We start from the raw sequence: 253,398 nt of genomic DNA on the forward strand, positions 1-253,398 counted from the left end.
TTATGACCTTCCATAGCAACCGATGGTGAGCACACTTGAGTCTGAAGGACTCTCTTTTCCAGTGCAGAGTCCACGCCATGGGGTTGCTGGAAGTTTTATTTTTCTGGGGTTGTCTGTCCTTCCTTTCCTCTTCCTGCACCCTAGGGTACCAGCTTCATCCTGAGCTGTCTCTTTGCAATGGAGCCCATTCTGCTGTTCCACTTGCCCTGTAGTTCTCACATTGTTTCATCAAATCTCTTTTTAATATTGATTACCCTTCACAGAAAATGTCAATAATTGGGGGAAATAAACCTTTCCCATGAGGTGTGAGACTGGAAATGGGCAGAAAAGCCCAGTTTGCTACATCCCTGAAAGCTGCCAGGTTGCACAAACTGGGAAACTTAGATGTGCGTGAAAAAGAACCATCGTGTCCTGGATGCTGGGTTCTGACCAAGAGGAATTTCCCACATTTCAGTGTTTTGCTCCAAACCTCTCTTGCCATGTGTCCCACTAGCAAAACGTCAGTGTATATAGCACCAGGCACAGCTCCAGGTGGCGGCACAGGCAGCTCAGCTTCAGCAGGGGTGTCAGCAAGACCAAGCAGCCAAGGTGAGGTGCTAGAACTCTCCAACACTTTTCCTCTTTGAGGGCTCTTTTCTCCACCAGCTTTCTGGTGCTGCACCACAGCTCTCTGCATCTTTTCTGAATCTACTGTTCTGCCGATTAGATTTCACCAGATGGGAATACTTTTGGGGTAGAGATTTTGTCCTGTGCTTCATCTGTGTGAGGTAGGGATGGGTAAAACACACATCCTACCGTATTTATAGATTAACTCATCTCATGTGACAGAAAGGTATAGCAGACACAAATTTGCAAATGTCCTTTGGGGAAGGTCTGTACAGTTGGATTTTAGGACTCACAGGGGGTGACTGAAATGGAAATTGGTTTGTACAAAAGCCCATTGCAGTCTCTCATACAAGAAATCACTGAGATTCCAGTGAGACACATACAAATGGAGAACTAGGTCCTCTGGAATCCTATCTGTCTGTCTAACTACATATATCAGCTATCTACACACACACACACACACACACACACACACACACACACATATCACACACATATTCTCTCTCTCTCTCTCTCTCTCTCTCTCTATATATATATATATATATATATATATATATATATATATATATATATAAAATTGTGTTGGATTTATCTTTGGAATACAAGAAAAGGTCAACATTATCCCCTGGGGGGGGAAATTAAACATATTATTCCTGGTATGTCTCCTTCACTGTGCAGCAGGATGAAGCTTTCCAGGATCCTCATTTTCTGCTCCCTCGTCCTGGGGGTCAGCAGCCAGAGAATGTTAAGTTTCATCAAGGAAGCTGGTCAAGGTAAGAGCCAGAGGCTGTAGGGGCTGCATCTGGCTTCCCCCAAGACTTATGTGAGCAGAGGCCACATCCCCACTGGGCAAAGGCCACAGTGGGAGGAAAAGAATCAATATTTTTATGATAGGACTTCCCAAGACTTTTGTTTAAATTGAAATATATTTATATATATATATCATTATATAGATTTAAGGTGTATAACATGTTCTTGACGCATTTATATATTGCATTGTGCTTGCTTTTGTAGAGATAAATAGCACTTCAATCACATTACATAATTATTCTTCCATTTTAGTAGTTGGAATAATTAAGATCTAGTCTCTTAGCAAGATTTTGATTATAATGCAATATCGTTGCATTATGATAATGCAATATCGTTGTCTATATTCATTTTACTGTGTGTTAGATCTCTAGGGCTTATTCTAGTTGTACAAAAGTTTGTATCTTTAAAAAAATATGTCCTTTGCCCCCAACCCCAGGCTTTTCTGGATAGTTTTGCATCCTTCTATGCAGACCCCAGGTCTGAGTCCACATAAAGTTTAAGCCCCAACTTTCATCACAAGTGTGGAGGTGATCTAGACTCAGGGGTCATGTTCCCTAAATACAAATGGGGCTCTAGGGCCCCCTAGTGGGAACTCGGGAACAGCACATTCCTATATCTCAGATAGCCATGAAGCTGGTGAATCAAACTTATAGAGTGTGTTCCCACACCCCACCCACTTCGTAATTACAACCGAGGCTAGCTGAGCTTTTAACACCTGTGAGGCACTGTTATAGGAGATTCCTATGTGTGAATGGACACGTTTGCATCCTCAGGAATTAATCCTTATCCTGCAGTGTAGGTACCATCCATCACCACTCGATAGAGAAACTGAAGCACCAAGAGAATAAGGTACCTAACATCGTCCCAAGGCAGATCAGGACTTAGCCCGGGTTGTCGAGCTCCGCAGACCTTGCTATTAACACAGTAGACTTCCCCCCCCCCCCAACCCCCAACAAGGATGCACGTGGAAGAGTAAAGGATTTGTGAACACATATTCTGTTCTTTATCTGAGCAAACGGCAAATAGTGGGGATGGGTGTGTTTGAAAGGCAACTCTGTAGAGCTGCTCTCCCCACCATTAATTGCCTGATGGTGGTTCTGCTGGGGCTGAGACCTGGCCAGAAACCGATAGCAAGAGCTATCCACCCATGGAAAAGTGGCAAGAAGGTGTTTATTTCACAGAATTATTCTGCTGTTATTTCCCTGTGATTGTCTCTGTTTACACTGTTAGACCAGCCGACATGAGAATCACTGGGCTCTGGGGAGCTTTGTGAGATGCAGACACCTGGGTGCGCACACCCCTCGGTAAATTACAATTTCGGGGCAGAGCCTGAAATCCAGCCTTTTCTGAGTGCCCCAGCTGACGCAGTGCACTCTAAAGGCTGAGCACAAACCCCTCTAGGTTTGCTGCCCGCCAGTGACAAAATGTGTTGGGCACTTGTAAAATACTTATCATGCAAGTCTGGACTCCGAGAATGTGTTTAAAGGAGTAACTCGAACTCCTTCGCTCTGCTCTCGGGAGACGGGACTATGAGCCCCCTAAGGGCAGGGATCCTGAGTCATTGAGGTCTACATCCCCAGATGTGGAATACAGAGGGCACACATATCTCTAATAAATGCTCAAGAGTTTGAATGTTGGAAACTTTGTGTTATTCTTTAGTAGAAGGACTGCGCATTTGGTGCCAAGGGGTGATGGACGAACACCCACATGAAGGCAGAGCCTGTGCCTGTGTGTTTGTCTGGGGGACACAATCTCAGTGTCATACAGGGCAGAGGCCCTGCATCAAGCCTTTCCCTAATCAGAGTAGCTCAGTCCAGAACCCTCTATTTTGTCAACTTTGGCACCCAGCAAACGTTTACTGCCATCTAGTGTGCACACACTGTTTGTTATCCCTTAGAAGTCAATCACCAGTTACTAGTTAGTGAATCTTTACATTAACCCTCCTTCCTCAGGTTCCTGGCTGCTTTCTCTCTCCTGACTGAAAAAGGGGTCTCCAAACGCCAGGCCTTCCACCTGGCTGAGGGCTCCCCAGCAACACAGACTAGGTGTTGATACCTTCCACCATTTCTCTCCTGGGTCATGCTGAGGTCTCTGCAGTTATTCTGTTGCTCTTCCCAGGCATCCCTGTGTCCTGTCCCTTGCTCTGCCTCCATACCTGGTCCCTCAGTGGCCCCTCTTCTGTTGTCTCTGGGAGCCTAATCCCAGGAGTCCGGCAAGGGGTATCTTGGCCTCTGCAGTGGCCAGCTCCTATCCTGAAGACATCTGCAGAAGTTCCTTTTATTCTCCCTTAGGAATGGCTCCCATATTAATTTATCGCATCGTAACTCCCACTGTCTTTGAATTCAGATTCACATAGCAATTCTGCTCCTGGAAGAGCCTTCCCGGTAGCCCATGCACCACCTCCTGGGGCAGTTTCTGATTCCAGCAGCACCTCACTCACACCTGCTAAATTATCCTCACCCTATCCCCTCAGAGGTAGCTGTTCATGGCTAGGCCAGTGAATTTCTTAAGTGTGGGCCAGCCTTGTTTCACTTGCTGTAGGGACAGACTAGGGAGCAACACAGGGCAAGAGCAAGGCCAACATGAGGATGTATTATAGAGTCAGCCACGAGTAATGCTTTTTTTGCTAAGTGGTTAGAGCACTGGCCCTCAGACGAAAGGGTCTTGGGTTCCATTCCCAGTCAAAGGCACAAACCTCGAATGCAGGTTCAATCCTTGCCCTGGTCAAGGTGAGAGCAGGAGGCAAACCAATTGATGTGTCTCTCTCAGGTCGGTGTTTCTCTCTTCCCCCATTCCCTTCGCTTTCACCTTTCCAATCTCTTTAAAAATATATGTATCCTCACTCTTCTGGTGAGGATTGGAAAAAAAAAAAAAAAAAGCCACATCAGCTCCAAGACTGCGGACAAATATTCATCTTCTACATCCTGCCCTGTGGCTGGTAGTTTTGACCATATGTCCCAGGACTCGGTCCTTTTTTCTAACTAGCACAGGGCTCAACAAGCCCTTTCTTTCACAAACGCTCTTGGCTACGAATGTTTTTATTTAACATCCCTTAGCCAACAGAATCTGATACTATCTCCATGTTGATAGTATAAGAATTGATTTGAACTGACGGACACCCAAGCTGGTGTAGAACTTAGTATGGGGAAATACCACACAGACACACACCCCACCACCATTACCGCCCCACACCCTTACTGCCACCACACACTGCTGACCAGAATCGCAAGGTTTCTCAAAATTCTAAGAAGCTTTGTGAACTTTTTCTCTGACAATCTCTTTAACCGATCAGGTTACATCATACCTAAATGTCATGTAAAAGTATGACAGTAATTTTGTCTGTAGATCTCTGGCTGTGTTATAAAAGAAAAGAAAAAAGTGAATTGTTTGAGTACCCAACACTTTGCTTACTCCACACTGAATCTAACCCATACCTTCCTGCAAATTGTTCACAATAAACTTCATGTCTATATTCTATTCAAATGGAAACTTTAATCAGATTTTACATTTATTATTAATATAACATGCTATATCTATAGAAGCCCGACAAATCACAATCTAGTACTTGGCTTAAATAATACAAGCACTTGCTTCAGTATTCATTAGTTCTCAGCCTTTCTTTATTGTGACTTTAAAAAAATAATTTTTAAAAGTGCATGATTTCTTTGAACTACTCTGTTTAGGAAAAATTCAAGTTAAAACATTATCAATAATGAATTAGTCCATTGTATAAAATGTCAAATTCAGATTATAAAATGTCAAGTGCTAAAAAAAAAAAAAAAGTATTTTAAATTAGTTCAAATTAAATATGGGGCCATTTCACTTAAATATCTAATTTCAGTGTTCAGTGTTTCACTTCTTTTTTTGTATTAATTCCATTACACCAGGCCATATTTCAGTAATTTCTCAACTTCCCTAGACAAGAATAAAAAAAAATTCAACTCCTGTCAATTATATGATCTGTCTTCGTGTGATCAGAATGAGAAACTTTTGCTCCCCCAATCCACAAGCAAGAAATAAATAACACTGTTGTTCAGAATACTAGTAAGGACTGCATAGCTGTGAGCATTCACATTCTGATTACAGAATTCTTCACATAAGCAAACAAGGACCTATTCCTTTCAAGATTCAACTTTAGCCGAAACCGGTTTGGCTCAAAGGATAGAGCGTCTGCTTGGGGACTGAAGGGACCCGGGTTCGATTCCGGTCAAGGGCATGTACCTTGGTTGCGGGCATATCCCCAGTAGGGGGTGTGCAAGAGGCAGCCGATCGATGACTCTCTCTCATCGATGTTTCTAACTCTCTATCTCTCTCCCTTCCTCTCTGTACAAAATCAATAAAATATATTTAAAAAAAAAAAAAAAAGACTCAACTTTCGTTGAGAATCACTGAGGTCACAGACACTGGCCAAAGGACTCCCACTACGGCAGCAGGGTTTTCAAGTGGTGCCTTTCCTTCAATAACAAACGCATTTGGAAGATTCAGGAGCGTGATTCCATTTTCCTTAGAATGTTATGACATCCTGTTGAATCTTCTTCCACTAGGCCTGCTGAGACCAGAGAAACCGATCACATTTTTCAAGCATGCTTTGTATCAAGGCTCTGAAATCACAAAGAAAAGAAACAAGTAAATTTAGTTCTCATTGTTCATTCTTTACAAAGAAACTTTAAAAACCACAAATAAAGATTCAAAGCTTTCTGACTCTATGCATCGAGAGAGATAATCAACATATAGAAAAAGCATCCTGTCCCACAGAACAGGAGAATACATTTGCAAATCATGTCTCTATAGAGATTAATATAGAAAATGTATACAAACTCATACAATAAAAAAACAAATAGAGCAACTGAAAATGGGTAAAAAACACTTAAATAGGTACTTCTCCAAGATGACATACAAATGGCAACAAGCATATTAAAAAGATGCCGAACATCACTAATTATTAGAGAAATGCAAATAAGAATTACAATAAGATACAACCATAAGAAAACTATTATTAAACACACACACACACACACACACACACACACACACACACACCTACATACATACATATACATACACACACAGAAAATAACTAGTATTGAAAAGAATGTAGAGAAATTGGAACCTTTATGCATTGTGGACAAGAATGTAAAATGGTGAGCCTCTATGGAAAAAAGTTATAACAGTTCCTCAAAAAATTAGAAATTAAATTACCATATGATCCAGCAATTCCACTTCTAGGCATAGTCCAAAAAATTGAAAGGAAAATCTCAGAGACATTTTATGCAAACATGTTTATAGCAGCATTACTCACTCAGACAAGAGATAGAAGCAACCCAAGGGTCCATTAACAAATGAATTAAATGAATGTATAAACAAAAAGTGGTATACACATACTATAGAATACTATTTAGCCTTAAAAAAGGAAGGGAATTCTGACACTTGCTACAATATGGATGAACCTTGCGAACATTACACAAAGTGAAATAAGCCAGTTACAAAAAGAATAAAAAAGAATTCAACAAAAAGACAAATACTAGATAATTCAATTTAAATGAGGTATTTAAAATAGTCACAATCAGAGAGACAGAAAGTAGAATGGCAGTTGCCAGGGGCTGGTTGGAGGGGAAAATGAGAAGTTATTGTTTAATGGGTAGAGAGTTTTACAAGATGAAAAAGCTCTGGATTTGAGCTGCACAATGATATGGATACACATAACACTACTGAACCAAACACTAAAAAATGGTTAAGATGGTTAATTTTATGTTATCTGTACTTGATCACATCTAAAAAGACAAACAAAAACAAAAACCCTAAGACAAGTAGGCATTTGATACCAATAATATTCTTACAGAATTGAGTACACAACAGATTTTTATATTCATTCACATTAATCCAAACTGTCTTGGTCATGATTGTGAACAAACTATTACATTAGCCTCTTCCTTTAATCATCTTAATCAACAGATGAGTCTCAGTCCCCTTATCTGTTGTTAGGGTTTGGGACTAGATGTTCTCTCTAGTCCCAAACCCCTCTAAAAATCTGGGGTTTCCACATTCCCCAAGCTCCTATGGAGAGGGCATTGCAGACCGGTATTACCTCTGTCTTTTCTCGGCAATCCTTAGGATATCGCAGGTTCTGGTAAACCTCTCTGACAGCTCAAGTGTCAAACCACATTCCTGTAGCAGTGACCAGGCCCGATCTGGACCCATGGCCTTAGCTAACAACAGTGCTACATTCTCCAGGTTAACAGGGGAAGGCCCATCACTGAAGCTCCCATTTGGTGAATTCTGGGGGGCTGGCGTTGTGTTTTTGTTCTGAACAAGATGTAGGAGAAGTTTCCACTCCTCCATGGTTTCTGGGATCCAACCTATACAAACACACAAAAACATACAAATAGTGGCTCTGACTGCTCTTTGTATTCTGACTGCACATAGGAGACAGTCAAAACAGTTTATGAAAACATTTAGTTGCAAAACATACAAATATTAGAGAACAAATCTCATCACCTTAACACAAAGGTGTTTTCTGAACATCTGCTGAATAAATAGTTAATAAAAGGGAAAAGCCACAAATTAACTTCAATGTTCTTTCATTGACTCATTAATTACCCAGGGCATATTCTATGCTGGGCACTGAATGTGCAATGAAGAACTCTTCTGGGACTTACGGCAAAGGAGACAGATCTTAGATAAACACATAAATGCACTATCCTTATATACTTACTAGAGGCCCAGTACACGAAATTTGTGCTCGGGGGTGGGGGGTGTCTCTCAGCCTGGCCTGCACCTTCTCTCAATCTGGGACCACTAGCTCCTAACCACTTGCCTGCCTACTTGATCACCCCTAACCACTCGCCTCCTGCCTAATTGCCCCTAACCACTTTGTCTGCCTTCCTGATCGCCCCTAACTGCCTCTGCCCACCGCGCCTTCCCCCCCCCCCCCTCCCCGCCCGCAGCAGCTTCATCCAGAAAGATGTCTGGAATGACATCCGGAAGGTCGTTTGGCTGTCTGGTCTAATTAGTATATTATGTTTTTATTATTATAGGTAAGTGCTATAAGAGAAAAGATCAAGGAACCATTAGAGAGAATTGTAGGTTTTTCTGGAGCAGTGTTTCCCAACCTTCTCTCATGATGAGAATCACCTGGTGGAGTTGTTAAAACACAGATTCCTGAATCCCAACTAAGAAGTGCTAAACTAGGATTTTTGGGAACATATAGGTAAAATTGCATACCTAACTTAGTGCTCTGTATATAACATCTGTGTTAGAGCACTAGTTAAGTATACAATTTTACCTATATGTTCCCAAAAATCCTAGTTTAGCACTTCTTAGTTGGGATTCAGGAATCTGTGTTTTAACAACTCCACCAGGTGATTCTCATCATGAGAGAAGGTTGGGAAACACTGTAATCTGGAGAATCTGAGAGGGGCTTTATAGGGAAGTGACATTTAAGCAGAGAGCTGAAAGGTGAGACAAGTTTAGGCATATAGCATGTGCTTGTTACCCAAATATGCACAGACTTGAGGTGGAAAGTGGCAGGAATGGAGAGTAAAGAAGCCTGTATTTCTGACAAAGGAAACATTGAGGATGTCCTGACACAGAGAAGAACTTGAATTCAATGAACTTCAAAAAAGGCCTATAGCACACAAAGGCAATAGTGAGTAGTGAGAACGAGATGATAGAGCCTGGCCTTAAGAGTCTAGCTTAGCCCTACCCAATTTGACTCAGTGGATAGAGCATCAGCCTATGGACTGAAGGGTCCCAGGTTCGATTCCTGGTCAAGGGCACATGCCCAGGTTGCAAGCTCGATCATCAGTAGGGGCATGCAGGAGGCAGCCAATCAATGATTCTTCTCTCTCATCATTGATGTTTCTATCTCTCTCTCCCTCTCCCTTCCTCTCTGAAATCAATATATATATATATATATATATATATATATATATATATATATATATATGTATATTTTTTTAAGAGTCTAGCTTAAGAGTGTGGATTTTTGCCCTGCTGGTGTGGCTCAGTGGTTGGACACTGACCCATAAACCAGGAGGTAACTGGTTAGATTCCTGGTCAGGGCACATGCCCAGGTTGCTAGCTCAATCCCTGGTGTGGAATGTACAGAGACAGCCAATCAGTGTTTCTCTCTCATCGAAGTTTCTGTCTCTCTACCCTTCTCCCTTCCTCTATCTCTAACAAAAATAAATAAAAGCATTTTTTTAAATAAATATTTTTTTAAAAAAAGAATGTGAATTTTATTTTTAGTTCAATGTAAGGGGTTTCAAGGAGGGTGCCCATAATCCAATTTTGGTTTAAAGGAATCATTCTGGGTGCCTAAGTAAAATGGATTAAGAATGGAAACCAGATAACCAATAATGAGGTTACTGCAGTAGTCTAAACAAGTAGCTACCAGTAGGACCAGAGTGATGTTAGTGAACCAAAAGAAAATAGAGACAGAATTTGGCAGTAGAATCAACACAACTTGGAGTGATTAACATGACTTAGGAGGAGAGAAAAGTATCAAGAAAAGACCCCATTTAATACAGCAGGGGCAAAATAGGTACTATTATTATATTAACAAAATATTAAGAGTAATTCTATCTGAATGGGAAAGACATTTTCTTTATGCTCCCTAAATTTGGAGTTTTTTAATATAATAAACATCATGTAACTTTAAAAATATAAGCCATTTATATTTTAACTCTCCTGGTTATTGTTCAGAAATGTATGATGTCTATAGTTCTAGTCCTTCAGAACCACCTGGCCCCTGTTGTCACTTCTGAAACAAAGATGATCTCAATGCTTTTTGCAATAGCTGTGACATCTGAAGCTAACCCTTGCCAGTCAACTGGCTTCTTTGTTCTGGTCTCACATTCCCTTTCCTACACCAACAGGGCTGCAAGAGACTGCAGATCACACTGAAGGACCCTGATGTCTTGCTGTTGGCATGTCTGCACTTAGATGAATAAGGCAAAACCATAAAACAGACCAAGTCTGAGTGCAGCATGGACCCTTAGACTTCAGATATTGTGTGTCAACGTCCTGGCCTTCTGACTGCCATTTTATCTGTTTTGGATAAAAATTAAATTATTTTAAAGAGTATCTAAATACTTGTGAAAGCTTAGGGAAATCTGACTGCCTCTCCACTTCAAGTTCATCTTAATGAACTCTTAATAATCTTTTGTTTGGCTATGTAAAAAAATCAACACAGCCGAAACCGGTTTGGCTCAGTGGATGGAGCGTCAGCCTGTGGACTGAAAGGTCCTGGGTTCGATTCCGGTCAAGGGCATGTACCTTGATTGTGGGCACATCCCACAATCGATGTTTCTATCTCATCAATGTTTCTGACTCTCTATCCCTTTCTCTTCCTCTCTGTAAAAAAATCAATAAAATATATATATTTTTAAAATCAACACAATGCAGAGAAATGAGAGATCAGAAAACAGGGGTCTGAACACCAGCTCCACCAGTTGTATGATTCTGGGAAACCTAATTGTCCTTTCTCTGTGCTTTAATCATAACTTCTGTAGAATAAAAATAATAGTAACTACCAAGGGTTTGTTATTTCATTTAAACAGTAATTGGAAAAGCACCTAATACAGTGCTTAACACACAGCGGGCATTCTTTAAATAGAAAAGTTGTCTGTAGTTTATTCCAAATTATGATTTTACAATTACCAAGTAATACAGAAATTTTAAAAAACTACAAATTTGATGGCTAGCTAGAATTATATACATGATCACCGAAATGTCCACCATATTTCTTTATTGAAGGTCTGAAGTGACTTCTACAATTCTACAACCAAGAGTAACCAAATAGAATTTACATACCACTGTCCCCATCCATCAGGCTCACATCATTCAAATATACTATGTTGGTGAAGGCCTCTCTTCTTCTCTCCAGCTCCAAACAGAGAGTAAGATATCCAGGCCAGAAACTTTAAAGAAACCAAAGTTAAAGAAAGGAATAAAAGGTAGTGAATTTATCTGGACTTGCATAGTCCATTACAAAAGATACTAGGAACATGTGGCTATTTAAATTTAAATTAAGTAGCCCTAATCAATTTGTTTCAGTGGATGGAGTGTTGGCCTGTGGACTGAAAGGTCCCAGGTTCGATTCCGGTCAAAGGCATGTACCTTGGTTGTGGGCACATCCCCAGTTGGGGGTGTGCAGGAGGCAGCTGATTGATGTTTCTCTCTCATCCATGTTTCTAACTCTCTATCTCTCTCCTTTCCTCTCTGTAAAAAAAAAAATCAATAAAAAGTAAATGTTTAAATTTAAATTAAGTAAAAGTAAATAAAATTTAAAAGTCAGTTCTTCAGCTGACCAATCCATATTTCAAATACTCAATGGTCACATGTGGCTAATGGCTATCATATTGGGCAGTGCAGAATATTTCCATTATCACAAAGTCTGTCAGTCCTGATCTGAAGTGTATAAGAAAAAAGAATAAAAGCTAGTGGTAAATACTGACATTTGAGGCCAAGCACCAATTCTTTTATTTATATATATATAAACATATATATATATATATATATATATATATATATATGCACACACACACACTTATGTACTTTATAAATGTAAAGATTCAAAACAAATTAGCATATTTTTTCTAAATGTGAAAGTTCTCCTTGACTCTTCTCCCCCTTCATTTGCTATATCCAGTATTATATTGATAAATCCCACTGCATTTTCCTTCTAAATGTCCCTTGGATGTGGTCCTTTTGCTACCTTACTAATCACCAATTCAGTTAAGAATGAATTACTGCAAGAGCTTCTAAGCTGGCTTTCCTGTCTCCAATTTTTCTCTTGTATGACACCAAAAATTATTACCAGAAAGCTCCATTTTTGTGTCATATGCAAAAGTCTAAAAGGTCTCAACTGATAACTAAATTCTCTGACCAGCTTTCAAGGTCCTTCATGATCTCATCACCCACCACCTCGCAAGTCTCATCCTTCATTATCAATAAATAAACAAGTATCAAGTACCTGCCATTATAAGGGAAAAGGAAGAAACAGGTCCCTATCATCAAAAGATTATAATCCAGGTGGAGCCATATGATAATATGGCTAGGCAATAAGTAACTGACTAGTTTGTGGTATGGATAAAAAGTAATGTCAGTTTTTCCTGCCCTTATTCTTGTTTCTTATACCTCACTAGCCCTCCTCCTGGCTCCTTTTAAATACAAATCCTATCCAGCCTTCAGGGCTTACCTCCAAAGTTTCACCTCCTCCCTAAGTCCTTCACCAGCAAATCTGAGAACATTCTAATTCCTCCCAATTTGGACTACCTTATAGCAATTATAATTCAAATCACAGTCTAGAGTTTAATTAAATACCATGCCTGGGGTTAGCAACTAAGCAGAAGGGAAGAGAAAGGAATTAGCAAGGGCCAGTCTCTTCCACACAAAGAAAAAAATATGCACAAAAATTAAAAGAAAAAGTTTGTGTACTTAACTATTCCTTAAGATACTTTCCGGTAGCAAAGAGTATTAGCAAGCGATAAAGTATATCAATCCAGGCTCTTAACTACTACAAAAATATTTAACTGAAATGATTCTAATCTTAACTTCATCTTCTAAGAAAATTTTCTTACCCATGAGACCTGCAGATGTCAGTCATTTTCTCTTTGGTTGTAAAATCTGCAGGTAGTTTAATTAGATGAAGGATCAGCTGACTGTAACCCCAGGAAAACAAGTGTGAATGAGGCCTGTGAAATGAAAAACTCCCTAAATTAGTTAGCAAATAAATTCTACAAAATGCTTATTAGTCATTTAATAAGTAAGAGCAGAATTTAATTATATTTGTTCCATTATTATATTTTTCAAACATTTTTACTTGGATTTTGAAAAATTAAAAACATTTTTCCTATCACAAATACCTATTTCTTATTTAAAATTAGACATTTTTAGGTAATCAAAAACAAAAGCAAGAAGCCTATACTTCCAACCACTCACAGATAGCCACTGTACATCCTTCCAGACCTTTTGTTTAGGTATATAGAATAGGTATTTGGGGGCTTTTAAAGCTTCTCTGCAGGAAAATACAAGAATCATTTCTGATACATTATAAGTATAAGTGTGTATTTTTTATGAATTCTATTTTTTTTAATCCTAAATCATGTATGTCTAGAAATTTCTAGGGAGAAAAAACACACAAACACATATGCACAATTTTTCCCCTTCTGTTACAGGGTAACAAAACTACAAAAATTCCAGGACAGGAGGAATAGGGAAACTGAGACAAGAAAATTAAAATAAGGCCAAGCAGTTTGGACAGCTTGCAGCTAGCTTGTAAATAACAAGCCCTTATCTTCCCCAGCTAAGGACATTTGAGAGCAAAGGTTAATGGCACTCCAAAGACAGCATAGAGGAATGAGGAAGGGGAAAGAAGAATGCAGTCTTATTTCATCCCATTTCCTAAACAGAAAAGCCAGCAGTCTCGGGGCTTGGCAAGATAAAACTGCCCGGAGCTTCTCAAATTCTAGGCAAGCCAAAACAAAGTAAAAAGGGGACCTTGAAAATTAGCCAAGATATTTGGCAAAGGAGTTTTAAAATCTATAGACAAAAAGGTATATAAGGCAAACCCTCCCCCTCTAATCCCCACCCCATTAACTCCTGGGATTAGCCAAGAGGGCCCATCCATGTATTATGCAGAATGATAAATTTGCTTGCCTTGTCCCTTTAATAAATTTGCATGTCTTACTTTCTTAATAAATTCACTTTAACACAACACAATTATCTGGGAGTCACTCGTTAGAATTCATTCTTATGAGCATGACAAAAATCAAGGTGGGGACAGCCCTCTTCCTTCAACTCAGGGGGCTTTCCGATAACACCTCTCTGGTGTCTGTGAGAGGTGCATGTAACACTTCTAACACAGGTTTGGTTATCAAGAGTTCTTAATGTGGGTCCATGAAAGAACTTAAAAGGGTCAGTTTTGTTTTCTGTGCAAAACTTTGCATGGATATGCATTTTTCTAAGGTTCTTAATAGGATCTATAACTAAAAAATGTTCAGAATCACTAGGAAGTACACTCAATCTCTACTACCATAACCTGGCTCAGTCTCTTCCAGAGCTGTTCCTGAAGTAAGCCCAGAATGCTATACGTGAATAAACCAGCTCCATTCCAAAGGAACATCAGGGCTTAAAAAGAAAACTTCTGTACCTGGGATTTCCTTCATCATCCATAGTGCTTGTGCTTGGGGGAGCATCATGGGACACTGCCAACAGCAGCCAATCCAATCTTAAAGATTCTGGTTGTAGAAGAGACTCAAGGAAGGATTGCCTAAGAGAAAGAAAGTAAGGGAAAAAGTCACCTTTTCATGCTGAGAAAGGAAATATAAATTGTAGGGATGTGAAAACATCACTGAGGGATCAATATAGTGAATAAAATAACTTGAAAATAACTTTTGCTACAAAATGTCTATAAAAGCTGGTGAAAGCCCAGTAGCCTTTTAAATGAACAGTTGAGCCCCAAGATAATAAGGAAAACACCAAACAGCCAAAAATAAAAAGAGAAATAAAAATCAGTATGGCAGGGGAGGGTAGGGATATCAGGGGGAGATAATAGATCAACCGAAGGACTTGTATAAATGCATATAAGTACAACCAATGGACATAAAACTATGGGGAGGGAGGGGATGTGTGGGAGGGAGGGAGGGGGGCAATAAAAAAAAAAAACAAGAAAATATGTAAAAAAATAAATTAAAAAATTAAAAAAAAATAAAAAAAATAAAAAAAAATAAAAGAAATTTCAAAAAAAAAAAAATATATCTATTATAGTGTGTTCCCTGTGGTTCAGCCATCTTTAACTAACATTGTTAATTATTCCATGATTATATTCATCCATTGAGACTTAATTCTTGTCTATGTTATTCATTATTGTATCTTTATTGTCGACAACTTTGTTGGCATGTATTAGGCACACAGTAAATATTTATTGAGTGAATGAATGAATCCAAAAATACGGCAAGGATCATTGTTCAATAAATAATTGCTCGTTATTTAAAAAAAAAAAAAAAAAAAAATCAGTATGGCAAATCTGAATCAATCAAAGGAAGAAGAGGGGTGGTGGTGCAGGGTGGAAAGAATAGCCAGTCACAATAACAGGTGCTGTGTGCAGATAGAAAATGAAATCTGCCTAATTTCAACTGCCCAGATCCTCCTCTTCTATTGTAGAGGCCTCAATTCTGCGGCAGCTGACAGTAAAAAATGCTACAATTGCTTATACAAGAGAGATAGTCTGCAAATGATTCTCGCCTTCTTACCGGTGATCTTCAGGCCTCGATTTCACCAGACTGTCTAAATAGGCCAAAAACTGAGCAGGATGATGATGACAAAGCTGCATGACATCCGAAGGCAAAATTGGTGGGTAAAACTTGATCAAGGATCGAAGGGCAGATTCCCCAAACTTCTCATACAATCTGCATTTAAAAACAAAACATGTTAGTCTCCAACTCCAGTGATATGATACAGCTTGGTTACTTATCTAAGTACTAATTAAAAATAAAGATAAATATATTAACAAGATAAATATATTAACATGCAACTGAGTAAAACTTCACAGGATTAAAAAAAAAGCATGTGATTTAGTTTATATAAACAACATATACAACAACTTACTGGGTAGCATAAGCAATCAACAAAGGACTGTCAAAAGGGACTGAATCATCCAGTAATTTTAATTTTGTTGGTAGATCTCCTTCTTCCATCTCCATATAAGTAGGATTGGAACTTGCCATTTCTGAAAGATAAAACACACCCTTTCCCTTCATCTCATATCTGTAAATATTTAATTCATGGACACATTGGTTCAACAACCATTACTCATGCACCTTACCCTGTGCAAGGCCCTATGCTCATTAAGCATTACAGGAGAGACAAACAAGAACAAGATACAACCTCTGCGTTTAAGAACCTTAAAACCAAATTGGGAGGCTAAGCATATTACAAGTTTTAAAGACAAAGTATCAGATCACCAATATATGTGTCTATTACCCTTGAAAAAGAGATATATAGTATATATGTATACTATCAATGCCAAATTCCTCTTTATTCTAGAACCAGTGCCCCTCTGCCCTCTTTTGGAACAAAATAAGTTATTCCAATTTTATTAAATTAATTTAAAAATTTTGAACTAGTTTTTAAAATATATTTCTATTGATTTTTAGAGAAAAGAAGGGAGAGGGATAGAGAGAAACATCATTGGCTGCCTCCTGTATGCCCCATAATGGGAAACTCAGGTATGTTCCCCACCTGGGAATCGAATCAATGACTACTTGGTTCCTGGGTTGAAGCTCAACTGCTGAACCACACCATCAGGACTAACCTATTTTTTTCTTAAACATGTATAGCAAATCTTCTTTCTTTGAACAAAGACTTGACTTTTGGGAATAGCCAATGCATTTAATGCCAAGTGTGGTAAATAAAGTGAATGATGATCTAATTTTAACTATAAGGGAGGAGGCCATCATTTAAAGCTTACAAAGTAAGGATAAGTTTTATGTTTGGGTGGAAGCTAAGTTTCATGATTGGCTGGAAGCTAAGCCAAATGTAACTCTAAATTCAAGCAAGCAGTGTATAATCTCAAACTAACTATCAGGCTTGCTCTAGGCAGCTCTGGTATTAAGTTAACAACCAATCAGGCTGAAAAGACTCTTTTCTGTATTTTCCTGTGACTAGGGTTGGGTATGATCACATAATAGAAACATAAATAGCAAATTTCCAGTAAGTGATAATGTCAAACATATGAACCTATTTGAAGAGAAATAATTTTTCTTATTTCACATAAAAATCTACCTCAACTCAGAAAAAGAAATTGAAATCATTTCTTATACTTTTAACAGCTAAATATCAACTGAAGCAGAACCAGAATTATAGATCCATTTGTCAGAAAAAATATCTTTAAGTCAATAATATAAAAATGTATTTTGACTTGTGACTATTCACTCTTTTAATAAATTTAAAGTCTAAAGTATAAGACACACGGCATCTTTGATTCAAGCAGAATGATGAATTTAAAAAATTCACCTCTTCAAAAACATGGGCCTATGCAGTAGAAAGAGCATGCATTGTCTCTGGAGTATGAGAGCTGGTTTCTATGTGAGGATGACAAATAGTGTGACCTTCAATCAAGGTAAAAGGAAGACTGCTGGCAATCTCCAAGACAGACATACAAGCTTTTCACCCACATCCATTCTCTTCCTTCCGCACACCTGGATAGGTTACATTTCCCAGTCTCCTTTGCAGTCAAATGGGGTCATGTGATAGAATTCTTACCAATGGAAAGCGACCACCAGGCCAAGCCTATAAGTAAGATCATGTTTGGCCCTTCCATGTGCTTTCTCTAACACATAACAAACCAATCTCAATCACAAACTCAAAAAAAATGGAAGGAACTCAGAACTCTGGATTACCATACCTATTGACCTGAAACATCTGCCTTGAACTAGCAAATAAGCATGAAATAAACTTCTACAATATCTCAGTTAATATTTCATGAGCTATTACAGTATTGAAACCTACTTAACAATTATAATCTCCCTGTGCCTGTTTCCTCACCTATTAAATGAAATAACACCATCTCCTCTGAAGACTGTTGTAAGGATAAAATGAAACAATGCCTGGAAAGTATTTAACATAAATAGTGGTACACAATAGTACTCAATAAATGGTAAACATTATTTCAATATTAGTAAGTTACTCAAGTTGTTTTTTTCATTTTTATATATCTATACTTATAAAAATCTCACTTTAACCCCCAACTTCTTTAACATTGCTGTCATTTTCTAAATATGGTTGTAAGAAAACTAGTTTCTTATGATACAGATGCAAATTAAAGCAATATATAAAGAACTATTAAAAATTAAATTGAGTGTAAATGCCAAGGTGCTCTATATCAATCTCTACCTTTGGTAAGGCAATCTGACTATTACCTTTCAATCCTTTGATAAAAGTATCCCAAACACAATGATGGTCAGCATAAGTAAGCTTGATACTCTCCTTTGCTCTCTTCAAGTCCAGGAGAAAAAAGTACTTCTTTAGAAATTGACAAGCCAGAATTTCAGAAGAGCACTGTTGCAAAGGGTGGTCCTCATGCCCATTTGTGTTTTTGATCTCAGAATTCAGTACATTCAATTCCAAACACAATGTTGTCAATTCAGCCAGGTCTTTCCGGAGACCGTTTGCTATGCTGCATGGAGAGCAGACTCGAAAGAGGTCATCCAAGGGCTCCCTCAGACTTTTTACAGATTCACATGCTGTGTGATCAACAGTTTCTTCATTGTCTAAAGAGTCCCTTTCTTCTTTTTCATTATCTTCAACCAATATTCCATTTTTTGACTCATCAAACAATAGCACATCCTCGTTCGATGTCGTGGATGAGTTGCAGGTGCCTGAAATGCCTGAAAAGTCCTTCATGGCAAATGTTTTTTCTAACTGTGAAAGCCACTCCTGTAAAACCATTCTCAGAGATTCAGGTTCAAATAAAACCAGTGGGTCCTGTAGTTTGGTCCTATACAAGAAAAACACATATGAAATTTGTTGTGTTGTTTTTTTTTAATTTCTTTATTGATTAAGGTATCACATATTTGTCCTCATCTCCCCATTCCTACCCTCCACCCCTCCCCACTCATGTTCCCATCCCTCTATTGTGCTTAACCACTGGTCAGGCTCATATTGTGCTTAACCACTGGTTAGGCTCATATGTCATATCCCCACCCTCTCCTATACTCCCTCTGAGGTCCAACAGTCTGATCCATGGCTCTTTGTCTCTGGATCTGTTCTTGTTCATCAGTCTATGTTGTACATGATTTCCCCTAGATGAGTGAGATCTGAAGTTCGTTTTATGCATGTGTGTTTTTTTTTTTTAACAAATTATTTCATACTAAATAAACCTAATGAATACAGCATACTAATCTGGAATAAGTGTTATTTTTCTACTCTTTAACAACTGCCTCGGCAAAATGATAATACAGAGAATATTAACTGTATACTAATTCTCGAATTTCAATTCCAAATGAGACTATCTCTACCCCATATTGTCTCGGGACCATTAGTGATGGTCCCAAAAAGTCATTCCCATTCACTATAAAACGTCCTCATTCATAAATACTCACATTGCTTCTGCCGTTGCTATTTTGAGCTCTTGGAATTTATCTTCTTCTGGAGGTTGACTAGTTACTTCTTCTATTCCCCTAGAAGAGTGTGAAAAGAGTTAGATGGGATTATAGCTTCCTTAGACAAATATTTCTAAGTGCTTACTAAGTGGCAGGTATTGTTCTTAATGTTAAATGAAATAAATAGATGAGTATACAAAATGGTCAATAGCCTCAAGATAAGTAGGCTCAAGTCAAAAAGATAGGCATCCAAATAACTAACTAATCTAATATAATCTAAAAGAGAATAAAATAAATGCTAAAGAGCAGCACATACATTGTGCTATGAAAGCACACACACAAAAAAGGAGTAATTCTTCTGACTAGGCAAACAATGGCAACTTTCCTGAGGAGTGGTATTTGTGTCAGAAAATATGGGGAGAAATAAAGCAAGTAGAAGAAAACAACAAAAAGAAAGAGAGTGAAGTTTACATACCTAATTCTCTCACAGGACTGAAATTCAGAGTACTTAGAAGGATGTGGTTAAAAATGAGGCTGGAAAAATGAGCTAAGATCAGAATGAAGGCTGCCTTAAATGCCTAGGCACATATGTACATTTTTTCTATAAATATATATAGATTCACTAAGTTATTATGAGAATAACATACCTTCTATTTAATCTCACTGTCCAGACACACTAGGACTATGGGTCTCTCTCTCAATTCCTGAATCAGTGCTGAGTTTGCTTGCCTCTAATGCTCAGATTCCCTGAACCATGAGATGATAGACAAGACACTTCACACTGTGCCAGAACAAGGACTATGCCACCAGTACATCATAAGAAAGTATAAGGCAAGACATCAATACCAAAGTTCTCACCTTATAGGCCAGAGAACATTACTTACCTACCCAAAGTTACAAATTGGTGAGAAGCAGAGCCAGGACAAGGCTTAGATCCTTGGTCATCTTACTCTTAATTTAATATTCCTTCTCTAACATTCCAGAACTTTGAAGAGATTTAGAGAGGAGAAGGTTGTGCAGGAGACAGATGCAAGTGTGCTAAATTAAAACTGTCTTAACAGATTTGCTATGGATAGATGTAATTTTCCAACACTTAACTTGTGGTATTCACAATTTTTAAAAAATATATTTTTATTGATTTCAGAGAGAAAGGGAGAGGGGAGAGAGATAGATAGAAACATCGATGATAAGAGAGAATCACTAATTGGCTGCCTCCTGCATGCCCACTATTGAGAATCGAGCCCACAAACCAGGGACCCTTCAGTCTGCAGGTCGATGCTCTATCCACTGAGCCAAACCAGCTGTGGTGTTCACAATTTTTTTGAGCTACAATAGCAATCAACAATGAGCAGGGTCATACATATATCTTCTTAAACAGGACATAACCTACGGTTTTCTTCAAATTGATAAATAACCCCTCCAGAATTTACACAGATTTATATGCAAAAGCTTACTCAGTATCTTCCTCCTTTGAGCAAGTGACAGAACTCACATCCTCTTCACATAACTGTTCATCACTCCTGGGCTTTGGTCTCACTTTCAGATCAGGGCTTGTATGAAGGGTACCAATCTTCTCAGTTGTTTTACGTACAAAGCTAGAAACACTGAAAGTCAAATACCAAAAAAACTAACATGAAAAGAAATCTAATTATACAACGAAAATAAAAAATTCAGTACCTAGTTCTCTATATTTCTATTAGTCCCAGAAAGGCAACTTGGACTTAATAAAAGAAAGACTGCTTACAGCAACTTCCCTAATCAACTATATATTTCACATAAGGTCCACATAAAATTTACAATATAATAATTTACTTCATTTACTAAACTGCTTTAAGTGCTAAAGAAAAGGTCTTTAAAAAAAAGAAAAAAAGAAAATGTCTTCAACTCCAGTCTGTGATATTTCTATCAATTTAAGAAAGAAGGCCATATGACCACCTGCTCCACCCTAGCCAGAGAATTAATAACATTTCTTCATGAAAGTCAGCTGCCAACTAGTCACGACATATTCTTCTTGATAAGCAAAATTTGTACGAATAAGACAAATAAGCAGTTAAGTGGTTGTACAAAGTCTTCTCTCTCAAACTCAAATGCCAATCTTGGTCCCAGGGATTAGTTAGACTTCTGAAGTCTCCAATTCTGAGCCCAAACTGAGAAAGGATAAAAAATTGGCTAATGATAGCCCTGGCCAGGTAGCTCAGTTGGTAAGAGCATCACCCCCAATAAACCTAGGTTAAGGTTTCAAACCCCAATCATGGCACATATAAGATTCAATGAATGAATGCATAAATAAGTACAACAACAAATCAATGTGGGGATTTTCTCTCTCTCTCTATGAATAAGTGAATTTAAAAAACAAATAAATAAAAAGGAAAAGGCAATGACTAATGATATATGTAAACTGTTTCTATGAGGGATGAGAAAAATAACAGATTTTTAAACTTTTGCTGTCTGTGAGCTAAAAAACCACATATATAACAACTCAAATATCCAGCTACTCAAAGAGGGAAGCTAAATTCCCCAAGATGGAAATGAGAAGTTAACAGTTCCATATAACAGATGATATGAGAAATAACCTAGAAACCTTATTTTTTTTTTCTCATTTAAAATGTCTTTCCAGCCGAGACCGGTTTGGCTCAATGGATAGAGTGTCGGCTTGGGGACCAAAGGGTCCCAGGTTTGATTCCGGTCAAGGGCATGTACCTTGGTTGCGGGCATATCCCCAGTAGGGGGTGTGCAAGAGGCAGCTGATCGATGACTCTTTCTCATTGATGTTTCTAACTCTCTATCTCTCTCCCTTCCTCTCTGTACAAAATCAATAAAATATATTTAAAAAAAAAAAAAAATGTCTTTCCAGTCCTGGCTGGTGTGACTCAGTTGATTGAGCATTATTCCACATACTGAAAGGTCACCAGTTCAATTCCCAGTCAGGGCATATGCCCAGGTTGCAGGGTTGACCCAGGGAAGCAATTGATCCATATTTTTCAATCTCTCTCCCTCTCACCTTCATCTCTCTAAAATCATTAAAATTGATGAAAAGCATTTTTTTAAATCCTATATAATAAAAGCCTACTATGCAAATTGATCAAACGGTGGAACTACCAGTGCAACGGCCAGTTGCTTTGACATGCACTGACCACCAGTGGGCAGACGCTCAATGCAGGAGCTGGCCCCAGCCCAGCCAAGGCGGGTATCAGCAAGGACTCCTGATCGGCCAGCCAGCTGCCCCACAGGTCACCCCTGATCACCGGCCAGGCTTAGGGACCCTACCTGTGCACAAATTTGGTGCACCAGGCCTCTAGTAAATAAAATAAAATGTCTCTCATTCTCAGCACAGAAGTACCTAAATGGACAAAGGAAGTAAAGCCAGAATGGGATTAAACAACAAGACTAATTAGTTTACCTTTCCTTGACAGCCTGAAGAGACACAAGAGGAGATGGAGAGCGAAATGATAATGGAATGCCGAAGGGGAGAAATGTTTCATTCTTATCTGTCTCAAACGTCACTGGAACATGAGAAACATTGTCTGATGAATTAAATCAAGGGGGGAAAAACAAAATCTAATCATATGGGAGTTTTTTTTAACCTTTAAAGAAATTCTGAAATAAATAAACCAAAGGAAATGAAAGATTCAATACCAAAATCACAACTGACCCAGATACAAATGAGCAGAACACAGGTTTACAAGATGCATGGGATGGTCCACATATAAAACACTCAAGCAGGTACCTTCATCTTCCTACTAACCCTGAATCCCCACAAGTCAAAAAGGAAGTTTAAAGTTTCTATAAATCTCTTCTCAACAGTTCGGTCACAGGAATGCTCAAACATCAAAAAGTGTAGGCAATGGCCCCAAAACTGTAGTAATTTTTCAGTCCTAATGGAAAATAATTTGGTTAGTCAGATTAAAATTGCCCTGCTCTTCTGGTTAATGACCTCCTTTCTTAATCTTTCCAGCATTTTAATGCATGATTAAAATTAGGTAAATTAGGTACTTTATCAATATTAGCCTAAGCATGGGGGAGAGGGAACAACTACACACAAATCCATTCTTCTACTGGTAAGCAGATCTACAGGTCTGGATGGAAAGTCTATCAACATAATAAAACTTTATAAAGTTAACACTTTATTGGAAACTCTATGCATGAGATAATCCAGGCAAATAAAAGTGACAGAAAGTTAGTGCTTCACATCTGCAACCAATAAAAGACAAACTCGGGCCCTGGCCAGAGTAGCTCAGTTGGGTGAGTGTTGTCCAGTGCACAAAAGGTTGTTGGTTCAATTTCCGGTCAGGGTACTTGCGCAGATTGTGGGCTCATTCCTTGCTAGGGGGCATGTAGGAGGCAGCCGATCGATGTTCCCCTCTCACATCAATGTTTCTCTCTCTCCCTCTCCCTTTCTCTCTCTCTAAAAAGTCAGTAAACATATTAAAAAATATACACATACTAGTATATAAAAAGACACACTAATTACCTTCATTTCCATGTGAGCTGCAACACTGATCTGGCTGGTCCTCTTCTTGATGTGAGATGAATTCTTTAAGTCTCTCATCTTCTGAGAGGGTTTGACTGTGAAGGGAACAAGTGTCTTCATCTGATTGACTGCCTCTTCTACTACTAATAATACGATAGATACCAGAGTCCAAGATGCTGAAACTTTCCTAAAAATGAAAAAGAATTCCAAAAAATCAAAGTAAAACTTTCCTTTATAACACAATGTAGCTTTTTAAGAGAAAAGTCAATGGTAAAAGCAGCAAGTCTATAATAACAATTATGGCTTATTAGTACAAACTGGCGAACAAGGTCTAGGCTCCGGGCAGCTGGTCACAGCTAAGTGAGATCATGCTACCATATTTCTCTAGCTTGTCTCCATAAAGCCTGGCAGTGAGAATGGGGACTGAAGGAGATAATCCTGAGCTGCATTAAAACTCAAATTAGCATGAAGAATCTAAAATAATTGCATATTAGGAACAGAACAACTTAACTGCGCTGGAGGCTCTATGAGGTGCATTTGCAAAAAGAATATAATTAAAAATGACAAAGCAAAATGTGGCTCCAAGACAAACTTAAACGAATGCTTCATAGGGCTGTCCAGCAGCTAAAATAAAGCTCCCTTTGACTGCCCTCCACCCCTGCCAAAAAAAAAAAAAAAAAAAAAAAAAAAAAAAAAAAAAAATCTACTATATGGAAAGAAAGATAAGCTTTGGGATTCCAGAGGTGAGTAGAACCTAAAGTAGAAAATCTTACTGTACAGAAAAACCCGTTAAAAGTGAGAATACCTACATGTGATGAAATGGAGCTTCTTCTGCTGCTGCAAGCTGAATCCAAAGGTTCAAATTTTAAGATTAATTCTTCTAGTTGAGAAATCAAATCACTATAGGTTGTGAGGTCCAGCTGAGATTTCAAGTGCTCCAATTTATCTACAGTCAATGATTTTCTTCCCTATTAAAAGGATAAGTATAAACCCAATAGAATAGCCTACTATATGTAACTAAATCTATATTCAAATGGCCCATATATTTAAAGAGGTCTAACATAGAACATAAAACCTCAGAAGTGCTTTAAAAAAAGGTTTAACAAGTGAGTAAAGATTTAATGAGAATTACCTTAGGAATTAAGACTTTAATTAGAATTTTCTGTATGCACAATCATCCCCTTTAAAACAAAGTGTGAGCGTTAACTGGTTTGGCTCAGTGGATAGAGCGTTGCCCTGTGCATTCAAGGGTCCCAGGTTCGATTCTGGTCAGGGGCATGTACATTGGTTGCGGCACATACCCAGTCGGGAGTGTGCAGGAGGCAATTGATCGATGTTTCCCTCTCATCGCTGTTTCTAACTCTCTACCCCACTCCCTTTCTCTCTGTAAAAAAATTAAAATATATATATTTTTAAAAATAAAAGAAAATCTGAAATTCAAATAAATTTGTGAGTAAACTTGATTTTTTTTTTTTTTTTTAATGAAAAGTATGCCCTTTTTCTTACCCTCCACCCACCCCTAGATTTATTTGTCATGTTTCCTTTGGGAATTCATTGCTGCTTTACTGTAGTTCATATAGAAAGGGCTAGTTAAGCCAAGAAACTTTGTAGCACAATCTTGCAAGCTAGGATGGTTGTAACAACCCAGATGAATATGTAAGCTCTCTGACTCACTCTGCCAGCAATGAGAGAATTCTGGAAAAGACAGCAAGTGTGAGCAGCCAAGTTCCAAAGGCCTCTCCTGAGCAGGCGTTCCACACAGCGTTCCACAGATAAGAGGGAAAGATGAGAGATTTTCCCATTTAGATGCAAACAGAACAGCTCATTCTTGAAGACAGCCACATCCTGAATATCTACAAAAGCCAAAGGGTGGGGTGAGCACACAGATGTTACCGGTAAACAAATATTCCTTTTCCATTTTTGCAAGGGTTGAAATTATTCTAATAAATTCACTTTTTCATTAGGTTTGGCTTGCTTGAATTTCATCTTTTTATATTTTCATTTCAATAAAGAAATAATGTTTTAGACACTATTCTAAAAAGAACAAAAATAAAAGAAACAGAAAAAGAAACGCATCTCTCTGATCCAAAGTCCTATTTTAAAATGCTATTTTCTGTGAAAGGAATTGGGACTTTAAAAGAGGACACTCGCCGAAACCGGTTGGCTCACTGGATAGAGCCTCGGCCTGCGGACTGAAAGGTCTGGGGTTTGATTCCGGTCAAGGGCATGTACCTTGGTTGTGGGCACATCCCCAGTAGGGGGTGTGCAAGAGGCAACTGGTAGATGATTCTCTCTCATCAATGTCTCTAACTATCTGTCCCTCTCTCTTCCTCTCTGTAAAAAATCAATAAAATATTTTTTTTTTTTTAAAAAGAGGACACTCTACAGTAGACACCAGACTATGACATTATGAGAGTTATCATCTAATGTCAAGTAATGGGTTTTAACATACTATGTAAATAAACAAACAGTTTATGGAAAAATAAAAACAGAACATCATGAAAGTACTTAATGCAGACTATCACGAAAGAACTTTAAAAACTAGTTTTAATATCACTAACATGGTATCTAATAAGATGGTCCCGTAGAAACAGTAAAATGGTGGTTTCCAGGGACTGGGGTTGTGGGAGAATTGGGATGTGTTGGTCAAAGGATACACACATGCAAAAGGAAGATGATTAAATTCTAGAGATCCAATGCACAGCCTTGTGATTATAGTAAAAAAATACTGAATTATGTATTTCAATGTTGCTAAGCGATAAACCTTAAATGATCTTACCACAAAAGGTGGTAATCATATTGCAATACATAAATGAACCAAACCAACACACTGTACAACCTTAAACATATACAATGTATGTGTTGATTTTTAAAAGTCTAAAAAGGAGAAACAAATTAGATTTCATGGGATACCCCTTAGGGTACTTAATCCATAAGAAGTCAATGCTGATCAGAATCAGTAAGTAATGGTTTCTTTCTTTTTATGTTTTTACAAAGCAGAAAATGACCCAAAAGTCAAATATACTTCCTGAGAAGCAAGCTAAAAAAACTAAATTTCCTCCATTTCTGGTTTTAACCAAAAGAATACAGAGATTGATTTTCTCTGTTTCAGTCATTTACAATGGCTATTGTTCCCATAAGGACTTTTTGAATCCCAAACTACTGAGACACAAAACAGGAATTAAAGCAAGACTTCCAAAAGGCGTAAAGATTCAGGATAAGTAGAGGGGGGAAATTTAACCCATTCAATCCTAAACAGTAGTTACTAATATTTAAGAATAAATAAAAACTATATTTAAAAGTTATCCCTAACTGGTTTGGCTCAGTGGATAGAGCATAGGCCTGTGGACTCAAGGGTTCCAGGTTCGATTCTGGTCAAGGGCATGTACCTTGGTTGCAGACACATCCCCAGTAGGGGACGTGCAGAAGGCAGCTGATCAATGTTTCTCTCTCATTGATGTTTCTGACTCTCTGTCCCTCTCACTTCCTCTGTAAAAAATCAATAAAATATATTGTTTTTTAAAAGTTTAAAAGGCATAAAGAAATAAATAAGCACAAATTCAGAAATGTATGCTTGTGAACTACCTTACAAAGGGAAATATCTATGATATTAATGTTTAAAAGGAATGTCACCTTGTTCTGTTTTTTTATATCTTACACTACAAGAGAATCCTCCTATAATAATTCAATCTTTCACAAGCATGGGATTGTAAGTTACATAAGGAAAATATAATTACCTTTGACTTCACTCCAAAGAAGAACCTGAACATTCTGAGGAACGAAAATATAAATTCCTCTTTCTGTCCAAGTTAACACACAATGCTCACTGCAAAAGAAAATGGAAGGAATCAAGAGAATTCTAGTTTGCTCAGATACAGTTTATAATTCCTTGCACTCAGACACTTATATTAGCTATCAAAGTAAAATTAGCCTGTACAAAGAAAATATAAAAGTGTATCGGCCAATCAAGTCCTGAAATCTCTTTTCTATCTCTAACAATGCACTGCTAAAAAAGTTATATAATGCCAACTGGGAAAAATTCAATATATATGCTAAATATCTTCTAGAAAAAGAAAACAGCCGAAGCTGGTTTGGCTCAGTGGTAGAGCATCGGTCTGTGGACTGAAGGGTCCCAGGTTCGATTCCGGTCAAGGGCATGTACATTGGTTGCGGGCACATCCCCGGTAGGGGGTGTACAAGAGGCAGCTGGTCGATGTTTCTCTCTCATCGACATTTCTAGCTCTCTATCTCACTCCCTTCCTCCTCTCTGTGAAATATCAATAAAATATATTTTTTAAAAAAAGAAAAAAGAAAAAGAAAACAAAAGGTTAGTATCTTTCCTTATGTTTGTTAAAGCTGCTAAACTTCCCATGTGTTATGACAGGGGTACATTTAAAACAAAGACTAAACATAGCACCTCCCCACCAGTCACTACTCCAGTGAGTCACTTTAAGGGATGGTAATATTTTGATATCCTTAGTTGTGTGTAAGTAAGAAAGGTTGGAAACTCCCAGTCAACTACGTGCCAGGAGCTTTACTGAAGACTCTACTTACATTATCTAACCCTGTAGCAACTCATCAAGATAAGGGCATTGTCTGTATTTTTTTTTTTTTTTTGAAGTGCAGAAACATGAAAATATAGGCCATTCAGCATAAATGCATAAGAGTCAGAATTTATACCAAGAACCCTCTGGGCTCCAAAACCTAGACTTTTCTCTCTATGCCTCCCAAAATCTATTTCTTCCCTTATTTATCCTCTCAACTGTTACCTGGAATCCAAAATATTCCTCTTTACTGCATTCTCAAAAAGTCATAGATTTCCTACCTGCCAAACCCAATAACCCTTCCTCATTTCCCTTCTTGATCCCTAAGCAAGGGCCAATATTGCTGGCTGTCCTTCTTTCCAGAATCTCACCTCCCTGGACTCTGGAACATTGCACTTTCTTTTGCAGTTCCTGCCCTGGTACTCTTCATCTCTGATCATCTCCTTCTATAATCCTTTGCTCATATAGCTCACTCTCTCAAAGCTACTACTATTTTCTACATACCACTGGTAATCTGCTTCTTGGCTTCCCCAGGGCATTCCCCAACTTATAATGCTCTCATTCTAGCCACCTCTCAAGGATCAGAAGTTGTACTCACCTCTGAAGTCCTTCTCTGATGGCACACAGCAATTGCTTTTCTTCTTGCCCCCAACCTATCTCTTGCCAACCCTGCTCATCTGGCATTAATCATGTACTGCACTGTCACAGTCTTTTTAAAAATATATATATTTTATTGACTTTTCACAGAGAGAAAGTGAGAGGGAGAGAGAGTCAGAGAAACATCGATGGGAGAGAAACATCCATCAGTGCCTCCTGCACGTCCCCCACTGGGGATGTGCCCACAACCAAGGTACGTGCCTGCAACCAAGGTACAGGCCCTTGACCGGAATCAAACCTGGGATCCTTCAGTCCACAGGCCAACACTCTATCCACTAAGCCAAACCGGTCAGAGCGCAACTCTTATTTTTTTTATTGTTAAACTTTTTGTAGACATAAACCACATCTTTCCAACAAAATATGATCTTGAGATCAGGGACATTTTTTTAAATGCACCCAAGGGTACTAAAAATTGTACCATGTAACAATGAAACTAAGAGTGATATTTAACACAAATATTAAACATTTTGCCAATATAAGACCCAGACCTTTGTCACAAAGATGAATAATATGGTAAGAATCCTAGTCCAAAGTAAGTAAAATTAGAAGGCTGCCTTCAGGAGCCAAAGGAGAAAATAATGAGAGGCCAGAAGATCCCTGAGTAAAGAGATACAGGATCATGATTTTGATACTAAACTTGATATTCAACTTGGAAAGATCCCTTAGGAGTAGCAAACTAGATTAGATTGGGGGTGGTGATTAGGGAATAGATAAGAGCTGATACTTTATAATTTATATATCCCTCTTTCCCTTATCCCTTCACTGATAACAGACTGGGACACAAGCCTAGCAGCATTGTTTAAGAAGGGAAAGTGATACCAATGTACTAAAAAAGAAAGTATAAAATATGCTTTCTTGTAGGATTTGTAGGTATAACAGTAATGGTTACCACAAGACACAAGTATACAGGTAGAAAATAATAGAAAACAAAGGCTCTCCTACTCATGGTTTCTCAAAAAAAATCTTAGTTGAATTCTTTAATTAAGCTATTCTTTGAGAGCCTTATATGTGTTTTGCACTGCACCCATAGTAAAAGAGTTGACAACCTGGTGCTGGGATGAATACAGTGAAATAGTGGTGATGATGAAGGAATGAATAAGATGTGACAACAGTGCACAGGAATACGTGCCTAGTCTAAGCAGCATTAGGAGTCAGCAAAAGCTTCAAAATGGCATTAATTATTGCTTACACTGAGACATAGGCAGAGGCAGATCATGAAGGGCTTTGTTTGGTATGGCAGAAGCTGTAATGGGAACTTTATTTTTTTTTTTAATATATATTTTATTGATTTTTTACAGAGAGGAGGAGAGAGGGATAGAGAGCTAGAAACGTCGATGAGAGAGAAACATTGACCAGCTGCCTCTTGCACACCCCCTACCGGGGATGTGCCCGCAACCAATGTACATGCCCTTGACCAGAATCGAACCTGGGACCTTTCAGTCCGCAGATCGATGCTCTACCACTGAGCCAAACCGGTTTCGGCTGTAATGGGAACTTTAAATAGCTTTTACTCAAAGGAATAATAGCTCTACCAGGAGAACAGCAAACTGTAGCCTCGTTATTAGAAAACATATTTTTGGGTAAGGGACTTCCCCATACCCCATACATTACAGTCCACAATATTTATTAACTGTCTATATATGCCAGGCACTATACCAAGCACTGAGAATAAATAGTGAATAAAACAGACATGGCACCCTCATGAAGTTTACTAAGAGTAAGACGGGCATATATACTGCATGCATATGTAATTTTAAATTGTGATAAGAGCCATAAAGAAAGAGTTTTTAGTATGTTTTATCTAATTGTGAACAAAAAAATAACTGTCTCCAGTAACTTTCAGGATACTTTATAATTTACTTTTAAATACTTCAGTGTAGGTAGTGAGACACATACATACATAAGTTAGGATCAATTAGTTAACATTTCAAGTGTTTAAAAAAATCACATTCTAAGAACACTTAGCCTTTGAAAAACCCCAATCAGGAGTCTACACTTCAGGGAACCTATAGTCAGCTCTAAATAATATTCTCTTAATCTGCATTAGAGACCTTATACATTGGCCAAATATTTTCCATTGTTGAAATAAGTAGAGTTCCAGACACATAGATTTGGCTGGAAATCACACTGGCATCCCCACGCTTGCAGAACAAGGTGTAGGAATTGGCAAGCCCAGCAGCTGACAGCCTTTAGTAGCACTCTGGGTTGCCACTTAATGACGGACTTTGCACTGAATCCAGTAGAAGGCTAACTGAACCCTGATATTAAAAGATGGCCAGATGAATCTACCTCAGGTGGATCTTTCATGCAAGGCACTTGTCAGAATACCTAAAGGACTGAGAGCCAAAGTTTCACCAAGCTTACAAGAACAAGTTCTACAACTATTTTTGTCCTTGCCTACTAAGAATTAAAATTTTATTTAAAAAAATATTTAAAAGGTAACTGCCCTTGAGCAAGAAACAAAAGGAAAAAGTTGTGTATGTGTGTGTGTGTGTGTGTATGTGTTTTAAGGATCAAATGGAGAAACTTACCTAAGATGCAAGAGTTTGGGGAAAGACAAAGACTGGGAGGACCCAACTGTATGATCATACTGAGGTTCTGATCTAGGAAGTAAACACACACATTAGTGATTTCATCACAACAGGAAAGCATGTTTTCCCTCCATAGAAAAAAAAATTTTTTTTTTAAAGTATATTTTATTGATTCTTTATAGAGAGGAAGGGAGAGATATAGAGAGCTAGAAACGTCGATGAGAGAGAAACATCGACCAGCTGCCTCCTACACACCCACCACTGGGGATGTACCCGCAACTCGGGTACATGCCCTTGACCGGAATCGAACCTGGGACCCTTCAGTCCGCAGTCCGACGCTCTACCACTGAGCCAAACCGGTTTCGGCTCCATAGGAAAATTTTTGCCTCCAAACACACCCAAATGCCTAATTACATGTGCCCTCATTCAATTTGCTTTAAATTATATGAAAGATAATTGGTGAAAAAGACTTTTGGTTTCTCTGAATTTTTTAAGGCATAATCTTTAACACATATAGAATATCATGTGTTAACATCTCCATGAAAGTTCCTCAAATACTCCCCACCAGCCATACAAATCATTACCTTACCTGAGAGTAATCACAGGGAGAGGTGGTGATGAGAGGAGTTTCTTAAACTGATGTGTACTTATAACTTCCCCATCAAAGTTCACTTCCCACATTCTGGAGCCAGGTCGAGCACAATATATTAGAGGTTGCTGGCCCGCAGCACACCTTCCAGGGAAGAAACAAGCTCCATATTCTCCATCTCTTTCTTTGTTTCCAATTTTCCAAAATTTTTCTCTAATACCCAAAAAGGAAAAGAAAGCATGTTTGCCTACAGAAGTCAAAAATAATGGCACTACAAATCAGCATGGAATAATGTGAGAGAATCAACTATCAGCTGCCTCTTGCACACCCCCTGCACACACCTCAACCCGGGCATGCTCTTGACAGGAATCCAACCTAGGACTCTTCAGTGTGCAGGCCGATGCGCAATCCACTGAGCCAAACCAGCTAAGACTCAGCCAAATTTCTAAACTGGAACATTTGATAAACTTGAAAACCTACAGGTGAAAAATAATTAAGAACTTTGTGAAACTAACAAGTATTTTATAAAATCTCAAAGGGTGGAGTTAATGGCCAAAGGTCCAATGTCAAAGGCTGTATTAGAGGTAACTGAGGTAACAGGAAGGGCACAGAACCAGCTAGGCCTCAGCTTTCTGATCTACAAAAATTAAAGGGTGACACAAGATGAGCTCCAATTCTATAAGTCTAACCTCACCACTGAACTATAGTCTGAAATAAGTCCGAAGCAAGTGCATCATCCTTCCTACTGATTGCATGTAAACTGACCACTTATATCTCAAAGTCTTGCCTCTCTGCTATCCAGCCAGGTTTTCTGATACCAGACACCTGCCACCTGCTATAACTGGCCTCCTTCCCATGTGCCTTTCTTATCCCAAGAAATAAAAGCAAAGTACATCTCTCTTCATCCTTTCCTCTATCATCCCTGACAATCAGCACACATTTCTTCAAACCTTTTGGAATAAATATCCTCCTGCTTTCTCAAATAGCAGTCTCCTAAAATACATGAACCCCCAGAAATACAGACTTTCAAGCCTAGATAGTTCTTAAGAAATCAATTTCCAAACCCTGATTTTCTCTGTGTACACTTTCTTAAAATGACCTGACAACCCACCTACTCCGTGTGGCATTTAAAGCTGTCATTCTCAGTGTGGTGCCAAGTAAACATTTTTCCCACAACTCCTCTTCTTAACCCAGATTGGCAAGTTCTAGAAATGCTGATGTCTTTGTCATTTTTCCTCTAAGGGCTGTTCCTTCCTGCTAGAATATCCTCCCAGCACCTCTTCTTCCAGATTTCATTTACTGAAAATCCTCATCAAAATTACTGGAGCTGGCTAGTAGATTCACTATACTATTCTCTCTTCTTTTGTGTATGTCCAAAATTCTCCCAAAAGTATTTTTAAATGGGAAGGTCCTGAGGAATTTTTGCAGGGAAGGGGTAAGGGGGCTAAGGGGAAAGAAAGAGAGCCAGTGAAATTTCCCTGCAGTGAGAATGGCTGAGGAACTTCGGCACAGTGATATATAATATTCATTTCAAGCTGTTTCCTATTCTGTTCTGGTATCTCACAGACACCTCTTATATATTCTTTTGCCATTCACTGGACCTTTGCTCTACCTTTGAGATTTTGGTTGAATATTTGTCAGCTTCACAATTTCTTAATTATTCTTCATCTAATTTTACACTTTAGTAAAATTACATTAAATATACAACAAATTCAATTAAGGAAGCTTCTGATTCCCCATATTAAAACAAGCCTTATTTTGCCTTTCTTCATGGCACTTAGATCATGCGTCAGAGAGAGTTAACAGTTCTCTTAGTCACCCACTTGACTGAATCAGTATCCTCTATCTCTTCTCTACTCTCTAACATCAGCTTGCACACAGCTGGTTCCTAATGAATATCTGTATAATTAAACTGAGGGGATTGGGTTAGACTATTTTTAGGTCCCTTCCAGTTCTTAAATTCTGTATATCCTATGACACGTGGTTAGTCAATATACCTTTCAGTGTCACACAAGAAGGATCGAGTGAGTGAAGATACAAGCAGTCTTCCATCCAAATAATCTAACTGGACAACACAGGAGTCAACTGTTGTTATTGTCTGAACAGGAAACATCACAAAGGTAGCAGCTGCCTAAAAGGAACATAACAAAGAAATACAGTTTATTTATCATTACATATACCCATAATCTCCTTCTCTACCTTTTAAATGTAAATACCTTGGATAGCAAAATAAAAACTCGTAAGGAACCAAAATTTGATTGGTCCCTTTTTATTTATTTCACATAACAATATCAAAGTTATGTGAAATAAATTGGTACACAACTGCAGAAGAGAAATCTTAAGGCTCTCTTAATGATGATCCAAACTGAGAGTTGGAATAAAAAGATGAAGCAAGTTTTCAAATATGTAGGAAATTTTTAATTTGTAGACAGAATTCTCCCTTTGGAAGAAAGACAAATTAGGGCTGTACTATGTATCAGGTTCCAATTATATTTTGGATCAAAACTATAAAGAATCAAGTGATAACCTTGATGGGTCATTATGAACAAACCAGAAGAATATTATGACATGGTAATTAAAATAATTTAGCCAAAGGTAGTTAGATCTCTTTTCTGCCAGGATCCTATATGGAAATAAGGGATGAAAAGACAAGTTCCCCACTTCCAATATAATAAATAACCTTTGGAGGAGAGAGATAGTGCAAAGCTGGCTTAATGACAGACTGGAGCATTCTGGTAGGATAACGTGAGACTCAACCCTTCCATCCCAACAGGAACTGTGACACGCACGAAGTCTGGGATCCTCCACAGCTGAGCACAATCCAGGAGGTGCCTTTAAGATTCCATTCACGCCATCCTCAGAAAAAATATACCTAGACCCATGAATTTCTTCTACCCTTACAAAGGAGCCTGGGCAATTGATGCCATTTTATTCACACAACTAATAAATTGGCATCTTTCTTAATAGCCTAGTATTAAATAATGCATTATTTAAGTTATCCATACGGATAAATTATGAAGTACCAAACAGTCAAAGCGTAAATTACTGAAGTTAGCTCACAGAAGCCATTTGCAACAGTATCAAGCTAAACCAGACTCCCATATGTACCACATACTAACAAGTCTATCAAAATTAATATTCTTGGTTTTAGATCAGTCCCCCAAAAATTTCAGTAGATAAAATTATGTTCTTTGTTTGAAATTCTGTGACCTAACACCTTTTATCTCACCCACATATGCAAATAATTGGACTGAGACTTACCCTTGCTTGTTTAGAAGTGGTGAGTTTGATGGCTGAAACTTTCCCCATATGATCACCTACAAAAACTCTAAGAATCGCTGTATCCCAACAGAGAGCTGTAACTTTTCGGCCCTTGTGTTCTGAAGACACAGAAATTCGTTCTGGTTTCCCACGACGCTCTTGATTTAATTCCCAAACAACTACAAAACCTTGACTGCAAAGATTGAGACAAAGAAGCAAATTTTTGGCAATGGTGAAAAAGGTACAATTTAACTGCATCACAGTGTCAACTATGCTAAATATATATGTAAACTTGTTCTTCAGAAAAGAGGAAATAGAAAGTCAAGGTATTTATTTCCTTGCATTAGTCCACCAATCCAGCATATAAGAACTCAGATGTTGTAAATTATCTGTTACCTTCCTCTTTTAAGACCACTGAAATGTTGTTGCTTCATTTTAGCATTTTCCACAAACACTAGGGCAACTGACTGTCCATCCTGGTTTGCTGGGGAATGAGAGGTTTCCCAGGACACAGGACTTTCAGTGATCAAAGTGAGACAGTCCTAGGCAAATCAGGATGGTTGGGCACCCTACACACAGCTACATTTGTTAGTTTAAAATGCATCTGGATAAGGTCAGATAGTTTTTAAACAGTTTCTCACCTGGTAGCTACAGCAACATAATCATCATCATGTGGACAACAGGCAACCTGAGAAATTGCTCCTTCCTGGAGCACAAAAAGGAAAATTAGGCAGTTTCACAAAAATGGTATTTTTTTCACTTTTAAATCTCAAGTTTTATATTTTTTTTTTATTCCAAATGATTATTCATAATGGAGAAATTGGCATTTATGAAAGATACTCCGAATGGTATACGACAGAGCTATCCTTAATCTTACCCTATGTGAAAGGAAGAGCCTGTGCTTCCAGCCTTCCTTTTGAATGAGGTTGAGACCTCCTCCTGAACTGCCCAAGGCCAACCATTTCCGAGAGACAGCTATGCTCGTGCACTAAAAACATGTAAACAGACAAGAGTGAGTTCACCACAGTCATTTAATCAAACAAACTATGCACTAGAAATAAATACTGAGGATCTGTGTAACAGGTTCCTCTCCCAGCCACCCCCTGCCCAGTTGGATACCACATAATGGCACTCATGCTCTCATTCCAATATACTGAAAAATACACAAGAAGGAACATTTTGGCTTTTTTTATTTATTTAATATATTTTATTGATTTTTATAGGGAGAAAGGGAGAAGGATAGAAAGTTAGAAATATCGACGAGATGCCAAAGCCGGTTTGGCTCAGTGGAAGAGTGTCGGTCTGCGGACTGAAAGGTCTCAGGTTCGATTCCGGTCAAGGGCATGTACCTTGCTTGCGGGCACATCCCCGGTGGGGGGTGTGCAGGAGGCAGCAGGTCGATGTTTCTCTATCATCAACGTTTCTAGCTCTCTATCTCTCTCCCTTTCTCTCTGTTAAAAATCAATAAAATATATTATAAAAAAAAAAAGAAAAGAAAAGAAAAAGAAATATCGACGAAAGAGAAACATCAATCAGCTGCCTCCTGCACAATCCCCAATGGGTATGTGCCTGCAACCAAGGTACATGCCCTTAACTGGAATCAAACCTGGGACTCTTGAGTTCGCAGGCCAACACTCTAGCCACTGAGCCAAACTGGTCAGGGCCATTTTGGCTTTAAATTGTTAATTTTTGAATCTCAAAATGGCCAAACAGGCTTAATTATATGAATGAGTAATTCATCTTTTGTGTAATTTAGCTTGGCTATTCCAATGCTGACCACAATGATGGAGGATTAATTACGTCTCCAGGGGATACATCACCACTTTAATCATTTGTTCACTTCAATAATTTCCCATTCGTATAATCAACATAAACATCCAAAATTTTTAGAGCAAGTGAGGCTTCGGAGGACACAGATAAAGGTCACTACGTACTATTTTTCCCTACACCCTCGCTCTCCTCATCCACCAGAGAAAGCAGCGGCCATGCTGTAACCGTGTAAAATTGTTGCTTGGTCGACACACAGACTTTCCCATCCCTCTTCAACCTTGCTGCTTTCCGCCACAGAAGCTAGAGAACCTAAATGTTCACTTGCCCAGTTTCTCATGCAGTTATGGGGAGTCATGTGGCTCAAATCCAGCTAATAAAACTAAGACGAAAGCCCTACCTTCCCAGATAAAAGGCAGAGTCCAAAAACAAAGAAAGCCTTTATATTTGGCCCCCTTTTTCTTGCTTGAGATACTAATGGAAACATCAAGATTGGAGCCAGGATACCTATCTTGCAACTGTGACTAAAAACCAACATATGGATGATGGTAGAACAGAAAAATGGAGAGCCTGGGTCCTCAGGGAAATCACTGGGCCACAACACTAAACCCAGAAATACTAACCTCCAACAAGGTTAATAGCATCACTAATGCTTACGCCACTATTGGTAAGGTATTCTATAACTTGCAGCTAAAAACATGTCTGCTATCGGCCCTTATAATTTTGCCCATTACTTCCTTTTCTCCCTTTGCTCAGAGGCTACTTAGGGTGAGAGCAAAAGTGTAAAAATAAAACTATTTTAAAATTGGTTATGAGACTTGTTCTGCAATGTGTTATTCCTGAGTTTATCAAAAGAACTCAGGATTTGAAGGAAGCACATAGAGATAATGACTTACGCTATAGAGCTAATAACTTTTGCTCTGTTCCCTAAATGGATGTACATCAAATTCCTTGTTTTGGAATGAGTTTAGTTTAACAGCAGAGGTTCATGTTGCTCAAAACTCATAAATACTATTTTATTTTCAATCAAATACATTACTTTCTAAGAGAAGACGGAAAGATTACTGGGGGGGGAAGGGGGGGTGTGAATCAGCAATTAATACCATGGTCTCCAAGGACAAGAAAGAATTAAAATGATAGCTCAAAAAAATAAAACAAGAAAGAGCTATGAACATGCCATATAGACAGTAATGCTTAATACTAACTAGTATTACCTGAGGCACATGTAACAGCACACAAACATATGAATATAAATGTGAGATATTCATATCAAGAAATTCACCTTTAGACGACTTGAGTCCAGCCTTAGGGCTGAAAGTAATGGATCCAGAGAATCAAACTCTGCCAGAACATGGGTGTAGGACTCCGGGATGACTGGCACAAAAGTCATTTAGCTGGAAAGGTGAAACTATGTTGAGTGATAGGCACAGGATTCCTGAATTAAACCTGCAAAAACATAATTTAAGCAGCTCAGCACTCACTTGACATGCATTTAATGAGTATGTAAAGAACACAGGAAAGCCGAGACCGGTTTGGCTCAATGGATAGAGGGTCGGCTAGGGACTGAAGGGTCCCGGGTTCAATTCTGGTCAAGGGCATGTACCTTGGTTGCGGGCATATCCCCGGTGGGGGGTGTGCAAGAGGCAGCTGATCGATGATTCTCTCTCATCGATGTTTCTAACTCTCTATCTCTCTCCCTTCCTCTCTGTACAAAATCAATAAAAGATATTTAAAAAAAAAAAAAAAAAAAAAGGACACAGGAAAGAAAGGGACAAGAATCCCTACTCTGGAGGTGTTCAGGAAAACATGCATGGGTAACATGCAAACATCAGCTTGTACTGCATCATTTCCTGATTCTAAACCTCCCAGAATAAGGCCAGATTCTCAAGGCCCTCCATAATCCTACCGGACTCATCGAACAGTGTGAGAAGGTAGAATGGACACTGCAGGATTTTTTTTAAAATGTTTTTTATTAATTTTAGAGAAGGAAGGCAGAGGGAGAGAAGGGATAGACACATCAATCAACTCCTCCTGCATGCCCCCTACTGAGGATCAAGCCTGCAACCCCGGCATGTGCCCTGACCTCAAATCAAACCCCGACCTCCTGGTTCATCGGTCGCATAATAATCTGAACGCATAATAATCTGGCCACTCAGTTATATCCTATATAACAAAAGGCTAATATGCAAATTGTCCCCTCGACCAGGAGTTCGACCAGCAGGCAGCCTGGCCAACTGCCCACGTCCCCTCCCCCTGGCCAGGCTGGCCAGACCCCACCCATGCATGAATTCATGCAAATAGGTATATGTATATGTATATGTATATGTACACACACACACACACACACACACACACACTGAGTGGCCAGATTATGTGTTCAGAGATCATAATAATCTGGCCACTCAGTGTATGTGTCAGGCACTGTTCTAGGTCCCAGGGACAACAAAAGAAGACAAAACAGTCTTAACACTCATGGAGTATACCTTCTAGTGACAAAGCACATACAAGCTTAAGATATTTTTATTGCATACACATAATATAGTCTTATTTTCTAGCAATAAGTATCTAGCATATGCTAGTAACATTATTCTTATACATCTTGACCTCTGCAGGGAGAACAATATTCAAAAAAAGAAAAATCTTTAGGAGTCCTATAGGGGCATACTTAAGATATTTTGGGTTTGGTTCCAGATCACCATAATAAGGTGAGTACAGCAATAAAATGAGCCAATCTTTTTACTGGTGGAAGGGCTTGTCTTCAAAAAAAAACAAAAAACGCAACATCTGTGGAGCACAATAAAGCAAAGTGCAATAAAATGAGGTATGTCTATACTTAAAATATTTGAGAATTCCTGACAGAATAAAAATCTTTTTTCCCCCACTCATTCATTTTATTGAGTACTTAGTAAAATATGAGACATAGCAATGGAAACAGGACAAATAAAATATCAGAAACCAATCACTTTAAATTCAAATAGGAGGGGGAAGAAGAACAAATCTCACATACGCACATCTTTCACAAGGGCAACATATGCAAAGTGCTATGTTGGAACTTAAAAAACAGAGATAATCAAGAATTCAAAGGAACCATGGAAAACTTCCTAAGGGAAGTAGCCTTGGTAGCTGAGTAGGCTCTTATCAGAAGAAAATGGGTGAGGGTAGCAGATTGGGCAGCAATAAGCAAAGATATATAGAATATGTTTGGAGAATATAAGTTTAATCTTTGGTTGAAACACAGGATCCAAGCAATGGAATAATGAAAGATAAAGCTGGAATAGCAATTCAAGCACAAGTTACAAAACACTTTGAATCTCAAACCAAGGAACCTGAACAAATTTTAATTTGGAAGGCAACAAAGGTATTGAAAAATTTGTGTTGGATGATCACATAATTTCTGTGAAGTCCTGTGGGTAGATATGTGAGAAGGATGGAGAGTGACGAAGTAAAGATAAGGCTTTTTCAATTAATAAAGAAATCTGCTGGAAAGAAAACAAACTTTTGGCTTTCTGACCAGGCAAAACTCAAAACAGTTTAGGTACTAGCTAAAAGAAAAAAGTCTCTAAAATGAAAGGATCTGGAGATAAAAAAAGATAAAACCACAATATAAGATCCCGAAGAAGGACTGACCATCAAGACCATCGTCGAAATCGGTTTGGCTCAATGGACAGAGCACCGGAGACTGAAGGGTCCCGGGTTCAATTCCGGTCAAAGGCATGTACCTTGGTTGCAGGCATATCCCCCCGGGGGGGGGGGGGGGGGGGGTGCAAGAGGCAGCTGATCGATGACTCTCATCGATGTTTCTAACTATCTCTCTCACTTCCTCTCTGTACAAAATCAATAAAATATATTAAATTAAAAAAAAAAAAGACCACGGTATCGATCTCTTCTACTTGTAATCTTCAAACTGCGGTTGATTGGCCATTTGGCCTTGATCTCATTGAAAAGAAAATGCCCTGGAAGTTATGATTTAATGGAGTAAAAAACTATTTTGTTCTTAAGATTTAGTGGAGATAAGGTTGGAAAAGAAACAGCATAAACAATATCAGTTCTCAAGAGCAGTTTTTCTGTAATTCTCCATAAGTTTTTTTTTTTTTTTAAGCTTCATAGAAACCTTCAACAGCTACCCTTCTTACAGAAACAATGATCTTATCTCTATTTGGTCCAGCTTCATCTTCCATCTTACCCTCTCTCCTCTTCTCCAACTTCACAGTTATCTTTTGTTCCTCTTTCACTTTGTAAACTTCCTGTGCCTCCATAACTTTAATATAGGCTGTTTCTTGAATCTCCCTCCATCTAACAAAATCCTATTTTCCTGGAAACTTAAGTTTAAATATTTCTTCTGTTAAGTCTGTCGCACCTCCAGCCTAGGAAAAAAAAAAAAAAAAAAAAAAAAACTAAGCAAACAGAAGGGGGTCATCAATGCTAATCAAACAAATGCTTGAGGGGTTTGCTTGCCCAAGGTCACAGAGGTCTTAAAAGGCCGAGCTGAGACTAGCATCCACTTCTCCTGAGTCCAAAATCTAATCACCTTTCCATTTTGCTACAATCGAGTAGTAGGATCAGGAAAAAGTTTTCTCATCACCCTAATACTGTGTCCACTTTACTAATGAACCAGCGTTTGCTGCTAATACCAAAAATCCAAATCACAGCATTCTCTTTTTCGCATGGAAGAGGAGGCAAGAAAGAAGAAAGCAAGCAGACGTTCAAGTCACTATGTGAAGGGAAAGTAGGAGATTGGGTCTCCCCACAAAAGAAGTAATATTCAGAGAACTCTTCACCGCAGACAGCAATGGCAACTCACTCATTCACGCACTCAGTAATGCGTCGTACCCACGGGGGAGACAGTCCCTACAAGAAAACCTCCCCGCCTAGCGGAACTACGGACTTGAACAGCTAAACTCTAACGCTGTCTTCATAGCTTAAGGGGAGGAGCCTCAGTAACCAATTTCCAAGTCCAAGTCCCAGCCCTGCACCACTATCTCCAGGACAGCAGCCCCCGATTTGCAGCGGTACACACCGTCCCTCCAGGGTGGGCGCCCGGACACTCACCAAACACTTACAGGCACACGGCAGGCAGCGGGTCTCTCCTGTCGCCCCGCCCCTCACTCCACCCCGCCCAGGCTTACGTCATCCCGGAGCGCCGCGGACTCCGGGACAGCGCAGTTAACGGTACTTCCTTGTCACGTGATGGGCCACGCCCCTGCTTCCGCGTGGTCCCTCCCCCCTCAGGCCGCCATCGCAATTACGCTCTCTGCGGCCTGCAGGTAGTGGGCCGCTGCTGGCCGAAGAGAAAGCGCCGGCCGGGACCGGAGGAACTCTAGGGCCAAAGGGGTGAGCCAGGCAGGATCCCGGCGCCCTTCACCGCTGGAAGCCGGCGAGAGGAAAATGAAACAGGCGGGTTTCGGCGGGGGAGGGAGGGGGCCAGCGGAAGGTGTCATGGCGGCCGTGCTCTGGGGTCACGTGCTCCGCAGGCCCGCCCCGGTACATCCGGTCACGTGCTCTCAGAGTTCTCGCAGCCAGCGATGGAGGCGAGACCCCCCAGTAACAGAGGCGGTGGCGGAGGCTGCGGCGGCTACTGGGTTTCGGACTCTTCCGGGCAGCGTCGCTAAGAAACGCAGCGGAACTCGGCCGGACCCATCCCACTTCCTTGCTCCCTGCCCGGGGCCGTAGCTCCCACCTGGTAAGTTTAGACCAAAGAATGGGAATGGGTGGTGGGTAGGTGAGTTGCTGACAGGCCTGGGGGCCCCGGGACCGCGCGGATTCTGCCCCTTTTTCCTGTGTCCCTGTCGCAGTCCCCACAACCCCCACGTCCGCATTCCGTGCTGCCCGTTATTATCCTGAAGCGGGGAAAGAAGCGACCTTTACTATACTTGCCTACCGGAAGCCTGCTCCTCTGCTAAGAGCAGAGAGCAGAAGATTGACCCAAAGCCGGGATCGGACGGCTCCTGAGAGTGAAGGATGTGGAGGCCTCCCTCGCAAGGGAGCCCTTCCCGTTAGGAAATGAGCTGTTAAGTCTTTCGGTTTCTGTAAGAGGAAAAGCTTTCCCCCTCGGTGCCTGCAGTCCTCACCTGTCAGTCCTAATGGCTTTCAAAACTTGAACTCGTGTGTGCCAGTCCACACACCCCTCCCAGTTTTGGACTGTGCCCGATTTGATCATCTTAAAAAGAGACCACCAACCCATGGGAATATATAATTATTGACTAAAGAACTTTTATCCAATTGACTCTCAAACATCCGTTTTAGAGCCTGTAAAATGGGGAAGGGGAGAGAGATTCTTGAAAACGAACCCTTTCCCCATTGGAAGATCCAATTTTAAAACGTACAAAAGCACAGTGCTTTTACTCCAAAAAGAAATGGAACAATTCCTCCCCATAAAATCTTACCAGGAATCCTAATATATAAAGCAAAGTCAAAACTAGAACAAATGAAATAGAAATGTCACAGCTGGAGGGAAGATACCCTGAAGTATCAGGCCTATGGCTGCCTTACAGAAAGTCTGGGCTCTAGAGAGAACTTGTACCTTTTAGCAGACCTAAATCCCTCATTTAGAAAGAAGGAGGAGGTAATTTGGGGCCAGTAAAGTGTTCTGCTCCCCTCAGTAAGCCAACATTTAGCATTGCAACAGATCGATGGGTAATACTGAGTCTCCTAGGTAGTATTAAGTACATATGGTAGTGCACAAATGTAAAATAAAGAATCTATGTAAATGTAAAGACTGCTTTTTAAAAATACTAGGGAGATTGTTAAAAGCAGTGAACCAGCTCAGTCAGTTATGACTGCTTCCTGTGTGCACTGCCCTGGAGACATGTCTTCACCTACCGGTCTGTCTGTCCACCTTTAGCACTGTTTTCCTGAGCTGCTGGTTTTTCCCCCTGCCATTGGAACGTTGCCTAGTGTGCCTTGTACTTTCTTAGCATTCTGACCACTTTTTATCTCAGAGATACTGCTGCAAGAGATATCACCTTCCTTCTTCCTCTTTCCTACCACCAAGCATCCAATAAACCCTCATTTCCCCCTCTTTGATTGCCAACTGATTGTTCTCTCCATTTTGGTATTGTACTCTTGCGTGCAGTATTTATGAGTTAATATGAGCATGTCTTTCCCTCGGTCTTGCATTTCTCTGTAGCATTTTCCTCCTCCTTCCTCTCCTTGTACTGTTGTAAGATAAAAAATATGCTCAGTCTTAAAATTTCTACAGTAGTTATCCCCTCTTTATATTTGCTTTGTGTGTATAACTGTCCTTAAAACAATACATTTAGGTTACACTTTACATACTTCTAAGGTCTTATTCCTGTAATACTGAGTTGTTTAAAAAAAAAACTTGGATTGCCTAAGGGCAAACAGCATTTCAAATCTCCATTTTTTTTTGCTGGTAAGTATAGCAGCTCTTTTAGAGGGTGATAGAGTTTATATTTCACTTGTTACTCCCCCCCCCCCCCCCCCATTTACCCTGTATTGGAAAAGGGGGTGTAGGTAATGGCAATGTAGAGATGCAGTAATTTAAAGATTTCTGCTGAATATTTTCAATTTCTTCTTATCCCTATTTCTTATAAGCCAGTTATTAAAATCTATGAGGAATGGTCCTCTGGTTTGTGAAAGGACAGTAATAGTGCTTCCTGGAATTTAGCCGCAGATGTATATGCAAAGGTTTCTTGTGTCTTACCGATTGTGTCCTTTTAATAACAAAGATCTTAAGTAGGTATCTTAAATATTTATTAAACTCTTCCTATGGGCCAAAATAGGCTGCTAGGTGCTTGTATTGCACTGAACACAATACAGTAGTCTGCCCTTCTTTATGAAGCATGCATTGTGTCAAGGGGAGATCAACATTAAAAGAATTACTTTAAAAATTAATTATAGTTGTGATAAGTACTATAAAGAAAAGAATAGGAGGCCTTGCCTAATCACTTAAGAGTAGGAAAAAAATGAGTAAAAGTTAGTTAATGGGAAGGAAGGAGAATGCAAAGGCTCAGTGCAAGGCATATACATTTAGCTTCAGGCAAGTAAATATTTCATTGAAAATGAATTAATGCCTTTACCGAAGGATCTTGCTATTTAAAGAAGTCTCATGGCAGATTATTTCATAAAATAAATCTTTTAAGTGAAGTCAGATCTTCATCAAGAGAATTTGTTTAAATGTAACTACAATATTTCTCATAAATGAAATACCCTGTGGCACTTATAGAACTCTGCTGGGAAGTTTTTGCTACTCAAGGAACTGCCTTCAAGAAAAATGTAGAAGTCAGTAGTTACTGGTTCTATTAAACTTCCTAAAATTGGTCCTAGTACAATTAAAGTTGCTACAGAAACCAGGGAAATTTGACAAGCAAACTTTATTTTCAAAGTTCCCTCAAGTATATTTTCATATAAATGGTTTTACATGCTTTATACCAAGTGGAGCAAAAGTTTGTTTACAGTTGTATGAAAAAATTCATTATTATATTATTAATTATTATATTAATTTACATACGAACAACTGCAAAACTACTTGTCCCGCACTGTACATAGAAGCTATGTTTTTCCCAATTGATTTAAAGTAGCTAATAAAGTTAATTCTATTCATTTCATTTTTCCTCCATTTCAGTTTCATCTTTTCTTCCTTACCTTCCATCTCAAATTTTTTTACCATATAGCTGACACTTTATGTGTGCATGTAAGCCAGCTAACTGGAGACTTGCTCTAGCAACTGTTTTTGCTCACTGCTTTTTCTTTATAAGTGAACATACTTAAAATTATATTAGTTATCTGCTTATCCTTCTTTCCCATCTTTCTCAGATTTTAATTCATACTTTCTAAAATTCGATTAGTGTGGTATGCAGTCTAATTTTACATAGTTTATTAAAATGTTGATACGTGTTTATTAAAATGAATATTAGAGTATTTAATGGTTCCATAGATGATATAAATTTTCCTTTATGGATTAAATTTTTAAAGCTAAATAAAATAATTGATATACATATGTTACAGAAATTGAAATTTATTTTAATTCTTACACATACTAAGACACCTAACACTTTTTTATGTTTCCTTAATAAACATAGGTTTGATAGGGATACACTCACAAAGACATTTTTTTTCTGCAAAGACATTTTAAAAAACTACTTCTCTTTTCTCATTACAAGATATGTATTTATTGTAGAAATCCAGAAGACAAAAGGACCTTTCAGTCCACAGGCCGATGACGCTCTATCCACTGAGCCAAACTGGTGTTGGCCCTCCAATTCTTAATGTTCACAAAATAGCATAGTGGAACTCCAAGGTGATTCTGACCCAGATTGAAACCCAGTTCTGCTACTCCTTGATGTATAGGGAAAGTACCTTGATTTCTCAGACCCAGTTTCCTTTATCCACAGAATGGAACTAATAATAGAACCTATCTCAGGATTGTTAACTAGAAACTGAACTGAGTTAAAACCTATAAAGAATTTAGTCCACTACCTGGGCATATTATTAAGAATTCAATAAAGCTTCTCTTGTTTGCTCAGGGCAAATTATGACACCTAGACATGTTTGCTTCTCTAAAATTATAGTACTTTTAAACTTCCCCTCCAGACCTGGAAGAAGTAAATGTTTTAAAATTATGGTTTAAATTGTTCCTTTGGGAGTGAAAACTATTCATAACTTTAGAAATGGCATATATGTGGCATTTTTCAACACTATCCAGCATGGAATCTTTCCTCAAAGTCCTTTTTGGCCTCATATCCAGACATTCACACTCAAGCCTCTAGCATTTGGGTTGGGCATTTAAGATTCCCAGGATTTAGGAGAAAGGTAGGAGGGTACCAGGCTGTTTCCTAGGTAACAAATTAGTCATATATACAAATGACTCTCCAGGATATAGAGAGCATTTGAAGACACTTGATTGTTAAAAGATGGGGAAAGTAGCATCTGAAGTATTAAGTATTAAATTTTCAGTTTGGGGTTGTGGAACATTGCTATCATGGTGCCTGAGGAGAAGGACTCTGAGCTCTTTTGATGCTTACAGAGCAGCAGCTCAAGCTTCTCTAACAAGGAGGAAAACAACCAGCTTGTGGAGACCAGTCCCAGGGCCCTGGATCCTGCAAAGGCAGTGGGTGTTGTTGGGAACAAGACAGAGAAGTAGCTGCCAGGACCCGTAAGCTATTCTGGAGCATGACTGGCCCAGCCTTTCTCTACAGTCTGATCAACAGACTAGGAGAGGCAGTGTCAAGACACCTGAGAAGCCTCCAGAGGAATTCAAAATGTGGAAGTCAGACTGCACCACCTTGGAGAGGAAATCCCACCCAGAGCTGGATATGGCAAGAAATGATCTAACATATGACAGTGGTTCTTAACCTTTCTAACACCGCAGCCCTTTAATACAGTTCCTCATGTTGTGGTGACCCCCAACCATAAAATTATTTTTGTTGCTCCTTCATAACTGTAATTTTTCTACTGTTATGAATTGTAATGTAAATATCTGTGTTTTCCGATGGTCTTGGGTGACCCTGCTAGCGGTTCAAGAACCGGTGCTGTAGAACCTAAGACCATCAGAAAACACATATTTACATTACAATTCATAACAGTAGAAAAATTATAGTTATGAAGGAGCAAAGAAAAGATACTATAAATTATTGTAAAACATCATCTTCATGAAAGTGCATGTTAATTAATAAATATTTCTTGAACTTTCCACTGTACAATTTATTTTTTCTTCACAATTCATGGTGATTTGTGATTGTGAAATTGGCATCGCTTGAAAGCATTCTTGCTATCACAGAATTGGTGACATGCTCTAAGAGTTTTGTCACAGCCCTAGCTGGTTTGGCTCAGTGGATAGAGTGTAGGCCTGCAAACTGAAGGGTCCCAGGTTCAATTACGGTTAAGGGCATGTACCTCAGTTGCAGGCTCTTCCCCAGCCCAGGCCCTGGTCGGGGCTCATGTAGTAGGCAACCAGTTGATGTGTTTTTCTCACATCGATATTTCTCTGTCATTTCCTCTCTCTTTCCACTCTCTAAAATTCATTGGAAAAAATTTCCTCAGTGAGGATTAAAGAGAGAGTTTTGTCACATGTTGGCTGCCAATGTTCTTTGAGTCTTTTAAAGTAAATATATTGTGATGTCCTATTAACTTGTAGGGTGCTTCTCAGCAGTGTCTGTACAGGGTAAATAGATCATGAAAATAAAATTATTGAACATTGCTATTACTGCATAACATTAACATTTGAATATATATGTGATAAGTACCCTTTTTGCCATGTGATTTTTTTTAAATTCATTTTTAGAGAGAAAGAAGAAGAGAGAAAGATAGAGTGATTTGTGGTTCCACTTATTTATGCATTCATTGACTGCTTCTTATATGTTCCTTGACTAGGGCTCAAACCCAAAACCTTGGCATACGTGGACAATGCTCTAACAAACTGAGCATGTCACCAATTCTGTGATAGCAAGAATGCTTTCAAGCGATGCCAATCACAGGGCTACCATGTGATGTTTTAATAGTAGATAATACCATTTAGGGAGTGATTCCAGTATTCCAGGTGCATATATTATTTCTGTTCCTCAAACAGCCTAGTAAAGCAGATATTAGTAGCTTCATTTCATAAGGAGAGATTAACTTACCCAAGGTTTCATAGCTAGTGAGTAGTGAACTTGGAATTTAACTCAGGACAATTGAACTACAAAACCACCTATCCAACAATCAAAATTTGGAAACTACAATTGGCAACTCTTCCAGGTACTCTATCGTGGTACTCAGTGGAGATTCCTCTCCTCACCTGATTACTTGTCTTACTGTACTAATTATGTATTCCTTTATTATGAAAACCCACTGTTTGCTCAAAATAAGGATCTTCTACAAAGAGATACCAATAATAAAGAGATAGCAAACAAAAATACACAAAATCCAGTTAAGTTTGAATTTTAGATAGACAACAAATAATGATTTAATAAATGCAATATTTGGGAAATAGTTATGCTAAAAATTGGTTTATCTGAAAATAAAATTTACCTGAGCATCTTATATTGTATCTGACAACCTTATTTCTCTTCACAGCTGCTATTTTAATATTTTTTATATAGTACTAATCAAGAAAACAGGATTATAGTCAGGAAGATAATCTTTGATTTGACTATTACGGTCCAAAATGCAATGCCATTATCTGTAACATTTTGAATAATAAAAAGGAGGAAAAAATTTTTGACTCAGTTTTGCTTTTTTCAAGCATACTAGGAGAAACCTAGAAAAAGAATTAGGAAATATGCATGTGGTTTTAGCTCTGGAAGTGGTTCTGAAATAGTCACAGAAAGCGTGTGACCCTTAGTTGTTTCCATTGAAACAATTTGAACTAAATATTTATTAGACCCTATGTAATTCTGAAGTTCTACAATCCTAAATATAAATTACATGAAAGACCACATATTTGTAGTCAAATAATACATTTTAAGAGTTTAAGAATATAACTGGAAAAAATAATAATTTGAAAATACTCTGATTAGCATTTGTGGGAATGGTTTAAAAACTTCCAAATATTACAAAATTACATAAATTCACACCTATGGTATGAAAAAATGGAATTTGATTGTAAGGAATAATGCCATATAATTGTATTTTCAACTTTGAGTGAGAGAAGAGATTTCCCCCCTCGTTATTAGTTTAGGATTTAGATTTGGAAGGGACTTCAGAGTCAATAAATCAGATCCTAACTGAGATGTGAACTCTTTTTGTCTCCATTAGCACCTTGTAGCCATCATGGCAACTTCATCTGAAGAAGTCTTGCTGATTGTAAAGAAGGTGCGTCAAAAGAAGCAGGATGGAGCTCTATACCTCATGGCAGAAAGAATTGCTTGGGCACCTGAAGGCAAAGATAGATTTACAATCAGCCATATGTATGGAGATATTAAATGTAAGTCATATTTGTTGGTAATTTTAGAAGATTGCTTATAAAAATTTTTGTGTGTTTTTTATTTTAATGTCCAAAAAATATCAACCACATAAAAATAATTACAAGCTGGGATTGCTGAATATACATTAGTCTATAAACTGCCTTTTGCACTTAATAGAGCGTGCATATATGTAAAACTTTACATATGTAAATCTAGCGCATGTAAAGATACCTATGTATTCCTTTTTTTTTTTTAAATTGATTTCAGTGAGTAAGGGAATCAAGCCTATAATCCAGGCCTGTGCTCTGACCGGGAATCAAACTGTAACCACTTGTTTCATAGGTCAATGCTCAAACTCTGAGCTACGCTGATTGGACTATCTATACCCTCTCTTAAGCATTGCATAATAATCCACCAAATGGGTGTATAATTATATATTTAACCAGTCCTTTGTTGAAGGACATTTAGGAGGTTTCCAGAATTTGTTGTTGCAAATAGTGTTGTATAGATTTGTGTACTAAACACCTTTGTGAGGTTGTATATATGTGGGATACATCTCTGAACTGGCTTTACTGATTCAAATGGTTCATGCACTTAAAATGTTGATACATGATACCAGATTGCCCTTTAATAAAATTGTATCATTTAAGCAAGTTATCTAATTTTTAGCTATGTAACTATTGTCTGTTGAGAAATAGTCAATTTTATACTGACTATAGATAAACTACAGAGCCCATTATTTCTATATTCTTTTTCTCTTTCCAAATTAGCAAGAATAACTTTGAAATATTTACCCAAAAAGTTCAGTACTCTATGGCTCAATAATAATTAGGTTTAAAAAACCAACCAAATCCTGAGGTTGAGGACCTTTACTCTGAAAGAGAGTTCTGCAATTTACCTACTAAAGATCTTTAATAAGAGTGGCTCCAAGGAAGTCTGGGCAACAAAGTCCTTGACAAATTGTGGTTATCTTAACTGTGACTATTTATATGGGTTTATTTATTATTTTCATGGGTATAAAATTCTTCACCTGGATAAAAATGTGCATACGTTTCAAAAAACATGACACCTCAAAAAATAGACAACTCTCAACTTAGAAGTGCTCAATTTACAAATGTCCTTTGTGTATGAATAGTTGTTGCTGGAAATGGCCAAGATCTTCATCTTTCTCCAATGAAATAATTTAGAATCTTAATTTTCAAAAGACAATACTATTTAAAATCTATCATAATTTAGTACTGCCTAAACTACCAGTTTTATCCACTATCCTGGTAACATTACTTCCTTATAAAACTTTGTTTCTGTGGGAAAATGCCTCATCAAGTTCCCGATAATAGTCTTACAAACTATCATTTCTACTACAGTAGACTCATAAATTAGGAACTTCCTGTATTAGCATGCTAGCTCTTATAGATTTGTAAAGTACACTCATTGTGATACCCCCAGTGTGCAATAAAGAATATGCCTACCTTCTGCCCTAACCGGTTTTCGTTCTGCATACTGAAGGGTCCTGGTTTCGATTCCAGTCAAGGGCATGTATCTTGGTTGTGGACACATCCCCAGTGCAGGGTGTGCAGGAGGCAGCTGATCAGTGTTTCTCTATCATCGATGTTTTTAGCTCTCTGTCTTTCTCCCTTCCTCTCTGTAAAAAATCAATGAAATATATATTTAAAAAAAAAAAAAAAAAAGAATATGCCTACTTCTGTGTCTCCACAATTCTAGACTATTGGGGAGGAGAACACATACCAAAACCTAGATCTGTACCAGATCATTTTTTCATTTTAAGTTGAATCTTGATAGAATGCCCATTTCTGAAACTATTGAAAGTTATCAATAATAGATTACTAAGGGGAAATTTAGCAGTTAATATTGTTTAAAAAAAAAAACAAAAAACTTCAGAAGTAGGCCTCTCAGAAGCAAGAGCTAAGCTAGAGCAAGGATAAAGCAGTGACTAAGAAAAGAAGCCTAGAAGTGATTGTTTTGGAGAAATTGGATACTGGGACAGACTGGCTGACAGTGTAAATTGTTTCATATTGCTGCTTCTGGCAATAAGATATTTCATCTAAACTGTTGGTCTGGAAGCAGCATCTTCACTGAAAAAAAATTGATTTGGTCTGAGAATTCTAGGCAGCATGTTCTTACTACCATGAGTTACCCACTTAATGGGACAAAGCCCCTTCAATCTGTTTCCTTTATAAAGACAGGCATCACTCTTTATTATGAAAATCTTCAAAGTAATAGAAAATTTTAAAGAATGGTACAACATACTGTATAACATATCCTGCCTAAATAGGACAGTTATTGCCCTAGCCAGATTGGCTCAGTGGATAGAGCCTACAGGCTGAAGGGTAGGGAGTTGCAGGCTTGATCCTGTATCCGCGTGTGAGAGGCAACCAATCAATGTGTCTCACATCTCTCTTTCTCTGTCTCTCCCCCTTCCTTCCACTCTCAACGACACTGTATAGGGTTGTAGAATATGACACATTACGATTATGCCTAATTGTCTTAACTTGTAAGTGGTGGTGGTTACTTCCTATTCTGTCACCTCAGAAAGCCTGTTGTGTCAGGTTGTCCTGCTTTGATCACTTGGTTAAAGTGGTGACACCAAATCTCTCAAATGTAAAATTTCATATCTTCCTTTGCAACTTGTAAGTAAACCATAGGTCGTGTTTTGAATCATGACAAATTACCTTGTCTAACCGAGAGTGAATGTTAATTGACCCTTATGCTGCCCACTGCCAATAAGGAGTGAATATGCTAATTAACTGTCCCACCCTCAAAGATGGTGATGCCCAGTCTCCTCAGTCCCAACGGGCATAGCCACTCCGCACACCTGCCTCCAGAGTCGCCCAGTCCCCTCAGGCCCCCAGCCTCCCAAGGCCAGCCAAGGCACAGGCAAGCCTCAGATGGCAGCTGCCCAGGGCTGCCCGAGGCTCAGATATCCAGGGCCAGCTGAGGCTTGTGCTGCCAACAGAAGCAGCAGCAGCGGTGTGATGGGGCATCGCCTTCCCCTGATTGCCGGGTTGCCTCCTGCCGCTGAGGGCTCCCAGACTGTGAGAGGGGCAGGCCAGGTTGAGAGACCTCCCCCTTCCAGTGCCTGAATTTTCATGTACAGAGCCTCTAGAATAAAAATTAGGATAATATTGATTATCATTATTGATTATCAGGGTGGTTTTAGGATTTCTATGATTGTTTATGAAGTTTTAAAGATATCTGCCCCAGTTGAATGGAAATAAAATCTCTTTAGTATCTGGAGGTGGAAGTGCCACACAAAAAGAATACTAAAGGAGGAAGCAGAGTGTTAGCAGTGAATTTATTGAACTGTGCTCTGGATTATTTGAGACGAAAGAGTGCATTTCTGCTAAGTAAGTAACCTGCTGTATGGCAATTTCCACAATGTGCATGTCATCTAATTAACCTGATATTTTCTTTTAGGCCAGAAAATCAGTCCAGAAGGAAAAGCTAAAATTCAGCTTCAGCTGGTTCTGCACGCAGGGGACACAACTAACTTCCATTTTTCCAATGAAAGCACAGCAGTCAAAGAGCGAGATGCAGTGAAAGACCTTCTTCAGCAGCTGCTGCCCAAATTCAAGAGGAAAGCTAATAAAGAACTTGAAGAGAAAAACAGGTGAAGGAGGGAAAGAATAGCCTTTGGAAGAACTAGGTTCTCTCCGGTCTCATAGAATAATAGCTTGCTATTTATCATCCCTTGTACTACTTTGATTTTTTACAGAGAGGAAGGGAGAGAGATAGAGAGTTAGAAACATCGATCAGCTGCCTCCTGCACACCCCCTACTGGGGATGTGCCCACAGCCAGGGTACATGCCCTTGACCCGGAATTGAACCTGGGACCCTGCAGTCCACAGATTGACGCTCTATCCACTGACCCAAACCGTTTAGGTCAAGCTGTGGTATCTTTACCTCTGTGTGTGTGGTGTTTTGTTTGTTTGTTTGTTGTTGTTATTGTTTTCAACTTTAGCTTCTTACTAGCTGTTTAGCTATGGGCAATGTATAAACTCAGATGTTAATTAACTGCCTAAAGCCTAACCTCTGATTAGGAACAGAACTGAGATTCAAAGGTGTTAAGATTCCTTAATTTTTTTTTCTCAGATCTCTTCACAGACAAGATACTAAATCATTAGAAGTGTGTTTGTAAATAAGAAATCTGAAGGAAATCATACTGTTAAAAAGTTGATTTTGTGATATTATTACTATGTCAATACAGTTTGGGTGATATTATTATGCTTAAAATCCTTTTATTCTGGGGGGGGGGGGGATTAAGAAAGCATGTAAAATGATGAGAATTTCTGATAAGATGAATTCATCACCAGTATCTTTCAGCCATTTGTGCTATGACTCCAAGTGCTTATCACATAAAAAATTAGTTGCTGGAAAATCTTAAGCATGCCTCCTCTTCTTCATTCACTTTATTTGTAAAAAAAAGAATACAGTGCAATACAAATACGGATACAATGACCTTTGTATTGCTGGGATATAGAACTGAATAAGACCATATCCATGCCCTCAAAGAGTTTTAGTCTTTGCTTTAAACTTCATTTATCTACACTTTATTTGTCCCTCCAAACTGTGGGGTAGTTTTGGTTTTCTGTTTGATTTTGTTTTGTTTTTGCTTGTAATTACTAACAAATGAACTGAATGGCCTGCTTCTGCTCAATCATCACAAATGAAAGTTGTGTGTTTCAGTATTTTGTGCTAAAGTCTTTAAAATGTTACCTAAATGGTGTTTTGTTCTAGAAAGTTCAGAATATTCAATATGTTCTATCCCCAGAATGCTGCAAGAAGATCCTGTTTTGTTTCAGCTTTATAAAGACCTTGTTGTGAGTCAAGTGATCAGTGCTGAGGAATTCTGGGCCAATCGTTTAAATGTGAATTCAACAGAAAGTTCTTCCACATCCAATCATAAGCAGGATGTTGGCATTTCTGCAGCATTTCTGGTATGTGACCCTTCTAGATTAATGAAAAGGGGGGCGGAGGTTAAGGAAAACCCTGAATGTGTGTTAACAATGCCTTTTCTTTGATAAATTTTAATATTTCCTTGAAGTAAATTCATGGGCATTTCCGTATTCATGGTATTCTTCTAAAATATTTTTAAATACAGTATTTTTAAAATTTATATTTTTGCTATTTTTTTTGGACTTGATCCTAACATTCTGGGAATCAAATGGACTTTTAAAAGAGAATCTTTTAGCAATTGGACTAATATTTATTTCCCCTAGTACTTTCAAATTTAGGGCTTTCTGATAATTTTTTTATAGTTGCCATATTTTACTTACAGTAAAAGTTAAATGTGTATTGACTATCATAGTATAGAAAAAGTAAAGGTTGTAAAATGCATCCTAGAGAAAAATTGGGAGTACCTTACCTGTAGAATTAGAAAATGTCTCTACTCTGGTGGAACCAAAGCCATATTTACACATTTAACAAAAAGTTGAGTATATGTTTGGCATCTTTCTGTGTTCTAAGTATTAATAAGGCCTTTCTTAAATAAACCAGTCAGATAGTATTTGTTTATTTAGTAAGTAAAATATGTTATAGTTTTGGTAACTGAAGAAGTTTATGATAAAACTCCCATACCTGTTTTTGGCCATATATAAACATGCCTGTTTGACCATGTAGGATTTTCAAGGAAGCAAATTTTATAGGTCACTAAGATTATATGAAACCAGGCTAGGCTTCTTTGTCTCTGTTTTTTTGTTTTTCCACCTTTGTCCAGTGTCTGCTGTGTATTTAACATCTTTCCCCAGTATTTTAATGAATGTATATTCATTATTTTAGGCTGATGTCCGGCCCCAAACAGATGGATGTAATGGTCTGAGATATAATTTAACTTCTGATATTATTGAGTCCATATTTAGGACTTATCCCGCAGGTAAGACAAATCACTTCTTTCAGATTGCTAAAATATTTATTTGGATGAATTCAGTAATATTTCAATGAAAAAACAAAAAGTTTACTTTTTATTCCAAGTACAACAAAATATGTGAATTACTGTACCTACCGTGTTTCCCCGAAAATAAAACATCCTCCGAAAATAAGACCTACTTACAGGTTTCCTTCTGAGTGAAATATAAGGCACCCCCCCCCCCGAAAATAAGCCCCCCCCCCCATCCCCCCCAGGCTCTGTCTCAGAATGCTATTGCTAAACATGAGAGATTTGGTCCACTGATTCTGAAAGAAATGGAGTCACAAGAAATTCACCAGGAAATTCAGGAATTGGATTGTTATGATGATGTTTCAGAAGATGATGACATGATTGTCATTGAATAAATGAGTAAATTCTTTTTTTTTAAATATATTTTATTGATTTTGTACAGCGAGGAAGGGAGAGAGATAGAGAGTCAGAAACATTGATGAGAAAGAGTCATCGATCAGCTGCCTCTTGCACACCCCCTACTGGGGATGTGCCCTCAACCAAGGTACATGCCCTTGACCAGAATCGAACCCAGGACCCTTCAGTCCCCAAGCCGACGCTTTATCCATTGAGCCAAACCAGTCTCGGCAAATGAGTAAATTCTTGATACTGTAGGATTCACAATTTGTCTGGTTTGTGTTGACAACTACCGTACTACCGTACCGTTTACAGGTAATAAATTTCCTTTATTTTCATTTAACAATAAATGTGTACCGTATTCTTCTTCATTGAAAAATAAGACATCCCCTGAAAATAAGACCTAGTGCATCTTTGGGAGCAAAAATTAATATAAGACACTGTTATATTTCATACTTATAAATAGATAATTATATACAGAATATATAGTTGAACAGTTTTATAATCTAGTTTTTGCTATTAGTTTATACAATATTTCAACTAATTTGAGGTTTTAAGAAATGGATATGTATCATGTAACTGTTATGGTTTTTCTTCCACAGTAAAAATGAAATATGTAGAAAATGTTCCCCACAGCATGACAGAAAAAGAATTCTGGACACGTTTTTTTCAGTCCCATTATTTTCACAGGGACCGGCTGAATACAGGGTCAAAGGACCTGTTTGCAGAATGTGCCAAAATAGATGAAAAAGGTAACTGTTTACCCCTGACCCACTCTATCATTTATTTTGCTGTTCTCTACTTATTATTGATGTTAATAATGAAATTTTTAATTTCTGAAAAAGGTAAGACTTGATCAACTTTTTATTTCATTTATTTTCTAGGGTTAAAAACAATGGTTTCCTTAGGAGTGAAAAACCCACTACTTGATTTGACAGCTTTGGAAGATAAACCGTTAGATGAGGTAAGTTATAGTAAAATGATTTATGAAAGAACACAGACTCTTCCTTGTCTTCAGCCTTTTTATAATTCTAAAATTGCCTTACGTGAGGATGTTTTACTTGTGAGACTATAAACCAAACAAAATACTTTTATCTTGAGTGACTTATCAGAAGTGCTTTTCAGTAGTCCTGTTCACTATTAAAATTACTTGGAAAACAAATACCTGTATGAGTTGCTAAAACTTTTTAAAAGAATTTTCTAGCGCTCCCATCAACAATTCTCTAGGTAGTAATGAAAGCTTAACATATTGATGAGTCTGGCTTTATGCCCTAGCTAACAGTCTCTAGTAATGTGGATAAATATTAATAGACAAGGAAAGGGTAAGCTTTTGCTGATGGCCCATTATTTACCCACCAAAAACTCACTCATGATCCTAACCCACAATATCCCAATATGTTTCAACAGGCACACTTTCAAATATGAGCTACCTACCTTAGCATCATAACTCTAGATTTGCTTCCTTATCCAGTCATAGAAAATGAGGTTATATCTTCTAGTCAAAGCTACCTATCCATATCTTCTGGAGTAAGAGGAAACTGCCTTTTCACACTCTTATATTTTAATTTTCTTGCCTTTTTTTTTTTTGCTCCTTTTCAGCTGGCCATATACACATGCTCCCACCTACCTATCTTTTTTTTTTTAACTTTTCCTCTAATGTCAAGTTACTGTATTCACTCACCAAGTGAGAAAAACAATGTTAAAATTTTGTCCTATAACCTAAATTACATATTAATAGAATGTGATTTTTGATATGCATGTGAGTCTTTTCCATAATGAAATTAAGCTTTCTCTTGGTGATTCTTAGCACTCAGTCACTTCCTTGATGATTCTCAATATATTACAAATAGGACCCTCTTAATCATCCTGACGAAATGAAGTTAGGGAAGCTTAGAGATTACAGCTTACTTTATATGATGAGAAAAGACATTTTAGAGATTTTATATTTATATATTAGGTCTAGTAATAATTAATGTCGTTTTCTAATACTTTTTTTTTTAAATTGAATTTATTTAAACAATACAACAAAATTTAATCAACAATATAGTTGCCGTTGTTTTCTACTACTTGTGCCCAACGCTCAGGAAGCATTTTAATCCCTCTGTTGTAAAAATTCTTGTGATTTTGATGCAAAAAATACGGTCAATGCATTTTTGAGGCATTCTTCATTATTAAATTTTTTTCCAAGAAGAAAGTTTTGCAAAGAACGAAACAAATGGTAATCGGAAGGGGCAATATCAGGAGAATATGCAGGTTGAGGGAGAACTTCCCATTCGAACTGGCGCAGTTTTTCAGCAGTGATTCTTGCAGTATGCGGTCTTGCGTTATCGTGGTGAAGAATTACGCCCTTCCGATTAATCAGCGCGGGTTCTTTTTCTCTTAAAGCTTGGGCTAACCTTTCCAATTGGGCACTATACACTGCACTTGTAATGGTTTGGTTAGATGGTAAAAGTTCATAATGAAGAATTCCTTTAAAATTCCACCAAACACACAACATCACTTTTTTCGCATGCAAGTCAGGTTTTGGCGTGGGCTGCGGAGCCTCATTTTTGTCCAACCATTGAGGCCGCCTTTTCAAATGAACATACAGCACCCATTCTTCATCTCCAGTAACAATTTGCTCTAAAAACGGCAAACGGTTTTGACGAGAGAGGAGCGAACTGCAAATTGTGACTCTTTGATTACGGTTGTTGTCGGTCAACTCATGAGGAACCCATTTTCCAAACTTTTGGACTTTGCCAAGTGCACGCAATTGATTGGAAATTGTTTTTTGTGAACAATTTAAAGTTGTCGCAAGCTCTTGTTGGGTAATTTGAGGATTTTGCACCAAAAGAGCTTGAAGAGCTTCTTGATCAAAATTGGACACATGGCCTCGACCACTCTTGTCATCTAACGAAAAATTTCCCTCGCGAAATTTCTCAAACCAACGCTGGCATTTTCTGGCGCTAACTGCATCTTGACCAAGAGCACTACAGATGTTTTTTGCAGCCTCACTTGCTTTTCTTCCTAATTGGAACTCGTAAAGCATGCAGTGCCGAATATGCTCTTCATCCGCCATCTTCTTAGCCCTAGTTTTGCAACAAAAACCAAACCAAACACAAACTTTTTCAAGCAAAACTTGTTAATTGCACTTCACACGTTCTGTAGATACCACGTGTTTGAAGGTTATGTCAATACAAGTCAACGCCAAGCAAGATTTTAAACGAATGTTTAAAAACGACATTATTACTAGACCCGATATATATATATATATATATATATATATATATATATATATATATATATATATATATAAAGATGGTATATTTTTACATACGTTTGTGTAACTTTCTTCTTCACTTTGCCTGTTACCAGTATCAGGCTAAGCTAAATATACCATAATCATTAAGTTCATACACTTAAAACCAAATTAGCACTTGGCTCTGATGACTCAATGGATTGAACGTTGTCCCATGGACCAGGTTGTGGGCTCAATACCCAATGTGGTGTGTGCAAGAACCAGCCATTCAGTGATTTTTCTCTCATCGTTGTTTCTCTCTCTCTCTCTCTCTCTCTCTCTCTCTCTCTCTCTCTCTCTCTCTCTCCCCCCCCCCCTCTCCCTTTCCTTCTCCCTCTCCCTCTCCCTCTCCCTCTCCCTTCCCTTCCATTCTGAAATAAATAAAAATATTTTTTTAAAAAGAAAGAAAGAAATGTTGGTTGATTCCTTTTTTCTTTGGTACCTCTTCTTCCCCTAAAATCCTCTAGTTATTACTGTCCCAGGATATTGTCTTTTGGGCTCCTCCTGAATACATTCTCTACATGCCATTGCTTAAAATACTAAATATGTAATGATGAGCCCTAATCGGTTTAGCTCAGTGGATAGAGCCCAGCAGCATTCAGCCTGTGGACTGAAAGGTCTCAGGTTTGGTTCTGGTCAAAGGCATGTACCTTGGTTGCGGACACATCACCAGTAGGAGTTGTGCAGGAGGCAGCTGATTGATGATTCTCTCTCATCGATGTTTCTAACTCTATCCCTCTCCCTTCCTCTCTGTAAAAAATCAATAAAATATAAAAATAAATAAATAAGAATCCCAAATAGCGCACTGGTCTGTCAATCCCAGAACTCCAAAATCATATATCCTACTGACTACTTGATATCTTCACTTAGTTCACAGACATCTCAATGTAACGTCCAAATGGAACTTTTAGTTCCCATCATCTTAAACCATTTCTTCCTGGGTCTTAAGAACATACCATGGACTTGATAGCTCAAGAACATACTATGAACTTACTAGCTCAAGCTAAAACCTAAGGGTCTCCTTGATCCCCCTCCCTCCCATCCTTTATCTTCAGCATTCATTTTGTGTTAACGAATCCTCTACAGTCATCTCTAGTCTGTCTACATCTCTTGACCTTCAGATACTTACACCCTCTTGCTGTAGACTGCCACCATCTCTGGCTTTCATTGCTTGCATTGGCCTTTTAATTGATCTTTCTAATTCCACTTTTGTTGTCATAAATCATTCTCTCCTAGGAGTAAGAGTTATAAATAAATTCAGAATGTTCTACTATGTAAAACTCTTCAATTTCTTTTTATTGAACATAGAATAAAATCAAAATTCCTACAAGGCCCTTCTTGATTTGGCCTTTACCTCCTACTTTTCAATTTGGACTAGTTCCTCATTCTGCTCTAGACATAATGACCTTCAGATCTGTTCCAAGCTTTTTCTACCCCAGAGTCTTTACACCTGCTGTTCCTTCTTCCTGCTCTTCTACCTAACTAGCTTCCACCCATTTTTCAGATATCTGTTCTAATGTCACTTTTCCTGAGAGACCTTTTCTAACCTCCCTATATAAAATAGTTCCTCTTCCCAATCCAGTTACTACATTATTGCACCCTCTTTTTGTTTTGTTTTGTTTTGTTTTGTTTATAACATTTGTCTCCAAATACCCATTTTACAGAGCTAGCCGAGACTAATATTGGAAAAGTGATGAAGTCAGAATTTTATTTCATCGCTATCTGACTTCAAAAGTCCATGCTTTTTTTCACTGTATTTTGTTACTTAATATTTTGCTAAGTCCAAAATTGCTCTTTAAAAATGCAAGTTCAAGTTAAGACTTTTTGTTGATGGTAAACGAGTAGTGGTACTTCTTAATTTTTGTGTGTATATTGTCACTTTTAAATATTTAGTAGTGTTCCCGTCATACAGAAATTTTTTTTTTCAGTTAAATATGTAACATAAGAAAATTAAAACTTTATTTTGATTTTTAATCTACTGAATTGTTTCTTATAGGGCTATGGCATATCCTCTGTGCCATCTACTTCTAATTCTAAATCCATAAAGGAGAATAGTAATGCTGCCATCATCAAGAGATTTAACCATCACAGTGCCATGGTCCTAGCAGCAGGTCTCAGGAAACAGTTAAGTATACATGCAAGGTGCAGTGACTGAGCTTTCCAAGATAGTCAAAATGAGTTGTGTTTCTGTTCTGTGGTTTTTAACATCAATTTCTTTTTCTTGTTTTTAGAGAAGCACAAAATGAACAAAATGGTGAGCCCAGCAGCATTGATGGAAATTCCAGAGATGCAGACTGCTTTCAGCCAGCAGTCAAAAGGGTATGGGTAAAATGTTGGGAACTTTAGGGTTTAGGTTTCTTCAGATACCTTATGTATAACTGCTAGTACTTTATGTGACACTTGATTATATCAAATGACTTAGTTCTTCTAACCAACACATTAAGCATTTGGCTTAAATTGAAGAAATTTTTAAATTTAGCTTGCCAGCCAGCTTTCCATGGACTCAAGTCTGTTAACTGTTGTTATTGCTTGTGTTTTCTCATGCACATACTGACATATAGTTCTGTTTTCTGAGAAAGAGTATTCAACAAAGGCAGTGTGAGAGAAAGAAAAACTGAAGGTTTGTGTATAATGTTTTTAAAAGATAGGATTTGGCCCTCACATTAAACCTGGCATTTGAAGGCTAAATATGTCTTTTTATTATATCCTCACTGAAGAATATGTTTTGATTTTAGAGAGAGAGAGAAATATCAATGTGGGAGAGAAACATCAATTGTTTTTCTCCTGTATGCTCCCCAACCAGGGATCGAACCTGCAACCTTTTGGTGTATGAAACACTCCAAACAACTGAGCCATCCTGCTAAGGTTATTACTCTGTGTGTGCTCTTAAGTTCCTCCCTTTATTGTAAAATAAATTACAATAAAGCTTTCTTATAGGGTAATATGTATTGACATTTTAAAAGTTTATGTCCTTAATTATACTTCTGGACTTTTTTTTTTTTTTTTTTTTTTTTTTAAATATGTGCAAAGATTTAGTTACAAACACTCATTGTAACATTACTAGAGGCCCAATGCACTAAATTCATGCAAGAGTAGGCCTTCCTTACCCCCCCCCCAGCTGCTGGCACCTGCTACTCTCTGGCACCCAGAACCCAGGCTTCCCTCACAGCCCCAGCTTCACCTGGAAAAACGTCCGGTCTGATTAGCATATTATGCTTTTATTATAGATAACAGAGAAAATGGCAAACATCCTAATATCTGTGGTACATCCATATAATGAAGATCACTGCGGTCATTACGGACTTTAAATGGTTTAATGATATATTGAATTAAAAATAGTTAATATATGCCATAACAATAGTTCATTTTATAAAACATTAAGTTCAAAAAACTCTTTTTGCCTAAAATATTAGGTAGTGGGAATCAAAATGAATAAGACTGTTTTTGTATTCAAAGAGTTTAGTGTCTGTAGGTAAGCCAAATATAAAAAATAATAATAATAATTACAAAACAAAATTTAAAGTATACTAGTTGTTATTTACAATAGGAACAAAAGAGAATATAAAATGAATGAATGAACAGAATAGAATAGTTCACAGATCAGATTGTATACGATAATTTCATGTGGGAAAAAGAAGTTTATGGACTTTAAAAAGTCCTTTAAAAGAGCATGCTAGCCGAAACCGGTTTGGCTCAGTGGTAGAGCGTCGGTCTGCGGACTGAAAGGTCCCGGGTTCGATTCCGGTCAAGGGCATGTACCTTGGTTGCGGGCACATCCCCGGTAGGGGGTGTGCAAGAGGCAGCTGGTCGATGTTTCTCTCTCATCGATGTTTCTGGCTCTCTATCTCTCTCCCTTCCTCTCTGTAAAATATCAATAAAATATATTTTAAAAAAAGAAAAAGCACGCTAAATGCTAATCTTTCTGTAAAGGGGTTGTGAGTGAGTCTTATACTTTAATATATTTTGATAATATGTTTGTGCAGGTATTTGAACCTTTAAAATTAACAAAGCCAATAGGAAATAAAGTGAAACTAAAATGTAAGTTATAGGTATTAAAGAAGAAATCTAGGAAGTGATGCTTTACTTTGCAAACTCTTGCACTAAGTAGAGTTAATTTTTGATAGTCAAAGAGTTGTCACAAATCACTGTGTGGATTTTCACAATGTTGAATAATAAATGCTAATTCTAGATATTCTTTGAAGTCAAGAGTTGCCTCTGTTCTACAAAAGATTTTGTAGGATGAGAGATTCAGAAGTATTTGATTTCTTACATACTTATGGAGTTTTCAGTTAAGTATGAAAGTGTGACTTAACTATGCTCTGGCAGAAGTTTAGGATTTGGATTATTATAGGAGGTTTGATAGGGCACAGCTTAGGTAAGGCAACAGCAGGAATCAAAATGAGCTTGACATATGTGAAAAGTAATGACATTAATATGCCTTGAAGTTGGCTAAAAGGTATGAAGATGAGGAAGTATAAAATAGGCTGACTCTAGGTAAGAGGGGACTAATGGATGTATTACTCTAAATATTCTGAAGTCAGATTTATTCCTATACTACAAGAGAACTACAGAGTCTTAAAATAGGGGCAATTTAAAATACTAAATGTTCATATTGACCTTTTTGTGATAATATTTAATAACCTAAAATGTTTTAATCCTCACCCAAGGATATGTTTCTCTCCTCCTCCTCAAAAATCAATAAATTTTAAAAAGGAAATTATTCTTTAAAAAGAGTGCATAGTCCTAGCTGGTTTGGCTCAGTGGATAGAGTGTCAGCATATAGACTGAAAGGTCCCAGGTTCGATTCCAGATAGGGGCATGTGCCTTAATTGCAGGCACATCCCCAGTGAGGGGCATGCGGGAGGCAGCTGATCAGTGTTTCTCTCTCATCGATGTTTCTAACTTTCTATCCCTCTCCCTTCCTCTCTGTAAAAAAATCAATTAAAAAATAGTAAAAAGAGTTCATAAGTAAATCCAAATATTTGGAGGAATTAAATATATGATAAACATAGCATTTCAGAATCAGTGGGAAAAAGATTATTCTATAAATGGAGTTGGGAGGACCCATTAATAATTTAGTAAAAGAAACTCAAATTACCTACTTTACTCCTTACTCTAAAATAAATTCCAAGTGGATCAAAGATTTAAGCAAAAATTAATCCACAAAAAAAAAAAAAATAAGCAAAAAGGAAATAACTGAAAAACAAATACTAAATTGGAGAAAAAGTATAAATTAGTCATTTATGGGGGGGGGGGGGTAAAATATACATTTTTACCTACCAGATTGTCAAAAATTAAAACTTTTGTAGTAATTAGAATGGTTGGAGTGTAGGAAAACAAGTGTTCTCTCTAATTGGTTGATGAGAAAATGGCTTCAACCACCTGTATAGCATCATCTCTAGAAGTGAAGTTCATGGTATGAAGATTTCATACAGTTTTACTCTATCAGTTATGTTCATTACCTTTACAAGGAAAAGTTATGATTTAAAATCTGTGTTAATAATTATAGGCGAAGTTACAGGAGTCCATTGAATATGAAGACTTGGGAAAAAATAATTCCTTAAAAACGATTGCACTAAACCTCAAGAAGTCTGATAGGTAAGTTTGGTCAATATTAAATTAAGTTGAGACAGGATAGTTGTATAACACAAGGTATTACAGAATATTTTATAGTATTCAAATTTAATTAGCTTATTACCATAAAAGTACAGTATTCTTTTTTCTTAAAAATGTACTTTTGGCATCTCGGGAAAGGATCCTAAATTATCAAAACCAAGAAAGTAAATTTTGGCTCTCTGTGCTGTTTTCATCTTACAATCCTTTTATGAAGTAAATCATTTTATTGAAATCTTATTAACATCATTTTTTGCTCTGAGGGAATGTTATACTTGAGACTGCCAAAATATTTAAAAGACAAATGTTGAGCATCTTTATTCTGTGTAATTTCTTTCTTCTTTGTTAATGTTTAGGTATTATCATGGTCCAACTCCAATCCAATCACTACAGTATGCAACAAGTCAGGATATTATTAATTCTTTTCAAAGTATTAGACAAGAAATGGAAGCTTATACACCCAAATTAACTCAGGTGGGTTATTTATATTGTTTGAAAACCAGAATCCACACACACACGATTACTTACTTTATGGGCATAACTGAATTCAACTATATAACTAATATTTTAATTGTGTTTAAAAACATAATTTCTACTAAATAAATTGAAAAAATCAAGAGATAGAAAGGGTATTTGGCTTATTCAAGAAGCATCTGAAGACAAGATGATAATGAAAAATAATGACTTTTGTGATTGCTAATTTTTCCTTCCATATACACAGTTTTGTTGGTAAAATCTTTCCAGAAAAATCTTCTGGTCATCACTCTAACCTGCATGACCTCAATATATAAAACAAATATATACTACATTATCTATTCTTCATTTTTCCCACCCTTATTTATACTTTAGTTGATTATCAATTTCTGTCAAGCCTTCAATATTTTTTTATTTCATCACCTTGTTTTATACCAGTTTTATACCCTTTAATACAGTTCCTCATGTTGTGGTGACCCCAACCATAAAAATATTATCGTTGCTACTTCATAACTGTAATTTTGCTACTGTTATGAATCATAATGTAAATATCTGTGTTTTCTGATGGTCTTAGGCTCTACAGCAGCGGTTCTCACAGTGCCTGGTACTTGTGGGTGCTCATTGAGTGGATAGGTCAGTTATGTCCCTGAATGTTGATACTGACACAGTACAGAATACATTCTTTCCTCTTTTAGCTAAGTATATTCACCTTTTTGGTAATAAATGATGTATTTCTGCTGTGTTGGTTCCCCTCCCTCACCCCTACCCTCAGCTGCCAACAAGGATACATTTTGCCGAAACCAGTTTGGCTCAGTGGATAGAATGTCGGTCTTCGGACTAAGAGGTCCCAGGGTTGATTCCGGTCAGGAGCATGTACATTGTTTGCGAGCACATCCCCAGTAGGGGGTGTGCAGGAGGTGGCTGGTCGATGTCTCTCTCTCATCCCTTCCTCTCTCTAAAAAATCAATAAAATATATATATATATATATATATATATATATATATTTTTTTTTTTAAAGGATACATGTTGTTTTACTTGTTTCTTTTCCTTAAGTTCAATTTTACTTCAATGGTAAGAGTTCATAAGTTAGGTTGAATTGGTGCTTAAGAAAAGGTTTGACAAGGCAAAAGTGTGTGAGTTCTGGGGTACCTGTGGACTTGCCTAGTATTCCTGGAAGATTGGTATGTATTCACGTTCTGCACAGACAGTGTTTCTGTGTAAAAAGTAGTAGTTCGCTCTGGTTGCTATAAATTATATATTGATACAGTAGTAAGACTTACTAGACACATTGCTATAAATCTGAAATGTTAAGTAAGAAAGATGGCAAAAAAGAGGGAGACTACTTCTGTGTTTTCTTTCAGGTTCTCTCAAGTAGTGCCGCCACTAGCACCATCACAGCACTGTCACCTGGAGGAGCACTTATGCAGGGAGGGACACAGCAAGCCATAAACCGTATGTGCTACACCACCTTCTATTACTATCTAAAGAGAAATTTGAAAGGAGGAGGCTAAAATTTTATTGGTGTTTCTTTGGAAATTTTCTGGGATGTTTTTTGTTGTAATTTTTATGCATCCAGATCCTGAAACATATCTAGACAATAACTTTGATTTCAGAATTGTTTTAATTTTATAAAAAGCGACACATTCGTAGTCTCCCTATATCATCCTAAAAGCTTTCCTTTTTCCTCACCTACCTCTTAGACTAAAGGGAAACCTAAAAGTTTTCCCAGAATCCCAAAGGAATTTAAACTCTGTGATCTGTCAGACACAAAATCAGTAACATATCTCAGAATAGCACATCCTGGTTTGACATTGGCAAAGAATGCATGTCCTTCTTTCTGAAACTATGCATATGGGAAAATAGCTTTTATCCCATGGGCCTTTCTTTTGCAGAGATGGTGCCAAATGATATTCAGTCTGAACTGAAACACCTGTATGTGGCTGTTGGGGAACTTCTCCGGCACTTCTGGTCCTGCTTTCCTGTCAACACGCCGTTCCTGGAAGAAAAGGTCCGAGCCCGTTCACACACAGCCAACTGTTATCGTAGTATGACTCAGTGAGATGTTAGTGTGAAATCGGAAAGATGAATTAAGTGTTTACTATGTGAAAGGCAGTGGATATCTGCTTTGCACATGTTATTTAAACTTCACAAAATCCTTATGAAGTAGGTATTGATACAGTTTTAAAGAAACTTAGGTCCAGACCAGTTCATAACATATGATCATGTATCTTAAAACTTGTATTTACCTCTAAGCCACTGGGAATGATTAAAGAACAAAGTCCTAAAACAAATCACATCAGTATAAATAATTACTTGGTACACATTTTAGGAGTAATGAAATTTAAGCTGAGATTGATGACTAGTATAGTACTAGCTATTTAACACTAAAACCTTGTTAACCAATTAAAGAAAAGTTGGCAAGTAGAAAAGTATAGTACTAATGGTAGTTTTACTATATAGATTATTCTTTAAATTTTTTAAGAGAAAGACAAATGCCCTATTAAAAATAATAGGCAAAAGGATATTAACAGGCAACTTAGGCCCAATAAACCTAAGAGGAAATTTTCATACTCACTAGTACTCAAATAAAGATAACTTTGAGCTCTAACCGGTTTTGGCTCAGTGGATAGAGCATCGGCCTGTTAACTGAAGGGTCACAGGTTTGATTCCAGTCAGGGCATGTACCTTGGTTTTGGGCACATCCCTAGTAGAGGGTGTGCAGGAAGCAGCTGATAGATGTTTCTTTCTCATCAATGTTTCTAACACTCTATCCCTCTTCCTCCCTCTCCGTAAAAAAAATCAATAAAATATTTTTTTTTTAAAGAACAGTGGAAGAACATTTTCATCTAAAATCTGCAAAAGAACAAAAAACTTAAAATGATTTTTTTTTTTTTTAATGACTTAACCCAGCCCTAGCCAGTTTGGCTTAGTGGATAGAGCATCAGCCTGCGGACCGATGGGCCCCAGGTTCAGTTCCAGTCAAGGGCATGAACCTCAGTTGCAGGCTCCTCCTCCTGGTTGGGGCTCGTGCAGGAGGCAGCCAGTCAATGATTCTCTTTCATCGTTGATGTTTCTATACATCTATTTTAAATGATTACTTGGATGAGTGTGTAATGACTGAAAGATGTTCATATTAAACCTAGTGAAATTTTAAAATAGTATGCACTGTGTATTTTCTGCATATATACTTTTATACACATGCACAAAAAATGTCAAGAAGGAATAGCTAAGATTTAGAAACAGCCCAAGTGCCCATCAGCAGATGAGTGGATTAAAAAAACTGTGGTACATCTACACAATGGAATACTAAGCCACTATAAAAAAGAAGGAACTTTTACCATTTGCAACAGCATGGATGGAACTGGAGAGCATTATGCTAAACAAAATAAGCCAGTTGGAGAAAGATAAATATTACATGATCTCAGTTATATGTGAGATAAAATGATCATCATAATTTGATGAACAAAAATAGATCCAGAAACAAATGGCAAGGGAGGTGCAACGAAAGGACTTGTATGCATGCATATTAGTGTAACCAATGGACACAGACACTGGGGCTTGCCCAGGGTGGGAATGGCTGGGCGTAGGGGGGTGTCATTCGGGGAAAAGGGAGACATATGTAAAACTTTAGACAATTGAAAATAATAATAATAATAATGAAATAAAAAAATTTTAAATGTTGAGAAGGGTATGAGTTATAGACCAAAGTGTTAGTGATCTATGAATGGTGCTGTATAATAAGTATGTTTTTATTTTCTACCTTTTGCATTTTTAAAATTTTTCCTACAGCAACCATTATTTTGAGGATAGACTTCTTTTACTTTTAAATTTTTAATTATCTTCTCTGCCTGGTGGAACCAATTAATCTTTAAAAAAATAATAAAGTAACCTTCCTTTGTGTATTTTTATCTTGATTTCTATAAATGCTTTGAGATTGTTCTGTAATTCATTATTTCTTTCATCTTTTGTAGGTTGTGAAAATGAAAAGTAATTTGGAACGATTCCAGGTTACAAAGCTCTGCCCATTCCAAGAAAAAATTCGAAGACAGTATTTAAGCACAAATGTAAGGCAACAATCTGATTTTGGCCTGATTTTCTTTTTCTATGTAGTAAATGATACTAACTTTGTTTTCATCTAAATGAGTACAATACATTATTTTTTTCTTACTCAGAATGCTGTTTTTTAACTGTAAAATAATAAATATCTGTGTGCCCACCAATCACAGTAAGAACTAGAACATTCCGTAGGTATTCCCTGAGGGTCCCTGGCAGTTACCTACCCTCTACTCACACTCTCCCAAGGCCGAGACTAATGAGGCATTTCAAATAATCATCTCCATGCTTTTCTTTATAGACTTAAAACCTACATGTGTATTCCTAAAAAATTTATTTTTGCTCTAGCCAGTTTTGCTCAATGGTTAGAGTGTAGGACCATGGACTGAAGAGTCCTGGGTTCGATTCCAGTCAAAGGCATGTACCTTGGTTGCAGGCTCCATCCCAGGCCCTGGTCTGGGCGCGTGTGGGAGGCAGCCTATGGATGTGTCTCTCTCACATCAATGTTTATCTCTCACTGTCGTCTTCTACTCTTTCTGAAAATCAATGGAAAAATATCCTCAATAGAGGATTAATAACAACAACAAGAAGGAAATATTTTGAAAGCCAGAGTAGTAAGCACAAACCTAGCAACGCAATGAAAGGCAAAATTGCCGCTCTGTGATAGTAAATTCAACAGCCCTAATTGTTGACCTCAGGGTGGGATACTGAATGAGGTACTGAATGAAAAGTGTCACTTTATGCCCAGGATTTTTAGCTTTGTTTTTAATGCAAGACTAGAGCAACCACAAAAGATGGTTTTTGTGTATGTTATGCAAATACTTTCAGAAATGATAGAGGAAATAGTTTATACAAGCTTAGGATCAGTATTTCCATAAATAGGATAATCAAAAAGAGAAGTTTTATAATTGAAAGCTGAAAAATCTGCATCAGTTAGGTTTTTATTAAGTCTTTATACCCTAAAAATTCTAAGCTGTTTTTCTCAAAATATAACAATATTAGTTGCCAGAAAAGCAGCTTGGAGTATCTTTGTGCAGCAGGGCAAGGATGATTTTTGTATCATTTTAGTTCCAGACAGAACAAAATAACACACAAACGTGTACACACACACACACACACACACACACACACACACAATAACTGACGTAAATAGGAGTTATTTGTTTTTTAACTCTACCTCAGATTGGATTTAAGTCATTGACATGCTAAAAGGATTTAGGGCTTCCTGATTTTTTTTTTTTTTTTTTTTAATATATTTTATTGATTTTGTACAGAGAGGAAGGGAGAGAGATAGAGAGTTAGAAACATCGATGAGAGAGAGTCATCGATCAGCTGCCTCTTGCACACCCCCTACCGGGGATATGCCTGCAACCAAGGTACATGCCCTTGACCGGAATCGAACCCGGGACCCTTCAGTCCCCAAGCCGACGCTCTATCCATTGAGCCAAACCGGTCCCGGCAAGGGCTTCCTGATTTTTATTCCGATACTGCCAGAATTGACTTGGAGACTTTAAAAGACTTTTGCTTCCAACCACATAAAAAATGTCTATATATTCCAAAGACATTCTACCTCCGGAATCTTCATTAGCTTAGACCAATGTGGTCCTATTGACTTCTGGTTATGTCCATGTTGAGGGAAAAAATTTTTTCTACTCAAGATACAAAGTGCTGGCCTAAGGTATGACCTGGTACTTGTGTGAAGCATTGAAACCATTTAGATTTTCTGTAATTTTAGTTATTATGGAATCCTGAAATGTTGGAGCTGGAAAGGCCCTAAAAAACATAGGAAAATACTTCACAAGATTGGCTATGCAGCAAAATTAACTGCAGGAACTTTTGAAAATCAAAGATTCCTGGGTCTTGTCTAAGACCTGCTACATCAAAATCTTCAGGGGAATGAGGCATTTTTCAAATGTTCTGTAGGGCGGACATTACAACCCAGACAGAACAGGTGAATGTCCAGACTCTTCTGTACCCCATTGTCTCAATTTTCTGTACAAAATGTGTGTGATAACACCTTCACAGAGGGCTTGCACATTGCCTTATTGGGGAAATGCAAGTGAGCTTTGAAACTGACTCTGAAGTACATGCCAGATCTGAATCAGAGGCATTGACTTCCCAGCCCAGTTGACTAAATATCCTGCTATGTTTTTCAGTTGGTAAGTCACATAGAAGAGATGCTCCAGACAGCCTACAACAAGCTCCACACGTGGCAGTCACGACGTCTGCTGAAGAAAACGTGAGGTGTCTGAGGCTCTACAGGTTTTGTGAGATTGAAAGAACTTATGACCTGCAGTGACTCTGGAAACCTAACCTGACAGACCTGCAGATGATCAACAGAAGTGCAAGAAACGTCTGCACCACACCAACTCTCAGAGCTGGTGCTATTGTACTTGCACATTGTGAACTGAAAGGAAAGGAACTGATTAAACTAAAAGCTGGAGAGGTAAATTAAGGCAGAACCAAAATGAGCTAAGTTGCAAATATATATATATATAAATATATTTTTTAAAAAGACACTGTTTACTGCAGTTACTCAGGAACTGCTTTTGATTCATATTAAGCTGCTTTCAGAAATCTAAAAAAAAAAAAACAACACTTTTTAAAAGGGTGCGTTGATAAAATCTAAGATTTTTGTTGTTTTCTGTATAAAATTTTTTTCTAAGTTTATGGCACAGGGTACACCTTAAGTATTTCTCCTCCATCCTCCACTTGGGTCCTCGTTTGTACCGTACATCAGTGAGTTAGAGAGAGAGACCTTTAAAGAGGGAGACTGTTGCTCAACCATCAGGAAACAGTTGTGCTCAGAAGACATCATTGGTCCTGTGTTTCCTACGGAAATGAGAAACAATAAATATTGCACTGAATGTTTGTGGTTTAAGTCCCTAAATGATAAAGAGGGAACAGAATTTGCAGAAAGTTGTGTGGGGTTTTATGCAGAATTTTGTCAGAAGACAATGGTGCTGCATGTTCTTTTGAGTGCAAATGTACATTGCTAAGATTTTTTTTAAAGATGGCATGTGCTTTGAAAAAAAATTGCATTTTTAAAGTTTAAAAATCTTATGAGTGAGAAATATAAGAGATCTTACTTATTTTCACTTCTTTAGAAAAATAAAAGATGTTTCTCATATCTCCTTTTCTCCAGTATCTGACTGTTACTATCTATGGCAAATTGATAATCATTGCTGAAAAGCCTAAATACAAAAAAAAAAAAAGAATATGTTCTTGTTTCTGGAATCCATGCTGTGCCCTATTTTGTCCCTAATAGGATCAACTGTTTAAGACTTTAGATGTCTTATATTAAAAGTTACAGGAAAAAAGTAAAACTTTTATAGATATCTTTTAACTGTAACACATCTTGTGGTTTCTCATTATGTTTTATATTTACTTGGGTGCACGGCACATGGCTATTCATTCTTTTTTAAAGCCATTATACAAGCTAGTTAACTTTCATATAATGGCTACAGTAGGTCAAACCCTGTTCAGACTTTGAACTAGTAAAAGGAAAGAGGCAACATCACTTTCTGCTTCATTCCTCCCATTTCTTTCATATCAGGATCATAATGGTATAATCCCTCAGATCTTACAGTTTTACAAATTACTTTTAAAATGTGTTATCACCACAAGCACTCTAAGTAATAGCAATGGAGCAGATAGAAAAATGTTTGAAATAGAACAGTATGGGCCCTGGACAAATAGCTCAGTTGGGTAGAGCATCATCCCAATTCACCAAGGTTGCAGATTTAAGCCCTGGTTAGGGCACATACAATAATCAACCAATGAATGAATACATAAGTGGAACAACAAATCTATGTTTTTCTGTCTCTCCCAACTTCCTCCCTCTCCAAAAATCAATAAATGAAAAGAAATAGAAGAGTATGTCTGTGGGGAAGGCAGATGTAAAGAAGCAAAATGCTCTGTTAAAGATTAAGTGATAAATACAGTGAAGCCATAAAAGAGAAATGGGGGAGAGTTGAGTCGGCTCCACTGAAGAGGTGACACTGTAGGTGAGCCTTGAAGATTGAATAGGGAAAAGAATAATGAAGGGATGAAGGCTTGGAAAGACCCCAGTGTGTTAAGGGAACAGTGTATTTATTAGATTGAAGGGTCAATGGTGCCAAAAGGTTGGGAAATCAGTTTACATTAATGGCTCTGTATGTGAGAGTCAGAAATTGAGACCTTGCCCATTAGGTAAGAAAATTTGAGCAAATGTGTTTTTTTCTGATAGTCTTTGTGGTTTTTTATTAGGTCTTTTTTGGTTAAAAGTCTGGCATTTAGGGAGGCCAAAACCTAGAAGGCTTTTGCAACAATCCAGACTGGAAACTGGTCTGAATTAGAGTAGAGTTCTGGTAAATAGAAATAAGGGAACTGAGTAAAGGACATTCCTAAGGTATGTGACCAAGTCACTCATAGAGAAGGAAGAAGTTAAGAGATTACACCAGAAAGAGCTCTCAATTTTATGTCTACTTGGCTTTTGAAATATTTGATCCTTCAAGTCCTTTATTTTTTTTTTTTTTTTTTTTTTTTTTTTTTTTTTTTTTTAAATATATTTTATTGATTTTTCACAGAGAGGAGGAAAGAGGGATAGAGAGCTAGAAACATCGATGAGAGAGAATCATCGATCAGCTGCCTCTTGCACACCCCCTACCGGGGATGTGCCCGCAACCACGGTACATGCCCTTGACCGGAATCGAACCCGGGACCCTTCAGTCCGCAGGCCGACGCTCTACCACTGAGCCAAACCGGTCCCGGCCTGATCCTTCAAGTCCTTTAAAAGTGAACTTTGGCCACCATTTAGGCCTGCTATGGCCTTACCTTCCCACTGTGGAGAATTATAGCTTTTGGTGACTGAGGGCTGCTCTAAACCAGCATGTACCAAGCACCTTTCATTCTCACAACAGCCAGTGCATCCGATGGTGCTATAGACTGTACATGGTGTGAGCATTAATTTATCCAAATTCACACAATAAGTGGCAGAGCTGGAATTGACCCTAAACTGCTAAGCTTCTGTAGCCACTTAGGGATAAGATGCTTGTGAAGTTGGAAGCTGATTCCCCAGCCTGTGCTCCTGTTGCCTGGTTTTATTTTTGACTGCCCTGTCAGTCACTCCTGGCTCCAGTTCTCTTCTGTGCTACTTTATGGCAAAGCATATTTTGGAGTTAGTCTGCTGAGTAGGTCCCATTAGCCCAGAAGGCTGCAAAATACAATATAATGAAACCGTGTCCTGCCCTAGGAAAATGTGTGCTCCTGGAAAGAAGCATAAAGTCAGTAGTTCTAGTCTGCTTTAGATTTATACTGCAAAATGAGTAGGATGCCTTGTGATAACCACAACAGTCTGGAACACCCCATCCCACAAAAAAAAAAAAAAAAAAGCTTCAACATCTATCTAGAAAGATAACCTGAAAGTGATTTCCTATTGGTGTATGTGCCGTCAGGAGCCAATAGTGGCCCTGAGGTGGAAGGCTGCCCATTTTAAACTTAACAGTTGCTGTCTCCAGTGTCAAGATTTGCATGGGATTCCTCTGCATTACCTCTGCCCTTTCCCAGTTTAGCTTCTTCAAGACTCAGCTGTTGTCCCAGTTCCTAAGACCAGGATAATCTTAGTTATTTTCAGCTCAAATTGTCCAGAGCTGGAGCATTGCCTAGAGCCTGGCCCAGGAGTGATCAGCCTTACTTTGTAATCCATATCCTTGCTTGGCTGTGTATTAAAGTTACAGAAACAACTTTGGAATCCAAACTTTGTAACCACAAAACCCTGCTTTCATAGTCTTTCACAGAATCAATCACTAACACATAGGACCAACATGGAATTGCACCTGTTGAGGCAGAGCCAAAGACCCAGCTCCTCCCACCCCTCTAACAATACAGGATAAAAAACAACCCTCTCTGGCCACCTGGCAATGTCTATTTTGTTGGAGTGGCTGATAATGAGCAGGCTAAAGCTGAAGTAGGTAAATTCTGGCTTAAATTTGTTTTTATTTTTTCTTAATTTTAGAGAAAGAGAGAAACATCAGTTGTCTCCCATGTCCTGACTGAGAATTGAATCCACAACCTGCGTATGTGCCCTGACCAGGAATCGAACCCACCACCTTTTGATGTACAGGATGGTGCTCCATCTGAGCCACACAGGCCAGGGCAATTCTGGCTTAAATGTAAAAGTTTACTTATCTACCGGTAGTCATAGGAATAAATAGCTGGTAGATTTAAAGCCAACTTATTAGTAAAAGATTGTCAGATTTGATCAAAAAACAAGATTCAACTAAATGCTAGTTATAATCACAGAAATGTCTACACTTACCTCACTAGACTTGCTCTCCCATCATGTGTCAAATTCAGCTCACTAGGTGTTCCCATTCCAAGGCCTTTAGTGTCCAAATTTAGTTCTGGTTCTAGTAGCTAAATGTCTGGTGGACAGAGCAGTGAAAGGGGAATGACAAGTACAACATCATTGACCATTAATGCCCATTTTTAAAAATTAGAAAAGTAGCCCCAGGCAGGTGGCTTGGTTGGTTGATTGGAGCATTGTCCTATACACCAAAGGGTTGCAGGTTCAATCCTCGGTCAGGGCATGTATAGGAGGCAACTGATAGATGTTTCTCTCACATTGGTGTTTTCCTCTCTCTAAAAATCAACGAACATATCCTCAGGTGAAGATTTTTTTAAATTATGAAAGTATATTTTTTAAAGTTTAAGTAGTACTGAAGTATATAAAATACAAAATGTAGCGTTGGTGGTATAGTGGTGAGCATAGCTGCCTTCCAAACTATAAAAGGCGAAAGATTTATGCAGTCTGAACACAATGGAATATTATGCTGCCATAAAAAAAGAAAAAAATTCTCATCATTTGCAGCAACCTGGATGAAATTGGAGAACATCATACTGAGTGAAATAAGCCAGTCAATGAAAGAGAAACACCACGTGACCTCACTCATTTATGGATGATAACATTATAAACTGAAGAACCAAAAGATAGATATAGAGACAGTAAAGCAACAAGCAGACTGTCAAATTACAGCGGGGAGGGTAGGGAGATCTGGGGTAGATAAGAGATCAACCGAAGGACTTGTATACATGCATATAAGTACAACCAATGGACACAAAACTCTGGGGAGGGAGGGCATATATGGGGGGGTGGGGGGGACAATGGTATATGTACAAAGATAATTTAATTTTAGCCGAAACCGGTTTGGCTCAGCGGTAGAGCGTCAGTCTACGGACTGAAAGGTCCCAGGTTCGATTCTGGTCAAGGGCATGTACATTGGTTGCGGGCATATCCCCGGCAGGGGGTGTGCAAGAGGCAGCTGGTCGATGTTCCTCTCTCATCAACATTTCTAGCTCTATCTCTCTCCCTTCCTCTCTGTAAAAAATCAATAAAATATATATTTTTTTAAATTAAAAATAAATAAAATTAAAAAAATAAATAAAAATAAAAACTGAAAGCTCAGAAAATAAATAAATAAATCAATAAATAAATAAATAAATAAAATACAAAATATATCTATACCCTTACTCCCAATCTCACTTTATCAAGGTTTTCTGGACATTTTCCTAAACTACAACCTGAGAATTTTCTGGCAAAGAGACACCTGTGCACATATTCATGCCTTTGACAATAGGGCTTATCTCCATTTGAGGCCCTATCCAATTTTTTGTGAATTTTGGTCCTAGACATTGGTATACTGTTCCTGGCACTTGATGATCCATAAGAACAGGCTAGGCCTGGCCTCAATACAACAAGTTCCTGAAATTTTACATGTACAGTCAGATCTCTATCACCCAAGAACATTTAGACCAACAGATTCAAGGAGTAGAGAAAAAGTAGTGTTCCAATATGTCTTCCTAGGATGGATTGCAACCTCAACAGTAGTGGAGACGTGGTATAGCAGAGCTGGTAGAGCACAGACTAGGACCTAGACTGTTTGGGTTCAAATCCCAGCCTTGAGCAATTTACTGAATCTGTGTCTCCATTTCTTCAATAACATGGTTCGTTCTTGAAGTCATACTTGACTGATAGGGTTATTGTGAGGAGTACAGATAAAGAATACTAGGCAGCCAAAACCGATTTGGCTCAGTGGATAGAGCATCAGCCTGCAGACTGAAAGGTCCCAGGTTCGATTCTGGTCAAGGGCATGTACCTTGGTTGCAGGCACCTCCCCAGTGGGGGGTGGGCAGGAGGCAGCTGGTCGACGTTTCTCTCTCATCGATGTTTTTAACTCTCTATCCGTCTCTCTTCCTCTCTGTAAAAAAAATCAATAAAAATATTTAAAAAAAAAAAAAAAAAAAAAAAAAAGAATACAAGGCAATAATAGAATCAGGGACATAGAAAGGGAGTGGAGTGACAATCCTCAGGGGGAAGAAGGTCTGAGGAGTGCAGGAAGAGATTGGACAAAAATCTTACACCTATGGATGAAGACAGTGGCAGGGGGTAAGGGCATGGGTGGCATGGGGAATCAGGTGGAGAGGAGCTGGGGGGGGGGGGCAGGGGGGAGGAACACCTGTAATAATCTGAACAATAAAGATTTATTATTTTTTTTAAATAAAAATAAAAATCTCTTGACAATCCAAAAAAAGTGCAAGGCACTTGGTCACCTGTCTCAAAACTGTCCAGGGTACAGCTCCAGCCCAGACAAGGGGGAGTAGGTTGCGAAGCAGGTGGTATCAAGATCTCTCCTGCTCGTGGGGGCCAACCCTCTTCTTAGATTGGACTCTTGAGAGCTTCCCAGATTTTCAGTTCAACGTTCCAGATTGTCCCAAAGGGATGGAAAGGGGGGACTAACGTTTATTGAGCACCTTCCTGGTGTGGAGCTTTACATTTAAGCCTTGATTCAACCACGGAAAAGGAGGAAACTGGTAGCCCCTCCCTGACCAGACCAGCCATGTGTATAACTGACTGTAGTGTTAAATAATAAGGCATCCCTCTTTAAAGAAAGAAAGAAAAATAGGCATTTATGTACAGGTTCTGGAACAGCCCTCATCTAAGGAAGGGGCCGGGCTAGGCCTGGTGCAAGGCTGAGAATTCCACACACCAGTTACAGTCTGAAATAGATGAAACAAACTGTCAGAACAGTGACCACAACTTGCCTCTTTCCTCAGCACATTTCCTGAGATAGGAATATTGAGCAATTCCCCCATACCAAGTCATGTTGGTATTGAACCTATGAGGTGGGCACTATTATATTTCCTATTTCACAGACTCATAAGGCTTAGAATGTGACTTGCACACAAACATACACTGAGACCCTCTTTCTGGGTGGCTGTTTGGTGCAACATAGAGGAATGCAGTGCAGATGGAGCCCTGCTGTCTACTCCTCCTCCCTTTGATATGAAAAGCTTCTCTCCAAGTGGTGGGGGCGGGAAGGGGATGTCTATACCCTGAAAGGCCTGGAAGGAAAGATAGGAAGATGGGGGTCTCCTTAGAAGGGGTCCTTTTGGGTGTTTTGTTCCCCACCCTCTCTGCCCCCAAGACTAAATACATCACATCACAGAAACAGCTGGCCGGAGCTGCCCAGATGGTCACTTGGCCCCAGGAACATTCCTGCTGCTCAGATCAGTGAGGGAGCAGCCTCCATGCAGATGCCTGTGTAAACCTCATTGATTTTCTGCTTCATTAGGTCAGTGAGAGTATGCAGCTGCTGCAGAGAGCCCTCTCCAGCAAGGTCTAGCAATCTCCCGGAGGAACTCCCCCTTGTCCCTGCTATTAGGGGCAGTCGCTGTTCCTGGATTCCAAGCTGGGAGCCTGCCCAGACGCCACCTGGATTTCCTGAAGCCTGGCTACAGCACACCTGGGTGTGTGACTGCGCAAACGACTTTACCTCCCTAAGACTCAGTTCCTGTCCTTGTAAAATGGGGACAATGATGTTCGCTACTCCACAGGGTAGTTGTGAGGATTAGATTGGATAATGCAGGAGTGCTGGTGCATATTAACTATTCAGACATGGGAGTGATGATCATTGCAATTCCCACAAAGTCTAGACTCATGAAGTGTGGTGTCCCAGCGCTGACGGAGAAGCACTCTTCAGCAATCACTAATGATTTCAAAGTAGCTCAAATCCCTGGCTTGAGAGGGGTGATCACAGTGACGTCCACAGCAGTGGCCACCAAAACTCCTCTCTAATCCACTTCCATCAGTCCACAGAAGTTAGGGCATCTCTTTCCAAATCTCCCACAACCTGTGGACCAAAATCCTTCTCCCACCTACCATCTCATTACCAGATACGTTTTTTTCTTTTCTTTTTTTCTTTTTTTTTTTTAGAGAGAGAAAGAACCATCAATTTGTTGTTCCACTTATTTATACATTCAGGAATGGAACCTGCAACCTTGGCGTATCAGGATGATGCTCTAACCAACTGAGCTTCTCATCCAGGGCCCCACCAGGCATTCTTATTTATGCATCGCAAAAGCTCAAATAACAAACTTGAGCAAACTCCCCAAAGAGATTGGGAAAGAAGTCAAACAGGAGAAAATAAATACCCTAGGGGTCAGGGAAGGCTGTGACCCCTCGCCTGGTACAATATTTTTGTAATTGATTACAGGCTCACTCCTGTCCTCTTCTGCCAAAGCCCAAATGCTGTTGCTGGAAGCAGAGCTGTGCACAGAGGGCTGAGAAAGGATGGGAGGAGCCAGGAGCAGTTCTCATTTGCATTCTGATTTGCATTTATACTGGAAGCAGAATCTCTTTGTTCTTGGGATGGTGGCAGTGAGGTCAGCTCTATCCCTGTTCCTGGGGTGCCCTGCCAGCCCCCTGCCTCCCTGGGGAGGACCCACAAAGAGCAGGTCTGTCCATCCTGTCACTCCGGAGTCTCTGGCTCCACATTGATAAACACCCACACCTTGGATGAGAGCCAGCTCTCCAGCTGCCCCGGGGGTTATTTTATGGGGTCAGGGTGGCAAGGAACTGGGATTATTGCATAATCCACTGCAATCTATCTCCCGAACCACCACCACCACCCACCCCCTCCACCAGGGAGAGCAAAGTCTGAAGCCAACTAACACACTGGAGCTGTCAACTTTCACCGATTGCCCTGAGGAGGGTTTAAAACAAATCCCTGGAACCCTGTCCCCACAATCAACTCCATGTGGGAGGGAAGGGACAGCCTCCAAAGGAAGGCCTTCCCAGCCTGCCCTGTTTAAGCACCTGCCCCAAAGAACGCCTGCTGGGTCTTCCGGGCAACCCATCTGGGCCACCTCCCTAGTTCCAGCGATGACAGTGGAGTGCGATGGGCCTGCAGCCCTCCAGGAGTCTGCAAAGGAGCCCTGCCAAGGGTGCTGGCTCTGGATCATTGCCCAAGGCAGGAAATCGTGGCCCTGGTTACCATGGAGATGCTGGCAGAGCCTGTGCCCATCTGTGGTTGACAGCCTCCCTTAGGGAAGGAGGAGAACTTCGGTTGCTTGAGAACTAGCTGAGCCTGGGGGTTGCTTGAGAGCTAGCTGAGCCTGGGGGGTAGTCTGTGACATCATGAGCCAGCCCCTGCAGGGGCTGGAGAGGAGAGTGGGGCTGGGAGCTCTGAGAAAACGAATTCCACTGAAGTGGCCTCCGGCCAATCCTGCAGCTTTAATGGCTGGGGCTAGCCTCTGGCAGAGTAAGGCCTTGTTGCCAAGTGCCAACCCCAGCAAGGGCTGTTAAGAAGAGGTTCTGACACAGTGGAAAAACCCAGGAGTCAGAGCCGGAAGTGAGAGCCACGCCCACAGGAAAGAGCCCAGGCTAGTGGAGAAGGTGTCTGGGGCAGAGGAGCAAACACTAGACTAGTTGGGAGGTTCCAGTGCCTGAGTCACCAACTCTGAATCAACTGAGGTATTCAGAGCACTCTCCTTCCCAGAGCCCGAGTTCCCGGCTGTGAGGCTAATGCTCGCCCTGTGGACTGCATAGCTGAGAGCCCCGTCTCTCCTGGCGGTATTAGCAGGTGTGAGGGGCAGGTGGTCCCCCTCTGATTCAGCGGGTAAAGGAGGGCCAAGGCTGTGAGGGCTTCTCCTGGGCTTTCATCCCTTCTGTGGCTAAAACTGGAGGATGAGCTAAGTTACAATGTCCTTTGAGAGGGCCTGACGCTGCAAGTGTGCTTGTGCAAAGGGCAGAGCTTGGCCTTAATACACATGGCTGTGCAAGGCTAGCGGAGTGCCAGGGAGAGGGAGGCTGACCGAATAGGGCCCTGGAGCAGCCCCAGGGGCAGGTGAGCTGCCTCGACCTTCCTGCAGCCCTCGGCGAGGGGATCAGGAATATCCAACTCATGTGCCCTTTGATATCCAGGGAACAAAGGCCTAGCTGTTTGGAAACTGTGAAGCACCTTGGGAAAGACTGAGAGGCAGAGTAGTGTAGGAGAAGGAAACTGATCTGGGAACTCGAAATCCACCTGGCTGCTTTCCAGCTGTGTGGCCTGAAGCAATTACATTTTTCGAGGTTTGGTAGTCTAACCAGTAAAATGAGGTAAAAATTCCTGCTCTGCTTTCCTCTCCTAGTTGAGGTGGAAATGCATGAATGAAGAGAAACGGTGCTCATTTTGGCAGCACGTATGCTAAAATTGCAATGATGCGGAGATTAGCATCGCCCCTGTGCAAGGATGACACACAAATTTCTGAAGTGTTCCATATTTTTTAAAGGGGTCAAATATATAATGAAAGATTTGACTTTGGCCCTGGCCAGTGTGGCTCAGTTGGTTGGGCACTGTCCAGTGCACTGAAAGGTTTATGGTTTGATTCCTGGTCAGGGACATGCCAGGTTTTGCAGGCTCAATCCCCAGTAGGGGACCTGCAGGAGGCAGCTGATCAGTGATTCTCTCATCATTGATGTTCTCTCTCTGAAATCAAAAAACTACGTTAAAAAATAAAATTTGATTTTGGCTAGTGGGCAAATAATGCAATATACTGGTGATACATCATAAAATTGTATACTTGAAAACTATACAATTTTATTAACCAATAAAACTTTTTAAAGTTTCCGAGGTAGATTCTGATATTAACAAATGTTATTCCAATTAAAAAAAAAAAGAATGATTATTAAAAGCCACCCTAAGCTACGCACAAATGAAGGACCCAGGGAGCTTTACCTCGCTGAGAGCAGAGCCTTCTCCTTGTCTGAACCGGCCCCACCACAGCCTTAGATCCTTAACACAATCCCAGGCTCCCCTTCTGGAACCCTAGAAAAATGAGGTGGGGGTACCTTTCCACTCCTGCTTTGTGAGGAGTGACTCTGTACAGCAGTTTGAACAAAAGACCCAGGGCCCCTCTGCCCAGTTTCTGTGAGGGTGCTCTGCAGTCAGCAGCTGCACAGCTCAGACTCCCGTTCCTTTCCCAGCCCGGGAAATGGCCTTCTCCTCTGCTGTATTCCCACTTGTAATTGCTTTGATCTTCTTCAAATTTTATAGGTAATTACTTTTCTTTTTCTTTTCTTTTCTTTTTTTTTTTTTAACCTAAGACTTAGAATGTAATTCCCCATTTGATAAGGTTTAAAGGTTTAAAACTATCTACACAGGAGTCAGAGAGATGGGTTCTGTTATCAGTAATCTGCTTTCAAGGCCCTGTGAGACTGCTTTTATACACAAATTCAACACCCAGCAGTGCCTTGGGAAATTTGGATCCAGTTTGGAACTAATATAGGGGACAAGAGAATGGTAGGCATGGATTTCCAGGGGTGGGGCTGGTTCCCTCCTTGACGGCCTCTACCCCAAGAGCAGCCCTAATCATTTCCCAAAAATGGGAGGGGTGAAGGGGGAAAAGAGAGAGAGAGAGAGAGAGAGAGAGAGAGAGAGAGAGAGAGAGAGAGAACGAACACCATGTGATTGGTTGCCTCCTGCACCACCTGGGCCAGGAATTGACCTGCAAACGAGGTGTGTGCCCTGCCCTTGACCGGGAATTGCACCCAAGACCAATTTTTCTGAGGGCTGGCACTCTAACCCTTGAGCAATCCCGCAAGGATGAATATAGAGTTTCTGGGATGGATTTTGCTAGGGCGTCATGTGAGGAATGAATTCTGGGGGTAATGACAGTCCAAGACAAAAAGGGAAGTAGAGGTAGCATCTAGTACCTGAGGAGAAGCCCAGCCTAGAGAAGGCGAGGAGATGGAGGGGTTTAGGGAGAGGAAACAGGTGGGGAAGGCACCCAGGAGAACCTGAGGAGAGGGGCGGAGTCTTTGGCTTCCACTCCCACCATGTGAGAGATGGATAAAGTTGGGGGGAGAACAGCATCTCCTCTAGTACCCAGGGGAGGCGCCTGCTGTCTTGCCAGAGAGAGAAACCTCTGCTTTGGCACGTACACACCAGGCCCTGCTGGTCAGAGAAGGAAACAGATGAGGCCATCTGCATCCTGGGCCCTGCAACTCAGGAAAGCCATTAGCTTTGCAACCATGAGAAAGGTGAAAAAAGCCGGGCTGTCAGTGAGTGTTCAGAGGGGCTGCGGAGCTGGTGGGATGTGTCAGAGAAATGTGTTCTATGCCCATGTGGTTGGAGCCGTGTATGTTCTGAGCTTCTTGTCAATGTCTTATCCTGGCATTTAAAGCTAAAGATGCACCTGACACATCTTAAATTTCCTGCCTCCCTGAATTTACTCATGCTGTGTGCTCTGCTTTCTCAACACCGGATCTTCATTAACTTTTGTCTAGGCTGAGCTCAGATGCTACCTTTTCCAAGAAGCCTTCTCTGATATCTCCAGCCAAGAACCCCTCTCTCCTCTGAATGCTAGAGCCATTTCTCTCCTTCTGTTGTGACAGTGTTACATTCTATCTTGCATTTTAACTACTGAGGGGATGCTGTTGGTCTCCCCCCACTAAACGGTAAGTCTTTGAAGGCTTGTTAATTTATCTCACTCATTTTTTGTATTCCCATCACCTAACACAGTACCATTTACATAATGGGCACGTAATTAAAAATACATTTATTAAACAAATAAGTGCGTATGCTGGGGATATGGAGACAAACGAGAGCATTTCTGTCCATGAGGAGCTGACAGTGAGGAAGAGATGCACAGTTATAAGAATCAATTTAATATCAAGCCTGAGGAACAGTATTTGGCCTATGGAGATGCGGGGTTTGGGTGGGCAGAGATGGTGGCAAGAGGGAGAACATTCGGGTCGAAGGAACAGCCTAGGTGGATGTACCTGGCACATTTGGGCAATGTGGTAAGGAGCCTTGGGACTGGCATACAGGAAGCACGAAGGCAAATAGGAGATAAGGGCAAGAGAGGGCATGTGGGCACTGGGTCGTGGAGGGCCTTGCGTGCCTTTCCAAGGAATTTGGATTTTATTCTGGAATAAAATGGAATGAGGAGCCATTGAACGCTCTTGAGGAGGAGTGTGACAAACACTTAGGGAATGGAGGACTGAATTCAGCGCTGTTTTGGGTGGACAGCATTGTTGCCCATTTTAGAAAAATCTTGTATTGGGGATTGTGTTGTATTTTGTGCCTTTAAATCAAAGCAGGAGAGAGAGAACTACACAACCAGACATCCTAGATCATGGGAAGATGATCTAGGATCAAAAAACAGTCCGCAAATGAAAGAAAAGCAGGCTTCACCAGAAAAGGAAGTAAACGAGATAGAGTCAAGCAACTTACCAGAGCAAGAATTCAGAGTAATGATCATTAGAAAAATCTTGTATTGGGTGCTGAGCAGCATCCATTCTCTGAGGCCAAGGATATCCTGATCAAACCACTTTTGTGAGATTTTCTCTTTTAAAGAGGACACCCATCTCAACAAGGAGGCCCCCCCCCCCCAACCTCCCTCTGCTTTAGTTTTACTACAGAAATTCTTTCCTTTGGATTTCATTAGTCAGGGTTCTTCAGAGAAACAGTGTGTGTGTGTGTGTGTGTGTGTGTGTGTGTGTGTGTGTAATGAGATTTAATGTAAAGAATTGGCCTGTGGGATGATTATGGTGGATCTGTTGTTATCTGTTAACTGGAGACTCAGGAAAGCTGGTGGTATAATTCCCACCTGGTGATGGGAAAAGATCAATCTCTCAGTTAAGGCAGAGATGCTCACTGATACCCACTGTCTCTCACTGAAAACAACTTTCTGAAGATGGGTCTGGCTTGAACATCCCTACATAATTTCTTCACCTTTGTGGAGTGGGGAGGCAAGGAGTCGGGGAGGGACATCATATAAAGAAAAAAAAAATCACACACTTTGGAGTAAAGTCAGTCCTGGGTTAAGTACCTGCTGAAATCTTATTAGTTCTATGATCTTGGCAAAGTCATTAATCTCTCTTAGCCTCAGTTTTCTTATCTGGAAAAAATGGAGATAATTATGACTGTTACAAAGAATTAAAGTGAAGGTGAGCGTGGGGATTGCCTAGCTTGCTGTCTGACACATAGGAGGTGCTCATTAAATGGTATTTATTTTGTTCCTATTTGCAGAGTTAGAGGCTATTTATTGTTCTGCATAAGAAAAGGGAAGTGTGCCAAAGCCAGTTGGGCTCAGTGGTGGAGCTTCGGTCTGTGGACTGAAGGGTCCCAGGTTCGATTCCGGTCAAGGGCATGTGCATTGGTTGTGGGCACATCCTCGGTAGCGGGTGTGCAGGAGGCAGCTGGTTGATGTTTCTCTCTCATCAACGTTTCTAGCTCTCTATCTCTCTCCCTTCCTATCTGTAAAAAATCAATAAATTTAAAAAAAAAGGGGGGGGGAAGTGTGCTTGGAGTGAGCTATTGTTAAGTGTTTTAATTTAGGGGACAGCAACTCCTTGCCCAGATTATCTTCAGAGGTCATCCCAGAGCCCTTCTGGTGAGGGTTCTTACCTGTCTCCTCAGCCTATACCCGCTCTCTGAGTGCTGGCCTCCTCTTCCCAGCAGCTGTGGTCATCTTTGGCAGGCAGGGGCCCAGCCCTAACTGGATGAGGACATTGTTGCAAACATTGGGGGAGCCACAGACACTGTTGCAATCTGCCCTGCCCTGAGGAACCCTAGAGAACTTGTGGCTGGCCCTCAGCCCTGCCAGCTGAGCGCCTAGGTTTCTGGGCCTTAGAGTGATGGGAACACTGTTAGAACATGGTTGAGAGATGCCTGGCTTTTCTAGAGATGAGGTTAGAATCTTCCCTTCACAACCAAGAAACTCACAATGTATGGATTGTTCTTGGCGCTGGGTGCTTCGGTGATTCCCCAGGTGCAGGGAGGAAATAGACTCACTTATGCCCTAGGACTCACTGTCAGGTAGGAGAGCAGAGCCACACTCCTCTACTGCCAGAGGGTTTGAGGGATGCTCAGACCAGTGAGGTAGAAGCAGATAGGAGGATTGTACCGAAGCTGTGGGTGTATGGGGTGGGGCGGTTAGGGGGCGGACCGGGAGACTGGTAGTTTAAAGAGGAGAAGGAAGAGGAAGGCAGGCCAGGCAAAAGAACCGGACTGAGCAAAGGCTTGGGATGGTGGTAAAAACAACACGTTTAAAAACAAAACCATAAAAAACAAACAAATGACGCTGACAGCTCTTGGGTGTGGTTGGAATGCTAGGTGCTGGGTTGGGTAGGCCAGTAGGGAGAGCAGAGCGTAGAGGCTGGGACCTCGCTGTGAGCTGTGGGGCTTAGACTGTTTAGCAGCAGGGGAAAAGCAGGTCCGCTTTTGGAGATCATTCGACTTAGGTGAGAAAAAAAGACTGACGCTATGCTAGGCGTTTTCTTTCAACAAATAGTTGCCGAGTGACTATCTCATGCCAGATGACCTGGGCACAGGGAAACCAAGATTCAAATCAAGCCTTCTCTGTGGGCAAACTCCACATTTTACGGAGGAGGAAATAGAGGGTAGAACTGACTGCAGCTGGTGGCTCCGGCTGGGGTCTTTGGGGTCTCTGTGATCGTAGGGCCGAGCGCCTCTGGGTGGCCAGCGCACGTGGGTCTGCTTGTGGGGTCCATCTGGCTGCGCGCGCCGCCAGGGCCTCTTCCCCGCCCGGCCCGGCCGGGAGCCCGCCCCCAGCCCGACCCACACGTGGGTTCCCGCACGTCCGCCCGGCTCCCCGCTCCCTCGCTCCCCGCCCCCCTGACGTCAGCCCCACCCTTCCATTTAAGGCCCCTCCCGAGCGAGGCTCAAAGTACCGGAGCTGCGGCCGCCAAGTCCGGATCCCACTCGTTCACCACCGCCGCCCGCCGCCGCCCCCCCCGTGCGCTCCCGGTACGGTAGGGCCCGGCGCGCTCTGCGCCCGATGGGGCGGGCAAGCCAGCCGGCCCGGGCCTCGGTGGCCTGGCGCTACCTGCTCAGGCTTAGCGGCTGAGCAAGTCCCTGCTCCCTGGGGATGTAGGCGCTGCTTTCCAGAAGCCTGGGCGGTGGTTTTTGCTCTAAATGGGCACTATGGGCACTCAGCTTTTGCTCTCAGTGGGCACTATGGCATCCGGCCTGGCTGGGGGACCCAGGAGGTGGAAGCCTCTAACCTGGGGCGGGAAGTCCAGGTGGATGCAGGACGAGGAGGGTTTCTGAAGGGTGGGGTGAACCTCTGGGCTGGAACTCGGCCAACGGCGCAGGACTCGAGGTCCGGTTCCAGACCCCATGGAGCCAAAGAAAGCCTCAGCAGCCTGGGTGGGGTTCCTGGAAGCCGGGAAGCTGCCGAGCAGCCCCTTCCCGAGTCGGATTTTAACCCCGGGGCTCTGGAGACGTGGGCTCCCTGGGAGTGGCCGCTGCCTGCAGCTTGCAGAGCGCTCTTTGCGCCAATCTCATTTCCTATGCTTAGCGCCGTGCGTCAGCCCTCCCGCGTTTCACACGGTCCATGGAGAGGAGAACCACCCGGAACCTGGGAGAGGATGGGGGCATCTGTAAGGTCACAGTAGGTGGCAGAGTTGGGGAGTAGTCCCTCTTTCTGCAGAGCTTCCTCCTCACCCACACGTGTCCCCACATGGGAGGAAGCGCTGGAGCCCGGAGCTTAGGTGTTTGATGGTGGAGCCAGGAGGTCTCTAGAGAGAGGCAGAACTGCTCCCTTCCCCCTGCCAGGCTGCAGGAACCTCCCAAGGCTGTCCAGAAATAGCAGGGATTTGTAAGGAGAGACCCGATTCCAGCCTGGCGACCCGGGGCTGCTTGCCTGTGTAAGCCCTCTTGGATATTTGCCCTTTGGAATGCTGTCAAAACTACTAGATCCAGTAAATGCAGGGCCGGGTTAGGTTAAAAAGTCTATCTAATGTGTGTTCCCTCCCAAGCTCTGGAAATGGAGGGTTCCACCAAGTACGAACACTACTAGGACTCCAGGCCTCAAGCCTCTGAAGCTATTTCCTCACTTCCTGTGCTGACAAAATATTTCCTTATACCAGGCCTCGCTCCTTTGCAACAAGGGTCACTGCAGAAGCCACCCCGGGCACCTCCCTGCAGGGCTGGTGAGCAGCCCCTGGTATTGCGATGCAGAGTCTGGCTCTGGCCCTACGCCAGGCCGAGGAGGCTGCCAGCCGGGCTTCACGTGGCTCATGCCTGCTTCGGAGCTCTAAGTCCAAAGTCTGACTCCGAGCTGGCGCCCTCTGACCCTAAGGGCGGGATAGTTTCTAATCTTTTCCGCTGACCCACCTCTCTGCAGCCCTCGGCCTCTGGACCACTAGTCCATTCCCAGCTCTTTGAAATGCGCAAGCGCCCCAAGTGCTCGGGCCGGCGGGTGGGGGAGGGGACAGCTGCTAATCTTCCGGGTCTGGGTGTTGCTACCCGAGGGCTCCCGCCTGGGACCCAGCAGTCAGTCTGATCTGCCCTGGAAGGGGGGGAGGGGAGGGAGATGAGTGAGTGCGCATGAGCAGAGCTCCCTGCCCGCCTCGCCGCCTCCGGGTTGGGTAGGAGGCAGTTAAGCAGTTAAGGGTACTTTTTGCACGTACCTCTGGAGTAGACCGCTCTTAGTGATCTTGTCTGAGGAAAGGCCGGCCCAGCTTGGGATTAATAGAGCAAGATGGCTGAACACTCAGGAGGCCGTACTTACACTAAGACGTCAATATTAGTTATACATGCGAAGGTGAGGTTTTTCCACACCCAAGTTTTCCTAGCCAGGCCAGGCCAGGCCAGGCTAGGCCAGATCCTGGCCCTTGGCCTTTCAACTCTCCTCTGGCTATCTTTGGGTTTTCCCTCTTCCCTCTTTTTAGTCATTCCTTGTGATTTCTAGTGGCACGTACCGCAAAAGGAAGTGAAAATAAGCTATTTCCGAACATCTTTTGGTTTAATAAGTGTGCGATGACAGTTCCATGTTTCCCCATCCCCATAGGTTCCTTTTGGTTCCAAGTCCAAAATGGCAACACTCAAGGATCAGCTGATTGTGAACCTTCTTAAGGAAGAACAGAGCCCCCAGAATAAGATTACAGTCGTTGGGGTTGGTGCTGTTGGCATGGCTTGTGCCATCAGTATCTTGATGAAGGTAAGTGAGAGTCCATTACCGGAAGGCAAGGATAACTTGACCCCACCCACTCCTCCACTCCCTAATAGTTGCATGATCACATTGTATATACAAATATTGAGGTTCATGCACTCATTTCAAAGAACTTTATGTGAAATAAACTTTTGAAATATGCTATGCCAAAAGGATATCAGAACAACAAAAAAATCAAGGTTATTAGGCTAGCAACACAGTTTCTTAAATTCACTCTTCTGTATTAACATGCATGAATTGCTTACAAATGAAAGAGTCCTTTTAAACAAGCTAAAATTATTTTAAGGTAATTTTTGAAGTGAAATGATATATAGTATGGTAAAATGAAAGTCACACTGAATGTGGGATTTTTTTTTTTTTTTTTTTTTTTGTCAATAGAGGATGGATGTTTTTATTTTTTTACTATTTTATTTTATTAAAAAGATTTTTTTTCCTGCAAGCCTCCAGCGTGCTTGGGTCTGCAGTGACCCTGTGCATTCCTACAGAGCTTGCGAGAACATTTTGGAATGGTTTGAGGCCTTGCTCTGCTGCATTCAGAACAAGGTTATAGAAATTTCAGACAGTCTCAAAAAAAAAAAAAAAAAAAGCAAAATGAAAACGAACAAAACACAAAACAACAACAAAAATAAATGTCTTCCCTATCTAAAAAAAATAATAATAATTTTTAAATTTTATTTTTGACTGTGGGAAATCTTAAGTCTTGCTCCCACGTAAGTCATCATTGGCCCTCTACTTGGAGAGCAATTTTAGTATTAATTTTGGAAGCTAAAGTTTAATTAGAAGAAAAAAAGTGTGTGAATGAATAAAAAGCATTTTTTACTATAGTCAAGCCTGGTTTATATAAAACCAAAATTGAAGCAACTTATAATATTAAAGTATTTTTTAAGTTCAGATTTTGAGTTCCTAATAAGAGTGGTAGGCACACAGTAGAATATATAGATCATGTATCATAGAAATGTACACTTAAAATCTTTATGATCTTATTAACCAACAAATTCGTGCATCATTTGAGTCCCTCAGCCTGGCCTGCAGGATCAGGCCCGAAACCAGCTATCCAATATCCCCCGAGGGGTCCCGGATTGTGAGAGGGTGCAGGCCAGGCCGAGGGACCCCACCAGTGCATGATTGGGGCTGGGGAGGAATGCAGAAGGTTGGCCAGCCTAGGAGGGACCACAGGAGGGAGGGCTCCAGGGCCTGCCAGGCTCATCTGGCTTAGTCTGGATTGGCTGGACCTCAGCAACAAGCTCATTTACTGGTTGACTGTCTGCCCTCTGGTGGTCAGTGCACATCATAGTGAGCAGTTGAACGGCCTTAGCATATCATTAGCATATTAAACTTTGAATGGTTGAATGGATGACTGGACACTTAGCATATTAGGGTTTTATTATTATATATAGGATGGGACCCCAATGAATTTAATATAAATAAATAAATGACATTATGAATTCTGGCTTCTAAACAGGAAAGGATTGAAAGCAGAAATGAGCTACGCAGATGTTGCAGAGCAACCTAGTTGCTCTGAGTTTTAGGAAAGGCCACAAAGTATTCCAACTCTTATGCCTTCCACCACTGAATCAGAAATGGATGCTATCTGTTTTTCCTGCACACCTATGGTCTTTTTCATTGGTGCCCTCTAATTCAGGTGTGGGTAAGAGTACCTGCCAGACCACTCATTACACTGTAGATGATTTGGGGGTAGATCTGCAGCTCAGCTAGTACAACCTCTTTGGTTATGACAGTCATATCCTATTTGTATTGAAACTATTGTTGCTGCTCCTGGTCAAATGCACCTAAGGACTTTTATATGTTGAACTGAAAGGATATTTTTCACGAATAATTTAGAATGCACAAGCCTATGTATGTAAAGTTGTTATAGCTCTTTAATAATATGGAAACATAAACAGGGAATGATCCAGAATATCACTTTTTAATTCTAAGTATTTTAAAAAATATATATATTTTTATTGATTTAAGAGAGGAAGGGAGAGGGAGAAAAATAGAAACATCAGTGATGAGAGAGAATCATTGATCTCCTGCCTCCTGCATGCCCCTCACTGGGGATCGAACCCACAACCTGACCATGTGCCCTTGACCAGAATTGAACCCAGGACTCTTCAGTCTGCTGGCCAACACTATCCACTGAGCCAAACCTGGTAGGGCTTATTCTAAGTCTTAATACTGGTCATTATCACCTATTTAATAAGTAACAACCTAAAATCAATGTGTGAAACTTAATTTGAAAGAGTAGCTCACTCAGTTTTACATAATTGACCATTCTCCTAAACATTACCAATCCAGTGTCCTATTTTAACATAGGGGATTGCTCCTATGCCAGAAATATGGAAATTTTGCAGGCCCATCTAAAGATTTGGAAGTAGCAAGTTTGATTTTCATTGTTGTTTTTGAAAATGTTTTATTTTTGAGGTGGTACCTTTGGAAGCAATTTTAATGAAAAATTTTGTCTTTTAGGACTTGGCAGATGAACTTGCTCTTGTTGATGTCATGGAAGACAAATTAAAGGGAGAAATGATGGATCTCCAACATGGCAGCCTTTTCCTTAAAACACCAAAGATTGTCTCTGGCAAAGGTTAATTTCAACATACTTATATTGTAGTCCATGCTAGACTTAATTGTTTATCAAGTTCAAAATCCTAGCTCTTCAAACAGTTTTTTTATACAGGATAAGAGAGCTTTTGAACAATTTTGCATCAGTACCTACTGATATTGAAGTTTCAATTTATTTACTTTCCGTACTTTCTTTTGCACACTAACATAATAATAATAATGTGGTTTGACACTTGAAAATCATTGTCAACTTACCTGATAGGTATCTTCCTTCATTTTCTTCCTCCTTCACTTAACCATCCTGTGCCATAGGGATCTAGAAGCAAGATGCACCTGACAATTGTAAGGCTGCCTCTGCTTTTTTTTTTTTTTTTTTTTTTTTAAAGAGAGCCTGTTCCTGGGCTAATATGACCACAATTAAGTATTTAAGTAGAGCAGGAGTATGGAAGAGTATGAGCATTGAGCTCAGGTGGCTAAAAATTTGGCAATGTATCGCATTTGATATGAGAATCTATTAAGTTTTTTTTCTTTCCAGCTCCCCCCCGTTGTAGTTAGATAAAGTCACAATGTGACCAAAACAAGAAGGGGGAATTGATGTACTCTTCATCCATGTTAGTGATCACCATCATAAAACTCCAGAAACTAAAGGAGAGAAGTCTGAGGGGCATTAAGGTCTTCTTTTCTGCCACATGTACAAACTGCTGTCCCCCCCAAAAAAGTTGATGGAAAAATGTTTTGCCAGTTAGGTATCGGAAATCTCTTAAAGGCCTTAATCTAATTATTGTTTTCTGTTGTCTAGACTATAGTGTGACTGCAAACTCCAAGCTGGTTATTATCACAGCTGGGGCTCGTCAACAAGAGGGAGAAAGCCGCCTTAATTTGGTCCAGCGAAACGTGAACATCTTTAAATTCATCATTCCTAACGTTGTAAAATACAGCCCCAACTGCAAATTGCTTGTTGTTTCCAATCCAGGTGAGGTTATTAATTGCATAACAATAGATGAGCTAGAGTAAAACTGATAGTATACTTTATATTCTGTATACACATATTTACTTCTCATCTTTCACTTTCTTCCTGGGAATGGATTTTTCTTTTTGTAAAATTGTTAAATTTAAAGCATGAAAGGGAATAGGATACAATGCCTCTGAATGTAGTTGGAACTAAAAATTAGTGCAAGAAGACCTTGGCTAAGGTATAAGTTTATGGCTAATGTGATATTCCCAATTGATGCACAGCTTATTTTAATTAAATTACATTTCTTGAATACTTAATGTTTTTCTATATTATACATATTATAGAGGTTTACAAATATTAACAAAAACATAGACCACGATCATAGTCAAGGTCCATACAGGGCCATATGTCTTTTTCTCTCTCTTGAAAGTTTTATTGGTCCTTGGGAAAGGGAGGCAGGCAACCCCTGCCACCTGCTGAGGATGGCACAAGCCCTCCCTGTCTCCTATGGTGTTGATGGGAGGTTTACGTGCTGGGGGAAGGCCAGGAAGACCTTGAGTTTGGGCCAGGCACTTAGGCGAGCCAGGTAGGCCAAGAGCAGGGGGAAGGAGTCCAGGCAGTGGTGGCCAGGGCCTGGTGATTCAGGAGCAAGTCCAGCAGGTTGTAGTCTGCGAAGGAGATCATCATGTTACCCATGGTTCTGGAGACAGCGAGGTCTCAAAAGACTTCAGGTGCCCAGACAGTTCCTCCACATAGTTCTTCTTGCCTGCCTGTTAGTTGGTGTAGATGAAGGTGATGTATTTGCAGCAGAGGTTCTCCATGCTGTCATTCACCACGCCTACCAGGGTCGCCTCCTGAAGGTCTTTCCCATGTAGCCCAAGGGGAGCAGCTTAGGTGGTACAGGGTAGCCCTGGACTGGTACAGGGTGAGGTCTCCACCCTGGAACTTGGGGAACTGCCTGTACATACAAGAGGTCTTGAGCGAGCCCTGCAGCCAGGTATCCTTAGTCACCACCTCTTCCTTCCAGCTCTGGCCCTGGTCAGCCACCAGCACGTGATGGCCTCGCAGCACCCTCAAACAGGGAAGTAGACCCTGGTGTAGGGCAGCATGGTGGAGGTGTAGGCAAAGGCGGTGGCTACACCAACAGCAGCAAAGCTCAGGCAGGCCTCCACCATATATCTTCAGTAGCTAATCATTATAGAATCATTCACCTGGTATCTTTGCCTAAATGTTTTCTTCACAGTGGATATCTTGACCTATGTGGCTTGGAAGTTAAGCGGCTTTCCCAAAAACCGTGTTATTGGAAGTGGTTGCAATCTGGATTCAGCCCGGTTCCGATACCTGATGGGGGAGAGGCTGGGAGTCCACCCATTAAGTTGTCATGGGTGGGTCCTTGGGGAGCATGGAGACTCTAGTGGTAAGCTTGCCTTATTTCCTCTTCCTGTTTTCAAAAAGATTGTGTAAAAAAAAATGACTGTTTTATTAAATTGGAGCCTAAATCAGATATCCATTCATTAAAGTAGAACCATTTTCAGAAATCTATTTTTTTGTGTAATTTAATGTTAAGAATTGTTAAGATTCTAGCCATCTTACATGACATTTACCTGGCATGCAGGACGGGGAATGAAATTTATTGTACTTCTTTTTTTTTTTTTTTTTTTAATATATTTTTTATTGATTTTTTACAGAGAGAAAGACAGAGGGATAGACAGTTAGAACAGTGTTTTTCAACCTTTTTTGGGCAAAGGCACACTTGTTTCATGAAAAAAATCACGAGGCACACCACCATTAGAAAATGTTAAAAAATTTAACTCTGTGCCTATATTGACTATATATAAAGTAATTCTCTTGAATAGGAATCAAATAAACACAAAGAAAGTATTTTATAATTACTTTATTATGAAATATTAAGTAAACAAAATAGTGAAAAATTATAAAATTCTTGTCTTGTCTGCGCCTATGGCACACCAGGCAACATCTCGCGGCACACTAGTGTGCCGCGGAACAGCGGTTGAAAAACGCTGAGTTAGAAACATCGATGAGAGAGAATCATTGATCAGCTGCCTCTTGCACACCCCCTACTGGGGATGTGCCCGCAACCAAGGTACATGCCCTTGACCGGAATCGAACCCGGGACCTTTCAGTCCGCAGACCAACGCTCTACCACTGAGCCAAACTGGTTTCGGCAATTTATTGTACTTCTTAACCATGGACATGTTACCAAAGACCTCAATCACTTAGTATCATAGCTGTTTATAATAGACCTGCACTGTTTGGACCTGAAAAGGTTAGTCAAGTCAAATGGAGAGGTTGAAAAAATCCTATTATCACGGTAGAAATGTTATAATTTTTGCAGATTCTCAGTTCCTTATGCCACGATAATTATCCTCACGATCTTATACTATCTTTATATTCCAGTATATGTCTATTAAGCATCCCAGTAGGTTAGGAAAATAGGTTAGAATATTGTAGAAATTCTTTTATAATAAAATATAAACAAATGGAAATCTAAAAGTAAGGGTATTGCAGTCTTTTTTCTTTTTTCTTTTCTTTTTATTTTAGGTAGTGTAGTCTTGAGAATCTACTAAAAGGAGTAATACTCCCCAGATAAAAGAGAATTAGAAAAATGGGTCGGAATTACTAGTTGCTGACTGATGCATGGAAATAAGTGAATTTTGTACTGTTCCTTTTAGTGCCTGTATGGAGTGGAGTGAATGTTGCTGGAGTCTCCCTAAAGAATCTGCACCCTGAGTTAGGCACTGATACAGACAAGGAACAGTGGAAACAAGTTCACAAGCAGGTGGTTGACAGGTAATATGTCTCATAATTTGGCAGCATGGGAGATTAAACTTTATTGGTTTGGGTTTTTTTTTAGTATATAAACTTTATTGTTTGTATTTAAATTTTAAAAGTTTAGTAGTATATGCATTTGAGTATATTTTGTTAGAGAGAAAACTTGTTTTCTAAAGCCCTGTTAAAGATCATACTATAAAAAGGTAAAGATATTAAAAAATTATAGACATTTATTAATGTTACAGTCTTATCTTATTTTTTAAATATATTTTATTGATTTTTTTACAGAGAGGAAGAGAGAGTGATAGAGAGTTAGAAACATCGATGAGAGAGAATCATTGATCAGCTGCCTCTTGCACACCCCATTCTGGGGATGTGCCCGTAACCAAAGTACATGCCCTTGACCGGAATCGAACCTGGGACCCTTCAGTCCGCAGGCCGATGCTCTATCCACTGAGCCAAGCTGGTTTTGGCTACAGTCTTATCTTTTGCCATAATTCCCAAATTATAGTATGATAAATCTTTCTACTTATATTATAAATTATTAAGTTAGATTAAGTCCAGTCCGCTGGTGCTTGGAAATGAGTGAATTCTCTGCTTCTCTCACTCACCCCTTACACTTTTGAGATAATCCTAAGTAAGCATGTTTATATATTCTTGGATTTATTTTAAATCCAATGTTATATCTTAAAGAATCATCTATTTTGTTGGAAGATACTATAGTTATTCTGGTAGTTATGTAATATTTCAATGAATGAGTATACCATAGTTTGTTCATTCTTTTGGAGAGAATTGGGCGTGTCAGATTTTTGCTATTGCTGGCAATACTATTGTGAACATCCCTATACATAATATCCTTGTATATATATGGAAAGGTCTACTCTTGTTATTTTTTTTTTTAACATATTATTAATTTCAAATAGGAAGGGAGAGGAAGAGAGAGATAGAAACATCAATGATGAGAGGGAATCATTGATGGGCTGCCTCCTGCACACCTCCTACTGGATACTGAGCCCACAACCTGAGATCCTTCAGTCCACAGTCCAATGTTCTATCCACTGAGCAAAACTGGCTAGGGCAAAAGGTCTACTCTTGTATGTATATTATATAGGATAATGCAACTTATTATATAGGATAATCCTATATAATAAAAGGGTGAAATGCAAATTGACCCTAATGGCAGACCGACCAGTTGCTATGACTATGATGTGCACTGACCACCAGGGAGCAGACACTCAATGCAGGTGCTGCCCCCTGGTGGTCAGTGCGCTCCCACAGGGGGAGCTCTGCTCAGCCACAAGCCAGGCGGACAGCTGCCAGTGCAGTGGCGGTGGCGGAAGCCTCTCCTACTTCCTTGGCAGTGTTAAGGACGTCTGACTGTGGCTTAGGCCCACTCCCCGTGGCCCCTAGGGCTGAGGGATGTCTGATTGACAGCTTAGGCCCGATCTCCCGGGGAGTGGGTGTAAGCTGGCAGGTGGAAATCCCCTGAGGGCTCCTGGACTGCAAAAGGGCACAGGCCGGGCTGAGGGAGCCCTCTGAGTACATTAATCTCATGCACCAGTCCTCTCATTCACTATAAAGTTTATGTTCATTTTGTGTATTGTTTTTGTTTGTTTCTTCTACTTATTTTTTCTTGCCCTTCCCTGTGATTTTCTACCCTGCAGTGCTTATGAGGTGATCAAACTGAAGGGCTATACCTCCTGGGCCATTGGCCTATCTGTGGCAGATTTAGCAGAAAGTATGATGAAGAATCTTAGGCGGGTGCACCCAATTTCCACCATGATTAAGGTAGGTCTATGTAGTGGTATGTTGTACTTGAATGTCATTATTTACATTTTTAAAAAACGATTTCTTTTGAGAAAGCAATTAGATTAATGTGCGTCCACAGTTATTGATTTAAGAAATTAATACACCTGCAACTTTCTTTTTTGGAAGAAACATGGGCAAGCATTAAGATTAATGTCCACTAGCACAATGTTTAGCACATAGATATTTAATAATTTGTTGACTTAAAATCTATTCAGTTATGTTCAAATGAGTGGAAGACTAAAAAAAAAAATTTCTTCTTTTGGGAAAAATGGAAATCACACTCAAGTTACAGTTACCAAAAGTGTTATACATATACAGTAAAAATTGGAAAGTAGTTGTGATAATAGCCATAGATAGTTTAGATTTTCTTTTAGAATACAATTTAAAAATTTTTTTGATTTATCTCAGAGAGAGATAGTGCAAGAGAAACATTTTTTTGCTATTCCACTTATCTATGAACTCACTGCTTGCTTCTTGTATGTGCCCTGACTGGAGATTAAACCAGCAACGTTGGCATATCTAGATGATTCTCTAATCAACTGAGCAATCTGGCCAGAATCAAGAATGGAAATCTTCCTGCAATTTTAATGACTTCATTTTACACTGTTCATTACATCCTAACTGAAAATTTGGAAGGGAATTTCTACTTACTCGTTTATATCAAATAAGTTTCATAATTCTAGAGAATGAAAGTCTTGGGAGACCCAAAATGTATAGAAAAAAACACACAATATTTTTCATTTTGTCTTCAGGGTCTCTATGGAATAAAAGACGACGTCTTCCTTAGTGTTCCTTGCATCTTGGGACAGAATGGAATCTCAGATGTAGTGAAGGTGACTCTGACATCTGAGGAAGAGGCCCGTTTGAAGAAGAGTGCAGAAACACTGTGGGGGATCCAGAAAGAGCTGCAGTTTTAAAGTCTTCTAATGTCAGACCACCTCACTGTCTAGGCTACAGCAAGGTTTTAGTTGGAGATTGCATATTGTCCTTTTTACCTGATCTGTGACTAAGAACATCAGTTTCCTAAAGATAGAGATAGTAATGGTTCATAAAACCCAGCATCTACATCCTGATGCTGGATGGCCCTTCTCTTATGTAGTCCTAAACTGGTTAGTGTGAAATAGTTCCACCTCCTCGAAGGCACCACTGCCAGTGCTGCTCACACTACAGTTGCCCTTCAGACTAGATGTGTGTTCACTGTGTGTTACATAATGTGTTCCTTTTTCTCCAATCAGTCACATCCTGGGATCCAATGTAAATCCAACATTGCATGTTGTGCATAACTGTCCTAAAGGATCTTATTCTGTATACTGTATGTATCAGATTAGTGTACATTGCCATATAATGTAAAAAGAAAAGTCTACATATAAATAATACAGCCAACTATCCAAGTGTCATACCAACTAAAATGCCAAATAAACCTTGAACAGTGACTACTCTGTTAATTTATTTCCACATAAAATCATAAAAGCTGCAATCCATTGCATTATTGGGAGCTACCTCGTTATTCCTGAGCAGCTGCAATGATTTTTGTTTATTTATTGGTTGATTTTAGAGAGAAAGAAACATCTATTTATTGTTCTAATATATGCTCATTGTTGGTTCATTCTTGTATGTGCTCTGACTGGGCATTGAATGTACCCACAACCTTGGTGTAATAGGATGGTGCTCTAACCAACTGAGCTGCAATGATTTTTTTCTTTAAGGGATATTTGCTATTGACCAGACTTTAGTTTATTCTGAATTAACAGATTAAGGCTGTTGCTAGATTGATTAGGTTCTTTTGGTACCATTTCCATTTTAATCAGTTATTTTCATATACTAAGTCCAAAGGTATTACATAAGATACAACTTGATAGAATTTTTGTTTTCGGAGACCAGTAACATAATGCTACAGTATCCCCTTATCTATGGGTGATATATCCAAGACCCCCTATGGATGCTTGAAACCACAGACAATACCAAACCCTATGTATACCATTTTTTTTTAATCATATATATGGAATATGATAATGTTTAATTTATAATTAAGAGCAATGCCCTGAGCAGTTTGGCTCAGTGGACAGAGTATAGGATTGTGTGGACTGAAGGGTCCAGGTTTGATTCCAGTCAAAGGCATGTACCTTGGTAAAGGGCACATCCCCAGTAAGGGGTGTTCAGAAGGGAGCTGATCAATATTTCAAACTATCCCTCTCCCTCTGTAAAAAAAATCAGTAAAATATATTAAAAATAAATAAATTAGGAGCAGTAAGGAATTAATAAAATAGAACAATTTAAACCAAGATTAAAAAGTTATGAGTGTGGCATTAGGTCAAATAAGAGTTACTTGAACATAAACACTTCGATATAATGGTTGAGCTGATAACCAAGATGGCTACTAAATGACTAATGGGTGGGTAGTATGTACCATGTGGATAATCTCCACACTGGGATTATCGTGGCTCAGGCAGGATGAAGTTGGATGGCACAAGATTTCCTCATGCTACTCAGGATGGTGTGTAATTTAAAACATGAATAATTTCTGGAATGTTCCAATTAACATTTTCAGACTGCATTTGACTATGGAAAACCATGGAAAGCAAAACTGGATAAGTGGAGGGACTACTGTTTTTTTATTTTTGTTTTTTTATTTTTTATTTAAAAAAATATATATTTTATTGATTTTTTTTACAGAGAGGAAGAGAGAGGGATAGAGAGTTAGAAACATCAATGAGAGAGAATCATCGATCAGCTGCCTCTTGCACACCCCCTGTTGGGGATGTGCCCGCAACCAAGGTACATGCCCTTGACCGGAATCGAACCCGGGACCTTTCAGTCCGCAGGCTGACGCTCTATCCACTGAGCCAAACCGGTTTCGGCTATTTTTATGTTTTATTGACTTTAGACAGGAAGGGAGAGGGAGAAACAACGATGAGACAATCATTGATCAGCTGCTTCCTGCACGCCCCTATTGTGGGTTGAGCCCGCAACCCAGGCATGTGCCCTAACTGGTAGTCAAACCATGATCTGGTTCAAAGGTTGCCATCCAACACCAACATGTCTGAAAAATAATGCTTAAGAGACACTTGTTAAACTTTTATAGATTTTTTTCAGATTTAAGCTTCCTTGCTTTCTGGCACAGTAAGTGTTCCAGGCACACATTGTGTCTTTGCCCCAGGCAAGAAATAGCCCTGAGTCTTTTTAATGGAATATGATCTCATTTTAGTTTTAATGCCTCGTGAAGTGGATTAGGCAGGTCTTAGCCGTCATCTCACATAAACTGCCAGTTAATGGGGGGGGGGGGGGGATGGAAAGTTCACAAAATGGTCCTCCTTTCATATAGATAGAATGATATGCCTATCTATGTGTGCAGATATTTCCCCCACTAAAATCTACGTTGAGAAAATAAAACTATCACAACTTCAAAGTCATATTCTTTCTAATTTTTTGCTGAGTGCCTACTATACTTTGGTAGGTGTGGGAATATGCAAAAATCTTGCATATTTGGCTCTCTTGTAACAAAATGGTAAGTTAGCTTGGCTCACAGCCACCAAAGAAAACCACTCAGGCAGAGAGGATGTCTGGCTCCTGCCAATACCCCGAGGCCTTGGGCAGGTAAGAATGAAGAGCTTGCCAAAACTGGTTTGGCTCAATGGATAGAGCGTCAGCTTGGGGACTGAAGGGTCCTGGGTTCGATTCCGGTCAAGGGCATGTACCTTGGTTGCGGGCATATCCCCAGTAGGGGGTGTGCAAGAGGCAGCTGATCGATGATTCTCTCTCATCGATGTTTCTAGCTCTCTCTCTCTCTCCCTTCCTCTCTGTACAAAATCAATAAAATATATTTTAAAAAAAGAAGAAAAAAAAAAAGAATGAAGAGCTTTGCTGAAACCGGTTTGGCTCAGTGGTAGAGCGTCGGTGTGCGGACTGAAAGGTCCCGGGTTTGATTCCAGTCAAGGGCATGTACCTTGGTTGCGGGCACATCCCCGGCAGGGGGTGTGCAAGAGGCAGATGGTCGATGTTTCTCATCGGCATTTCTATCTCTCTATCTCTCTCCCTTCCTCTCTGTAAAAAATCAATAAAATATATTAAAAAAAAGAAGAAGAAAAAAGAATGAAGAGCTTTTCTTCAGTCAGAACAGGAGTTTGGTCACAGGGGTAGGAAGCAAATGTAGAGCTTAGATTTGGAGGTCACCTAGGCCAGCAGTGTCTCACTCTGAGCCCCATGGAAGTGAGGTTCAAAGGCAGGGAGTTGCTGTGGAAGCACACAAGTAAGTGTAGTACAGGATCAACAACAGCTGCCACTCCTGCTTACCATAGAAACCTCTTGCTTGGGGCTGGCAATAGGTTAAAGTCCCTAAGAGGAACAGGAGTAGGGAGGTGGTGGTAGTTGACACATTGGTTAAGGAAAGCTAGAGGAAGTGGCATATATGCTCAAAACTGAAAATGAGCAATCAATTTTGAGAAGGGCTGAGGGAGAACTTTCCAGATATAAGGAACAGCAAGAAGTTCTCAGCCAAGAAAAAGCTGGGGGGAGAGTGTGATGAAGAGTGTTTTGAGAAGAAGTTGCAGAGCCAGAACCTGTTTGACTCAGTGGATAGAGTGTCGACCTGCGGACTGAAGGGTCCGAGGTTTGATTTCGGTCATGGGCATGTACTTTGGTTGCTGGCACATCCCCAGTAGGGGGTGTGCAGGAGGCAGCTGGTCAATGTTTCTTTCTCATTGATATTTCTGACTTTCTGTCCCTCTCCCTTTTTCTCTGTAAAAAATTAATAAAATATATATTTTTTTAAAAAGAAGTTGCAGAGGTGTGAGGAGGCTAAATTTTTAATGTGTCATAGGTTGTAAAAATTAGTTATTATTTCCCCCTTATTTTTAAGTTGATTTTTTTTTTTTTTTTTTTTTTTTTTTTTTTTTTTTTTTTTTTTTTTTTTAGAGAGAGAGAGAGAGAGAGAGAGAGGGAGAGAAACATTGATGTGAGAGCAAAACATCAATGGGCTGCCTTCCGCATGCCTCCAACCAGGGGATGGAACCCGCAACAGGAGGACACCCAACCAATTGAGCTGCACAAACCAGGGCAATTTTCTTTTTTAAGTGTGACGGAAAGCTATTAAAGGGCTTTAAGCAGAGTTATTGCATGATCTGAACTATAATAATCATAGGCTTTGATACAGAAAATGAATTACCCTTTAGATTTTGAAAAAAGATTCAAATGCAAATGACAAAAAATGACACAGGAGGTTGTATCCCTTTGTGTGAGTAATAAATTAAAAATCACTCTTAGAAAACTAGACATGGCCATATATATTTTTTATTTCAGAGGGGAAGGGAGAGGGAAAGAAATAGAAACATCAATGATGAGCTGAAACCGGTTTGGCTCAATGGATAGAGTGTCGGCTTGGGGACTGAAGGGACCCGGGTTTGATTCCGGTCAAGGGCATGTACCTTGGTTGCGGGCATATCCCCAGTGGGGGGTGTGCAAGAGGCAGCTGATCAATGATTCTCTCTCATTGATGTTTCTAACTCTTTATCTCTCTCTCTTCCTCTCTGTACAAAATCAATAAAATATATTAAAAAAAAAAAAAAAGAAACATCAATGATGAGAATCATTGATCATCTGCCTCCTGCAGGTCCTCCACTGGGGATCAAGCCTGACAGGGATCGAACCTGGGACCCTTAACTCCGCAGGCCCAGCTAGGGCTTTTTTTAATTTAAAAACAAAACAAAACAAAACAAAACAAAACATTTTTTATTGATTTTTAGAGACAGAGGAAGGGAAAGAGAGAAACTTTGATGAGAAAGAAACATCCATTGGTTATCTCCTGCATGCCCCCCACTGGGGTTGAGCCTGCAACGTGGGTCTATGCCCTGACTGGGAATCAACCCAGTGACCTCTCGGTACATGGGTGGATGCTCAACTACTGAGCCACACCGGCTGAGCTCATGTTCATGATTACCCTCTACTCTCGCAAGAGAAATTCAAACATTATTTCAGCACTCCATCCTGAAGTTACATAGCTTAATAATAGTAATTTTTAAAAATTCCTGCAAATGAATGTTTGGATATAGGTGTGATAAGTGCACCAACATGTGTGTTCCTCAAAGTCAGGATGGTCACTCCCAAAGTCCAATAAAGACACTTTACTGCTTTAAGCTGGCAAAAACCCTAAAAACAGGAGGTGCTTCCAGGAGGGTTCTTCCTCGTGGGGGCCTGGAGAGCTCAGCCGGGTGGTAGTGGGATCTTCAAAAAGCCAAGGCCCGAAAATCCGTCCCAGGCCGCCTGAAGGAAACGAAACAACTCTCCGATAACCTTGATTGCACACTTTCCAAGATCGTCTCATAAGTCTTCACACGGAAAGCAGGAGGATGTACCTGCAGGCCCCCAACACCCAAGCAACCAGCTCCCACCAAGAGGATACCAAGCGTCTGCCAATGCGCCTGCGCCGGCCGGCGGGGGCGGGGCCTACGTGCTGACGTATGCGGAGCGTGCTTGCTTGCGTCGGGCGGGGAATAACCGTAGCGGGGCTTCGCACCTCAACTGCCGTGGGTGCTGTTCTCCGGGGTCCCTATTTCAAAAACCCTTAAAGGCTGTGTGTGATGCCTCCAGGGGGTCTGTACTGAGTTGCCCAAAGCAGAGCGTTTGTGAGTATCCGGCACTGGGGCGACAATGGTGGCCGGGGCAGGGAGAGCTCAGCCCGTAGGGTGCCTCAGCCCCTACGGCCTCCCCACGCCCGTGACCTGGATATTCTTTTTTTTTGCTTCCCCTCAACCCTTGCTCCCCCTTTGGTGCAAACTCAAGCGGTAGTTTCTTAGTTCAGTGCGATTAAGGACTTTGCTAGCCATGAGCGTTATTCAGGGAGTTCGATCCCACTGAAACTGCGTTATCGCTCTCAGGTTCTCAGAATGTCAACGGTCAAGGAGCAGCTGATTAAGAACCTGGTTGTGGAAGATAAAACCTCCAATCAGAAGATCACCGTGGTTGGGGTTGGTGCGGTAGGCATGGCTTGTGCAATCGGTATCTTATTGAAGGTAAGGGATACGCCTGTTCTGGGGCTGAAGATCAAGCCCTTTCAGGTCTTGTCAATAGACGAGTTCAGGTTTGCAGGGCTAATCAATTGACAGCACCTGTTGTAGTCTTTCTGCACCTTCAGCCTTAGGGCAGCCATCTTGTTTGTTTGAGTGGTCAATTTGCATATTACTCTTTTATTAGATAGCATAGAGGCCTGGTGCATGGGTGGGGCCAGCTGGTTTGCCCTGAAGGGTGTCCCAGATTAGGGTGGGGGTTCCCTTGGGGTGTGGGGGGAGCCTGAGCGAGGGGCCTGTGGTGGTTTGCAGGCTGGCCACACCCCCAAGGACCCAAGTGGAGACCCTGGTATCTGGGATTTATCTTCTACAATTGAAACTTTGTAGCCTGAGTGGAGGTCTCAGCCGGCCAGGGTGTGCAGAAAGCTTGGCTTCCTCCATTGTAGGGGAGACCCAAGCCTCCCTCCTGCTTGCTCAGTGGCCACAGTCATCTTGGTTGGGATTAATTTGCATACTCACTCTTGATTGTCTGGTGGGCATAGTTTGTGGGCATGGCTTGTGGGTGTAGCAGAGTGCTGGTTAATTTGCATATTTCTTTTATTAGCTAGGATATTCTGTTGAATCTGATGAAAACCCAATTCAAATTAGAGTAAGCATATAAAAAGACTATATATTGTCCATATAACTAGAAAATCTAAGAGCAGAACTAGCTTCAGGTACTACTAGATTCTAGAATTCATACATATTGAGACACAGTATTTGTATATCTTGGTTTATATTTCCTCTGTTGGCTTAATTCTCAGGCAGGGTATTTCTATGTAGTGGTAAAGATGACTATAGTTTATTCTTAAGAGTCTTATGTCATTCTTAGAGCTATGATTCCAAAGAAAGAAAAATGACACTTAATTTTCTATCTTCCATTTTCAAACCTTATAGACATTATGCCCATTTGTTATACCTGGACCATATGCCCATTTGTGAATTAATTTCTGTGACCAGAAGGAAGAATGGAACAATTGGTTTGGTCTGGTTATATGCTCATCTACTGTTAGGTTAGAGGGCTGATATTAATTGTACTGTACTGACCTACATGAAAAGGGTTCCTATAGGTGGCTACTTTTCTATTTGGCCATAACAGTGCATACTAAAAACAACTTCAGCCAATTTAGAAATAAGGCATATGGGCTAAATATAGTAAAATCCTTGGATAGAATTTAATAATTTTTCACTGGCTTTATTTTTTAAATTGATTTTTAGATAGAAAGAGGAAGGGAGAGAGGAATGGAGGAGGAGAAGGAAGGAAGGACAGTAGGGAAGAGAGAGAGAGAGAGAGGCAGAGACAGAGATTGAGACAGAGATATCTCTTTGATGTCCCACTTATTTATGCATTTACCAGACCTCCCGGTGCACAAAATTTGTGCACAGGTAGGGTCGCTAGGCCTGGCTGGCAGTCAGGGTCGATCAAGCCCTTCGGCTGCCTGCCAGGACCTTCCTTCATTTTCTGCCACTTCCTGGGTCAGTGCATGTCATAGTGAGCGATAGAACTCCCAGTCTCCTGGTCAAACTCAGGAGGGGACACTTTGCATATTAACCTTTTATATATATAAACTAGAGGCCTCATGCATGGATTTGTGCACTGGTGGGGGGGCATGGCTGCAGGGATCAGCCCGCTATGGGAATGTTGCTCATGCCTGTCAGCCACGTGGCGCTCCCACTGTGAGAGCACATTGACCACGAGGGGGCAGCTCCTGCATTGAGTGTCTGCCCCCTGGTGGTCAGTGTGCATCATAGCAACTGGTCAACTGGTCATTGTGGTCCTTTGGCCATTTGGTTGCTGGGCTCTTACATATATAGATTGGTGGTTTCTTGTATGTGCCTTGACCGTGTCATCTTACTGCAACCTTGGTATATCTGGACATGCAACTTTTCATTGGTTTTAAACTGTTATCTGAAGTGAAAGAAACCCAATTCTAACAAAATTAACATGTATATAAAGGCAAAACAATGAATTTTTATTACATTCTGTTGTTTACCTTGATTCTGGCCCATTCTGGGCATATTAAAAAACTATCATTTTTATATAATTTTTCTATTAAAAAAATAATTCTCCTTTGAGTATAAAATAGCCACACACAACTTTTTCTCATTCTTCTAAAATAGGAACATTTTCCAGAATATCTTATTTATAACTTTAATGTATTTTAGGATATGGCTGATGAACTCGCCCTTGTTGACGTCGCAGAGGACAAGTTGAAGGGAGAAATGATGGATCTTCAGCATGGCAGTCTTTTCTTTGCTACTTCAAAGATTGTTGGTGGAAAAGGTTAATTTTAGTGTTTTTTTACAATATTTATTGATTTGAGAGAGAGGGAAGAGAGTGTGGGAGGGGCATTGATTTGTTGTTCACTTATTTATTTATTCATTGGTTAATTCTTATATGTACCTTGACCAAGAATCGAACCTATAACCTTTTGGTGTACGGGATGATGCTCCAATCAATGAGCTACCCAGCCAGGGCTCTACTAAATTTTTATGGTTTTTCTTCACTTTTATTTTTTCTTAAATACTTAAAAGGACAATTTAAAAAATGTTTTTATTGATTTTAGTGAAGAAGGGAGAGGAAGAGAGAGAGAAATATCTATTGGTTGCCTCTCACACATGCCCTGACCAGGGACTGAACCTGAAACCTAGGCATGTGCCCTGACCAGGAATTGAACTGACAATCTCCTAGAACAACCTTGTTTTTCTAAGACATTCAAATTAATATTCATAGAAACAATTATTTCAAAATATTAATTTTGAAATGTAAAGAGAGTTTAAGTATAACAAACATTAGAGCATCCCAGTGAAACATTACCAATTTAGTTGATACATTATGTAATATCTATTCAAATCTCATTCAGAAATTGAGGTCCAAGACTAGCCTAGACAAGGTGCTTTTTTTTTTTTAAACACATTTTAAAAATACTTATTTTGATACAGTCTATCATAAAAATCTGCTCCAGATGCATCTGTGTAGTAAGAAATGGTGCCATCTAACTCATGAATGTCTGAATGATGTTCCATTTTTTGTCCCAGCTGGAGCCCAAACCTTCTATGTTGTTCCTATCTATTGATTGCCTCCAAATCCATATGACCATATCCTCAGAGTAAACTTAAAATAGTTGATTTAGGCATTCCAGGATCTGCACCCCTCTTAATCCCCAAGTAAATCCTGGGTTGAATAAAGATGCAATGGATGGCAAACTGGACACACTTTAAGAGCTGCTGCATCCTCTGCTTGACCTCTGTGCTCAGCTTCACCGTGGTAGCAGCCTGGGCTGTGCAGTCAGCTAGGTACTCTTGAAAAGAAGATGGTGAGAGCTTACTTTACCGGATATCAAGGCTTATTCTAAATGTAAACCTACACTAATTGAATGCAGACACACACAAAAGATTGTTATATAACACTCATGTTGTCAATAAACATATCATCGGGAAATTTATGGTAATGGTTATTTTCATAGAAAGAAAATTGAACCATTATTTGATAATACAAGAATTAATTCCAGCTTGGTTAAAAATCAAAATGTGAAAGGTAATACTTGAAAGCTTCTGTTTAGAAGATAATATGTTATCTTTATGACCTCAGGGTAGGGCAAAATCTTATAAATACAAAGACACAGCTCAAACAATAAAGGAAAGAATACAGAATTTATGTTTATAAAAAGACACTGTAAAAGAGTGAAGAAACAAGCCATAAACTGAGAGAAGATATTTGCAACATAACTGACTTAAGGAATAGTATTCAGAATAAAAGTACTTGTATAACCCACTTGGTATGGCCCAATGGTTGAGCATCAACCTATGAACCAGGAGGCCACGATTTGATTCCCAGTCAGGGCATATGCCTGGGTTGCAGATTCAATCCTCAGTGTGGGACATGCAGGAGGCAGCTGATCAATGGTTCTCTCTCATCATTTTTTTTTCTCTCTCATCATTGATATTTTATCTCTCACTCCCTTTCCTTTCATCTCTGAAATCACTAATATATATATATGATATATATATATAATATATATATATATATGTGTGTGTGTGTATGTTTAAAAGTACTTGTATAATAAATGGTAAATATACAGATCTCAGTAGAAAAATGGGAAAAGGCAAACATTTCACAAAAGAAGAAACTCTCATAGTCTATAAATATATGAAAAGACAATTTTATTAGTATCGAAAGCAAGGGAAATAAAAGCATAACAATATATCATTACACACCCATTAGATTGGCAGAAGTATGATAAAACTAAATGTCAGCATATGAAGAATAGGTGCTCTGATACTTGACATGTAGGAGTATATTATAGTAAAACCACTTTTTAAAAAAGTTTGCTATTACCTGGTGAAATTGAACATGAACATATCCCACAACCCAGAAATTGCACTCCTAGATAAATTCCCAAGAGAAACTATACATGTGGGCTAGGATACATGAACAAGATTGTATAGTGGTGTAATTTGTAATAGTTCCAAATTGGAAACAATTCAATGAATATTAATACTAAGTTGTATAATATGCAATGTGATATTACAGAACTGTGAAAGTGAATGAACTACAAGGACATGCATTAACATGGATGAATATCAGAAGCACAATAATTAGCTAAAATAATCTGATTCCAAAACATAAAACTTAATATGTTGTTTAAATAGCCCTCGGTGGTGGCCTAGCTGGTTTGGTTCAGTGGATAGCGTGTTGACCTGTGGACTGATGGGTCCTGAGTTCAATTCCAGTCTAGGGCATATTCCCAGGTTGCAGGCTAATCGCTAGTAAGGGGTGCGCAGGAGGCAATCGATCAATGATTCTCTCTCATCATTGATATTTCTATCTCTCACTCTCCCTGTATGAAACTAATGCAAATATATTTTAACAAATAGGCATTGGTGGTAAACCTTTTTAAAAAGGTAATATTGTGATTTTCACCACTTAGGAATGGTAACTTCTGAATATGAAGGATGTAGATGCAACCCTGGAAGCATACAGGGGCTTCCGAGATATTGGTGGTGTTCTGTTAATTTGTATGATTTTTACAGTGTTGTTAACTTTAATGTTTTAAAAATTGATCATGCATTTCTTAAACACTCTTCTATATGAATGATATAGTTCAGAATAGAGCATTTTGAAAATACATTTGGCAAGTTCTAGTGAGGAAGAACAATGGGACATCATTGATTATCCACATATGTTTTAAATTTTTTGATATGTACAATAGTTAACACAGTCATCAAGTGCCTGGAACATGGTACTAAGATCTTTATGGAAGAAAGGGAGGAATATGAGATCAGAACTTGTTATTATGATATTATGAATCATTTTAGGGTTTAAATACAACATACCATGGGAAGAAAACCTAAGGCACTATATATAAAGACTATTTTAGAATTATAGGCAGTAAGTGCTATAAAAATTCAGTGAAGTAAGAGAGCAGTATTTATGAATGATGTTATTAGGGGATGCCTAGCAGAGGAGTTGGTATTTAAAGAAGTACTTGATTAAAAATATAATAATAATAATTGCTAACATCTATTGAACATTTAATATGTACGAGATTCTGTTCTGAGTATTTTCTGTATATAGATTCACTGAATCATCTAAAGAAAGAACTATTAATCGCTCAGTCTTGCAGGTGAGGAACTGAGAGAGAAACAGGCAAAAACTTGTCCAGAGTCACATAGCTAAGAAGTGGGAAAGTCAAAATAAAGGCGGTTGGATCTCAAGAGTCTTTGCTCCAGACCATTATGATTTGCTGTCTCTTAGAGGATTGAATTATATTTAAAAAGGAAAATAAGTAATAAGTATGGAGATGATAGCATTAATAAATCATGACATCTGGAAAGTCTGACAAAAATAATACATGAAGTTAGTAAAATATCTTGGGGCAGATTATGAAGACTTGATATTTTACTTTGTTATGCACTTTGACTTTGTTAGACACAGTATTTCAAATAATCAATTTGAATTGTGGAGAGATGACTGAAGAAGATGGAAGGCTTTTATGTCTGTATCCTCAAAAAGTTGAGGTGGGATGACCTCACTCATTTATGGACATTAAAGAACATTATAAACTGATGAACCAAAAGACAGATATAAAGACAGTAAAGCAACAAGCAGACTATCAAATTATAGCGGGGAGGGTAGGGAGATCTGGGGTAGATAAGAGATCAACTGAAGGACTTGTATCCATGCATATAAGTACAACCAATGAACACAAAACTCTGGGGAGGGAGGGTATGTATGGGAGGGGGAGGAATGGTAAGATATGTACACAGATAAGAATTTAATTTAAAAAAAGTTGAGGTAGTGAGAAGGGAGGAAGAGAGGGGATGGTGAGAAGAGAGACAGACAGATTACTTTGGATTTCTCTGGTTAGGAAAGTTTATGGAAGGTCAATGTCAAGCAAGGTCTTTGAGCAAGAATGAGTAGATTGCCGAAACCGGTTTGGCTAAGTGGATAGAGCATCAGCCTGTGGACTGAAAGGTCCCAGGTTCGATTCCGGTCAAGGGCATGTACCTTAGTTGCGGGCACATCCCCAGTGGGGGTGTGTGCAGGAGACAGCTGATCAATGATTCTCTCTCATCTATGTTTCTAACTCTATCCCTCTCTCTTCCTCTGTAGAAAATAAATAAAATATATATTAGCCAAAACCAGTTTGGCTCAGTGGTAGAGTGTCGGTCTGCGGACTGCAAGGTCCCAGGTTCGATTCCGGTCAAGGGCATGTACATTGGTTGCGGGCACATCCCCGGTGGGGGGTGTGCAAGAGGTGGCTGGTCGATGTCCTCTCTCATTGACGTTTCTAGCTCTCTATCCCTCTCCTCTCTGTAAAAAAAAAAAAAAAATCAATAAAATATATTTAAAAAATATATATATATATTAAAAAAAGAATGAATAGATTGTGTGCAGAGAGAGAATTTTTTTATAGATTTTTTACTTGATAGAAGGGAGAAACAGTCTTTTAAATTAAAGTAACACATACCAGCCTAAGAAATGCCATCTTTCTAAGTTGTATTTCTAATTAAAATTTTTACTGGGGGAGGGAAGACAAAATGTTTATGGTTTATGATTTGCATTAGAAAGATAAGAATGATTGTAAATAAAGATGTAATCAAATCTTTAAAATTGAACAAATTTCCTTTTTAAAAGAGCATTAAATAATTTTAAAAATAGAGCAGATTTTATCTAATTAAATTTTTTGACATTCATACGATAAATAACTTCAAGGTATATAATATTTTTTTTAAAAATTTCATTATAGAATATGAGCATCATATCATATTATCATTAGGGATTTAATAGGTGAAACAATTTTATAGCTGATCATTAGATTTAGAAAGTAGTTTATTTTTTTTTGTGGATCAAATCCTGTCCTTTTTAATTAGAAATAAATACATTCCTACTCTTAGAATCCTGAAACAGATATATATATTTTCAGAGTTTTAAGCTTCTGATATATATATATATATATATATATATATATATATATATATATATATAGTGTTTCTAAGAAGCCAGAGAGTTGATTTGCATTGCCTCAGGCCTTAATAACAAATGAGAATGTCGGCTTAAAAAGATAGTATGATTTTTTTAATCTTTTTAAAAAATATATTTTATTGATTTTTTACAGAGAGGAAGAGAGAGAGATAGAGAGCCAGAAACGTCGATGAGAGAGAAACATCATCAGCTGCCTCCTGCACACCCCCCACAGGGAATGTGTGCGTGACCAAGGTACATGCCCTTGACCGTAATCGAACTTGGGACCTTTGAGTCCACAGGCCGATGCTTTACCCACTGAGCAAAACTGTCTTGGCTGATTTTTTTTTTTTTTTTTAAAGCTGTTTGAAACTTTTAAGTTATAGTGACAAGACTTCCTTCAGGTTATTCAAAATAATATTACTACATGGAAAGTCTGTTCATTTCCAAATGCTAGACATGAGGATATATAAATGCTTTAATACCAAGATCATACAATAGTCTTTTAAAGAATTAAGGCACAATGATTATGGCAGTCATGATCCAAATATTGTCTATTGTTTCCCTTTTAGATGATCGTGTATCTGCAAATTCCAAATTAATTATTGTCACAGCAGGTGTACGGCAAAAGGAAGGAGAAAGTCGTCTTTCCCTGGTTCAACGTAATGTGGACATCATGAAATCAGTTATTCCTTCCCTGGTCAAGTATAGTCCTGACTGTAAGATACTTGTTGTCTCAAATCCAGGTAAGTCTTTTTTCATTAACTGCATAAAGATGGTCTTTCCAGACCATTGCTTTTTTTTTTTTTTCCCCTAGCGCAAGGGGAAGTTTACTTTGCATGCAAAGCAAAAGTACACTTAGAGAAGATTAGAGCAGAATGCCAGAGAGCTGCCTTGGCCTTTTAGAAAGAAAGTCACAGAGGCAGAAGAAGTGAGCCAGCTGGAAAGTGAACTCAGGAATCAAGTTACAGAGGCAAAAGAAGGGGTTTGAAGGGGGTTAGCCCAGGATGAGCCCAATACTCCCTTATTTGCAAGTCTTGTAGGAACCCTAACAGAAAGAAAACAAAGATACAAGCCTGAAGAATGAAGGCATGGACAGGTTCTGGAGAAAGAGCATGTACTGGGTCCTTTATATTAAGAGTTTGTTTATTTTATTATTATTATTATTATTATTATTATTATTATTATTACTACTACTACTACTACTAGAGGCTCGGTGCACAGACTCTGCTGCCACTCATATAACATATACATTTTAATCCATTTTGAGTTTATTTTTATGGATGGTGTAAGAAGGTTGTCTAGCTTCATTTTACTGCACACATCTGTCCAATTTTTCTAACACTATTTATTGAATAGACTGTCTTTATCCCACTGTATGTTTTTGCCTCCTTTGTCAAGTCTTAATTTACTATAAAGGTGTGGATTATTTTTGGGTAACGCAAAAATTAGAGACAAAAAAGAATATTACATAATGACAGAAGGTTAATAGATACAGAAAAACATTTAACAAAAATCAACGCCCACTCATTATTTTATAAATGAATCTCTCAGTAAACTATGCGTAGAGGGAAATTATTCTGAAAAAAGATATTTATGAAAAATATAGCTATCATCATACTCAATGGAGAAAGACTGAAAGGTTTCTCCCTGCTAATGACACCTAGGTAAGACAAAGATGTCATTTCACAATTTCCATTTAACATCATGCTGGAAGTTCTGGCTAGAGTCACTGAACAAAGATTTATCAAAAACTTTGTTTGTTCGTGTTTTTTAAAATATATATGTTATTGATTTTTTACAGAGTAGAAGAGAGAGGGATAGAGAGTTAGAAACATCGATGAGATAGAATAATCGATCAGCTGCCTCTTGCACAGCCCCTCCCACTGGGGATGTGCCCGCAACCAAGGTACATGCCCTTGACTGGAATCGAACCCAGGACCCTTCAGTTCGCAGGCCGATGCTCTAACCACTGAGCCAAACCGGTTTCGGCAAAAAAAAACCCCACAACTTTATTTGTTTATTTAAATATATTTTTATTGATTTCAGAGAGGAAAGGAGAGGAAGAGATAGAAAATCAATAATGAGAGAGAGTCATTGATTGGCTGCCTTCTGCATGCCCCATACTGGGAAGAGAGCCTGCAACTTGGGCATGCACCCTTGACTGGAATCTGGGATCCTTTAGTCCACAGGCTGATGCTCTACCACTGAGCCAGACCAGCTAGGGCTCAGACAAAAACTTTAAATCAACTATTATAAGTATGTTTAAAGAGCTAAAGCAAACCAAGCCAAAAGAACTAAATACGTCTCACCACATATTGAATAGTAATAAACAGAAGTTTAAAAAAGAAACTAAATAGTTTTGAATTGAAAGTTAAATGAAAATTTAATAGAAGGGTTTAACATCAGATTGAAAAGGAAGGAGGAGTTAGTAGACGTGAAGATAAGTTAGTTCAATGTTAGGACTTTCCAAGTTTCTACTGATGCTTTTTTTTCCTTTGGTGCAAACTTCTTTATTTTGTTTCATGCCTCGTAATTTTTGTTAAAAACTGAACATTAAAAAAATTATAGTATGCCCTATCTGGTTTGGCTCAGTGGATAGAGCGTTGGCTGCAGATGGAAGGGTCCCGGATTCGATTCTGGTCAAGGGTATGTACCTTGGTTGCGGGCGCATCCCCAGTGGAGAGTGTGCAGGGGGCATTTGAATCGATGTTTCTCTTTCATCGATGTTTCTAACTCTCTATCCCTCTCTTTTCCTCTCTGTAAAAAGTCAATAAAATATATATTTTTAAAAATTATAGTATGAAAACTGTATAAATCAAATTCTTCTCTCCTAGGGATTTTTTTGTTGTTGTTGATGTTTGTTGCAGTTGTCTTTTGTTTATTTCATGATTTTTGTGAACTCATTCTGCAAGTCTGGATTCTTTGTTGTGCCTGGCCAAAGACATCTTTCATCTGTTTAGTGATCAGCTAATGATTGAATGGAACTTTAAAAAAATGTGGAACCAAAACGCATCTCCCAGTCTTTGATGTAAGCCTCTGTGTGCATGTTGGAGCATGCCTTCAACACTTGGCCAGTTTACAACTGTGCCCTTCACTTCCTGCTTGTGCAGAGCCTCAAGGTCATACAGAGCTTAAGCTTAGGATCTTCTCATGTTTTTCCTGAGCATGCATGCCCTGGCACACTGCCCTGGGTATGCATGTGACTTTTGTCTAGGTAGGAAATGTTGGTAGCTTAGATGAGGCTATGGTGATAGAGAGGAAAAAACTAGGCAGCCTTGATGTAGAATTAACCGACTATAAAATACACAGATAGGCACATACATTATCTTAAAAGAATTAAAAAATTCTAATAGTGAATAATTTAACCTGTTAAAGCCTACGTGAGAGATTATCAGTATTTTCTTGTTGAATTGCTTTGCTTCAAATTTTGTAATAAATTTATATTTGACTAAGACAATTGATCTGTCTATTCAGAAAAGCAAGTTGTAAAAGGATGTTATTATAAATCTTTTTGTAACAATACATTTTTCTTCCTAGTGGATATTTTGACATATGTGGTCTGGAAGCTAAGTGGCTTACCTGCCACTCGTATAATTGGAAGTGGTTGTAATCTAGACTCTGCCCGTTTCCGTTACCTGATTGGAGACAAGTTGGGTGTCCATCCCACTAGCTGCCACGGTTGGATTATTGGAGAACATGGTGATTCTAGTGGTAAGTATAAACCCATTTTCATTATGTAATCACACTTATCTATAATGATGCCTATTTAAAGTATTTTTTGTGATATTAATATAGCTGTGTACCTTTTGTTTTATTGGTATTTCCCTGGTATACACTATCTTTTTTAATTTTTTTATTTTCAGTCTTTTTGCATCATTGATTTAGTTACCACTCATTACATTGTGCATAGAGCATATAACTATTTTAAAAGTCAATGAAGGTTTCTCTTAGCTGGAGCACTTTCATTTATCCTTACTTTTTAAAACATTACAAAGGTACAATTCATATACCATAAAATTCACCCATTTAAAATGTATAATTCACTGGTTTTCACCGAGATATGCAGTCATTATCACAGCCTAATTATAGAACATTTTCATTACCCCAGAAAGAAACTTTTACTTCTGAACTCACTCCCACCCTAGCCCCATGCAACCAATAATTTATTTTCTGACTATATAGCTTTGCTTATTCCAGACTTTTCATTTAAATAAATTTATATAATTTGTGACTTAAACTGTTACTTAGGCTATACCAACTTTTTTCTTTCTGAATTTTAAACATTTAAGCTCTGCAGCACAATTAGAACTTTATTCTTCTTACAGTGTCCTCTAATTGTATTGTATCATATCTTTGAATCTTTTTTCCATAGTGGCAGTAAACCCATTAAGAATAGGGACCAATGCCGAAACCGGTTTGGCTCAATGGATAGAGCGTCGGTCTGCAGACTGAGGGGTCCCGGGTTTGATTCCGGTCAGGGCATGTACATTGGTTGCGGGCACATCCCCAGTGGGGGTTGTGCAGGAGGCAGCTTATCAATGATTCTCTCTCATTGATGTTTCTTGCTCTCTATCCCTCTCTCTTCCTCTTTGTAAAAAATCAATAAAATAAAATAAAAAAGAATAGGGACCATTGATTCAGTTATTCATTTGTTTAGTCAAAGCATTTAATGAATCCTTCTTATAGTTGTCTGTTGTTTTTTTACTACAGATGTCATCCTATACAATAAAAGCCTAATATGCTAAGTGTCCAACTGTTCATTTGATTGTTCAGCCAGTTGTTATGATGCACACTGACTACCAGCAGCAAGCTAACCTACCGGTTGGAGCGTCTACTCCCTGGTGGTCAGTGGGCATCATAACAACTGATTGGGACTGGGGCGAGACAGGTAGACATGCCATGGAGCCCTCCGACAGTCCCTCACCAGCCCCAGTTATGCACTGGTGGGGTCCCTCAGCCAGGCCTGCAGGGATCAGGCTGAAACCGGCTCTCTGACATCCCCCAAGGGATCTGGATTGTGAGAGGATGCGGTATGATAACAAATACTTTTGATTTGACTTAGACAAATACTTAATTTGACCTATTGGCTTGTTACTATACTAATTCAGTTCTTCCTCCTGGAAGTCATTAAAAAGTAAATTTTTCTAGTTATGTTTTTATTTCTCACTTTTAATATTTCATTATTTTTTTTAATATATTTTATTGATTTTTTTACAGAGGGGAAGAGAGAGGGATAGAGAGTTAGAAACATCGATGAGAGAGAATCATCGATCAGCTGCCTCTTGCACACCCCCTACTGGGGATGTGCCCGCAACCAAGGTACATGCCCTTGACCGGAATCGAACCTGGGACCTTTCAGTCCGCAGACCGACGCTCTACCACTGAGCCAAATCGGTCTCGGCAATATTTCATTATTTTATTTGAAAACAAAACAATGTATTTCTTCAAAAATATTTTTATTTACTTTTAAATTGATTTTTAGAGAGACAGGAAGAGAGAGGCAGATAGAGGTAGAAACATTAATTAGCTGCCTCCTGAATGCCTCCTACTGGGGATCAAGCCTGCAACTGGGGAGTATGCCTTGACTGGAAATCAAACCAGCAACCTCTTGATGCATAGGTCGATGCTCACACTGAGCCACGCTGGCTGGGCAAACATTTTTTATTTATTGACTTGAGAGAGAGGGATATATTTGTTGAGAAATTTGATTGAGAAATTTGTTGTACCACTTATTTATGCATTCTTTTGTTGATTCTTGTATTTGCCCTGACTGGGAATCAAACCTACAACCTTGGTGTATCAGGATGATGCTCTAACTAACTGTGCTAGTTGGCCACGTCAGCTTCACCTCATTCTTTATTGGATATGAGATTCTAGATTGACAATAGTTCCCCCTCAGCTCTTTGTTACTGTTGAGAAGTATGGTGTTAATTTGTTGCTCTTTTCTTGCTTTGTTTGTAATATTTTATCTTTTTAACCATTCTTTTCTTTGTGGATTTTGTACTTGTGCTCTGCCTTAAAATGCCTCATATGCCACATAGTTATAAGTAAATTCTACTACATATTTTTCTAACACATAATTTTATTTTTTACATTTCCCTTTTTGGCCATTTAAAACTTATTTTTATTATATGGTATAAGGTAGTAATCTAAGTTTATAAAAAATTACTGAAACAACAGAAGCAGTACTAAGAAGAAGAGTTCATTCTGAGATACATTTCTTTTTAGTGCCCTTATGGAGTGGGGTGAATGTTGCTGGTGTTCCTCTGAAGACTCTTAACCCTAACTTAGGAACTGATTCAGACAAGGACAAATGGAAAAATATCCATAAACAAGTTGTTGAGAGGTAAAGTACTAAGTTTCTTAATGCATTAAAAACAGTAAGAACAAATGTCACAGAAAAAAATATAGTTGATCTTTGAGTTTTGTGTGGTAAATGATTATAATCTTATGAAAATCCTTGAATTCAGACTTATATTTCTCATAGCTTTATTTGGGGGCATTTTCACAAAGCACTCATATGTGTTTTAGGGTAATTTAGCAAGTAATTATGAGCACTTTAGAACCAGCTTTTCTAAGTTTGAAACCTGACTTCACCATTTATTAAGTAGAGCGATATTGCGAAGTTATTTAAAATTTCAGAAGCTCAGTTTCCAAGTTTTTAAAATGGGGATAATAATAGAACTCGCTTTAGAGGGCTGTTATGCAGAGTAAATGAAAAATGCTTATCATATTGTAAAATGCTTACAATAGCACTTAGAACTTGTGTTCATCAAATGATGAAAAAACAACATGAAGCTGATGCAGATGATCAGAAATTAATTGGGTGTATTTATAAATGAAGTGTCTGACTCTGGAAGTCAGCTTTAACAGCACACCTGATTCTTCTTTATGCTTTAGCCAAGTCACATATTAGTAAAAGTTATACAACCTAAAAATTACTTCTGGATATTCTAAAGTGTAATGTTTATTTAGGATGCCAATTCTCCAGAAATGTATAATAATTAGGGAAGAGACTAAAAAGGAACAAAATATAGCAAAAGTGATTATGGGACAGTTTTTATTTCTTAAATGCCTTTTAGTTTAAAAAAATAAATTATTTTCTGATCATAAAATCACGTGATCACCTTAATTTGTACAGAGTTTCAATTGAGAAGATGACAAAGTTCTGGATATGATGGTGGTAATAGTTATACAACAGTGTTTATATACTTAATACCATTGAACTGAATACTCAAAGTGGTTAAAATGACAATTTTACCACAATATAAAAAAGGAAATAAAGTACATGGCTATAAATAGTGTATTGAAGTTCAAACTGTCAAGTTAGCAAAGCATAATAAGCTTTAACCTAGCATTAAGTTCATCAAGTTTGGTGAAAGCACACTGGACAAAAAAACAGTATAGAGTATTAGCATTTTTAAGGAGATTATTACAGGTGCTCAGGTGTAGCTTCCAGGCCAATCACTATGTTGGGCACACTCAGTGCAAGGGAAAAGGGCAGATTACCCCACATAGGAAAGATGCTGTCTTTGTTATCCAACACTTTTTTGTTAATGGTGAAAATGAGACTTCTATACATTCTTGCAAGAACAGGTGTCAGTCCAGTTATAAAGGCACCAACACTTTTTTTTTATTATTATAATTGACATTCAGTAGTTTTTAATACATTTATTGCCACATAGCCCTCACGATCTGTATATTTGCTCTCAGTCTTCTAGTCCTGGTGCAATGCACAAATCAAGGGTTACATAATATACAATGCTGATAACCTAGCTCTGCTATGTTTACTATCCAAAATTTTAACTAATTTTTTTTTCAAATTGTGATTGTGATAGGTTACACATAACATAGAATTTACCATCTTTAATCATTTTAAATTTACTCAGTGGTATTAAAATCATATTATTGTGTAACCATTACCACCATCCATTTCATATTTCTTTCATCTTGTAAACTAAGACAATCCTATTCCTCCCTCTCTCCCCAGGCTCTGTCAACCAACATTCTTGACTTAAAAAAAAATTAAGTCTCTTATATAAGTGGAATCATACAGTATTTGTCTTTTTGTGACTGGCTTATTTCACTTAGCTGATTCATTCTTCTGTCTGCTCAAATCTGCCTTTGAATCTCTAGTGGATTTTTCATTTCAGTTACAGTCATGCACTGCTTAGTGATGAGAATACATACTGAGAAATGCATTGTTAGGTGGTAATTGTGAAAACATCATAGAGTACTTAAGATATAACTTAAATGAAGCCCTGTCCAGTTAACTAAGAGCTTAAGTTGGTTGAAATTAACCACAACTTACCGTACAAACCTTATCCTGAAGTTTCAAGCATTCAAAAAACTTAAGAGTTCCAATAGAGTTATATGAGGCAGATTCTGGCAGTGTAATTATTGCCTAGGTAGAGAGAGAGAATCTTAGTGCTTCCTATTTTGCCATTATCCCAGAATCCTCCAGTGCTTAACTAATCTTTAAACCTAAAAAATTGTGTCTTTTTGCAAAAGCAAACTCAAGATCCTCTTCCCAGATACTCCTGCCTTTTCTGAAAGGTCCATACTTTGCTGTTAACCTTTTACTCATGATATCACTCCATGACTTGGGTGATTATCTTTGTATCACATATTCCTCAGAATTTGTTTAACTAACATGTCTTTAATATTTTATACATAGAAAATGAAAGGCTAGTATACCTATAACTATCAGGACCTATTAAGATCAAAAGGTAATTAGAATCTCTCAAGGTGTTTTGGTAATTCTTTTTAAAATATATATATATTTATTGATTTCAGAGAGGAAGGGAGAAGAAGAGAGATATAGAAACATCAATGATGAGAGAGAATCATTGATTGGCTGCCTCCTGCATGACCCCCACTGGGGATTGAGCCCGCAACCCAGGCATGTGCCCTTGGCCAGAATCGAACCTGGGACCTTTGAGTCGGCAGGCTGACACTCTATCCTCTGAGCCAGGTTGGCTAGGGCTGTTTTGGTAATTCTTTACTAATTGAACTACTTTACTTTCCCCTTTTATTTACTACTAGAGGCCTGGTGCATGGCATTCGTACACTGGTAGGGAGTCCTTCAGTCTGGCCCCTGCCCTGTCACTGTCCAGGACCCCTAGGGGGATGTCCACCCTCTTGCTTCTGGCTGAGTGGTGCTCTTCCCCCTTCACCCCACCCTTCTCTCTCCCCGTGGGAGAGCACTGACCACCAGGGGGCAGCTCCTGGGTTGAACATCTGACCCCCAGAGGACAGTGCGCATCATAGCGACTGGTCTTTCCACCGTTAGGTCAATTTGCATATTACCCTTTTGTTATATATAGGGTCACTTGTATTTTATTAAAGGTATTGGTAAACACATTCAATTGTGTGTTCAGTCTCTCTAAAGCAAATTTATTCATTTATTTCTTCTTCTGGCCAAACTGTTTCCATAGAGATTGAATCAATCGGAAGTTTTTGGTCAATTTCCTAAAATATCTTTTCACTTTGATTATTATTATTGTTATATTTATTTTCTTAAATTTCCTTAAAGGAATCTACAAACGCTTTGTTAATAAATTAGGTGACAAAACGTGTTAATATTAGTATCATTTTCAATCCTTCTCAACAAAAATGTCCCTTACCTATAGACCATATGTTTTCAGTTACCAGGACCCTTAGATGCCATTTCCCAGAAATGCAGGAATCTGATCTGGAGGCACAATCATAATACAGCCAACTAAGGAACATGTTTTAGCTAATACTGATTTCCAAGTGTCAGGCAGCAGTCCACCTATTGCTTATAGGGATGTCACAGTGTTAGTCTTTTGTCTGCCCAACCCCTAATAATCAGATCACAGGGAATGTTAGTTCCTTTTATCTCATGGCACACATTACTACCATTCTGTGGTACATCAAAAATGAAAAAATATTTTTTGCTGATTTGGCAAAAAATAGGTATAATTTTGAGTCATTCACACTGGACAGCTATGGTTGTGTTGGCTGTTGGCATTTTTTAAATTTTATTTGACAATCTAAGGAAAAAGTGGTCAGCATCCCTAACAAAATAATTAGGGTATTTTTATTTTTTTATTTTTAAAGCATTTTCTTTTTTTTCCAAAATATATTTTATTGATTTTTCACAGAGAAGAAGAGAGAGGGATAGAGAGAAACATTGATGAGAGAGAAACATCGATCAGCTAGCTGTCTCTTGCACACACCCTTCTGGGGATATGCCCGCAACCAAGATACATGCCCTTGACTGGAATCGAAACTGGAACCTTTCAGTCCGCAGGCCGATGCTCTATCCACTGAGCCAAACCGGTTTCAGCTCTCAAACCATTTTTTGTTGTTAATCCTACCTGGAGGATATTTTACCATTGATTTTTAGAGAGAATGGAAAAAAGGAGCAAGAGACAGAGAAACCTTGATATGAGAGAGAGACATAGTTGCCTCCTGCATGGACCCTGACCAGGACTGGGGATCAAGCCTGCAACTGAGGTACATGCCCTTGACTGGGAATGGAATCCATGACCCTTTAGTCTGAGGGCTGCTGCTCTAACCACTGAGCAAAGCTTACTAGGGCTCTCAAGCAATTTTGTTAATTCCCGAGATGATAAATCTGTCATCCAGATTCCACTGATAAGATTTGTCCTGAGTTATCAATTCAGAGGTTTCAATTTGTATACCATCAATTAATTACTTTCTAGGCATAATCTTCCTCCCTTTCCTTTTACTTACCCCACAGAGCCTTGGTCTGAAAGCTAATTCTAATTTGACACTAGTCTGCATGAATTCTAATAGTACCCCTGGTTCAGGATTGACAGTCAAATCCTAGCACACCACGATGAGTACAGTCCAACTGTTATGTGCTGAGGTGGTCCATTTACACATCAGTCTTATATTTTGCAACCAAGTATGTTATGTTCAGTCCTGGTGCCTTGAACTTATGTGTAGGTGGTTGTTAGATAACCTGATAGAATAACAATGCTGTACATCCTGTTTCTTATCTGGATCCTTTTCTTAAAACTAAGTAAACTCAGTGCTATGTTAAAACCTCCTTTCCTTTGAGTCAATCCAAACCTGAGACCACTGTTGATGGCAGTACAAAAATAGCCTATAAAATAAAGAAATAATATGCAAATTGACCATCACTCTAGCACACAAGATGGCCAACCCATGTGGTCAAAGATGGCCACCCCCATGTGGACACAAAATGTCCACCACAAGATGACCAGCAGGGGAGGGCAGTTGGGAAGGGACCAAGCCTGCAAGGGAGGGCAGTTGGGAGCAATCAGGCCTGCAGGGGAGGACAATTGGGGGGGACCCAGGCCTTCAGAGGAGGACATTTAGGGGGGAACAGGCTGTAGGGAAGGGCAGTTGGGAGGGCAAGGCCTGCAGCTGAGGGAAGTTGGGAGAGGACCACGCCTGCAGGGGAGGGCAGTTGGGGGTGGATCAGGCTGGCAGAGCAGTGTTTAGGGAATAATCAGGCAGGCAGGTGAGCGGTTGGGAGTCAGCAGTCCTGGATTATGAAAGAGATTGGGCCTAAATGGGCAGTCAGACATCCCTTGAGGGGTCCCAGATTGGAGAGGGTGCAGGCTTGGCTGAGGGACACACACACACACACACACACCCATGCACGAATTTCATACACCAGGCCTCTAGTAATACATATATATTGTAGACAACAAGAAAACTCAGGCGCCCTAACCAGTTTGGCTCAGTGGATAGAGTGTTGGCCTGTGGACTGAAAAGTCCCAGGTTCGATTCTGGTCAGGGTCATGTATTGTACTTTGGCTGCGGGCACATCCCCAGTGGGAGGTATGCAGGAGGCAGCTGATGTTTCTGGCTCTCTATCCCTCTCTGAAAAAATTAATAAAATACATAAAAAAAAAAAAAAAAAGAATACTCAGAAAAGCATAAAGAAAATAATAGCAGCCCAGCCAGCATGGTTCACTGGAGAACATTGAGTTCTATTCCTAGTCGGCACATTCACGGGTTATAGGCTTGGTCCCTAGTGTTGGTCACGGGTTATAGGCTTGCAGGAGGCAGCTAATCAATGATTCTCTCTCATCATTGATGTTTCTATCTCTTTCTCCTTCTCCTTTTCTCTCTGAATTTAATGAAATATATATTTAAAAAAAAATAAAAGAATAGCACCTATTCTTTTAGTTAGCCTGTCACTAAAAAATAATCACTATTAATAACTTGGTGGATTGACAAAGTTTTAAAGTTTCTATAAAAATGTTCTATAAAATTATGTTCTGGCTGGTGTGTTCAGTGGCTAGAGCATCGGCCTGTGAACTGAAGGATCATGGGTTTGATTCCTGGTCAAGGGAACATACCTGGATTTTGGGTTTATTTCCAGCCATGATCAGGGCACATGGGAGGCAACCAATTGATGTGTTTCTCTCACATCGATGTTTCTTCCACTCTCGCTCAATGGAAAAGAAAAAAAAAAAATCCTCCGGTGAGGTTTAACAACAAAATAAAAGCATTGTGTATTTTACAAGTTTGAGATGAGAAATTACATAGTGTTTAGGACTGTGTTATTTTCTTTTGAAAATGTATCTTGGCCCAGCCAGCATGGCTCAGGGGTTGAGCGTCAACCTATGAACAAGGATGTCATAGTTTGATTCCCTGTCAGGGCATAAACCCAGGTTGCAGGCTTGATCCCCAGTGTGGAGCATGCAGGAGGCAGTTGATCAATGATTCTGTCTCATCATTGGTATTTCTCTCTCTCTCTCCCTCCCTCTCCCTTCCTCTCTGAAATAAATAAAAATAAAGAAAATGTATCATGAACTGGTTTAATGATATATTCTTAGGAAAAATATGTGCACATGGCTTAAATTGTATACATTGCACCCAAGTGACAATTTTAAGTGGCTAGCAAGATGTGCATGCTAACTTTCAAGGTGAACAGGTTCTATGTTTGGATATTTAAGCAATAATATAAAATACACAATATAGGGAGATCTGGGGGAGATAAGAGATCAACCGAAGGACTTATATACATGCATATAAGTACAACCAATGGACGCAAAACTCTGGGGAGGGAGGGTATGTATGTGAAGGGGGGGGCAATGTTACAATATGTACACAGATAATTTAATTAAAAAAATAGAGTGAGTACAGCCCCCAAAAATAATAATAAAACACACAATATAATATAGAGATGATATATTGTAGAATTGTATACCTAAAACCTATGTAATTTTTTTAAACCAGTGTCAACCCAATAAATTCAATAAAAAAAGTTAAAAAGAAGCAATAATACAAAAAGTTGAAAATAATTTTCATCTTGAATGGCATATATGCTTCAATATTCTGCCTTTATGATAAAAGGAGGGTGAATTATTAAAGTGATTATGAAGTCTATGAGAGTAGTAGAGAAACTTGTATTACTTATAACTGATTTCTAGAAAAATTAATGGAGTGGCATTGATTTGTAAGTTGCTTCAGAGTGGATGTTTGAAATATATTCTTTTTCTCTAAGTTGACTTCTCATTCATTTGATTTTCTTACTTTCTACAACTGTAGTGCCTATGAGATTATTAAGCTGAAGGGGTACACCTCTTGGGCTATTGGCCTATCTGTGACAAATCTGGTAGAATCAATTTTGAAAAATCTTAGGAGAGTGCATCCAGTTTCGACTATGGTTAAGGTAGGCTTAAATTGATCTTTATTATCATTAATGTTTGTTGAGTCCTTACTGTGTGCCAGGCATATACAAGGTGTTGAGGATATAACGGTGAACAAAAAAGACAGAGACCCTGCCCTCATAGAAGTTAATAAAAAAAATGGATTTAATAAAACAATTACCAAAGAACATATCTAATAATAAATTATACTAAGTGCTATGATGAAAAACTAAAAAGTGCTAAGTGTACACAAGAAGAGAATTTAACTACTCTGGGGAGGGGCATAGTTGATGGTTAGGGAAGTCTTCCCAAAGAAGTAAAATGACCTAATCCAAGTAATGAGGAGGAGTTAATTTGGAAGGCTGGATTAATTATACAAGCAGAGGGAACGCATGTGCAAGAGGATCTGGAGGTAGATATAAGCAGAGAACACTTGAGGGTCTGAAAAAATAGGTCATCTGTTGAAATGCAGAGAGAAAGGGAGTAATGGGAAGTGCACAGTGAAAGGAAAAGCAAGCAGGGCCAGGCCACCAAAAGGAAGAGGGTAGGCTGTGTCATGGTCAGCACACAGGGCCAGGCGAGGCCCCAGGGGTCTAGGCCCTTGTTTTCAGCCCAATCAGCAGCTCCCAAATGGCATGATGGGATGGGCATGCATTCTACAGTTCTAGTCGGAGAAGCCCCTTCTAGAGAAAAGAGAGGAAGAGAGAAAGAGAGAGAGAGAGAGAGAGAGAGAGAGAGAGAGAGAGAGAGAGAGAGAGAGAGAGAGAGAGAGAGAGAGAGAGAGAGAGAGAGAGAGAGAGAGAGAGAGAGAGAGAGAGAGAGAGAGAGAGAGAAAGAAGAAGAAGAAGAAGAAGAAGAAGAAGAAGAAGAAGAAGAAGAAGAAGAAGAAGAAGAAGAAGAAGAAGAAGAAGAAGAAGAAGAAGAAGTAGTAGTAGTAGTAGTAGTAGTAGTAGTAGTAGTATCAATAGTAGCAGAGGGAAACAAATTCACAAATTCCTGGAACACTGACATGGAAGCAGAGGGCTTTCTTTCCCAGCCTTAGTGACCTTCTTTCTGATGCCACCCAATATCTGGAAGCTCATGTAAAAACTTCAAAAATTACAGAGAGGTGACAACAGAATGACCAAGTACAGGGAAAGTTAAGGGAAGGTGAGTGTAACTGGAGCTGGAGCCTGGCTGGGTATGGAATGTGGGCTGACAGTCTGGCAGGGCAGTGGACTTCCATAGCTAGGCACAGACCAGAGTGGAGTGAATGTGAGTACAGCCTGGCAAGGGGTCCGCAGAGGAAGATGTGTGGTTGGTCTGATGGAGCTCATGAGGTTGAATATATAGTGGCTACCAAAATGAGGGAGCTGGACTTCAGTCGAGGAGGTGGCCAGAGAATCCCTCTGGGGGTGACTATAGCAATACGGAACAAGGTGTATATCCTGAGCTCCTGAGGAAAGTCCCAGAAATGGTGAGAGGGAAGCTTGGTGGGCTTTGAGCTATTGTGGGAAACTGGGAGGCACCACTCTAGAATCAAGGGGCTTTGCCTTTATCTGAATTCTAGTTCCTGATAACTTTATAATAAGACCTGGGGGAAGAACAAGACCTTTCCAACACCTCCTGCAACCCTAGACTCAACCCCATGGGTGGGGTAGGAAAGAGTAATGAGTAATGGAGGTCTGAGGGGTCTACTGGGTCTTCTTATCTTTCAGGGGTAGTAGGGAGAGGCAGAGGCTAGTTTATGAGCATGCAAACATTGTGTGAGTTGTGCAAGGCTTGTTTTTTGTTGTTGTTGTTTTTTAAATATATATTTTATTGATTTTTTACAGAGAGGAAGAGAGAGGGATAGAGAGTTAGAAACATCAATGAGAGAGAATCATTGATCAGCTGCCTCTTGCACACCCCCTACTGGGAATGTGCCTGCAACCAAGGTACATACTCTTGACCGGAATTGAACCTGGTACCTTTCAGTCCGAAGGCCAACGCTCTATCCACTGAGCCAAATGGTTTCGGCTTGTTTTTGTTTTTTAAATATATTTTTTATTGATTTCAGAGAGGAAAGGAGAGGGAAAGACATAGAAACATCAATGATGAGAGATAAACATTGATCAGTTGTATGCCCTACACTGAGATAGAGCCTGCAATAGGGCATGTGCCCTGACCAGGAATCAAACCATGACCTCCTGGTTCATAGGTTGATGCTCAACCACTGAGCCATGCCAGCCAGACAATTTGTGCAGGGTTGTTTTTGTTTTTTTTTGTTTTTTTTTAAATACATTTTTTATTGACTTTTATAGAGAGGAAGGAAAGGAGATAGAGAGTTAGAAACATCAATGAGAGAGAAACATCGATCAGCTGCCTCCTGCACATCCCCTATCAGGGATGTTCCCACAACCAAGGTACATGCCCTTGACCGGAATCGAACCCAGGACCTTTCAGTACACAGGCTGACGCTCATCCACTGAGCCAAACCAGTTTCGGCTTGTGCAGGTTTTAATAGACTTTCTAGCAGCTGCTTCTGTGGCCTTGGATTCAGCTGCTGGAGTGGAGGGAACATTAGGACTGTAGACCAATGTTTCAGTAGGCCCAAGATAGGGCAGTGGCCATGATTACACATATGTCATGGGCCCTGTACATCCTGGGAGGTTCAGGATAGAAGTCAGGTTTGTGCAGTGGATAGAGGTATCCTGGAAGGCAGGAGTATATTCCATTGGCAACTGGTGGGGGCCCTGCTAGGCACGAGAGAGTACCCATACCTATAGGTTCCATTGCAGGCTCACTTCCGGAGACTTGAGATGCCATCTATGGCATCTTTTGTCCAAACTCAGTGGCACACCATGGGGTAAACATCAATTTATACAAAACAGAGCCTCTCAGCCACTTTATGCTTCTGAATTCACTGTTCTCTTAGTGTATCTCAAACACAGGCTACTTGGTTTTACAGTACTTTATCAGATGAAATAACATTATAAAGGACTGCATGGCAGGTATCCTTCCCCTTAGACAGAAGGATAACCCAGGAAGGGGTAAAGTAAACAGTGCCTTTCTTGGCCCCTTTGAGACCTCTGGCATGATATTCATGTTACTGAACACAAGTTCCACATGGTCATAGGCCATTAGGATGCTCTTGGTATTGTTGGTGATCACTTAACCACCCTCTGAGTGATTCTTATTGTGTTCCATAGTCTCTCCAGTATACTCTTATTCTTAAGAAGCTCTCTAGCACAGCTGCTTTTCCATATCAGGTTAACTGAACAATTATCTAATTTTGCCTTTTAGGGCTTATATGGAATAAAAGAAGAAGTCTTTCTCAGTGTCCCTTGTATCTTGGGGCAAAGTGGTATCTCAGATATTGTGAAAATTAACTTGACTTCTGAGGAGGAGGCGCTTTTAAAGAAGAGTGCAGACACACTTTGGAATATTCAAAAAGACCTGTCATTTTAAAGCTTTTCAATGTTCCACTGTTTTATAGAACAAAAGATAACAAACTGTATTTTACATTTTGAAAGTATTTTCATCTGATTTGAAAAATATAAGAAAACATTGGAGACCTATAGCATACTCCAGCCTTTCAAGGGTAGAAAAAGGAAGTGATAAAGAAATTTATCCTCTTTTATGAATCTCGCATTGCTCTATTCTAGTGATACCCAACTTGTACAAATGTAAGAGTGCCTTCAGGTTTAGTAAAATATATATAACAATCCATTATAATATAGAACATAACATTTTTTTCACAAAACAAGTACTTTCTTTAGTATTGAAATTTTATCTTATGCTTTCTTCCCTTAGGAAAACAGCATATTCACTTTATATTGCTTCATGTGTCTTTGTATAATTTTTACTGAGTACTTATTTTTAAGACCATGTGTATCAGAAGGAAAAAAAAATATACCTTTTTGGTGTAAAAAAAATTTTAATAACTTCAATCCTGCAAGTATAATACCAATTAATCTAAATTAAAATTGTGGATTGGGTGTCTTGTTGAAATACTACACAGGGAGCTTAGACCATCACATTAGATATGTGAAAATTAAGCATTATGGAAAATAAATACAAAGAAATTTATCTTGGTTTGTGTGATTAACTCAAACTAATGTGAAACATGGAACCTTTGATTTCCAACTTTCAGTTTGGAAATCTGGATTACATTTCTTTCCAATTTATTCATCAAACTACTATTATTCTTGCTGTGTTATGGTTATAAGTCAGTATAACATGATTTCTGCCCTCAAGTATCTCTCAGTGAGTATTTAAGGTATATCAACTAATTAATTATTAACGAATGCTTTATAAAAGTCAACTGATAGCTCCCTCTTTGTGTCCAATCTAGGAGTAAATGTTCTTCTTTTGATTTATATATACATATATATATATGTATATAAATATAATATGTATATTTCCTTTACTCCACAAAGAATTAAGGCAGCTGTAGGAAATAAAATGAAACAAAATCTAAGAAATCGGGACCCAGGTAATTTACAAATTAGACTAGAGCGGTGGGAAAAGTTAGAAGGCAGCTAAGCAGGCCCTGAGGACTTGCATGGCTCTAGTGCAGGCATACCTATTTGCAAAGAAAGTCATAGTTCACTGTGTTAGTCTTGCTATCCTAATAGCTTTCATTCTAGTCATCTACTACTAAACATGATTAGTTCCCTATTATTTTGTTTTTTAACTTTTTATTGATTTCAGAGAGTAAGGGAGAGGGAGAAAGAGAACCATCAATGGGAGAGAATTATTGATCGGCTGCCTCCTGTAAGCCCCCTACTGGGGATTGACCCTGCAACCCGGCATGTGCTCTTGACTGGAATTGAACCCAGGTCCCTTCAGTCCACAGGCTGCCATTCTATCCACTGAGCCAAACCATTAGGGCTATTTTGTTTCAACAATGCCCTAACTGCTTTGGCTCAGTGGATGGAGTGTCATGTACCTTGGTTGCAGGCACATCTACAGTAGGAGGTGTGCAGGAGGCAGCTGATAAAATGTTTCTCTCTCATTGATGTTTCTAATCCTCTATCCCTCTCCCTTCCTCTCTGTAAAAAAAAAAAAAAAAAAAAAAAAAAAAAAAAAAAAAAAAAAAATCAATAAAATATATATTTTAAAATAAATAAAAATAAAAACAACAACAACACACACTGCCCTTGAATACACAAAATATGATCATGAGTGAGAGTTTAGGTAGGACTGAGGGAAAGAGAAACTTTCTCTGGATTTTGCCTTGTTTTAAAAGCTCCTCTTTGTATTCCAAATTAAATTTTCATTTTAGGAAATTCTGGCAGAGATTGAAAAGCTGTAAATAATAGTTTCTACAGTGAATATTCTAGGAAGTACAACTAAATCATGTATTCCCAATGGGGGCAATATCACCCCTTGGTGTGTGTGTGTGTGTGTGTATAAGTGAGAATCTTAGATATTACAATGGTTTGGCTCTCTAAAGCTCAGCCCTACCAGATAAAATCTTATTACTTAAATATTTTAAAAAATATATATTTTATTGATTTTTTTTTTTACAGAGAGAGGACGGGAGAGGGATAGAGAATTAGAAACATCAATGAGAGAGAAACATCGATCAAGGTACATGCCCTTGACCAGAATCAAACATGGGACCCTTCTGTCTGCAGGCTGATGCTCTATCCCCTGAGCCAAATCAGTTAGGGCATTATTATTTTGTATTTAATTTAATGAGGTGGGGGGAACCGAATGATTAGGGGAAAATGTTTAAAAAATCTCGAGGGAGAAATAATGAAAAAAAAAGTTAAACACTGCCCTACATATATTAAATTATTTGTTAGATGTGTATTGTCTATTATGATTCACAAATGAATTAGAAAAAGTTAATTTTGTAGAATATGGCAAGAGAAGAGATGTGGAAATCTTGGTTTATTTCAAACTAAGGATTAAGTAGGGAATTTTGGATTCTACACTCAGATAATGACTTGTTTTCCCTTCCACTCGTAGAAATGGTTATCAGCACTGCACTGATCAAATTCTTAGGGTTTCATAGTTTATTTAAAAATCCCTGTTTTAGGCCCTGGCCAGGTAGCTCACTTGGTTAGAGTGTCCTCCCCATATGTTAAGGTTGCAGGCTCTATCTTTAGTCAGGGACCATAAAAGAAGCAATGAGTGGCCCGACTGGCATGGTATAGTGGTTGAGCATGGATCTATGAACCAGGTTCAATTCCCAGTTGGGGCATATGCCTGGTTGTGGGCTTGATCCCTAGTGTGGAGTGTGCAGGAGGCAGCCGGTCAGTGATTCTCTCTCATCATTGATGTTTCTCTCTCTCTCTCTCTCTCTCTCTCTCTCTCTCTCTCTCTCTCTCTCCTCTCCCTCTCTCTCTCCCTCTCCCTCTCCCTCTCCCTCTCCCTCTCCCTCTCCCTCTCCCTCTCCCTCTCCCTCTCCCTCTCCCTTTCTCTCTGAAATAAAAATAAAAAAGGAAGCAACCAGTGCATTCATAAACAAGTAGAACAACAAATGCATGTTTCTCTCTCAAATCAATTTTTAAAAATTAACAAAAAATCATTACATTGAAGGTTTAAAATTCTTATTTTTTTTCTATGTAACCTCACATCTGTGAGGAGTAAAAAGTAGTCCTGATGGGTTGTGGGCTCGGTGCCCCAGTAGGGGGCATGCAGGAGGCAGCTAATCAATGATTCTCTTCTCATTGATATTTCTTTTTCTCCTTCTCCTTTCCTTTCTGATATATATATATATATAATTTTTTTTTTTAAGTAGCCCTGTGGTATCTTCCTCCTACAGCCCTGATGAAAAGTTACCAACCAAGTGTCAAAAGACCTTATTGTATACCTCTGGACAAAGTTTGGTTAGAAATAGCTTTACTTGGGCTCTGCAGTGGATGGGTTCTGGGAAAGCAGTACTCCTTTTTTTTTTTTTTTTTTTTTTTTAAATATATTTTATTGATTTTCCACAGAGAGGAGGAGAGAGGGATAGAGAGCTAGAAACATCGATGAGAGAGAATCATCGATCAGCTGCCTCTTTCACACCCCCCACCAGGGATGTACCCGCAACCAATGTACATGCCCTTGACCGGAATCGAACCTGGGACCTTTCAGTCCGCAGACCGACCCTCCACCACTGAGCCAAACCGGTTTCGGCAGCAGCAGTACTCCTTTTGATAGCTGAGGCCTGCTAGTTCAGTGTGCCTACTGCACCTCCTGCAGTGGGAGCCCAAGGAGCCTCTTTGAAGATCCCCAACTACAGATACCTTACCCACCAAATGTGCACACATGACAGGCATTAGAGCCCCAATCTCAGACCTCGTGCTTATGCCAGGTGTGCGAGGGCACACGAGCTGGGCACAGCTTCAGTATTCAATGGTTTTCCTCCTCGGACCTCAGCCAGCTTTTCTGCATTCTCATCCTCTACCTCTCCAGTGAGCCGCCATAAGCTGGGCAGCAGGAGTCCTGTGCACCAGTAGGTGAGTGGACGCAGTGGAGCGAATTTCTTGCCCTGGGGATGGCTCTGGGTCCCTTGGGGTGGCACGCACCCCCCTGGGGGTGGGTGGGTAGCCCTTCTCCTGTGTGAGTGTGGCTGGATGTACCTTGCACTTAGCAGTACTTGGTCTTGGGCTGTACTTGGCTTGGTTCTGGAGCTGACAGCTGGGGTAGGGGGAGGACGAGGGTGGAAGGGAGTAAGAGCCGAACTGGCTGGTAGTCTCATCTTTGGTGAAGCAGCCCCCTTTCCTTCTTTCCTTCCCTCTTGTACACACCTTCCTCTTCCTCTCCTTGCTTTGCCTCCTAGATGCGAGGCTGCTTGCCAGAAACTACCCAGCTTGTCTGATAGTCATCTTTGTAATTCCCTGTTGTGTCTGAAGCACCTCTTTCCTCACTGGCACCCAGTTCTCTGGAGACCGATTTCTAATGTGGACATGACTTTGCAGTTTTTCTCTATTAGATTTCCACGACTGCCAAGCATGAACTTATTAAGAATTTCATTTCAGAGAAGGCCATTCATCACTATAAGATCCCCATTATGGGACCTGGAGCAGTTGGTGTGGCCTATGGAATCAGCATCTTATTAAAAGTAAGTTATGTGCTTAGTGCCATAGCGTTAACCAAGATTTCCTCTGTTGGAGGTCAGGCCACCGCATGTGATTGTATAAGTGTGTTTAGTTCAAGGGTTGAGTGGGGCCCTATCCGGTTTAACCCAGAGGAAGAGGTGACCTTTTATTTTAAATCTGTACCCAAGGATGTGTTTTTATTGACTTCAGAGAGAAGAAGGGAGAGAGAGACATCAATGTGTGGGATTGAACCCGCAGCCTGGGTATGTGCTCTGACTGGGAACAAGGATGATGCTCCTAACAACGGAGTCACACCAGCAAGAGCCAGGTGCCCTTTTTAATTGCTCCACCCAGAGTGGGCTTCTTTTTCTAGTGCTTATGATAGTATCATGTGTTAGAAGCATCTGTGTGAAAGCGTGTTGACATTAGACTTTCACTCATTTGCTTGATTAGGAAATTGAGCTCACAGCCCTAGCTGGTTTGGCCCAATGAATAGAGCATCAGCCTGCAGACCAAAGGGTCCTGGGTTTGATTCTGATCAAGGGCATGTACCTTGGTTGCAGGCTTCTCCCCTGCCTTGGCCCTACTCAGGAAACAACCAATTGACCTGTTTCTCTCACATCAATGTTTCTCTCTGTCTTGCCTTCTCTTCTCCATTTTCTCTAAAAATCAATGGGAAAATATCATTAAATGAGGATTAACAAAAATAAATAAATAAAGTGATTAAATGTTTAAGGAAAAAAAAAAGAAATTGAGCTCATAAAAACAAAACCAATAAAAAAAAAACCTGGAGAAATAGGTGGCAGGAAAAAAAATATTTAGTTGTTTTTATTGATGTAGCTGATAAAACTTAGCTTCCATTTTAATGGCTAGTCACAGGACTAAAACGTTTCTGAGTCCTTTCTAAGAATATTACCCACAAATGAACCCATAATGGATTAGTAAATCTTAAACTATAAACTATGCTTTGCTTTTATTAATGGGATATCTATGAAGTTTTTTTAAAACCACTTTTTTATAGCCTTTGATCTTGGCATTAATTATTGGATTTAAAGGATTGGCACTAGTTTTCATATCTTAAGGCAGTGTTTCCCAAACATCTTTCATGATGAGAATCACCTAGTGGAGTTGTTAAACTATAGATTCCTGAATTCCAACTAAGAAGTGCTAAACTAGAATTTTTGGGAACATATAGGTAAAATTGTATACTTAGTGCTCTGTCTTAAGAAACACTGTCTTAAGGCATATTAGCTGCTATCAACTGCTGCTTTATGACTCATTTTGTCTGTAAACTATAATGCTTTTAACAGCAATATTCTCAATGCTGTGAATACATACATGAAGATCAGTACATTTGTTTTTAATAACAATAACAACAACAATATGTTTTATGTATATTATCTAATATAATCCCTCAAAGTAATTATTAGATCTGTTTTATAAAGGGGAATAAAAAAAGGTACAGGCTATCTCAAGTCGCATGACTAGATATGTATATAGATTATATATATTTATATATACACACACACACATATATATATATATAATATTTATCATCTCTGCTTTGAAAGGCCTTTCTGGGAGGGATTGAGCCCCATCTCTAAAGATAATAGCCATAAGCTCCCAGAACTTGAATTTTGTGATGCTGCAAACTATAGCATTGTATATCTTAGATGTGGTGCACAATCTCTCTACAAAGCCCCAGGTTAGCCCTAGCTGTTTTGGCTCAGCGGATAGAGTATTAGCCTGTGGACTGAAGGGTCCCAGGTTCAATTACGGGCCATACATATGCCTGGGTTTGGACTCAATCTCCAGTAGGGCGTGTGCAGAAGGCAGCCAACCAATGATTCTCATCATTGATATTTCTCTCTCCTTCTCCTTTCCCCTCAGAAATCAATAAAAAATATTTTTTAAAAAGCCCCAGGTTAAGGTTGATATTAATCTCTTCCTCTCCAGAGTAACTTTACTCTGTAACTTCTTTTATTCAAGGAAATTATGATACTTTAAAAGCTCCTTGCTGACGAAGAAGGAATTCTACATAGGAATTGTTTGTTAAGAATTTGTCTGATGCCAAAGCCAGTTTGGCTCAGTGGATAGAGTGTCGGCCTGAGGACTGAAGGGTCCCAGGTTCAATACCTGTTAAGGGCATGTACCTCGGTTGCGGGCATGTCCCAGTGGAGGGTGTTTGTGAGTCAGCTGATTGATGTTTCTCTCATTGATGTTTCTAATTATCTATCCCTTTTCCTTCCTCTCTGTAAAAAAAATCAATAAAATATATATATATTTTTAAAATCCTTGTAGATTTTTTTTTCCTTTTTTTAAAGAATTTGATATTAGTAGGGCTACTCAGGTTCCCTTGTAGAACTACAAAAATTTGGTGCATCATTTTTCACTCTTTTATATTCAATCTATTATAACTTTTTAAAATATAAAATGTGTCTTTTCTACAGTTACCTCATTTTATCCAGTTTGAAAATCTGTCTTTTGAATGTATTTGTTTAGTTTATTCAGTTTTCTATTATTGATATGTTTGGTTTTATGCATGCCATTTGGCTGTTTTCTATGTCTTGTGTCTTCTTTTGTTCCTTAGTTCCTCTTTTACTTGGTTGTGCATTAAAGGGATGTTTCCTAAAGTGGCATTTAATTCTTTATTAATTTTTAAGTATTATTTTAGTGTTTTTAAAAAAATATTTTTTTTTATTGATTTTTCACAGAGAGGAAGGGAGAGGGACAGAGAGATAGAAACATCGATCAGCTGCCTCCTGAACACCCCCTACTGGGGATGTGCCCACAACCAAGGTACATGCCCTTGACCGGAATTGAACCTGGGACCATTCAGTCCGCAGGTGGACACTCTAGCCAAACCGGTTTCAGAGTCTTTTGAGTGTTTAAGTGGTTGTTCTTAAGGTTACATTATCAGCTTGTCTTTTGTATAGAAGCTAAGAGAAGAAAGGAGAAAAATATACATTTATAAAGTTAACATTGACCTTATTTTTCATCCAAGTGTTTTTTAGTATATTTCAGAGAAGAAGGGAGGGGGAGAAACATCAATGATGAGAATCAATGACCAGGTGCCTCCTGCATGCCCTCTAGTAGGGATCAAGCCCGCAACCAAGGCAGGTGTCCTTAACCGGAATCGAACCCAGACCCTTTAGTCCATAGGCAGATGTTTTACCCATTGAGCCAAACCGGCTAGGGTTTTGAAACGTACTGGCAGGTTTTATATTTTATGACTTTGAAAACTTGTGGTTATCTCTCCTGTTTTCTAATATTATTTGTTTGGGATACAGCCCTTTCACCCCCTAGTTTTGCTATTTTTGATTTCTCTCTATATCTTTCCCTAAGAATTAGCTTTCTATTTTATTGATATTGGTGTTGTTTTTTTTAAAATCTTATTATCTGCTCTTATCTTCATTGATCAATAACTTTACTTTATGACCAATAACTTTGTCATTGATTTTAATGTTTTAAAAGATACATTTAAAAATATACATTTACCTTTTTTTGGTTTTGTGGCCCTTAGTTGTTCAGTTCTAAATATTTTGTAATTCCTAGTTTTATTTTCTCTCTAAGACAGTGAGTCATTTAAGAGTATTTTTTCCCTTTGAAACATTTTAAAATTTGTCCTATAAATGAGTTGATTCTTAGCTCAGTTGAGATCAGAGAAATGTAGCTTGTCTTACTTCAGCTCTTTCAAATCTCTTAAGGTTTACTTTCTGACTTAGTCAATAGAAAGTGTAAATGTTCCTTGTTTTTGGGGAAAAACAGGTTTTACTGGGCATGATAATCTTGCTATGTCAATTCAATCACTTTTAGTTTTAGTAAGTTACTAATTTTTAATTTTACTAATCTATATAAATTTGATAAAGGTATGTTCTAAGTGTCCACTATAATTATGAATTAAATATACCTTGCACTTCCCAAATTTTTCATATATTTTGACACTAATTTATTACTACTTGTATCTAATTTTATAATTATTACATATTGGATTGTTTCATATATCATGTAGTATTCTCTTTTAATGCCTTTTTATTGAAAATTCTATTTGTTTGCTACACTCCCCTTCTTTTACCTAATAGTTACCACTTTTTAAATTCAGTAAGAATTTTTTTTTTTTTTATAAAGTTAATGCTGTTTAGTTCACATACCTAAAACATCAGACTATCCCCCAAATTATTCCCTTGTCTACTAGGACTAAGACCTGGTTTATGTTTTTCCTAACAACTATATACTACCTATGCTTATTTCTCTGTTCCCCACTTAGCTAAGCTTTGTGCTATAAATGGGTTATTCTCTGAGAAAAATTATTTAAAAGACTTGATAAGGGAGTATTCGTTTGTTTTTCAAAATGGAATGAACCAAATCTGTATTTGTGCACAATAGACTACACAAAGAAACAACAACACTTTTATTTCTTTGGGTCGATATTATTGGAATTGTGGGATAGCTGGAGACTGTTAGAGAACCACATCCTCTCCCTAAAAAAACCCCCACCGGGATAAATCTAAAAAAAATTATTTTAAATGAGTACATTATCTGACATGATTTTTTTCTTAGTGGATATCTTAATGTATGAAGCCTGGAAATGTAGTGCATTTCCCCAAAACTGTATTATTGGGAGTGGTGGTCACCAGGACACTGGTGGTTTTGTTTCCTGACTGGGCAGAGGCTTGGTATCCACTCTGAAAGCTGTCATGGGCTGGTCCTTGGAGAACATGGGGACTCCATGGTAAGCACCTTTGAACCATGCATACTCTGTGAAATACATCTTGACTATATTGATCATAAAACTATTTAATCATAAAGTAAAAATAGCTTCTTGGTGGAAAGAACTTTTATTGCACTTTAGGCCCTTTTGTTAGTTTCTGGCACATTACTTATTTTTATAATCTACCAGAAACACAAGTTTGAAAAAACTGAGAATGTTACTATGTTAAATATGTTATACATATTATATATTTGTAGTTAAGATAATTACAGCACTAAGTAACATGTAGTTTATATTTAACTTGGGCCTCTAGTTCACTCCAATTCATGAGTGAACATGGATTCCTCATATTTAATTAGGAAAATTTAAAGGAAAGAGTAATATAGTCATAGCAGTTCTTGTCCTTGATTCTTCTGGCTAAGAATCCTTGAAATGCACCTAATATAAACATGGCTATGGAAAAGGGCTTGAAATGATAAAAGTTAAAACTGTCACTTTCTTTTTGGAGAATCTTGCCAAGATAATAGAATTGTGGGCCCCATCCCTGGAGACCTTGAAAAAGCAGATTTGAGATGGGACTTGGACATCTGAATTTCTAGGTAGTTCTGTTGAACATTCCAAGTTGAAAACCACTCAGGGCAATTATAATAGTTATGCTAATATTTCTTAAAAATCCTGTTATAAAATACCATGCGATAGATTTTTGGGTATCTTTTTCTTAGTTCCTGTGTGGAATGGGGTGAACATTGCTGGGGCCCTCTGAAGGACTGAACTCAATATAGGAACCGATAAAGATCCTGAGCAGTGGGAGAATGTTCACAAAGTAATTGCCAGGTAAGATGTTTTTTTGCATTTTCAGGACCTAGGAAGTGAGTGAGCCTGAACTCTGCCAGAGGAATGAGATTAGCTCCCTTAAATATATAGTTATATTTCCCATATTATTCTTTCACTAGCACTTTTTATTTTTGTGTGATCATATTCACTATTATATATTCTTTAAAAAATATTGATTTCAGAGAGAAAGGGAGAGGGAGAGAGAGAAACATCAGTGATGAGAATCATTGATTGGCTGCCTCCTGCACACCTATTAGGGATTGAGCCTGCAGCCCGAGGATGTACCCTTGACTGGAATCAAACCTGGGACCCTTCAGTCTGCAGGTCAATGCTCTATCCAGAGCCAAACCAGTGAGGGCCAGATTATATATTCTTAAGCAGTGATGTCTTATTGCTGAGCCTAACCCAGTGCCTACCATCTAGTAAGCACTCACTGTTGACTGATAAGTCTATATAGCAGCAGTTTAAAAGAATATATTAACTGTTAGTGATAAAATTGATTTAATATTAATTTCTGGATCTCTGTGTCTTACCTTAAATAACCAACCCAAGAAATTTCTAGGAGTAAACTGCCTGCTCCCTGAATATCTTAAAAACATCACAAAATTAGGACATTCATTTTTTTATAACCTCATGAACATTGTTTTACTAGATGAGCTCTGCAGGACAGTACAAGTTCATTTGGTGAACTTGCCAGGAAGGCAGACTTCAAATGACAATAGAAGCATAGTTCATTGCCCTAGCGCAGTGGTCGGCAAACTGCGGCTCTCGAGTTACACGTGGCTCTTTGGCCTCTTAAGTGTGGCTCTCCCACAAAATGCCACATGCGGGCGTGCACATACAGTGCGATTGAAACTTTGTGGTCCATGCTCAGAAGTCGGTTTTTAGCTCTCAAAAGAAATTTCAATCGTGCTGTTGATATTTGGCTCTACTGACTAATGAGTTTGCCGACCACTGCCCTAGCTGGTTTGACATAGTAGATAGAGCGCCGGCCTGTAGATGGAAGGGTCCCAGGTTTGATTCCATTCAAGGTCACATATTGGTTTCAGGCTCGATTGCCAGCAACCAGTCGATGTCTCCCCCTCCACTCTGTCTAAAAATGAATGGTATAATATCATTGGACGACGATTAACAACAAAAGAACTGTTCATCGCACCTTCTTCCTCAGTTAATATGAATTCTTAGGTGTAGAGGTTGGCCCCTTTCTTCTTGATGAAAAGTTATGAGTTAATCAGGCCTAGAAAGAAAACAAATCTAGTAGGGATTGACTGGCAGGAGGGTATCACTCAGGACTTATAAGGTTTTATGGATTTTTCCTAAAGATGTTCAATAAAGAAGAAAACAGTTATGCAACAAGTTTTATTTAGCATAGTCAGTCCGAACATTCAGCACAAAAGTTTACAGAGGATAGAAAGTGCATTAATAAAAGCCAGTCTTTACCAAAAGAAAACAGAAAATATATTATTGATTCAAAATATTTTACACTTGAGTGATAAACTGCAATAACTTATTCTGTTCACCTACTGATCAGAGAAAGAAAGAATAAAAGAATGCTTTAATTAGAGCTCATCTCCAGCTGGTGTCAGAGAAGTCAGTAGAGGTCACTGAGACCGGCAGTCTTTCTTGCTTTTTGCATTAGTGCCCTCAGCTGGAACTGTTTTCGGGACAAAAGACGTACATGCTGGTTGGGGGGAAAAAAGTTTCAACAGTTTAGAATGGCTTTGGCCCAGGTATGAAGTATCAGGCAGTCTGTAACACAGATGCGACCTAAGAATCCTAAATTCATATCAACCTTCCTTTGAAACCAATACTTCGTTACATGTGGTTTTTTTTAACCTCCACTAGCTTCATGCTGGTAGGTTGTGTTAAGGAAAGTAATCTTCTGAGACCTTATAAAGATATATTTTACAAGAAAAGCACCACATTGCAGAATCTAGCTCAGGAATTTGAGCTACATCTTGAGACTATCAAGATGCCAGGGAAATTTGTACTGTGATCCTAATGAAGTTACAAAAACTTTGATAGTTATGACTGTCCTCACGTGACTAGGAAGGGCAGGGATGAGCACCACAAGGTCAGCTTTTGTCCCAGGCTTAGCAAATAGCATACTTCTTTTGTCTCCTCTCCAAGTGCATCTGTCCTTCAGCTATGCCACCTAAACAGGTGACAGTGTATGGAAGGGAGTCCCCTTTGTCTCCTGTTTATGCCCAGCCATCATGTGCTTTGGGTCCTCACTGAGATAGGCAGGATCATCGAGTGACCTGACTAGCCTCACATGTACACTGAATCATCAACAGCAGCCAGGTTGAATATCCAAAGGGTGGCTACTGCTCTTCCCAAAACCATGCTGCTTATGACCCAACAAAGTTCAGTAGACAGATTTGGCTCAGGATCTTTTCTTCATTTCTGTATAATAGCATTAAGCCTGAAACAACCTTCATTCAGAGGGCTTTAGTACCAGCAGGGCAGCCCAAACTTTGCAGGGCTGGAAAAACTGGACTAAAATTATATAAACTTAAGAAAATTAATGGGGTGGAGGGTTGTCAGGGATCTCAATTTATATGGTATGACCAGAAAGAACCAATGAAAATCTCAGTAGTAAGAACGATATTCCCAGGAGTGATGTGGTGTGTGTGTCACTAATCAGCCTTTGTAGGTGAGAAGACACTGCCATATATGTCAACTTGCTCTCATTTGGGAAAAATGAGGAATTCTAACCCACAGCCTCCAGAGAAACCCTCTTGGGTTTATGATAAGATGAGTGTCTCTAAAAGTCCCAAAATTCTGGAAAGCAGAGTGAGGAAGACATACCTTTAAGAAGACATCCAGGTCTATTACTCCCCGCCTCAAGGCTTCTCCCAGGTAAAAGATAGTGTCTTCAATAGCATTTTCTTCTGCATACAGATTTAGGATCTGTTTATATAGTGGGGCTGTCGGAATGATAACTTCATCAATATCGTTGTTTTCAGATTGATTTTCCATTTTTTCCAGAGCAGAGCTGAGTTCTTCGTCCTTCTTTTTCAAAAGTTCTATGTTTTTATCAACCTCAGCCTGAAAACAGAACAGTCCAAGCAATGCAATTTTATACTAATTGTGGGAAATTATCTGCTTGTCAAATATCTCACCCAACAACTCATGGATGAGATTAATGTTGCATTCAGCACACTGGTGAAAGGTAGAGGAGAAGGTATGATGAGTGAAAGCAGAATATTGGAAATACCTTGAGCTGAACCCTTTTAGTGGCAGTGATAACCTTATCACTTATCACTGACAAATGATATTGTAAAATAAACAATCAGACAAGACACTTTACAACCAGAGGTTCTTTACATGATAACTACAAAAGATATCTTTTTTTCAAAACAAGTGGGCATCTGCCACAAAGGAATAACTCTTCCTCAGTATAGATTCAACGGATAGAACCCTAAACTCTTGAACACAAGATATCACAGGTGGTAACTGCAAGCTCTGAATTATACTGGTGTCACTTTCCTGAACTTTTGAAAATAGTTGCCTGCTGGGAAGCTCACTTTACACTAGAAGTTGTGTAAGACTAATATACACATAACAAATCACTTCTCCAAAGCCCTCAAACATTCACTAACTCAACCCTTTCATCAAAACTGTCCTTTGCGGGGGATGAAAACAGAGAGTGAAGCTGGCACTCATGTTATTGCCTCTATTTCATTGTTAAAATCACAGGTCTGACTTACACTGACTATCCAGGGCACAGCAGACTGATAAAACGTAAGAAAGCTTAAGAACTAAAGGTTGCAAACTCTACATTTATATGTACCTGTTAAGTCACCCATAGATCTTTGAATTAAGTCAGAAGGGCTCAATGAAGATACTTTAAATACAGCTCAAACAACATTTGGAAACAATACAAGGAATTGACACAGATCTGTACCAGGGTCTGCAGATCTTTACTATGGCTAAGAGCTCTCAAATTATTTCCTTGTAACTGGCCAAATCAAGCACTCAAAACAGCCCTCCTGTGTATCAGAACACCATCCCCCAGGGTGAAGGTGCAAGCAAAAATTATCTAAATACCATCCACCTTCCAATCAGGTATGAGACACAGGCTCCATTTAAACAAAGCTATACAGACGCTATATTCAAATGTTTAAAGACATAAAATTTTCTGAACCGACTGTACTCTACAATGTCCAGTGTAACAGGTAACACTGCCTACCATTCATCCTAAAAATCACAACTATTCAATGAGTTACTTACTACTTCTTGATCTAAACGGGTAACCATCTCTTCCAGTTTCTGGTGACCTTTTTTCAGGTCTTCCTCTGTTCGTTTCAGGGCATTGAGCTCTGCCTGAGCGCGATCCATCTCCTCCTTCATCCGCCATCTCAGTTTGTCACTGACCGCTGAGATGAGAGAGGCTCGGATGGTGTCCTCACTGATGGTGCCATCCCTACTGGGACCTGCAGGAAAAAAGGGCAAAAAACCCACTTATTTCCCAAGTCGTCCTATTTCTTTCACAGGAACCTTCAAAAACAGGACAAAATACGAGCTGACACTTTCAAAGTAGGAGGAAAGAAAAACTTTTAAATGTTACAATTCCATAAATAACTTTGAAATCTCAGTTGATTCAGAAATACTTTTCCTTCAAGAGATTATTAATTAATATATTTCTCAACAACAAAGTTATACCAATGAGAAACATTTTATTTAGGCCAAGACCATTCTCAGGCCTCACAGCTAAACTGAAGGAGATAGGAACCCACTCGAGTAGCCTGTAACAGAACTGAGATCAGAAAAAGTCCCTAATGTATGGGTTAATAAGGCTTAACTTCTGCAAGGCTTTATTCCTTTTTTTTTTTTTTTTTTTTTTTTTTGAGAGCAGAAGAGGAAGGGAGGGAGACAAAGAAGAGAGAAGGGGGTAAGAAGAGAGAGAAAAACATCAATCGCCTTCCATATACACTCTACTAGGGATGGAACTGGCAACCTGAATATGTGCCCTGATTGGGAATCGAACCTGCCACTTCTTGGTGCATGGACAGTATTCCAACCAAGTGAGTCACACCAGCAAGGACTACTCCTTTACTCTTTACCAGAACCAGTGAGCAAGACAATGACATCCAGAAAAACTCAACAGCTGATAAACTTATTTATTCTCTTCTAAATGACTTTTCCTAACCAGTGTCTTCAATAATTCCCTTGCACATTTCAGATCAAATAAATGCTGCAGATATTTTCCTCAAAAAGTCCTGTGTTGTGAAGGTGTGGGTGCACGGTGGACGTGGTCAAATGGGAAAAAACAGAGGGGGGGGGCATTTGTAATACTTTCAAAACTAAAGATACATTTAAAACAACCAAGAAACAAAACAAAACAAAAAATACCATGCATTTAACATAAGTCAGAATTCTCTTTATAATTATCAATGTTTTTCATGCTTAAATCAGCAAATGTATAAATGGCATTTGATTTTCAGTTATGTTCGATGATGGAATACTATGTGGGGAATTACTCTAAGTATATTTACCTTTTATTGCCGCCAATGCATAAGAATGATTACAAACTAACAAAGTATACTTCCACTTTGAGCTGAAAATTTTTATCATCTTGATAATGAATTCACTCATCTGGGAAAAAGCCCTTTTAGTTTGAAAGAATGTACCTAAACTTTCACCACACATTTCCATCTGTTATAAGCCCCTTCTTGGTCCCAAGTTACAGTATGTAAAAGGAACCTGCTGCCCACACCACAACCAGCTCCACACATGCTCTTCAGTGTCCCATTTGATCACACCACCACTGTTCCATAAACTGGTCTCACGGTTTTTTAGTTTTTAATTAATAAAGTTATCTTCTCCCAGAAGCTGTTCCATACCCAGGTTTACCTCTTCTGGGCCTTTGTAAATGACATGGGGAGACTTTGGTGTTCTCAGGGGTATTGGGTGTTGAAAGAGACTAAAGTTTTGCTCCCCACCCCTTTCTCTTGTTTCCACCCAGAAGAGCTGTTTTTGTTTTTCTAAAATGGATTTTCTTTCTCTTACAAGTGAAAATTAGTACAGATAGTGTCTCTCATGGCCAGGTTTTCCTGAGGAGTGTCCTTTGTCCATCTGTCCAAAGGACATTGCTTATGCACAGTTAGAGTCCAATATCAAATGTTGTTAAAAAACAACAACAAAAAAACAACTAAAGAACAGAGTTCATCCAAAGATATGGAAGCATGAAACACACTGAAGAATCTTAGAGGAAAGATGTGGAACGGCGAGTGGGTGGGAAGTGATCAAAGAAATTGTATGCATATATGCATAACCCATGGACACAGACAACAGAATGGTGAAGGCCAGGGCAGGGGGAGGAGGTAGGCTAGAAGGGGTCAATGGGAGAAAAAAGGGGAAATATGTAATACTCTCAACATAAAGAATAAAAAACAAAACAAAACACTACATTGAATGGAGTCAGAGCTGTTTTAAGTTCCAAGATATGCATCCATCCTCAGTCTTCTCTCTCAGAAGAGGTTGCTTTAAGAAAGCCATCTCTGCCCTAACCGGTTTGTCTCAGTGGATAGAGTGTCAGGCTGCGGACTCAAGGGTCCGAGGTTCAATTCCGGTCAAGGGCATGTACCTTGGTTGCAGACACATCCCCAGTAGGGGGTGTGCATGAGGCAGCTAATTGATGTTTCTCTCTCTCCAATATTTCTAACTCTCTCCCTCTCTGTAAAAAATCAATAAAATATATTTTAAAAAAAGAAAAGAAGGAATGCCATCTCTGTTACTTCATTGTTAAGTGGATTCTAACATTTCAGTGTAAAAATAAAAAGCAGGGGTGGGCAGGGGAGGATAATGACTAATGGTGTTTAAAAATACAAACTTGTAATGAGGAGTAAATAAGTCATAAAGACCTAATGTGCAGTATAATGAATATAGACAACAGTATTGTAATTTCATAAAGTGATATTGCTATGGCAATACTGCAACATATAAATGTATCAAAGTAACATGCTGTACTCCTTAACTTACACACGTCAAATTTATTCAATAAAAAAAGTGAAATGTACTTTTCACAACAGGAGACTCACTCTCCTTATGTGAAGAAATACAGTTTTGAAGGCTACTTACCAACAGTGGTCACTGGAGGCTGAGAAGGGTACTGGGAACTTGTTGTGGCAGGATATGGGCCACCAGGTGGGTAAGGACAGCCTGGGTAACCACTAAAGAACAGAAAGCATTAAATATTAAGATGACCCAACACTAGAGTGTCTTTAGAACCCCATTCAGGAAGTTAAGCTTGACATGTCATTCTTTTAGTAGTTAATGACTTCACAGTTTTGAAGCTACAGGTGTCTATTCAAGCAACATTCTATAAAAATTCCATAAATGACACTAGCTTTATTCTCAAAGTGAATGGTTAAAATGCTCTTGATTGGCCCTGGTTATTTGAAGGTCACGTTCACAGCAACAGAAAGCAACAAGAGTATTTCTAAGGGCAGTTCAACTGCATCAGAATGGGAAGTAACAAATATTTTGTGAGAGAATTTTTCCATTTTGATTTCCTAGCAAATAGGGAAATGACACTATTTAGTTGTTTTTTTTAAATATTTTTATTGATTTCAGAAAGGAAGGGCGAGGGAGAGACAGAAACATCAAGGATGAGAGAGAATCATTGATTGGCTGCCTCCAGTACGCCTCCCACTGGGGATTGAGCCTGAAACCTGGGCATGTGCCCTTGACCGGAATCAAACCTGGGACCCCTCAGCCCACAGGCCAACACTCTATCCAATGAGCCAAACCAGCCAGGGCTACACTATTTAGTTTCACCTGTGGTTCATAGATAATCTCTGTGAATATTTGATCTGAAAATACTAAATAGTTTTAATTTTTTTTCTCTATAGAAACTGTGTTATTCATACATTAACATAGAATTGGAAGGAAGTTTCCTTAGAGGCATTCTCCTCCTATCTAACTTTGTTTCATAAATACCACTTACAATACCCCTGACAATAGATCACTCCTCTTACATTTTGGAGTCATTACTAAGTAAAAGAAGAGCCACTTGAACATAAGCACTGTGATACTGTGAGACAGCTGACTTGATAACTAAGAGGGTTACTATGTGACTAATGGACAGGTAGCATATACAGCATGGGCACACTGAACAAAAGGATGATTTACAATATATCCCAGGCAAGGCGCAGTGAGATAGTGCAAGATTTAATCATGGCACTCAGAATGGCATGCAGCTGAAAACTTATGAACTGTTAATTTCTGAATTTTCCATTTAATATTTTTTGGACCATGGTTGGCTATGGAAAGTGAAATCACAAATAAAGGGGATTACTGGACTATTTTCTATCTTTACATGTTATTAAGCAATTTGCCCTAGGTAGCAACTCTCTTTCAGGTTTTTAAAGAGCACTTTTTGACATAAGTGTACGTATTAAAAATATTTTTTCCCAACACTTTTATGTTCCTTTTTCTTTATATACCTCTTCAAAATTTACTGTTATATTTAAGGCACTGTGTCAGTGCTTAAGGTAAAAGCTAAGATGTGAATCCATCTCTTCCTCCGAATACTACTATAATTAAAACAGGGCAAAATCCCTGTGAAAAAATCTTGATAGGATAAAGGAAATAACACATGCCAAGTCAAAGTTCAGGAGAAGGAGAGAAAAAAATCAATACTAGCTAGAGATCAGGTAATGTTTTGGGAGATGTATAATACCTATGAAAGTTGTACCTACCTAATTCTCTTCAATTCCCCTATTCATAACTCTGTATTTTCCAGCCACAGTAAAGTGTTTCCCTATTCTTTCCTGGTATTTATTTATTTATTTTGGCTTGCATAAAATGGGTGGACTGGACTTCATAATAAGTTTCCTCTCAGTTATCAAATGTTATTACTCTTTGCTGCTCCATCAACTTCTAAAACATGGGTTAGGAATTATTTCTTACTGATTTTCTAGTGTGCATTATTCATAGACTGGCTGGAATTATTAAATTAATTTACCAGTGCTATATATCATCAAATGGGTAATAAAGATTGGTAGCACATATTAGTTTATGAACTGAATGAATAAATACCACGAGGACACGATTGACTCCATCATGTGAACATTAATCTGTTCCTTGTAATTTACAGAAAGATAAGCTGGTCATTTAAAAATATATTTTTTATTGATTTCAGAGAGGAAGGAGAGGGAGAGAGAGGTAGAAATACCAATGATGAGAATCATTGATTGGCTGGCTCCTGCACACCCCACACTGGGAATTGAGCCAAAACCTGGGCATGTGCCCTGACTTGGAATCGAACTGTGACCTCCCTGGTTCATAGGTGGATGCTCAACCACTGAACCACACTGGACAGGCCAGAAAGGTTAAGTTTTTAAAAAGGGTATTAAAATATTATTCTCCTGGTTGAATTCATTAAAATTCATATTCCTTTATCCTCTGAGTCACTTACACTGTTCTCCACGGGAAGTAGCAAATTTTCAAGGCCCAAAACCAATCAAAGATCATTGACATTGTCCCCTCCCTTTCCTCTCTGTAAATGGGGCAGAGCCACATTTCTCCAAAATGGAAAAAACTCCTGTAGAACTATGTACATACCATAAAATTCCACCAATACACCAAATTTTACTTGCCATTAAATTGTTAATTAAATTTACTTGAATGCCCAGCACCTATTATTTTGACTCTAGATCAACAGAATTTCTAATACAGTTATTCAAAAAATAAATTTTTTATTATTACCTGGGATTGGAAGGGTATCCGGATGGGTATGAAGAGATTCCACTGGGCATGCCTGGCATGTAGGAAGCTGAAAATAAGTTTTAACATTTTAAAATAATATTTATAATCCTGGTACATAGGTTTTCACAAGAGATATACATCACTGTCAAACTGTACAAAATCTCACACAGTTGAAAAATCAAAAATTTCATAGTTAAATAATCCAAATCTCAGCACAAAACAAAACAAAACAAACACTTCACCCACATTAGTTCTTTACTTCAAGAATAATGCTCTGTATATCACAAAATTCTCAAAGCATTAAACGAGTTATATATAGGTGACAATCCCAACAAGGACTAACTGGCACATAGGTCAACCTGGTTAGCTTTACAAGCTCTCAAGGAGTCTCCAACTCGAGACAGGAACTGATTTAATTTAGAATTTAGAAGAAGGTAACTCTGCCCACATCTGGTCCAATGTCAGCTTCTTAGTGACCTCTCTATTTTATCTAATAAATCTTATTGTATTTCTTTTAAGACTATGTTGACCGATTAGCACAGCTGGTTTTGTTGGCTTGATTGAGGACTTCAAATTACTAGGACAAGTCCTGTACAAAACTTACATTCAGTTAGAATAGTTTAAAACAAAAGTTTGAGAATACTAGAGAAAAAAAGCACAAATCTAGCAAGCTTATAGAATGTTTTACATATATTTTAAAGTGAACAATGACAGAACTAGTAGGTCGTGCCAAAAGGCTAATCAACATAGAGGAAGAAAACAGAATTTTGACTTTAAGTGGAAATGAGCTGTCTTAGAATCAATGTGCCCTAAGTGAAATTTTTCTCACTGAACATAACAATGAATTACCCTTAATCCAATCAATATTTTAGTGCCTTCTACATGACAGGCAATGGGAATTTGATGGGAAAATAAAAAGGAATTCCTGGCCTCAAGTTGCTTATAGTCTAGTCAGGGAGATAAGCAAGCAAGGAATAATAGTACGGAGTGATAAGATGACAGAGAAAGTCATACAGGAGACAGGTAATTTAAACCTAGGTGTGGGGGTAAACAAAAGTGATCTATTAATAGTAGAGGAATGGTATATGAAGGCTTGAAGGCAAGTGAGGTGGAGTCCTGGAGAAACAAACTTTTAGAGCACAGAATGCAAGTAAGATGAGAGAAGTATGCTGAACTCTGGCCAAGGATCATAGAAGTCTTTATCAAAGCCTTAACCGGTTTGGCTCAGTGGATAGAGTGTCGTTTTGTGGACTGAAAGGTCCCAGGTTCGATTGCAGTCAAGGGTATGTACCTTGGTTGCAGACACATCCCCAGTAGGCAGCTGATCGATGTTTCTCTCTCATCCATGTTTTTAACTCTCTATCCCTCTCCCTTCCTCTCTGTAAAAAAGCAATATATATATATATATATATATATATATAGATACATACACACACACACACACACACACACACACACACACACACACACACAATATATTAAAAAAGAAGTCTTTATCAGAGTTGCCGAGCATACATCTCTCAGTACCAATGTTCACAGTCTTCTAGTTAGGATGAATCTACTGATGTCATAAGTAAAATTTTTCTTAAGTATAACGAAGCTAATGATGTTCAACGCTATTTCCAAAAAGATAAAAATCTCCCAGAATGTCACAATTACTAGATGACATAAAACATCTTTTTTCCTAGGGGCAAAGCACAGTTGATCTTTATAATCAGCAACATATAGTCAATTAATATCCCCAGGATAGTTTCCCTCTCACACATGTAAACCACCACCTCATAGTTATAAGCAACTTTCCTTTTTTGAGGTTCTGAAAAATTAACAATTCCACCAAAGCCTTCAAATTTTGATTTTGGGAAAAAATGCTATTTGGAGTGAAGACTGGCAAGGAAGCATATAATGAAGTAAAGTCATTTTAGAGCCAGAATAAAATGAGATACAAATACACGTAATGTAGAGGGTTATTATAAGGGTTAAATAACAATGAATATGAATTGCTTAGCTGTTTCTAATTGTTACCATTCAATAAATGTTTTTCTAAAATAAGTATTTTTATTTATTTCAGAGAGGGAGAGAGAGAGATAGAAACATCAATGAGAGAGAATCATTGCTCAGATACCTCCTGCTTGCTTCCCACTTGTGATCAAGCCTATAATTTGGGAACGTGGCCCTGACCAGGAATCAAAAGGGGGCTCTTAGATTGACACTCAACCACTGAGCCATGCTGGCCAGACCCATTCAATAAATGTTGATTATTACTGTTAGCTGTCAAAAATGAGATTTGAACATAACACTTTTTATTTTTTAATGTATTTTATTGATTTTTTTTTTTTACAGGGAGGAAGGGAGAGGGATAGACAGTTAGAAACATAGATGAGAGAAACAATGATCAGTTGCCTCCTGCACACTCCCTACTGGATATGTGCCAGCAACCAAGGTACATGCACTTGACCAGAATCGAACCTGAGACCCTAGAGTCCGCAGGCCAACGCTCTATCCTAGGGGTGTCGAACTCAATCAGAGAAGGGGCCAAAATCTAAAATCCAGCCTAAATCGCGGGCCGAATGGTTTACTGAACAGTCATAAACTGACAATGTCATAAACTGACAGCGGAGTGCAGTGATGACAGCGAGGTGCGGGCCACATTGCAAGGCCTGGCGGGCTGGATTTGGCCCGCGGGCCTTGTGTTTGACACATGTGCTCTATCCACTGAGCCAAACCAGTTAGGGAAAACATAACACTTTTTAAATGTGAGTCAGAGCTAGCGTGAAAGTTATCCTAAAACAGATCTAAAGTGTTTTCACTGATGGTTCTATCTCCCTCTCCCTTCCTCTCTAAAAGCAATAAAAAAAAATTTTTTTTGTAAAGTGTTTTGACTGCTCTATCTGGTTTGGCTTGGTGAATAGAGTATAGGCCTGCAGACGGAGGGGTACCGGGTTTGATTCCAATCAGGGGCACATGCTCAGGTTGTGGGCTCGATCCCTAGTAGGGGTCGTGCAAGAGGCAGCCAATCAATGGTTCTCTCATCATTGATGTTTCTATCTCTCTCTCCCTCTTCCTTCCTCTCTGAAATCAATAAAAATATATATTTTTTAAAAGTACTTTGAAAAATGATAATAGTGATAATGGAAGTATGATTTCTCAACTAAAAGATAATATTTAAGTATATACCCATTTCTGAGTTATTCCTTGATGTGATTCAGACTTTAATTTCTTTACAGTTATACCTAACTAGAGGCCCGGTGCACAAAATTTGTAAAAGGCCAGCTTTACCTTAAGTGATATCTGAGGTGTGTCCTTCAGCCCAGCCTGCACCCTTTCCAAGATGAGATCCCTCTCATAATCCAGGACTGCTGACTCCCAACTGCTTGCCTGCCTGCCTTCCTGATTGCCCCTAACCACTTCTGCCTGCCAGCCTGATCACCCCCTAACCACTCCCCTGCCAGCCCGATTGCCCCTAACTGCCCTCCCCTGCCAGCCTGGTCACCCCTAACTGCCCTCCCCTGCAGGCTTGATTGCCCCCAACTACCCTACCTGCAGGCCTGGTCCCCCCAAACTGCTCTCCCTGCAGGCCTGGGTCCCCCCGCAACTGCCCTTCCCTGCAGGCCTGGGTCCCCCCCCAACTGGCCTTCCCTGCAGGCCCGGTTGCACCCAACTTCCCTCCTCTGCCGGCCTGGTCACCCCTAACTGCCCTCCCTTGCAGGCCTGATCGCCCACAACTGCCGTCCCTTGTAGGCCTTGTCCCTCCCAATTGCCCTTCTCTGCTGGCCATCTTGTGTCTACATGGGTGCAGCCATCTTGTGTGTTGGAGTGATGGTCAATTTGCATATTACTCTTTTATTAGATATGATAATAATATTGTTTAAGTGTATAAAAGTATTAAAACTGGAAAGGATGGACAATAAATTGGTCTTTTAGTTAAACTAGTAATTTATCTGAACTAGTTCCAGATCACTTCACAAAATTGAACTCTAGTAGCACTCTCTTCAGTGTGATCTCTTTCTAGAATGTTATGCTTCCAATGTCAAAATAAAACTGGGAGAAATTTAGGGGGAAAATGTTGCTCAGGAGACTGTCTATATTTCTGAAAAGGCTAGCTTTACCTTAAGTGGTCTTTGCTATGTCATTTGACCAAATAAATATGAATGATGAAAAAATATTTGATTTTTGAAACACATGAGCAAAATATTTTACATAATCTTGGGTACTGGAGACAACAGAATTTAAGATGAATAATTTAATACCTAGAATCTTTATTAAAAGAGGTACTAAAGCAGAAACAGGTTTGGCTCAGTGGATAGAGCCAAACCAGGTTCGATTCCGGTCAAGGGCATGTACATTGGTTGCCAGCACATCCCCAGTAGGCGGTGTGCAAGAGGCAGCTGGTCGATGTTTCTCTCTCATCAATATTTCTAGCTCTCTTTCCCTCTCCCTTCCTCTCAGTAAAAAATCAATAAAATAAAAAATAAATAAAAATTAAAAAGTGGTACTAAATTCTAAAACCAAACTTTGGGAAGGAAGGAAAGGAAAAGAAAAATGGGTTCAGAAAGTTCTTTCTACTAAATTCCCATTCAGTTTCTGAGTCAAGATGCTCCTCAAGACAGAATGGATTAAAGAGAGTAATTTTCAGCAGAAAAATTAAAGCACATGTAGTCTGATTTATAAGTCTGGTTAATTATATAATCTTAAGCAAAATTTGTAAAAAATAATCACAACTCAAAACAATGAAATCTATGCAGGTTTATTAAAATCAAACAAGTACAACCAATTCTCAATTATCCAGGGTGATTTTAAGAATTATTAGGGAAAAAACCCCCAGAAGTAGTTGAGATAATATACACCAAATTAGGGGAAAATTGGTACTGACTCCATGTCCCCCATGCCCTTCCCTCAAAGTAAAATCATGAATTGGCTGTACTAAAGAAAAGAAAGCTGAGAGCTAGATGGCCAATTGTGTATACCCAGAATAGCTGAATGAGAACGATTTATGATTTATGATTTAAGATTTTTTGATTCTTATCTACAACACTGACCATGGAGTTGCAAAGAAAAGGAGAGGTCAGACTACCTTTCAAGTTATGTCTGGTTCCAAAATGACCAAATAAGGCTATTCTATGGCATGCATAATTTAAAAAAAAAATTCTAGCTCTATTCCAGCATTCTTTCTCCCCCATTTTGGAATCCAGCACACCAGAGTTAGATTTCTACCCACAAACAAGAGCCCAAATGCCAGTCTTTGGCGGGAATCTGTACATGCAGATGTGGGGCCTCAGAATATCTCCAAAAAATCCACTAACTTGACAAGCTAGAAAGCAAAGTGAAGTCATTAAAAACATTTTGTTAACAAGGTTTTCTGTCTTCTTTTGTTTGAGCTTAAAAACCAAATCTCAATTCTACTTACTATTTGGTGGCCCTGTTGCCTGGTATGGTGGATAAGATGCTGAAACTGTAGGTCGAGAGAAGACTGGAGGTTCATCTCCAAACACCACAATCATGACCTGAATAAGCCCCAACAGGTCTGACTGAGGCTAAAAACAAAAAACAAATTTAAATCAGCTAGATTTAATTTTCAGCAAAAAGGAAGTCTGGCCATTTCTTATCAGTTTTCAACTCAGCTTGATAATTTTCTTACAGGACCCCCAAAAACAAAATTTTCATTTAATATAGAGCTATGTGATTTTTGTTTTTGTTTTTTTTACGTATTACTTATTTATGTGTAGCAAGTCTGCTGCTTCATGTATAGCATTTCCTACTTACCTAAGCTTTCACTGTCTGTAGTTTGTTACCTATGGTCCTAAATATTAAATGGAAACTACAGAAAAAAAATTCATGCTAGTTTTGCTGCAACACTTCAAACTGCAAAAGTTATGGCCACAGTGTGTGATAAAGTGGCTTAGTAAAGATTGAAAAGGCATTAATTTTTTTTTTTTAATATATTTTATTGATTTTGTACAGAGAGGAAGGGAGAGAGATAGTTAGAAACATCGATGAGAGAGAGTCATCGATCAGCTGCCTCTTGCACACCCCCTACTGGGGATATGCCCGCAACCAAGGTACATGCTCTTGACCGGAATCGAACCCGGGACCTTTCAGTCCCCAAGCAGACGCTCTATCCATTGAGCCAAACCGGTTTCGGCAAAAGGCATTAAATTTGTGGGAGCCCTCCCTCATGGCTTAGTTGCTTGCTGGTTTGATTCCTGGTCAGGGCACATGCCAGAGTTGCAGGCTCGATCCCTGGTGAGTTATGAGTTGTGCTATAATGTTAGGATGGCTACGACATCACTGGACAATAGGAATTTCCATTATCTTATGTGACCACCATCGTATATGCGATCTGTTGTTGTCATAGGGCACATGACTATATTTGTTCTGGAGAGACTTTTCCGATTACTCAGCTCAGCAATTTGTGATCTTATATCAACTTATCTCCTTTTTGGAATTCTCTTTGAGTGTTAACAAAAAATAGATGCCAGTAAGCAAAATATATAAAATACAACAAATTCACAGAACACTGTTAATACTTACGTGTTTCCATTCATGTAGATAAGGAAGATATATTTTCCCATTTGCATCAACATGCTTTCCTGTTTTAATAGTCATTGAACTAGTAGGCTTAACAAAACAGATAGGGGGATTATATGGGTATGTGTCCAGCAACCACAGGCATATTGGAATATTATATGTATTACCTGAGAGAGAGAGAGAGAAACTTCAGTTACTCCATTTTTAAAATTATTTTTCAATAATGGCTTAGTAGGCGAGCAAGAGAGAGCTACAAGTAAGCAACACTTTTAAAAAATCACAACAAACATTTTAATATTTTAAAGTTCTGTTTAAGATCAGTTTCTTAAATTTTCTGTTTGCAAAATATATCAGCAGGATTCAGTAGCTAATTGATCACTACACAAAGTTCAAATGTCATTATCTTTCAATATGGTCTTATTCTCCTCTGTAATCTCATAGCACCTTTATTTTTTTATAATATATTTTATTGATTTTTTTTTATAGAGTGGAAGGGAGAGCGATGGAGAGTTAGAAACATCAATGAGAGGGAAACATCGATCAGCTGCCTCCTGCACAATCCCCACTGGGTATGTGCCTGCAACCAATGTATAAGCCCTCGACAGGAATCGAACCCAGGATCCTTGAGTCCGCAGGCCGATGCTCTATCCACTGAGCCAAAGCGGTTAGGGTGTCATAGCACCTTTATATTTTATCATTCTATAGCAGTTATGGAATATTATAAATACCTATTTATTTCCTCTGTTTTCTCTATTTGTATAACTTCTTCCAGAGAAGGTACACTTTTACTTATCTTTGCATCCATAGCCCTTATCTCCTATGCCTCATGCATAGTAGGTACTACTCAAAATTAATGGCTAAATTAGACACAGGTCTTAATGAGTCACAAGGAACAATTCACAGAGAGAGCTGTCCAAAAACAGAACTGTCATTTAAGAAACTGAATGTTCCCTGATCACTGTAAAGTATCCCAGCAGAGGGTGCTGACTGGCTAATAGATATGTAATTATCCATCATCAGATTATCACCAACATTACCACCTTAAATAATACCAACTTTTTGATATGTGTTTATTACATACCAGACTCATTTTTAAGTCCTTGACATACAATGAATTTTTGAGTTAGATACTATTTTACAAATGTTATAGATGCCCATTGTCACAAACCTGATTAGAGAGAGAACGGAAACCTTACTTTGCCCTAATTTTCCCCCCTTTTTTAAAAAAATGTATTTTTACTGATTTGAGAGAGACAAAGATAGAAACACCAATGACAACAGAGAATCACTGACTGGCTGCCTCCTGCATGCCCCACGCTAGGGACCTGGGCATATGCCCCAACCAGGAATTGAATAACCTCCTGGTCCATGGGTTAACATTCAGCTACTGAGCCATGTCAGCGTGGCTCCCCTGACTTTAAAGCCTCTATCTTAGCCACTACACTGTACAGCTACCATTGTCAGAAAAGTCTAAATGGGGTGGGATGCTGAACTAGGAGGCATGAGAGATTCTAGTTTTAAGATTCTCTGATTCTATGAAATTTTAGCACAAGAAGTCACTAATTGATACACGATATGTGGGTAGGAAAGGGAAAATAAGCTGAAATAGTAGGTGCTGCTGACAAATGAAGTTCAATTTCAACAGAAGTTAAATCTCTACATCATCATGAAAATCATGAGGAAATAGGTTTAATTTACTTATAACTGTTTGACAACATATTATGTGAGTCAAATGCCTCTATACTGAAAACATAAATTACATAGGATACTTACCTCTATAAAGCACAGGAACTGTTCCAGTGAGGTTCATTAGTTCCCTGGAACTGCCATCATTAAAAACTGAAAAAGAAAGAATAATGATTTAAACATGAGCATTTTTGTAGATGTTCCCAGTAAGTTATTCTTTCAGAAGTGCTGGTTAAAACCCATTATTACCCTTGAAATGGATTAACTTGCTAAATGTTTCACCCATTTTGCCGAATAACAGAGTATCCTTTGCTGATTCACTCAATGGGATCAGTTTTTAAATGAGTAAAGAAAAGGTGCTTTGAGAAAAAGAGAAAGAAAAAAGAAAAGGTGCTTTGAAGTACTTGTAAAAATGAATGTGAGTACTACAATCCCAGTAAACATGAGCTCTGCTTCCCCAAAAAAATGATTATAAAATTATATAAAAAAACACTATTAACTAATACCATACTATTAGCCTAATATAAAATTTTAGATTCCCCATGTTTAGCCCAAACATAGCATCAAACCAGTTTTTAAAAAAAGTTTTCACAATGAAATATAAACATCTTTTAATACAAATATGTATCATACCATATCACACAAGTTTTTCTAAGTATAATTGATTAAGGCACACATAATTTGTATTATATTGGCTGCTATTATCTACATATATAAAAACCCAGTGACCAAATGACAGAACCAGAAAGACGGGTCGACCAGTTCCTATGATGTGCACTGACCACCAGGGGCCAGACGCTCAATGTAGGAGTTGACCCTGATGGTTAGTGTGCTCCCACAGTGGTAGCAATGTTCTGCTGACCAGGATGAGTGGGCTGGTCCCCACAGGCCACACTCACTAGTGCACAAATCCGTGCACCGAGGCCTCTAGTTTGTAATAATGATTTGGAATTAACACTGTACCACATTGGGAAAAGGCTGCAACGTAAAGTACAAGAATACTGTTGACCTTAGTTCTTTTACTTATTGCTGACAACTATAAACTATGCTGTAATTTATTCTGATTTTATGTTGTGTTTAAAAAAACAACAAAAAAACCACACATCTTATTTAAATTATGACTTATTTTACTCTAAAAGCATATTGATAATAATGGTTTTGATATGGTCTGGCCATATAAGGTTAATATAAGATTTGTTTAATGATGTTGGAGTCTTTGCTGGTTTTGATCAACATACTTACTCGTTTAGCATGAAGTAAAAACTATCACAGTAAAATTCTAGTTCCAATCCCCCTCCACCCCACCCTACCCCACCGAAGCCAGTTTTAAATAAACCAATTTTGGTAATATGAGGTTTTGGCGGCTCTAGATACCACTGTACAGTATGTGGACATGAAGTAGAATCGTGCCCTAAGTTTGGAAGAGAACTTGAAGTTCACGTCTTTGTTGTTCAGGAAACTCAGGACTGGTTGTCCCTCTATTGCCTCCCACCTCTCCTCACCAGACTCCTAATGTTTTCAAAGCCCTAGGAGTGAGTGGAGTTTAGAGTGAGAGTCTCAGCTATAGAATTCAGCTTCTTGGAACATCATGCTAAGTGAAATAAGCCAGTCAATGAAAGAAAAATACCACATGATCTCACTCATTTATGGATAATAAAGAAAATTATAAACTGTTGAACAAAAAGATAGATACAGAGATAGTAAAGTATCAAACAGAATGTCAAATTACAGCAGGAAGGTTAGGTTAGGGAGAGGTGGGGAGATAAGAGATCAATTGAAAGACTTGTGTGCATGCATATAAGCATAACCAATGGACACAAAACTCTGGGGGGTGAGGGCATGTATGGGAGTGGGGTGGGGGGGGGCAATGGTAAGATATGTACACATATACCTTAATAAAAAATGAAAAGAAAAGAAAAGAAAAAGAATTCAGCTCCTTGTCCTCGGTGCCAAGGACCTCCTAATGGACAGGAGCTCTTGGCCCTGGCACATAAGGTGTGGGGCCAAAAAGACTATTAAAAAAAAAAAAGAACTTTAGGTATTGTTATTTCTTACTCAAAACCCACTTCATTTGTCTCAATAATAAAACTCACCTACGCACTCTACAGAATTAAGCATCATATTTTAAAAATGTTTTCCTCATCTATAAAATAAGTGATAGTCCAGTATATAGTTCTGTTAAATGTCTTCCTAAGAAGATAGAGATGCTGGGGGCAGGGAGGAATGTGTCAGTAGTTAATTAACTTTAGGATACACTACAATATATTCTCCCCCTCTTGGTGAGGTAGCACATTAAAGGCTCTGAGAAACATTGCCACACTGCTGCAAAGAAGTCCACTTAATTTTGTTTAATCTGTAACTACTCAAACTTAACCATAGAACCCAAACTCCCAGCAACATTCTTCACAACTATGGATAATACTTTGGGAAAAGATTAACTAAACTATTTTTAATATTCCCTCTAGGTCTAAATTTGCATAGCTATATCTTTGAGTACCTTTTTAACACTTAAAATAACTAAACAAATATAAGACATTATTATTAGGTCTTGAAATTTTCTATCCCTCCAATATTTACCTTAGGTGGAGGTATAGTCTTACAATAGAAAAGACAACAATCTTAAAAGGAAAATGGAAAACCTAAAATAATTAACAAGAGGAGTAAACTCAAAGTACAGTGATTGATATTTTGTTATGTAAACTCACCATATGAATCCAATACAGGTTTGAGATCTTTGTATAATGTAATCACGTTGATAGTTTCACGTACAGTTAAGTCTCTGTATTTGTACTGAAAAGCAAAATCACACAAGAATTTAGTTTAAAACCAATGTACATATTTTACTGCTAGGTTAATTTTCTTAAAATCTTACTTTTTAATAGCACTCTTTTAAAAGTATAATGGTTCTGACTAATCATTAACATTAGTTAAAGCCTGAAAAACTTAAAGTAGAAAGTTATTTGTATAAAGCCAAGATGGACTAATGGTATAAATAGACCTCCATAAATTGCTAAAATAATGGCAGAGGAGGGTGTTAACTAAAAGTAATATTTAAGTTGGGAGCTAAGATAATGTTCAAAGGAAAAAATGATCTGTAATAATATATAAAAAGGGAATATAATGTTATGTCAGCTGTATCTCAAAATAAAATACACATTAAGTTAAGACAGGTGGACCAAAGTAGTATGAAGGGTACAGGATCCCACAATTAGATAAAGAATCAAGAACCATCACCTGTGTCTAGGGTCCTGGCTAGCAATTCCTACAAGAACCACACCCGACTGAAAGAATAACACCTGAAGCTAGCCGTCCACCAAAGTATGAAATTTCACATATTGATGCTACTTACTGATGAGGATTAACAACAGCAAATAAAAAAAAATCAACTGACTTGTGATTTTTTCAAGTCAGTTGAATTTTTTTATTTGCTGTTGTTAATCCTCATCCAAGGATATTTTTTCTGTTTTTTTTTTTTTTTTTAAGAGATTGTGGAAGGAAGGGGGAGAATCGGAGAGAAATCAATGTGAAAGACACATCAGGCAGCCAGTGACTGAACCAGCAACTTAGGTGCGTGCCTTTGACTGGAATCGAACCTGGGACCCTTCAGTCCACAGGCCAACACTCTAACCACTGAGCTAAACCAGGTAGGGCTGATTTCTATCATCCTTGCTCTGACAAACATCCAAAGCTAACCCAGTGAACTACAGAAGAATCAACTCTCAATCACTTCACATGCATCTTATTCCAATTAGGTTTGGTAAATATGGGGGGAGGGGGGGAACGACAAATGCCCAGTTCACTCTGATATCAGGAGCCATATTTGAAGTAACTACCAAAATAATGCACAGCTTTAATAAACAAAATGCCCAATTTTTTTAAAAGAAAATTTACACTATTCGTGAACTGTGAGGATTATAAATTAAGTTCAAAGCAAATAAATTCATGTTATAAGCATACAATTAAAGATAGTTATTTTATGGCCAATAGACATGAAGAGATGCTCAACGTCACTAATCATGGGAGAAATGCAAATTAAAACCACAATGAGATATCACCTCACACCTGTCAGAATGACTATAATCAAACCATCAAACAAGTGGTGGGGAGGATGTGGATAAAGAGGAACTCTGATGCACTGCTGGTGGGAATGCAGATCGGTGCACCTAATGTGGGGAAACATGAGATTCCTAAAAAAAAAATTAAAAAATGGAACTGCTTTACGACCCAACAATTCCACTTCTGAGTATAATCCAAAGAAACCCAAAACACTAACTCAAAAGAATATATGCACCCCTATGTTCATTGCAGTGTTAATTACAATAATCATGATATGGCCCTAGCCAATTTGGCTCAGTGGATAGAGCTTTGGCCTGTGGACTACAGGGTCCCAGGTTAGATAATGGTCAAGGGCACATGCCTGGGTTGCAGGCTCAACCCTCTGTAGTGGGCGTGCAGGAGGAAGCCAATTAATGATTCTCTCTCATCATTGATGTTTCAATCTCTCTCCCTTTTCCTTCTTCTCTGAAATCAGTAAAAATATATTTTAAGAAAAGATATGAAAGCAACTCAAGTGTCCATCAATAGAGAAGTGGATAAACAAGACATAATGCATAAATGCAATGGAATATTATTCAGTCATAAAAAAGATTGAAATCTCACCATTTGTGACAGCATGAATGGACCTAAAGGATACTAATGCTAAGTGAAATAAGTCAGACAGAGAAATACAAATACTATATGATTTCACGTTTATGTGGAATCTAAAGAACAAAACAACCAAAATAGAAACAGACACACAGATACAGAGAACAGACTGATGGCTACCAGCAGTGGAGGGAGCTGGGAGGCTGGATGAAAGAGGTGAAGGGATTAAAAAGTGCAAACTGGTAGTTACAAAAGAGTCACGGGATGTAAAATGCAGCATAAAGAATATACCCAATAATATTGTAATAACTATGTATGGTGCCAGGTGAAATATCAGAGTATTTGCTTATCTAACCAAAGTATTTGCTTATCTAACCACTATGCTGTGCACCTGAAACTAATACAAAATAATACAAACTCAATTGAAAAAAACAATATTTAAAAAGTAAATGACAAGATAGTTGCTCTTAGCCAATCAAAGTCCCTGAAATAGTAATGCAATTCTATTTTACCCGAGGTAGGGAGATACTGGTATTTTGGCTTCTCTGGACGTTTTTACCTAAATCGAGCCTGTTCACCAATAGCTACTGATCTGCCGCCGGTCGGGTACTGAGCTGAGCGAGGAATACAAAACGGAGAAAGACAATCTCTGGGGGCTTCGAGGGAAGGGCCAGGGATGACGGACCCCTTCATTGGAGTGGAGGACTGCCCCAGATGGAGAATTCAATACAACCTTCTCTTTGTGCTTATAAAAAGGAAAACGAAAACTACTCTGCCCCACAGACTGCTCCAAACTCAACCCAAAGAGAGGGGGCCGGGCGGCAGGTGGCAGGCGGCCTCCACTCCGCGCCTTTGTGGACAGCCACCGCCCCCGACCTTCCCTGCCCGGTGTCGGGTCCGGGCTCTAGGCGAGCGGGACCTCTGGGTCCGGGCCGCATAGGCGCTCGAGGACCACCCTGGGCTCCCGGCGGGTCGGCCCGACAGGCTCGCTGGACTGCCTGCTCGGGCCGTGCCGGTCCGGGCACGGAAGGCAGCGGTGGGCGCGCGCCGGGGGCGAACGCGCCGCGGCCTCACCTTCGACACCATCTTCTTGAGCTGGCTCTCCGACACGGCCATGGCGGCCTCCGCGCCGCTCCGTCCCCGCAGGCAGAGGGTCAGCCGCGCCGGGGCCGTCCAGGACGCCCCGCAGCACTGAACACCGAGGAGCCAGCCGCCCGCCGCCCCGCCCCTCACAACAGGAAGTCGGCCGCCAGGACAGACTTTCCGCTTCCGCTACGTCACTTCCGGTGTATCGCTGGAGCTGCGGAGGTTCCCTCCCACCCGCTGCTCAGGTGCGGCTGGTCGCTCCCGGAGTGGAGGGATGCTGGACCCCAGGGTGGAGACCCTGGGCTGGGGCAGGATCTGTAGGTGTTTCATAGTTGCCTCCGACTAGGGGAGCAGGTGCAGGAAGGGGAAGTACTGTGAAGGTCTCGCCAACAGCTTTTTTTTTTTTTTTTAATATATTTTATTGATTTTTTTTACAGAGAGGAAGGAAAAGAGAGCTAGAAACACTGATGAAAGAGGAACATCGGCCAGCTGCCTCCTGCACCCCTCACCCCCGCTGGAGTTGTGCCTGCAACCAATGTACATGCCCTTAATCGGAATCAAACTCGGGACCTCTCAGTCCGCAGGCCAACGCTCTAGCCACTGAGCCAAACCGGTTTTGGCTGCCAATAGCTTTAATGGCAGATTCATCCAATGGAAGGGCACTGAACTGGGCTCCAGACAACTGCACTTGTGATAACAGCAAGCAAGTGCACTTCTACCTTGAGCTGAAGTTTTAACAGTTCTAAGACAAGCGCCTTGTATTTTATGATGCCCAGCGTCTCAGGGTTTTTTTTGTTTGTTTGTTTGTTTGTTTGTTTGTTTGAAGCTTATAAGTTCTTGATACTGCAAGGGCAAAGTGCAGATTCCTCCATCACAGGAAACCTGGCAGTCATTTCTTTAGGAAACCACTCCCCTGGGTCAGAACTCTGTGCCCAGACATAAATGCTAATAGAGGCTGCATTTACCTTGCACTAGGTTTGTATACTAACCTGTCCACTGCCAAAGTCCAAGTCTTTGAGGGCAGGCTCGTCTTCAGATGCTCATTGCCTTGTTCAGCACGAGTGCTTGATCTTAATTGAATTTATACTTCGGGAAAAAAGTTGTTCATAGTCATATTAGTCACTGAACATTACCAGTTTTATAATGTTATTCAAGTTTTGTAAACTACAGTATGGTAATTTGGATGATTCAGCCTAGTGCAAATGAGGAACAGGTTGTATGAATTCCCTTCTAAGTTGGTGCTTAAGTGAAGGTCACACACACAAAGGGTGTAATTGAAACCACGTGAAAGCATCATTATAAATTGTTGCATGCAAACAAATAAAAACATGCTTTTAAAAATATGGACACCATAGGTTAATAAAGCAAACAGTCAAAGGAAAGCATAAGGCAATCTATCTTGCCACTGCACCTCTTTTATGTAACTTGAAAGCAACCTGGTTTTCAAACAGCTTACTCAGGAGTACCTTCACTTGGGGTAGAGAACATCCTGCCAGCCCATAGGCTGTATAACGCCTGAGAAATCATTTGGTCTGGCCCTGCCAAGGAATTAGGGGTGTTAATTAAATGTTTGACCAAATATAGTAGTCAAATTTATAAGTTGATAATTTTGTATGGCTCTTGAATGATGTTACAAATATCTAAATGGCTCTTGGCAGAAAAAGGTTCCCTACACCTAATTTATAGCAACAATGCTTTTATTAATTGTGGGAGCGCAGGTAAAACATTGATTAAAAAGTTTTCTGGCCATAACCGACTTGGCTCAGGGGATAGAGCAACAGCCGGTGGACTCAGGGGTCCCAGGTTCGATTCTGGTCAAGGGCATGTACTTTGGTTGTGGGCACATACCAAGTAGGGAGTGTGCAGGAAGGGGCAGCTGATTGATGTTTCTAACTCTATCCTTCTCCCTTCCTCTCTGTAAAAAATCAATAAAATATATTTTTTTAAAAAGTTTTCTTGCTAAAACTATTTTTTTAAAGTTTGAAAATAATTAACAAAATCCAGTCTCTTCCATTTTGCATTTAAGCCACTTAAAATGAAATAACTAAATATCTTGGGGACTATAAAATGATATGAAAGAATCTCTCTTCAATCTGAATAAATTTCCTTCCACTCAATAAATTATAGACATCTCCTGTTGATTTTAAAGTCAGTTTATTTTTTTTTTTGATAATTTTTGACATTTAAGGAAAACTGCAATGTAAAACTGGAACAATAAAATATTTTATTTCTGCTACAATATCAAAGAATCATTTTAATCCAAGCACCACTAAAACTTAGAACAAGAGACATTGCATGATTTTGGAAAAATAAAAAAGTGAAACTTAATAGCAGCATCACAAATGTCAAATTATTACCAAATCTTAGTGAGATGGTGGTGGTACTGTTTCTTGACTTGTATATGGAATTTACAACATAACTGATAATACTCAAGAAACTGTCTGATAGAATTACTTCTATGTTGTGGGCTTCTATAGGGCAAGGGCTGTTACTCATCTTTGAATATTCAGATTCTAACATAGTACTTGGAATAATAATAGGTGCTCAAAAAATACTTGTTGTATTGTCATGTTTCTTCTATAACTAATGTAGCAAATTCTTGGCAATTCATCTATAATACAGTATCTTGTGGTTAGGTTTATGTTTTAGAGCATATTAGTAAAATTATCTAATTTCTCATTAGATATCTGATATTAGAAAAGGCTATTGTATTTCTAAAAAACACAAGAATTGTTATTTCAGTTTGACTTTCCTATCTCATACAAATGGACAATGAGGGTACATTGCTAGAGTAACACCAAAATAATCTACCCATCTAGTGAACTTACACAGAACTAATGCTCTTCTCTTTCAAATGTCCAAGGTTTTTATACTAGTTAATTCTGGTTGGAGTCTTTCAGTGCATATTAAATACTTTCCTCCTTTTTTAAAACCCAGCATATAATATAAATTATATGCTGAATATACTCTCATCTTTTCTTAATGACTTAAGCTCATCATTATAAATATTATTGTACTAAATCAGCATTAGTCTCTATCTAGGATGTATCTGTCCTTATAAACCATTGGGCTCCTATCTCTCTGATCATTTATTTATGATATGCTTTCAAAGCACCTGGACTTCTTCACAGAATTTATTACATTTTCAATTGTACATTTATTTGTGACATTTGATCACTGTGTATGCCGTACTAGATTATAAGGACCATAGGGCTTGTACCTAACCCACGTTTGCTCACCACTGTACCTGCAGAGCCTAAAAATGCAGTGCTGCGGTATAGTGAGTCAATACTACCCGAATAACCAAATAAACAAACACCTACTGCAGTGCATACCCCTCTCTGCCATTTGCTGAGGGCAAATCTGGAAAGTCAGGGAATCAATCTTTCTAAAAACTAAGTTGGGGGTGGGGGGAAGTCAGCTCCTGCATCAGAACGGAAGAGAACAGAACCCCAGCATTAGGGGCCTGTGGTGACTATTTTGGCTATTAGGCCTTTTCCCTCTATTAGCACTTAGAAAAAGTAGAGGTTGTGTGGATAAGTGCCCTTTACCCATGAGATCTTGGTCACTAAAGCTCAGTTCCTGCCCATGAGATCTTGGCCATTAAAGCTCAGGTTTCTCCTCTGTAAAATGAGGATGATAATTCCCACCTCAATGGGTTACAGTGAGGATTCAACAAAATAATAAAGTGCTCTTCACACTGCCTGAAACATCAAGTGTTGACGTTGATTATTACTATTAGTTATATGCCACCTCAGTAATAATATGCAATCTTTCACATATGAAGATATTGTTACTGAACCATTACCAAAGGGTATGTACTCTGCTGGTTTCTTTAGGAATTGTTACAGGATCTGCTCAGAATAATCAGTCTATCCAGCTTCTCCCCCTTTAAAACCAATGGCTTTTATGACAGCCTCGTATTTTAGCTTAGAAGTCAACTGCTTGGCTTTCATTCACAATCTGTTTTCACTGAGAACACACATTTCTCTATGATTCTAATATTACAGTGAATTTATGAGGTGTTAGAGATCTGATAGCCCAGAAACAGGTTATAGAAAATTTCAAAAAGGAATTTGAAAATTTCCACTGGAAGGTAACTATAATTTTTCTTCATATATTTAAAAAGAAATTCACTTTCCCTTTTACTATTTTAAAGTACATGTAAAATTATTTTCCATTGTTTGGTACTAATTAATTTAAGAAGGAAAACAAAATGCTTTATTACCATTACTACCAACTTTGCTTTATACCTAAAATTGTGGATCCTTTAACAGTATACCTAGCACAAATTTGGCTAATCCATACTGAGCCTTTGGCTTAGCATGTTGACTCTAACAGCTGAAGAGTACTTTTCTTTTAAAAATGTCTCACCTTCAAAATATTCCCAAAGTGCTGAAAGTGCTTTTAGTTGAGGAGACATAATTTTACATGATGCATTTTGCAGATAAAGTTCTTCTCTGCTATAGGTTTAAAAAAATGATATAGTTATATAAAGAACGACAAAGAGAATCAGATTTCCCCCCCTCCTTATCTAACTCCTAAGAATTCAAATTACAAAAGCAACCATCTCCCTTAACCAAGCAGTTTGTAAGGATTAGTAATAAGATACAGAAGTTCTCAGCCCTATATATGTTGGCAAAATTAAATGACCTTTCCCTCCAGGTAGCTGTGAACTATGGACTCAAAGTTTTAACTGTTGTTGGAGATCATGGAGTGCGGAGGCGCTGCTCTGGAGTTTCTCAGTCACTCTGTCTTCTTGCACTGTGCTTCTGATGACTTCAGATACCCCACTGGTTCCAAGGATGCAAGGCAAACTTAAAAACACTTCACTATTTATATCATAATATCCCTGAAATGAATAAAATTAGATTATAGTAGAGCTAAAGCACTACAAACAAGATAATATCATAAATATGATTACTTTCTTGCTTTTACAGCCTTAGTACAAAGTGATACAGTTGAACTTTAAAAAAATATATTTTTTGTTCATTTATTTTCTAAATTCAAGTTATTGTTTCAGATATTTTTTGGGAGATGGGAGGAACTTGGTCAAAGATATATCCCCTTTATGGGAAGAGAAGCTAGCCCCCTGCAATATGAGTAGCAAGGTGGGGGCAAAGAAAAGACAGAATAGATTCCCAGGGGACGGGCCCAGTATAGGCTCTGGGTACAGTCAAATATAATCACCTGTTTTAAGTTCTCCTTCCCATGTTTTATTTCTCCTGGTATTCCTAAGTTTTCAAGAAAATTTGGTTAAGCTTTTGTGCCTGTCTTAGTGGTGCTTGAGATGAAGTGGTAAAGGACAACTGAGCTGGAGAGTGCAAACTGATGAACAGCTAAGACTGGTGACACGTCAGTCTGGGGTGACCTGGCTGGCTAAGGTGATTAAGGACAACCAGAAGAAGTTTATGGAATATTTAAGTGCTTCTTAGGAATTCCCCAAAATTACATGGGGGTGAATGAAGAGAAACATGGTAGAAGTGCAGAATTTCCGTAGTCAAGCAGGATAGGGCTTAGACCAAACTGCCTCCCTCCCATGTAGTTCTCTAATGTTGAAGATACCTCATTACAATATGAATAACATCTTTTCAGGTTTTAAGGTAATAATATAGAAGTTTAACCATATGATGAGAGAATGAGAATAGCAATTACCTTTGCTAAAGTTGATACAGAATGTACTTTCTTTCTATCATTTATAAGACTGTCAACCAGGTCAGCTACTGATAGTCCAACAGACCAAGATCTTTGACCTTTGACCTTTAATAGTTCCATGGCTCTAGGTTATGAGAAAAAAAATCAATTCAGAAAATGAATAAAATATGTATTTAGTCTTTCAATTTAAAGTATTAATTACATATTTTTATAACACAGAAATATGAGTTATACACTAATTGTTAGGAAAACCCACAGATAAACTAATGATTAAGATTTTCTTAAAATGCTGGATAAGCAGTTCAAAGAAGGACAATACAAATGGCTTAACATAAAAAGATGCTCTACCACTACTATTATTTAACTAAATGTGAGTTGAAACAATATATCTGTTTTGCCTAACAAAATTGGCAAATATTAAAAAAAAATTGGTAGCCACTTTTAGAGAAACAGGCATTCCCATAACTGCCAGTGAGAATGTAAGGTGATACAATTTTTTAGGAGAAAGATTTGGTAACATCTGATCTAGAAATTCCTCTTTTAGGAATTTGTCCTACAGAAATATGCTCAAATGTATGAAGACATACATATAATTATGTTTGCCTTGAGACAGAAAAAATTTGGAAACAAAAGTGAGTTAAATAAATCACTATCCAATACAGTGCCATGTTTCTCTAGAGAAGAATAAAGTAGATTTATATGGGTAATATGGAAAATGTCTAAGATTTATTATTAGAAAACAAAGCAAGTAGCAAGATAATATGAATAACATAAATCTGTTATTAAAAAATAATAAAAAATGATGTTTGCAGAAGCATTGAAAGAAATGTTTGAACATGTGGGCACTAAACTGTTAATGGTTGCTTCTAGAGAATGGAATTACCCCAGCTTTTCACTTCCTGCTTTATTGATATCTACATACAGCATTTACAGTTTTATAATAGTATACATTGCTTTGGTAACTAATAAAACATGACATAAAATTTAAAAACATGTTTGAATTTCTTCCTTTTAAAAACTATAAATGCAGGTTTATATAAAGAATCAGGTTAGAATGGATTGTGCAACATACTCCCCTTATCAATAAGAGAATAGTCTTTCCAGTTAAAAACTATATTCTGAAGATTTAAAAAGCTAAAAATTTCCATCACTCAGACTGTAGGAAAGTGAAACAATAAATGGCATGAAAATATATGTAGAGTCCATCCTATTTGCTCTTTACCCCCAGAAGGCCTATGAATAAAGCAAAAGATACAAGGATCTGTGTATTATACTTTGTTTTTGCATGCACTTACAATATGACTTATCCATTCATGTTAGACTAATTTCTAAATATATTGATAAGTATGTATTAAATTGTAAGTGGTATGAGAAGTTTTCTTCTACATTTAAGAAAATTGTCAATATCCTCAGATGTTTAGATATAGGTAGGAGCAGTTCAAACCTTAAATGTCACCTGTGTATCTGAAGTAACGTTTGCAAAGCACTCTTTGATCCATTTTCAGATAAGAAACAATAGAAAACATTGCTCCTTGTATTTTTGGATGTGTGTATACTACCGGTAGCTAGTTTTGTCTGCAGGAGCCTGGTAAGTAAATGTTAGTTAGAGAAATGTAAATTTACACTCAGTGTTACCTGTTTGACAGCTGCACCTGAGAGTTATGACTCATGACTTCTTCTTGGCCACCCCATTTGGTAACTAAAAAGTAAATGAAAAATCAATTATATTTTGTCAATGACTCTTTTAGGATTAAGATGTGATAAATGATTGTTTGCCATCAAGGGTACCCACCTTCTAGCAATAGTTACATTTGCCACTAATGACACTAAATGTGCTGTAGTAAGCTGCAATCCCCAAAACATATGATCCCCAAAGTCTACTTGCAGCCTCCTTACCTGTTCTCTCTCATCAACTATAGTTCTACCTGGGCCATCTTACTGTCCAAACAGAAAGCTTTCCTTCCTCAGCAGGCTGCGAATAATAGGCTCTCAAGTATTACAAACACTTGGCATTTGTTCTGCTGAGATCCACACAGACTAATTTCTTTCACCAGGTGAGGAATAATTAGACCATCTATTCTAGGCTAGATTTCAAACTTCCTAAATGTAAATCCAGCTAGTTTAGGGAGTCCTTTTAAATATTGTATCTAATATCAATCCTAATCTTTTTGGTTCCACTCTTCAAGAACAGTAATCCTCTGGATCCCAAAATTTGAATAAAAAATAACCATGGGACAGCACTTTTCTTTTACATAACATTTTCCCCTTCGTTAAGATGGATGTGTACGTAAAGCAGATGATCTAACACTCCGTTCTGAGGTCTAGCCTTGGATTTCTAAAACACCATTTGAAGGAGCTACCTGCAGTTTACATATGATTTCAATATCACAGCTGAAAGTAGCTGCTCCAAAGTACATGTTTTGCTGAGTAATTTGGTAGGTCATAATATGAATGACCTTTGATCACAAGATGGTGTCAGGATCATTCCTTCATCTCAAAACACATTTACTGAGACCATTCCAAGGAGCTTACAGTCTTGTGGGGTAAATAGACAGGTAAGTATGCGATTATAATATAGTGTGACAGTGTTTATAATAGAGGCATGAACTTACTTAGCCTGGTTAATTAGGAAAGGTTTCCTGGGAGAGGTGGCACTCAAGCCGTCTTGAAGGTTAAGCAGAAGTTCGCCAGTGAATGAATATTCAGGGAAAGGAAGCATCAGGTGCAAAGGCAGGGAGACATGAGAGTGCATGAACTATTCAGGAAATTGCAAGTTGACCATCTGACTAACATAGAATGCCTGGCTGGATGGCAGAGGATGAAGCAGGGAAGGAAGCAGGAAACAGATCCTAAAGGGTTTTCTATATTATATGATTTCTTCCCTAGGCTGTGGTTGCCACTTGTCTCTGAAATAGTTGAAGAGAATAATTTTACTTACACACCTGCTATTATTATGTTTCCAAATCCTAATGTTGCTTTACTTCAAAACATAGTTCTACATGTTTTCACCAATTTTTTATTCATAACCATCTTGCTGATTACTGTAATAATAGCTACTTTTACTGAGTGTTTACTTGATGCCAGACACTGTACTAAATGCTTTAAGTAAATTATCTAATTAAGTCACAGCAAGAAAAAGCACAGCTTTGGAATCAACCAGGGTTCAAACCTCAGTTTTGCCCTTACTATATGTGTAACCACAAACAAATTAGTCAACCTGAGTTTTAAGCTTCCTGATATATTAATTTGGAAAACCACCATCTCCTTCTCAAGTTGAGATATGCAAACCATGGAATACACATAGTATTCACTCAATCTACATATATAAAAGCCTAAGAGACCAAATGACCACACAACCAATTACTTATACGCACTGACCACCAGGGGGCAGACGCTCAATGCGCAGGATCGGGTTCCTCTGTCTGGATTGGGCCTGTGAAGACTGGGCCAAAACCAGCTACTGTACATCCTCTGAGGGGTCCCAGATTGCGAGATAGTGCAAGCCAGAATGAGGGACCCCACCGCTGCATGAACCCATGCACTGGGCCTCTAGTCCTATATAATAAAAGCCTAATATGCAAATCAACTGAACGGTGGAACGACTGGTTGCTATGACGTGCATTGACCACTAGGTGTAAACGCTTAACGCAGGGGCTGCCCCCTGGTGGTCAGTGTGCTCCCACAGTGGGAATACCACTCAGCTGACAAGGATAAGCCACTCAGAGGGCAGGTCCACAGTCGCTAGGTTGACCAGGATGAGCAGCACTCCTACAACAGGCTGATCCTGCAGGCTATGTCCCCCACCAGTGCACGAACCCCGTGCAATTAATATAAATGCTATTACTGTGGTAGTATCACTTATACAAAAATATAACCAGTTGATATATAGGAAACCAGCAGAGGGAGCCTCTAATCCATTTCTGGCTTCAGGGCCAAGCTAAATAACCAATCCATGGTCATCACTATCTCTGAAACAAATAGAAAACAGGATAAAAAGTGATTTGACAGGCCGAAACCGGTTTGGCTCAGTGGTAGAGTGTCAGTCTGCGGACTGAAAGGTCCCAGGTTCAATTCCGGTCAAGGGCAGTACATTGGTTGCGGGCACATCCCCGATAGGGGGTGCGCAGGAGGCAGCTGGTAGATGTTTCTCTCTCATAGACGTTTCTAGCTCTCTATCTCTCTCCCTTCCTCTCTGTAAAAAATCAATAAAATATATATTTTTTTAAAAGTGATTTGACAGTGGTATCTAAATGGAAGATGGGAGATGGGTTGGGGAGTACATAGGCAGTTTCAGTGGCATCAGTACTGTTCTTAATAATTGAGTGTGGCTTTAGTATCGATATGTATACATGAGTAGACATTTGTAAGTTATGAATATTTATTCTATTATGCTCTAAAACATATATATGTATACTCATTACTTGATATACTTTTGTATGTGTCAAATAATACATATTATACTTAAGTGATCCCAATTCTCATATACCTACATCCCTCTATTTCTAGTTCCCATCTGAGAGCTGAAGACAAATTTATCATATCATTCCTTATGCTTTTATCCTACTTCCCTTAGACCTTTCTCATAGGAAGTCAATACTTCCTTTTATTACAGTCATTTCCTATATTATATGCTAAGCTTCCTAAAAACAGGGTCAGGTTCTTATACATCTATATAGCTCTAACAGCAGTCAGCATAGTGTCTTAGGTCTACTTATTGTCACACCATCCTTTATTTTCTCTTTACAATTTGTGATATTTATGCAACCATATTTATGAAATGTTCTAATTTATTAAAAATTATAACTTATTAGGGGAACTGGTTAAATACATTTTGATATATCCAGTAATTAAAAAGAACAAAATATACTATTTATAGTAGTCATTTGCAGTTATCAATACTAAAAGGGCAAGGTAAAGAATAGTGTATGATGTATATTTTATACATCTGCTTCTCTATGCACAGAACATTTCTGTAAGGTTACATAAGAAACTGGTAACTGTGATTGCTTTTACAGAAAGGGGTGTCTGGCATACAAGGGAGATCTATTTTCTACTATATACCTTTTTGTACTATTTAAATTTTTTGCGATGTGAATGTATAATTTTTTCAGCTAGAAGAGCAGGTTAATAATTTACATTTTTAATAAGGAGAAGGTGCAAAGATAAAATTCCAATTGGATCAGAATAAACAGCAGTTTCACATCATGAGACAATATATATGGTTAATCACCATATAGCCAACAATAACTTTTAGCTCAAAGGAATGAGAAAAAATCACTGTGAAGTGATGTGATCTGGAAAAGCTTCATAGTGTAATAAGGGGGGGAAGGGGGCTTGACTGAAATCTTGAAGGATGAGATTTAAATATGCTGAAAGAGAGGGAGAAGGGATTAGGAGGAAAATGAGGTGGGCGTAGAAAATGAGGTGGCTGAAGCAAAGCTGTAGGTGGGGCTAGGCGGCACAAGTCCTGGGTGTTAGACCAGGAAAGCTGTAGTCTCCCGGGCAGGTCACTCTTACCAACCCTGTATCCATTTCTGGGTTCTTAAAACAAAGTATAATTGATGATCCCTTGGGTTCCTTCCAACTCTTTAATAACATGACTACCTCCATAACTATAACTGGGAAGGAAGATTAGGGCATTCCTTGAATACTGAGAGTGGGACTCCTAGAATGCCAGGCAAAGAAATTCAATGATTTGGTCAGAGAAAGCCAGTAAACGTTTTTGAAGGGAGGTATATGATTTAGGAAGATTGAATTATAATGAGAGCATTTGTAAACACTGTGTAAGTTTTGGCTAATATCCTTATTAATTTGGTAGACTAGAGGAGAAAGAGCAAACTAACTGGGAAATTTACAATAACCAGATAAGCAAAAGATCAACCTGGATCAGAATTCAAATGGCGTAGTGAGTAAAATTCAAGTCTTGGTTTTGTTTGAATCCTTAGACATTCATTACTCTAATACATCTGGCTCTACGTTCTTGTTCGATACCCTTTTCTAGGGTCCTATTGATCAATGTTTAGCATTTTGAACCTGGAAAGTATTTCTGCTTGAATTATACTGTCGGCTCTGTAAAAGTTTATTCTATAGCACTGAACTTTCTAGGTGACCAGTGCAGATTTATACATATTTAAAATACTACTGTATTTTATTAAAATAATTTTCTTTAAAAATTATACAAATACCACATATCCATAACAAAATTATAAAACACAGAAAAGTATACATTTTTTAAAAATTACTTCTTACCCCAGACATAACTGCTGTTAATAATTGGAATCAAAGCATATAGGAAGCTTTAAATTTTTAGAAAATCATTTTGAGGAAATATAAAACCTGACTAAGGAATCTCGTCTAATTGTAAACTTACAGAAAGGTAAACATAATTAGGATAATACACCTGAGGAGTCTATTCACTATGCAGAGCATGTTACAGAAAAGGCATCCAAATGTGGAACTAACCCCAACTAAGCTCCACAATTCTTGAGTCCCCAGATATATATGAATATCATGGGCACTAGTGATTTAGGTCATCAATATAACTAGTAAAAATGTATTTCTTACCTTTGTCTTCTCCCTGCTCACCAATAACCCATACTGGTTTTCCTGAAGTCTCTGCCTTTAAAACATTTGTAATAATATACTGTAACCTCTGTGAGTCCAGGTTGCATCCAATTCCAATAACTCGATTTGAAGGAAATGCACTCTGTTTCCATGTCACATAAGTCATGATCTCCACTAAATATTGCACACAAGGTAAATATGTAAATGTTAAAAAAAATACTTCTAGCCTAGTTCATAAACAAATATTATTTTAATAAGTATATTAGAACTTGTATATATTCTTCTTAGGTCCTAAATGCACTATAAGGTATATTTCCAATGTATATTTAAAAAAAAAAAAAAGGTTTCAGCATGATTCAATATAACTTTGTTGCTAAATATAAATTGTTAAAAGCAGAGAATAATTTCCTAAAATAGTTAAGCAAGAAGGATAAAAACCGGGTACAGAACACCAGAAGATATTATTTTTTCATTGATCAAGTTATCCTTTATATCTATCTTAAGCTGAGTTTCTATCTTTAAATTAAAATACTGATTCATATACCACCACTATATAGTACAGGATTATGAACAAAAACACAACTACTTTTTTTTCTAACATGCCAAAAGGATGTCAAGAATTAAAGAGACCATGCCGAGACCTGTTTGGCTCAATGGATAGAGGGGTCTGAAGGGTCCCGGGTTCGATTCTGGTCAAGGGCATGTACCTTGGTTGCGGGCATATCCCCAGTAGGGGGTGTGCAAGAGGCAGCTGATCGATGATTCTCTCTCATCGATGTTTCTAACTCTCTACCTCTCTCCCTTCCTCTCTGTACAAAATCAATAAAATATATTAAAAAAAAAAAATAAGAATTAAAGAGACCAGAGTTCCTCAACCAATTACTACAGGAAAAACAATAAAATGCATGCCATACTCCTATATGGGGAACATGTAAAAAATCTGTTCACCAACTTGAGGCCAGTACCACACCTAACTCTTTAAAAACATTTCTTTCTTAAGTAAAACAGTTTCAAATAATATAAATTCAAAATGTTAAAAATATACTCTGGCATGCTCACTAACATTTTATGACACTTTAGAATTTAAAAAAGCTCTTTCACATAAACCACTGCATTTTTCTCTTGGGAGTTTAACCATTTTCTCACTGAGGAAAGCATGGTTAACAACCTGGAACATAACACTAGTAGTATGGTATAAAAATTATAATTTGTAAACTTCTAGTTAATGCTAGTCATAAGAAGTCACTGTATGACAGGATATGGAAATACTGTACTGTTCATTTTAAGAGCAATTTAATTGACTAGTTATCCTTTTATAATCTAGTTTTATGACTTTTATCAGTTATGGCAGTTCTACTGATGCACTGGATCATCAAATTCATTTAAAATAAAACCTTTTACCTGGTTGAGATGCAACAAGCATGACACTTTGTTGACTATAATGTCCCAGAGCTGGGACAAGGGTTCTGAACATATCCACATTTCTCTGCACCACATCAAGGTAGGACTGAGAACTACCCAAAGAGTTAACAGTAAAGATGACCACTTTGGAATGAGCAGAGGCAGACAAATCTAATGAATAAAAAGAAACAGTCTGAGCTCAAGGTATACGTTTTAATCAAGTTTGTGTCAATAGCGAAGGTTTTTCTTCTCTCCAGGTAGAGACCTTTTCTGCACACTTGCCTCCAGAACAATCTTATCTCTATAGAAAGTATAAAAGTGCTGAAGTTTGCCGCCAGAAAGAGGATTAAAAACAACAGTGTATATTGCAAGGGGGAAAGAGAGAAATGAAGATAAACCAAACAAATTACAGGTTCCAGAACCCACAAAAAAGGATTAATTTTTATTTAAACCATCATTTTATTAGGGAAAATAAATATGTTTTAGGCAAAATGAACTTAAAATCAATTACATCACTCATTTTTAAACTTTTAGCTTAGGTGTCCTAAAGTTCCTTAACAGCGATTCAGGGGCCATCTGGGAGGACTGGGAATAAGAGAAAAGAAGGCTGGTAGGCTCGGCTCCAGGCCATTTACTTCAATTTCTCCAAGCAGAGCAGTTCTGCTGTATCTATTTTATTTATTAAGGAAAGATTCTACTCCAAAGAGGGGATAAAAATGGTTTGAAATCTTTAAATCAAGATAAAATGTCTCAGCTCATTTTTTACTGACTTTTCCTTATACTGAATGAAGCTCAGAGCCCTTGGGTTTAGATTCTTTTTTCAATGAGACTTAACGCATAAGCAACTGTTAAGAAAAGCTATTCTCTGGAGTTCACTACCGCCCAACTGGAACAGCTCAGTTGTGAGCATTGTCCAAAAGGTTGCTGGTCGCTAATGTCTGGCCAAAACAGTGGCCAGACATTAGTAACATCAGATACAGCAGAAAAAGAATGAAGCAACTAAAATGGCATCAGTTGAATCAACCTTTGTAAATGAATACTGGCATCCCAGGGAGACAGTGAGTAGATCCCAGGGTTTAGTCTTAATGAAGCCTCTAAGGCCATCTTTTTAAACAAGTTTATGTACAATTAAGAAATGCACTACCCAATTTTAGTTCATAATCTAATGCAACTGTGGGGATGGAGGCTCCAGAAACTGACTCATAGATTTTAATTATGGTTCTTCATAAACCATAATTAAGTAATTCCTGTGTTCTAGTGTTCAAAATAGATATCTGGTGATGAGTCAAAACCTCAAGAATTAGAAGACCATAGAATTGGAAGGGATATACTAGGTGTACCGGTTAATAATGGCAGATTTTGTAATAAAAAAAAACACACACAGTAATTTCAAAAGAAACATCACAAGTGCTTTATTCAAAGTAATGTCCATTGCTAGCTATACATTTCCCCATCTTTCAGGTAATTTGTGGATACCGTCCCAATAGAACTTTTCTTGTTTTGAGGCAAACCATTCAGAGACCCAATTTTCCATTTCTTCCTATGTTTTGAAGTGCTGCTCAGAAAGTGCATGTGCCATCGATTGGAACAAGTGGCAATATGAAGGAGCAAGGTCTGGTGAATACAGCGGGTGGGTTAATACTTCCCAGGCAAGATCTTTTAACGTGTCTTTAACTGGTTTTGAAGTGTGTGATGGTGCATCATCATGAAGCAAAATTACTTTGCAATGTCTTCTGGCACATTATGGTCGTTTCACGATCAAAGTGTGGTTCAGAAAGATTATTTGTTGTCAGTATCAATCAGTATTAATCGTTTCACCTGGTTTTAGAAGCTCATAATACACCACACCTTCATGATCCCACCAAAGCAGAGCATTGTCTTCTTCTGAAGTGATTTGGCCTTGCAGTCGATGTTGATGGTTGACCTGGATCAACTCATGATTTTGTGCATTTGGGATTCTCAAAATAAATTCACCTTTCATCGCCAGTAACAATTAGATGCAAAAAAGACTTTTCTTTCATGCTGTTGAAGCAACATTTTACTGATGGGTTTTCATTTGTCTTTTGTTCAGTTGCTGTGGCACCCATTTTCCTTCCTTTAAAATCTTTCCCATTGTTTGTAAAAGATCGGAAATTGTTTGCTGAGCAACATTTAATTTTTCTGCAAGTTGTTTTTGAGTTTGACACACATCTTCATCCAATAATGCTTGTAATTGTTGGTCTTCAAACTTTTTTGGTTGACCTGGATGTTCTTTGTCTTTCACATCTAAATCATCACTTCGAAAGCATTTAAACCAGCGTTCACAAGTATCTTGAGATGGAGCATGTTCACCATAAACTTCCTGAAGTATTGTATATGATAACTTTCAGCAGCACTTTTCTTCAAAATAAATTAATGAATTAAAACTTCCTGCAAATGCTCTTTTTTGGGTGCAAAATTCTACATATTTAAGCGTAAAAAAAAATCTATGATTTTAACACTTTCAGAAAATTTGACATATGAAGTTTTGAAGCTTGCTGTCAATACAAAATAGCATACATATCAAATCGCATATTTATCAACATATGTGTGACTCCATCTATTGAAAAACAAAACTGCATTATTAACCGGTACACCTAGTAGTTAACACTTCCCTACCACTTCTGTGTGTCAGGTATATTTCTAAGAGCTTTCCCTATATTTACTCATTTAATCTAAGCTACAAGACACTGTGGAGTTAATATCTTCCCCATTTGACAGATCTGAGGTGCAGAGAAGTTAAGTAACTTGTTCAAAGCCAAAGAACTAGCATGTAGCAGAGCCAGAATTTAAGCCCAGGCAGTCTGGCTTCAGAGTGCTGTTTAGCACTGTGCTATATTTACAGATTTAGTCCTATGCCCTCATAAAGATGAGGAAATTGATACCTGAAAAGATTAGGTAGCTTGTCAATATTATTAAATATCAGTAAATAGTTCAACTTATGATCCTATAATTTGGCATCAGCCCACCTTGCCAGGAACATTTCTTTTCTTTTCCCCCTTTAGCTTCCTCTATGTTGAATGATAAAAATGCCTCACACTTAAGGCTGATCATTAGTAAACAGAGTAGAAGCTGTCTAATATTTCAAAAGTGCAAGAAAGGCTTCCTACTCCATATGTCAAGCTCCCAAGTTGTTCAATCTCTCCACAGAAGTGCCAGGCATCTGTAACTTTAAACAGCACCTCAGGCAATTCTGACACAAGTTATCAATCCATAAACCATGTTTTAGGAATCAGTGGCTATTGAGTAAATTTTACTTTGCTAAATTTTACAACTACTGAACACTTTTTTTCTCCATGCACACACATGCTTATACCTCTACACATAGATATTTATGTTTGTATATGCAGAGACTATTCCTGGAGTAAAAACGAAATTAGTAACAAACATGTTTGAAACCCAAGCTAAGCCACTTACTGTGTGACCTAAGCCACGTTCTCTCTGAATCATTTATAAAATAAAGAGAAGAAACTGAATATATGTAAAGTATCTAACATATGTTATTGATTCCCTAAAATAACGGCAGCGAAATAAGCATAATAGTGTCTTCAGTCAGAAAATGACATGATTAAAATAATCCCATAGGAGCATTATTCCATTAGCTGTGTTTAACAATGAATAAAAGTAATTGAAAGAATGGAAACAGGAACCCTCATACACAGTTAGTGAGAGTATAAATAGGTACTACTTAAAAATACAAGTTTTAAAAACACATTCTTTTTGATTCAGTAATTCTACTTTATCCTATTAGTTAGAGAAGTGCACAAAGACTTTTGCATTACAATGTTCTCTGAAGCATTATTTGTAATCATAAAATACAAACAACATGCCCTGGCCAGTGTTTTCAGTGGTTATTAGAGCATCAGCCCATGCACTGAAGAGTCTTGGGCTGGATTCCCTGTCATGGGCATGTACCTGGGTTGCAAGTTCGATCCCTGGGCTGACTGGGGTGCATGTGGGAGGCAAACAATCAATGTGTCTCTCTCACATCAATGTTTCTCCCCACTCCCATCCTTCCCTCCTGTCCACTCTCTCTTAAAAAAAAGAAATCAATGAAAAAAATATACTCAGTGAAGATTAACAAAAAAGTATATCCATTTGGAGCAAATACAACTCTAAGATGATCAGTCAGTTGCAATCATCAGTGACTGTTATGACGGGAACATTACTAAACTATCTAAATGAGTTCAATTTTCCAAAATTATTAATTACTTTTTCGTAGCATAGAATATATTTATGAAATGTTAATTAACATTGTATTTTAAATTACTTCATGTCATAGTAATTAAATATTATCAGGAATGGGCAACCAAAATTAACACGGACAACATGAAACTTTTGCCAATATAGGAAATGTTGAATGAGTATACATTATTTGGTGGCAAGCACCATGCCCTATATATCTACTCCAAGGATTCTATACTTTCAATTATCTAAAACAACAATTACTGATGGTTAATGAGATACATAGGAAGAAATAACTTCCTTATGTCTTAAGTGGCCTCACAACCTCTAGGGCCCAGGTACTGACAGTTCCCTAAAGTGCTCTGGAAGAGTTAAGATGTCCCTTAAGAACCTCAGTACCTAGAAATGAAGGCACAAGAGAATATCCAGCTCCCCCAGGAATCCTCTTCATGAGGCCTACAAAAGGATCACTAAAGCAATTATTCTCCTCTTTCTAGAAAAGAAAAATGAACTCATTGCGTCCTATAAGAATCTAGAGGCTTGCTAGAACTGTTACACACAATTTTTAGAATCTAAAGGTATTATATCAACTTTTCTGATGCACTGTTGCTCTTAGTACATTTAAGCTTGTGAAACCATTATGTCTCAACATTTTATTTGGAAAACATGGTCAAGGAATACAAGGGACCAAGTAAGAGAAGGCAAAGGAAAGCCAAATAACTGCAACATGTTACATCCTGACTTTTGCTATAACCTAGATTTGGAAAGTTGGAGTAAACAATTTTTAATTCAATTTTTTTGTTCATGCATCCTTAATAATAATAATTATATATATATATATTATATATATATATATGTATGTATGTATGTATATGTATGTATGTATGTATTATTGATAATCCTCACCTGAGGATATTTTCCCATTGATTTTTAGAGAGAGTGAAGGGAGGAAGAGAGAGAAACATTGACGTAAGAGAGACACATAGTCTGGCTGCCTCCCACATGGGCCCTGATCAGGGCCGGGGATCGAGCCTGCAACTGAGGTATGTGCCCTTAACCGGAATCAAACCTGAGACCCTTCCGTCTGAGGGCTGATGCTCTATCCACTTAGCCAAACCAGCTAGGGCTAAAATATTATTAAGTTCACATCCTCAAATATAGCATTTACCTACAGATATATGTCTGCACTAATATATTACATATTTTATAAAGTATACACAAAACTTTTACCTTAAGAATATGAGATAAAATTATTTTTTTAACATTAAATTTTTATTTATTGATACAAAACCCTTTTTGTTGTTATTAAAACTTATTTTAACAATGTATTTTTAGGAAAAGCAATGTTAACTGAATTTTTAGAAAGAATATTGGTTTAGCACTTTTGTCATATACCAAGAAGTATGTAATGCTTTAGAGATGATAAAACTGAACTTTGAAAGATTATATAATCTCTCATATAATGAGGCATACATCTGTTAAGCAGAGAAACCAGACCTTTGCTGATCTCCACATTAGGCAGGTTGAAGATCTCAAGGTCCATCATCCCTCCTTTAGTCCCTTCTGACAGGTCTAAGAGGACAAGTCTGTCTGCAATGCCCTGTATAGTACAATAACAAAGAACAGCATTACATGGGGCATGTCTGGGTACTCAATTTAAATTCATTCAGAAGTGAGGACTAAGAGAGAATACAGAGGTGTCATATGCTGTCTTAGGAAGCAAAAGTAACATAATAATAATAATAATAATAATAATAATAATAATAATAATAAAAAGGGACATGCAAGCAAGAAATTATTATGAATACTGTGATCCTTTAGGCTTGACTGGAAACTGGGATCTCACTGTAAATTACAACATGGAACATCCTAAAAAATCTGGTTACTTTTGTGGAAGGTCTTTTTCCAAAATAGTCAGAGATTTAAGGCTCTCTCCTATCTTAGAGTGCAGGGGCAGGAGTCCCCAGGGATCTATCTGCCTACTGGGAAGGAAGTGTGGAAGTTAAGAAAACAACCCAGTTGTACAACCTATTCACTCTGCAATGCTGGGAAAGTCACTGAACTGGGCCTTACGTCATGCAGTGTGAGGAATAATTGTTACACAGGGCTGGCATAGAGCAGTCCCCTCTAAATTGTACCAGTTAATTTTATTATTGGTAACCACTTGTAAGAGAAATGCAAAGAAAGCTGAGTTACCATTTTTAATTTAACACACATGCTAAAATCCAAAAGTTTAATAACTGTAAAACAGGTATTTTCATACAAAATGGGTATGAGAATAAACTGGTATAGTTGACATGGGGGATAATTTGACAATTTCTATCAAAATTGAAAAACACAATAACTCCTTTAATCCATCAATCTCATTTATATAAATAACCCTATAAATTTATTAGTACATGTAGGATAATGATATAAATATGTAAAAATATAAGGATATTCAAAAGACTAGAGAGATCATTTGAGATCTTGTTTCCAGCATATGTCATCCACCTTGGCTCAAATAAACTTATTTAAAAAAAAACCCAAAAAACTAGAAACAAGTTAAGTGTCCTTCAATAACAGCAACAATAATAACAAAGCAGTTTAACATAGTGGTTGGAGCAGAGCTTCTCAAGCTTTAAGAGATCACATTAAATAGCTCAGTGAAGCACATGGGTCACTAGGGATTTTGTTAAAATGCAGATTTCTAATGTAGGTCTGGAGTGGGGCCTGAGATTATGCATTCCTTATAGGATCTAGGTGACGTCAATGCTGCTGATCTAAAAGCCACATCTGAGTAGTAAGGTTTTAGAATAAAGGTTCTATAAATAGACTGCCTGGCTTCAAATCCACCCTCCATTTACTAACACTGTGACTTTAGCAAGTTGGTCACCTTCCTATGCCCTGGTTTCTTCATTTGTAAAAATGGCATAATGATGGTATCTAAGCCACAGAGTTGCTATAAAAATGAGTCAAGTGTTTAAAATGAGTCAAGTGCTGGCACCTTCTTAAACATTCAGTAAAGATTAGTTACTGCTGCTACCATCACTATTATGGCTACTATTGTACTACTTGAATATTGGTATCTTGTATCACAATATAATGTTCAAAAAGAAAGATGGAAAAAAATTTCCATCTAGACAGCTCACAAAGAAATACTGACAGTGAGACTCTGCTAACAACTAAAGAAACATGACTTTAAGAGGCCTTCCTGTACTTAACAAAAACAAAGAAAACTGATAAAACTCAGTACTATTAGGAAGGGCAAAAATCTGGTTGATATGCACATTTTTATTAGCAGCATAAATTTGTTCTGCCTTTCAGAAGAATAATCCTGCAATATGTAATAAGTGTCATAAAAACCATCCATGTTCTCTGACTCACTAGTATGATTTTATACACACCTAAAAAAATTCAGATGAGAAAATAAGCAACTTGTAAAGCCATGTTTACAGAAGCATTCTATTCAGTAACAGAAGAACTGAAAACAATTCCAAATCCAATTAAGAGGGAACCATATATTCTGGTGGAGGATGGAGGAAATGAAAATACAATATGTCAAAAGTTAGCATATACTGTTCTGAGCAGTCAGCTTTCAAATTTAAAAAAAAAAAAAAAGCCGAAACCGGTTTGGCTCAGCGTCAGCTTGGGGACTGAAGGGTCCCGGGTTCGATTCCGGTCAAGGGCATGTACCTTGGTTGCGGGCATATCCCCAGTAGGGGGTGTGCAGGAGGCAGCTGATCGATGACTCTCTCTCGTCGATGTTTCTAACTCGCTATCTCTCTCTCCCTTCCTCTCTGTACAAAATCAATAAAATATATTTAAAAAAAAATAAAATAAAATAAAATAAAATTTTCTAGCTCGATAGATACAACTTAATCATTTGCTGAAGTAGACCCAACCTCCAAGACATATGTGATTCTTAAATGGAAGAAATTAGATGACAAATAATCAAATTTTAATAGAGTAGAAAACCAAATGTCAATTACCAAATAAATATATAAAGGGACAGCTATTCTATCCTGGGCTATATCCCTCAAACATGCTGTTACCATGATTCTGGGTCCTGGAGGGTCTTTTGAACCACTTTGGAAGAGGATTTAAATGCCTCTCTGAAAATAATTTATATGGAAAAGTTCTATCAATAATAAAAAGGACTGATAAAAATAAATCTCAAACTATCAACTCAGGAAATACAACCACAAAAGAGAGTAATTACACAAAAAAGGCAACCGTAAAAAAAAAAAATTATAATTTATAAAAAGCTAAAATTAATTTATTAAATAAAAATTTATTTAAAACAAAAGAATTTGTGAAGTCAAATGAATGCCAAGTTGATGTTTCCCTTGAATTAGGTTGATGACCCTATTATCCAAACCATTTTTTCAAAGCCTATTCCATGTCTAACTGCTCATTAAGAGGCAACATCCCTAATGAGCTTTTAGCCACTTTTTTGGTCAACTAAATATATTTTAACACAAAATGAGTTTATTCCACATGAAAAAATCAAACATAAACTACCTAAAAGCATATCAATCTGATATGTGTATTTATAACGACTATGCTAACATACCTTTGCTGAAATTGCTAATGTGCAGGCAACTCCCAGTTCTCCACCTCCAACCACAGTAATTTTCTTTACTGTTTTATTCTCATTATTTGCCCAGTTCTTCGAATTTATGTCTGAGACACCTAGAAAGAAAAGTGAACGATAACGACAACTTAAAAATAATATCAAAAACCTTTTTAGCATCTTTCAAAAAAAATACACCAACTTTCAATAACTTAGGAAAGAAAGCATGGTGCTAGCCCATAATAGGCACTCAAAAATACCTGCCACACAAATCGTATACTAGAAAGCTAGGAATCTCTGATTAAATATTTCACTAAATAGAGACAACCCTTTTAAAAAGAAATATCTTTCTAAACATTTAAAAAATATTAAATAAGACAAAAAAACAGGATTTCATAATTATGAAAAATGCTCTGGTTTAAAATGCAAAAAATATTTAACACCTTACAAAATTTTGCAAGCATGGTTATTTTACGTTATACTTAGTGAGAATCACAGATTTTTTTTTAAAATATATTTTATTGATTTTTTACAGAGAGGAAGGGAGAGGGATAGAAAGCTAGAAACGTCGATGAGAGAGAAACGTCGATCAGCTGCCTCTTGCACACCCCCCACCTGGGATGTGCCCGCAACCAATGTGCATGCCCTTGACCGGAATCGAACCTGGGACCTTTCAGTCCGCAGACCGACGCTCTACCACTGAGCCAAACTGGCTTCGGCAGAATCACAGATTTTTTTGTCCAATATATTCAAACTAGAGGTCTGATGCATAAAGATTCATGCAAGAATGCCCCTTTCTCCCCCTGCCTGCTAGCACCACCTTCGCTCTGGCCAGAATCACCTTTCCATCTTTGCTCCGACTTGGAGCCACCTTTCTGCCTTCCCACATGGTACAGAGGCCCAGAGTGGCTGTGGTAGTGTGGAATGCCTCTGTCCTGCCCCCGGCCATTCGGCGCCTGTGTATGCAAATTAACCCACCATCTTTTGGCTGGCAGGTGTTGTGAAGGTATGGTCAATTTGCATCTTTCTCTTTTATTAGTGTAGATGAGGCAAAAAGATACATAAAAATATAATGGAAAAGTTTTGGGATCATTAATACAGGGGTCAGCAAAGATAGGTTTATAGTTTTGAGTACGTGAAACACAGTTTTCCCTGTAATATTTATTTATATTCTTTTTATTGTTGTTATTATTACTACTTTGTATCCATACTTATGATGTATCTTTTAGGTAATAATGGCTGGTAATTTAGCCTGTATATTCAAGTGGTTTTATACAAAATAAAAAATATTTTATTTGTCAGTATAAGGACAATCTTTTATATAATTTTTAACACTTCTCATCCAAAGATATGTTTTTATTGATTTTGAGAGAGAGAGAGGGATAGAGAGAGAGAAAGAGAGAAAGATAATAAAAATCATGACCATTTAGTTTACACGATGACATGCCAACCAACTGATCCACACTGGCCAGGGCTAATCTTTTACATTTTAAGAAAGCATATTCATTAAAACTGTATAGTTAGGTAATTGGAACTCTAGTAGGTAATACCCTATGATAGATGTGCAGGAAATTTTTATTCAACACAGATGTGTGTGTATATATGCAGGCGTGTATATATGCATGTACTTATTTATAAAAATAAAGTAGCAGAGAGTAAAGGCTATCATTGAGAAATTACAAACTTATAATTCTCTGAATAATAAAAATACAAACCTTCAGTGATTTTTGCAATATAGGCTAGCAAGTCCACCTGCCGTGCCTCATCAGATGATGATAGAGAATAGAGGGGAAGTTCCTCTTGAAACTTGGCAATCATTTCTTTAATTAATCCTACAATGACAGATTTAGGCTGCAGAATATACACAAAGGGAAGAGTTATGCAAACATTTTGCTAACAAGTACTACCTTATTGATCTATACATTGTTATAGTTAGCCAAAACAAAGTATTATATTATGCTCTCATTTTTTAATACTACCATAGAAATTATACCTTCAACTGTTTCATTACTTTTCACTGAAAAAGTACTTAATTCTTTTGACTAAAAAATGAAGGGAAAAATGCTAAATCCATATTTCCAAAATATAGGGTATAACATAAATGTACTTATGAGCAGAGTATGTTTGGGAACAGTCTGTCTTTTTTTAACTTTTTACTTTGAAACAATTGCAAACAAAGAAAAATTGCAAAAATAGTAAAAGAATTTCCATGTACTCTTCACCCAGATCACTAAAATTGCATCACATTTGCTTTCTTAGACTCTTTCTCTCTCTGTATTTTTCTGAACCAACTGAGAGTAAACTGCAGATATGATACCTCTTCATCCCTAAATATTGAGGAACAGAATAAAGAAATAAAATGGAGTCAGTGTAAGTCAAACTGCTAAATCACTAAAATCAAGCAAGTTGAAGCATGAGGAAATGATTCTATTCTTGTTTTAATGAGCCTGGAAACCTAAACTTTTGAACTTTCCAGTCCTGTGTCAAAGCCTGGATATACATCAAAGTTCCCTCTAAAAGACTAAGGAAAGAATGGTCATGTATCCAGATAAAATTTTAAATGCTCAGTTAAAGCAGATAACAGAGTATCTGTTTTAATATACTAAAAGTCAAAAACAGGCAAAACTACAAATAAATACGTGTATCACATAAGACTCTTTAATAGAGATGGACTAGGAAATAATGCCCAATACTTGCTAGTAACTTTACATGTGCTTTATCAATAAACAACTATAAAAAGACTAGAGGCCCAGTGGATAAAATTCATGCACTCGGGGGGTAGAAGGGTTCCCTCAGCCCGGCCTGTGCCCTCTCGCAGTCCAGGAGACCTGGGGAGATGTCTGACAGCTTAGGCCCGCTCTCCATGGGGATTGGGCCTAAGCTGGCAGTTGGGCATCCTTAGCGCCTCTCGGAGGCGGGAGAGGCTCCCACCACCGCTGCTGCGCTCACCAGCCGTGGGCACGGCTCAGGTTTCTCGCTGAGCCGTGCTCCCCATGTTGGAGTGCACTGACTACCAGGGAGCAGATCCTGCGTTTAGTGTCTGCTCCTTGGCGGTCAGTGTGAGTCATAGCAACCGGTCATTCTACTGTTCGGTTGATTTGCGTGTTGGCCTTTTATTATATAGGAGGATAGGGAGCAAATAACAGCTGGCTCTTAGACTCAAAGAGAGCAGCTTCAGGCAGGCTGCTGTCATCAGGTCGGGCTGTAATCAGGGTTCTGGGACTCGGGTGTCCTCGGGAGTTCAATTTCAAATTACCTTTAATGACCATATGAAGGACATCATTGAACAAAAATTCAGTAACTTATTTGATACTTTTATTCACTAAAATCAAAGATAAATAATTCAGAAAAATAAGAACTTTTCAAAGAAAATCTAAACTGATCTTACATGGCTCCAGTTTTGGAGGTAGGGCAAGTATATTCTGCCTTGAGCATCCACATGTTTTCCAACTGAGATTCCCATATTTGCAGTTGGCTTTAAGAAGCAAATGGGGGGAGCAAAAGGGTGAGAATCCAAAATCCACAAACGAATTGGTATGTTATATGTATTACCTATTTGAGACAAAATAAACATACTTCAAACAATAAGGCATGCATACTATGTATGGTATAGCTAGGTGGCATTTTAAGTTGTGTAGTCAAGTTCACTTATAAAGGACTCATGTAAATTGAGGCCCAATTTTCCCATTTCATCTACATTAACAATGGAAATATATTCCCATTAAATCACCAGCATAATATTTGAGAAAATTCAATTAAGACATCCAACTCAATTCAATAAATATACAAAGGATCTACTGTGTCAGGAGTTGGAGATACACAATCATCTCTATGTAACCTTCTTCACTCTACCCGAGCAGAGCTATAGTACCTATCTTGACTGGTAATGGACACTTATATTTTTATACTTCTGCACTGAAGTTATTTGCTTACAGTTGTTTCTCATTTTACTCTATAAACTTCTTCCTAAGAGAGGATTATGCATTATTTATTTCTATAACCCCTGCACTAATGATAGTGCCTAACCTACTGGCTGTTCAATGCAAGTTTCTTTTGTAATTAAGAATGACTGAAGAGAGATGCAAATCAAAACAACAATGCGATACCATCTCACACCTGTCAGAATAGCCAACATCAACAAATCAACAAATGACAAGTGTTGGCGAGGTTGCGGAGAAAAAGGAACCTTTGTGCACTGCTGGTGGGAATGCAGACTGGTGCAACCACTGTGGAGATAGAACAGTGTGGAGTTTCCTCAAAAAACTGAAAATGGAACTCCCATTTGACCTAGTAATCCCACTCCTAGGAATATATCCCAAGAAACTAGAAACACCAATCAGAAAGGATATACACACCCCTATGTTCATAGCACAAGCTACAATAGCTAGAATTTGGAAACAGCCTAGGTGCCCATCAGCAGATGATTGGATCAAAAAACTATGGTACATCTACACAATGGAATACTATGCTGCCATAAAAAAGAAGGAATTCTCATCATCTGCAGCAACCTGCATAGAATTAGAGAACATCATGCTGAGTGAAATAAGCCAGTCAATGAAAGAGAAATACCACATGACCTCACTCATTTATGGACATTAAAGAACATTATAAACTGATGAACCAAAAGACAGATATAAAGACAGTAAAGCAACAAGCAGACTCAAATTACAGCCCAGGTGGGAGGGTAGGGAGATCTGGGGGAGATAAGATCAACCGAAGGACTTGTATACATGCATATAAGTACAACCAATAGACACAAAACTCTGGGGAGGGATGGTAGGTATGGGAGGGGGGCAATGTTAAAATATGTACACAGATAATAATTTAATTTAAAAAAAATTTTAAAAAAATAGAAAAATGTAAAAAAAAAAAAAAAGGAATGACTGAATTATCTGGGTCATATCAAAGAAAGCTTATGGGACTAAAACCAGGAGCTCTTAACGCTGTGACCTAAAATTGAATTTATCCATAGGATGTATTATAATAGACACTCTCAATAGTGTCTATTTTGTCCTGAAGAGATATATGATTTAGCTACTCATATCAGTGATTGGTGAGGTGGGAAAGTAAATAAATTTTCCAAGTTTAAAAAAAAAAAAAAGAATGACTGATTAATAAATAAATGAATGAGTAAAGATGAATTTGATACTGGCCCTCAAATTGCTCACTACTAGCTAGTTTTCATATATAGAACTTAGAACTGAAAATAACCTTAATAGTAACTTTATCCAGCGGTTCTTAAATTTTAGTGTTCTGAGAAAGGAAGTTGTATGTTCTTCCAATTGTAATCATGTATATCATGCCTACCAAGAGCCAAAATCTGACTGCCTTGGTTGTCAGGAAGCCCAAAGTGAAACCTAATGTAAATATAAAAATAAAACTTCAGCTAGAAATCTCATCAATTACCGTGGCTGTTTTATTATATCTCCTGATATTTATTCCTGCTTTTATAGCCTTATTGCCTATGTCTTTCCCGATACTTAAGAACATGGATGCTCAGAAGCAAGAATGCGTAAGTTTCATTCATTACTAGCTGCATGATTTTAGGCAACTTCTCTGTGTCTCAATTCCTTCTTCTATAAAATGTGACTAATAGCTCCTACATCATAGGGTTATTGTGAGGATAAAATTAGTTAATGTATGTGAAATGCTTAGGACAGTATATTATATGGTAAGTACCATAACGGGTTGGCAGGGTTTGCATTTTGAAAATAGGCCCATTATAAGTAAAAATATTTTCTTCTCCACTGCAACCTTTTCTTACTAAGGAAATCCTCTTTCCACTGAAAGTTATTTTTTTCATCTTGCTTACTCCTATCCTAAGCATAATGATACCCAGGAGTGTCTGCAAATTAGAAACACTTAAGGAACTTCAAAACATACCAATATCCAGGCCATCTCCTAAAGTTTCTGACTCAATGGAATGGGGACTGGATGTCATTTTTCAAAAGATTCCCATGTAATTCTCATGTTCAGCAAGGACTGAAAATTAGTATATTATAGAAATGTCCTAATACCTGGTCTACTATTTCACATTAGCAGTTCTCAAAACCATACTCCTCTTCTGCTTTTGTCTAATTATTAAAAAATTATTTTATTGAGGTATGTAACCACAATAAGTCTAGTTAAGATCTGTCACCATATATAATATATAGTGCCTAAGTATTTACAATGCAGGTATAGAGAGAAGTAGCTATTGGTCTGTAGATAACTCTGTGATGATTATAAAATCATGTGATCATAGCACCACAAAGTAACCATTTATATTGGCCCATTTGATAATGAGAAAGATAATACATTCTGACCTTCTGATCCGCAAGAAATAATTAGTGTGCATTACAGTGAGTTAATAAAATTCTAGTCAAAAGAAAAGGGGGAAAAAAGGTACTTCCAATGAAAAGGTATTGCAGATACCATTAACACTTTGAAAGACCCAGCCAGCATATGAATCAATGACACAACTCCATGGCACTAGGAGAGTCAGAATGCCATGAGGGACATCTTACCAATGGCAGTAAGGTAACTTTTATGCCCTCCTGTTACCTCCCACATTGTCCTAGAAACTGAAATTCTACTTGTTTAAATTCACAAGCTCCTCCATTAATATGCAAATACCTTGAAATTATTGGGATGGGTAAGAATTGTGAACTCAATCAATCAACCAGTCGTTGGGGTGGATAGGAATTCTTTATCTCTCTTTCTAACATCTAACCATAAGAAATGCACAACAGGTCTGAATATTATGGCACTAAACAAATTTCAGTTCTTACTGAACTGCTCATTTAGAAATTCCCACAATTTCTCAACATCCACACTTACCATGATACATCACAGGAATAGTACCAGTGAAATTCAGCAAGTCTTTCTGTGAACTATCTTTGAAAACTGAAAGGGGAAAAAAAAAAAAAAAAGCCTCAAAATGTGCAATCAGAAGTAGAAAGAGGAATCAAAGTCGACCCAGATAACGCACATACACATGTACGGAAACACATAATTTCTAACTACCATTATCCCATTATTTAGGAATGAGTAAAAATGTTGATAAATGAAAATTACTACATTTTTTTTTTTCTTCTTAGAAATCAGAGCAGATAGGTGAGTAAACACAGGAATTTGATACTGAAATCTCAAGTTCTAGGCCCACCTTCCCCACTTAGAAGCATGTGACTTTTGGTTACTTTAATCTCTTTGACCTTCAGTTTGATCATCCATAAAATAAAGATAATAAGACTGCATCATAAAGTTGTTAGAAGGGTCTAATGATATAATGTCAAAAGAAGTAAAGGATTATAAAATGTGAGGACATCTAAAAAAAACAAAAACTTGAGGACATCTATACTAATAAAAGGGTAATATACTAATTAGACAGAACATCTTCCAGATGTCCTTTCGGACAAAGCCACGGTGGCAGGGGCTGAGGCAGAGGTGGTTATGGGTGATCAGGCTGGCAGGGGGGAGCAGTTAAGGGATGAACAGGCTGGCAGGGAAGCAGTTAAGGGGCGATGGGCCAGCAGGCAGAGGCGGTTAGGGGCAATCAGGCAAGTGAGCAGTTAGGAGCCAGTGGTCCTGAATTGTGAGAGGGATGTCCTACGAGATCTGGCCTAAACTGGCAGTCAGACTGGACCCGAGGGGTCCAGGATTGGAGAGGGTGTAGGCTGGGCTGAGGGACCTCCCCGCTTCGTGCACAAATTTCATGCACTGGGCATCTAGTTATTAACTAATTGTCACATATAACAAAGCAGTCACAATCACTTTCAGAAATCAGGTTATAAGTTTTAGAATAAGAAAAAAAAGGTGTTAGCTTTATTTTTGAAAGTGACCTTTTAGAAAGATCAATAATTATTCTATTTTGTTTCTCTAATTACATTATTCTCAATCTTTATTCAATCTTCACATCCCTGAAATTTAATCAATAACTAGGACACAATGATGGAGAATGAATGTCCTTATCTCTGAACTGAATACAGAAAAGACTACCTTTGGCTTCAAACTATCATACTGCCTTGGAATGTAGTCTTTTTAGTGCCTCAGTAACTATACTATTTAGGCACTGGAAGAAAAAAATCCAAGTAGATTTGATGATCAACTAGAAAGGGAAAAGAGGAAACCAAGCTGACAAAAACTCAAGGCCAAAAGTGTACTAGGTACAAATGTTTACCTTGAACTATATAAATGAAAGGTAACAATGGGTGAAGAGAACATTCTATAGCAAAAATTAAATTGGAAAGAGGTGTGGAAAAGGAACTGTTACTCGGGAATACAGGATAACCTAGAAATGTGGTAGAGAAACTATTGGTGTAAATATTTATTGTTTGATCAAATTATTCAAAAAGCCAAAATAAAAGTGTATAGGATGCTTGACTATCGTTGTCTTCAACAATAAAATATACACTGATAACTTAACACCTATAGCTTCAGAGTCTAATGGCACCATAGCTCACTTTCTCTAGACAGAAGACAGGAAAATAAGAAATAACTGGCATAGTAATTCTATATAATAAAGAAACATATTATAAAAGGACAATAAGTATTCAAGCAGAGGGCAAGACAAATATGGGTACAAACTCAACTCCATCTCTAACTAGCTATAATTTAAACTAGCAATTATTTAAACTCTCTGAGCCTTGGTTTCTTTACTGAAAAATGAAAAAGATAATGCTTACCTCATAGCTTTAGTTCTAAAAAAGAGATAGGTCAGAAAACATAGATAAAACATTTGGAAGCACATCTGGCATTTAATAAGTAGCAGGTGTTGCATCTCTTATCCCAGGCATGTATACAACACCAAATAACTAGGTGCCAATTAAAAGATGCCAGTCACAGATGGGCCTGAATCTAATAATGTTTTCCACATATAAAATTAGCTATTCCTAAGAAACACTTCAATAACTCCTCAAAGACTCTAATATATAAATCTGAATTAGATACATTTTCTTAACCCAAACTAATACAAATATAAAACATAGCAATATAGAATAAAGAAGTTTTTCAAAACTGTGTGTTTTGACTAATTTATGGATCCTGAAATTAATTTAGTGAGTCTCAATCAGTACTTTTTTTTAAATGGAATGGAATAAATAGAAGAAAAAATGGCAGAGAGTCCACAGTATTTTAGTTATGTGTATATGGGTTCCTGATACAAAATATATTTCCAAGTGCAGGCTGTGGTCAGAAATTTTTGAAAGATAGTAAATCAAAATGTTTCTTAGGTAGCCAGACTCTCTGTATTAAGTGAATAAGATCACTAAAACTTCAACCATGTATGTGGTAGGCAGAATAATGACCTCCAAAGATATTCAATACCCTAATCCTGGACCCTCTAAATATGCTAACCTTACTTGGAAAATAGATTTTTTTTTTTTTAGATATAATTAAGGACATGATGTGGGAAATTACCCCATACTATTGGAAGGGACCTAATGGAATCACACTGGTCCTTAAAAGTAGAGGCACTTTCCTAGTTGTGGGTAGAGGGTAATCAGAGGACAGAGGATGGTGAGAGAGATGCAACATTGCTAGGTTTGAAGATGGAAGAAGAAGACCTGGAGCCAAAGAATGAGGATGACTTTAAGAAACTGAAAAAGGCAAGGAAATGGATTCTCTCCCAGAGCCTCCAAAAGGAACTAAGAACTGCCAACATTTTTAGTCCACACTTCTCATCTATAGTGGCCTGTGCTGCACTTCTGGCCTACAGAATTGTAAGCTAGTAAATATATGTTGTTTTTTAAGTAATTATATTTGTGCTAATTTGTATGACAGCAATAGAAAGTTAATATTAATTTAAATTTCCTCAGAAATCACAGGTAACAAAGTGTAGTTCAAAATCAGGGGAAAAAAGAGAGAAATTATAATTTTGTAGCTCACTAGGAACAAATAACTAATAGTTTACATAATGTAGCAAAAACTAGAGAATACAATTCTTACCATAGGTGTCCATGGAATATCTGAAATGTGGGAAAAACATATTTACATTCTTTAGTTCTTCCACAGTTAGATCCCTGAACTTGTACTGAAAAGAGAAAAATGAGCATGGGATAAGAATAAATCTATAGACAACAGAATAATTACAATCAACATTTAACTGAATACTTACTGTGTATGAGGCTCTGAGTTTTACAAACATGAATAGTATTTGATTTATAAACATGCATAGTAATAACAACCCTATAAATATAAAAATGAAAGCTAGAGAATACAAATAACCTGCTGAGTTAGTAAATTAAGTAGGGAAGCCAGAGATGAAACCTAGGACCCGGGCCTTTAATCACTAATCAAACTGCCTCCAAATACCTGCTGAAGGCTTAAGAAGTAGAACAGATGTATCTATCACTCCTGTCACCACTATTCAAGATCCACTCTTATTCTTGAATACCTCATTCATTCACTTGACACACCTTGAATTTCCCTTCTAACCCTCCTGGCACTGCATCTTGGGTTTCAAAGGGAGAACAGAAAAAAAAAAGAAAAAAAAAAAAAAAAGCATGCATGGGTTTGCAGTCAGGCTGAGTGAACTGTCTCCTCATTCATCCAGATGCACTCCTAGAAACATGACATTGGTTGCCCTGTGGGCAAAATCATTTAATTTCTTTGAATATTTCTTATTTGCAAAGAGAAACAATACCTACCTTATAGACTTGTGTTTAAGGATTAAATAAAAGAAAAAGAAGTATGTTAAGAGTCTATTACCATTCCAAAAAATGATTTTGAGAAAACATTTACAATAATCCAAATGTCTATAAATTGATGGGTAAAATGTAATATGTCCATAACATGGACTATTCAGTCATAAAAAATAAAGAACTGCTACAGCCTGGCAGGTGTGGCTCAGTGGTGGAGCATTGACGTGGGGAACCAGGAGCTCACAGTTTGATTCTTGGCTAGAGCATATATATGCCAGGGGTTGTGGGCTCCATCGGGGGGGGGGGGGGGGGGGAGTGGGGGCGTTCAGGAGACAGGTGATCAATGATTCTCCCTCATCATTGATGTTTTTATCTCTCTCTCCCCGTCTCTTAAATTAATATATATATAAAATAATTACAACTAGAAAACTGAGAAGAGGGACTGCCTCAGACTATCCAATCATGGGGACTCAGAGAGCCTGAACCGGAAAGTGGCTCTGGTCCAGCCCCAGAAATGTAGGTCAGACTTGCGGGTCAGCCCTGCGGTCAACCTTTGAACGCTATGAGGATCTCTTCTGGGCCTTCAAGCCCCGTCTTTATTCCTAAATCTACTCGGGCCTCTCGTTCGCTGCAGTCACTGAGCACCTCCGATGCTGAGGCACAGCGCGAGGCGGCAGAGTTCAAAAGCAGGAGTAAGGGGTGTGTAAGTACACCATGACCCCACGATGGGATCATCGATATTTCTGGAAGCAAGCAGAGAGAAAGGACTGCTTCTATCTTCCAGACACTGGCATCTGAGGCCGAGCGAACATTACAAGTCAAGAAAAAAAGTGGAACAAGCCATTTCAGCAGAGAGAAAAGGGAGCGGCTCCAGGGACAGGCAGGTGCTAGAAGCTATTTGAGACCAAGAGGCGCAAGGAGGTCTCACACCGCAGGAGGTTGGGGGCCTCGGAGCTGCGAGTGCAGCCAAGCCAGGCCCTGGGAGGGAGAGACCGGCGGCTCCCCCGAGGCCTCCCCGTCACCCCTCTCCCCGCAGCCGACTTCATGCCAGCGCCCCTCCGCTCCAAGCCCTGCAACGAGCGGGGGACACGCCATTGCGGGGTAGCCCGGCCGGGGGTGAAAATGCCCTGAGACCCCTGCATCAGCCCAGCGGGCTGCCCGCACTTTGCCCAGCAGCCGTCTCAGACCCTCGCAGTCGAACTCCATCTCGAGGCGGGTTCCCGAGTCAGATTCCGCGGCCCCAGCCCCTCGACCTCCTTTCCCCACCGGCACCTGGACGGCGGCCGCCGAGGACCAAACTTCCCGGGAGGCGCGAGGCCCCGCCCCTTCCCGGGCTCGACACTCCACCCGCCTCCAACGCCCCAGACTCCGCGGAGGTTTAGGGAACTGGGACTCAGCATTGCTGGAAAGGAACTTGGGGACATCTGTGAAGAGAGGACTAAGAGGGACCTGAGGACAAGCAGTCAAGGAGGTGGAAGAGAGTTTCTAGAAAGAGGTGTGAAATTCAGTAACGAAAAAGATCAAGAACGAATGTTGTGGTTGGATTTAGGAAGAAAGAGATCATGAAAAGTCAAAAATCAAAATTTCAGGGACCTAGAAGGGGAAGGCAGCAGGAGCGTTGTGGTCGGAGAACTGGGAGATAGGGGCAGCCCTTGTGAGGAGGATACCGCATGGGGGAGAGGTTGCCTTCCCCCCCCCCCCCCCCCAGGGGAGGGTCCCATAACCATATTGGTGGTTGAGAAAAGCAAAAGCCAGGCGAGAAAAAAAAGAAAAAGAAAACTTTGAAAATAGGAGTAGAGGTAGGTTGGTGGATTAGGCCACCTGGAGAAGAAGGGGAAGATATGCAATATGCTGGCTTTGTTTGGTCTCCTTGACTTGTGAGTTACCTGCTTTGTGTTCCTAGCTTGAACAGGAACACGAGATATTTTTTTAACTGTCAAGAGGTTTGGCTGGCAGTAGGGTGATTGTATTAATTGGAAGACCTAAAGGCAACAATGCTGTGACTCAATTTGAAGAAGGTTGAAAGGCTGGAAGGAGAATTTGTTCATTCAACAAACTTTTGGTTTAGCATTGACTACGGGCTAAATATTTTTCTAGGTCTGATGATACAGAAGTGAACAAAATAAAAACATCAGCTTTCCTAAGGCTGATGTTTTTATTCCTAGGAGAAGAGCAAAATAACAAATACAATAAATAAGTAAATTAGACTGCATGTTATAAAGTAATTTTGTGTTTTGGTAGGTCCCCTTGAGGGCTGAAACAATAAGCATTTCATAGAGGATATTCCAAGCAAAGTTCTAAAACAGGCATGAGCGTGGGAGTCTTGAAACAGTGAGGCGAGTATGGCTGGAGTAGAATGAAGTAAGAAGTGAGGAAGCAGAAGTAGGCTAATTCAGAGAAACAAGAGGGAGCTAAGGCAGTTATTCTTCCCGTGTGGTCCACAGACTTACAGCCTCAACTTGTTAAAAATACAAATTCTGAGACCCCACCTCAAACCTACAAAATCAGAACCTTAGTGGTGGGGTCCAGCCGTCTGTTGTAAGAAGCCTGGGTAATTCTAATGTAAGAAGAAGAAAAAAAAATCTGAGAACCAGTGTGAGTGCTTTGCACACAATTGTGACTGGCTTGTCAATGCTCTTCAGCCAGAGACCAGCAGGCACACACACATTGAAACAAGTTGGCTTGATTACTCCTTGCAGGGAGGGAGTAGATGACAGTAGAGAACCATTGAGACAGCTTAGTAAAAATGTTGAAAAGAACCTATTAGAGGATTTGCGTTTTGGGTGATTTGGGAGAGGGTTTAAGAAAGCAAAGCTCCACTTTGGGTTGGGTGGTAGCAGAAAGGACAATTCTATAATTGCTTATCTCAAATATCCATAAGATGGGCAAACTAGCGTGATAATAAAGCTGTGACTGGTAAAAAGAAAAAGCACCAATCTCTCATATTTGCAGAGAAAAGAGGATGACCTTGTTTTTGCTTAGACAGAATTATGAAGTGGGTCTTGCTTTGTCCCATTTTTGTCATGGTCTGAATGACCCAACTGATGTTGGTTTTCTGTGAGATTGTTACACCTACAGGAGAATCACATAGCCTAGCTGTGTGTGCCAAATAAGCTAACGACACTGAGACAGAGCTGGGTCAGACGAGTTTCAATGTCAGGGGCTGCTTTTCTATTTGTTAGGCTTTTACTCTGAAAGAGGAAGCCGCAAGAGGGTTTTGAACAGAGGAATGATCTGACCTGACTTGTAGTGAGTATGAGTCATGTGACCAATGATGTCACAATGCCCTACTAGACTTCAACTTCTCTACTAGGGAGTTCTGGATCCCTTGGAGCCAAGGATTGGAACTGACATGTGAGACCTCTTCCAACTGAGGGTTTCTTGAGCATACTCCTTTGCCAAGATCTTGGTGAAAAGTCTTTCACTGTGCAATTGTGTCTTAGAAATTGTTTTTATCATGATCGTGCTCGGCTGGATGCTTTTTGTTGGCTTTGCATGTTACATGGGCACATTTCCGGAGTTTATGGTAAGTAATGATTCTGCCTGCAAATTTCTGGTAGTCAATTCTGGCTCCGACTAACTCTACGATCTGGGCTTTCTGGCCAAATGGGAAAGATAGTTGAGATCTCACCACTAATTTGAAGTCAGGATGTGATGGGAGCAAAGTCATTTCCCAGGCTACTTCCCATCCCAGTGGGACATCTTTAAATCCCCCTACCTTAGGTATTTAGCATCACTTATTTCAAAGCATTATGGGATTAATAAGGGCTCTGCCAAAGATAGTGCCCCACTTCTGGATTCCAGGCCCAGTTGCTGTTCAGGAGAGGGAAGGTAGGCCTTGGAGAGGACTTTTCAGCAGTCCTTTAATCCCATACAGAAGCAGTTACCTATTGGACCAATTAGGGGAGCCATGTCTGCCCTTAAATTTATTTCTGACTCAGACTCCAACTCTGAGGTGGAAAGAGAGGTGGCCTGTTCAGGAGAGCAAAGCCCGAAGGAGCAGCCAGGATTTGGATGAAGATCTACAACTGTGAGTGTGATCATATGTGTTGGGCTGAATTCCTACCCTTCTAAAGGACTTGGTAACACCTTGAAATCTCTGTGGAGAGTTTATATTCCTCTGGAGAATATGATAAGCTGTAGAAGGGGAAATGATTAGAGGTAGATGCAGGGAAACAGAATTTGGGGAGCACTGCTGAAGACAGCAGATCAAGGTTCAAAGATTTGATAATAATAACAGGCTAATATGCAAACTGACCCAACAGTGGAATGACTGGTCGCTATGATGTGCACTGACCAACAGAGGGTATATGCTCAATGCAGGAGCTGCACCTTGGTGGTCAGTGCACTCCCACATGGGGAGCATCACAGACAGAAGCCAGGCTCATGGCTGTGCCTCCATAGCAGCGTTAAGAATGTCTGACTGTTGCCTTAGTCCCACTCCCCACAGCCATCCTCCAAGGACCCACGGACTGCAAGAGGGCGCAGGGCAGGCTGAGGGACCCTCCCCCACAAGTGTACAAATTTTGTGCACCGGGCCTCTAATTTGATAACAACTCTGGTCTGTTTTGAAAAGAAAGGTATTAGTTTAGAAGACTGTTCCCATCTATTAACTTACAAACTCTATAGTAAATTAGACCAGCATTTTATGCCCCTTTTGGCAAATACTGAATTGGAGTTAAGGTGAATTTGGGTTAAGTTCTAACTTTGCAACTTACTAGCTATGTGACTTGGAAATTTTTAATTTTCGTGAGGTTCAGTTTCTTCATCTGTGCAATGGATATATCTCAGTATCTATTAGTTGGATTATATTTGGGAATTCATGTTAAGCATTTAATACAAAGCTTGCTAATTAGCTTTCAGTAAATGCTAACTTAAAAACTAAGCAAAATCATGAACAAGTCAACCAATCATGAACCAGATTTGCTTGTGGCAATGACCTCAACTGTTTATCCAAAGCCACACAGACCAACTTGTTTGTGAAGCAGGGATGTAAGCATAGATCTCTGGATTTAATAGCCCCTCAGACTCATCCTGCTAGACCAGCCTGCCTGTAGCAAGCATTGATAGGAGTGTCCTTTTAGCATCCCCTGGGTTTCTCATGTCAGACCTGTTTTTTCAAGGATGTTACCACAGCTAAAGAAACTTAATTCTGCGTCTTAGTAATGTACTGACTACAGGAGCAGTTTTTTGTTTGTTTTTTTTTTAATATTTTTTTATTGATTTTTTTACAGAGAAGAAAAGAGAGGGACAGAGAGTTAGAAACATCGATGAGAGAGAATCATCGATCAGCTGTCTCTTGCACACCCCCTACTGGGGATGTCCCCGCAACCAAGGTACATGCCCTTGACCGGAATTGAACCTGGGACCTTTCAGTCCACAGGCCAATGCTCTATCTACTGAGCCAAACCGGTTTCGGCAGGAGCAGGTTTTTCAGGCAGCTACTCTGAAGGCACGGGTATCAAGTTTCAGCCAGCCCGAGATATTCTAAGAGCAAGGCATGATGGTAGTGCTTCCCCCGCCCCCCCCCCCCCCCCAGCCCCCTCGCTCCAGAATTCCTATGAGGGTATTGCCACAACACAGTCACACCTCTGTGGGGATGGGGATAAGAATGGAGGCCCTGGGTTCTTGTTTAGCTGAGCCACTGCCACACTGTGTTCCTGACAAAACCACTGAAATTATCCCGTGCCTCAGTTTCTCCAGCTGTAAGTTGAGTATAATAGCCCATGTTCCTTCTTTTCCCTTCTGAGGGAAATTGTAAGGAGGTTTACCTTGCATGAAAGTTTAACTGTGCTATTTCACAAAATTCAAGATTTTTCAACCTGACCAGGTAGTTCAGTTGGTTAGATTCTCCCATCAGGACGTATACAAGCAACCAACCAATGAATGCATAAATAAATGGAACAACAAATTGATGTTTCTCTCTCTCCCTTCCTCTTTCTCTCTAAAAATCAATTAATTTCTAAAAAATGTTTTCTCCTTTGAATAGTCATAACAATATTACTTAAAGTAGTTTTGCTTATAACATTTCTAGCCAATTAACCCTTCCAGTTAATCAGGGTATTTTTTGTTTTGTGTTTTACTTAGGAATTTATTTTATTTTGGCATTTGACTGCATAAAACCAAATGTCAAAATATTGGCAGATGGTGAGTTAATAAAGATCTGATGCCAGCTAGATCCCAACTGCATAGTCAGTCACCAGGGAACAGGGTCCTTCTGATAAGGGCTCTTTAGCCCCAACACATCTGGCATCCTGGCCAATCATCCCATACTCACCCCAAAGTCACAGGAGCTGATGTCACAATTGGTATCTGAGCCCTGCCCCTCAAAATGGCCATGGCAAGCCATTTCAATTCAAACAAGACCACAAAGCTCCTCCGTCAGGAGCTATCATGCTGGGCCATCCACCATCAGGCCTTGAATGAAGACAGCCCAGTTCCCAGGACCCAGGGAATAGAACACACCTTTCCGAACCACCCATTTGCCCCTGCACACACCACCAGCTGAGCCAGAAGCCCACAATGATTGTTGTCTTATGGATGCTTCTCATTGCAGGAACAATGTGGAAGGGATATAAGTATCCCCCAGGAGGGGTAAGTGTGCCCTCAACTTTGTTCTCTATTCCTCCTTTGAAATGTGTCTCTCCCCCCCCCCCCCCATCCGTGGTCGGCAAACTGCGGCTCACGAGCCACATGCGGTTCTTTGGCCCCTTGAGTGTGGCTCTTCTGCAAAATACCATGGCCCGGGCAAGTTTATTTTGAAGAAGTGATGTTAGAAGAAGTTTAAGTTTAAAAAATTTGGCTCTCAAAAGAAATTTCAATCGTTGTAATGTTGATATTTGGCTGTGTTGACTAATGAGTTTGCCGACCACTGCCCAAGATAAATGAATTAAGCATCAAAATCCAACTCTAGTAACTTTAGAAAACAAACACCCTCTTCTTTATTAAAAAAAAAAAAAAGTTGGAAAAATCCCCTCTGTCTTTCATATGATCTTTTATACACATTTTCTTAAGAGACTCTATTTTTCAGTTTCTTTCAAATAAACTGGCGGTGTAGAGGTCAAGATTTCTCAGGCCCAGTGTCAAAGCTGCCTGGCATGGGTGACCTAGTCTTGTTCTCATGGGACATTGTGTATGTCCAGTCTTCAATTCCGTTTCTTAGACGAGCCCACACGAACAACCCCACTTAGCTCTCCCTCAAGTAAACATGGGTTTGTAATGGTTCTGGTGGGACACGTCTCTCTCCTCTCTCCTCCTCTTGGACCTTGGATATTTGGCCTTTCTCTGCCTCGTCAGCTGCAATACTGCTAAGCCCCTTAGGCAACTGAGATCAGAGGCATTTGGTGACAGAGTTAGATGCAGCTACCCTCCATTGCAAGGAGGGCAATGACCTCAGCCCACACTAAGCATGACCCACCTGACATGCTTTTCTCCCTTCAGACCCCACTGGAAACAACCAACGATGACCCTGGTGAACCAATGCAGCTCTGAAGCTCTCCTGACCCACTGGCTGTACAGTTCCTATTGGTTTCACATAAAGTAATTGCACATTATTTTTGTCACATTTTATGTAAAAAGTTGCCGCACTTTTTAAGATGAAAGACTTGGTGTTGCTAGCTCAAAACAGGGAGATGGAGGCTGGGGAGGTAGTTGGGGTGGATGGAAGTGGTTGGTTCCCCTCTGTTTCATAGTCCTGAAGACTGGTATTAAGACTAAGATGCCCAGTTCAATTTCTCCTCTATTCTGTATCCTTAAGGATAGAAATTCTCAAGAGCTCTTTAGACATATTTTCCAAGTAATGTCTTTCTCCTGGGTCCAGGATTGAAAATGTTAAAAGGCTAGAGATTGCAGCAACTTTAAGTTTACTGTTTGGGGGTATTTCTCTGTGGCCTTTCCACAACTATTACTAAGAACCCAAAGCTTCCACCTAGTGGGGAAAAGGACCTTTTTCATATAAGGTGTAAGATACTAAATTTTACATTATTTTAATCCTTACATTAACCAGAGTATTAGCCTCATTTTACAAAATGGCAAAAATGAAGTTGAAAGTCTTAAGTACCTTACCAACCCATGCAGCCCTGTGCTGCAGTGAAGGTTAAAATCCTGGCCTTTTCCTTGGCATGCTTTTGTGCGTCAAGGAAAATGGCCAAACAAAAGACTGGGATATCTTAATTGCCTCATGGTTCAAATGTCTTCCTCATAGTTCTTTTTGCACTGACTGCTGCCAAAACAGGCAAGTGAAGAAACAAAAGCTGCTTAGTCCTCAATATGATGCAGTTTGAGTTTATGAGACCAAGAATGGAACCCAAGTATAAGATCTATCCAATTAAGCTGGGTGTCTGAGCCCCAGGTTATTCCAAATAAGCCCTCTAGTGATTTGGAGCTTTTTGACCCTAATCGGGGAAGGGGAGGAACAGCTCTAACAGGAGAAGATATACTTTTAAAACAAACTGTATAAATTGTTCTTATTCTGTGGCTGCTTGGATGACTGATATACTTCCATTGTCCAGAAGAGCACCCTTACCAGCAGATCTTTTGGTTAAGTACACATTTTGTTGATGCCTATTTGGTAGATTTGCTGAACTATTTTGTAAGTGGCTTTATGCACTGAATGGATTAGCCCTTTAATTTTTTGTGTGGAAAGAAATGTGAATTCAAAACTCATAAGCAAAACTTCACAATTTCTCAGTCTAGGATACTAGCATCTCTTGTACTTATGACCTAGTCTCAACACATTTCAAGAAGTGACTGCATTCTTCGGCAGCAAGGCTGTCCCTCATGTACTAGTATGTATTCCTAAAGATTCACCTCAGCCATCTGGAGCCTTATTACAGGGGTCAGAGCCTGGTTCTCTGTATAAGTATATACCCAGTTCTTCTTCCCTCCAGGTTCAGAGTACACCTCCAAACAGTTCTCCTAACTTGGGTGCCTTCTGTAAGCTGGTGGGAGAGATATGTCACTGGTAGGGTCTGAACAGATGTAAATGTATTAGGGAGAATGAACCCCATCTCTGAAGTTTGATGAGTCTACTGGGGTTTCTAGCTGGAAATATGTTCAGGGTGATGATATAGGAGTATGAGTTTTGGTAAATAAGTGCAAACCAGGGAGATATCAATAAAATATTTTTAATGCCTATGATTTCTTTTATACATAAATTGCAAAACTTTCACCTGTATATGCAAAAGTAAATTCTCTTGCAGGTCAACAGCACCAGGTTAACAAGCTAAGCTACATAAATGTTTCTAAACTTGTTTAGAAACAATGTTTATGTAAAAGACATGATGGATTTAATAACTTCAAAGAAATCTATATATCCCATTTTTAATCATACACTAAAACCTGAATATTTATTTCATCACATTCACTCATAAAATAAATAGTCTAATATTTTCAGCACATTGAAAATAAACCAACCTCTCTCTTCATATATTTATTCTCTTTCCAAACATGTTTGGTCTCCTGTTATATCTCAGAAATGTACTAGTAGCTGCTTTTAAGTTACAAAATACAAAACAGTAATTTATTTCTTGGAGAAAATCTTGGGGATTACATTTAAAAAAAAATGAAATTTCTAGTTCCCATAGACTTTCTTTTTTGTTAACAGTCTTTGAAGCTTTTCACGGCACACATGTAAGGCTGCCTGTGACATGTGGTACCCTGGCCTCCAAATGGACATAACTGCATTTATAGTTTAGAGACAATACAAAGACAAGTCCTGGAAGTAGCCTTAAAAGAAAGTGCCCTTGCTTTGACATAGCAACCATCAAAAGCAGGCGGGACTGTGCAATCAGAGGCATATTGAGTTTTATGAAAACTACTTTCCTTTCACATCATCTGTTAGAGAATACCAAACCCATGATCATGTAACATTATTACAATCATGAAATAACATTACTACATTCGTGCATTAACATTATCCAATAAAAGGCACATCTTCAAATATTGAATTAATAAAATCTGAAAGTCAAAACGGATGATACATTGAAAACCAAGCACTTAATTTGTAAACCTTGCTAAAATAACAGCCCATTCCAGTTTCTTCAAAGGTTTGTGAAGTTTGTGGTCAGGAATTGCAGAATAAAATGGAAGACAGGATTTGGAAACAAGGCCAAGATTAATTTAAAGACTCAGAACTTTAAAAAAATGAACCACAGAAGTGCCCTTTTATAATGTTGATGTTGCAGATTACTAAAAATCAACATTGATATTGGAGAGGAAACATTCAGAAGTGATAGACGCATAAGGACACAACCTGACTTTTTACCAAGTTCTGGAACTTTTACCTTGCACAATGGTGCTTTTTCTGTACAAATGTCATTGAGTAAAGTGCTAGAAAACTTTAAGCCACTAAGAATCTTTCAACTATGACAAGCACTTGATTGTAATAGACAATCTCAATATTGAAAAAAAATTAATCCAAGAAAAATGCATTTGAAAGGGTGGAGGAGGTACACGGCAACAAAGGAAATAATGTTCCAAACCTGTTTTATTATATGGAACATCACACTACCCTCAAACCAATTTCACTGAACTGAAGGTATTTGAGATCTGTGAGGCAGTTAATAGGATTTTCTGCCACCAGTGTAACAGTCTATGTGGAGCATTAGGAAGGGTGCTATTCCTAGTGATGAAGACACCTTTCATTGGACTCAAGTTCAAAATTAACTCTTTGCACTTTCAAAATTTGAAACTCAATTCAAAACGAGTCAGGGTTAAGAGACTGAGTCCCATGGTCAACTCATTAAGGCAGGCTAAAAATGGTCACTTATAATATCCAAACTTGAAAAATAACGTTTTTTGAATAAAAAGTAATAGCACAAAACAAATTTTGGACCTACTAAATAGTAAGGATTCTTTGTAGGACAACCTTGACTACTTAACCCCCACCATCCAAAAGCTTCAAGCAGCCACAATCTTTATTGTAGAAGTGTTCTGTAAGCTTGTGTCCCTCTGCCCCAACCCTCCACATTTAGCCTCAAGGACAAATGTTCTCTATCATCATCATATCTCATTTTCTGTCACTGACTTTCCTTGAGACTTAGCTTCTCTCCAGCTAGAACCCAAGTCAGCCTGAGAATTGCTTGCATTTCAGGCTTAAGAGAGAGCAAGTCTAAAGAAAGGTGAGAATGAAGCAAGTTCCATAGCCCAGTACACCACCAGTAACAGAGAACATCCTTTTCAACCTGGGCAAACAATCTCTTCACAGTGCATAGTTTGAAATAAAAGTGCAATATGAGCAAAAAGAGGTGATGGTGCTCTTGATACACATGAATTTAGTTTTTGGTTTTTGCCATTAATTGCTAAGTAATTTTAAAGATAAAAATGCAGTCATTAACATCAAGAAATACAAGGGCACCTTCGATTCCAAAATACCTTTATAATGGGGGAGTATGGGTTGCCTCACATGTCACTTGCTTATTTTTTTAAACTATCACTCTTTCAACTCTAATCTTTGAAAAAAATATTTTTTCTTCAATATAAAATGACTTTTTAGATAAAAATCAGCACAGTAACATTGTCTATTTTAAAATAATTCTGAAAGGAAAACTTGGAAAAGAATATTCTTACACCAAATGACATAACTTGTTTTTTAACTTGAAATTTTTTTGGTTAATTGCCTAATCACCTAAATCAGTGAATAAGAATGCTCAGCATCCAATAAATGAATATAGAATACAATATAATTTATTCTACTTTTTACTTCAAAGTCACAGAGATAACATCCATATAATGATAAAGCTTACTCTACATTTTCAAGTTCTCAGTCCAAACATATAGATTAGAACAGGTCCCTTTATTGCTGGCAACATTCATGGAAGGGCCAGATTTCTCATAAAAAGACAAAATAAGTTTGGGAGCCGGCCATTGCCCTACTCACCCATCAACAGATTTATGGAAGAGGCAATCTTTTTTCCTTTTTAAAATAGCAAAGGAACAAATGATTGGCTGCCTGTTGAGTGGGCCCCACATTAGAGTGCATAGCTCATCAGGATCAAGGCCGGCACCTGTGAGCAGCTAACTTCCTAAGAACGTTCACTGGGCATTATGTCATCTGCACTACAGATTTCACCCCGAAAAGTATTTGAAAATACTTTATGCTCAAAATATACAGTATCCATTCCTTGTCCTTGAAGACCCAAGTATAAATCTAAAATGATAATGGGCTTCTTCACTCCGTAGGCAGGACTTCTTTGCAGCAGAGTCGCTCCAGAGTTTCACAAAAATAAATAAAAGTAGCAGCTAACGTTTTTTCAGTTTCTTGACCTTTCGGCATTTCATTGCTTCTTCCTCCCGTCTCATTTCCTCTAAGTCCTCTTGCATACCTAGTCTTAGACTGTTAAAAAAGAAAAAGAGAAAAAGGTATTTGTCAATACTACTACATCGTCAAACCCCCCCCCCCCCCCGAAAGGGACTGTTTGTTCTAATACTGCCAGTAATATTGGAGAGCAGCAGGTCATTCACAAAATCTGCTCTGTCGCCCCCCATAAGCCAGCTGCTTATGTAGGGTAGAACAAAGATTCTATTTTCTTTAAAAAGCAAGAACGAAATTTCCACTGGGAGCTCAGATGGAATGTAGCATGCACTCAAAATTACTACCAAGACCCATGCCATTACCTCAAATTATAGTGGAAAAAAGACCTCACAGCTTGCGTGCTGTTGCTCAGTTGTTTGAGCATTGACCTTATGAACCATTAGGTAGGTCATGGTTTGATTCCCGGTTAGGCTCCACCACTGGTAAGGGGTGTGCAGGAGGCAGCCCATCAATGATTATCTCTCATTGATGTTTCTATCTCTTGCCCTCCCTTCCTCTCTAAAATCAATAAAAATATATTTAAAAAAGAAGAAAGAAAAAAAACGAATTATCTCAACAGATCTTAAAAAAAAAATAAATACTTATACAAAAATAAAATAACATTCCATGTTTGCCCCTTTCCAATACTTTAGCTTGATAACCTAGTTACAAGACTAGTGGATTGAGACTGACATGAATTATTTCACCAAGTTAATGCTATAAACCAAAGTAATCATTGGTTACCACTACCCAAGAAATTATCATTAGTTTGCTACCAGATAGCCAAACAGGAATCAGAGGGAATTTAATATCCCTTATCAGGTCCCCGAGGCCAGCAGTGGCACAGGGTAGGCAAGAATGAGATGTGTCTGATGTCAAAGGAAATCAGGATGGGGAACAAAAAACAAGACCATGCTCTGCTGAGATCCCAGATGGCTTCAAACAATTGTGTGTCTACAAGGATGAAGCACTGCCCCTAGGCAATGTGTCAATATTATCTTAATCCTCACAATACCCCAAGCAGTAAAAACAGTATATTCTCATTTTACAAACAAGAAAACAAGAAACAGAAAAGCTAAGGTATTTGTCTAAAGTCTCACAACAAGTAAGCAGGACAGAATTCAGAATTGTGTGGCCCAAAGCCCCTGCTCCCAATGGTACAACTGAAGCAGCAAATACGAGTTTTCAGGACATGCCAACACAAATGTAAGTTTTTTACTTACCTTTTTGCTTCTTCCTTCTGCTGTTCTTTCCAACTACTCTCCATGTAACGTAAGGCATAATCACTTTCATCTTTGTATCTGAAGAGAGGAAATCAAAATTGTTTTAAAAAAAGAACAAAAATTCATTTTTCTAAAGGAACTAAATCCTGCTCTTAAAAATCAACATCTTTTCTTTTTTAATTAGCATGTTATGCTTTTATTATTATAGATTAACATCTTTTTAAATGTATATATATATATATATATATATATATATATATATATATGTTTTATTGATTTTTTACAGAGAGGAAGGGAGAGGGATAGAGAGTTAGAAATACCAATGAGAGAGAAACATTGATCAGCTGCCTCCTGCACACCCCCTACTGGGGATGTGCCCGCAATTAAGGTACATGCCCTTGACCAGAATCGAACCTGAGACCTTTCAGTCCACAGGCTGAAGCTCTATCCACTGAGCCAAACTAGTTAGGGCTAAAATCAATATCTTGACAATTAAATCAAACATGCTTAGGGTTACTCTTCCTTGTAAAGGATGGGTAGAGGTGGATTTCTGAAGTAAAGACAAATTAAATGAGCCCTTATTACTACCAGAAGACAACTATTCCCGAATCTAATGCTGATGAAGGTACCAATCCAATGCTTACTCAACTCACCTCTACTTACATGATAGTTTATATTAAAATCCTGAAAGCACAATATATGTGAAAATTATTTTGTTTAAATCTCATTTGAATTTCATGACCATCATGAGGTAGGGAAGGACTTAGAAAAGAGACTGAAGCATATAGGTTAATGGCTTGATAAAGAATATATAACTTAACTAATGTGGTACAGCCTTTCTGTTCTATATACACACCACTACATTTAATCCTTCCAAATATCATCCTATCTAATAAGAGTAATATGCAAATAACCATACCTTCTCTACACCCACAAACCACACCCACCAGCCAAACCCTTCCACTCTGTAAAAAATAAAATGTAAAATTAAAAAAAAAGAAAAAGAAAAGTATATCTAAATATTCTTTAGCCTTACTTTTTTCGGTCATAGCCAAAGATTTCACGAATGTGCTTGGATATTTCTTCCTGAGATTCTCCTTCATCTTCGATAAAATCATCCATTTCAGAGTCATAGTCCTCATCTTCCTCCTCTTCATATTCTCGCTGTCTTTTGTAACCACTAGGGAAGGGAATCCTTTGAGGACCTAAGAACAGAAAAGCCATTATTAATAAAAGCATTAAAACTTAAAATAGCTTCCCCCCCCAAAAAAAAATATAATAGTCCCAACAAAGTTCTATGTAAATTCACAGTTTGAGAACTCATTAAGATGGTCTTCTCAAAAACCTGAGCCAGCAAGCTAGTGCAAGGCATAAAGTCTTTCCTACATCATCCCTAATGCTTCATGGTATCCACAAGGAAAAGAATTCCTATATATCCCAGGACTTATTATGTCTTACATTTTCTAGCTTAGTAGTTTCCATTCTTCTGGACTTAAAAAATTTGCAACATTAAAAAAATTACAAATACCTATAGGATCACAAAGAAAAGACACCATAGGTAACAATCTACTATCTATTATCACCATTAATGTCATTACATTTTTAAAAAGTCCAACAAAGTAGGAAAGATTCTCAGAATTATTCGTAACTGTTCAAACTGAGTAAAATTTTACTTTAGGAAAAATTCACTATATTACCCTTATTTTTGTCATTTTTCCAAAAGACTGATTAAATTTTAGCAAAAGATTGACACTGATCAATAGACCAACATCTGGGAACTGCTTTCTTGTCCCTGATTACAGACATTCCTTTTGTTCTTCTAAAGTTTTAATATTCATGGCTTGTCTCATTAGCTCAGAGCTTCTTTCTCAGCTTCGGCATTACTGACATATTGGGCCAGATAGTTCTTTGTTATGAGGAAGCTGTCCTGTGCATTGTAGGATAATAGCAGCGTTCCCGCCTTCTGTCCAGCAGATGCCAAGAGCATCCCATCCCCAGAGGTGTCAATCAAAAATGTCTCTAGACATTGCCAAATGTTCACTGGGGATCAAAATCATCCTTGGTTGAGAACCAATATTTTAGTTAAATTGGGAAGTTAAAAGCATGGATCAGAATCTTTTGTTTCTTTCTATATTCTCCATGAGAGGCCTGGTACCTGAATTTGTGCACAAGTGGGGGCTGGTCAGCCCTGACTGGTGTGTGTGTGTGTGTGTGTGTGTGTGACTGCAGGCAATTGGGAGGCCTGCCCTGTCTCCTGGTCGAACTCCCGGTTGAGGGGACAATTTGCACATTAGCCTTTTATTATATAGGACTAGAGGCCTGATGCACAAAATTCGTGCAAGAGTAGGCCTTCCTACCGCCAGCTACCAGCACTGGCTTCCCTTTGGCACGTGGGACTCGGGCTTCACTCTGGCTGCCGGCAGGACCTGGGCTTCCCTCGCAGCCCTGGCTTCATCAGGAAGGACATCGGTCTAATTGGCATGTCATGCTTTTATTATTATAGATGGTGCTCAACAAGCACTTTCACAAGTACTTATTACCATGAAGAACTATGACCAAGCAGCTAGTAGGTACCACCACAGCTCCTGGGACAACAGAATCCTAAAGAACTAATAGCTAGAGCTTTAATGTTGAGCACTCTAAGGAGAAGAAACACAAGGGAAGTCTAAAAGAGTTCCCGGAATATACTGGTACTTAACAAATATAAAAATGTTATGAATAAATAATACACCAAAAGGCTTCAAGCTTACAAATACACTCCAATGCTTGAAGACAGGTCTCTCTAGTCCTCATGAAAAGGTGAATTCACTCACTGAACGATTTAGGCATATACACTCACTGTCTTACAAATCACAGAGCTAAGGTTATTAAACTTGGAAACATTACTGGGATAAACACAGAGTTTCTAGGTAAGTCTCTTTCTAAAGACTTTTCCAAGTTATGATCACTAAAGGAACTCTCAGGCACAGACAAAAAAAAAAAAAAAAAAAAAAAATCAAATCAGGATTCTGTCAATATACGAATACACACAAAGAAGGATTATAGGGTTTCTGGTTATATTTTTAAAAGGTGTGTCTTCCAATTTCCTAATGACAGATACTCTTAGGGAGAGGGGCATTTTTACCTTGTGCAGATCTGTAGCCAGCCAAGGAAGGCTTCATTCCATTCATCTGTCCATTGCTGGGCCGGGTAATGATATTCTTAGACGATATTGTTTCTGAGACAACGGTGCATTTGGGTCTTTGGGGGGGACCTGAGCTACTAACTATTCGCCCAGGTCCCAAGCTGCTCACTGGTCTTCCAGGGCCTGAACTACTGACAGTCCGTCCAGCTGGAGCTGAGCCACTCACTGATTGCCCAGGGCCACTGACTGACCGCCTGGGGGGCACTGAGCCACTCACTGGCCGTCGGTCATGTGGACTGTGCACAGGCCGCCCGGGGCCACCAGAGCTTACCAGTGACTTCCCAGAACCACCTGAGGCACTGATGGGTCGTCCAGAGCCACCTGTACTGCTGACTGTCCTTCCAGGAGGATTTGAGTCACTGGCTGGCCTCTTGGTCCCACTGACTGATCTCTCAGATCCTGAGCTGGAGCTGCCATTCTGGCGCCTGGGCATGGAGCTAGAACTAACCGTAGGCTTAACATTCACTATGTTGGGCCGCCCAGGAGCTGGACTGGAACTGCTGCCTGGCTGCCTGACACCTGGACTCTTAGTCTTATGTGGGGTGACCACGGGTCCAGGTCTGGAATGGCTAGGATGGGGGGGAGATTTTTTGGCTTTGTGCTCAGTAACAGGTTTCTGCGTTCCTTTAGCAGAAGTCTTTGGAACACTTGGTGAACGGGTGCTTGAGTGGGTCTTTCCAGCGCCATTGAAAACAGGCCTGTCATGGTCCTCCCGAAGCGAGCGTTGGGAGCAGTTGCTAGGTCCTACTTTGGTCTTCTCTCCCGGCATGGATTTGGATGAAAACAAACCTAAATGTTTCTCATTAGCTGCGCTGGGTCTGGATTTCTTCTCAGCATGAGGGAGGGGAGTACCCTTGGAAGAAGGATGCTTGTCCCCAGAAAGTCTGTTAGGTTTTGTGCCCATACTTTCTGTCTGAGAGGGTGCCTTTTTGGTCAGAGGTAGTCTTGCATCTGCCTCAGGTGTTTTTTTCCTGTGCCTTCGTTCAAGAAATTCTCGCTCCTTAAGTTCCTGTGCAGTCATAGGCCTCTCTTCTGTTTTCTTCACTACCTTGATTTCCACTGGTTCGTACTGCTTTTTCTCAGCCAGCCTGAGTAGTTCCGTGAAGTTCATGAGTGGTGGGGCACTTTTAAGGGGGGCCTTTGGTTTACTTTCAACTTTGGGAGGAGGTTCTTGCTCTTCTTCATATTCCTGCTCTGATGCTGCTTGATTGTATTCTAAGAATTCTTCCTCTTCTTCCATCTCATACTCTTGGTCTGTTCCCTGATTATGGCTTTCCATCGCCTGTCTTTTCTTTGACTTTTCCTCAACAGGAACCCCATTGTAACCATGGAAATTGTCTTTTGTCCTCTTAGCCATAGCTCTTGCTTTCTTGTCATGTTTTAGCTCAATTCGCTTTTTCACTAGTTCTTCTTTTCTCCTTTTTTCCTCTAAGGCTAAAAAAGGGACAAAAAAGAACATATTTCAAGGTCTCAAGATAACAGTATGCTTATAAAAAATCAGTTGGTGGTCAAAACATAAGCACATGTAGTTTGAAACAATATAGTTTGGCCCTGGCTAGCGTGGCTCCGTGGTTAGAGCGTCGACCCACAAATCAAAGGGTCCAAGGGTTTGAATCTGTTGTGGGTTCCCTGCTCCAATTGGGGCACACGCAGGAGGCAACCAATCAATGTGGCTCTCTCACATCAATGTTTTCCTCTCTCCTCTTTCCCCCTTTCCTGGCCCTTTCACTTCCTCTAAAATCAATGGAAAAAATATCCTCCAGTGAGGATTAACAAAAAGCAATAAAAAAACCACTAATACAGCCTGCTGGCATGGCTCAGTGGTTCAACTTTGACCAATAAACCAGGAGGTCACAGGTCAATTCCTGGTCAGGGCACATGCCGGGGCTGAGGCTTGATCCCCAGTAGGAGCAGCACAGGAGGCAGCTGATCAATGATTCTCTCTCATCATTGCTGTTTCTCTCTCTCCCACTCCCTTCCTCTCTAAAATCAATAGAAATATATTTTAAAAGCACACACACACACACAAAATCAGTTTGAAGACATCTAGGAATCAAATGAGAAAGTCATTTGAATGAGTATCAATTGAGTCATCTTAACACAATGAGTGGGTCACATATGGGTTTTTCTATATGACTAAGCAAGTGAGACTTGACTTTTAACTTTAAGTATAGAAAATAGTACCAAATAAATATACCAAGTTAAGGGAACAGTAGTACTAACTTAATAGTTATTAGAATCCATGAATACTTAAACTTATTGAATCAGTTTCCTTCTCATGAAGAGGGAATAAAAGATAACACCGTTACAAATGATCAATACAAGAGCATATGACCCGACTGGTGTGGCTCAGTGGTTGAGTATTGACCTATGAACCAGGAGGTCATGGTTTGATTCCTGGTCAGAGCACATGTCCAGGCTGTGGGCTTGATCCCCAGTAAGGGCTGGTGTGCAGAAGGCAGCTGAACAATGATTCTCTCTCATCATTGAAGTTTTTATATCTCCCTTCCTCTCTGAAGTCAATAAAAATATATATTAAAAAAAAAACCCATATATACTGCTATAAATAAATACAGTTGACTCATACACATTCGCAACAAATCCATTAGCCTGTTATTACGAATATCCATTGGAAAGTATAAGCTAGCTGTGATGGTGGAAGACATAAAAATTAAGAATAAGCTCTGGATGGCGTGGCTCAGTAGTTAGACTGCCCACGCAAAGAAGGGTGGTGGGTTTGATTCTGGTCAAGGGCATGTACTGCCTGGGTTTCAGATTGGATCCCTCATGGTCGGCAACCAATTGATCTGACTCTCTTGCATCTATGTTCCTCCCTCCTTCCCAGTTTCTCTAAAATCAATGGAAAAAATATCCTCACCCAAAGACTAACAAAACAAAAAACAAACAGAACAACATAAAAATAACAAAATAAAATTGAGAATAAGGCTAGAGATAACGTACCTTTTCGTCTGAGCTCCTCCTCTTTTCTTCTGAGAAAAGCTTGTACAGCTGCTGATTGGACACCCTTAACTTTTGGGTCTTTTTTGGCAGGACCTACTGCCAAACTATACCTTTTCTACAAAAAAAAAAAAAAAAAAAAAAAGAGAGAGAGAGAAGTTATAATCAATTCAACTTTAAAAATATATTGTCTATTAAGTGTATGACACTGTGGCAAGCAATAGGAGGTGTAAGTATTGACTGAAATACCTATTCTGAATAATTAAGACATCAAATAACCCACATTAAAGCATTTAGCTATAAAGGTACAGGCTAAATATGATTATGAATGACTATTTTTATGTGCAGTTTATCTCAAATAATGCATAGATGAGAAATTCAGAAAACCTAAACTGAAGGCTAAAAAGTAAAAAAAAAAAAAAAAAATCACCACTTGGAACAGATTGCTTTAAAATTCTGATTTTAAAAAATCAGCCTTCTCCATACAATGAGGCCTTACTGGAGGTGAAGGTTTTTCAGCTGGGCTCCATGACAGCCTGTGAGACCACTTTCAGAAGAGAGACCCAATTTCAGGCAACAGTGTACTGCAGACTGTGATAGTTACCTTTTTGTGTCAAACTTGACTAGGCTAAGGGATTCCCAAAAAAATAGCTGGTAGAACATAATTTCCGGTGTATCTGTGACATTATTTTTAAAAGATTTAAAGATCACCATCACCAGTCAATATAAAATTTTTAAAAATCAGCCTTCTTCAGAATTAAGTCCAACTTTTCAAACAAGCAGAAAACACTACTACTCACACCTATGTTCTTTTCTGAATACCCTACTCCAGCTGATTTTTCTAGTAGGGACTCATGGCTACATGGTTTTGCCTACAACATGAGATTTTACTCTGACCGACCAAAAAGTGCTAACATTATCCTGACACAGATGCTACTTCTCTGGGCTTCACTTCTTATGTAACTGCATTGGGAAATGACTAACACTAGAATATTGTTAATTTGAACTGTGAAAAGAAAAACATTTTCATTTTATAAGTAACTATTATTAAAGAAGTATGATAAACATCTAATAACTCAGACAGAGATGATTCATCTCTAGGACCATCCACATTAAATGTATGGGCTAGGAAATAAGATGTTTAAAGTGCCCTCCCAAATTTGTTTTATTACAAGTAAACAGATGATATTCTTTTTTTTTTTTAATATATTTTATTGATTTTACACAGAGAGGAATTGAGAGGGATAGAGTTAGAAATGTTGATGAGAGAGAAACATCGACCAGCTGCCTCTTGCACACCCCCTACTGGGGATGTGCCCACAACCAATGTACATGCCTTGATTGTAATCGAACCTGGGACCTTTCAGTCCACAGACCAACGCTCTACCACTGAGCCAAACCGGTTTTGGCAACAGATGATATCCTTATCCACTGAACCTGTTGCTGTGTTAGTTAAAAAAGAAACACTAACTCTGAGAACAAATTCAGCTACATAGGAACCAAAAAGTGATTCCCAAAGTGTGTATGAAATTCCTGGAGGAAAGCCAAAGGATCCATATGGCTGTCAAACACAAGGCATCTTGAAACAGACTGGAAGTTCCAGCTAAGTCAGTCTACTAACAAGCAACTGGCCAAGAAGGCAAGCCCTAACCAACCTGAAAATCCTGCATAATAACAATGCTGAGAACTGACACATCCCTGACAGAGAAATCCCAAGAGCATCCGGAGTTCTTTCCCAGTCCTCTTGGCTGAGTCATAATGAGATGCTTTAAAAAAAAAATTCTTATCTTTGTAAATTTAGTTGTAGATCCTTTCCACAGTGGATTGGGGCCCAATCCACTTAAGGAGAAAGGAGAGAGGTAAAGGGAGACTGAAGAGAAGGAGCAGTGAAGAGTGGCTTTGCTACTTGTAATAATCCCATCACCTATCTCTTGAAGTCTCAGGTTAAAAAGAAAGATGTTTATCCTAATTGCTTACCTAACTAGGTATATAAAATTGTCCTGGATTACAATAGATTTGCCTGCCAAATCAAAGCTTATATACAGTGTTTCCCACAGAAAAATGCCAATATACATGTTAGTGTTAATTTACTTTTAGTCTTTTTTTTTTTTAATTGATTTTTAGAGAGAAGAAAGGAGAGGGGGAGAGCGAGAAACACTGATGTGAGACAGAAACATCAATCTGTTGCCTCCCACATGTGCCCTGATGAAATGGAACCTTGATCAGAATCAGACCTGCCACCTTTGGGGAATGGGACAATGCTCCAGCCAACTGGGCCACACCAGCCAGGGCAATGTTAATTATTTAAAATTAGAGGCCCAGTGCACGAAATTCATGCACAGAAAGGGGGGGGGGGGGTGTCTCCTCAGCCCAGCCTGCACCCACTCCAATCTAGGACCCCTTGGGGGATATCCTACTGAAAGTTTAGGCCCGATCCTGGCAGTTGGACAATCCTGGTCCACTGGCTCCTAATCACTCACTCACCTGCCTGCCTGATCGCCCCTAACCATCTCTGCCTCGGCCCCTGCCACCTCCACCTCCGTCAGGAAGAATGTCTGGAATGACTTCCAGAAGGTCATTCGGCTGTCGGTCTAATTAGCATATTATACTTTTATTATTGTAGATTAATTTTAAGAAAATATGTAGACTTAACACTATGACTTAGTATTACAGCTTTACCTCAAGTAATAATATCTATGAAGTGACAGGTTAGAAGGCTAGTTACATTTTTCCAAATCATATCACAATATATAACTATTTTTAAAAAATAGCTATTAGAATAAAAAGTATTTGTGCATCAGTTTAAAATCATGGCAGAGCCAGAGCTACCTATACAGCACTTTAGGAAACACAAACTAGGAATTTAAACACAGGAAAGGCAGAGCACAAGGGAGAAACAAGGAGGGGGTTTTCAGGAACTCAGATTCACTGAGAAAAAAAATCCTGCTCTACCCATGTATCTTAGCTGGTTCCTGATATGTTAAGATTACGGGTTCGATCTCCTTTCAGGGCACACAAGAATCAACCAATGAATGCTTAACTAAGTGGAACAACAAATAGATGTCTCTTTCTCATCAATCAATAAACAAAAATTTAGAGAGGAATTCCTAAAGCTAGCATAAAACTGACCATCAAAGCCACATATTGTATATTTTTCTTTCAAACTATTTGAGAAAGTATTTTTCTTTTCTTTTTTTTTTAAAATATATTTTATTGATTTTTCACAGAGAGGAAGAGAGAGGGACAGAGAGTTAGAAACATCGATGAGAGAGAATCATCGATCAGCTGCCTCTTGCACACCCCCTACTGGGGATGTGCCCGCAACCAAGGTACATGCCCTTGCCCGGAATCGAACCCGGGACCTTTCAGTCCGCAGGCCGATGCTCTATCCACTGAGCCAAACCGGTCCCGGCTGAGAAAGTATTTTTCTTTCCAAGTTTTTATCTGAGCAATGACCCCCTTCACTTTATATAAATGAATAGGAAAGTCAACACTGACTACAGGATAAAAAAAATTACATTACTATCATTTTAAACTTACTTACATAATTGTCATTTTTTAATTTCTAAGATATTCTGCTTTTACTCCAAAAGAATTAAAATGATACCCTTGTCGAAACATTTAATGGGCATAAAAACTATGATCTCTTAATTAGTTAAGCCATAGAAACAATTCTAATTTCTCAGTTCAAGGATATTAGGAACTACTTAAAAAACATTCTCTGAATGGTATTCTCTTGGCCTTTGAAGGTGTCTATTTTCAAATTTAATAGAGTGAAGTAAAAATTCATGGGGGTTTTCAAAATTTTAAAAAATCTTATATACTTTGTATAATCACTTATTTAATCATTTGCTTATGGCCTATACACTTTATCTCATTTTATAATATCTATCACTATGTAATGTTACACTGGGTATATGATTTTATTTATATGAAATATCCAGAATTGACAAACTCATACAGTAGATTAGTAGTTGTTAGGGCTGAGTGAAGAGAGAGATGGGGGAGAAATGACTGCTAAAAGAGAAGAAATTATTTTTGAGGATGATGAAAATGTTCTGGAATCAGATATTGGTGATGGATGCACAACTCTATGGATTTTACACATTACGTGGGTGAGGTTTATGCTGTGTGAATTATATCGCAATAAAAATGTTGAAGAAAGCCCCAAGCTGGAATTACAATATATTCTAGTTACAAGGCAGAATAACTACTTGGCACTTTCCCCTACATCAGATGGTCACATTTAGCTCTAGCAGCAGCACATCAAGATGCTCCCACCAATACTGAATCTGATTCAAGGCACCAGGCTGCTTCATCATTTCAGCTTCATGAAAAGCAGCTGGACCAGAGTTTCTTTCATCCTAAGTATATCCATTTCATTATACTGTAAGCCAGCTCAGTCATTCTGCTGGACCCCAATGAATGATCCAAAACAATGAAGCTTATACCATTTAAAAACAGTATTGGAGATTTTGCCAAGGTTTATAATTTTAAAGCCAACAGACTTAGAACACACCAAGTCACTTTAAAACATGTGTTCCTTGTATTGAGACTATATTGTCATGGTCATAGTAAGAAAATTGGGGGTGGGGATGGGAAGGTGGAGGAGGGTTTGGAGGGGACAGTGATGAATGGAGACTTGGGGTGGTGAACACACTAGCCCTGTCACTTTATTAACTGTGTGACTCTAGGCAGGTTTCTACATCTCTCTGTGTCTCATCTGTAAAACAACTTTCCTTATATGGTTATTATAATGGTTAAATTAATTAATACGTATATAAAGTGCTTAGAACAGTGTCTAGCACAGAGGAAGCACTATAAATGTTCATTGCTATTGCTGTTATTATTCAGAAAGAGATTATCTAGGTAGGTAATGATGAGGAAGAGAAATAATTTCTGTGGGGATGTTAGTTTCTAAAAGACCCTTGCCCTAGCCGTGGCCAGGTGGATCAGTTGGTTAGAGCATCATCTGGCATACCAAAAGGTTGCAGGTTTCATTTCCGGCCAGGGCACATACTTAGGTTGGGACTTGATCCCAGCAGTTCACATACGGGAAGCAATACTGATCAATGTTTCTTTCTCTGCTTCTCTTTCTTTCTCTCTCTCAAATTAAAACAAACAAATCCTCAGTTGAGGATTAAAAAAAAAAAAAAAAAAAAAAAAGGCCGAAACCGGTTTGGCTCAGTAGATAGAGTGTCGGTCTGTGGACTGAAAGGTCCCAGGTTCGATTCCGGCCAAGGGCATGTACATTGGTTGCGGGCACATCCCTGGTGTGGGTGTGCAGAAGGCAGCTGGTCGATGTCTCTCTCTCATCGATGTTCCTAGCTCTCTATCTCTCTCCTCTCCCTTCCTCTCTGTAAAAAAATCAATAAAATATATTAAAAAAAAACCAAAAAACCTTTTCACTAAAATACTGGTTGAGAAGTATAGCTCTAGGCTAGAAATCCATATTTCTAGGCACTGGAAAAGTCATTTTCAGATCCAAAAATGGGGAGCAATCCAGTTATAACGATTATAGATCAAGTTTTACAAAGTGACAGCCTGTAGAAACTTTATTGTTGGCTCATACTGTTTGTTTGTTTATTTATTGATTGTTAATCCTCACCTAAAGATATGTTTTCCATTGATTTTTAGAGAGAGTGGAAGGGAGGGAGTGAGGGAGTGGGAGAGAGAGAGAGACAGCAATAGGCTGCCTCCCACAGGAGCCCAAAGTGGGGCCAGGGATGGAAGCTGCGGTCCTAAGGTTAGATACTCTAACCAATGAACCAAACCAGCCAAGGCTCATAGGGTTCTTTAAAAGGAACTATAATTACTGTAATAAATAGGTTTCTTTGGAATATGTGGTGCTTTGTCACCTATCATTTTACATCCAGACTACTTGAAGAATTTACACTATCTAGCTCCTGAAGACATCTGTAACTGCCATCCCAGGTTCCTGGGCTCCATTTTCAGCACCTCTCTTTTTCTCAAATCCTTATATATCTGGCACCAAGTGAAGGCTTCCCCTTTACTTTTTGGTTTGAGGGTCACATCAGAACTATTGTTATCTTGTCTGGGATGATTTTCACTGTTTCACTGTGAGAAAGACCATGTAACCTATCTCATGCACTGCAAGCCATTAAATATAGCTATTTGAAACCTAGAAGAACCCATAATCTAAGCTCTACTATTCTATTAAAACAAGACAAATGGTTTGTTTTTGCTAGAGGAAGGCAGGGAGAAAAACCTTAAGTGAATGTTTATAAAAAAATGTCTTTTGTTTAAATATAAGCAGAGCTAATGACAATGACTGGTTACATCACCTTGATCAGCTGTTATTCTGCACTCAGTTGCCCACTGGGAAATATAGTGTGCCAAATATTTCTAGGCATGATGCAATCCTTTCTTTGTTTTAACTAAAACATTATAAAAAGATCTAATTATTTAAAAAAGAAAACAACAGAAAAAAGAAAGATGTCCCATGGGGAAATAAATGTTGATTCTCAAGCCAGGTAACCACAGGCACCTCTCAAAAATAAAGCCCTGCAGACTTGGAAGTGGCTGTACAGGTGTTTCAGATTTTACTAGTAGCCTCCCTTCGATTTCAATCTAATCCATGCTAATGGTATCTTCCTGTAGTAAAGGTCTGCCATAGGAACTCTGAAGACTAAATCTGAACATCAAGACTGACAGGATCCAAATGGAAGGAAGATGGGGAAGAAGATGGCTAAAAAGGAAAAAGGAATCATGGACTAGAGAGCGATGGTGATGTCACTGCCAATAATGGCAAAGACTGGTTCTAGAAAGTCAATCAAGCAAATTTATGTCAAGCTGACTGTGTGAATATGGCTTGAAATGTTTCTTGATTTGGATGGTGGCTTACAAGGATTTTTTTTTTTTTTTTTTTTTAATAAGAATCTATATTGCCTTGGCCAATTTGTCTCAGTGGATAGTGTCTGCCTGTACACTGAAGGGTCCTGGATTTGATTCCAGACAAGGGCATGTATGTCAGTAGCTGTGGCTGCAGGTTGATCCACAGGAGTGCGTGTGGGAGGCAACCACATCAATGTTTCTCTCTGTCTCTCCCCCTCCCTTACACACACTCTAAATAAATAAAGATAAAAAATAAAAATCAATGGAAAAATATCCTGGGGTAAGAATTAACAAACCAAAAAACAAACAAACAACCACACACACACACACACAAAAAAAAAACCAACAAAAAAAGGACCTGTACCATATGTTATAATTTTTAAAAAAGGAGACAGGGCTTGGGAGACTCTTCAGACATATCAATTAGGCTTTATTTCTTTAGCTGGTGTGGCTCAGTGATTGAGCAGCAACCTATGTACAAGGAGGTTACCGTTGGATTCCTGGTCAGGGCAGATACCCAGTGGGAGGCATGTAGGAGGTGGCTGATCAATGATTCTCTCTCAACATTGATGTTCCTATCCCTTCCTCCCTTTCCCTTCCTCTCTGAAATCAATAAAATTTTCTTTTTAAAAAATATGGCAAAATATTGATGTATGTTAAATGTGAGGTGTGGGCATATAGGTATATGTTATCATTCTATATGTTTTACAAGTGTCCAAAAATTTTTAAATATATATTTTGTAAAAATATGTCTCTCCAGTTGACTTAAAAGAAAAAAAGTATCCTCCAAACCTGGAGATTATTATGCCAAGCAAAAAAAGCCAGTCAGAGAAAGACAAATACCATATGATCTCACTTATAGGTGGAATCTAATGAACAAAATAAACTAACAAAATAGAACCAGAGGCATGGCTACATGGAACAGACTGACAGAAGTCAGAGGGAAAGGGGATGGAGAGACTGGGTGAAAAAAGATGAAGAGATCAGCCAAAGAACATATATGCATAACCCATAGACAGTGTGGTAATGGTGGCGGAGGAGGGCAGGGGGCAGGGGCTGAATGGAGACGGTTAAAGGGTTAAAAGGGGAGGGGCATCTGTATTAGTGTCAACAATATAAAATAATAAAGAATCCTGCAGAAAGAAAGAATTTTTCCTGGGCTTTATTATGTATACATTGTTTGCATTGGTGTGCTCCAAAAGACTTGACTTCAAGCTAATGAAGAATGTAACTTAGAATAATTAGGGTGAATCAAGTTGAATCAAGATCACAGATTAAATTTAAAGTTTTGCCTCTACATCAATTTCTCTTGTGATGTAAAAAGATAAGGATTACAATGAGGCCAACTAAATCAACTTTTAAGCTTATTAGCTTTTTGGGGAAGGGTAGGGAAAAGCAAGCTTTCATAGCATTAAATTTTAAATGACCTCACCAATTTACCTGTTTATCTTTCTGCTTCCAATCTTTATTATTCAAATCATAGGCAGCTCAATAAATAAAGCATATATTCTGAAATTTACAGTTATTCTGAAATCTGTTCTGCTCTAGCAACATTTTGCTTTTCTAATGGTTTTTAGAATAAGAAATGATTAACTCTTGGCCCTAGGGTGTGGTCCTGATACTCTACCCCAGGTCAGGGCACATACAAGAAGCAATTAATGAATGCGTAAAGAAGTGTAACAACAACAAATCGATGTTTCTCCCTCTTCATCTCTCTCTCTAAAAATATGTATATAAATTTTAAAAAGAGCCCTGGTTGGCTAGCTCGTTTGGTTAGAGCACATGTGTCAAACACAAGGCCCACGGGCCAAATCCAGCCCGCCAGGCCTTGCAATGTGGCCCGCACCGCGCTGTCATCACTGCACTCCGCTGTCAGTTTATGACATTGTCAGTTTATGACTGTTCAGTAAACCATTCGGCCCGCGATTTAGGCTGGATTTTAGATTTTGGCCCCTTCTCTGATTGAGTTCGACACCCCTAGGTTAGAGTGTCTTCCTGACACACCAAAGTTATGGGTTTGATCCCCCATCAGGACATATACAAAAATCAGCCAATGAAGGCCTAAATAAGTGTGTGTGTGTGTGTGTGTTTTAAAAAAAGACTATTTAATTCTCCTACAGGCTATTCCTGGGCATCAGAGATAGGATTACCACCTATTTTTCACCTACACTGAAACTCAGAAAGATCTAGAAATAAATATGGACCTAACACAAAGATCCAGTATTACAAAATTCAATATTGACTTGTCTAGGAAATTTACAGATGTAGGAAATAATTCTGTTGTTCAAGGTTTCAAAGGTTTAAGCCCAGAACCTCAACCTGCATAGCTAATGACTCCTGGCTTAAGGGAATGATTAGTAAGAGTACTTGGGATGGAGATGGTTGGACAGATAATAAACGGATATCGGTTTTATTTATCAGTTATTTTACTATAATCAGATCACTGTTTTCAAAAGAGTGAGACAGCATTAGAAGACAAGAAAAGTATAAGAGAGAAAACACACACACACAAAGCGTGGTAATAAACAAAAATTCTAAGAAATGCAAACCGCAGTGAGAGAGCAATAAATTCCAGATGAACTGACTTTAACTGAGTTCTACGTCTCAGTGCTCAAACCGCAGGTATCACAATGAATTTTTATCGGTTTACAGCTGTCTTGTGGGTACCATCTGAGAAATGATTAGTTTATGGCATGCAAAGCAGCCACAACCCCGCAAACCAGGCACTCTCTACCATTTTAGCGTTTCGACTTTAAAAGCCGCTGCGAATACTAGCGACTTGGCAAACATTACTAAGCAAATGAGACCTAGATTTCAAACAAAGACAGATCCGGAAAGGCCACAAGTAAACGGAAGCTAAAACTTAGCTCTCACCCGTGCTGTTGGCCAAGGATTTTGTGGAAATCTGCTCCATTTATCTTTCCAATACAAAAAAGTGACCCTCAGGAAACGATAACTTAATCACTTCATTTGTTAAGTGGGTGGGGCCACACATCAGAAGAACTAGTTCGTGGGGGAAAAGCACGAAATGTTTGACCCGAAAATTCGGCGGGAAATCAGCCAAAAGGCTTATCAAGACAAGTCTCTAAAACCCCCGAACTCTCAAATATACATACTTCCTCCCCACTCCGGCCAAAAGTTTATGCCGAAAGCAAGGAAAATGCAAACGCTTGATCCCACCGTGTGCCAGGCACCAACTCCACTCATCAGCTCTCACGCAACTGCAGCTGCGGAACCCCCAAACCGCACAGCCCTTTCCTGCGGGGGCACCTGAGCTGGCAAAACCCCTCACTGGAAGGCTCCCAACTCATCTCAAGCCCCTCTCCACCCCGAGTTCCTAGCAGTACGAGCCCAAGAAAAGTAAGGGAGGGTGTGTTTCACGTCTTTCCTCCCTCGGAGCCGAGAGGAGGATGGACGGACGCCTCGAAGTTCCCACCCGATCGATAACACATTTCCAACTTTAAAATTTCCATCTCTGGGGTGTCCCAGCGGCTACTTACCGGTACGCTGCTAGCTCCTTGTCCTTTAGAAGCTATCATGAGAATTTCCCTGAAATCCATGTCGACCGGATCGGATGGGAAAGGGGCCAGGCTCTCGGAGAGGAGGGAAAACGCGTCCTACCCCGGCGGCTGACTGCAACCAAATGAGCTGGCTCGCCAGCCTCTTCCCTACCTCTTCTCCGCACGACCACTTCCGGCGCCGTGTGCCCGCCCCCCCTGCCTCAAGCGGCCTATATCCTTACAGGCCCATCGCTGCGCTCGCGAGCCCCCAGCGTAACTTCCGCTTTCTGGCTGGAAACACGTAGGCACGTGGTACGTGGCTACTGACGTCAACTCGAAGGGGCGGGGCCAAGCCCTTCAATGACCAAGGAAACGTGGCCCAGTAAGGGGAGGGGCGTGGCTATGGCAGAGCGCCCCATTCTAGCAGCCCCTGCGTGTAGCCTGACCATCTCGGTGCTCCGAGCAGGCTCCGGGTTGTGGGGGGAAAGCGAGGGGGTGGGGTTGACCTACCGGGCCTGGGTTCGTTGTGCGTCACGGGTGGACGCTCAGGTCTGAGGCGGCGGTGCCCCCGCAGCAGCAGAACCGGCAGATGGCGAGCAGGGGGGTTTCGTGACTGGTTTCTAGGAGCTCACGAAGCCGCGCAGGCGCACACGACACGGACTGGCTTCTGCCTTGGATACGCGTTACTCATCGCTAAGCACCTGGTGCTCATCTCCCACACAGATGCGCGCATTGCGCGTTTAGAGGCTCCCGTTTACCGCTTCTGCACCATTTATTTAGAGAAACACGTAGGACAGCTAACTGTGTTTTGGTCAGTGGGAGAAGGAAGGAATTGCTCACATACAGATCGAGCCTGGACATAGTTGGCACGTTGAAAAAAAAACACATATATATACTCCATATTCATAGTCATTGGGAGTCCAATCCTGGGTTTCTTTTAGGGCTTATCTAGGGTCTATAAGGTTATCTCAACTCTGTAAAATACACTTATGAAGCTGATTTGGAAACAGGCTGGGATTGATTGTAAATGGACAGTAGGGATCTTTTCACTGTGATGGAAATATTCCACGACTAGATTGCGGAGATGGTTGTCTTGTAAATTTACTAAAAATTATTGTACACTTAAAACAGGCGAGTTTTGCAGTATGTAAATTGTATCTGTATAAAGCTACTCAAAAATATTAGGCAGCCCTCGCCGATTTGGCTCAGGGGGTAGAGCGTCAGCCTGTGGACTAAAGGGTCCTAGGTTCTATTCCGGGCAAGGGCATGTACGTTGGCAGCTGATTGATGTTTCTCTCTCATGGATGTTTCTAACTCTCTATCTTTCTCCCTTCCTCTCTGTAAAAAATCAATAAAATATATTTTAAAAATATTAGGCAAAGCGCCCTTAGCTGGTTTGGCTCAGTGGACAGAGCGTGGGCCTGCAGACAGAAGGGTCCCAGCTTCAATGCCGGTCAAGGGCATGTACTTTGGTTGCAGGCTCCTCCCTGCCCAGGTCCTGGTTGGGGTCGTGCAGGAGGCAATCAATCCATGTGTTTCTCTCACATAGATGTTTCTCTGTAAATATTTCTCTCTTCTCTGCTTCCAGTGTGGCTAGAGAGCAGTTCAGTTCCTGAGAAATTGAGAAAATGAAATTAAGAGACAGAGAAGGAAGGAAAAAGCTGGGGCTGGATGGGATCACTGTCCTCTGATGGATAGACAGGGACCCAGAGCCAAAACAGCTGTGTTTATTTTAGACAGCAAAACCCAGGAAGTTTTTTTATATATATATAGATTTTATTGACTTTGTACAGAGAGGACGGGAGAGAGATACAGAGTTAGAAACATCGATGAGAGAGAGTCATCGATCAGCTGCCTCCTGCATACCCCCTACTGGGGATATGCCCGCAACCAAGGTACATGCCCTTGACAGGAATCGAACCTGGGACCCTTCAGTCCCCAAGCCAACGCTCTATCCATTGAGCCAAACCGGTTTAGGCAAAACCCAGGAAGTTTTACTAAAGTTCTAGACAAAAGGAGATTATATGCATTCTTGGATTAGATTATGTTAAATCCTGGTGCTTGGCTGGATTTACATAATGAAAGGAATGAAAGAGTCTAGGCTGAAGGTCAAGCTGGCAAGGTGTGTTTCCAGGATGTGGCTCTGCCAGCGCCACTGCATTCAGCAGACAATAATTAAAGAAACGCTCATGTGCCTTCCCAGGCACTCTCTACATTTCACTCTCTCTTCCACTCTCCCAAAAAATCAATGGAAAAATATCCTCCGGTGGAGGATTAACAACAACAACAAAATTAGGAAAGGCTGCTCTGTTTTATCCTTCCAACTGAGTTTTGATGCTGAGTTGTGACACTGACTACATTTCTACATTTAAGGCAGCCAAAACATCAGACCAAGATTAAATTAGTTTGATGGCTAGAAATCTCAACTTTCCCAATCCCTCTGGGGAACCCAGCATAGTTTACAGGTCACTTAAACCACACACATTGCCTCTAGATACATAATCACCTGTTTTTATTTGTTTGTTTTAATATTTTTATTGATTTTTAGAGAGAGAGAAAGAGAAACATCTATGAAAGAGAAACATTGATGGGCTGCCTCCTGCACGACACCTCGTATTAAGCCCCCACCCAGGCATGTGCCCTGACTGGGGAATAGAACCAGCCATCTTTTGTACACAGAAGGATGCCCACCCAACTGAGCCACACACAGGCCAGGGCAACCACCTGTTTTAAGTAGTAAGAAGCCAACTCTACAAATATTTCACCCTTGTGATGGAGTTATATGGAAGCTTGGGTGCAATACATTGAAAAAATTAGTGGATCTTGGTTCCTCATATGTAAAAAATTAAAACTAAGATTTTTGTGTTTCTTTCAAGTGGTTTATTATTCAGTGGGTAAAGTCATCCTTCAATGGCTTCTCATTATTCTTAGGGTAAAGACCAAAATCTTAATCCTAGCCATGGCCTGTAAGGACTGCTGTGATTTTCCCTAGTCCACTTCTTTAACATCTTCACCTTGACTCTTTCATTCCTTTCATATGTGCCAAGCTCTCTTCCACTCCAAGGCCTTTCAATATACTCCCCGATTCCTGGTGTGCTCCCTCTAATCTTGGGTCGGCCAGCTCCAACTCATCCTTCGGTATTTCATAAGCCTTCAGTGGGTGGTTATCTAGATTCAGGCCTGAGCACTACTGGTTCCTAGGTATTGTGTAATTTGGAAAATGCTTAACCTTTCTCTACACGTCAGTTTGTAAGATTAAATTAGCAATGATAGAGTTGATGTAAAAGAATGCATGTAAGGGCTATAGATCAGTGCCTAACTGTTAGGGGCTGAGTTGATGTAAAAGAATGCATGTAAGGTCTATAGATCAGTGCCTAACTGTTAGGGGCTGAGTTGTGTGCCTCCAAAATTCATATGCTGAAGTCCTAACCCGAAGGACCTCAGAGTGTGACCATATTTGGAGACAAGGTCTTTAAAAAGATAATTATGTTGAAATGAGGTCATGAGAGTGGGTCTTAATTCAATTAGGGTATCCTTATAAGAAGAGGACATATGAAGGCAGGCAGGCACAGAGGGAAGACCATGTGAAGACACAGAAAGAAAGTGGCTACCTAAAAGCCAGGGAGAAAGGCCTCAGAAGAAACCAACCCTGCCAATACTTCAATCTCCAATTGGGAGAAAACAAATTTCTATTATTTAAGCCACCCAGTCCGTGGTTGCTTTATTATGGTAGCCCTAGCAATCTAACATACTGGCATATGGTGAGAACTCAATACATATCGGGCATTATTTCTCAAGGAAGCTCTCTCTGATCTAGCTCAGGACTCCTTGTGCAAATTCTTACAGTCCCCAGTATATTTTCCTTCATAGAACCTTTCATGGATATTACAGCTAACATATATTGAGCCCATAATGTATATTATAATAAGTGCTTGACATGGATCACCTGCTTTAGTCATAGGTGCTTGTAGTAATGCACTTGTTACTATTGTATAGATTAAAAAAAAACAAGGCATGACCTGGCTAGTGTAGCTAGTGAAGCATCGTCCCATATATCAGAAGGTGGCAGTTTGATTCCAGGTCAGGGCACAAACCCAGGTTTCAGGTTCAATCCTCAGTCGGGGTACATGCAGAAGGCAACTGATCTCTCTTTCTCTCCTTTCCTCTCTCTCTCAAATAAATTAAAAAATAAAGTGTCACACCCTATAAAAAAACCAAAACCAAAACCAAGGCTTGAAGAGGTTAAATAACTGGACTAATATTGTACAGCTAGTCAATGGGAGAGCCAAGACAAATCTTTGAAAGATTAGCTACCATAGATTAATGAATCCATTTGAATTGGTATAAATACATACACCTTAAATTATAGATAACTTAAGTGGGCTTGGATTAGGCAGTTACTCAAAATCAATAAGAACTATTGAGGTGGGAATGAGGAAAGGAATGATGGAGAAAGAAATTTTCCTGTATCCATATAAGAGAAAATTTATATCACTGAATTCAGCAAATATTTCCTGAGCAACTATGATATGCACAGCTGTATATACAATACAAAAAAAGGGAAGACCCAGCCCTTGTCTGGGTAAGGCATATATATATATATATATATATATATATATATATATATATATATTATTGATTTTTTTTTTTTACAGAGAGGAAGAGAGACGGATAGAGAGTTAGAAACATCGATGAGAGAGAATCATTGATCAGCTGCCTCTTGCACACTGGATGTGCCCGCAACCAAGGTACATGCCCTTGACTGGAATCAAACCTGGGATCTTTCAGTCTGCAGGCTGATGCTCTATCCATTGAGCCAAACCGGTTTCGGCTGGGTAAAGCCTTAGGGTAGAAAACTATGCAAAGAATGTATGATATGGAATAATCTCTAAAATATATTAAGTGGTAGAAAGCAAGACGCAGAACAATGTATGCTACTACTGGGGTAAAAAAAAAAAAAGGTGAATATAGATATATATACACTCAAATGTGCTTGTATATATAAAGATGATTTCTGAAAGGATGGGTGCTAAAGAGATGATCTAGGAAATGGTTGCCTCTGTGGAGGACAGAGCTCAGTCACCAGTGAAAGGAAGGGTTACTTTTCACTGCATTTTCTTTGGTGCTATTTGTTTTCTCCTGTGAATGTACTGCCTTTTCAAAACAAATCAATGTTGTTGTTTTTTTAGGTTTTTTAAAGAAAGGCATTATGACAGCCAACGGTCATGTAGTACTTTTCACTTTATAAATGTGCACTCACATGCATGCATTTCTTTGATCTTCCAACAGTTTCCAGGAAAGCCTTATTTACCCCTTTCTGGGGAGCCGCTGTACAGACGTGAAATACTCTATCAGAGATCTCCGTCTGGAATGGCCTCTCTGGAGTGTCAGAGCTGCTGCAGTGGCGTTTTTATTATCATCGGTGAGAGGCAGAGGCCTGGGCAGGTCAGGCTCCAGTGTTTAGCTATCTCAGCACTCAGACTTCCTGCAGTAATTAAGCAACCCAAACCTGATGGCAGGGCTTTGTAAGCAGTCTCAGTAATGGGATGCAGGGAGAACAGAGCCACTAGAGACTAACGAACAGGGTGGGAGGCAAAATGGGTGACTATGGTATTTGATGAGATTAGTGATAAAGAAAAAGTGAGAGACACACAGTAAGGAGGGTGGGGGTTGGGCCTATTGGGAAAAAGGAGAACTCAGAGAGGTTGTGTGGACAGGTAGTAATGGAATGTGCCTGTTCTTTGCTGACCACGGCCTAGGCTTTTATCTTAGCTCTGCAGAGGAAGGGTTATGTGTTCCTAGGCAAATTACTTTTTGGTTATTTTTTTAATGTATGCATTGCACAGCATTTTAATACAATGCTTGATGAAGAAAATTCCGAAGGACTAGAAATAACACAAAAGTCCCATTCAATTTCACTCCTCTTGAAACCATTGTAATTAGCTGGCTATTAATAACTAGAGGCCTGGTGCATGAGATTTGTGCACTGGGAAGGGGGGTGTCCCTCAGCCTGGCTTGTGCTCTCTTGCAGTTCAGGACCCCTTGAGGAATATCCGCCTGCTGGCATAGGCTCACTCCCTGCGGGGAGCTAAGTTGGCAGGCAGACATCCCCCGAAGGGTCCTTAGCCCTGCTGCGGAACCAGGAGAGGCTCCTGCCATTGCTGCTGCGTTCCAACCACTGCGCTCGCCAGCCTTGAGCCTGGCTTAGGCCTTCTGGCTGAGTGGTGCTCTCCCTGTGGGAGCGCAGACCACCAGGGGGCAGCTCCTAGATTGAGTGTCTGCCCCCTGGTGGTCAGTGCACATCATAGTGATCAGTATTCAGCTGTTTGGTCAATTTATTATAGATGATAGGAAAGGAGCAAAGGGAAGGCCAGACATTATAGGAATGTCATTGAGGCAGCTTCACATATCAGATGGCTGTGTGTTCTTCTGAGATGTTTTATTATGTACAATTATGTTTAATGTACCACATACATGTAATATATGTATATAAAATACATTATATGTATTTCATAAAGTAGCATATATAAATATTTGCATAGCAATACAGATTTAGAATATTTAAATTTGAAGCATAACTTTGTTTACAGAAATGAGATAGTTCTATATATGTACATATATATGTATATGAATTTGTTTTCAGTTTAAAATATGTCTTGGAGTTCTTTACATGTCAGTACATATTGACCTACTTTATTTTATTTTTAAATATATTTTTATTAATTTCAGATGGGAAAGGAGAAGGAGAGAGATATAGAGACATCAATGATGACAGAGAATCACTGATTGGCTGCTTCCTACTGGGGATTGAGCCTGCAACCTGGGCAGATGCCCTGATGGGAATTGAACCGTGACCTCTTGGTTCATAGGTTGATGCTCAACCACTAAGTCATCCCAGCAGGGCCAACTTTATTTTATACAGCTGCTACATTGTATTCCATAGTATGTATTTAGCATAGATTATTTAACCACACTACTGCTAATGAATTGTAAGGCTTCTTACATTTTTTTGCTATTATGGACAATTTGGCAATGAATAAATAGCCTTATAAATGCTTCTTTGTGCAAATAGTCCTCATGTTTTCTTAGACTAGATATTTATATACCTAGAAATTGGATTGCTGGGATAAAGAGTATTCACAATTAAAATTTTGATAGCTATTACTTAACTGTCCTTCCAAAAGGGTGTACCAATTTAGATTCCCACCACCAATATACTGGAACACACTTTTCTCTATACAATGACTCTGGATATTATCAAACTTAAATTTTTGTCAATTTGATTGGTGAAAAAGTCTTATTATTGTCTTATTTTTTCTATCCTTAATTACTAGCCAGCATCAATTATTAGCCACTTTTCATATGGTAATTGTAATTTGTTGTTCTTTTTCTTCTGTAAATTGTTCCCATCTGCAACAGATATTTTTATTATTTTGCTGGTACCCATCCCACTCCCCTGTGCCATTGTATATCAGAAATCCCATCTGGGACCCTACTTCCAGCTCTAGGGAGTGCCATAATCCAATCAGTATAACCTCCCCCAGGCTTTCCGGTGGATGTGGCTGTAAACCAATCAAACAAGAAGGAGCATTCCTCAGGCATAGTAAGCACAGTGCCTACAGCACTAAGTCTTTTTAAGGGCACATGAAAATGCCTTAATTTTTAAATAAAATCAAAAGGAAAACAATGAACTTTTAGATTAAAGAAGATACTTTCATATATTATGGATTGAACTGTGTCTCCCCTCTCCCCCTCTCCCAGATCCCTATATTGAATCCCAATTCCCAATGTGACTGTATTTGAAGCTGGAGCTTTAAGATTAAATGAGATTTTAAGATAATTAAGGTGAAATGAGGTTTTAAGAGTGGAGTTTTGCCCTTCGGTGTGGCTCAAACCAAGAGGACCCAGGTTTGATTCAGTCAGGGCACAAGTCCAGTTTGGGGGCTGGGCCCCTGTAAGCGGGAGAAGGGGGAGGAATTTGGAAGGCAACCAATCAATGATTATTCTCTCTCTCATTGATGTTTCTATCTTTCTACCACTCTCTCAGATAAATAAAAACATTATAAAAGTAAAGAGTGGACCCTTAATCCCATATGATGGTGGGTGGTGTCAAGGAGAAAGTTCTGAAAAGTCCTAAATTAAATTACAGCCGTTAACAATTGCAGTTCAGCTGACAAAAGACTGCTGGAATTCCTTTATGTCTGTTAGAATTTCAGATTAAATTCCTGATGGCTATTTCTGAGATTATCCAAAAGAGAGAATAGCCAGGTGCCACCGGACCCCTGGAGACTCCGTTTCTTGTTTATACACAAATTTTTCACCCTCATATTCTGTGCTCTGTTGCCTATGACAATCCACAGGAATGGACATATTTTCCTTCTTATTTGGACTCTGCACCTACCCCAGAACTATCCAGATTCACCTTCTCCCACCCCCTTTATCTATAGCTAATGTAATTTCTTTCAGAGTGGTTTACCTCTTTCTCCCCCCTGCTTGATGTATAAAAAATGCTCTCGCCCGGCTGGCATGGCTCAGTGGTTGAACCAGGAAGGAGGTCACAGTTCAATTCCCAGTCAGGGCACATGCCCTGGATGCAGGCCCCATCCCTAATGTGGGGCCTACAGGAGGCAGCTGATCAATGATTCTTTCCTCATTGATGTTTTTATTTCTCTCTCTCCCTCTCTTCCTCTCTGAAATCAATAAAAATATATTTTAAAAAATGCTCCCAACCCCAGGCTGGCAGACATGTTTGCCTTTTCCACTCAGCATTGTGCCAGGACCTGGTTGTTTTTTTTCTTGCATCAATGACATAATAAACCCTTTCTTTCCAAGAAGATTTTTCAGCTCTGGAAGTTAAATTTTTGTTTCACAGTGTCCTCACAAAGGGAGGAAGATATACCAAAGAGTTTCTCTCCATGTCCACATATAAGAAAGGCTATATGAGGACACAGCTAGAAGATGGCCAACTACAAACCAGGAAGAGAGGCCTCATCAGACACCAACCCTTTTTTCACCCCCAATATATTTTATTGATTTTTTACAGAGAGGAAGAGAGAGGGGTAGAGAGTTAGAAACATTGATGAGAGAGAATCATCGATCAGCTGCCTCCTGCACACCACCTACTGGAGATGTGCCCGCAACCAAGGTACATGCGCCTGACCGGAATCGAACCTGAGACCCTTCAGTCTGCAGGCTGACGCTCTATCCACTGAGCCAAACTGGTTTAGGCACAGTGCCTCATTTGGATGTATCTGGAGTCGTGGAAGCTTCACTACCCAATATTTTCCTAAAAACGGGCATTAAGAGCTTGTTCGGAGGTGCTAGCAGAGAGCACAGCTACTCATATACTCTTGACTGAAGACCAGTCCTCTCCTCTGAGTGGAGGGGAGTAGGTCATCTTTTTCAACCGACTGCCCAGCTTTAGGGAGGACCACATGAATCGGTGAGGGAGGAAGGGGACACCTGCCTAGCCAGCCAGATCAGCTGAATCAACTCTGCCAATAAACAGGTTGACAGATCACCCTCATATTCTGTGCTCTTTTATTCTAATAGTAATAACCACAGGAACTGACACATGTAAAACACTTAGTGCTCAACATATGGTAGCCTTTATGTTAGAAATCATCAATACAACCAGAGAGGTAAATATTATTCTTATTCTCATGACGAGGAAACAGAGACTAATACAAGAGAGGATGTTACTTCCAAAAGATTTCACACCGTGAGAGCTAGAAGTCAAGTGCAGAGCCAGCCCAGCCAGTGTGGCTCAATAGCCAGCAACCCAGAAGTCACCGGATCAATTTCCAGTCAGGGAACATGCCTGGGCTGCAGGCTTGATCTCCACCAGGAGGTGTGCAGGAGGCAGACGATCAATGATGTTCCTCTCTTATCAATGTTTCTATCTCTATATCCTCCTTTCTTTAAAAATAAAAAATATTTTTAAAAAGGGTGAGAACTAAGACAAACTATGCTGGGGGGAAAGTTCAAAGAAAAGAAAAGAAAAGAAAAGAAAAGAAAAGAAAAGAAAAGAAAAGAAAAGAAAAGAAAAGAAAAGAAAAGAAAAGAAAAGAAAAGAAAAGAAAAGAAAAAGAAAGAAAAGAAAAGAAAAGGAAAGAAAAGAGAAAAAAAAGCAGAGCCAAGGTCTTAACTACAATGATTCATTATCACCTGCAGCCACCATTGTGAAAACCGCTGGGATGGATGTGGTACTATAGAACTTGCTGAGAGTGGAGGAGGTAAGGCAAAGTCAGGGTGGGGACCTGGTCTTAATGGGAAGCCTGGAAATAGGATTGCCATATAAATTACAGACACTCAGTTACATTTGAGTTGCAGATAACCCATGAATGATTTTTTAGTATTGTATATACCAACTAAAAAGTTATTTATTTAAATTCAATATCTAAAGGGAGGTTCTGCACTTTTATTTGCTAAACTAAGTATTCAGGACATGATTCCAGCAGGGAGTTCAGCTCTGGAGAGGCACAGGGAATTAGTGTCAGTGAGGGCCTGTGGCAAATCCCAGCCTTGTCACTAGGCAGCAGTAGAGGACTGAGCAGGACAAGGGGTGGGCTGTGGGTGGGTAGAGAGCAGGTGTGCGAAAGGGCTTTGTTATGGAGAGAATCTCAAAGCACATACACAAAAAAAGAACTGGCAGTTCACAGAAAAAGCAGTTTATACATGACAAAGTGAAACACAACAGCTTTCATAATTAAATGAAGAAACTTAAAATTAGATATTTTCCGCCTCTCAGGTTGGCAAAAATAAAGAGATTAAAAATACTATTATGGGGTAGGGGAAGGTAAAGAGAACAAAGAGGGGGATAAAAGGTGATGGAAGGAGCCTTAACTAGGTGTTGAGACAGGCTAGTAACCAGGACAAGTGGAATAGGAAAACTGAGGCAGATAAACAGCCAAGTAGTTTACAGCCATCTAATAAATTGAAAAACCCTATCTTCTCTAACCAAGGACCTAAAAGTATTATCTCGCCGGTATAGTTCAGTGGTTGAGTGTCAACCTATGAACCAGGAGGTCACGGTTTGATTCCTGGTCAGAGCATGTGGCTGAGCTGTGGGCTTGATCCCCAGTGTGGGGTATTTTGCTGCTTTTCTGTGCCTGGAGCTGAACTTCCACTGAGGCCTAGATGTTATCTCTAGGGAGGAAATGTCCAAGTGGTCCAAACCCCATGATCAGTGATGTGCTAGGGGAGGAAAAGTCACCCCCAGGTCCCACACTAAGATTGTCATTTGTGGGGCACGTAGGCTTTTCCACGCTGGTGGCCTTCTATACCTGGCTCCTCCTCCTTGCTCTGCTCATGTGTATCTAACTGTCCACCATGCTCTAAGAACTCCCCTAAAATTTCCACTGCAGGAGAGAAATACCCTCCATGCAAAGAACTTAGAGCTCTCCTCCAGGGGAGCACCCCATCATCATTCCTCTCTGGCCCCTTCTTCCCTCCAAGGGACTTCAGGAGAGTTGCAACCAGGGAATCAATTGGCAGCGGCAGCTCCTCCCGTTCTAACCACCTGAACCTCTCCAATGCCTCCTTTATTCTGACTTTGCAGTGAGCCAAAGCAGCCCATCCTAGGCTCTCCTATTGCTTGTTCTGTGCCTTGCTTCACTGTCCTGAGTATGTTACTGATGCAGCCAATAAATTCTTGTTTTTTTACACTTTGTCTCTTGACTGAAATCTTTCCTTCAAGAAGACAAGAATTGCCCTAGCTGGTTTGGCTCAGTGAATAGAGTGTGGTCTGAGGACTGAAGGGTCCTAGGTTTGATGCCACTCAAAGGCACATGTCTCAGTTGTGGGCCTGATCCCCAATAGGGGGTGTGGAGGAGGAAGCTGATCAATGATTCTCTCTCATCATTGATGCTTCTATCTCCCTCTCCCTCTCCCTTTCTCTTCTTCTCTGAAATCAATAAAAATATATTTGAAAAAAAAAGACAAAGAATTGAGATGTCATCATTTTGCCAGTAACAGTTCCATCCTGGGTTAAGGCACTTACAAGAATTGACCAATGAATGCATAAATAAGTGGAACAACAAATCCATGTTTTCTCTCTCTCTCACATCAATTTAAATGGTTTACACTTTTCCTTTCTAACCACAGGGTAAATAGCTTAAATCACCCTACTCACTGAGATAGACAGCAGAAATCCAATTAGTGCCATTTGCTAACAACACTCAAGGACAGATGAAGTTGAGAGAATAAAATCTCATTTTGGTACATCAGTATAAAGCTCAAGAATTTTTCATTGAGATATTCCCCTAAACTCCCAGCCCTTAACACCCCCAAGACAGCCCTTCCAGTGTGGCTGGGTGGTTTAGTGTCGACCTAAGAACAAAGAGGTCAAGGTTGATTTCCAGTAAGGCCACATGCTCAGGTTTTGGGCTGGATCCCCAGTAGGGGGCGTGCAGGATGCAGCTGATTAATAATTGTCTCTTATCTTTGATGTTTCTTTCTTTCTGAAATCAATAAAAACAACAACAACAAATTTTAAAAATAAAATCCTCAAGACAGACCCAGTGGGCATTCTCCCTCCCTAGAGCATGCCTGTGCCTTTCTCTTCCTCCTCTTCTTCCCCCACAAGCCAGTTGGTTACCTTTGCCCTTTACTCTTCTAAGCTCCAAGGGCCCTTCCTTTGCTTCTGTTGCTTATTTCCTGAGCCTATGCAGCCCAGCTGACTCACTTATACTACCTCTGTGACTTTCTAAATAAATTTTCTCTTCTAGTTTGAGTGTTAGCTCTGAAATCTTTCTTAGCCAGAACTCAAGTACCAAAGTTGCTGAACCTAGGTCTGCTATGACTCCACAAGTCTAACACCTGATGCTCTTTTGCTGCCAACAGTTCAAGGTTGTTAGTCAGCAATCCTTGAAACCATTAAAACCAACCAGTCATATTACAAGGAAGTCCTTTGTCATTCTTACTGAACAGACTTAGAAATCCACCTTTATAATGACAAGATAAAAGTACATATAGATTTAACAAAAAATTGATGGTAACTGATATATAAATATTCTCTATTCTTTTCATTATCTATCAGAGGTGTGAGGCCAACTGAACAATTTCTCTCCAAGTATCTGTGTCAACAGTCATCTTATTCTTTTCAAGATTCCTCATCAAATGGGAAACTAAAACTTGTGGCCCTTGGCTTCAGATATGATTTTTAGCCAAGGCTTATTAAAGAATTTGGGGGTATTATAATTTTCTGTTTCCTCACATGTGACCTAGGCCTCAAGCTGCTCATCTGTAAAATGGAGACAATATTAGTGCCTATAATCATAAAGGTATTACAAGAATTAAAAAAAAATAGAGTATGAGCAAAAGTGAGTATCAAAAACACAGAGTTCATTCTTGTATTTTTTTTTTAATTAAAAAAAAAACAACACAACTAGAGGCCTGGTGCATGCAATTTGTGCATGCGGAGGGGGTTGTTCCTCAGCCCAGCCTGCACCCTCTCCAATCTGAGACCCCTCATGGAAACTGGCAGTTGGATATCCCTCTCACAATCCAGGACTGCTGGGTTCTAACCACTCGACTGCCTGCCTGCCTGATTGCCCCTAACCACTCTGCATGCCAGCCTGATAGCCCCCTAACCACTCCCTTGCTGGCCTGATTGATACCTAACTGCTCCCCTGCCAGCATGATTGTCCTCAACTGCCCTCATCTGCCAGCCTGATCGCCTCCAATTGCCCTCCCCTGCTGGCCCAATCACCCCCAACTGCCTTCCCCTGTGGGACTGAGGGGATTAGGAGACTCTGGGTAAATGAGATGGGCCTGAGGGGACTGGGCACTGCTATCCTGTGAGGACCTGATGATCAATTAACATATTCCCTCTTTATTAGATAGGCTATTTTTATTGAGTTCAGAGAGGAAGGGAAAGGGAGAGAAAAATAGAAACATTAACAAGAGAGAATCATTGATCAGCTGCCTCCTACATGCCCCCTACTGGGGATTGAGCTCAAAACCCAGGCATGTGCCCTTGACTGGAATTGAACCCAGAACCCTTCAGATGCTCCATCCACTAACTAAGCCAAACCAGCTAGGGTCATTCTTGTATTATTTTTAAATGTATTTTAAAATTATTATTGATTTTAGGGAGAGAAGAAGGGCGAGGGAAAGAGAGAAACATTGATGTGAGACAGAAGTATTTATCAGCTGTTTTCCACATGCACCCAACCAGGGATCGAACCCGAAACCTGAGTATGTGCCCTGACTGGCAACAACATTTCAATATCTGGGACAACATTCCAAACAACTGAGCCCCACCCACATGGAAATTGTTTATTAATTATTGTATTATTTTCCATACAAACCTACATTTGCCCCACCCTGTTGGTAGAACACCCAGCATGCTGTCCAGCATAACAAACACTAGAAAACATTTATTATTAATACAGAGAGTAGAGCCTTTAGAAAAATAGAAGTGTGATCTTTACATCATGCTTAAGTAAAGAGTTTACATGTCTATTTACAGATGAACTTAATATTCTTCATAGCTTTAACAAAAAAGAGACTCCTTTGGGAGGGTAATTTGGCAATTTATCTGGAGAGCAATTTTTGTTGTTGTTGTTGTTAATTCTCACCCAAGGAGAAGACAGAGAGAAATATCCATGTGAGAGAAACACATTGATTGGTTGCCTCCTGCATGCACCCTGACCAGAACCAGGCTGAGGAGGAGCCTGCAACTAAGGTACAAGCCCTTGACCAGAATCGAACCCCAGACCCTTTGGTCCTCAGGCCAAAGCTCTATCCACTGAGTCAAACTAACTAGGGCTGGAGAGCAATTTTTGAATAATAAATATAATAATTCCCTTTTGTTTAATCATTTCACTTTTAAGACTTTTTCCTGAGAAAACAATTTAAGATGTGGGCAAAGATTTATGTAGAATATGTTTAGTGCAACATTATTTATAATAGAAAAAATAATTTACATATTCAACAGTATGGGAAACATAAATTATGGTGAATTTTCACTTTAAAAAAGTTGAAATATGCATGTAAAAAATTGGAAGGAAATATACTAAAATATTCAAAGGTGATTATCTCTAGATGGTGGTATTACAGGGGATTTCTATTATATCGATATTATTTATGCTTTTCTGTTTTTTCCAAAATTTCCATAATAAACATATTACTTCCATAGTTGAGAAATGGTTCTTTTTAATAGCCTCATACACACATTTTTTGTTGTTGTTAGGCTTTGTAAAGACTACACATATAAAAGAATTCCCCATATGTGAAGGAACTACATAAAAATCCTCTCACCGCTACTCCAGTTGGATCTTTTACAACCTCCTTATGAACTATTGGAACAGCTTCCTAATTGTTTTCCTTGCCTACAGTATTCACTTTACCATCCCATTTAAAAAAATATTTTTTTATTGATTTCAGAGAGGAAAGGAGAGGGAGAGAGAGAAACATCAATGATGAAAGAGAATCATTGATCAGCTGCCTCTTGCATACCCCCTACTGGGGATGAGCCTGCAACCTAGGTATGTGCCCTTGACCAGAATCAAACCTGGGACTCTTCAGTTCGCAGGCCAACACTCTATCCACTGATAGAGTCCCAGGTTTGATTCTGGTCAAACCGGCTAGGGCTTACCGTCCCATTCTTCATACAAGTTGCCGCTAAAATGGGCTGTCTATAGTGAAGAGCTGTTGTTTACTCCCTACCTACAAATGTTCATGATTCCCAAGGACTTTGTCATAAAGTTGAAACTCCTGAGCAGAGCAGGTCAATCAGCAATTAGTTCCAAAACACACACCTCTTCCTGCTTCACTTCCCATCCCTCTCCCAAGTGCCCTATGATCCAAACATGTCTAGTCACACTGTCACACCTTTATGTCTTAGCACACATCTGGTGTAGGCAGCAGGAACTGCAGCTACTGGGGTTAGACCCATAGGGTCAGATTGGACCTGGGTTCAATAACCTTCATACTTGAGTTCTGGATAAGAGAGAATTCAGAGGAAAGACTCAAACTCTAAGAGAACATCTATTTGGAAAATCACAGGATAGAAGTAATTTGTAAAAGAAATGGGCTTAGGAGTTATAGAGGTAAAGGAAGGGCCCTTGGAACTTGGGAGTAAGGAAGGTGATGGTAACCTGCCTGGGGAGGCGGGAGAAGGGAAAGGAGAGGATTGCTGTCTGGAGGGAGAGTCCTCTGTCCTAAGGTTTAAGGGCGGAGGTTTTAGGGGAAGATCTCAAGAGAATATTCGGCAGCTTTCCAGGTATGTCCTTTCAGGGACTAGGTCTCCACTGATTGAGTGGTTGGTGCCAGGACAGATGGTCATTATCCAATGCAGCTGGTCCTGAGGTTGGTGTTGCTTGTCTGGTTTTGTTGCTTTTCTGGGCCTGGAGCCTAGATGTTATCTCTAAGGATAAAAGGTCAAGGGGTCCAAACCTCATGACCAGTGATATGCAAGGGGGGAGGGGGGGCGGGGAGAAGGAAAGGTCACCCTGGGGGCAAGGTCCCACCCTCCAGTCGTCCTTTGTTAGGTACCCACCTAGGGCTTTCCCCCCTGGTGACTTTCTGTACCTGGCCCATCCTCCTTGCTCTGTTCATGTCTAACTACCTACCACACACCCACTCCTCGGGCTTGTGAACCCAGCCTATCCTTCAAGCTGGCAGATGACTCCTCCTTGGAAGCCTGTCTGACATATCCCTCCACTGGTATCACTTGTTACCCTTTGGATACCCTTTCTTTGGTGCCCACTTTCGTTCAAGTCCTTGTGGCTATTTAGTGGTTTCTATGTCCATATACCCAACTGAATGCACCTCCAATACACTTCCTTGAAGGCTATCAATTTTTAAAAAAACTTTATCCAAGGATATGCTTTATTGATTTTAGAGGAGAGGGGAAGGGAGAAAGAGAGAGAGAGAGAGAGAGACAGACAGAGAGGTGAAACATAGATCTGCTGTCTCCAATATGTGCCCCAACTGGGGATCGAACCCACAACTGTGTGTCCTGACTGGGACTGGAGTCGACAACCTCTTGGTGGACAGGATGATGCTCCAATCCAACCCACTGAGCCACACTGGCCAGGGCTGAAGGCTATAATTTTTTTAAAAGTTGATTTTTAGAAATAGAGGAAGGGAGAGGGATAGAGAGATAGAAACATCCATGAAAAACATTGATTGGTGGTCTCTTGCACGCCCCCTACTGGGGATTGAGATGCAACCCGGGCATGTGTCCTGACTGGGAATTAAACCAGGGACTTCTTGGTTCATGGATTGACGCTCAACCACTGAGCCGCATTGGCCAGGCGAAGGCTGTTTGATAACTATTTAATAAGTGCTTTCCATGTGCCAGGCCCTGGGCTAGGCATTGGCCTTTCTAAAAATATGTTGTTTTCTTCTTTGCCTCTGGCCAACACTTTCCACAAGCTTATTGAATGAATGGCTGAATGAGTTACCTAGTACAAAGATCCTCAAACTTCAGGGTGCATATGAATCACTCAAGGAACTTATAAAAATACAGATGCTGGGGCCCCACCCTACAGCGACTGAAGTGCAATCACCTGGATGTTTAATAAGCTTCCCAAGTGATTCTGATGCACTCTGAAGTTTGGGATTGTCGAGCAGTCTCATTTATTTTCAGAAAAGATTGTGCCTACGCCATTCCAGGCAGATAAAAGCCCACTCTGCATTTGTTTCCTCAAAGTAAGGAAGACATTATTTATTAAGCACCTATTAAGTATTGGGTGAATTATATTTAGGAGCCACACTGGAAGGGCAAAATGTCTTTTTTTAAAATAATATATTTTATTGATTTTGTACAGTGAGGAAGGGAGAGAGATAGTTAGAAACATCAATGAGAGAGTCATCGATCAGCTGCCTCTTGTACACCCCCTACTGGGGATATGCCCGCAACCAAAGTACATGCCCTTGACCGGAATCGAACCCAGGACCTTTCAGTCCCCAAGCTGACGCTCTATCCATTGAGCCAAACCGGTTTCGGCAAAGGTCTTTTCTTTTACAACATGATGGTGATGGCAGTTGATTGTGTCTCCATTTTTTAAAAATTTTATTTTTAAATTACAGTTTATATTCAATATTTTCCCATATTAGTTTCAGATGTATAGCATAGAACTTTACAAAGTGGCTTCTCTCTCTCTCTCTCTCTCTCTTTTTTAATGTCTTAGCAAAGTAAAAAATAGGTAACTCTGGTTTGGGGTCCAATCTTTTAAAACTTTAATTATTAAAGAAAACATGCTTATTGTACAGAACTTGAAAAATATATCTAAGCAAAGAGAACAACATAGATATTTTATCTATTTATTCTGCCCAAACCTACACCCATCAAACCTACTCTTAACCCCACACAAATACAAGAGTTGATAGGAGGAATGACAAATACAGAGATTTTACTTTTTCATTTGCTGTTATATCCCGAGTACTTCCCAGGTCGTGAAGATTTTGTTGAAATATCTTTGTTAATGGCTATTTGATATTTTACTGTAATTTATGAAACGATTTCTCTTCTGTTTTGATACAGTTAAATACTTTCCCCCATGGATACCTTTGATTCTAGCTACCTTCCAAATGTTGATGTTACTTAAACGTCTATCTTTGGCTTCTTTCTCTTTCACTGATTTTATGTTTTCATTTTTTTCCTAACCCCTTCTATATGCCAGGAATTTCCTATATACTCAGACCTCTCTCCTGAGTCTAAAGCCCATGAGAGTGAGAGAGTAACGTAAAAAAAAAAAAAAGTGGGGAGAGTCTTGACAGCCAGATTGAAGAGTTGGGGTCCAATTAAAACAAATACTGGTCTAGTTCTGTAAATCGCCAATGTGGTTACTGCTGATTCAAACACAAGCTCCTTTTACAGTATGACCTGTTTCCTTGGCTCTCCCTGCAGCAAGTGGAAATCACTCATACTTCTCAGTACAATGAAGCTTTGACACTTGCTACCGAGTAGCGTCTGCGCGCGCACGTGTGTGTGTGTGTGTGTGTGTGTGTGTGTGTGTGTGTGTGTGTGCTGTAGAAGAATGGACCAACTTCTCAGGGACAGGGGAGCTGCTTAGCATCCCCCTTTCTCCCTTTCTGAGCCTGGCCAGGCCGGGAGCTATCAGGGCTGGGGGCAGGGAGAGGAGTGTGGTAACAATTCTAGCTCTTTTTCTTGGCAGTCCACACCCTATTGTAATACATAAGTATTACACTCCTCTGAAGCCTGAACTTCTCAGGACAGGAGGCAGGAAGCTGAGCTGGAATACAAAAGGGTTTGAAGAGGGCTGAGGGTTACACAAATAGCTTTGCTGACCCCTGCACAGGGTGCCTCGGCCTCGTGGGCTTTGTTCCACTTCCTGGCAGGTTGGAGACAATCTCTTAGAAGGTCCAGCCCGGTTTGGCCAGGCCCAGCCAGACCTCTCTCTCCCCTGCCCAATTTTCTGGTCTTGGGAAATCTGAGGAGAGGGAGGGTTAGGCAGAAGGGTTTGCTCTGATCTCTGTCAAGACTGGGCCTCAGGCACTAATGTGGAGGAATTACTTACTCAGTATCCTGGTGCTTGATGATATGATCTTCTAGGTATTTTTTTTTTCTCAAAAGCCATCGTCTTGCCCCACATCCGGATACTTCTCCTTTCTTATTTCTACTTCCTCATTCAAGCTTCCCAACACTGAAGAAGGAGCAACCCAAAGCACAACCTAGAGTTCTTCGGGTCTGGAGGAAGGGAGAAGTTGGAGGGGGACTGGGGTTAGTGAGATGACTGAACTTAGATGACCCCAATGCAAGGACTTTCAAAAAAACACTTGGACTGCTGAAACCAGTTTGGCTCAGTGGATAGAGCGTCAGCCTGCGGACTGAAAGGTCCCAGGTTCGATTCCGGTCAAGGGCATGTACCTTGGTTGCGGGCACATCCCCAGTATGGGGTGTGCAAGAGGCAGCTGATCGATGATTCTCTTTCATCAGTGTTTCTAATTCTCTATCCCTCTCTCTTCCTCTCTATGAAAAATCAATAAAATATATTAAAAAACAAACAAACAAACAAACAAACAAACAAACAAAAAAACATTTGGACTGCACAGAGACTGGAGCTCTAGAAGTTTGGAGGCCATCTAATCCCACAAACCCCACCACAATTAGGGATTCCTCCTGGGACACCACTATATTGAACCCCATCAGAAGACCCTTAGTTTGGCACCTTTACAGTTAGAGAAATCCACTCATGCTTCAAGATCTGATAATGCCTTCATTAACAAAGGAAAGGAAAGAGGGGTAAAAATCCAGGCAAGTCTGGCCCCAGAAGCAAAAAAAAAAAAAAATCCCAGAATGTCAGTGTTCAGAATGACACTTACCTAGGTATTATCTCAAGACAGCATTACAATTTAGCCCTAACTCAGGGTTTAGAAAGATGAGTTCTGCTCTAGTCTTTGTTCTTTTCCTAAAGGCCTCCAGGAGCTCACTCTGTATCATGGGTTACATTAGCCACCTAGTTTGCCCAAGTAGGCTCCAGTACAACAAAGGTTTTCTGAAATGAATATCTTCAGAAGTTGGGCGATACTGGGATTCTGTATTCCTAGGTTGATTCCTGAAAGCAGTGAGGGCAGGAAAGACCTGTAGGAATGCCCTGGACGGGGGTCGGAGGAATGGAACCTCACATAGACCATGAGCTGATGGAGCAATCAGTCAGGAATGGAGATGGGTTATTGTCCTTCTGGCGGAGTCTGCCTATCTCCCTGTGAGTGTTTATAGCTTTATAGCATATCTGTTTACCTTCATATCTGTGTTTATCTCCTTCCTGGTCTTCCCTTCCTTTCCCCGCCTGAGGCTGGATCTGGTGATCTTCTCTACTCCCTCAAGATTCCTCCCTGGTTAATCACATCCAATATACCTTTCAGTACAGCCATGGCTTCCAAATATACGAACTGGTCTTTAATTCAGTTCTGAGCTCCAGCTTTGTAATTAGCTCCTCCTAAACACCTCCACTTGGCTGACACACATTCAACTCACTTGTATTAATTTATCAGTTCTCTCCCCCATACTGCTATTGGAACATCTGACCTTGTCCCACTTTTTTTTTTTTTTTTTTTTTTTTTTTTTTTTTTTTTTTTTAACATTTCTTCAGTGGTGTCTGAGTTCCCTTCCCAGATATGTAGATGGGGCAGGGGTGGGGTGGGGTGCGGGTGACTGAGAGTTGGTTTGAAGTGTTCTGAGGTCTGGAACAAACAGAGAAATTATCTGAGATCCAATAGCGGGTCAGGAGTAAAGTAAACAGTTTAGATGTAGATTACAATGTCAGTAGGACAAACCATGTGAGGAGAAAGTATCCTGTTTGAAAATCACAGGGATCAGAGTTGGAGGAAGCTACTGGATGAGAAGAAGCCCCACAGGAGGAAGTGAGGCAAAGCTAGAATAATGGTTGGTCACCATTTCTAAGAATTGCTCATGTATCTGGTGTGAGAGAGTCAGGGACCATCAGAGAAGCTGAGGAACAGAAGACAGCCAGCAGACTGTCATCTACTCCTTATCAGATCCTTTCCAACCTGGTTCATGCTTACTTCTCCAGGTTCACCTTTTCCACTCCTCTGCTCACCCCAGTACTACAGGCATTTCCCTGAATTCGGTGTGACTCCCGTGTTTCTGTGTACATGCACAATTCCCTCTGCTAGAGCATTATTGCTATTGGTGTCTACTCAGTGAAGAACAACTCATCCTTGTACTTGAGCCCCAGATTTCTCAGCTCCTTCAGACACAGTGAGTAATTCTAATGTCACCTGAGGCATGCCTTCTTACCCCAATTATTTCATTGCCACATTGCATAATAATTGTTTATCTGTGCGCCTGAACTGAACCAAACTGTGCACTCCATGAGGACAGAGCCTACACCTTACTGACTGTTTAAACCTCAGCACCTGCCTGGTTGGCGAGGCTCAGTGGTTGAACATTGACCTATGAACCAGGAGGTCGTGATTCAATTCCCCATCAGGGCACATGCCTGGGTTGTGGGCTTCATCCACGGTGTGGGGCGTGCAGGAGGCAGTCAATCAATGATTCTCATCATTGATGTTTCTATCTCTCTCTCACCCTCTCCCTTCCTATTTGAAGTCAATGAAATTATATTAAAAAAAATAAACCCAGCACCTAACATACTGCCTAGCACATACTTGGTGCACCCTAAATATTTCTTGGGTGAATAAATGAACAGATTAGTGGGCTCACATTCTTATAGAGGAGATAAGCAAGTAAAGAGAAAACTACAAAGCTGTGTGGAAAGGGCCATGCTAACAGGTTGACTTGGGTACAGAGAGGAAGGAATGCCTCATTTTAGGCAGTTTAACCCCATTTTCTGCCCCTTGCATTATGAAATCCTATATAATAAAACAGTAATATGCAAATTAACCACCACTCTGCTACACCACAGAACCACGCCTACCAGCCAATCAGAAGCAAATATGCAAATCAACCCAACCAAGGTGGCTGTGGCCACAGAGAGCAGGAGGGAGGCTTGGGTTTCCCTGGCAATGGAGGAAGCCAAGCTTTCCGCCTGCCTTTGCCAGCCTAGGCCTCCATTCAATGCTACAAAGTTTCAATAATAGAAGGTAAATAAATTCCAACAGAAATGGCAGCAGCCATGAAGCTGGAAGAGCAAGAGGTTAGGGTTTCCCTGGGCAATGAAGGAAGCCAAGCTTCTGCAGTCCTGGCCAGCCTAGGCCTTCACTCCAGGCTACAAAGTTTCAATTATAGAAGATACATAAATCCCAACAGAAATGGCTGCTGCCATGGAGCAAGCAGAAAGCTTGACTCTGCTCCAAGCTACAAAGTTTCAATTGACGAAGATAAATAAATTCCAGATACTAGGGCCTCCACTTGGATCACCAGGGAGTGTGGCTCACCAGGCCACCCCACATCCCAAGGGAACCACCACTCTGATCCTGGATACCCTTCAGGGCAAATCAATTGGCCTCCACCCATGTACCAGGCTTCTATCCTATCTAATAAAAGAGTAATATGCAGATTGATCATCACTCCAACACACAAGATGGCTGACCCCATGTGGTCAAAGATCCTGCTGCCTGTGGACACAAGATGGCCATCATAAGATGGCCAGCAGGGGAGGACAGTTGGGAGGGACCAGGCCTGCAAGGGAGGGCAGTTGGGGGAGATCAAGCCTGCTGGGGAGGGCAGTTAGGGGTGACCAGGCTGGCAGAGGAGGGAAGTTAGGGGCAAACAGGCTGGCAGGGGAGCAGTTAGACATCAATCAGGCTGTCATGGGAGTGGGTAGGGGGTGATTAGGCTGGCAGGCAGAAGCGGTTAGGGGAAATCAGGAAGGCAGGCAGGCAAGCAGCTGGGAGTCAGCAGTTCTGGATTGTGAGAAGGATGTCTGACTGCCTGTTTAGACTTGATCCAACTGGGATCGGGTCTAAATGGGCAGTTGGACATCCCTCAAGGGGTCCCAGATTGGAGAGAGTGCAGGCTGGGCTGAGGGACACCCCCCTCCCCTGTGCATGAATTTCATGCACTGGGCCTCTAGTTCAATATAAAAACACTAAACAGTAAAATAAAATCTTATTTTTGAGACAAACAAGACATCTTATTCATAGAAATAAAATCAGATAGCTCTTTCTTTTTGGGAAGAGGGCAGTGCCTTGTTTTGTTGATGACTATCAATTAGGGTGCTGGCAAAGTGAAGAATGTAACTGAAGAAAATGTAGGAACTGCTAGCAGAAATGTGGGCAGGGTTGAGGAAACCAGTCAGTGCTGAAGAGGCACTTAAAAATTTGCAACAGCTGGAGGCTGTTGCCACATCTAAGCCTGAGGTCTAGGGTGGGAGCCTGGAGCTAGCCCATGAGGAGCTCAGCCACTGTCAGAACCTCAGCCTGGCCCAACCAGCTGGTGATAGGGGAATCCCAACCACCCTCTTTTTACACAATCAAAATCTGCCTCCAGCTCTCATTAGCTGAACTCAATCAGAAGATAGAGAGCAAGAGAACCCTGGCGATAGTTCACAGAGGTCAGGCTCCAAGAATGGATCTGGGTGTTAGGAAAGCAAACAGATTACCATCAGCACAGAGGGAAGATACCTCTACTCTGCAGGCGGTCTGAGTGTATGATTATCGCCTTTTGGGATGACAATTTTATGTCTCATGTTTTGTACATTTTGGCATTTGTGTGTCCAAGATTATTGAAATATGCACTGCTTTACTAGTGGGTCTGGGTGGGACAAGGGTACCTATGTTTTTAAAAAGCTTTCCAAGTAATTTTGATAGTCTTTGCTTTTAAAAAATAGTTGTATTTATTGATTTGAGAGAGACAGGGAGAGAAGAAATATTGATTTGTTATTCCACTTATTTATGTAATCATTGGTTGCTTCTTGTATGTGCCCTGAGCAGGAATCATACCTGCAACCTTGGCAGATGGGGATGACACTCTAAGCAACTGAGCTACCCATCCAGGGCAGATAGTCTTTGCTTTTGGAAAACCACTTTTATAGTCCCACTCTCTCATATTTTTATTTATTTATTTATTTATTTATTTATTTATTTATTTTAAATATATATTTTATTATTTTTTTTACAGAGAGGAAGAGAGAGGGACAGAGAGTTAGAAACATTGATCAGCTGCCTCTTGCACACTCCCTACTGGGGATGTGCTCGCAATCAAGGTACATGCCCTTGACCGGAATTGAACCTGGGACCCTTTACTCCGCAGGCCGATGCTCTATTTACTGAGCCAAACCGGTTTTGGCCACTCTCTGATATTTTAGATAAGGAAATTAAGGGCCAGAGTAATGGGGAAAATGCCATTTTTATTTATTTTTTATTTATTTATTTTTTATTTTAAATATATTTTATTGATTTTGTACAGAGAGGAAGGGAGAGAGATAGAGAGTTAGAAACATCGATGAGAGAGAGTCATCGATCAGCTGCCTCTTGCACACCCCCTACCGGGGATATGCCCGCAACCAAGGTACATGCCCTTTACTGGAATCGAACCCGGGACCCTTCAGTCCCCAAGCTGACACTCTATCCATTGAGCCAAACCGGTCTCAGCCGAAAATGCCATTTTTAGGTGCCTCTTCAGCCATGTTTGAGAACTAGCTCTTGGGTGATGTTAAAGGGTATGTCTAGAAAAGTGATAAGTTTGCATTTATCACAGAGCCCAATTCTTCCATTTTACTGATGAGTAAACAGACTCCTAAGATGGAATGATGGTCCCACTTAGTATTGTAAGTCATTGTAAGTTAGGTAGTGAGTTAGTTATATAGTAAATCACAGAGAAGAAGGAGCTAGCTCTAAGATCGGTATTTTTAACTCTAAATCCAGTGTTCTTCTAGGCAGTACACTTTACAGGAAGGTGTGTGCATGCATGTGTGTGTGTGTGTGTGTGTGTGTGTGTGAGAGAGAGAGAGAGAGAGAGAGAGAGAGAGAGAATGCACGCCTGCCCCCTGGGGGTAACAATTCTAGTGTTCTAATCTCCTGTCTGGTAAGGTGGGTTTCTCCACAGCCTCCGACTGGAAAGAAAACAGAGCAGGCAGAGTGCATTGGCCACTGAGGCTCTATGCAGAAGGGACCTGGAGGGACAGAGGAAGGCTGTGGGTGACCCTCAGTCAGGGATGGGGAGTCAGAGGTTTTAAATTCTGGGTGGAGAATTCTCTGGGTGTGTTGGGATTCTGAAAAAAATCTGGCGGGTGGTGGTGGTGGTGGGGGGTTGTAATGTCTTAGCAAGAGGAATGTGGTTTAAGCAAAAGGGAATGTCTGTTGTGAAGTGGTCTAAAAGTCAGTTAAAATATATTGCCCTAACCGGTTTGGCTCAGTGGATAGAGTGTCAGATTGTGGACTGTTCAATTCCAGGTTCAATTCCGGTCAAGGGCATGTACCTTGGTTGTGGGCACATCCCCAGTTGGGGGTGTGTAGGAGGCAGCTGATCGATGTTTCTCTATCATTGATGTTTCCAACTCTATCCCTCATCCTTTCTCTCTGTAAAAAAAAAAAAAAAAAAATCAATAAAATCAATAAAATATATACATATATACATATACATATATTTATTTATTTATTTATTTATTTATTTATTTGTTTGTTTGTTTGTTTATTTTACTAGTGACCTGGTGCATGAAATTCATACACATTAAAAGAGTTTAGAGGAAATGCTTTAATATTGCTATTTGCCCTTTCTCTATAATAAAAGTGTCAGAGATGAAAGAAAATTAGTAAAATGTATATGAAAATCTTCCCTGTCAGCGTCTGGGCGCACCATGAGAACCAGAGTCAAGTCCCTGCCCACTCACATGTGCCTCGAAATTGCACAAGACTCAGATCCAGCTGGCCCCATCCCCACTGGGCTAAATCCAGATCTAGATTGCCCCACCTCCGTCAAGCCCCGCCCGGGGGAGGGGAGGAGGAGGAGGAGTGACCTCAGGTTGACTGCCTGGCACTGGGGTGGGGGGCATGGACTGAGGTCCCCCATCAAGCCCCACATGGCAGGGGTGTGGCCTCAGGTCCCCCAGCCTGGCACTGGGGGAGGAGGCACGGCCTCAGGTCCTCTGGTCCAGTGCCGGGGCAGGGGGTGTGGCCTGAGGTCCCCCGTCAAGTCTTGCTAGGCGGGGGTGCACCTTGAATTGGTCCCCCATCAAGTCCGGCTGGTTGGGGCATGGCCTTACGTCCCCTGGACCAGTGCTAGGGCGGGGGTGTGGCTGAGGTCCCCCATCAAGCTCCACTGGGCAGTGGGCACAGCCTGATGTCCCCCAGGCTGGCGCTGGGGCCAGGGGCGTGGCTTGAGGTCCCTCATCAAGCCCCACCAGGTAGGGGGCACAGTTTCA

At 39.4% G+C, this 253,398-nt stretch overlaps 8 protein-coding genes and 1 pseudogene across 16 annotated transcripts; 4 read left to right on the top strand and 5 right to left on the bottom strand.

Annotated features, from left to right (window-relative positions):
- Positions 1-4,888: 4,888 nt before the first annotated feature.
- On the bottom strand, positions 4,889-42,568 carry HPS5 (HPS5 biogenesis of lysosomal organelles complex 2 subunit 2). Of its 6 annotated transcripts, none has more exons than XM_084895490.1 (24): positions 42,467-42,568; positions 41,524-41,704; positions 38,623-38,786; positions 36,451-36,561; positions 36,215-36,279; positions 35,574-35,766; positions 34,310-34,443; positions 32,313-32,525; positions 31,724-31,795; positions 27,729-27,817; positions 25,666-25,844; positions 24,801-24,959; positions 23,992-24,178; positions 22,921-23,023; positions 20,975-21,124; positions 19,521-19,598; positions 18,339-18,916; positions 16,027-16,147; positions 15,672-15,827; positions 14,570-14,689; positions 12,999-13,112; positions 11,230-11,336; positions 7,502-7,772; positions 4,889-6,017 (listed from the first exon to the last, which is right to left on the bottom strand). In XM_084895490.1, exons 3-24 carry the CDS (start codon positions 38,728-38,730, stop codon positions 5,957-5,959), a joined length of 3,369 nt encoding a protein of 1,122 aa, XP_084751616.1. In that variant the 5' UTR covers positions 38,731-38,786; positions 41,524-41,704; positions 42,467-42,568; the 3' UTR covers positions 4,889-5,956. The 6 variants fall into 6 exon arrangements, with proteins under 6 accessions (XP_084751616.1, XP_084751613.1, XP_084751617.1 ...); XM_084895487.1 differs by having other exon boundaries at positions 22,921-23,044; XM_084895491.1 differs by lacking the exon at positions 42,467-42,568 and adding an exon at positions 42,390-42,454 and having other exon boundaries at positions 41,465-41,704.
- A 317-nt stretch (positions 42,569-42,885) lies between these two features.
- On the top strand, positions 42,886-73,019 carry GTF2H1 (general transcription factor IIH subunit 1). Its single transcript, XM_084895501.1, has 15 exons — positions 42,886-43,020; positions 50,034-50,202; positions 53,618-53,810; positions 54,972-55,137; positions 55,979-56,072; positions 57,074-57,223; positions 57,356-57,435; positions 61,745-61,872; positions 61,980-62,067; positions 65,258-65,346; positions 65,718-65,835; positions 67,198-67,288; positions 67,729-67,844; positions 69,808-69,900; positions 72,046-73,019. The coding sequence occupies exons 2-15, from the start codon at positions 50,049-50,051 to the stop codon at positions 72,130-72,132; spliced, it is 1,647 nt and encodes a 548-aa protein (XP_084751627.1). The 5' UTR covers positions 42,886-43,020; positions 50,034-50,048; the 3' UTR covers positions 72,133-73,019.
- Positions 73,020-87,841: 14,822 nt separating this feature from the next.
- LDHA (lactate dehydrogenase A) lies at positions 87,842-99,727 on the top strand. 2 transcript variants are annotated; one of them, XM_084894485.1, is made up of 8 exons: positions 87,842-87,963; positions 90,011-90,160; positions 92,642-92,759; positions 93,537-93,710; positions 94,936-95,109; positions 96,386-96,503; positions 98,150-98,273; positions 99,047-99,727. In XM_084894485.1, exons 2-8 carry the CDS (start codon positions 90,035-90,037, stop codon positions 99,209-99,211), a joined length of 999 nt encoding a protein of 332 aa, XP_084750611.1. In that variant the 5' UTR covers positions 87,842-87,963; positions 90,011-90,034; the 3' UTR covers positions 99,212-99,727. The 2 variants fall into 2 exon arrangements, with proteins under 2 accessions (XP_084750611.1, XP_084750610.1); XM_084894484.1 differs by lacking the exon at positions 87,842-87,963 and adding an exon at positions 89,536-89,764.
- Positions 93,727-94,929, bottom strand: LOC311627844 (glutathione S-transferase P-like; annotated as a pseudogene). Its single transcript has one exon. The product of its transcript is annotated as a glutathione S-transferase P-like (transcript).
- A 5,445-nt stretch (positions 99,728-105,172) lies between the features above and the next one.
- LOC311627843 (L-lactate dehydrogenase C chain) lies at positions 105,173-130,315 on the top strand (the record flags this gene model as incomplete). Its single annotated transcript, XM_084894486.1, has 7 exons — positions 105,173-105,298; positions 107,498-107,615; positions 113,372-113,545; positions 116,340-116,513; positions 119,031-119,148; positions 126,324-126,447; positions 129,689-130,315. The coding sequence occupies 7 exons, from the start codon at positions 105,173-105,175 to the stop codon at positions 129,851-129,853; spliced, it is 999 nt and encodes a 332-aa protein (XP_084750612.1). The 3' UTR covers positions 129,854-130,315.
- A 10,999-nt stretch (positions 130,316-141,314) lies between these two features.
- On the bottom strand, positions 141,315-163,782 carry TSG101 (tumor susceptibility 101). Its single transcript, XM_084894483.1, has 10 exons — positions 163,616-163,782; positions 160,603-160,687; positions 157,985-158,050; positions 156,215-156,378; positions 155,091-155,217; positions 149,687-149,753; positions 147,056-147,147; positions 144,206-144,408; positions 142,781-143,020; positions 141,315-141,650 (listed from the first exon to the last, which is right to left on the bottom strand). Exons 1-10 carry the CDS (start codon positions 163,655-163,657, stop codon positions 141,561-141,563), a joined length of 1,176 nt encoding a protein of 391 aa, XP_084750609.1. The 5' UTR covers positions 163,658-163,782; the 3' UTR covers positions 141,315-141,560.
- A 1,982-nt stretch (positions 163,783-165,764) lies between these two features.
- On the bottom strand, positions 165,765-197,941 carry UEVLD (UEV and lactate/malate dehyrogenase domains). Of its 2 annotated transcripts, XM_084895503.1 has the most exons (12): positions 197,789-197,941; positions 195,930-196,014; positions 192,825-192,890; positions 189,394-189,557; positions 187,721-187,856; positions 186,006-186,124; positions 182,948-183,050; positions 177,248-177,418; positions 175,847-176,020; positions 170,918-170,981; positions 169,283-169,406; positions 165,765-168,479 (listed from the first exon to the last, which is right to left on the bottom strand). In XM_084895503.1, the coding sequence occupies exons 1-12, from the start codon at positions 197,828-197,830 to the stop codon at positions 168,312-168,314; spliced, it is 1,416 nt and encodes a 471-aa protein (XP_084751629.1). In that variant the 5' UTR covers positions 197,831-197,941; the 3' UTR covers positions 165,765-168,311. The 2 variants fall into 2 exon arrangements, with proteins under 2 accessions (XP_084751629.1, XP_084751630.1); XM_084895504.1 differs by lacking the exons at positions 175,847-176,020; positions 177,248-177,418.
- A 45-nt stretch (positions 197,942-197,986) lies between these two features.
- On the top strand, positions 197,987-204,392 carry MISFA (mitochondrial sheath formation associated). The gene is made up of 5 exons (XM_084895510.1): positions 197,987-198,119; positions 199,938-200,150; positions 200,566-200,654; positions 203,181-203,218; positions 204,065-204,392. The coding sequence occupies exons 2-4, from the start codon at positions 200,082-200,084 to the stop codon at positions 203,200-203,202; spliced, it is 180 nt and encodes a 59-aa protein (XP_084751636.1). The 5' UTR covers positions 197,987-198,119; positions 199,938-200,081; the 3' UTR covers positions 203,203-203,218; positions 204,065-204,392.
- A 1,341-nt stretch (positions 204,393-205,733) lies between these two features.
- Positions 205,734-226,925, bottom strand: SPTY2D1 (SPT2 chromatin protein domain containing 1). The gene is made up of 6 exons (XM_084893680.1): positions 226,637-226,925; positions 216,285-216,399; positions 213,264-214,757; positions 211,176-211,344; positions 210,140-210,217; positions 205,734-208,958 (listed from the first exon to the last, which is right to left on the bottom strand). Exons 1-6 carry the CDS (start codon positions 226,694-226,696, stop codon positions 208,865-208,867), a joined length of 2,010 nt encoding a protein of 669 aa, XP_084749806.1. The 5' UTR covers positions 226,697-226,925; the 3' UTR covers positions 205,734-208,864.
- Positions 226,926-253,398: the final 26,473 nt, after the last annotated feature.

This window comes from Pipistrellus hanaki (assembly GCF_964339955.1).
Source record: "Pipistrellus hanaki genome assembly, chromosome: 9".
NCBI classification, from domain to species: domain Eukaryota; kingdom Metazoa; phylum Chordata; class Mammalia; order Chiroptera; family Vespertilionidae; genus Pipistrellus; species Pipistrellus hanaki.

Excerpts from the sequence above, each read along its gene's own strand:
- LDHA (XM_084894484.1), top strand. The coding sequence starts at position 89,702 with ATGGCTGAACACTCAGGAGGCCGTACTTACACTAAGACGTCAATATTA. Across the intron at positions 89,765-90,010 it reads TATTAGTTATACATGCGAAG|GTTCCTTTTGGTTCCAAGTC; the intron begins GTGAGGTTTTTC and ends CCATCCCCATAG. Across the intron at positions 96,504-98,149 it reads CACAAGCAGGTGGTTGACAG|TGCTTATGAGGTGATCAAAC; the intron begins GTAATATGTCTC and ends TCTACCCTGCAG.
- UEVLD (XM_084895503.1), bottom strand. The coding sequence starts at position 197,830 with ATGGAGTTCGACTGCGAGGGTCTGAGACGGCTGCTGGGCAAA. Across the intron at positions 170,982-175,846 it reads TGAGCAGGGAGAAGACAAAG|TTACCAAATGGGGTGGCCAA; the intron begins GTAAGAAATACA and ends TTTACTTTTTAG. Across the intron at positions 168,480-169,282 it reads CTGTATCAACTTTAGCAAAG|GGATATTATGATATAAATAG; the intron begins GTAATTGCTATT and ends TATTCATTTCAG.
- TSG101 (XM_084894483.1), bottom strand. The coding sequence starts at position 163,657 with ATGGCCGTGTCGGAGAGCCAGCTCAAGAAGATGGTGTCGAAG. Across the intron at positions 156,379-157,984 it reads AGTTCCTGTGCTTTATAGAG|GTAATACATATAATATTCCA; the intron begins GTAAGTATCCTA and ends TCTCTCTCTCAG. Across the intron at positions 143,021-144,205 it reads CCCGTTTAGATCAAGAAGTA|GCTGAGGTTGATAAAAACAT; the intron begins GTAAGTAACTCA and ends TTCTGTTTTCAG.
- GTF2H1 (XM_084895501.1), top strand. The coding sequence starts at position 50,049 with ATGGCAACTTCATCTGAAGAAGTCTTGCTGATTGTAAAGAAGGTGCGT. Across the intron at positions 61,873-61,979 it reads GCAGCAGGTCTCAGGAAACA|AGAAGCACAAAATGAACAAA; the intron begins GTTAAGTATACA and ends TCTTGTTTTTAG. Across the intron at positions 67,289-67,728 it reads GACACAGCAAGCCATAAACC|AGATGGTGCCAAATGATATT; the intron begins GTATGTGCTACA and ends TTTCTTTTGCAG.
- HPS5 (XM_084895487.1), bottom strand. The coding sequence starts at position 38,730 with ATGACTTTTGTGCCAGTCATCCCGGAGTCCTACACCCATGTTCTGGCA. Across the intron at positions 23,045-23,991 it reads CAGCTCACATGGAAATGAAG|ACAATGTTTCTCATGTTCCA; the intron begins GTAATTAGTGTG and ends TTAATTCATCAG. Across the intron at positions 16,148-18,338 it reads TTTTATCAAAGGATTGAAAG|AAATGGCAAGTTCCAATCCT; the intron begins GTAATAGTCAGA and ends TTTATCTTTCAG.
- MISFA (XM_084895510.1), top strand. The coding sequence starts at position 200,082 with ATGATCGTGCTCGGCTGGATGCTTTTTGTTGGCTTTGCATGTTACATG. Across the intron at positions 200,151-200,565 it reads GCACATTTCCGGAGTTTATG|ACTCCAACTCTGAGGTGGAA; the intron begins GTAAGTAATGAT and ends TTTCTGACTCAG. Across the intron at positions 200,655-203,180 it reads TTGGATGAAGATCTACAACT|GAACAATGTGGAAGGGATAT; the intron begins GTGAGTGTGATC and ends TTCTCATTGCAG.
- SPTY2D1 (XM_084893680.1), bottom strand. The coding sequence starts at position 226,696 with ATGGATTTCAGGGAAATTCTCATGATAGCTTCTAAAGGACAAGGAGCT. Across the intron at positions 216,400-226,636 it reads AAGGAGCTAGCAGCGTACCG|AAAAGGTATAGTTTGGCAGT; the intron begins GTAAGTAGCCGC and ends TTTTTTTTGTAG. Across the intron at positions 214,758-216,284 it reads GGAGGAGCTCAGACGAAAAG|CCTTAGAGGAAAAAAGGAGA; the intron begins GTACGTTATCTC and ends TCCCTTTTTTAG.